General features: G+C 47.4%; 1 protein-coding gene and 1 long non-coding RNA gene across 5 annotated transcripts; both read right to left on the bottom strand.

Annotated features, from left to right (window-relative positions):
• Positions 1-55,094: 55,094 nt before the first annotated feature.
• TIMM9 (translocase of inner mitochondrial membrane 9) lies at positions 55,095-281,362 on the bottom strand. 4 transcript variants are annotated; one of them, XM_069637421.1, is made up of 5 exons: positions 281,241-281,356; positions 204,060-204,141; positions 203,897-203,958; positions 87,249-87,344; positions 55,095-55,588 (listed from the first exon to the last, which is right to left on the bottom strand). In XM_069637421.1, the coding sequence occupies exons 3-5, from the start codon at positions 203,933-203,935 to the stop codon at positions 55,454-55,456; spliced, it is 270 nt and encodes an 89-aa protein (XP_069493522.1). In that variant the 5' UTR covers positions 203,936-203,958; positions 204,060-204,141; positions 281,241-281,356; the 3' UTR covers positions 55,095-55,453. The 4 variants fall into 4 exon arrangements, with proteins under 4 accessions (XP_069493522.1, XP_069493521.1, XP_069493520.1 ...); XM_069637420.1 differs by lacking the exon at positions 281,241-281,356 and adding an exon at positions 280,802-281,238; XM_069637419.1 differs by lacking the exon at positions 204,060-204,141 and having other exon boundaries at positions 281,241-281,362.
• Positions 60,602-61,834, bottom strand: LOC138526755 (uncharacterized). Its single transcript, XR_011283728.1, has 3 exons — positions 61,443-61,834; positions 61,120-61,238; positions 60,602-60,954 (listed from the first exon to the last, which is right to left on the bottom strand). It is a non-coding gene; the product is annotated as an uncharacterized lncRNA (long non-coding RNA).
• Positions 281,363-288,358: the final 6,996 nt, after the last annotated feature.

Here is a 288,358-nt window from a genome sequence, read left to right as displayed (position 1 = left end):
TATTATAAAACGTTGGTTTAACGCAGGAGCCTTGTGGGACTCCACAGTGTATAGGGCTCGGGTCTGCTGAGGCTGAGGGTGAAAAAACTCTGGTGGATCGGTTAGTGAGAAAGGAGTTGACCCAATTAGACGCTTGGTGGAGAAGGCTGCTGCTGTGGTGGTAAGGTGTCCATTTAGGATTTGGTGGTCGACTAGGTCGAATGCTGCAGACAAGTCAAGGAGCAGGAGGATAGCCAGGGTGCCTTTGTCCTTTGCCTTGTACATCTGGATTTTTAGGTCCAAGAGGGCTGTCTCCATTCCGTGACTTGGCCTGAAGCCAGATTGTCTAAGGCCTAATAACTTGTTTTCCTCTAGATGCTTCTGGATCTGCAGATAAGCAACTCTATCCAGTATTTTTAAGCGGAAGGGGATGGTAGTGACAGGCCTGAAATTGATTGAAATGTTCGGATCTAAATTTGCTTTTTTTTTTTAGAGCGGCATGACCCAGGCCTCCTTTAGATTGTTGGGAACTTGACTAGTCTCGAATGAAGAGTTTATCAAGGTGGCGATGAACGGGGCCAGATCTTTAGCTCCATCCTTAATGATGGAAGCTGGGCAGATGTCTCCTTGACAATGTGACGGTTTCAGACTTTTCATGATGTCTTCAACTTCTTTAGGTGACACTTGAGAGAATGTGAAAAGTGGCCATTGGGGGAGTTTTTTCTCTGCAACATGTTTAGGCTGGAGACAGCTTGATAGGCTACTCTTTTTAGATTCAATCTTGTTTTGTAAGAGTGATTTTGTCTGCTAAAGCTTTTTGGATTTTAGCGCACCAGGCTGCATCCTTAATACAGTCATTAGTGGGCGGTGGTGGCGACGCTAATACCTAAAGAGCTCCTTCATGCCTGATTTGGCGTTGTGGATTCTAGTGTTTTAGGCTTCTTCTTTGGTGGATAGGATGGCAGATTTATAGGATGCAGCTGCTATGGCGAAAATAGTTTTATTGTGACTGGTGGGTGATTTTCGCCAGGTGTTTTCTGCAGATCTTTTGGCGTTTCTTAGGATTTTTAGCTCAGGCGTAAACCATTTATTGAGGTGGCCGAGTGGTTTGGCTTTTTTTGTTTTAAGCGGTGCAGCAATGTTTAGGGCTGATTCAAGTGTAACATTATAAAGGTCGACTAACTTTTTGAGTCTAGGTTCTTGTACTTGGCAGGATCCAGGATGTTGTTAATGAGCGGCCGTAGGCTGGAAATTGAGCTATCTCTACAATTTCTGGATAGGGTGGGGGAGCAATAGTGGTGGTAGGGGGGGGTATGTGCTTTGTATAGTGAATTAAATGAGATGGTGGTCCGACCAGGCGACTGGTACGTTCTGGAGTATAGTTACTGTGCAATTAAGGTCGGACACCCAGTCCAGTATTTAGCCTTTGGTTTGTCTAGGTTCTGTGATTCTGTGTTTGAAGCCAAGTTGGGTGATGGAGTTTTCCAAGGCTAAGGCATGTACATCATTGGGGTCTTGCAATCCTAGGTTGAGGTCGCCCAGGAGGATGGTTTGGGAACTAAGTTTGGTATTGGTGGATAAGAGGTTGGTGATGTCTTCATCAAAAGATGCGATCTGGCCTGGAGGACGGTAGATGAGATGCATCAGGATAGATTGAGTGGGTGAAAGTGCAAGTTTAACGGATAAAAGTTCTGCAGAAGGAAGTCTGGTGAGGGACGCAGCTCTGAGGCCCAGGTGGGTTTTTGTGATGAACGCCACTCCCCATCCTTTACCTGAGTTTCTGTCAGCCCTGATAATTGTATATCCCTCCGGCAGGGCTAAGGCGATTGCTGGGCCTGCTGCCTGATGGAGCCAGGTTTCAGTGACGCTGTCACAAGTATACGATCTTCTTTAAAGAATTGGGTACTCACAATTGCTGTCTTTGATACTTGCAGGGGCTGGGCAGTAGCTGCCGTGTAGTAATGGGTGTAGAATGAAAATACTTCCCCCAATGTGTCCAGAGGCCAGAAAAATGGGCTTTGTGCACCTCGGGGCAGCACCCTCAGGAAACCCTGATGAATTGGATTCCAAGAAGGCTTGAAGTTTCAGGTGGATAGATGCAGTGGTGACGTTGCTTGGACATCGAAGAGTTGAACTTCATTACAGTACCAGGCAACAGTGGCAAGATGTCAGATTACTCCAAAGGAATAGTTCCAGGCAATCCAAAGGCTGAATTCACGAAGATGGAAACCTGCCAAGGGACAGTGCAAGGCGGTAGCCGCAGGAATCCGGACAGCGGCACACTGAAAGGGAGCAGCAGAGCACATAGGCAAGGGGCTGCAGAATACAGAACAGAGAAAAGAAAAGTGGTCACACAGATGCAGCTAGAATACGGAGGAGAGATAGTCAGAAAAGGAACCGCAGATAAGATCTGCAACACAGTGAAGTAAAGAGGAGGAGCCGAAACAGCAACAGCGGAGAGCTGAAAAGGGAAGCGAAAGTGTAAGGTACCACGGGGTAGATCTTGCACAGAGAATAGGTAAGGCAAAAGAAAGACGAGAAAGGCAGATGAAACTAAAGGCGAAAGAGAATGTAACAAGGCAAGCAGGAACGAACAGGGGCAGAGAGAAGAACAAGTTACTTCTTACCTGGTAACGTTCTTTTGACAGGATGTTCCTCCGACATATTCCTTATCTTTGATAATACGTTTCCAGCTTGCTGGCCTCGGAAATTTTTTCTGTAGAGGGTGCTGTGCGTCGACGTCCGCCGAGTCGATGTCCCTCGACGGCCACCGTATCGGCGCCGACGTCACCATGCCCATAAATAAGCACGCGCTGCGTCCGTTGCTCAGTTCCATTTTGTAGCATAAGAAAAGTCATGCCTGAATTGGTTAGTGACCTTGAAGGAGCGTAAGCTGCAACCACAAGGGAAGTTATCACTGCGGGGATGGTTGGGAGGGGCGATAAGGAATACGTCGGAGGAACATCCCGTCGAAAGAACGTTACCAGGTAAGAAGTAACTTGTTCTTCGAAGGGATTGTGTCCTTCGACGTATTCCTTATCTTTGATAGACTCCCATAGCAGTGGCATGTAATTGGAGGTGGGAGTGATAGTGTTATGTATCCCTTTAGGGATGGACCGAATGTAATACGGCCTTGCCAAATCTGGTCTCTTGAGCAGTGGAGGAATCCAGATTGTAAAATTTTGTGAATGTATGTGCAGACGACCATGTAGCAGCCGCACATATGTCCCGGACCGGTACCCCTCTTTGGAGAGCCGAAGAGGCTGCGATAACCCTGGTTGAATGAGCCCTGAGATTTTGGGGTGGCTCTATCCCTCCTAGTCTATAACATTCCAGGATGGCCAAAATAATCCACCTGGAGATGGTTTGTTTTGTTATGGGTAGTCCCAACTTGTGACCTGAGTATCCTACAAACAGTTGGTCTTCTTGCCTGATCCTAGCCATTCTGCTGATGTAAAAGCTGAGAGCTCGCCTAGGGTCCAGCCTATGTAGTCTTTCCTCCTCTTTCCCCGGATGGGGAGGAGGGTAGAATGAAGGCAAGGTAATTTTCTGAGTAATATGAAATTCAGAAACCACCTTTGGGAGGAAATTAGGCTTCACCTGTAGGACAACTTTGTCCTTGTGGAATATTGTATGTGGGGGGTTTACAGGAGAGAGAGCTTGTAGCTCACTCACCCTCCTAGCAGATGTTAGTGCTACCAATAGGACAGTTTTAAGCGTGAGAAATCTCAACGCGCAAGAGTGAAGTGGTTCGAATGGAGTGCCCATTAAGAAGTTTAAGACTAAATTTAAGTCCCATAAGGGAACCTGGAATGGTTTTGGAGGGTAAACATTAGTTAGTCCCTTGAGAAATTGTACCACTAGAGGAATTTTGAAATACAATTGTTCCTCCGCAGTGCACTTGAAAATAGAGAGCGCTGCCAGATAGCCTTTTACAGTGCCCACTTGAAGGCCTGAGTTTGCCAAGTAGAGTAGAAATGATAACACCGTTGGTGTACCACATGAAAAAGGGTCGATATTCTGTTCCCTATACCAGCTGCAAAATGTGTTCCAACGGCAGCGGTATAAAGACTTAGTTGCTGGTCTTCTGGCCGAAAGCAACACCTCCATGACGTCATCAGGGACATCCTGAAACGCTCACCTGATTCCCGCAGAGGCGCCGGTCTTGACTGGGTGAATGCCGTATCTTCAAAGGTGATGTGTAACACACGGTTGGCTCTTTGGGCTGGACCTCTGTGCACTGTATGTCTGACTCGAAGAGTAAGATATCTGCAGATAGAAAATATGGGATTAATGAACTGGGGTTATTGGGTGCCTCTCTCCTCTTCCCTTTCTCTTCTCCTGTAGGACCCCAAAGGTTAACGCCCTCACCTTAGGTAAGTGAACGCCGAGCTCTCCATCTGCCTCGGGGCAGGGTGCCGTAACCAGTTTCTTCACTGGATAAGGGTGCAGGCCTCTTGACCTCAGAGGACTGCTGTCCGTCGTTAACTGCACGAACGGTAAGTTCTGGGCACTTCAAATGTCTTAAAAGTCTTTTGTAATGATATCTCTTGTTTTGCAGGGTTCCGGCGGATGGCGGGCTGATGAGAGTTGAGGATCGAACCCGCGTGAGGAATAGAAGCGCCTGGAAGCACGTAAGTAAGCGCTTGTAGCCTGCTTCACGATGCGCACTAACTGTCCCTTTTATCTTGCAGGTACAAGTTCGGAGCTTTAGAGAAGCTGAAGGGTGCTGGAATACCCACTGGATTCGGCGTGGGAAGGAGTAATGGCACGTGAGTAATAAAGTTGCCCAATGTCTTTAAACGCACCTTCTTTTGTCTTTCAGATGCGGGATGCAGCGCCGAAGGCCTCCGGAGCGTGCGAAGAGCTGGTAAGCTTTTGTCTTTCAGATGCCGGAATGCAGTGCGAAGACCTCCGGAGCATGCGAAGAGTAGGTAAGCCTTTGTCTTTCAGATGCCGGAATGCAGCGCGAGGCGTTGGTGACAGCCGATGGACCAGGTAAGAGATGCGCTGCCACTGAAGACCGTAGTGCTAACCTGTTCTTTCTTTGTCTTTACAGGTGCTGCTGAAGACTGGATTCCAGGATGGTAAGCCTTTGTTCCCTTAGGCCCAGGATCAGAAGCAGAAGACACGATGAGCGTTCTGCTGCAGAGAATGCAGAATAACGCAAAGCAAGATTCATCCATCGGGTGTGGTTTAAATAGCCTCCTATAGTGCTTAGGTACCTCCTTCCACAGCCACGCCTAGGTAAGAAAAGAGTTCCTGCTTTCCGGGAGAGTTCCAGTGTTCTGAACCTAGAGAGTGGCCCCTGCCCCACCCAACAGGAAAAGTAGTCCCAAACAGAAGAGGATCAGGGGTTCAACTGGCAGGTAAGTAAGCAGCATGGCCTGCTGCAGGTTAGTCCACCCAAGCATTATGAGCCCGGCGCTTCCAGCGCTGGGACTGGGCATCTTTATGAGCCTGGTGCCACTGGCGCCAGGACAGGGTCCAAAAGGTCCCAATTGGGACTGGCTGGCACTCGGAACCGGGGTTATGGGTCTGCTTCCAAGGGAGTCGGGCAAGTCCTGATCTTTTGGAAGCAGAGATCATGACACATCCCAATCCTTGTACGTCAACCTTTCAGAAGCCAAGCGTGAAGGTTGAGGGTTCTGGTGTCTGGATGGAGAAGCTGACCTCCCTTCTGCCAGAGAAGATTCTCTTTGAGTGGAAGACGGATTGGAGGACAGTTGGACATATCTAGAAGGTCCGGGTACCACGTTCTCCTGGCCCAATCCGGGGCAATTAGGATCATGGTTTTCCGGAATCTTCTCAACCTCCTGATCATTTGAGGAATAACAGGGACTGGTGGGAACGCGTAAAGGAGTGGAAACTCCCAGTCCACTACGAACGCATCTCCTAGAGCTCCTCTCGGGGGAAATTCCCTTGAACAGAACAGATCGCACTTCCTGTTGGTGCTTGTGGCGAACAGATCCACCTGAGGGGTTCACCAAAGGGCGAAGATCTCTTGGACTTCCTGAGCTAGCTCCCACTCGTGGGAGACTGTGCTGTGCCTGCTCAGAGCGTCCGCTGTTAAGTTCTTCTCTCCAGTTAGGTGGACTGCCGATAGAGATTCCTTCCCGAATTGCCCAAAACCAGAGCTGCATTGCCTCTCTGCACAGTGGCAGTGATCCTATTACGCCTCTTTTGTTGAGGTAGTGCATGGCCATCGTGTTGTCCGTCATTATCAGGACATTTCTCCCCTGTACTGATGGCAGGAAAGCTTTCAGCGCTAGTCTGATCGCTCTCAGCTCTAATAGGTTGATGTGTAGTCTGGACTCCGATGGAGACCAACGACCGCTGATGGTCAAGTCGTTGGTATGGGCTCCCCACCCCCTGAGTGAGGCATCTGTGACTACTGTTATCTCCAGCCATGGTTGCCAAAACAGTTCTCCTTTCAAGATGTTCTCTGGATAGGCCCACCATTGAAGGTCGCGGACTACCTTGTCTGGAATCTGGAGGAGATCTGTCATTCTCCCTGAGAATTGTGACCACTGACTTCTCAGTGCCCACTGAAGAGATCTCATTCTCAGGCGAGCCTCTGGCACAAGGAAGATGCAGGATGCCATGAGGCCTAGCAACCTCAAAAAGTCGAAGGCTGGGAGACGTTGGGCATTTTGAAACTTGGTGACCATCTGTAGAATATCTTGAGCCCTCACCTCTGGTGGCGAGGCTTTTCCCAGGGAAGTGTCCAGGACCGCTCCAATGAATTGGGGTCTCTGTGATGGTATCATCTGTGACTTCTTTAAATTGAGGGAGGAGCCCAGTCTGTGAAGGAAGAGGAAGACATAATCTAGCTGGGCCTGGGCCTGTTCCGAAGATACAGCCCTGATCAGCCAATCGTCCAGATAGGGGTAGACGTGGACCCCTTCCCTCCTTAGACTCGCCGCCACTACCGATATCAGCTTGGTGAAGACCCTCGGGGCGGAGGTCAGCCCAAATGGCAGAACTCGAAATTGATAACGAGAGTCGCCAATTGCGAACCTCAGGTATTTCCTGTGTTTGAGATGGATTGGCACATGGAAATAAGCAGAAACGAAAGAGGACCCAAAAGTTGGACCCTCCCGTCCCCTGCACACTAATTTCTGATGCCACAAAGGGCATTCAAACATATAAACATAACAGTAGTTTGTCAATTGAAAGCATAACAGTTTATTTGGCAAAAGAACAACATTTGCCTAGAGGCACATTCAGTTGCAAGAAATAATTGGTAACATTTAGCATATTAAAAACTGCGAAGAAGCAATAGATGATGCAGAAGGAATGCTGTCCAATTATAGGGTGGCCGATGCGTTTCGAGGAGTCCCTCTTCTTCAAAAGGGCCCAATTGGACTATTTTCAACAATTCAAGGAGACAGAAGAAAAAATTCATTTCAATGTCAGTGGAATACTAACACGCAATACATATCGCAAGATTCTGGGGCGATGGTGAAGAGCAGAAAAATAGAAAAATAAAGCCCCGGTGTAGTAAAAAGAGTGAAATAATATATCCAAGGTATCCACCTTGTGCTTATAAACGAACCCATTACAAAAGAGGTGAGTTGAGTAAGGTCCACCTGTGGGGAGGGGTATATAATACGGCGTAAACAAATGTTGGACACGGAAGAATTGTGCATAGGGAGCGAATTTAAGAATGGCAAAAAGCAGCCTTTGTGTGGATGTAGCAAATCAAATGAATTATATGTGCTCAATAAGATTAAAAATTCTAAATTCAAGCTGGGCACGGATAAATATATACACTCACTCAGGTTGCATGGCGAATATCCTAGGCAACTGAGGCATCCGCGTGGACAACGAATGTCGGGAGGTAGCAAAGATCAGATGCAGGGCGTCTGTTGGAAACTACGTACTGCTAGCACCTAAATAAAGACACATATGTCTAATATTATAGTCAGCAATGTGCCATGGGCCTACCGCTCGGGCAGAGAGTAACGGATTACGGTCGCTTACCTGTTCAGCTCAAGGAACAAGGTGTATGCAAACTGGATCCGGCAGACAGTGACTCAGCGCGGTCATTACCTTGGAAATGTGCTGCGCTAGAGTCAAGCCGCCAAGAAGGAAAACGAATCGGGGTATCGACATAGAAAAGGGCACAGATGCCGATCAGTAAGGAAATGGCCAGCCATCTTGAAAAGGTGAAGAATATAGACACGCTTATAAGTACTAGACAGATATAGGAAAATATAAAGAAATAAAGAGTGAATAGTATCCATAGTAAACCATAGAAATTCTGATGTTCACCACCGCATCGCATCATGTTGCTTTAGTCCTAATGAAACAAATTTGTAAAGACAACAACTTTCATTGTAATCATGATAGAAAGTGCAAATAGCACATGTGGTTACTCTTAGTGATACAGAGCAAATCATACGGGGCCCAGAGGCTTCTCATTATATAGTCAATCAGGTTTGGTCAGTAACAAGGAGATTGAAAACAGAAATAAACAGATTGCAGTGTACCATGTGACTAATACAAGGTACGAGCCGATAGATGGTTGCCTCAATTGATCATTCATGAGCAGATACAAACAGTTAAGAGGATATACAGGTCATATATACAAATGATAGAGGAAATCACACCTGCCATGAATGCTTAGCAGAGTCACCATGGTTAGAGGAAGAAACACAGTGAAAGACAGTTGAAAACAAGGGATGGGTTACAATCACTTACAAACAGTGGTTGACGTTGTGACCTGTGATTATGGTTTAGCAGTTATCTATAAAAAGCAGCTCAGAGAGAATTCCTCATTCAAACCCTTAGGTTGAAGAGTATCCAGTGTGTGAATCCAGTATTTCTCTCGCTGTGACAGTAGGGATTGATAATTACCATCCCTGTGTGGTCATTTGCCAATTTCTACAACTTGAAATTTCATTTGTGCAATCGTATGCTGGTGTTCGATAAAATGCCTCGCCACTGGGGATCTGAGGTTCTTACACCTGATGGTAGATTTGTGTTCAGACCATCTTTCTTTAACGGGTCTTGTTGTTTGACCTATGTATAATTTCCCACAGGGACATTTTAATGCGTAAATGACTCCTGCGGAAAGGCAGGTAGCAAAGTCTCTGATTTTCAGTTTCTTCCCAGTTTGTGTGTGAGATATCGTTTCCCCTTTCATGACATTGTTGCAGTTCGTACAGTTCAGGCAGGGAAAGGTGCCCTTCTTTCTAGTGCTCAATACAAGTTGTTTGTCGTTAGGAGGTCTTTCCACTCTCACTAATTTGTCTTTGAGATTGTGCCCACGTTTAAAGTCCATCATCGGTGCTTTGGCAAATAATTTAAAAAGAGCAGGGTCGTTGTGAAGAATAGTCCAGTTTTTACGCACATTTTTACTGATTTGGAAACTCTGATGTGAGTACTTAGAGATATAAAGTAGTGGTGTGGACTTATCCTTGACTTTCGGAATGCGGAGTTGTTCCTTCGTGAAGGTAGCTGATCTATTATGGGCTTCTCCTGTGACTGTATCTGGATAACCCCTGGATTCAAATCGTTCAACCAAGAGTGAACATTCTGAGTCAAGGCCTGCTGGGTCTGAGATGATCCTCTTCAATCTTAACATTTGACTAAATGGGAGGCTTTCTAGCATAGGTTTCGGATGGAAACTGCTAAAATGTAGAATGTTGTTCACGTCTGTTGGTTTATGATACATCGTGGTTTCAATGTGGCCCTCCTTAATCTGCAAACTCACATCTAAAAAATGTAATGAAGGTTCTCCTACTTCCATTGTGAATTTGATTGTATTATTCACTGAATTCAGATGTTCCAAAAAGAGATCCAATTCATCTCGTGTTCCGCACCAGATACCAAAGATAATCATCTATGTATCGTTTCCAGATCAAGATCTTAAATGACCATAGTGGATGATCCAATACATTTTCTTTTTCAAATTTATACATGTATGTGTTTGCATACACCGGAGCCATGGCCGACCCCATTGAGGTTCCTGAAGATTGTACATAGTATTGGTCCTGGAAACGAAAGTAACTGTTGTAGAGTATTATTTCTAATAGTCCCACAACAAACTCATTGTTCCCTCTTATACGTGTATGATTCAACAAGAGCCAAAGTACAGCATTTATCCCATCGATGTGGGGAATAGAGGTATAGAGGCTACATACATCCATGCTGAAAAGTATGCAGCTGGTGTCTAGGGCTATAATTTCCTGTAAGCAGTTGGAAATAAGCATCCTGAAGGTCCAGAGATAACAGCCAATCCTGGAGCTGGAGGGCCTGAAGGATCTGAGAGAGAGTTACCATCTTGAACTTGTCCTTCCTGAGAAACTTTTTCAATTCTCGTAAGTCCAAGATGGGTCTGAGTCCTCCGTCCTTCTTCGGTATGAAAAAGTAGGGGGGAGTACCAGCCCTTGTTCCTCTCCGCTACAGGTACCGGTTCTATGGCACCTTTCTCTAGCAGGTCCATAATTTCCTGCAAGAGGAGCGGATCTGGAACTTTTAGAGAGCTGTTCCCCGGTGGATGACTCTGAGGGATGTGTAGAAAGGGTAGGCAGTAACCTTGGGCAACTGTCTCCAATGCCCAAGCATCTGACGTTATAGCCTGCCATTTCGTCAGATGGTGAGTTAACCTGCCCCCTACAGGTGTATTGTGTGGGAAGGCCTCAGAGTGGTTTGGGGGCGGCTGATGCAGATGCCGAGGGTAAAGAGGCACCTGCTGCGGTCTTAGTACTTGACCCGTCCACCTCGGGTGGATCTCCTTTGGCCTCTTTGAGCCGGCTGCCCTCTGCCTTTCCTCAATGCGGAATAGTGAAAGGATTTTCCTCTCCCAGAGGTTCCTGAGGGGCGAAAAGGAGTTTGGCGGATAGCAGCTCCTAAGGATTTTGCTGCTGCTTTAGAAGTCTGCAACTTTTCCAGCTTGTCGTCAGGCTTTTTCCTGAATAATGAAGATCCGTCAAAGGGCATATTCAAAAGTCTGGCCTGTACATCAGGGGCAAAGCCCGACTTTCGCAACCACGCATGCCTGCGGATTGTTGTACTTGCCGCCATGGCCCTGCTGATACTGTCAGCGGAATTGATGCCAGTTTGAAGTGATTCGCACATGGCATCTTTGCCATCTTTAATAATGTTAAGGAAGGCTTCCTTTTCCTCTCCTTCGGGTATGCAGTCAGTCGCTGATGAAGCACACTCCCATAGTGTGTGACTGAACCTAGCGAGCGTACAGCTGGCGTTGTTGGACTTCAACGCCATGCTACAGGCAGAGAAGACTTTTTGTCATAGAGTCGTACCTCTCGTCATCTCTATCCTGTGGGACAGTAGGGTAAGCGGTCCTACTGCTAGATGAAGTTGCCGCTTGAATCACCAGGCTCTCTGGGGTCGGGTGTTTTGACAGGTATTCCGGGTCAGCAGCCGCTACCCTATACTTGGTTGACAATCTTTTATTGACTGCAGGGATAACTTCGGGAGTTTCCCAATTAGATGCAATTTTTCTTTGTAAGGCTGCATGGAAGGGGACCACTGGGTCCTCCTGTGGGCCTTTGTCCAATATATCTGTTAGGTCATCCTGTTGGAAAACAGGTGAAGGCGCAGACCACCCATAAACTCAATTATTCTTGCCATCAGGGTTCTATATGGTGTTTCGGCATGTTCCCCTGGGTCTGGCTTAACAAATTCCACTTCTGGGGAAGTGTCCAGCCCACTTGCCTCATGTAGTGAGTCCTGTAGTTCCTTCAGCCTTATTTCCTCAGAGGTGAAATCCTCTGCAGTAGGCAGTGTGGTCCTCTGTAATCCGAATGTTTCCTGGTCAGAATGTTCCCCTTCTTCATAAATTGAAGAAAGTCCAGGGTATTCTGACCTCTGAAATGGAGTAAAACCCATTTCTAGGGCAGAAGGAGCCAAACTCGTTATTGGACGAGAAAACGTCAATGTCGTTGACGCCGATGTAACAGGCTTCGAAGGCGCCGAAAACGGCATCGAAAAAACTTGAAGGGGGTCTCTAAAAACTCAAGAGGATCAGGATCCTACTCGAGGGCATCGACGACGGTCTCGGCGTCGTGCTGGAGGCCCTTGAAATCACCGTTGGCTGTGGGGTGACCTTGGTCCTCTCTTTCATCGGCGTCGACGATGGCATCGAGTCGATCGACCGATGCGTCAAGGAACCCTTCGACAACGGCGTCGATCCGTACGTCGAAGGAATCTTCGACGCCGGAGAAGGAATCCTCGATGACAGCGAAGACGGTGCCTTCTTACCCGATGGCTCATGGCGCTCTCGGGTGGAATGTTTTGCCTGGCGACTCGTGGCGTTTTGATTTTTTGGGATTTTCACCCGGGGTATCACCCTCAGCTGTCTTCGAGGGGGGGGGGTCGAGGCCGCATTCTCGAAGACGCTTAACATTTTCTTTCTGAATTCTTCCCACTCAGCTTGAGAACTGTGTTTGGTGGGACAGGAGACTCTTTCTGGGGACACAGAAGACGACGAGGAATGGGACCTTCGACGTCTCTTTGTTGAGTGTCTTGATCTCGATGAATGGTGCGAGCTGCTTTGAGATCTAGAATGGGAATGTTTTCGACGGCGATGAGACGAATGCCTCGACTCAGCCGACGAAACTTTTGAGGTGGTTTTGGCTGATTTACCTCTCTCGAGCTTCCCCTTGCGCTCCTTCAAGGCTTTCGCCGTCATGGACATGCAGTCCTCACAATCCGAACAATGGTGCTCGGATCCCAAGCACCATAAGCAGACCCTGTGTGGATCAGTTATTGAAATTTTTTTACCGCAGTCTCGACATTTCTTGAAGCCGGATCGCCGCGTCGTCGGTTCTGATGAAGAAGCCATCGAGAACGATAAGGTATATTCGAGTAGAAATAGTTAACCTGACTGAACTGAACAACGACGTTCCGAGGCCCCACGAAGCGCAGAAAAATGGAACTGAGCAACAGACGCAGCGCGTGGCTATTTATGGGCATGGTGACGTTGGCGCTGATATGGTGGCCGTCGAGGGACATCGACTCGGCGGACGTCGACGCACAGCGCCCTCTACAGAAAAAATTTCTGAGGCCAGCAAGCTGGAAACGTATTATCAAAGATAAGGAATACGTCGTAGGACACAATCCCTTCGAAAGAGAATCGCTAAGGAAGTAGCGATCAAAAGTAGCGGTGCAGAGGCAAAAAGCTTAAGCACAACATAGCGGAACAGAAGCGATGCACCTACCCGTTCGATTTGATGAAAGATATAGAACGGGGAAAGTGTGCGTCGCCATTTTGAAAAAGACGAGACCTGTTCATGGGCTGCACTGAGATGGAGTCGATGAGGCGCCATCTTATATTCGCGCAAGCCATCTTGCATTCCTGTTACACTCACCTGGTATCCACGGGGACGCCACTCAGCCCTGGTCCCCTTCCCGATCCCGGGTGGTGCCTTCGATGAAAGTCTGGCCTTGTTGTGATGTCTGGCGTGCTCTCCGTCCTGCCTTCTTTGCAGGGGTGCATAATGTTCTGCGGGCTTGAGCGACCAAGTTACTTCAAGTGTCTTTAAAGGTAGGTTTTATTGTAGCAGTGTTTATATGTCCTTGCCTTCCTTTCTTGTGGTTAATGTCTTTTCTTTACCTCCTTAGGTGAGCGGAGATTCGGCGTGTGCGCAGCTTGGATTGAGCTCCTGCCAGAATGGAGGACGCAAGAGCATACTACGATTTGGTAGGTAACGCGCTAAGTGCGGCACTGTTGTGTCTTTTACTTGCTAACCTGTACTCTTTCTTCCTTTGCAGGTCGCGATGGTCTTCTGTGGTGTGCCAGGTGTTCCGGAACGATGCCGGCCTAGAGATGCCCAACCAGGTGAAGTTCTCGTGATGACTGAAGCTTGTGCCGTAAGTAACTTGTTTTAACATTGTCTGTCTCTCTCTCCCTCCAGGTTGCTTCGTTCTGGTGAGTTTTCGGTGTCCCGAAGATGCTGACGGCTGGATGGATGACCACAAGCAGCAGAAGCATGGATGAACGTCGGGCAGAGGCAGGATGGAATTTGCAGGTAAGTAGAGTCTAATAATTATGTTCTTTGTCTCCTCTTCAGGTCCGTTGTTTCAAGGATCGCCGGTATCAGGACACTGGGCACAGTGAGCGTCACGCTGCTGGCTGCAGAATAACACGAAGCGTGTTCTGTAACTTGGGTGTGGATTAAATAGCCCTCTAGAAAAGTAGTCCAGGTAAAGTAGTCCCCGGCTAACACAACCCAAAACACTGTACCGCACAGTCTGGTTCTAGGAACTAGACTGTGTGGGTGCCTCCATGTTGGCTGCAGCCCCCAAAGAAAAGTAGTCCCTTCAAGGATGTTTCCCATTCTGAACATGAGCCTGGCGCCAAAGGCGCCAGGACTGACTCCAAGAGAGTCCTGGAAGGTGGTGCAAGGCTCCTGAGGCCTCAATGGAACCCCAAGTCCTGACCCTACCTGGCATGTGGGCATGCCAGTGGGGTTTCGGGTCAAGGGTCGTGACAATTCCATTGCAAGTAACGTGGATGTTTCCTGTACCGCATCCATAACGTTCTTGAGGGAATCCTAACAGTCGGCCAAAAAGTCCAGGCGGTTGGCTGTAATAAGATCAGCAATATTTAGTGCATGGGCCACTAGAGCACGTGCATTGATGAGGGCTCCTTTGATGGTGGGTGGTCCTGCTGAGCTTGGATTTGTTGAAGAGGAGGAGGAGGATGATGATGGGGTAATAATTAGCAAAGGAGGTGTCAAGGAGGTAGTGGGGGCCATCGAATTAGGAGGCTCCGGCACAGTTGCTACACAGGTAGTTGGGAGGCGCTTCATGGGGGTGTGCAAGGAGTGTTGCGTGGATATCCTTAGAGTGATCTTGTGGTTAAGGAAACGAGAGCCTAATCTATTGTTTCTAGCGTCGACTGGACATGGGATAAGTGGGGAGGGAGGAGTTGCAAATCTCTGTAACCATTCAATGGGGCTGAGAGAGGGACTGGCTGTAGTCCTAGTGATGGTATCATCTGAAGAGATGTGGTTATTGTTGGGTAGGAGAGGTGGAAGGAAGTTGGTAGGGGTTATGGTGTGGAATAGTAGGAGGAAGGATGCCATAGCAAGGGTGATTCTATGGAAGGTGGCCATAGTGAAGGCCACAGTGAGGAGTTTGCACAAGTCTGCTGTGTTCTGAAGGAGTTGTAATGTTGCAGCTGGGTTACAATGGAACGTGGGAGCAGACTATTCAAATAATGGTGAGCTAGCGTGAATAGCGGATATATATCGGCGCAGTCCAGCAGCTGAGTGTAAGGTTTTAAGTGACCAAAATTATATGATCTTAAGTCTAGGAGGCTGATGCGTTGAATCTGAACTGGATCCACAGGGAGCCAAGAAAAGGCTAGATCACTTGGGTACAGAGGTCTATGCTAGTGGGCTAAAAAGCAGACACCGTGGTTGCATATGCATAGAAAGGTTAGTGTAGTCCTCAACAGTTAGCATGAAATCTAGGTAGGCTAATAGGGTGGTTTAGCAGAGCGGGCAGATACTGCATACAATACTCAACAATTAATGCAAAGGATCATCTACATAGAATAGTTGGTGCAATACACAAGTACAACAAGTAATACCTCAACAATGCAAAGGATCATATACATAGAGTAGTTAGTGCAATACACGAGAATTAGCATGAAAAATAGTTAGGCTAATATCGGCCTCCGGGACCCTATGCCACACACCTTAATCCTTTTCTAGACCTGGTGTCTGCTCTTCAAGTCAAATACTCTAACTTAGTGATTTTGGGGGACTTCAATGTGAGACTTGATCTCCATTGCACTCCAGCTTTTGCCCAGTTCTCCGAAGCTCTACTGGACTTGGGGCTCTTTCAACATGTCATAGAGCCCACCAATGATAAAAGGTGGGATACTGGATTTGCTTTTTGCCACGGCAGTGTGTCACCTGCCCTGTGGTCCAAAAAATAATCTGTTCAGACCATAGTCTTGTTTCCTTCAAGTAAGGTGCCTAGCAGTATCTACTAAGGCGCCCCGGGTGCCCTCCAAAAGACGGGACTGGCGCCCTGTAGATTTGCCCACCCCGGCACCCTTGTTATTAGAGAGGTGCAGGCTTTTGGATAAGCCTGATCTGGCATCCCCTCTTCCATTTTTACAGAGGTAGCTGACTGTGAAACTGGTCCATGCACAGAGAGTTCCTTTTCCGAACCATGGTTCACTGACCAGCTGAAAGCTGTCCGTCTGCTGGTCAGGCAAGTGGATCGTAAATGGCGACTTGCCTATGGCTCAGCCGAGAAGGTGCTACTGAAATCCGCTATCAGAAACTATCACTGTAATATTCTAATAGCAAAGGAGGCCGTGGTAAACCAATCAAGCGACATTTTTTCAGTGGTGAAATCCTTTTCCTCTCCTTCCCACCTCTCTTCTGGGATCCAGCTGTCACAGGTCCTATGTGCTACAACGAAATCCTACTGTGTGGATCATTCTACTGACCCGCTGACACAAAACCCTCTAAAAATATGGGCAGAGTTTCCTATTTTCTCGCAAGAGGAGATTTCTCCGGCTGCTGGTCGGCTTAAATCAGCTGCTCCATCGAATTCCATTCTCTGGTGACAATCGAAGCAATTCTGCTAGATCTGTTGCCGTTAATGACGGATACTGTGAATCAGGCCTTTATGTCAGGTTAGATTCCTACGGAACTAAAGCAAGCAACAGTAATTCCACTTTTTATTTTTAAATATTTTCTTTTTATTGATTTAAATCAGCAAAGGACGGGCATACCCATCGCTCCAAACACACAAGCAGCAAAATGTTGTTCAGTAGATCAGAGCCAAAACAAGTAAATTAAGTACAAACGAAAAAACAAGCAGGGCCATGTGAAAGTACATTACAGATCTTGTGGGCGTTGTCAGTCCATGATAGGAAGAAGCAGGGAGCCCCAATAAGGGTTAGGGTCCAGGGCGGCAGCAGCTGAGCCAGTCTGCTACCCGTGGTTGCTTCGACTATGCCGAACCTGTCCATTTACCCTGTACCTTGAAAATGTTTTGGGGGCAGCCCCTGGCAGTGTATATCTGTTTTTCCAGTGACGCACATCTGTCCATCTCATTGGTCCATCTACTCAAGGCTGGACCTTCAGGCACCCCCCACATGGGGTCCACAAGTCTTTTGGTTAGGCCCATTGCAACAGCCAGAAATGTTTTTTCGGCTTGTGTATGGTCACCCTCCGCCCCAGATCCCCAATAGAGCGGCCTTTGGTTCCAACTGAACCGTAGTGTCCAGGACCACGTCGATTTTGTGAATACACTTAGGCCAGCATTCCTGTATGACCTTGCACTCCCACAGCATATGGTAAAAGGTGCCTGCAGCCCTTCTGCAATTTAAACAGTCAGCGTCTTCCGCCAGCCCCCATTTAGCCATCGCACCACGGGAATGATAGGCTTGGTGAAGTTTTTTATATTGAATAAGCCTACGTTTGGCATCTATGCCTATTTCGTGTGGGAACATTATTGCCTCCACCCACTCCAAGGGGCCCACCAACCTCTCCCAGATGGGCTAAGCCTGGGGCCCCGAATGCAGTGCTCAGTTGGTACAGTGTTGATGTGGGTTTTACCAGAATCCTCGCGTAAAGGACATTCACCTCAAGGGGGGAGTTTTTTGGGATGTTTGAGAGCACAGGCAATTGGGCACGTAGGGCATGTGTCAATTGTATGCATCTGTATGTCACCAGGGGGAGACCAAACTCCTCTCGTATTGTCTCGAACGTCTTCAGGTGTCCATCCTGTAGGACCTCCATTAAGGTCTGTATCCCCCCCGCTCCTCCCAGCTAGGAAAGCGGCCCATTGTCAGGACCTGCGGTATATACCCATTATCCCATATAGGTTGACCCAATATCGGCTTCCTCCCCCACCAGATGTGTTGGAGCGCATCCTCCCACACCATGCATATCTGCTGTATCATCCCTGGGAGGTCAGCAACTGCAGTGTCCGGTCCGTACAATACCCAGAGGGGTGTTCTCTCGCCCATGCATCTGGTCTCGTTCCCAATATGTGGGAGTGCCGGGTCTGCGTGGAGCCAGTCATTCAGGACCTCCAGCCGTGCTGCCCAATAACATGTTCCGAGACAAGGTATACCCAGACTGACCGATGTAGCATGGTCAGGGCGATACAGGGTTGCTTCCCACCCCATAGGAGTTTCCGGAGGGTAGAGTCCATGGTCAAAAAGGTTGTGTGGGGCACATGGATGGGGGCGTTCTGGAGGACCTAAAGGAACCTCGGGAGGGAGAGCATTTTGAAGAGGGTGGCCCTCACCAGCAAGCTAGCGCGAGGTATTTCCAGTGGGTAACATCTGCTTCAAATCTGCTCACCACAGGGTGGAGGTTAAGCCAGAGGAAATCGTCAGAATTGGGGGCAACTCGAATGCCAAGGTAGAAAAAACTCTGGATGGAGACTGGGTAGGGACAGTGCTGTGGGATCGTGTCGTCTCCACCTTGGAGTGGGAATAAAATGGTTGTGTGCTTATTGACTTTAAGCTCACAGAACGCTTGGTATTCAGTAAGGATTGCAGTGATGCTAGGGCATGGGATTCTAGGGTTGCTCATCCGCGTATAGTGAGACCCGGTCCCCCACCCCTCTCCAGGCCACACAAACCCAGAACACCCGCGAGGACGTCCTGAGCCGGATTGCGGGGGGTTCTATGGCAAATATGAATAGGACAGGGGAGAAGGGGCATCCATGCTGCCTGGTTCCCCAGCCCAGTGGGAAGGGTCTAGAGGAGAACCCATTCAACCGCACTACCGCTTCGGGGGCGGTGTATAGTATCTTAACCCACGACAAAGTTGGGCCCGAACCCCATGATATCCCATAGCGCAGTCCACCTGACTGAGTCGAAAGCTTTTTTGAAGTCCACTGCGAGTAGGGCAAGGGGCTCCGTAATTCCACTATTAAAGAAGCTGTCACTAGACCCCACAGTGTTGGCTGACTTTCGGCCTCTCTCTCTCTCCTTCCTTTTTTTATGAAGCCGCTTGAGCCACTTGTCTCACCTCTTTCTTCCTTTCTAAAATCAGCCTCTTTGACTCCTTTGTCAGATTTCCGTCCGGGGCGGGGTACGGAGAATGTCGTCTCTGGTGGATGATTTGACCATGCTGGTGGACCAGGGTCGTGTGGGGGGGGCCCGATTTTGTTAGATCTGTCAGAGGCCTTTGAGACCGTCGACCACTCGATCCTGGTCTCACAGATAGCCACGTCAGGCGTTACTGGGGCAGTACTGGCATGGTTTACTTCCTTCCTTTCTGAGAGGAGTCAGTCACTTCTGCTCTCACCTTTTCTGTCTTTGGCACGTGGTCTCACTTGCGACCCCCAGGGCTCCGCTTGTCGCCCATGCTTTTCAATATTGTTCAAGCACTGGTCTGTCTCATCCGCTCCTATGGGTTTTACTACTACTTGTACGCCGACAACACCCAGATCCTTGTCCGGTTGGACCAGGCGTGCAGTCGTCTGGCCTTTGGGAGAGTCTTTTTGCAGTAGGAGTGCGAAGTGGTTGAAACTTAATGGGGATAAGATGGAGGTTCTGGTGGTCTGTTCTCCCTCTGAATCTGTGCGGTGGTCTTCTTTACTCTGGTCTTCCACGTAGGGTGATCTCCCAACTCCAGTGTCAACTGTCAGAAATCTTGGGGTGCTTCTTTCTTCTTCCCTGTCTATGTCCCCCACAAACAAGTGCAGTTTGTAAGGTGGGTCACATTATGCTTAGCAGTCTGCACAGGGTACTTCCATTCCACCTCTGGTGGTAGCGTCATTGATCACAAGTCAGATAGACTACTGCAATGCGCTCTATCTGGCCCAACCTTTGGGGTCAATACACTGACTTCAACTGCTGCAAAATCTCGCTGCATGTGTGGCAACCAACTCCCTGTATGGAGCTCACATTAGGCCAGTGCTGCGTGATCTCCACTGGCTTCCGGTTGCCCAGAGAATCAAGTTTTAATATCTTTACCTGGTTCACCAGGCAGTGTCAGGACATGGGGCTGAATATCTGAGGGAAAGATTCTGCTGCTATGTTCTGGCTCGTCTACTCCGCTCGAGTGTGGCCAATTTGTTGGTCATCCCTAGAGTTCGTCTTTCCAAAGTGGAGGGCAGGGGGTTTGGGGGGTCAAGCCTTTTAATTCGCAGCTGCCAAACTATTGAATGGCCTCCCCCCGTGTCTGAGGGGGATGGAGAACCATCTCTTGTTTAGGCATGCTCTGAAAGCCCTTCTTTTTTAGCTGATACTCTGTGCTGTGACCTGGACAATCCTTGCGCCAAGATGCCGTAGGATGAATGTGCACGCTATAAATGTTTCTACCATATCATCAGTGTGAATGCTGGTGGTGTTGGAGCCTGTGTCGGTGTGAACTGGCTCTTCCGCCACAGGAGGCAGGGCCCTCATCACTGGCCGAGGGGTAACAGGTCACTTATGAGGCAGTGTCGGCTGATGCCGAGGAGGTCTTGAAAACCTCTTGGCTGGATCAGGGGCAGCTGCTGCTGTATCTCTGCCACCAACTTTTGCAGGGTGATTAGGATATCCAACGACATGTCCCTTGGTGCAGGACCCAGTATAAACTGTGTAGGTAATAATGATGTGTTATTTATATAGTGCCTTAATCCAAAGTGCTTTACAGAGCACATTTACATACAATATCACCCAACCGAAATTGGTACTCATTTATCGACCTCGGAAGGATGAAAGGCTGAGTTGCCCTTGCCAGGATTCGAACCTGCAACCTGCAGATCATGCTCGGATCGCAGCAGCGAGAGCTCAACCCACTGAGCTATCTACCGGTGGAGTAGGAACCAGGCTCAAGCCCCTCGGATGGCTAAACAGCCAGAAAAGCCTATGGGACAGTGACCTCCCCAGTGAGGCATAGGCAGAATGGGGTGAAGTTCTTTCTGGTCCTCTTCATCCGAATATTTATCTTCTGGCTGGTACTCATCAGAACTGGTGTAGATGCTTTGGGGCCTTCTGGGCCTTGGCAGAAAATCCAGAGCCGTAGGCATGACTCTTACCAGGTCAGATCCCTTCAGAAAAGAGGCTACAACAGGAGCCTGCAGATCCAGAATAGAAGCAGTCATCGATAGGATCGTCATCTGGACCGTTGACAGGGTTCTGGGAGGCAGAGAGACCCTGGGCTTGGTGATCATTGACAAGGTAAACACATTCGTTGAAGAAGGAACAAGTTACTTACCTGTAACTACTGTTCTCCTGCATGGGTCTGGCATGGATTCACATGCTCATGAATATTCCCCGTCGTCAGGCCGGGAATCCTCGGTATAGAAAAAAATCAGTATCAGTTTAGTTTCTGATCTGTCTTTCTTAGTAGTAACCAATCACTGGTCTCTGGGTCATACTGCCCCCAGCCAATGACTGCCCTCTCCCTAAGCCCCGCCTCTGGCAGTCATCCTCAGATTTGGTAGCACGTAAAGTGGCAGCATGACCAAGTGAAGAGGGGTAGGCGGGAGGGTTCGCGTGTGAATCCATGTCAGACCCATGCTGGAGAACAGTTACAGGTAAGTAACTTGTTCCTTCTCCAGCATGGGGTCTGGCATGGAATCACATGCTCATGAATATAAGAATACATAGCAGTATACACATGCACAACCACGGGAGGTGGCAACAGGCTCAACATTAAGCAATACCAAAACACTCAACATTAAGCATCTCTTTCCTCCTCACCAGGCTCACCTTAAGCGAACAGGTTGCGCAGCACTGCTTGGCCGACCCTGGACTCCTCCCTGGAGTCCTGATCGACGCAGTAGAATCTCGTGAAGGTGTGTGTCGACCTCCACGTCGCAGCCCTGCAGATGTCGAGCAGGGGCACACCAGAAAGGAACGCCGTGGTAGCAGCGATCGCTCCGGTCGACTGGGCTCTCGGACGGCCCGGGCAGCGGTCGGTTTGCCAACCGGTGACAGTGCACGATGCAGCCGGAGAGCCATCTGGAAATGGAAGCCTTCGAGAGAGCCTTCCCTTGATTCACAGGTCCAAAGTTTACAAACAGCTGCGATGTCTTCCGAAAACTCTTCGTGCGAACCACGTAGAACTTCAGCGCTCTAGCTACGTCCAGCGAGTGTAGAGTCCTCTCAGCCGGCGACGAAGGTGACGGGAAGAAAACTGGCAACACCAAGGGTTTGTTGAGGTGGAAGCCCGACGGCACCTTGGGCATGAAGGCAGGGTGCGTCCTCAGCACCACCCTCGTGTCGTGAAAAGTCAAGTATGGTGGCTTGCAAGATAGGGCCTGGATCTCTCCCACTCGTCGTGCGGAGGTGATGGCCACGAGAAAAGCTGTCTTCCACGACAGAAACTTCAACGATGCCGAATGCATTGGCTCAAATGGGGCCCCCCCCATGAGCCTGGTCAGCACCACGTTGAGCTCCCATAGCCGAGGCAGGGGCCTTCACCGGTGGGAATGATCGGAACAATCCTTTCAAAAATTCCTTCACCAAGCGATGAGACCACAAGGACGCACGTCCCGTAGTCCTGGTGTATTGTGAGATGGCGGCCAGTTGTATCTTGATGGAAGCGTGAGCTAGTCCAGCCTTGGCCAATGACAGTAGGTACGGCAGTACTTGAGGGGCCGTTATACGCACAGGGTTAATCTTCTGTGCATGGTACCAGACAGAACCTCTTCCATTTATGTCCGTAGCACTTGAGAGTTGAGGACACCCTGGCCTTTGCAAGAACCTCTCTGCAGTCAGCTGGGATGTCGTACCCTCCAAACTCTAGTGCTGCAGGTGCCAGGCCTGCAAGTTCAGCGACTCTGGGTTGTGATCAAGAATGGCGCCTCCTTCTCTGGAGAGAAGATCCGCGTCCGTCGGCAGCTTGACTGGTGTGGACGCTGACAAGTCCAGAAGGTCCGGGAACCAGATCCGTCTCGGCCACGCCGGTGCGACGAGGATCATCCTGCACCGGGACCTCTTGAGCTGGTTGATGAGCTGGAGCAGCAACGGCTGAGTCGGCGATGGTGTTTTTTATTCCTGCCAGATGAAAAGGCACCAGAAACATCCCTTGGGCGACGGCCCAATGCCACAGATCCTGGGCTTCCTTGGAGAGGGCCGGGGATCTGGTTCCGCCCTGCTTCCGGATGTAGGACATTGTGGTGGTGTTGTCGGTGAAGATCCTCACCACCTTACCCTTGAGGGACGGAAGAAAAGACCTGAGGGCCCAGAACACTGTGCAGAGTTGCAAGATGTTGATGTGGAGTGACTTCTCCTCCGGGAGCCAAAGGCCTCTCGCGTGAAGATCTCCAGAGTGCGCTCCCCAACCTTCCAGGGAGGCATCCGTCATCACCGTCACCTGGTGAGCTGGGGTCTGAAAGTCCGTGCCCGCCAACAGATGAGCGGGTACCCCACCACCAGATCGCCTGACGGAACGTCTTGTTGAGTGGGATCCTGTCCTCGAAGCTGCCCGTCGACTGGACCCAGCGGGCGTCGAGGAACTCTTGTAAGGGGCGCATCCGAAGCCTGCAAAGGCGCACCAGATACATGCAGGAGGACATCATCCCAAGGAGGGACTTGATAGATCTTACCCTGGCCATGTCGGTGGCCAGCAGACGCTGCACCTTGCCCAGGATGGTCCTGGTCCTTTCCTCCGACGGCGAGGCCAGCCGTGCCACTGTGTCGAGCTTGGCTCCCAGAAACAGGGCGACTTGCGACAGGACCAGGTGGGATTTTGGAAAGTTGATGGAGAAACCCAGGTCCATGAGCAGCTGGACGGTCTTCGCCGTGTGCTCCACGGCGAGCACCCTTGTCCTTGCCCCGATGAGCCAGTCGTCCAGGTAGGGGTAGACGTGGATCCCCTGCAGGCGCAGCCACTGGTGCGAGGTACTTGGTGAACACCCTAGGTGCCCACTTTAATCCGAACGGGAGGGCCTTGAACTGGTAGTGCCGCCCTTGGACCACGAACCTGAGGAACTTTCGGTGTCTTTTTAGAATGGGGATGTGGAAGTACGCATCCTCCAAGTCCAACGACTACAGGAAATCGCCCTCCTCCAGCTGTCCCAGCACGTGCTGGAGGGTGACCATCCGGAACTTCGGTGCCTTGATGTACTTGTTCAGTCGCAGATCCAGGATGGGACGCCATCCTCCTGTCTTCTTCTTTACGAGGAAGTACCTTGAGTAAACTCCGGAGCCCCAAAGCCTCTTTGGGACGAGCTCGATGGCACCTTTGAGCATCGCCCTTACTTCCAAGAGTAGTTGTGGGACGTGATTTTCTTTCCTGGCCACGGGTGGAACGTGAGGGCACTTCTTCTAGAACTCGAGAGCGTGCCCTTGGGCCAGGGCGTCCAGCACCCAACGGTCGGTGGAGATGGACTCCCACACGCTGACGAACCTCGTCAGCCGGCCTCCCACTGGGGTGCTTCGGCGGGGGCCCGACCCCACGGTCGGTTCAATCTTGTTTGGAGGCCGTCTTGCCTCCTTTACCTCCCCGTCGATGACGGGCACCACCTGACTTGCCGCGTCCCCTGTAGGCCTCCTGAGACGAAGATCTTGCCGCTTGGCGGTACGTCGAGGAGCCACTGCCGGATCCCTTGGAGGCACCTTGTCTGCCTCCGGAGCTCCGAAAGGACGGCCGTCATTGTTGGAGCACTCCCAGTGCCCAGGCAGTCTACGTGTTGATAGCCTGAAGGGACTCATCAACTGCCTTCCCCAAACAGGTTGTTCCCGTCGAAGGGTATGTCCAAAACTTTGGTTTGTACGTCCTGGTGGAAATCCGTCGCCTTGAGCCATCCTCGTCTCAGGCAAACGCTGTTGCCCAACTGACGGAAACCGGTGTCGGCGATGTCCGTTGCCACCGTGATGGCGTGGTCCGAAGCAATCTCACCTTCCTTTAAGATTTCAAGGGCCTCAGTCCTTTTGGCGTCCGGAATGAAGTCCAATAGAGGGGCAATTTTGAACCACAACTCCCTGTCGTAATGGGCTACGATAGCCAGGGCGTTGGCCGCCTTGATAGTCGTCGCTGCGGATGAGATGACCCGTCGTCCCATCGTGTCCAGCTTCCTGCCCTCGCCGTCCGGCAGGGAAGTTGATGTTGAGGCCGATGCCCCCCCAGCTTTCTTCTTTGCCTCCGCCGAGATGACCGAATCCGGGGTAGGTTGCGCCTGAAGGCACAAGGGGGCAGCGGCGGGGACCCGGTACTTCTCCTCGTACCGGTCCCTCTTTGCAGGCGCCGTGGCAGGGTTCTTGAGGAGGGCGAGCCCCTCATCCCAGATGTCATCAAGAAGTGGTACGGCGAGGACCATCTTCCTTTTAGCCTTGCGCCATTGGTAAAGGAACTCTTCCTTCTTCTCTTCGGGGCAGTGCTGGAAGAGCTTGGATGCCCTGGAAATCATGGCATGGAAGGATCCAATCTCGTCAGGCGGGGACGCCCGAGCAGGGGGCGACGGGGGACACGTCCCGTCGTTGCCTCCGTCGTCATCTGTACCGGTCGTAGCCGTGTCCGTGCCTGTATCGTGTCCGTGCCTGTATCATCCCCATGCGTAGTAGACCGGGGGGGGGGAGGCAGAGCAGGCCGCAGAGGTGGGAGAGGTGGCGGAGGATGCATCCTCCTCTTCTTATGCGTTGGACTTTCCGAAGGTCCCGGCTCCGGTTCCCCTGTTGGGTCTGGCTCAGGTACCACTGTCGGGGGGGGGGGAGGGAGCAATGTTGTCCTTATCTCCGAGCATAAGGACTGAATCGCTGACAAAATGGCCGCCAAAGTGTCCTGCGCTACCGGAAACGACGGGAGCGAGGGCTCTTGAGGAACCTCGTCGGCGGCACCGTCGCCCTCGTCGGGATCCCTCCCGATGGGCTGGGCCTCCTCCACGACTTCGATGAGCTCTTCTTCAGAGGTCGTGTCTGTATCCACGATGGCCACCTGCCCCTCCCCCTCCTTTTCCAACGGGGACTTCGTGGGGGTCCTCGACGGGCCTGAAAGACTTCCCCCTCTGCGGTAGCAGGGAGACTCTGGATCCTGAGGTCGCCCTCCACTGGCGTAACCTCCACAGGCTGAGCCAGGGCCGCTGCGACATCCTCGATCGAGGTCTTAGCAGGGTGAATTAAGGCCTTTTTCACCTTCTGTACGCCTGGGGCCTTCACCTTGGGGGGAGGGTCTGAGCCTCGCTCCCCCTCTGCCGGAATCTTCCAGATTGACCGGGGCCTCTCCAGAAGCTTCGCCGGGTTCTCGGACTTCCTCTTACCCAAGCCAGAGCGTTGGCTCGTGGTCGATGGCGCCGGGGAGGATGCGCCCTGCCTGGCAGCCAAGGAGCCCGACCGTTCGGCGCTCCCAGTGCCCGCAGACTCGCAGTGCTTGGCCTTTTGTTGGGCCCCCGTCGCCGGGGCGCCCTCACAGGACTTAGAAGACTGCTCAGACTTCTTTTTCTTCTTCTCGCCTGACGGGCTCTTCCCTTCCAGCCAGTTGGCGAGACGGAGGTGGCGATCCTTCAAGGTCCGCTCCGACATGTTCCCACAAAACGCACAGTCCTTCTCCACGTGCGTCTTGTCCTCATGGAGACAGGCATAACGAATTCTTGTCCTCCTTGAACACATTCTGAAGCTGGCATCCAGGGCAGGTCCTGAACAGCTTCCCGGGCGTCAAGCTTCCTTTCTCCTGGGCCATGTCCGGGGTAGGCCTCAGAACTTCTGGAATCCTCCAAAAGCGAAACTCGACGAAATCTTCACCCTTGAGGGGCGTAGAAAACTCCGAAACGGGTCCCCATTGAACGGATGTAGAAACGGTGGAGCTCGAGGCTCAATTTTAACTGAAAAATCTCCTGAAAAAGCGCGAAAATGCAGCGAAAGCTCAAGCGCTACAGCACAAGGACTCCCAACACTTGAACGTGTGGTAAAAATCTGAGGATGGCTGCCAGAGGCGGGGCTTAGGGAGAGGGCAGTTATTGGCTGGGGGGGGGGCAGACCCAGAGACCAGTGATTGGTTACTACTAAGAAAGACAGATCAGAAACAAAACTGATACTGATTTTTTCTATACCGAGGATTCCCGGCCTGACGACGGGGAATATTCATGAGCATGTGAATCCATGCCAGACCCCATGCTGGAGAACTTGTTGCCGCTGAAGAAAGACTCGGTTTTGACTTAGTCGACAGGGTGAGGTTGTCAACGGGGTCTCTGTCATCAACAGCCACTGAATACGGAGTCAGTGACGGGTCCTTAAGTGATGTGGTCTTCGACGATCTGTGCTTGGATGGCATCAGTGATTTCCTCAAGGACGGGGGTAACCCACTAGGCGGTAGGCTAACCGTCTACTAAGCCAGTGACGGTGACCAACCCTTTCTAGAACCTGGTCCTGCCGAAGGATAGACCATTGACGAGGATGCCAATGGGGCACAGGATTTCACCTTCTTTTGGATCTTTGCAGAGGAAGCATCCTCAAAGGAACCTCAACCTCTTCTTACTACAGGGAGTACGCTCATGGGACTGGCAGTCCTAGAAGAGGCATGACTGAACCTGGAGGCTGCGTCAGAGGCCTACCTTCCTCGATCCAAGCCACTAATTTCTGGTGGCGATCCTTCTGGGTCTTCAAAGAAAAGGATAGGCAGATGAGGCATCCGTTTGCGTCGTGGTCGGGGTGAAGACAAAGGCACTTGAGGTGCCAGTCCTTGACAAAGATGTTCTTCAGGCCGCAGCTTTCACAGGCCTGGAAGAGGCCTTCCTATGCGGCATCAGTCATTGTCGAGGTGTAAGCCCAAGCCTGGACTTGTTAGCGCCATGGGTTGAAGATCTGGCGGTGGATTGAATATCTTTGTCGACAACACGTCTCCGCTGTCGGTCCTCGCCACATGATGGTTAACGAAGAAGAGATGGAAGATTTATTCAAGAAACAGCAAAATAAAAATTGAAAAACAAAAACCTACAAATTGCGAGGAACGAAGCACAAGGACTCGGCGAGGGTCAGTAATGCATGGCGGACAGCTGCTTGTAGTTCTCAGCATTTGACATTTTATTTTACACAAAAAAATGCAAAGAAAACCCAACTAGGCCTACTCTACCAGGGAGTTCCTTACCTAGTCTAGGATCCAAGGGAAAAATCTCCTAGCACACAAAAAACTGGACCTCAGACTAAACGAAACAATTAAAAAAAAGCATTACCAACTTAAATGAATTACCAAATAACCAGTGTCTTGGATGACTTCTGCTTGTCCTGGGTCGATCTTGTTCCCCAGGAATGTACAATTCCATTTCTCACAAAGAAAAGTGAAGTCTTAAATCAGTTCTTGAAAAGTTGCAAAGAAACAAAAGTTCACTCAAACAAAAAGTGGCAACAGTTCCTTCTTCCATCGTTGCAAAGTTCCCTTTCTAAAATCCACAAAGAAAACAGCACCAAAGTTAATCCCAGATAACCTCCTACTAGGACAAAGATGATACAGCTCAAAACAAACGTACCACTTCTGCTTCAACCATAACTCTTCTTTTGTAACCTCTGCAGCATCTTTAATTTAACTTGTCAGGATGCTTCCAACAGGGTTGCTTTCTCATTGGCAACTCCCTTCTACAAATGATACTGTGAAAGCAGGCCGCTTTACTTCACAGTCTACTACTGCTTCAACTACATTCCATATGAACTGTTCTGACAAAATTATAGACAACCAAAGTTCTACTGCAACTTGATACTTTGAAAACGTATTAGGCAACTTAGACCAGCCTCTTTGACCTCCACAGGTAGGCAAGGCACTCTTCTGTCTTATAAGAAAGGGCAGCCTATTCTGTTTTACAGCTACCACAAAAAGCTGTCTTGGCTTCTAGACTGCTTCTCTCGTTCAGCGTCAACAGTCTCAGCTTCATATATTGTTGATTAGTTATTTTAACCAGGACCCACCTCCCTTCACCAGCTTTATGCATACCTGTTCTCCATTAGTTAAAGCTGTATTGCCACTCTTCCAGCCTTGGATAAACCTGGTCGCCCTTGTATCAGAGGACTCTGGGTTTATAACAGCTTCAACAACTTTAAAACATCTGTGTTTAGATATTAATTGAGCTGGTTTCACCTTAGAAAGGATCTGTCAAAGGGCTTGGGTAATGCATGTTTTTCTTTTAAAGTCAGAAATGTTTACAACTACTAAAAAGATTGTGCTGAATGTTACAAGAGTCAGGTTTCACTTTAGAAACAAATTTAGGTACACACGATCGCTCTTTGATAATGAACTTCCACTTGGTGTTCCCTTTTATCTGTGCAGCGTTCTGCTTTATCGTGGTGTGGCAAACAGTTTCTTACGCGCGACCTCACTTTGATGTTAAAGAGTCTTGTAACACTTCTGGAAAGTCAGCTCCTACTTCTTGAATGATTACCAGCAACGTTCTCCCTCTTAATAGAGGGCATGCAACCACTCAGTAATTCTTTAAATGCAACAATGGGAATATAAAGGGTTTCTTCCTACGTGGGCACTTTAATTTGTGCTGAGTGTGATACAATTCCCTTTGTTATGAACGTGAGTGATAGTTTAGCTGGTTACAGTTACCGGCAAGGAGTTTCTTGCGATTTGGAGTTCGGAGCTTCCTTCACCGGCTCCAAAGTCACAGCAGTTGCAGGCAGTATCCACTTCCCGACTTCCTTTCTTCTGCTACAACTGATACAGGCACTGGTGGGACCCACACCCCTCTGCAGTACGGGTATTTCAGATCCAGCCTCGACAGAGTCTTCTTTTCTCCAGCTTCCCTCAGCTTGCTTCTGCACATGGCACTCTAGTGGATGCACGACTTCAGCTCTTCATTCACAGCAATTGGGCACACTTGGGAAGACCATTAGCTTCTCCCATTCTCTTCCAAAGCAGCCACAGCCAAACACGGTTTGTGAGCACAGGACCAACTTAGAACCTGCAGGTGAAATCTGCTCTTCTCTTGTCCCGGCGTCCCTTCTGTGGTCACATTTCCTAGTGGGCCATCAGCCTTGTGCTCTGCTTCTTCTGCTACTGCTGCAGCTTCTGCTCCAGCTTCCTTCTACTGCTCCTTCTTACTGCAGCCTTTTATGCCTCCCAGGTGGGGCAATAAGCTTTAGGCGCAGGCCCTTTGTGTGAATTGCCTGACCCTGCCAAAGGCTGTTAGGCATGCTTGCCTGTCCTTTATCTCTGCATGCCTCTTCAGCCCTCCTGTTTGTCACAGTCCCAGAGGGATTCTGGGACATGTAGTCTGTTTTAAGAAAATTAGGCTTACCTACTTCAGAGGGATTGTAGGGTTTTACCTTTTTAGAGACCGAGCATAGAAAAGGATGCATTTCCGTCATTCGGTTTGGTATACTTTTGACGTTGGGGAGGATATTTGATTTTAGGGGTACAAAAAACCTGTTCTTTGGATATAACACTTTGTTGGATTATACCTTGGAGTTTATCCTTCCACCCTTAATAGGAGGTTGTGCTATATAAGAAAAACTGACAAGTCAATTCCTCCTTTAACCCAGTGGTAAGAATATCCCTCTTTAAGTAGAAATACAGTGTCTCACCCTGCAAAGTCTCCCCACTACCCTGGGCCTTGTCTCTACCCAGGTGATCCTCCTGAAGTATACCGCCCCCAGGATTGGGATCAGGAACAGTCTGCCTTCTCCAGGCCACCTGGGAGGAGACTTTAGGCAGGGTTGTAGTGGGGAATCTGCAGGATTCTCCACAACAACGACCACTAGAAACGTGAAGTAAAATCTGAAGATGGCCACCAGGGGTGGAGCTCAGGAGCAAGAGTGTCATTGGCTGGGGCAGGATGACCCAAAGGACACTGATAGGCTACAGAGACAAGCAGTTGAATGTTTAAAGCTAAACGGCTTTCTTTTAACCAAGGAATCCCTGCACGACGACAGGGAATATTCATGAGCGTGTGATTCCATGCAAGACCCCATGCTGGAGAAGCAGGCGCACAGTTCCCTACCCCGCACTGGGGAGAGAATCAGAAACATGTTATCTCACCTACCTGAGAGCTAGATGAGCAGCATATTGGGTCCAAAATTGAACGTGAAGCCGAGACAGATGGGCAGCGTCACACCTGGATGAGCGCCAAAGAAACAGAGGGACACAGAGCATCCAAGAGACACACCAAAGGTGGTGGCATGACCATGAAAGACTTGTGGTGGACCAGGAGTCCCCCAACTAAAGCCAAAATCATCCGAGACAAAACTATGAAACAGAATGGTACGGGAAGGATCCTATGACCATCCTGGACAATGGCATGAGAAAGGCTTTAAAAGAGTAAAATAGAGAAACTTGACAACACAGAATCAACCCCGAGCCACAAGAAGCCCCAGTGACATGGTCCCTGGAAGTCCCCAGGAAACAAGGAGAACGGGGGAAGGGAAGTAAGAATCGTTATGGAAGAGTCAATGATAATTGTTATGGGAATGATCATACTCGACTCAGTCAAGATGAAGTAATCCAAATAGTTTAACCTCAAGAAGTGAATAGTCACAAATATTTGAATATCTAGTCTTACATGAGTAAATCACAAGAAAAGAAAATAGGAGAAACCTGTACATGGTGGAACAGTTTGCACCAGGAAGAGCAAAAAACAAATCTCAGAATAATGCACGAAGAGGCGAGAGTAATAATCACCACAAGGATAAACATCTAAAAAAGGCAGACACAAGCCAATTCGTATATGAACTGTATGACCGAGTAACAGTGACCAGAGACTACCTGAAGATTAAATATTTAGTTTGCGATGAGCAACAGGAGAAAGCAGTCATTCTCCAGTCTTTAGTTATGATAGTGGTAGGGTCACAGTTAGGTTAGTGGTGGACCGTTCCTTTACTGACGACTGGCGAGCACCTTAGCCAGTTGCGTTATATAGGGAAAGCTAGGGCCTTTTCCTTTTCGTCAATAAAATCACAAAGTGAAATCGTTTTTCACAGTCTGCATCCTCCTTCCGACCCACGACAATATACATCTCAAAAGGTGCCTGCAAACTAAAACGATTACAATAAGCAAATGCACGCTTCCAAAAAGTGCAAAACAGAGACTCAAACTAACGCTTCAAAATAATGTTGTGTTTTGTTCTCAAAGGTTACAAAAGAGATTCAGAGGGATGATTAGTGATTGTAAATGAACAACCCTTTACATTTGCATTTTTCTAGTCACCAAACTCAGTCTGGAATTGTTATGACATTTTATTGATAGCCTTATTAATTTGCAAAAAGACAATGGTTCACTGCAGGGAAAACAGAGTTGGTGATACTTGGAGGGGTGCGTTCCCACAGTTCACAACATCGGTATCCAGGAAAGCATAAAGATTGGAAAACAAGTTAATGGAAGTGAACGTGCCTGATGTGTGGAGATTTGCACCCTTGCATGTTAGGGACCATATGAACTTCTCCCATCTACATAGATTGCCCTCCCAAACAGAGTAGCTCTTACTGTCAACTGGAATATTGCGTGCAGCAGAGACTCTCAACAACCAGCTTCCATCACAGCATAGTGGAACTCATTTAATTTCAAGTGGATGAGAGATAATGGGGGAGGCTGACGCATGGACCAAATAATACTTAAAGATTTAGCATGCAAGGGGAAAATCAAGTAGCTAACAGAGTATCAAGAGCTTAATTTCAGATGTGAAACATCCTTTAAAATGCACTTGGATGCTCTAAAAGACACTAAGAGGTAAGCTTATCCCACATCATTATTGAAGGTCAGAAACCAACAGAGGTGTCCCTATTGATAGAGCTCCAAGCCACAGTCAATTTACACAAAGACACCATCCAAGCAAGCACTCAAACACTTTAAGAGGCCAAATTAACATGTTATGGGATAACATGGTCTAAAGAATGCTGCTCCAAACAAAGCAGGCAATTTTCAACAGTGGGACAAAGCAGGGAAACTCTTGTTCGAGATGTTGGGCAAAAAGTTAAGTATTTATAAAAATATTTGATGAACGGGGAGTGGCACATGGCAGTGAAGCCTATAAACTCAGAGCCTCTTGAGACTTCTTTCTAAATGTTTATAAAGTGGTGGGCACTGACACACAAGAGCAGTACAAATATTTTAAGGACTCTCCTCACTAACTCCCGTCAGTAGAGAAGGTGGATTTAGTGGAGGCACGAATAGAAAGGCAGTGCTGGCCGGGATTAAAAGATTAATAATGAAATAAAGCCCTGATCTGGATGGACGAACAGCCAGCTTTTACAAGGAAATGGCCTAGGACCTAGGGAAGGCTAGTGTTACCATTATCCCCAAGCAGGGGAAAGATTAAAAACTGTGGATCCATTATCTACTGACTGCATAGTTTAGACTAGATTTGAAGATTCTCACACATGGACTCAAAGACAGGAATCAACCAAGACACATCTTATTGATCTATATCACTTTGGATTCATAGTACACCAAAACAGAAATTTGATAAAATGTGCAGAGTTTTGCATCAGGCTTAAAAGGAACACAGGTCCCCAGATCCATTCTTCCTGTTGGCACTAGATGCTAAAGAAAAAAGCATTTGGAAGTGTGGACTGTGGATTCTTAAAAGGCATTTAATTTTGTTCCAAGAATTGCACAGATGAAAATGGACAATTATACAAATCTGTTTGGCCACACTAATACATTGAAGTTACAGATGAATTTGATTTGCTAGAGCAGGCCCCCCCCTCACCCTTTTTATTTACTCTGCATGGAGATGCTAGCTGAGAACATTTGGATAAACTCTTATACTGTGGGCATTACTGACGGTAAAACTAAAAGTATCTGCAGATGACCGATTACAACCATTTCCAAACCTAAAATATCACCGATGGAGGGAACTGGGTGTATTCAGCAGGTTTCCAGGTTTAAAGTTACCACAAGAACTTCTGACATACTGAATTTATCCATCACAGAGAAAGATCTAGATTAGCTGAAAACCTTAGTCACTCCTTCCAATGGGCGAAAAAACATATCAGATATCTAGGAACAATCATCATCATTTGAAAATATATGGAGGCCGCTATTCTTCCCTAACAGATCAAATAAAGAAAGACCTTAAGTGGAAAGGATCGTAATTTATCGAAGCTGGAAAGGGTCTGCATACTAAAAGTAAATCATTTTACCCAGGTAGTTTTAAATCGCCTTCAGGCAGTACGGATACCCCAACTCTAGCAATACATGTATGAAATAGCAAGCCCTCTGATGGACTGTACATGGCCAGAGAAAAGACCTCAAATGAAACTGGTGTTTTATGTGGACAAGAGGAACACGGTTTAGGGGTGCCCAGTAATATTCAACTACTATATTGCATCTCAGATTAGAGTGTGGGGAGAATGGATGCAAAAATGGTCTGAAAAATAATGGTGTTTCATCAAATGCACCATAGTTGTCCAGCACATCCGTATGCAATCATGACTCCCGAGACATAAATGGCTGGCTAGCGTATATGCGACTAATTACAAAATCAACATTTGAAGCATGGGAGATCTTTCTGAAAATACACAGGACTCTCATTCACATCTCCCATTACCCACAGTTTGTGGCATGAACGATTTCACACTGGGCTTAAAGGACAGAGGTTTTTAGGAAGTAAGCCATAACGCCTGCATGAAGCCAGATGACTGCTTGCAGGGACAGGGGAGAATATCCAACCTCACTTACAGATAAAGCCTGGAAAGAAGAGATGGGTAGAGAAATTGAGAAAGTATCTGGGGTCTAAAACATTTTTGTGCACTACCTATACCTAAACACAATTGAAAACTATATATGGGATACATTACTCACCGTAATCGTATTTCTGATGCTTGTATCTGCTTAGATTTACATGCTGTGCATAGGCCGACATCTAGTGGAAGCTGCGGAGTATTACAGTTTGTTTTTCGAAACTCGAAAATGGGCGTCGACACAGGCGTGCCAGTAATACTATCCCTAGTGTGACGTCCACTGTACCCAAGATCCCTCACGCGTCTAGGATCCTCAGATTGTATTTTTTCTGACATGAGGAAGCATGAGGAGTAGCGTGAGTACAGATAATCCAAGCAGATAGACAGAAAGGTAAGACTACAAGCAATCATGCGCCTTCTCTCGGAGGGGAGGAAGGGTGGGTCGCATGTGAATCTAAGCAGATACAAGCATCAGAAATACGATTACGGTGAGTAATGTATCCCTTCTGAGGCTTGTGGAATCTGCTTAGATCACATGCTGTGCATAGATTAGCGAGCAGTACCAGAAGAAGGAGGTGGGATGTGAGAAGGGTCATGAGCAAACAGGTGTCTTAGAACCGCTTGTCCCACTTGTGTATCTGTCTTGGAATGAGTGTCAATGCAGTAATGCTGAGTAAAAGTGTGAATAGAGCTCCAAGTAGCTGCTTTGCAAATGGTGTCGAGGGGAACATTTGCAATGAAAGCCAGAGTGGCCCCAATGCCTCTAGTAGAGTGGGCCCTTGGCGTAAAAGGCAGAGTTTTTTCAGAAAGAGAGTAACGCAGCTGTATACAGTTGATAATCCACTTCGAGATAGCGCCTTTAGAGACGCGATCTCCCTCTCTGCCTGTAGCTACGGAGACAAACAGTTGATCTGTTTTCCTTAGCGGTCTGGTTTTATTTACATAGTAGAGGACCGCCCTACGCACATCTAGGGTGTGTAGTTTCACCTCACCCGAGCTTTGCGGGTTCTGGAAGAAAGCCGGAAGCTCGATGGACTGGTTTACATGGAACTTTGATATAAATTTAGGTGAGAACCTAGGGTGTGTGCGTAAAACCAGTTTGTCTTTGTGGATAGTAAAGAAAGGATCCTGCACTGACAGAGCCTGAATTTCACTGACCCTTCTTATAGAGGTAATGGCTACTAAGAAGGCCGTTTTATAAGTCAGGTGTTTGAGACTACTTTTATGCATGGGTTCGAAAGGGGGGCCCATGAGCTTAGCTAGCACCACATTAAGGTCCCATCCTGGGTGGGTTCGAAATAGGAGGGTGAAGTCTCTTTACTCCTTCCATGAAGGCTTTAACTACTGGTACTTTCCACCACGACACCCTGTTATGGGATGTGGTGTAAGCCGAGAGGGCTGCCAGGTGTACTTTCAGTGAGTTAAAAACCAATCCTGCGTCCAGCAGGTGGAGCATGTATGTCACAACGTTGGAAGGAGTGCAATCAACAGGGTTGATTTGTTTATTCTGGCACCAAATAACGAATCTCTTCCACTTGTCAAAGTAACAGTGCCTTGTGTTTGGTTTCCTGGATTCTCTTAGGATGTTCATACACCTCTGTGGTAAATTGAGATGTCCAAACTCTATGACCTCAGGAGCCATGCTGCCAGGTTCATTGAGTTGGGTTGGTGGTGCACTGTTTGACCTTGTTGCTGGGACAGTAGGTTGTACCAGGCTGGAAGTTTGATGGGCTCGCACACCGCCATCCTGCGTAGGTGTGGAAACCATGGTTGTCTCGCCCACATGGGAGCAACTAGGATGAGCGTCATCGATTCCTTGTTCATCTTGTACACCACCTTCCTGATGAGGAGTTGGTGGAAAAGCGTACGCAAACATCCCTGACCAGTTCATCCACAGGGCGTTCCCTTGGGAGTCTGGCTGGGGGAACCTGGATGCAAATCCTGGGCATTGTTTGTTTTCGCTTGTGGCGAATAGGTCTATAGTGGGGAAACCCCACTGAGAGAAGAGATCTTCTACGATCTCTCTGTGAAGGACCCATTCGTGTTCTTCTGGGAGGGAGTCTCTGCTTAGAGCATCCGCTAGGGAATTGAGCTCCCCTGGAACATGTTGCGATGACAGGAAGATGTTCCGTCTGAGTGCCCATATCCAGATTTTCTGGGCAAGCTTGGACAGATTTGGCGAACGAGTCCCTCCTTGCTTGTTCAGATAGAACATGGCTGTCGTGCTGTCCGTCCTGATCTGCACCGACAAGTTTAGTAGATGGGGCTCGAACGCCCGAAGCGCTCGGAATACTGCCAGAAGCTCTAGGAGGTTGATGTGGTTCTTGGCTACTGAGTGAGACCAGAGACCCTGAGCTATGTGGTGGAGATGGTGAGCTCCCCACCCAGTCAGGCATGCGTCTGTAGTCACCACTGCCTGTACTTCGGGATCGTAAAAGGGTTTTCCCCTTGCGAGATTCTCTCTTGTCCACCAGTGAAGGCTTTGTACCAGTGTTGGCGAAACGACCACTAGATCGTCCCACTGACCGCTTGCCTGAGACCACTGTTTCGCCAACCATTCCTGCATGGGACGCATGCGCAGTCGCGCGTGGGGGACCAGGTAAATGCATGACGCCATCATGCCCAGTAACCGCATTGCTTTGCGTACCGTTATTTGTTGACCGGACTGTTAATGTGGAATTTGCAGTAGTATATTCCGAATTCTCTCTTTCGAAGGGAAGGTCAACCCTTTCTGAGTATCTAGAATTGCTCCTAGGAACTGTTTTGAGGTGCTTGGCACCAGGCTTGACTTCTTCTCGTTGATTGAGAAGCCTAATTCGTGGAGGAGGTCGATAGTCCTTTGAATGTTTGTCCTGCAAATTCCTGGGGTTTCCCCCGTTATGAGCCAGTCGTCCAGATAAGGGTACACTGGGATTGCCTCCCTGCGTAGGTGTGCCGCTGCCATCGCCAGTACCTTGGTGAATACCCTTGGTGCTGAAGCTATCCCGAAGGGCAGTACCTTGAATTGGTAGTGGGGACTGTCCACCTTGAAGCGCAAGTACTTTCTGTGCGCCGGGAGCATGGAAATATGAAAATAAGCAGCTTTCATATCCAAGGTTGCCATGTAATCCCCCTTTTTTAGGAGGGGGATTACCTCTTGTAGCGTGGTCATACGGAATTTTTGGGGCTTGACATACCTGTTGGCAGGCCGTAGGTCCAATACTGGGCGCATTGTCAAATCTTTCTTTGGCACAAGGAAGTAAGTTGAATAGATACCCTTGTTTACCTGGTGTCCTGGGACGAGTTCTATCGCGTCCTTTTCTAGCAGAATGGCGATCTCCTCGAGAAGGATCTTCTGATGTTCTAAGGAGTGTATTCTTTGTCGTGGAGGATGGTTCCGGGGACGCTGCAGTAATTCTATACAATATCCTGTGGACACTGTTGACAGCACCCATCTGTCTGAGGTGATCCCTTCCCAAGCCTGGGTGAAGTTGGAAATGCGTCCCCCTACTGGGGTTGCGTGAGAAGGGACCCTGAACTGAGCGTCACTGCTTTGGTGGAGGCGTGCCACCTCCCTTGTTGGGGCTGCCTCTGCCTCTCCCACGACCTCTTTTGTTACCCCTGCCGTAACTTTGGGTAGACTGCTGGCTGTTGTTCCACTGTGTACCCTGTCCCTGGGCATAGTTGCCTCTTTGTGAATTTTGGCCGCGTTGGCGACGAAAATTACTGTTCCCCCTCTGGTTAGGGGGTTTGTTGGTTAGTTGGCCAAGGGATTTCAGTGTTTCGTATTCGTCCTTGGCGTTTTTCAGTGCGTCTTCGACCGCTTTCCCAAACAATAGATCGGGTTCCACCGGCTTGTCTATTAATGAAGCCTGAGTTTCTGTTTTGAACCCCGACTGCCGTAACCACGCATGTCTTTTGATAACAGTACCTTCTGCTATCAATCTCCCTGCGTTGTCCGCGGCGTCGAAAGTTGCTTTCAATATGCAACCAGACACGGCTCTCCCTTCTGCCGAGATCCGAGCCAATTGGGCCTTTAACGGTTCAGGAGCAGAGGCTATGAGTGCCGCGACCTCTTCCCATTGATGGCAGTTGTAGCTGGCCAACAGGGTGGTGGAGTTAGCAATCCTTGCTTGGTAGGCGGACGTTGAGGCTACCTTCCTGCCAAACCCGTAAAGTTTCTTGCTCTCCTTGTCGGGAGGAGCTTCTGACTAAGATAAGGGTGTTCCAGCCCTCTTCCGAGTGTTGGTAACAACTAGGGAGTCTGGTTTAAGATGTCCTCTTATATAGAGAGGGTCAGACTGGGCTGCCCGGAAAAGTTTTTCGACCCTGGGGTTGACTGCTCTGGTGAGGTTAGGGTTCACCAGGGACAGATCTATTCTTCGTTGGATAGATTTAAGGATAGGGATGGTCTGAGCGACCGGCCTCCTCTCTCCCACCAACTCTTCTGCAAAGTCCTTTTCCTCCTGTACACCGTGGGTGTCGATGTGAAAATGTTCTGCCGCGCGAGCGAGAACCTCATTAAGGAGGAGTTGGTTATCGACTGGCGAGTCGGTAAGTGGGGCTTCGTTCTCTACCAGGGAATCTACTCTGTAAATTTCCTGCTCATCTTCTCCCTCCTCCTGGTCCTCATCATCCGCATAGTATTCCGTCCCGGTTTGTTCCTCCATAATTTCAAACTCCTGGCCCCCCTCAGGGAAAGGCTCTCCTTGGTACCTGGGGTGTGGAGTAGAGTATGGAGTAGAGTAAGGCTGTACCTCGAAGGATTCAGGTCTTTCGAACCGGGCCCTTTTACTTAGGGGGATAGGATCAGTGGAACCTGAGGGTGTGGCCCCCTGAGGGTCATACGAGAGGAAATGCTCTGGATTCTTGTCGTAAAAATCAGCCAAGGAAGACATCCTTGACATGACCCTGTCTATGTCTTCGCTGGACCATTCTTTGGAACAGGGGATGACTTTAGTAGGCAATTTAGAGGACTTATCAAGGGTACCCTTGCTGGATGTTGATCTCTCAGTAGACTTGTATTTGTCTGTCTGCTTAGGGGGGGAAGGATGGTCTTACAGGAGTGGAAGAATGTGCTTTCCGCTGTTTCCCCCCCTCCCCGTGCGTGGAAAAATGTTTTCCCTGTCCCTTGGAGGCCCCGGAGACTTTCGACGCCTGGCGTCGAGGATCGGGAGAGGTATCTGTGTCTTTCGAGCGTGGGGCCTCGCTGGTGTTAACTGCGGGCTCCGTCTCTTGGAGCGCGGCCTGGGGGTGGAAGTCGTCTTCGTCCTCCGACGATCGAACTTCCATTAGTCTAGGGAGCGAGGCACTCTTGGCAAGAGTGGATGATTGCCTTGCGTCATGAGGCGATCTCGATCGAGAGCGCCCAGAGGACACCGAGTCGGACCGTTCTATCTGTGCCTCTTTCCGAGAAGTCGACGTCGTCGAGGTTCGGTTGGACTTAGTGTGCTTAGTGTGTGTGTAGGGTGTGTAGCGCTTGCGTCGCCGGGGGTCTTCCCCATAGCCGCCCTGCCGGACGACCTTCCGAGGTCGGGGACCTGCGCTCGGCTGTCTTTCGATGCCGTAATGCCCTCGCCGTCCGAAAGTACGGCGTCGCTGCCATCGCTGAAGGCGCCCTCCGCTGCCATGGCCGCCTGCCTGGCGTGGTGGGCCCAACGCTTTGTCGAACGGTCCTTAAGTGTCTTAGGTTTAAACCTACTACACCCTCTGCAGTTCGCTTCGGGGTGGTCCCTCGGCAAGCAGAGGTTGCACGTGGCGTGCCTGTCGACCCAAGGGTATTTGCGGTTGCACTTGGGGCAGAATTGGAAAGGGGTACCCTCCATACGCACCTTGAGGCAGCGGGCTAAGTGTAGGAAATATATAAGTGTATCTATATACCAAGAGTGAAGAGTATGTACCACCCCCCACTCTCCCTACTTGCAGGGCCGAGGCCAGCGGCCTACTAGGCTCGGGCCGAGGCCAGCGGCCTTCCGAGGCCCAGATCCGTCGTGCAGCAGCCGACGGTCGATGTCTTCTCCAGCCGTCGTCGGGTGTCGAGGGTCGACGTTGGGGTGGGGAAGGATGTCAATAAAGAATAATAAATTTCAATTATTAGCAAAAGTATGGCTAAGGCCAGGGGACTCCGCAAGATGCTTCCGACCAGTATGGCGGAAAAAAACAATCTGAGGATCCTAGACGCGTGAGGGATCTTGGGTACAGTGGACGTCACACTAGGGATAGTATTACTGGCACGCCTGTGTCGACGCCCATTTTCGAGTTTCGAAAAACAAACTAATACTCCGCAGCTTCCACTAGATGTCGGCCTATGCACAGCATGTGATCTAAGCAGATTCCACAAGCCTCAGAAATACAGTTACTATCTCATCCCGCAGAGGCTTCACGACATACATGTCAACAGTGATTGATACTGGAGAAGGTGTAGCAATATCTTTTATCACATATTTCATGGGACTGCCCCGAAGTAAGAATAAAGGTTATTGTTATTATGGTCCCCGATTACCTTGATTTTGGGTGCAACAATGACAAATAAGATCCCAGAGAAAAGAAAGGGACTTTTTAATATTATCATGATCAACTAAACTAATAATATTCACATTGTGTACATCTACCATACCGACACAAACATTATGGCTGGCTAAAGAGTGGAAGACAATGATGGTGTCAGGAGTCTGAAACTACACCTTAGGAGAGACAATGGCCAGGCCCACAGTCACAGGAATGGAGGTTCTGCAGGAACTGGACAGTGCACAGATGTCCCAAAAACTACACCTGCTCGCAGTCCAGGCAACATCTATGTCATGCCACCTGGCACAGGAGCACCCAATCATACAGCCGGACAGATCAAGTTGCAAAAAGAAAGATGGCTGTCAGTCCCAAGTTGCTGATTCTACTTGTGAGGCTGCACTCATCGATTTTCGTCTGCTCCGTCTCCCCAGTCCCTCAGTCAGTAGTTGTACTTCCTGTCCTGAACACTCGCCAATCAACACCTGCCAATGGCGTCTGCAGTGTGGATTTCTGTTTCGACCCCAAACAGCTACTTTGGCCTCTCTTGCGGAATTTGTTTGGAACTGGAGACTCTGTATACATGTGTCCATGGACGGATTATTGCATTAGTTTGGACTGGTGTTTGATGAACTGCGTTTAAGTTGATTTGGACCTTTGAATTTGTGGATTGCCTTGGTAACGTCCTGGAACTGTGATCTTCGTGTATCCCAAATATTCAAGGTTGACCTTGCAGAAAACCTAGGAGAATGGCATCTGCTATCATCATCAATTAGTGATTCAGGAAAGCGACTGAGGGGAAGGGAGGTGTTGTGCTGCACTGGTTGTTGCATCTTATTGAAACTTTTTTCAGCCGAGCAGAAGCCTGGTAGTGGACCTCCAGCATTTTCACCCAACCCCACTCATGTAATGTTTCTATAATTCTACACAAAGCGATTGGAGGGGAAAGCCTAGAAATCCTCCAGAGGTGTCTGTGGGTGGAGATGCAGGCAGATGGAGACTAACAGCTCATGGTACAAAAAGAATTTCAGAGGTTGTGGGCACCCCATTATAAAATGTTAAGCCAAATGATTTAGGGAGCTGTCCACCTCAAAGAGACTGCATACTGTGACAAGTCATCCATTCTACCCAAGGGGAGACTTGTGTACAGGTGTGTTATAAATGATCTATCATTAGGCCAGGGAGGTGAGGGCGCTACCTGATAGTCCCTGTGGGGGTGGTACTCAGCAGGTGGATCTCATGGGGAGGGAATCCCCCTCTGGGATACAGGGAGGATATCAGGGGATAATGCAGTACAATACACACTCTGCCACCTTTTTCCCCCCTCACCTTCATTATGGTCCCCATACCATATAAATTGCCCTATTTATGTTAAAACAGTGGTATCACTACAACTGGGACGAGGAAGCTAAGGGCTGACTCCACTGAGCAGTCCCTTTAAAGTACTGTGACAAAGAATGTACACAGAGCCCTAAACAGCCTCTCAGAAAACCTGACTGAACATTCTAGTTGTCAAATCTCAAGAAGCTTAACAATAGACGAGGAACGAACATTGATGTCAATCCCTCCTCTAAGGCACCATGAACGTAGATCCTTTCCCCCCACCAGGATGAGCTGAGCCTGAAGCTGACCGGGACATAATGAGGAGAGTTCCTGAGCACCCTACCTGCTTCACCAAACACTGAAGTGCTGTAAACAGGCAAGGCAGAAGGCCCGGGTGCAGGTGTACACAGAGCAACTTCACAGAAGTGTGACGGAGCCACATAAACCAGCACGAAAACATGATGCGCGATGGAGAGCTGTCAGAAGATGCACAGAGACCAGATAAGAGGGCTGCTTGGGACCTATGGGACTCAAAAGAAGGCATTGTGAAGAGATTTGGGACCCGCATTTAAGAAACCAATACAAAAGGGCTCTGGGACCAGACTAGGAAAAGCCTAAAAAGGGGTCTGGGACCCACATTTGAGAAAGCCAGTCCCTGGCAATAGTGTACACCAGGGCTGTCTATTGAACCACATTGACTTGCCAAGAGAAGCCCGAGAAAGTCCTGGAGAAGGGAGACATTCCCCCCCCACCCCCCCAACCACAGCCAACTATCAAGGGAAGCCTGAGAAAGGCATGGGGAAGGGAGACATTCCCCCCCCCTCCCCCAACTTCACAAACCATACCGTCCAGAAGAGGGGAGTCATTCTGGACCTTGAAGAGACGAATCCAGTTTAGTTTTGTTATAAGTGTGAGGGTTAGAGGTAGGATTTTGACACAGGAAGGTGGGCTCCTTAGTTACGAACACTCTGACATTTCCTTAGTTTTAGTTGAGGCAGGGAACCCCCTCAGAGTTAGGCATAGTTAAGTTTTTTTTTCCTTTTGGTATAAAAAGTCTTTGCCCAAAAGCATGCCACCTCAGTCTCCTCCTTCCACACCCTTGCATATGGTGTCATTAGTGGGCTCTGACTCAATTGACACAAATTGGGGGACCCTGAAATTGACAAAACTCACAGAGAGCCTTCAGCTCCTCTGTTGCCACTCTATTGGCTTCAATCTCTCGAGTAGCAGAGACCTAACTATTGAAGCCCGCGAAAGACAACTAGTCCCCACTGATCTAGTCCTGGTTCTCCCTCCCGCCCCCCAAAGGGACATACATTAAGCATGTATCGAAGTCAGGGCGGGCATGGAAAAATGGCCTAGATGTGACGGCTGGACTAATAGACTGACTACCAAGCGGATATCAAGGCTTAGAGGCTTACCAACTAATGACTGGGGAGAGAATTGCTCAAGGGGTCTTAGTAAAAGCTGTATTCCCCCAAGTTCCTAGAACTCCCCGACACACACTGTCAAGGGGACCAAAAGATTTGGTGTAGCCGATATACACCCTGAATCCGACATGAATATTTAAAAAAAAAAAACATTGGGAGGAAGAAGAGTCAGAAATCATCCTGGACCTAGCATTTGCCCAACGTAATGACCCAGTGTTAGTAGTAGCCTTCCTTAAAGTCATTCCTGAGGAAGAAGGGCCCTTTTTAAAACACAGGTTGTTACATAGGTGGGGCATTAGTAGCGAGGGAAACCAGCACACTCAAATAGTAGTTCCCCGTAGTCACTGAAGGGTAATTTTGGAGATTGCGCATGCCCACCTTAGTGATGGTCACTTAGGGACCATGAAAACCCAAGGGCAGGTGGTAAACAGGTTTTATTGGCCCAGAGTGTATGCCAAAAATGTTGTAAGCTAATTGCTGTGTGTGCCAGAAGACTACTTTACATTATCCTTCACCTGCATCTCTACATCGAATATAGAAGTCCCCCTTTTCCCAAATAGGAATGGAAATCGTGGAGCCATTGGAACCCGCATGGCTTAGGAATAGGTATATGTTGGTGATCTTGGATTACGCTACCCATTATCCTGAAGCCTTCCCTTTGCGAACAAACACTTTGCAACAGATTTTAAAACACTATCCCCTTTCTGTCCACAGTGGTTTTCCTTAAGAAATCCGACAGAAGAGGGAACAACTTTCATGAGTAAAATAATGGCAGATGTAAAGGATATTCTACAGATAAAGGCCTTGCGAGCCTCTATCACCCTCAGATGGATGGTCTTGTCGAGCATTTCAATAATACCTTGGTAGATATACTTTTAAAAAGTTAGTGGAAGCTGACGGAAAGAACTGGGATACAATGATTCCTTGGGCCCTGTTTGCCATCCAGAAAGCATCCCAGGCTTAATTAGGGTTTTCACCATTTGAATGATTGTATGGACGAGACCCCATAGATGTGTTAAACACGTTAAAGGAGACCTGGGAGGAAAGGGAATACGTTATCCTGCCCTTGTCCCACACAGCACATCGAATTAAGGAACACATGCATGCAGTAACGGAAATAGTCCACTCCCATCTAACCAAAACTCGATAACATCAGAGGACACAATATAATCGCAAAGCCGTGACCAGATCCTTTTCATTTGGGAAAAAGGTTCTGGTATTACCAACTTCTGAGCATAAGATGCTATTGAGTTGGCAGAGACCATATGAGGTTATAGAGCAAACTAGCCCATATAATTACTGAGTTGCCCAACCTGATAAGTGAACCAATAAAACAGATCTACCATATTAATGTTTTGAAAGAGTGGAAGGAGGACCCAGTTGAATGGTCCTCAGTAGTAATGGCGAGTCTCCTGGCAGAGGAGATGGATGAATTCAAACTATTTCCACCTGACCTTCCACAGAATCAAAACAAAAGACATTCAGCACCTTTTCGAAGAATTCCCTGATGTCTTTAGTTGCAAACCTGGTAGAGTGGAGATGTATCCTTCCATACGTACTTCCCCCAGGGACTACCGTTAACCTCAAAACCTTATCGAATACCAGAGGCCAAAAAAGAAATAATCCAAGAAATATATATTTTCTTTTAAAGGTGGATATTAACAAGCCCTCCCAGAGTTCTTGGTCCTCGCCAAGAGTCCTAGTAACAAAACCTGATCAATCACAGAGGTTTTGTATATATTTCAGTAAATTGAAAGCAATTTCCCAATTCAACTACTACATAGTGCCAAGGTTTGATGATCTCACTGACCGACTGGCACCGCTGTATACATCTCCACGATTCATTTCACAAAGGGCTATTGGCAGGTCCCCTTAAATCCAAAGGACAAGGAGAAAACCGCCTTCTCTACCCCCAGAGGACTACTTCAATTTAAAGTTCTGCCATTTGGCTTACATGATGCCCAACAACTTTTCAACGTTTGATGGATCAGATTCTACGCACATATTCTAGTTTCAGTGGAGCATATCTAAATGACATTGTCATACGTAGTAAGACCTGAAAAGATCATATGTTTCATTTATACCAAATTAACAAAGCTCTGAGACAAGCCAGTCTGACTGCCAACCCCAAGAAGTGCTGTCTCTCTCAGTCAGAAGTAAAATACTTGGGCTTCTTTGTGGGTAATGGATTGGTCCAACCACATACAGAGAAAGTCGGGGCACTTCAAGAAACCCCAGTACCCAGAACAAAACGTCATGCAAGGGCTTTTCTTGGACTTGTTTATTACAGAAGGTTCATTCCTAATTGTTGGTTAGACCAGAGGTGATGGAAGAACAAAGTGAAAAATACCAAACCTCAAAAATTACAGTGGATGAAAGAAGACCAAGCCTGTTGCGATAGCCTAAAAACAATCCTATGTAGTGATCTCATACTTAAACTACCCAACATTAATAGAGACTTCACACTCCAAACTGAGGCTTTTAAAAGGTTCCATACAATCCCAGATCCATGACGGAATAGAAGAACAAGCTACTCTTACCTGGTAATGTTCTTTCGATGGGATGGTCCGACAACGTATTCCATATCTATGACAGTAATCACCACAGCTGTGCTGCTTTGGAAAATCTTTCGGGATCTGCGTTCTGCGTCGATGACGTCGATACACCGCCCTCAAGGGCCTCCTCCGACGGCCGACGTCACTTGATGTTATAAGTAGGACGCACGACGCCCGTAGCCTCAGTTGTAGTTTTTTCCCAGAACGTGGGGTACCATCTTCTGCCAGTCTGACCAAACAAAGCCTTACGGAAACGTAAGCTGCAATCGCATAAGAAATTCTGTAGTGGGGAAGGCAGGGAGGGAGCGCTATGGAATAAGTCGTCGGACCATCCCATCGAAAGAACGTTACCAGGTAAGAGAGCAACTTGTTCTTCGAGGGGATTGGGTCCTCCGACGTATTCCATATCTATGACAGACTTCCAAAGCAGTACCTATGCAAGGAGGAGGGAAAAGAATTTAGAAAACAGAAATCTAGCATGCCCAATCAAATTGCAGAGTAAAGGACCGCCTTGCCAAAGGCCAGATCCTGACCCCGGATGGAATCGAGGGAATAGTGACATACAAAAGTATGTACCGAAGCCCAGGTGGCTGCATCACAGATGTTGCGAATAGGAACACCCTTCTGCAGGGCTGTAGAGGCAGCCATACCCTGGTAGAATGGGCCCGTAGGCCGACCGGTGGGTCCTTACCCGCCTAGTGGTAACACTCAGATAGTCAAAATAATCTAGCGAGACAAAGTCTTTCTCGTCACAGCCTGTCCCAAACGCTTTCCAGCGTAACCAATAAAGAGCTGATCATCCACTCTGACCCGGGACATGCGATATATAAAACCTTAACGCTCTCCTAGGATCAAGCCTATGGAGCCTCTCCTCTTCCTTACCAGGATGTGGAGGAGGATAAAATGTCGGAAGAACAACGTTCTGGCTTGAATGAAATTCCGACACCACCTTCGGAATAAAAGAAGGACGAACTCTAAGGACAACCCTGTCCTTATGAAACACGGTGAAGGGTGGCTTAACTGAAAGTGCCTGTAACTCACTCACTCTGCAAGCGGAAGTGACCGCAACTAAAAATACAGTTTTCAGAGTTAACAGTCTCAAAGGGCATGAATGCAAGGGCTCAAACGGAGCACCCATCAGAAACTTGAGAACAAGGTTCAAATCCCAACCGGGCACCTGGAAAGGTGACGGAGGGAACACATTAGAGAGCCCTTTCAGAAACTGAGAAATTAAAGGAATTTTAAAATAGGAACACACTTCAGAAGAGTGCTTAAATATGGACAGCGCCGCCAGGTAACCTTTAAATGGTACCCACTTGAAGGCCCCTGTGGGCCAAAGAAAGCAAAAAAGACAGAACCATGGGAATTTCACATGCAATCACATGGATCCACCTTCTTAACCCTGCACCAGTCGCAGAACTTTCTCCAATGGCAACGGTACAGGGACTTTGTTGCGGGCCTTCTGGCCGAAAGCAACACCTCCATCACGTCTTCAGGGAGGTCCCAATCCTTATACCTCAACCTTTCAGAAACCAAGCATGAAGGTTGAGGGACTTGACCTCGGGATGGAGAACCTGACCCCCCCCTCCCGTGAGAGCAGATCGTCTCGGCAGGGAAGACGATGTGGAGGACAGATCCGGGTACCACGTCCTCCGGGCCCACACCGGAGCAATGAGGATCATCAGGGAACCGAACCTCCGCAGTACTTGCGGGATGACGGGGACTGGAGGAAACACGTACAGCAGTGGGAATGACCACTCCACCACAAACGCGTCTCCTAAGGCTCCATTTGGAGGAAATTCCCACAAGCAGAACCTCTCGCACTTCTGGTTGACACTGGAGGCGAAGAGATCCACTTGAGGGGTCCCCCAAAGGGCGAAGATCTCCAGGAGAATCTCTTGAGCCAACTCCCACTCGTGAGATCGCGTTCTGCCTGCTCAGAGCATCCGCCGTCTCATTTTCGTCTCCTGCCAGATGAACTGCCGAGATCGAAACTTCATGCTGGATTGCCCAGAACCAGAGCCTCATCGCCTCCCTGCACAGAGGAGGTGACCCTGCCCCACCCTTTTTGTTGAGGTAGTGCATGGCTACCGTGTTGTCCGTCAGGATCAGGACATTCTTTCCTCGCACAGTCAGCAGAAAAGCCTTCAGGGCTAGCCTGAAAGCCCTCAGCTCCAACAGATTGATATGGAGTCTGGACTACGACGGAGACCAACGACGGCTGACTGTCAACTTGTTGGCAAGAGCTCCCCATCCCATGAGAGATGCGTCCGTCATGATCGTCACCTCTGGCCAGGGCAGCCAAAATGGAGCCCCACCTCAGATTGCCTGCATCGGCCCACCACAGAAGGTCCTGGGCGACCGAAGACGGCACCTGAACAGGGTCCGACATCCTGCCGGAGGACTGAGACGACTAGAGCTTGAGTGCCCATTGCAAAGATCTCATCCGCAACCTGGCCTCTGGCACCAGAAGAATGCAGGATGCCATGAGGCCGAGCAGTCTCAAGAACTCGAACGCTGGGAGAGTCTGGGCAAGTTGAAACTTGTGCACCATCTGCTGAATGTGATGAGCCCTCACCTGGGGAGGAAAACACTGCCCCAGGGACTTGTCGATCACTGCTCCGATGTACTTGAGCCTCTGAGTTGTTGTCAAATGGGACTTCAAGTTGAGGGAGAAGCCCAGCTTGTGGAGGGAGTGGCAGGTGACTGACAGATGATCCAGGATTTGCTCGGGAGAGCGTGCCCTGATCAACCAATCGTCCAGGTAGGGGTAGACGTGAATCCCCCCCCCTTTCCTGAGGTGCGCTGCCACCACTACCATGAGCTTGGTGAAGACCCTCGGGACGGAGGTCAATCCGAACGGCAGGACCCGAAACTGAAAGTGCGAGTCGCCAACCGCAAACCTTAGCTACTTCTTGTGCTTGGGATGGATCGGCACATGAAAATAAGCGTCCTTGAGGTCGAGAGACACCAACCAGTCCTGAAGTTGAAGGGCCTGGAGGACTTGAGAAAGAGTAACCATCTTGAACTTGTCCTTCCTGAGGAGTTTGTTCAAACCGCGCAAGTCCATGATGGGTCTCAATCCCCTGTCTTTCTTGGAAATCAAAAAATAAGGGGAATACCATCCCTTGTTCCTCTCCGCTACAGGCACCAGTTTTATGGTGCCTTTCTCCAGCAGGGATTGAATTTCCTGCTCAAGGAGCGGATCCGGACTCTTCGAAGATTCCCCGTTGGATTGTCTTGAGGCCTCTGCCGGAAAAGAAGACCGTAGCCGTGGGTTATGATCTCCAGAACCCACACATCTGAAGTAATGGCGTGCCACTCTGCAAGATGCTGCGCCAGCCTTCCCCCAAACAGCGAACCATGGGACATGGCCTCATGACTGAGCTGAAGCGGCTGTGGCGTTGCCTGAGGGCAACGAGGCAACAGCCCGAGTGGCCTTGGCACCTCAAGTACCTTGTTTACCACCTCTGGCACTCCAACGGTGGCCCCTTTGAATGCTAGCTCCTCTCGCTTTACCAAAGGATGAGTAATAACGAAAGGATACTCCCCTCCATTGCTGTCCCCTAGGAGGAAAGGGCGGAGGTTGTCGAACTGCAGCGCCAACGACTTCGCTGCAGCTTTTGAGGTCTGCAACCTCTGAAGGCTCTCGTCAGCCTTGCTGCCAAAAAGATGTTCCCCGTCAAAGGGCATGTTGAGGAGCCGGGCCTGCACATCAGGAGCAAACCCCGACTTCCGCAACCACGCAAACCTGCGTATCACGGTGCTTGCCGCCATGGACCGGCTGACGCAATCTGCCATGTCCAAACCCGACTGAACAGCCTCACACATGGCATCCTTGCCATCCTGAACCATGGCCAGGAAACCATCCCGTTCATCCCCTTTGGGAATATGTTCAGCCGCCAAGGAAACAGTTCCACAGAGTGTGCGTGAAACGAGACAAGGCACAAATGGAGTTGGCCGCCTGAAGCGCCATACCCCCTGCAGAAAACACTCTTCGCCCAGCCGTCAAAACGCTTGTCGTCCCTATCAGGAGGGATGGTAGGGTACGACACCTGCTTTGCCGGGGCCGTAGCGCCTGCACCACCAAACTCTCCGAAGTAGGGTGCTTGGACAAGTAAGCAGGAGTCACTACTGGCTGGGCGGTATTTTCACGGAAAAGACTTGCTCAGTGCCGGGAGACTCTGCGGAGCAGTCCAAGCCACCGCCACGCTCCTCTGTAGAGCCATATGAAACGGCAGTACCGGGTCAGTTGGTGGACCAATGTCGAGGATATCCGTAAGGTCCTCCTGAACAAACTCCCCTGGGGGAGCAGACCATCCTAAGTACTCAGTGACCCGTGACATAAGGCGCCGGTACGAAGAATCGGCATGAGGGCCAGGCTCAGGCCTACAAAACTCCACCTCCGGAGGTGTCCAGCCCACTAGCATCATGCAGGGACTGCCTCAGGTCCTCAAACTGGCTATGGCCCGAGAGAATCTCGTCAGGCACCGTGTCGGGCACCATGCCATCATCAGAGCCCTCATCCACCTCTGAAATTAACTCCAGATGGCGGTAAGAAGGCACAGAACTGGAACCAAAGCCATGCTTGACCTTGGTGGTTCCCCCGAGCCACCGGGTAACCCCGTCGACAGCCCCGAAAGGCGTCAAGTGAATCGGCGCCGAGAGAATCAGCGTTGACGACAGACGCGGCACTGACAGCATTGACACAGGCCTCGAAGGCGGAGCCCCGAGCATGTCCCTTGACATCCTGGGCACCGAAGGCGTCTCCGACTTCCTCGGAGGCGGAGCCTCGAGAGAGTCCGTCGACAACCTCGGCGCCACAGGCGTCGAGGTCTTCCTCGAAGACTTCACAGGTTCACGCGGTCTCGAGCACGTCGAGGACCGGGACCTGGATCGGGCATGCCGAGAACGATTCCCCTTGTCCGAGCGGGACCTTTCCCACGAATCGTGACGACCACCCGAGCCCAAAGGCGTGCGAGTGGCGTCTCTCGGCTGATCACGGCCGACCCCACTGGGAGGCGCAGACGGACCAGTGCCCTGCGATTCGAGAATCGCCAACATTTTCTTCCCGAAGGAAGCCCATTCCTCCGGTATCGCATGCTTGGTGGGGTAAGCGACCCGCCGACGGGCAGAGTCCTCGGATGAGGACGGGGAAGGCGACCGATGATGGCACTTCCGGGAGTGCCTCGAAGAGGCAGAGGAGTGGCGAGACCGACTCCAGGACATAGACCCACTGGACTTCCGACGACGACGCGGAGTCTCGCCCCTCGAGTCGTACGTTGAAAGCCCCACAGACCTCGACTTCCGGGGCTTGTACACCTTACCTACCGATAACAACTTGCGCTCCAGCAAGGCTTTCGATGTGAGCGACTGGCAGTCGACAGTCATCCGTGTCATGGGCCTCGAGGCACCAGAGGCAGGTGTCGTGAGAGTCTGTGACTGACATCTTGGACCCACAGTCCATGCACTTCTTAAAGCCCGGACGCGGTGTGGAAGACGAGGTAGACATCTTCATGAAGAAATATTTCACAAACAGGTTCGAAGAACCGACAAAGCAACAGAAAGACCAAAGAGTCGAGCCGCGCCGAGATTCCCGAAGCGAACACGATCGTGGAAAAAACCGAACTGAGGCTACGGGCGTCCTACTAATAACATCCAGTGACGTCCGTCGTTGCAGGAGGTCCTCGAGGGCGGCGTATCGACGTAGGACGCAGAAAGATTTTCCGAAGCAGCACAGCTGTGGCGATTACTGTCATAGATATGGACTACGTCAGAGGACCCAATCCCCTCGAAAAATATTTACTTTTACCAACTAGCTTGGGGGTATTTTGAGACGGGTGTGATATGAGTGGTATATCATACAGAATATTGAACTTATGGACATAATTAAGTATTTCATTGCGCACTACATGCTAGGCGAGACCCGGGTGTGTGCCCGATTGAAATCCTTCACAACCTTCTTTACCATCACCGGATCATATAAGTTCCCCTATGTATTTATGTTATAGCAGTGGTGCCACCATTACTGGAACAAGGAAGAATAGGGCTGACTCCACTGAGCTGTCCCCTTGAGGTACAGGAAGAGGAAGATACACTGAGCCCTAATTAGCCTCTCAGAGAACCTGATTGAACATTCAAACGGTCAAGGCCGAAGCCGGCCCAGGAGAGTGCTGCGCGACGCAGGTGAGAAGGTACGAGCTGCTCCACGGCAGTGTGGCAGAGCCGTGTAACCCAGCACGAAAACAGGAAGGAGCGAAGATGCACAGGGTCCCGAGAAGGAGACGAACGACCGGGAGCTCTGAAAGAAGGTATGGGGGCTGCCCGGGAACCTCTGGGACTCCAAAGAATGCATTGTGAAGGTGTCTGGGACCTGCATTTAAGAAACCAATACAAAGGGGTCTATACCTGAATATGAAAAGCACATTGACTTTCCAAGAGAAGCCTGAGAAAGGAAGACCCTCTCCCTACTTTGCAAACCATACCATCCCATCCAGAAGAGGGGAGTCATTCTTCTGGACCTTGAAGAGTCAAATCCAGTTTAGTTTTGTTATAAGTGCGAGATTTAGAAGTATGATTTTGACACAGGACAGTAGACTCTTTAGTTAGGGACAATCTGACATTTCCTTCGTTTTAATTGAGGTAGGGACACCTCTCAGAGTTAGGGATAGCTAGGCTTCTTTCTTTTGGTATAATAAAAGTCTTCGGAAAAGGCAAGTTGGACGTCTCTGATCTCAGGTGGTACTGAGTTCCAATGTTTAGCTGCAACTGACAGGAAGCTGGAGCCTGCTCCTCTGGACCTTATGGTCTTAGGCATTTTTAGTCGGTTAGCATGAACTGTCCTTACTGGTCTGGTGGAAGTGGATCTTTCTATCTTCTGGAGCCGTGCCGGAGAGGCATTTGTGCATGATAGAAAGTTTTGAAAACAATTCTTTCCCGAACAGGTAGCCAGTGGACTTTTTTCCTGGTGTCCGAGATATGGTCTCTTTTGGATATGTTCAGGGCTGCTCGGAAGGCATTATTTTGGATGACCTGGCGTTTATTCAAGTTGTGTTGTGAAGTTCCGGCAAGAAGGATATTACAATAGTCAAGTCTTGCTCCGATGATTGCTCTTGCAATGGTTAGGCAGCTTGCTCGGTAGAGGAAATGTCTGGCTGCATTAATAGTATGCGGCTGAGGTGGTGATTGCGCTCACTTGCCTAGTGAAGGACAGGGTAGCGTTGAGGTGAACGCCTAGTGTTTTCACCGACGTGGATATTGGTATCCGTAGACCCATCAGTAAGTTTTTCGAGCAGGGAGGGTGAACCTACCAGCAGAATTCTCCGTCTTCTTGTCATTCAGGCATAAGTGGTTGGTTGCCATCCAGGTTTGAATCGTTGAGTACATTTTGTTGATGATCTGGGAGTAGATTGTGTTGAACCCAGATAGGGGAGGAGGATTTGGGTGACGTCTGCATAGTTAGTGTACAATACACCCTCAGAGTCTAGCAGGTCGAATATGGGCTTAGTGAAGATGTTGTATAAAGGGGGGGGGGGGCACATGATTCTTGGGGGACCCCACAGCATGCCACCTGTGTGTCAGTCATCTCCTTCCACAACCGTACAATACTCTAAACTTGTTTGATACCAAGTGTTGCAACCAAAGTATTGCGACTCAGTCTGCTTCAAACTTACCTGGCATGTCTTGAAGTTCATGGAATGTGTTCCTTTTTACCTTTATGATGGGAGAAGGGAATGTGGGTGCTAAATATGGTGGATAATGTTCTAACGCTGTATTGTGGTGCACTTTTCTTTTGCAGCTGATATGTCAGAAAGAATACAAAAATTGTGTTCATGAAAGCTTAGCGAACTTCATAGGATATAAGTCATTTATAACGCACATGTACACAGGTGTTTCTAGGCGCGACAGAACAAGGAAGGGAAGACAGAGGGAGGGCAAGACAAACAATCTTACTAGACCTTATGTCATTCAGCTATTGCAAGTGCGAGAAATGGAAGGAGAAAAGTTTAGTGCAAGGGAGAGGGCAGAGGAAAACAGGGCAGCAATGCTCTGGGTAAGTGCAGCCACAGCATCACGGCTTTGGGTAGTGCAAGGAGAACAAGAGACTGTACGGTTAGAGTTACAGCCCTTAAGTGTGTGGTATGACCAGAAGGCAGTGCAAGGATGACTGATCAAAAAAGAGCCCGGTACCTCGTGAGACTCTAAAAGGTAGCTAAGCAACCAGTCACTACAGCAGATAGGTAGGTCAGCAGGGGAGGGAGAGAGAGAGAAAAGGAAGAGAAAAGTTTAGAGCTGCTTCCGGAACTTCTGGTGGCCTGGCTCAAGTTTGAGAGGGCCAGGCAAGGCTATTCCAGAGGGGGGCACCTGCAGAGAAGAGAGATCTACCTGCCACTCTCTACCTGGGGAAGCAGCTAACCCCAAGAGTTGGAGGTAGCTGAGGAAGGTATTTTGGAAGAGCACTGGATGTAGTGCATGCCCCAGCCCCAGAAAGCCTTGTGGACATGCAATATGCAGGGCAGATTACACATTCAAAACCAGTTTTTAACAATTCTATTTCATTACACACCTATGTTGTAATTTACCCATTTGAATGATCAGTAACCTCCTAATAGTAAATAGAACAGTAGCCTAAAATGGCTCTGTATGCAGCATTTGATCCCATCTGCTCCAAGTGCTTCTTCTGGATGATCACTTTTGCCAGTTTCTTCCCATCATTTGATGTTTTTTGCAAACAAGTCATGGAATAGAGGTTACTGAAGGTTAGTGCACGTTTTCAGAGTAGGGCCAAACACCCATTACACAAATAAAGTGTACAATTGCCTAGTGTTTTACTTTTCACATACTTTTTAATAGGAGATCTGAACAGAACATATGAACAAATCCATTTTCAACTATGTGTTTTAGACACAGCTTGAGTAAACTTAAGACAGCCATAAAACATCATAGTACAGTAAAAAAAGAGAAAAGTAAAAAGGGTTTAAAAAAGGGCCTAAAATAAAGATCTGCAATCGTCAATTTTTTGCTAGAACAAGTGACAGACTGCTCAGCAACGAGTTCTGCTTGTCAAGCCGTCCTTCTCCTTGGTTTGTTCTAGGCCATCGACACAGTCACCAACTTTTTACTTAATAGAATGAGGTATACTGTAACAAATACTGGTCGTGCATCAAAACAAGCCAATAGAATTACTATCGCGGCTGTGAAAGGAGTCCAGCTTTTGCCGCCAAAGCTTCATTTTGCTGAATGTGGTACTCTTGAAATCGCATTGAAATCCGCTGTGTCATTTTCAAATACTTCTGGAGACAGTGTTCTGAACACGTGATCTAGAGAGAGAAAAAAAAGTAACCCAACAACACGTTATTCATAAAGCATGGATATCCACTCTCCCACACATCTAATAAGATTAACCTTTCACCTTCATTAAGGACACCGACTAATTAAGCAACGTTTCATTGATCAAGCTCCCATGTGCTGGCCTCTGAACGTGTAATTCACTGTAATAGACATACTTAACCTTCTTATTTACTGCTTCCAATTCTAAGGTTCTAGTAACCTTTATGAAAAGCCTTTCTTTTAATGGCTTACCAAACTCTTTAAATGCTTCCAAAACTATATCTGCAGGTTCTTTGCGTGTTCCTGGGCTGATTTTTGGGAGAAAGGTATTTTTCAATTTCACTCTGCAGCATTTTGCATGCACTGCCCAGTCCTTAAGGTTATCAATGCAAGGGGACCCAGTCCCTCAATATGGTTTATGGTAGGGCACTACAATATCCCACTAAGATTGTGTGGGGGAAACATTTTCTATCCATTCTTTTTACAGATTGGACAACATACTTACCACAATGTTTGCTGCTAGCGATTCCTTTATTTTTACCTTTTTTTGGGGAGCACTCCTGCACACTTTAGTTTTTTTTGTTTTTGTTGTAAAAAATAAATAAAAATTAAATAAATAAAAATCTCATGGTAGCACAATGGGCATTTCAGTGCTCAAAATGGCTAGGCATACTGTTTGGAGACCTATTTTATTTTTATACTGCATTGCCCTTTTGGCAGTCTCCCTGGGGAGGGATAGGATGTAGCCACATGTGTACATCCTCTTTGCAGGATCTGGCCAGAGCCGGGAAGTAGCTCATTGGACAGCTGTCCAGAATTTAAATAATGCAGGACCATCGTAGGTAAATTGGTGTTGTGCCAAGCCAGGATTACATATATGGGATACATTTCTCACCGTAATCTTATTTCTGATGCTTGCATCTGCTTAGATTCATTGTTAAGCATAGGCCGACATCTAAGAGGATTAAATGTTTTGTTTTCGAAACCCGAAAAGGGATGTCAACAAGGCATGCCAGTAATGTCATCCCTAGTGCGACGTCCACTGTACCCACGGCCCTTCACGCGTCGAGGTTCCTCAGATGGGTTTTTTCCACCATCATAGTCTGACGCAAATCGCTGCGTTTCTGCTTCTGGCTGTCGCCATTACTTATATAAAGTTTAAAGTTAAACTTTTTGGCATTTCGACGACCATACACTGCAAGATCTCTGGCGATGGGCAAGACCATTTGTCAGCAACTATTCCTGTCTCGACAAACTATCTACAGCCTACCTAGGCCACAACGGGCATCAGCCCTGTACAGTAGGGAGAAGGGGGTGGGGGTGAGCGGAGGTCATAGTCCATCTCACTTAGTGAATTCATATTCACCTGTACTCAGTTGTAATCTGCCAGGCTGCCATCTTTCCATACTATGGAAAATACATTTACAGTTTGTCCTTCCTGTAACAGGAAGTCTACCTGGAAGGATTCACACAGTGTGTAAGCTTTGTCTCCCTAGGGATCACTCCGAAAAACAGTGCAAGTCCTGCAGACTGTTTCAGCCAAAAACTTTGAGACCAGAAAACTAAAACGCTGGGCCCACCACGCCATGCAGGCCAAGGCCGCTATGAATGTTGAGGGAGCCTCAAACGATGGCAGCATCAGCGTCCTAAGTGACGCTGAGGGCGATCAGGACCCGATGGATTCCTGCGTGCGAGCCCCAGACTCTACAGGCAAATTGGCAGTTCTACTACAGAGACTACACCCGGCGGCTCAGGCACTCACTTCCACTGCATGCCACACTAAACACCCCCCCACCCCCCCCCCCCCGCCACCCATGGCAGACAATCGACCACGTCGTCGACAGATGAGACAATCGGTGTAGAAGGGAAGGTCCGAAAAAAATCCCTGCGCTCTGGGCCATTGAGTTCTCCACATGACATGCCCCCGAAAGGTCTGTTTCCGACAACGCAAGCAAATCTGGAAAGTCCTCGGGTTCCGTTGAATATGCGTCGAAAGACGAGTCGACGGCTCCAGCTAAAAATTAAAAAATGAGTGAACTCATTAAACACATCTCCGCCAACCTCTTTAAAGCAAAGACGTGAAAAAAAAGAAAACAAAAAAAAAAAAAACCCAAAAACACAAAGGGCCTCCTTACGAGTCCCGTGCCAGAGTTTCCAGCAGGTTACCGCCGGACTCTAATTACCATTCCTCCTCCGTGATTCCCAGAATTACTGGGGCATTACGACCCTGGTGACCTGGGAATTCCGGAGGCGGAATTTCGTAAATCCCCATTCCCATTGAGTCCCATAGGACTCAATGGGAATGGGGAAGTGGAAACACGGACACCATCTCGTGATGGTGCCGGTGTTTCCACGTCCGCCTGCAGGTGGGTGGTGTTAAACCTGCCAGGTCAGACCTGGAGGGAATGACACCTCCGCCTGCAGGACTCGAGATCACCCGGTATGGAAACAATGGTGGCGGCAGATTTACCGTCGCCGTTATTTCCGTACCGGGTGACTCATAATGAGGCCCATACACTCCAAATCCTCGACGCCCGTACCCTCAAAATCACAAGGTTCAAAGGATAGGGATTACTCTGCCCCTAGGGCCACCCTTTTTAATGAGTTCACTCACTTTTGAATTTTTAGCAGGAGCCGTCAACTCTTATTTCAACTGAACCAGAGGACTTTGCAGATTTTCTCGCGTTGTCGGAAACGTACCTTGGGGAGCCTTTGGGAGTGCCATCCCCTCGGGAAGAACTTGATACTTTTTTCCTTTTTTTTACACCGTAATCGTATTTCTTATGGTTGTATCTCCTTAGATTCACATGCTATGCACAGGCCAACATCTAGTGGAAGGTGCAGAGTATTACAGTTGTTTTCGAAACTCAAAAGGGACGTCGACAGGGCGTGCCAGTAATAATCTCTAGTGTGACGTCCACTGTACCCATGGTCCTTCACGCGTCAAGGTCCCTCTGATTGTTTTGTTCTAACATGAGGTTGCATGAAGTGTAGCGCGAGTACACGTGTATCCAAGCAGATAGATAACAGAAAGCTCATAACATCTATGCACCTTCTCTCAGAAAAGGAAGGGTGGGCGCATGTGAATCTGAGCAGATACAAGCATCAGAAATATGATTACGGTGAGTAATGTATCCCTTCTGAGGCTTGTGGAATCTGCTTAGATCACATGCTATGCATAGATTAGTGAGTAGTGTAAGGAAAAGGTGGTGGGTCGTGAGAAGGAGCAGCGGCAAATAGATGTTTTAGAACCGCTTGTCCCACCTGTGTATCTGCTTTGGAATGGATGTCAATGCAGTAGTGCTGAGTGGAAGTGTGTACTGAGCTCCAAGTAGCTGCTTTGCAAATGCTGTCTAAGGGGACATTTGCAATAAAGGACAGGGTAGCAGCTCCTGTGCTCCATGTGGAGTGAGTTCTTGGTGTAAAAGGCAGTTGTTTGATAATGAATAGCATAATTGTATAAATCTGACTTTCCATCTGGAGAAGGCATTTTTGGAAATGTGGTCTCCTTCTCTGCCTGGTGCTACGGAGGCAAACAGTCGATTTGTTTTCCTAAGCAGCCTGGTCTTATTTACATAGTAAAGGACCGCCCTCCTCACATCTAGTGTGTGGAGTTTTACCTCAGCTGAGTTTGTTGGATTCTGAAAGAAAGCCGGAAGCTCAATAGATTGGTTCATGTGGAATTTGGAGATAAATTTAGAGGAGAACCTGGGATGAGTACGTAAAACCAATGTAACTTTATGGATAATAAAGAAAGGGTCCTGCACTGACAATGCTTGCAATTCACTAACTCTTCCTATGGAAGTAATAGCCACTAAGAAGGCAGTCTTGTATGTCAGTTGTTTAAGGCTTGACTTAAACATCGACTCGAATGCCCCCCAGCCCCACAAGCTTTGCTAGTACTACATTGAGATCCCATCCTGGTGGTGGGTTTGAAATCGGAGGGTGGAGTCTCTTTACTCCCTCCATGAATGCCCAATGACTGGAATTTTCCACAATAAAGCTGATAAAGCCGCCACGTGGACCTTTATAGAGTTGAATACTAACCCTGAATCTAACAACTGGAGCATATAATTTAGAATGTGTGAAGGAGTACATTCTATGGGGCTTATTTGTTTTGACTGGCACCACACTACAATCCTCCACTAGTCGAAATAACAGTGTATAGTGTTTGGTTTTCGTGCCTCCTTGAGGATATCTATACACCGTTGTGGTAGATTAAGGTGTCCGAACTCTGACTTCAGGAGCCATGCTGCCTAGTTGATTGAGTGTGGTTGTGGGTGCACCGTTGTTCCCCCGTGTTGGGTTAACAGGTTGGTTTGGCACAGGTGTTTGATGGGATCGTACATCGCCAGTTTTGCGTAGATGCGGATACCACGGTTGTCTCGCCCACATGGTAGCTACTAGGATAAGCTCCATCTGTTCTCTGTGCATCTTGTTCACTAACCTGCGCATTAATGGAGTCAAGGGGAAAAGCGTAAGCAAATTTCCCTGACCAGTTCATCTATAGGGCGTTCCCCTTGGAGTCTGGCTGGGGGAACCTGGATGCAAAGTCTGGGCTTTGCTTGTTTTCTCCTGTAGCGAACAAGTCTAGTGTGGGATAACCCCACTGAGAGAAGATGTGGTCTATGACGTTTGAGTCTAGTTGCCACTCGTGTTCCTCTGGTAGGGGAATCTCTGCTCAGAGAGTCTGCTAGCGTGTCGAGTACCCCTGGAACGTGTTGGGAGGATAGGTATATCCCCCGTCTGAGTGCCCATTTCAATAAGAGCATTGCAGTTGTGCGGTCTGTTAGAATTTGAACCGCCTGGTTCATCAGTTGCGCTTTGGATGCTTCAAGCACTTTGAATACAGCTAGTAGTTCCAGCAGGTTGATCTGGTTCTGTTTTTTGATATATCAAGGAGATCGTTACACCATTTTTTCTGATCTTATGCAAATGTATTGATGCACACCCCACATTCCTGGTACCTTCAGTCCTGAAAAAATAGACCCAGTACATGTTGCTTCCGTTATAAAAAAGTTTTTTAGTTTTAATCACATATTCACAATGATAAAAACACTCATAAAAGTGTTTGGTATGAGTATGACCCAACCTCACACAGCATGGTATAAAAAACAATACAAATCACACATTTGACAAACATAACCACAATGTTAAAAAACAGTACAAAAACACACAATGAATGGATTTAACAATTTTCCAAACACACAGAGTACACTGACTCAGGTACACAAAAATCCTGACATGTTTCAGTTCTTATTTGCACAAATGCATGAACTTTCTTCAGGGGAATAGTTCCATTTCATAGTTTCCACCATGCAATCCAGAGTCACACCTGGGGGTTCCCAAATGGTTCCTAAACCAGGAAACAAACAAAAGGGGCAGTCACCAGACATATGCACCGGTCAGAAAGACTAAGAATCAAATTCCATACCCCAGTGCAAATTGCTTCCAAATCACAATGCACTGGGTAGGAAGGACATGATTGCTGTCAACCTGTCCCTATTGTCGAACTACATACCTCTTAAATTGGTATCAGTAGCGCTGGTGTTTACAAATCACCACAGGTTAGCCGTAGACTCCACAATTCGAGTCTCTATTACTCGATAGCTTCCAAGTAGCTGTCGGTCCACTTCAGTGCTGCAAGCCAACCAAGACATACAATTCATCAACATGTAGCCATAAAGGGTATACCCCATCACCAACATGCACCACCGTGCCACCAACAATTCTCAAGTGAATAACCGAGTGTGACACCACAATTCCATGTCTACTTAGAGAAGCCATATTGTCTAGCTTCTACCACAACACACCACCTAATAGTGAGAACACAAATCGTAATACCTCCTTATTCAATGTATGCCTCCGGAAATTCCATCAAGTTCTTCTTTTAATGGACCGAAAACACTATATTCAATGATTCCCAGGGTCAATGCCTAAAACAAAACATGTATAAACATGCATAAATATGTATAAATATGTAAATGCGAGACCATGCCGCTGCGGTCACTTTCTTGCGTCAATGGCACCCGGTACAAACTGCTAATAAAGTCAACCCAATAAAACTGGATACGACGACACATACCTGTATCCCGCAAAGTGAAGAGTTCCTAGTGCGACCAACTCCTTGAAATTACCGCATGAATGCGTACCGCGCTAAACTTTACAAAAAAATGCTTGCGTATAAACACTAGAGTGTGTCGAGCACCATAGACAGAGGACTACGGGGGCTGCAACAATGGATACAGAAAAAGGACTGCCGTGCCAGAGGACTGCTAGTACTACCATGGATACGGAAACAAGACTTCAATCACAGTGATCGCATCCCAAACAACGGGCCATCAGACAGGCAACGTTACCAGATCCAAAATAAGGGACCTGCACCGACTATAAGATGCCCTTTTTCACCAAAGGAAAAAATCATTAAAAAATATATAAACTAAATATGCATGAAAAACGGCTGTATTATAGCCAATCATGGGCATGAAAAACAGCCCCAAGCTGCCACCCACACCACGTGGATCCAGTCACAAGGGTGGGAATCCAAGATGGCGGCGCTGGATTGCATATTGGAAGGCAAAAGTCAAGAAATATTTCAAAACAAAAAGCATTTCAAAAACATAGAACACCACGTTTAAATCAATAACGATTTTCTGGTTAAAGGTTCTAATCATGTGTATGCTGCCACTCAATTTCTTCATTTAAGCCCACAACATGACTGACATTTGAAAATAATTTTCTGTTCAAACAATAACAATTTCCCATCTGTTTCCAACTTGTTTTTGCCAACCACCTTTTTCAAAATCACCCATCTCAAATCCTCATGTGAATGTTTCATTTGTGTTAAATGTCTGACCATAAGTGCCGTAAGAATCTGGTTTTTTATACAGCTACGTTGTTCCACCATACGTGTACGACACTTCCTATTCGTTTTACCAATATATTGCAGTCCGCATGGACAAGTAATTAAATAAATCATGTTTTCAGTATTGCAGTTTGTCATATCATCAAGAGACCACATCGTGGTAGGATTCAGTAAGACCTGTTTTGTTTCTTTAGTGTAGGCACACATAATACATTGTCCACAAGGAAAATGTCCCTTGACAGGGGGGAGACCCCACAGCGTTGTTTGTCTGGGTACTGTCATCTGTTTGACCGATATATCGTTTCTAATCAACATGCCTCTGATGATCTGACTTTTTTTAAACGCCACTAACGGCGGTAGCACCGATTGATCATTATAAACCTTTTTCCAGGTTTTATTGATGATACCTTTAATTTTGTAAGATAGATTCGAAAAGGTGTTCAGAAACACAATGCGGTTCGCTTCATCGTCCCTCTCCCTCTTTTTTTCTTTTTTTCTAAAAGAGCTTCACGATTATTGTTAAATGCTCTTTTAGGGGATGTTTTCACCAATTTTGCCGGATAACCTTTGCTACGTAGATTGTTAGATAGTGCGGCCTTGCTACTACAATAGTCATGCTGTAAACTGCTATTCCTTTTAAGTCTTAAAAATTGCCCAAAAGGCAAATTTGATTTAATGTGGTTAGCATGATGACTAGAAAAAGTAACAAAGCATTCTTATCAGTCTTTTTTTGTAAGGTTTCACTTTTAGATTCCCTTCATGATGGAAGATAGTAATGTCCAAAAAATTAATCTCTTGTGCATTTATTTCCTTGGTGAATTTTAGAAAAGGATTTTGCGTGTTTAGCCATTCCACAAACAGGTCAGCCTCCACTTTAGAACCTTCCCATACTATGAAAATGTCATCTATATATCGCAGCCACTTTACCAGATGTTTTTTGAAAGGATTAGTGTCGGGGTAGATGACCAGTTTTTCAAAATATTCTACATAGAGATTGGCCAGGTTTGGAGCCATGGCTGCGCCCATTGCCGTACCCTCTATTTCTTCATAGAAACTTCCTTGAAATTGAAAGAAGTTTCTAGTCAAAGCAAATTCAGCACACCACATTATGAAAGCATTGCTAACTGGATGCCCATCTTCTCCGTCTCTCAGAATTTCTTCGACTACTTCTAGTGTAGCTCTTTGTGGAATTACCGTGTACAGTGATTGTATATCGAGGCTGATCAATAAAAAGTTGTTAGAATTATAAGGCAGATTCTCAATTTTATTGATGGCATCCGAGGTGTCCCTCAAATAACTACTCATTTTCAATACAAAAGGCCTCAAATAAAAAATCCACAAATTTGGACAGGGGTTCTAGTATGGAATTGACCCCAAATACAATCGGTCTGCCTGGTGTGTTAATCAGACTCTTGTGCACTTTGGGAAGGATGTAAAACACGGGTACCCGTCCTTGCTTTCTGGTGAGATAATCCCATTCCTGCTTGCTAATCATTTTAGCCTCATAAGCACTACATACCTTAATTTCTATAATAGCCATCAGTGTGTTGGAAGGATCATTAGGGATGGGGCGATAGCTTCTAACATCATTTAGTAACTGTAAGCATTCCCCAACATAATCTGTACGGTTAAGGAGGACAATGGCCCCACCTTTGTCAGCTTGTCTCACGATGACGTCATTTGTCCCAGCTAGCTTGGAAATTAGTGCCCGTTGGATATTACCAAAGTTTGAATGATTGGGTATGCCTCGTTGTTCCAATTTATGAACTTCTTTGAGTACCTGTTTTTCGAACACCTGGGACTCCGAGGTGTAACTATGAGAAGGAGCGTTAAATGTAGATTTATTTCTTAAGCCCGTACGGTTAAGATTTTCATAGGTATTGTCATTCTGGAAATATTCATTTAAATGAACTTTACGCATGAAGCTGTGCAATTCAGATCTGAACTCGAAAGGATCATGGAACTTGGTGGTGACGAAGTTGAGACCTTTGTTTAATACTTGTTCTTCGTTACTACTTAAGGTGTAATTGGATAAATTAACCACCACGGATTCCTCGCCCTGCTGCGAGTTTGTATCCGATTCCCCCAATCCCCTCGGTTGGGTCCCTGTCCTAAAAAAGGACGTCCTTGTCTTTGTTTATTTTGGTACCGTTGTCCTCGACCTCTACCAGTACCCTGTTGGTTACTTGGGTCCGTAGAGCCTGTGCTTCCATCATCACTCGAACTGTACGAGGTATTGCGAAAGTGGACTCTCTTTTTAAAGGAGGACTGACTATTTGTGCCATGATAGGTGTTACCAAATTTATAGCCCTCAACAATGTAGGGAAAAATCTTCTCATGTGAAAAATTAGAGAGATCTTTTCTCATTCTCTTGACCCGCTCAGAATTCGTGTCATTCTTGAATTCTAATAATTGTTTGAGATGTTGATCTAATTTACTCTTGAAAGCCTCGAGGTCCAAGTCTTTCTTCAATTCATCTTGTAATTTCGAAATATCTATATCTATAATGAGCACTAGCCAGTTTATGAGTGTTTTTATCATTGTGAATATTTGATTAAAACTAAAAAACTTTTTTATAACGGAAGCAACACGTACTGGGTCTATTTTTTCAGGACTGAAGGTACCAGGAATGTGGGGTGTGCATCAATACATTTGCATAAGATCAGAAAAAATGTTATAAATGGTGTAACAATCTCCTTGATATATCAAAATTTTGGGCATCCCCTGACCGTGAGAGCGTTTGAAATGGGGTTTCTTCTGCCTTATATAAAGTGGTGATCTGGTTCTGTGTCATGATGTGAGTCCACAGACCATGTGCTGTGTGGTAAATTTAACCATTTAAGTTCACATCAGTCTGCCCTTCTTCAGGCGGGTATATTGTAATCATGTTATCCGTATCCTCATCGTTGCGATCGGGCTGGGGGGCCCCACCATGGCAGCCACCAACTGCCTGCATTCGATTAGGGGTCCCACCTCCTCCTCCCCTCCCCTGCAGACCGCTGTTTCTGCCTCAGCCCATTTCATGATGTCAGTCCACCACAACTCCATCCTCGGCCTATGGGCCGACTTCCAGCACATTGCGATCCTTTGTTTAGCCAGGATGTATGCCAAGTCTTTCATTTTGATAGTGTGCCTCAGGTTACCTGGCCTATGGAACCCCCCCCCCCCCAGCATGCAAGCCCAGGCCGACTCCACCGCCAACGTGATGCCATTTCCTGCTAAGCGAGTCTTCAGTTCTGCCCAGAATCTTCCCACCGCCGGACAGGCCCAAAACATATGCAACATCCCAGCATCCTCCTCCCCACACCTGGGGCACCTCTGAGTCGTCTGGCCACCGAAACTGGCGATCTTACTAGGGGCCAGATAAGCTATGTGTGACATATAATTGAATCTGCTGGAGTCTTGCGTTCCGGGACACTTTATGATATCTTTGGGCTCTATCCCATAGCCCATCAGACATGGGCTCTCCCACCTCATCTTCCCAGAGTTGTCTCAATTGGAGCAATTCCTTCCCCACCTTAGAGCCCAGTAGCACATATATGCGGGATGTCTCATGCCCGCCGCCCTCTGAGATGTCATATCATCTCCATGGTGGCATCCGGTTGTTCAGTAAGCACCTCCGCCGGCCACTTTTCTCACACACGTTTAGCTATTCTGGAGTAGGTTATATACTGCCCCTTATGCACCCCGGTATCCTCCATTAATTTCTGAAATTCCAGTGCCTCCCCTTCCTGCCTTATGTCTCCTAGGGTGGCCAGGCCCATCGGCTCCCAACATCTACGGATCCCTTGTATCAACTGGGGGTCCTCTCTGCATAGTGCCGCCAACGGTACCTGCATCGAAAACGCTGCCAGGTATCCCACCATCCGCCATGCCCTGTGCCGCAACTCCCATCCCAGCACCAACAACCACGCCATCTCCAGTACCTTTGGCCTGGACAACCACACCACTTCTCTAAGTAGGGAGCTGGTTGCATGCACAGCAGCCTGGTTTCAGCCGTTTCCTCTTCAGACAGCCATCTCGCCACGTATTGCAACTGTCCCGCCAAATAATATACCTCAAAATTCGGCAGGTTTATTCCCCCCCCCTTTCATACGAGTTCTGAAGTGTATCAGTTTATCAATAACTCGCTTAAGCCTATTTGCCAGCACAGCCTTTAGAATTTTGCTATCCTGGTTAAGCATCGACAGGGGTCTGTATGACCCGCTGTCCGTGTTAGGCTTACCCGGCTTCAAAAGCGGAATTATCACCGCCTCTCGTAGGGACTCTGGCAACCTGCCCTGCTCATACGCCTCATTAAGCATAGCCAACAACAGGGGAAGCAGCTCTTGTTTGTAGGTTTTCTAAAATTCACTCGGGAGCCCATCTGACCCCGGAGCCTTACAAGTGGGCAGGTGTTGAATCACTAGCTCAAGTTCATCTAATGTAATTGGGGCATCGAGGTCTGCCCATTCTAAATCGTCTAGGGTGGGCAGGCCTACATCCTCAAGTGTTTCCTGGATTTCTTGGTCCCTCGTCCACCTGGGTCTTCATAGAGACATTTATAGTATCCTTCGTTTACTTCCTCCTGGGTGTTTAGGATCTGACCTCCCTGCCCTATGATTTCCCTGATCACTGGCCTTGGTGCCTCGTTCTTATATAGCCAGGCCAGCAGCCTGCCCGGCTTGTCTCCTCCTGCATGCTGCCTTTCAACATATTTCTTATAGCTTATTTTGCATAACCTGTCCCAGTGTTCACTAACTAGCCCGTTTTAGACGTCTTATCCTGACCCAGTCTTCACTCGAGGTGCCTCCCCTATGCATAATGTCCTCCAACGCTTCCTCCGTTCCCAGCAGCTCCCGCTCTATACCCCCCTGGAGCCCTCTAGATTTCGATATAGCCACCCCCCGCAGTACCACTTTAAATGCTTCCCACACCGTTTCCATTGATCGAACACTGCCAGTATTGATCACGTCGGAATCTGCGCTTTAGGGGGTTGGTGTCGCCACTCCAAGACCAGGGGGGAATGGTCTGAGAGCACCCTGGCCTTATATTCCGCGCTCATCTCATCCACCAGCTCTGCAGCAGCGAACACGTAGTCCAGCCTCGTGTGCAGATCATGTGAACCACATAGTGCGAATATTGCCTATCTGCTGGGTGGAACTGCCTCCGGACATCAATTAGGTTGAAATCTCTCAGAAGGGCCAGTAACAGCTTCGTGGGTTTATCAAACTTGCAATCTGATCTGTCTACCTTAGGATTCAATACACAATTAAAGTCTCCGCCCCACAGGATCCCGCCACCTAATAGGGGGATAATTTTCCCATACAGAGTCCGAAAGTAGACCGCTGTATCTTGGTTGGGGGTGTATAAGTTAACGACACTCAACTCCCAGTTTTCCAGCATCCCCCTCATAACTATCAGTCTGCCTTCTGGGTCTCCCGTAGCCTGAAGCAATTGAAATGGCACGCGCGGTGCTATCCAAGTGATGACACCTCTTGCATAGGCCGAATATGTGGCTCCCTCCATGCACCCCCTCCACCTCCTCTTGACCACCTCTAACTTCTCCCTGGTGAGGTGGGTCTCCTGCAATAGTGCTATGTCAATCCTCATTCTTTTCAGGTACATCATCACCTTGTTACGCTTCAAGTAACAGTTGAGGCCCCTTACGTTCCAGGTAACCACTCTAAGGCATCCTGACACCATAGCCTGCCCTCCCTCTCCGCCCCCCAACCCGCCTGATAAGATTCGCATTTTGGTTCGAAACCCCCTCACACCTAAGAAACTCCCCCTTCCTCCCTTATCCCAACAACATTCGAGCCATCCCATAGCTTCTTCCGGGGATTCGAAAAACAAGGTTCTATTTTTGTGGAACACCTTTAGCTTCGCCGGGTAGAGCAACATGTCCTTGTGGCCTGCTTCACGCAATCGCCTCTTCACCGTCCCAAAGTTCATGCGGCTTTGTTGTACCAACAGGGTATAATCTGGGTATTCAGTTATATTTGCTGTTCCCCTTTGTATTGTTCCGCCCTTACGGAAGTGTTCAAGGATTCTTTCCCGATCGATAGTTTAGGATCGTGGCAATCACCGGCCTAAGGGGGGTTCCTGGGGCGGCTTCCGCATCAGTGCCCTGTGCGTTCTTTCCACCGCGAACCCCTGGGACAACACTCCTCCAGTTATCTCCTGCAGTAGCATAGATTCGATGAATTCTGTAGAGTTAGATCCCTCGGCCCCCTCCGGCAGACCAACAATGCGGATATTGTTCCTTCGGGCGCGTCCCTCTGCCCCCTCCGCTCTGCATTCAAGGTTGCCCCACGTTGCACTAGGGCGTGAAGGTCTGCTTTATGTGATGCGCATTCCGCTGTGTTCGGGCCACCTCTTTTTCCAAATTCTCTGTGCGTTCAGCCAGCAACCTAACATCTTGCCGGAGGAGGTTCACTTCCTCTTGCACTGCACCAACTTTAAGCTCCAATGCGGCTTTCAATTCAGTCATAGCCAGTCCCAGTTTGGTCTCCCAGGCCATTTTCAGGTCCGCAATCACTTCAAGGATCTCCTAGTTAGTACCCATGGTGACTGCACTTCCAGCGGGGGTTTTGTCAGTACTTTTGGCTCCCCATGGGCACGGCAGTGTTATGGCGTACTCTAACGTGGGTTGCTTGCTTTTCGTTCTCAAAGGTTTGCTATACATGGCGCCGTGCCACAGGCTTGTAGGCGAGCCTTGCCCCCGGCCAGCGCTAGCGGAACTAGATTGCTGTTAGCGTCTGGGCCCAGATCGACCACACCTGGGGTGTCATGGAGCAACTCATAAGCCACAGGAGTGGGTTGCGTCTTCCCACGTAGAGCTGTAGGTCTGCACTTCGAGCAAGCACCCGCACTTACTGTGGGCCACCTGAACCAGGCCTTGTGCGCTCGGGCAGGCTGTGGGCCCAATTAGGTCCTCCAACTTCCTTTATGTGACCCACATGTGTCCCACTAATTATATTCGCACTCCCCGCTTCGTGAACGCAGGGCGGCAGCGGCCATTTGAGGTACTTATCTCAGAGTATCAGGCTGTGTATATACACCCCACAGCACACCTCATCGTTCAGAACCTGCCACCATTTTGTGCCCATCCGCTGGCCATGTTACGCACACCTCCTTCATGGGGTGGGAGTGTAGTCAGGGGCACTTTAATAAAGGTCCAAACTATTTCAGGAGAGGGGAGCACCAGCAGGTTGCGATTTTATGAGCTCTCCTCCCCGATCTTCTGGAATCCTGCTGCTGTAGTTCGCATGGCCACCCGCACTACTCGTGCGCCAGGTTCGCTGTGCTTCAATCTGGCGCCCCTCAGCGGGCTACTGTCTACGCAGCCCCAGGCGCACAACTGACACTCCGGACGATCTGGCCGCCTAATCCTACTCTGGGATGCCAAGGCCGCTCCCGTGCGGGCCGAGGGGTCCCGCCGTCTGTTCTTCATTCCTTGTGCGGGCTTATCACCAGTGTGCTCCGGTGCGCAGCACACCTGAGCGCTGTGTGGCCACCGGGCTCTTCGCTGCTTGAGCTCGTTCCCCGAGCAGTAATGCTCGGGGGCAGGCACCCAGCGGCCCAGAGCCACAGTCTCCGGTTCCTGGACATCAGCTGTTGGGCCAGGGTCTCATGTCTTGTGTTGGCCCCCCTCGGCCCCAGTATATTCGGAGCGCTGATCCAAACGAGCCTCGAGGTCCAGCCGATGCGGTCCTAGCGCCAGCCGCCCCGCCTCCTCATGCGGTCTCCCGCTTCATATATAGTCACAAGTGAGGCCATCCAGAGCACAGTATGCTCGTCCTCGTCGTGCCGAGGGTGGATCTTCTCTTAACGCAGCTTGCGCTATAACCGTGCACCCAACGCGCACCCCATCTGCACTACAAGCTATCCCTTTGTGCTGGAGCGTCCGCCATTTTCTTTTTCTTTTCGGTCTCTGTCTCAGGGACTTCGCTCACTCCGTACAGTTGTTTCATTAGTTGTACGGGCTCCAGACTTTCCCCGTCTGTGCCCAGAGTATTCACAGGCTGATGCCTATATTTCCTTCAGCCAAGGGCAAGTGCATCTGTACATTTGTCCGGATTAATTCAGGATCAATGGAAGCTCCTCCAAGAGCACGTCTGCTCACATGGCTCTCGTAGCCACGCCCCTGGGTTTTCCCCTTTAACCAATTTTCTCTTGACCACCAGCGTAGGTTTTGAACTAGTGTTGGTGAAACAACCAGTAGATTGTCCCACTGACCACTTGCCTGAGACCACTGTTTCGCCAACCACTCCTGCATTGGTCTCATGCTCAGACGTGCATGTGGGACTAGATATAAGCACAATGCCATCATGCCTAGCAAACGCATTGCTTTGCATACGCTTATCTGGAGTACGGCTTGATACTGGTGTATTTGCCCAAGCATGTTCTGCACCCTTTCCATGGACAGAAAGGCTAAGTCTGTTCTTGTATCTAATACAGCTCCTAGGAACTGTTTTGTTGTGTTTGGTACAAGACTTGATTTTGACATTTATCAAGAAGCCCAATTGAAAGAGAAGATTTATGGTTCTTTGCGTGTTTAGTTTGCAAAGATGGGGTGTTTCTCCTGTGATCAGCCAGTCGTCCAGGTAGGGGTACACTGGGATTGCCTCCCTGCACAGGTGCGCCAGTACCTTGGTGAATACCCTTAGAGCTGAAGCTATTCCGAACTGTAGCACCTATAATTCGTAGTGCTCGTTTGCTACTTTGAACCGCAAGAGTTTTCTGTGCGCTGGGAGCATTGAAATATGAAAATAGGCATCTTTCATACCCAATGTTGCCATGTAATCCCGTTTTAGCAGTGGAATTACCTCTAAGCGTTGTCATGCAGAACTTTCGTGACTTTACATAAGTGTTTGCAGGGCGTAAGTCTAATGCTGGGCACATGGTTGGCTCTTTTTTTGGCACAAGGAAGTATGTTTACTAAATAACCTTGTTTACCTCGTTGGACGGCACCATCTCGATGGCGTCCTTGAGGAGCAGCGCATCGACGACTTCTACCAGGAGGAGTTCTTCCTTTGAGGTCTTCCTCTGGCGCAGGGGTGGTTCTATGGTTTTTCTAGGAGCTCCACACAATAACCTCCCGCTACTGTAGATAATACCTACTTGTCCGTGGTTATTCCCTCCCATGCGTGGGTGAAGTTTGAAATCCGTCCCCATACTGGGGAGGCATGGGAGGAGGCCTCTACCGGGCAGTCCTTGTTTGGAAGGTGTTCCTCCACCTCGTGAAGTGGGGCATCCCCCAGCCGTGTGATCTGCGCTGGCCCCTTGGATAACCCTGGGACGCTTGAATTGGGTTTCATAATGAATTTTGACCGTATCCGGACCCTCTTTGGGAACTTTGGCCTCAAAAACAGCACAAATTGTTCCCGCCAGGTTGTTAGTCAGTTGCCTAAGCTTTTTGAGGGGATCATATTCCTCTTTGGCTGATTTCAGAACGTCCTCTATCGCTTTGTCAAATAGTACGGTTGGTTCCACTGGCATGTTGAGTAACGTGGCCTGGGTCTCAAGCGTGAAGACAGGCGTGGCGCTAAACAATGGTTCCTTCCGCAATAATATAAGCCCACGTTAACTGCAGCATCAAGGTTGTTCTTTAGCAAGCTGCTGGCAGTGGCTTTGCCTTCTGCTGCTACTAGAGTAAGTTTAGATTTTAATGGCTCTGGAACAGAGCCAATGAGGGCTGTAATCTCATCCCATTTATGGCAGTCCAAGCTCACTGTAACGCTCACCTGATTCCCGCAGAGGCGCCGGTCTTGACTGGGTGAATGCCGTATCTTCAAAGGTGATGTGTAACACACGGTTGGCTCTTTGGGCTGGACCTCTGTGCACTGTATGTCTGACTCGAAGAGTAAGATGTCTGCAGATAGAAAATATGGGATTAATGAACTGGGGTTATTGGGTGCCTCTCTCCTCTTCCCTTTCTCTTCTCCTGTAGGACCCCAAAGGTTAACGCCCTCACCTTAGGTAAGTGAACGCCAAGCTCTCCATCTGCCTCGGGGCAGGGTGCCGTAACCAGTTTCTTCACTGGATAAGGGTGCAGGCCTCTTGACCTCAGAGGACTGCTGTCCGTCGTTAACTGCACGAACGGTAAGTTCTGGGCACTTCAAATGTCAAAAGTCTTTTGTAATGATATCTCTTGTTTTGCAGGGTTCCGGCGATGGCGGATAGCGGGCTGATGAGAGTTTAGGATCGAACCCGCGTGAGGAATAGAAGCGCCTGGAAGCACGTAAGTAAGCGCTTGTAGCCTGCTTCACGATGCGCACTAACTGTCCCTTTTATCTTGCAGATACAAGTTCGGAGCTTTAGAGAAGCTGAAGGGTGCTGGAATACCCACTGGATTCGGCGTGGGAAGGAGTAATGGCACGCGAGTAATAAAGTTGCCCAATGTCTTTAAACGCACCTTCTTTTGTCTTTCAGATGCGGGATGCAGCGCCGAAGGCCTCCGGAGCGTGCGAAGAGCTGGTAAGCTTTTGTCTTTCAGATGCCGGAATGCAGCGCGAGGCGTTGGTGACAGCCGATGGACCAGGTAAGAGATGCGCTGCCACTGAAGACCGTAGTGCTAACCTGTTCTTTCTTTGTCTTTACAGGTGCTGCTGAAGACTGGATTCCAGGATGGTAAGCCTTTGTTCCCTTAGGCCCAGGATCAGAAGCAGAAGACACGATGAGCGTTCTGCTGCAGAGAATGCAGAATAACGCAAAGCAAGATTCATCCATCGGGTGTGGTTTAAATAGCCTCCTGTAGTGCTTAGGTGTCTCCTTCCACAGCCACGCCTAGGTAAGAAAAGAGTTCCTGCTTTCCAGAAGAGTTCCAGTGTTCTGAACCTAGGGAGTGGCTCCTGCCCCACCCAACAGGAAAAGTAGTCCCAAACAGAAGAGGATCAGGGGTTCAACTGGCAGGTAAGTAAGCAGCATGGTCTGCTGCAGGTAAGTCCACCCAAGCATTATGAGCCCGGCGCTTCCAGCGCTGGGACTGGGCATCTTTATGAGCCTGGTGCCACTGGCGCCAGAACAGGGTCCAAAAGGTCCCAATTGGGACTGGCTGGCACTCGGAACCGGGCTTATGGGTCTGCTTCCACGGGAGTCGGGCAAGTCCTGATCTTTTGGAAGCAGAGATCATGACACTCACCAACAGTGTGGAATTGTTGGCGATACTAGTTTGAAATGCTGCCGAAGTTGCATCTTTCCTCCCCATGGTATAGAGCTTCTTGCTCTCCTTGTCTGGGGGAGCTTCTGAAGAGGCTAGTGGTGTACCTTGCCCTCTTCCGAGTAGTTGTAACAACTAGCGAATCTGGCTTAAACTGTCCTCTAATATATTAAGGATCAGATGGCGCCGGGCGGAATAGTGTTTCTATCCTCGGGTTTACTGCTCTGGTTTGATTTGGCGTTTCCAGTGAAGCTTGGATTCTTCTCTGTACCAACTTTTTTGTCTCAGAGGAGATCTTTGACAAAATCTTTGTCTTACTGAGTCTCCTGTGTTTGAATACCGAAGTGCTCAGCTGCTTTGATTAATAAGTCATTGAATAAGGGCTGATTATCTACTGGAGAATCAGGGACCAGGGAATCTTGTTGAATTGGAGAAGACATAGTATACACTTCTGCATCATCATCATCGTATTGATATTCCTGCTGATCCCCTTCAGTGTCTGTATGGATGTCATAAAGGTCAGCAGAGATGCGAGACCTTTTAGCTGGTGGTTGTGATGAACAGTGGCTGGGATGAAGACAGTGGCTGAGAAGTGGAACACAGGGGCTGAGAGCTTGAAGACTGAGCAGTAGGAGGTGTGTTCTGAAAGGTTTCTATTACATGAGTTTTTTTTAAGACATTTGCAAAAAGTCCTTCTAGACATCCCCTATGTCCTCTGCTGCCCATAGGGCTGAGCTGGGGATGGCCCCAGGGTGGGGTATGTCGGGGACTTTTGGTGTAGGTTGACCCTTATTATGTAAGGCCACACTTAAGGGACCCTCATCCTCTTCTTGTGAGACAAAGTTTCCTTAGAAGGGGTAGATTTATCCCTATGAGACTTGTCCTTGTCTTTATGAGACTTGTCTCTATGATCAGAACTCTTGAAGGAAAACTTCTTGGAATGAGAAGCCTTTAATAGGCTTTCTGGGACATGTTTTGTAATCAGGTGTGATAACCCTGTATTTTTGGACTTCCATCCGGTTTCGACGAAATGCGTCGAGTTTCAACATTGGGAAAGACCTCTGCTGCGTCTGTCGACGTTCGGTCGAAGGAGTTTTATGGGCGGCATCCTTTGTCTTACGGGGCCCGATATGGGGTGACTGGGATTTCCAGTGCCCAGAGGACAGGGAATCTACTGATCTCCCCCTACATGCCAAATCTGGGTATTTGGTCGGCTGTGACGACACATCGCCGCAGCGTTTGTGCTTACTGTGGATAGAGGAAGTGCTCTTGCCGCCGGGTGTCATCCCCATAAAAGGGCCGCCGGCCGGCTACTAGGGTCAGGGGCTTGCACTTGGGAACTTGGAATGTTCCCAGTCGCCCTCGCCGTCCGAAAAAACAGCAACGCTGCTGTTACTGGAGGCTCCCTCCATGGCAGCCTCAACCTGCATGGCGTGATGGGCCCAGCGTTTAGTTCTGCGATCTTTAAGGATCTTAGGTTTAAAGAGATTGTAAGCTCGACAGTGCCCTTTGTCGTGGTCGCGATTCAGACAGTTTGCACACTCTGTGTTTGTCGATCCACAGAAATTTTCCATTACATGTGGGGCAGAATTTATAGGGCGTCTTATCCATGTCTGGGAAGGGCAGCCAGGTGATAAAGGGAAAAGGTGGGAAAATGCATGGTCATTGACCACCCCCACTCTCCCTACTGTAAGGGCCTATTCCCAGTGGGCCTTCCAAGGCCGAAAGGGTCAGTTGCAACTTGACTCCGTCCGACGGCGTTGTCTTGTCCTTTCCACCGCGTCGAGGAACGATGTCAGAAGGAAAAGGACAGAAAGAGTAACTATAATTAAACTTTTCATAAGTAAATATCGTCAGCCCAAATAGAACTCTGCCAGAAGCGACCGCTCACGATGGCGGAAAAAAACAATCTGAGGGACCTCGACGCTTGAAGGACCATGGGTACAGTGGACACCACACTAGGGATATTACTGGCACGCCCGGTTGATGTCCCTTTGAGTTTTGAAAACAACTGTAATACTCTGCAGCTTTCACTAGATGTCGGCCTATGCATAGCATGCAATCTAAGCATATTCCACAAGAGGGAGAGAGAGAGCGCTAGCGAGCTGGAGCACTGTATACAGAGTAATGACTTCTCCCGTTTTGGGATTTTCTGCAGCCTGGTGCTGTGAATTGCGACGTGCATCCCTGTTTTGGGCGAGTGACATAGCTGCTAGTGCCCTCTGACAAGAAGGGGGTACTGGCGGTGGACCTCTGGGGACATGGGCCCAGCTACCACTGTACTCTTGTTAGAACCGGATAGAGACCTATCAGATTGCACGAGTTACCGCCCTATCTCATTAAAAATGGGGAAGCAAAGATCTACTCCATGATCTTGGCACGTAGGTTAGCTAACATCCTCCTGAAAATAATTCACCCGGACCACGCAGGTTTCGTGAAAGGGCACCATACATACAATATCCGCAGAGCCATAGACACCATCAAATGGGGACGGAGGACAGCAAAGCGTTTTTCAGTGTTAGCATTAGACGCTTCTAGAGCCTTCGACAGCCTAGACTGGGACTTTTTACAACTGACCGTCGAAAAATGTGGATGCGGGCCGATCTTCACCCGTATGATATTAGCTAACTACGGGAACCCAACCACAAGAATAATGATTAATGGACAGCTCTCAGAGAGTATCCCGATCCGTAAAGGAACAAGGCAGGGGGGCCCGCTGTCACCACTGATCTTTGCCATGGCGATGGAGCCCCTGGCCCAGATGTATCGCGATGAACAGGGAATTCACGCGGTGGCGGCAGAAGCCAGTGGTACTCAGAAAATAGCCCTCTATGCAGATCATGTTCTACTCTTCTTGAAAGAAAGAACACACTTGCTCCCCATGGCTATAAAGCTGCTAGATAATTCGCAAAAGGTCTCCGGGTTCCATATTAACTATCCCAAATCCAAGACGGTTAACATTACCGAAGACCCAGAGCAAGTGTTAGAATGGGGGGGACGCTATCCACTAAAATGGGAACATAAGTCCATTAAACACCTAGGAATACACCTAGCATCTACGTATGGGAGGCTTTATGGGGCAAATATTCCAGAACTGCTGAAAACTCTGACAGAGGATCTCAAAAGATGGGACATGCAGGAGTTGTCCTGATTCGCGCGCAGCAATCAAGATGTCGCTCCTCCCCAGGTTCTTATACGTGGTGGGAGCGCTCCCAATACGAATCCCAGGTCCAGCTATTAAAAATCTACAAAAGGGAAGTTATGACCTTTACCTGGAAATGGAAAAAGCCCAGAGTTCATAGAAAGGTCCTGTTCCGGCCACAAGCACTCAAGGGGCTGGGGGTACCAGAATTCTGCAGATATCTATGGGCAGCACAAGTAGCGCCGATGCTGCAATGGGTTACCCGGGACAACCAGAACCGATGGGCAACCATGAAAAAGGAAACAACCATAGCCCCTCCTAGAAAGTCTAGGATTCCTAACCGCAAGACACAAGGGTAAGGGGGGGTGCATTACTGGAAACTACAAAGGCCACCATATGGTACTGGGACAAAGCGTTATGGGGAAAAGGGATAAAACTAGGTGGAGGCCCACTCACACCAATGGGCCATAACCCAGACTTCACACCGGGCGTGCAGCCCAATTTCTGGACACTCTGGGGAGGAGGGCAAGCCCTGACACTTGGGGATTTTTACACATAGGGGATACCCTTAACATTCGAAGAGTGCAAAGATAGGTTCCAGACACCCGAAAGTAAACGCTTCCGCTACACCCAAATTAGACATTGGATTACGAACAGTACGGGAGGGGGCATCCTGGGACCCAATAGAACTGATACTACTGTAAAAGAAGGGGCACCAGTGAAAGGGACGTAGATGTAGGGAAAACAATACCGGGGAGGCATGGAGCCAAATATGGCGCCGGGGCATGAAAAGCTCCAAGTGCGGCATATAAAATATGCCCGAGGTGGTATATGACGCCACAACGAAAGCACTACATCAATCCAAGCTACCCCTCAACATGCTGGTGGTGCTGAGGGCAACCCAGGGACCGGATCCATATGTGGTGGGCCTGCCCAGTGGCAGAGACGTATGGGAAGGAAATCGTTGGTCACATTAAAGTCGTCATGGGGGTGCAACTGCTTTTGACCCAGCAGTGGTTTTGCTGGGGGAAGCAGTGGCAGGAAGTTACGCTAACACAGGGAACATAGCTACCCTCATCACCCATATGTTGAGTGCAGGCAGAATCAATCTAGAGCACACATGGAAAAATAAACAGGGGCCGGTGGTGGTTATGTGGCGTGTGAGACTATGGGAAGTGATGGCAATGGAAAAGGTGACAGCATTGGCATATGGCTCATACCCAAAATACCTGAATATGTGGATGCCCCTCCGTGAGTTTATGGAGGATAAGAAACAAATGTAGCAAGATCCCAGAACACAAACATGGGCACTGACCTTCCCGAGCCGCCATCTCTGGTACGCGGTTAGCCAATGCAGAAAAAGTGGGCAGGGCTTAACCCACTACTTATGTTTTCTGCTTCACACACATGGCCCGGATGGGGAGGCTAGGGTTATGGCTTGGAAAAGGTGCCCAAACCCAGCCACGAAAGGGGTATAAAAGCAAGATACAAGCAGCAGGAAATGTGGGTTTTTCCAGGTGAAGGCAGAGTTGGAGGACCAAGAGAACGAGAAGGAGGGAGGATTGATTAGCGGATTGTGGAGGTAAATTGTGGAGCATGTGAAATATTGACGAGGGAGTGAAAGTGGTACTGCAGCATGCGTGTTTGTGTGCTATATGTTTAGACAATGTAGTGTAAGGAGTGAATGACTACTCAGTAAAAGGAGGGTGACTGTGTAGAGTAGTGTGAAGGAGGGAAAAGTATTGTGAAGGAAGGAGAGGTAACAAAGGGTGGAGGTGAGACCACGGAAGGAACGGACGAGTGGTGAGAGGAGTGAAATTGAGGAATAATAAGAGTAGAAAAGGGACAGCAAAGGGTGAGCGTGGTAGAACTGGCCTGAATAAACATGTGCATTTGCAAGGCACTATCCCAACCCTCCCCACCCCCCTCATTACAAAACAGACCATTTGATAGCCTAGGGAGAGTTAGTAACTCCAGTAGAGAGTCTAGAGAGATGACATTCAGCCTTTAGGTTATCATTTCCAGCTGAAGACAGAGCTAGACAGTAGGCAATAATCTGGGAGGGAGAAGGACAGCCATAAGCCACTTAAAAGCTTCAATAAAAACCATTGAACCACTTCTGAGACTGTACCAAAAAGGTCAAAGTTGGTGAACAGAACCACTAAAAGGCCAGACAAAACTGATAAAGTTTTCCACTGAAGAACCCTCAGCACCCGCAACACCTGGACCGCCAATTCTGGAACCGATGGTGAGAGCACTTATCCCCAATGACCTAAATTAACTGGGGCCACTGTGGTCTTGATCAGGGTTTGAGGGTCTGGGTTACATACCTCATGTTTATTCTATTGGATGTAAAGTCCTAGCCTGAAGTTTCATGGGCCTGGCATTTGGTGGTGGAACCAGAGCCTGGGCTGTGGTCCTGACTGCGACAAACAAGAAAACTTTAGATAGGTAGCTGCCCCTTCCCCACAAGGGGAAAATGTCTCATCTTAAGAAAATACTATACTGTGTGAGGCAGGCAAGGTTCAAGAGAGAGACAAACTCAAATGTCAGTTTCAAAACCTTTATTTACTATAATGCTGGGGTTGGTGTAACACCTAACTGGCCCCAACTCTAATGGGATTGTTCCCTCAACTGATGTTTCGAAGGGCGGCCAATGTCAAAGTCCAAAACCCGTGTGCGTCTACATATGCTTGCCCTCACTCTGCCAAAATGTGGTAGGAATTGGGATTGATGGTTAATTCTATTTACTAGCATCCTATTAGGAGATCAACAGCAGAGATAGGAACATCCTCTAGCCTTGTTCCTATTATACAAACATGGGTCTTTATGGTATTACCTGTGGTCTATATCGGTAGCAGATGAATTGATATTAATCTTGGTACAGTCTATGTTGTGCTTGATCTTTCCTCTCACCCAATCTCATGTACTTAACTCTTTCCGTCTCTAACTTGGGCATTGTATAATGGGTTTTGAATTTGGAACAATGAGACATGGATCAGTGATAAGAGTCAGCATACCAGATAAAGGCTTTCGGGACTTCTTCCACCTCTTATTGTCCCATGGGTATACTGCATCTCACCTGGGGTACCCCCCATGGATACAACCCCAGACTCCGCTACCCAGGTGATCCTCCCTCGCTGGTCCGCCCCTAGGATTGGGATCCAAGAGCGATGACCCTTCCCTGGCCACCTCAGCAAATGATTCCTGGGCACTACCTGTGAGAATGCCCTCAGGCTTCTCACAACTGTAACAAAGGCCATCTACCACACCAAGCCTCAGTGCTTCCTATAGGAGAACTGGGAATACCGCTGTAAATTATCCTAATTCTACAGAACCTGGTTACTTACCATAAACATTGGTGGACTTCGTTCACAAGATAGGGCTTAGACTTTGTTGAGATGGATTTCTAGAATCTGGCTTGGTGGACAGATTTTAAGCCACACCAGATATGGTTAACGGGCAACTGAGAGTTTAGCCAAAATCTAATCAAGGTAGCAATGGAGAGCTGTCAAGGCTCAGTCTCAGAAGACTGAAAGTGGGGGTCAGGAAACCTCAATGAGTCCACACAGTATGGCACGCAATTAAATTTAGACATCAATTTTTAATATGAAATGATAAAGAACATTAACCTAAGGGTTTCCCTACCTAACTAAACTAGTGTGCTTATCACTAGTGAAGGCTGTAATTAAAAGTCTGTCCTCTGTCCCAAAACTAACCTAGCCTGACCCTATCACTTATAATAAATAACAGAAAGGACCAGGAGAATGGCCCCAAAGCTCACAGTTCTCCTTAATAGGAAAGCTTCAGAAAGTACCTTGCCATTTCTTGTAGAAAGTTTTCTAGTTCTTGAAAACGGCTCCCCCAGGACCTCATTTTTGGGTTCCTTTTCTTCCTCTTATTTTTCTCTTAATAATTCTCATTCTATTCTATATTCTTTTCACTAAACCATAAAGGTGGAGTACTCGTTAAACTTTCACTCCTCTCATCGCTCTTTGTAGGATTCTCACCCTTCTTAGACAATTACTCACCATTCACTGAGACAGTTATTAGTCCTGCTCTGTTTACAGGTTTGCCACTCTCTGGAACAAGTACGATTACGCCATTCTATGTTCGGTTTCATAACATTCTTAGATATCACTCACGCCTGTTATCCCGGGACTTCCCTTTACCTGAAATGCAATGGGGCCACATCACTGGTTCAACGTTCTTCCTTGCTTCGGTTTCACTGTTCTTCAGGATGGCTTTTTGCTTCTCTGGAGACACGCTGAGGTCTCTGAACATGGTATCGGCTCAGTTAGGGTTCTTCTTTCTCTCTCCCTGTTGACCACCACCTCTCGTACTTGTTTCCCTCCTAGGATAAGCCTCATTCTAGTAGACCTGTTAAGCAAGATTGTGTGCAGTACCCTTTGGGATACTACAGCAAACTTGAACTTCTGGCAATAGGTAACGAAATCTTTGATATAAGTCTGTACTACACATGTTGGTAGCGTGGCTGGGCAGCCATGCTTCTCTCAAGAAGGGTCAATGTGAGCAGTAGGGTTTTTACACAGATTCACAATGACAAATCCAAACAAACACTTACATTCAAAGTTTCTTGATTAAACCATTTTTAATTTCTTTGTCAGTTTGATAAGCCTTCTTCAGAAGGGGCAATATAACAATAACACACAAATACACTCCAAAATACACACTTAGTTTCTCTAAATCAGCAAGTACCCATTTGTGATGGCACTCAGACACTTCCTACACCCTCAGGTGACTTAAATAACTAGGACCTTAGACATTAATATATCACTGGTACATTTAGAGCAATATTGAGATTGGTGTAACAGAAAATGGTTATTAGAATAAAACAAAGGTCACATACATTTTCTGAAGCAGATAAGTACCTTTGAACCCCCCCCAATGCAAAGTAAATTAACCCTTTCATGGAGGTAAGGTAAAACACAAAGTCAGATGTAAGAAGAGTCTTTCAGCGAGCCAGCTAGAAGTTAGAAAAAGTCTAGGTGAGCTGAAGCACTCCTTGCAAGTAAGTGAAAGTCTTGCACAATGTTTTAGAAGTCTTTGTAGAAAAAAGTAGAATCAATGTAGGGCCACAAGCTGTGAGGCTTGTGAGGGGTAAAGCTGCAAGCAACTCTACAAAAGCAGCCACGGCCAATTGCATCATCCTAGCCAAAACCCTTATGTTCAAAATAGACTACTGCAACGCGCTCTACCTGGGTACTAGCCAAAGGAACCTAAACAAGCTGCAGGTCACTCCGAACAACGCCATCAGAGCAGCCCTCAACATCCCTAGAAACAACCACATCTCAGCCACCAGACGCAACATGGGCTGGCTCTCAGTAACCCAAAGAATCTCCCTCAAAACCTCAACACTTACCCACAAGTGTCTCGTCAACCAGGCCCCAATATATCTCTCCAATCGATTTGCACCTCGCACCTCCACTCGACCGCAGAGATCTGCACAAGCCAAATGTTTGACCCTCCGTAAATTTAAGTGACAGAAAGCGGGCGGCTGTAGCTTCCCTGTTCTAGCAACCAAACTTTGGAACACTGTCTCCAACACTCAGGTCCGAACCCTCCCCTTATGCCTTCAAACGCAATACTAAACTGTGGCTCCAGAACAGTCACAACTAGCAGCGCTTCCTGTCTCATGCCTGCACTGCTAACTTAACCACCCTGCATATGCCGTGTCTGTAAATATTGTGTATTATTGTAAATAGAGACTATATGTTCCTTATATGATGTACAATGCCGCCATTTATAGGTTTGCTGCAACCACAAAATATGCACCCAGATGCCTGAGGGCAAGGCGCGCTTTACAAATAAAGAAATTGAAACCAAGACAAGTCTCAACTGAAAACAAGTAAGGCTACACAACATGAGGCAAGTCCCCTTAGTTTTACAGTACCTTAGGCTTGAAGAAATTGGTTCCAACTGGCGTCTGTTCCTGTGTAGGTCTGCCGATCCGGTTCGTGGGCCTCAGTCGTGGGGTCAAGAGGGAGGACGTATGGGGACTCCTGCACTACAACTTGAAGGACAGCTGCAGCAATGGGCAAACTTCAAATCAGTGGCACTTCACGGTTTCAGCTCCTCGTGGCTCAAGCAAATAGCACCACCGCGGTTCTTGGCTACCACTTCAGACTTTCCTCGCATCAGGGGTTCAGCACTCTGTTGAGGTGGCTCAGGCCTGGTCAGTCCTGCTTCCTGGGAGTCCAGAGTATCTTCCTGGAGCTCGGGTCCGACTTAAAAGCGTTTAACTCAGTCTGGTTTTCCTCTCCCTGGCAGCAGCAGAAGTACAACCAGCACAGAGAGGATGTCCAGACAAGCTCACTTTGGGGTGGATTGGTCCCACCAACCCAAGGGGAGAAGTTGTCCTTGCAGGGCTTCTCTAGTCGAGACAAATTCGGAACTTCAGCACAGCAGCAGGGCTTCACCGGACAAACCAACCGGCCAGGAGTTGAAGCAGGCGCCTCTTGCAAATTCTTCTTCGGATTCCTTCGTTTAGTGGTTGACGCTGCCTTCCAAGCCAAAAAGCCTTGCCTTTTATGCAGGTTTCTCCCAATCATTCCAGCCTAGCTGTTAATCGCACAGCAGGCAAATCACCTTTGGGTGCATTCCCGTAACCAAGGGGATTAAGCACAGAGTTTCGGGCACCTCCATCACTTCCTGCCCCTGCCAGACATACTGAAGCCAGAGGCGGGCTTCACTTGTGAATTCCGCCAAAGACAAAACAAACAAATGGACCAAACCTGGCCTGGCGCACAGAGTAAATCTCAAGGACCTTTCCAGCAAGAAATGCAAAAAAACAAAAAAAAAAAAAGACGACCAGGGCCATTTTGACAAAGTGGGCACCCATAGGTGCCTTACTGCAGCTGCGAACACAGCCTGTGGTAAAAACACACAATAGTAGTAAAAGGTAAACCACTGCCCCCAGACATTAATTGTAGAAAGGGTAACATAAAATTGTTACACGACAAACTAGACAAAGGGGATACTAAGTAACCCCTCAGCACCCTATTGTAAGATAGTGTGTGCTGGGTCTAGAAAGTTACAAATGCAAGTAAAGTCAATTTCACTTTACTGCTCTGGGAAACAGTAGTTTATCCAAGAGAAGGCATTTAAACCTTTGGGAAATCTGAAAGACTTCCCCGTGCCACTGCACAGAATGTGCAGTGTGACGTAGTGTAAAAATGATGCCTATGGAGTATGTCAGACTCCAAAGTCCAAGAAACAGTTCAAATTAAACAAAAATGCACAGGAAAGTGGGAAAAAGGTCTCACACTCTCCAGGTTAGAAATGAAAAAGTCCTAAAGTCTAGCAAAAGTGCTCAGGGTCTCCAAGGTAGCAGGGAATTAGCACATTTCTGAGAATTCTCCCCAACACCTGTCATGGTATGCAGGCGGTGTACTTTACTTTATCCACGACACGTCGAAGTTGGGGTTCTCCGTCAGCCCTGGTCAAAAATCCCTCCTGGTACTACCAACTTCTGGACACTCCTGTCGGTTGCTCGCTCTGTAGTGCCATCGGGCACTGCTGGTCTCTTTTGGTTTGCCGCCATGCAAACTAGCTTTCTCCCCAAGTCGCTGGCTTCCTTCAACCAGCCAGTTTGAATCTCCAGGGTTTCTTTTCCTGGTTCTCTGGATCCTCCCACTTTCATGACGCAACACTGGGAGTATTGAGAGAAATACGAAGACTATAATTAACGACTGGGGAAACTATAAAGTTACATGAGCATAAGCAACCCAAGTGTGCAAACTCCCTATGAAATACTCTACAAAAAGGGAAGAAAAGGAATATAAATACTTTTGAAGAATGGCGACGAAAGCCAGACAGAAACGTTTGACTGAACACCACGGGGTGGACCACCAACCTCTACACGTATATATAAATTTTGTGTCAAAGGAAGCAAACTGAGGATGGTGTGATTTGGTGGACAGTGCTTTGAAGGAAGAAAATACAGAAAGGTTTTATTTTCTCAGAAAACCTTGAGGAATGGGATTGTTTGATTCAAGAAACAGTTTTCGTTAATAACAAGGAGAGACTGAAATCCTTAACCTAGTAGCAAAGCTGGGAAGAATATACTGCTGTGAAAAGGGACATTTGAATACTGGGAACAGGTCAAGCCTAATGTGGGCATAAAGCAGTCTTGCTGAGGCTAGTGTACAAAGCCTTCCCCTTTTTCCTTTTAGTTGGGTGTTTTCCAACGAGGTAGGGCCAGTAAGTTGGGTATGATTTGTACTAAAGGACTTTATTTTGGACTGTAACCTGCATCCTTCCTTTTTGTTTGGCTAGGTAGGGAAGTTTCCTCACAGAAATAGGGCAATTTAGGCGTTTTGATATTTTTATTTGAATAAAATCCATGACTCACAATTGTCATGTCCTTCTGGTTTCGCCACGAAACGCATACATAAAAAAATGAAGAAATAACTTGGTGATCCTGTTGGACCAGATTATTCTTATCTGGCGGCAAGTGGATACTGCGCTGAAAAGATAGGTGCTGCTCGACCACATCGCCAAATCTTCAACTCAGAGTGAAGCAAATGAGCTGATGGTTGGAATGTTTAGAAAACATTTTTACCTCTGGCGTAGCTCTCTGGGCAACCCTCCAGATCAACGGCATGGTAGGTTGAAGAACATTATAGAAAAAGGAAAGTCCATATGCAAATCATGCTTGGTCCCACACCAAAACAGGCAGTCTAGCCAGAAATGCTAGGTCACATCCCTTCTGCACGAGACCAAAAGCATCCCCAGATGCTTCGGCCTCATTGGGCATCAGTGAGGTGTAGCTTTGGCCTATAGGCCCAGCAGGCTAGGGATTCACGTCTGGGCATACCATTTTAAACTGGTTGACTAATGTATACGTTTATTTTACAAGGTTTTACTTACCTCCAACTGTAGCGATTCTTCTCTTTTGCCTTCTGTCTATAAAGATTATATAGGTCTTAGAACATAGTGTTGACAATCTTTTATTTGGTGTTTATCCAAGGGTGTTTGCTGTACCTTCCGACTACCCTGCTCACCTCCTCAGAGTTACTGCTAACCTCCTCAGTTAGGGCTAGGAGGTTCTGCCACCCTAACTTTTGAAGGGCCTGGTATACTTAAGGAAAACATTGTAAACAAAGTAGGGTGGATGTACCTTAGGGGTGGAAAAAAGCGCTGAAGAAAAATGCTCCTAACATTTGGTCTCGCCATTATACAGATTTGGCATAGTTTCCAGTACTGTTCAATAGATAATGGGGTCTACAAGGTACAGTAATGAAAACATATTGCAAAACTGTTAAGGTGCGATGGTGATTACCATTCCACAGAGGGACAGCGCAGTTTCCTTGGTGCCTTCGATGGCGCCGCGAGTGAAGACTGCACTGGTCCCACTACATTACCCAGAATACCCGAATGCAACGCAGCCGCAGATCTCATGGTCAACGTGACCCCACGTGATGTTGCGTCACACATTAAAGCTTATACTCCACAACATGGAAACGGTGGCGTTCCTGCCTGCGAGTCTCGCTCTCCGTATGCCAGATTTGGGACTTCTGGTTACTGATTCTTCTGCTTCGAGTCTTGCTTCCCCCCCTCCCCCTTTTGGATCCCGCTTGTTTGAATTTGGCATTATGGACAGCTTCTTCTTGGATCTTCTGGTTGTTCTGACCTTTGGCTTCATCTTGTAGAACTACCTCTGGATTACCCTTTAGATGTGTGGAACCTGGTGCCCCTTCAAGTCCAGCAAAGGTACCTCCTGGATTTCCCCAGGCTTCGATTCCTCCTGGGATCTGTATGTCCGCTGTCTCCACAGTTTGGACCCTTGTGGTGCCTGGGAATGGCCCATCCAAAATTTGTATATATTTTAATTGTCCCCCCCTCCCTCTTTTACCTTAGTGTTGGGAACAGGTATCTATGGGCTACACTAGGCACAACATCCATTGAACACTGTAGGTTTCCCACTGCTTTCACTCACAAGGTAGTTTCCTGAAAGGATAGGGAGGTTGAAGGGGATATAGTGAGTTTTGATCAAGTAACCAAACGCATTCTGTTTTTTCCCCCTTGAAGCTTAGGGCCGGCATCCAATTCATGGTCCCCCTCCCTTGTGTTAGACTACCCTAAACCCATGTGTTTTTTCCAGTGGCGCTGGAGTCGTCAGAAATAAGTCGGTTAGCCTCCTGGGCACCTCAAACTACCCAGAATACCAATCTGGTCCTTTTACACATATTTAATTTAAAAAAACATTGAAATGACCATTTTCTGGTAATTATGAAGGCCATCTGTGACACAAAGCAATGCCATTTTATTTATTCTAAACAAAATTAACAAGGATATGGATGTATTTTGCATCATTCAGAAGTATAGCATCTACAAGTATAAATGCAACACGTGTATCCACACTTTTCACGTTCATCCTACCTCTGTAGATTTATCACACGCAGTTCATCTCCTAAAATTCCAGAAACAATTGATACTGTCTGAATAAAAGCCCAAAATTGAGAAATAGGTGCGTACCTCCTCTTGCTTAACATCTCTTGTTGTAAAATCTTTAACACAATCCAGGAAGCAGGTTTCTGTGAGCTTGTTGTACGTTCCAAGAAATTCCTTGAACTGGAAACAGATGGATTAAAATATAGCTGTATACTTGTAACAAAAAATACAAGAATAACATTCAGTGGGATGAAAATAAAAAATGGCTCTGAAATGAAATCGGCATTTACTCTAAGTTAAAGCATTTCTACTGGAGAGTTCCTGCATCAGAAGGCAAAGGCGGCAACAGAAGAACAAGTTACTCTCTTACCTGGTAACGTTCTTTCGATGGGATGGTCTGACAACCTATTCCATATCTATGACAGTAATCACCACAGCTGTGCTGGTTCGGAAAATCTTCGGCGCCTGCGTCCTGCTTCGATGACGTTGATACGCCGCCCTCGAGGACCTCCTCCGACAGCCGACATCACTGGATGTTATAAGTAAGACGCACGACGCCCGTAGCCTCAGTTTTAGTTTTTTCCGAGAACGTGTGGCACCAGTCTTCTGCCAGTCTGACACACAAAGCCTTGCGAAAACGTAAGCTGCAATCACATAAGATTCTGTGGCGGGGAAGGCAGGGAGGGAGCGATATGGAATACGTCGTCGGACCATCCCATCGAAATAACCTTACCAGGTAAGAGAGTAACTTGTTCTTCGAGGGGATTGGGTCCTCCGACGTATTCCATACTATGACAGACTCCCAAGCAGTACCAATGCAAGGAGGTGGGAAAAGAATTTAGAAAACAGAAATTTAGAATGCCCAATCAAATTGCGGAGTAAAGGACTGCCTTGCCAAAGGCCAGATCCTGCCCACGGATGGAATCGAGGGAGTAGTAACGTACAAAAGTATGGACCGAAGCCCAGGTGGCTGCATCACAGATGTTACGAATAGGAACACCCCTTTGTAGGGCATTAGAGGCAGCCATACCCCTGGTAGAATGGGCCCGCAAGCCGACCGGTGGGTCCTTACCCGCCAAGCGGTAACACTCAGAAATAGCCAGAATAATACAGCGAGACAAAGTCTTAGTCACAGCTTGTCCCAAACGCTTTCCAGCGTAACCAACGAAGAGTTGATCGTCCACTCTGACCCGGGACATGCGTGAAATATAAAAGCTTAACGCTCTCCTAGGATTAAGCCTATGGAGCCTCTCCTATTCCTTACTAGGATGTGGAGGAGGATAAAATGCCGGAAGAACAACTTTCTGGCCTAAATGAAATTCTGACACCTTCAGAAGAAAGTAAGGACAAACTCTAAGGACAACCCTGTCCTTATGAAACACAGTGAAAGGTGGCTTAACTGAAAGTGCCTGTAACTCACTCACTCTCCGGGCGAAAGTGACCGCAACCAAAAATACAGTTTTAAGAGTTAACAGTCTCAAAGGGCATGAATGCAAATGCTCAAACGGAGCACCCATCAGAAACTTGAGAACAAGGTTCAAATCCCAACGGGGCACTGGAAAGGTGACGGAGGGAACACATTAGTGAGCCCTTTCAGAAACTGAGAAATTAAAAGGAATTTTAAAATAAGAACACTCCTCAGACGAGCGCTTAAATATGGAAAGCGCTGCCAGGTAACTTTAACGGTATCCACTTGCAAGCCCATGTGGGCCAAAGAAAGCAAAATAGACAGAACCATGGGAATGTCGCATGCAAAAGGATCCACATTCTTAACCCTGCACCAGTCGCAGAACTTACGCTAACAGCAACGGTACAGGGACTTTGTTGCTGGCCGTCTGGCCGAGAGCAACACCTCCATCACGTCTTCAGGGAGGTCCCAATCCTTATACCTCAACCTTTCAGAAACCAAGCGTGAAGGTTGAGGGATCGGACCTCTGGATGGAGAACCTGACCCCCCCCCCTCCCGTGAGAGCAGATCGTCTCAGTAGGTAAGACGACGTGGAGGGCAGATGGACAAGTCGAGAAGGTCGGGTACCACGTCCTCCGGGCCCACGCCAGAGCAATGAGGATCATCCAGGAACCGAACCTCCGCAGTAATAGCAGGATGACGGGGACTGGAGGAAACGCGTACAGCAGTGGGAATGACCACTCCACCACGTTCGTGTCTCCTAAGGCTCCTTTTGGAGGAAATTCCCGCAAGCAGAACATCTCGCACTTCCGGTTGACGCTGGAGGCGAAGAGATCCACTTGAGGGGTCCCCCAAAGGGCGAAGATCTCCAGGAGAATCTCCTGAGCCAACTCCCTCTCGTGAGAGATTGTGCTCTGCCTGCTCAGAGCGTCTTCTGTCTCGTTTTCGTCTCCGGCCAGATGAACTGCTGAGATCGAAACTTCCTGCTGGATTGCCCAGAACCAGAGCTGCATCGCCTCCCTGCACAGAGGAAGTGACCCTGCCCCCCCCCTTTTTGTTGAGGTAGTGCATGGCCACCGAGTGGTCCGTCAGGATCAGGACATTCTTCCCTCGCACAGTCGGCAGAAAAGCCTTCAGGGCTAGCCTGACGGCCCTCAGCTCCAACAGATTGATATGGAGTCTGGACTCCACGGAGACCAACGACCGCTGACTGTCAACTCGTTGGCTTGAGCTCCCCATCCTGTGAGGGATGCGCCCGTCACGATCTTCACCTCCGGCCAGGGTAGCAAAAATGGAGCCGCCTTCATCAGATTGTCTTTGACGGCCCATCACAGAAGGTCCTGGGCGACTGAGGACAGCAGCTGAACAGGGTCCGACAACCTGCCGGAGGACTGAGACCACTGGAGCTTGAGTGCCCATTGCAAAGATCTCATCCGCAACCTGGCCACTGGCACCAGAAGAATGCAGGATGCCATGAGGCCGAGCAATCTCAAGAACTCGAACCCCGGGAGACTTTGGACAAGCTGAAACTTGCGCACCATCTGCTGAATGGGATGAGCCCTCACCTGGGGAGGAAAACACTGCCCCAGAGACGTGTCTAGCACTGCTCCGATGTACTGGAACCTCTGAGTTGGTGTCAAATGGGACTTCTTTAAGTTGAGGGAGAAGCCCAGCTTGTGGAGGGAGTGGCAGGTGACTGACAGATGCTCCAGGACTTGCTCGCAAGAGCAAGCCCTGATCAACAAATCATACAGGTAGGGGTAGACGTGAATCCCCCCCTTTCCTGAGGTGCGCTGCCACCACTATCATGAGCTTGGTGAAGACCCTCGGGGCGAAGGTCAATCCGAACGGCAGGACCCGAAACTGAAAGTGCAAATCGCCAACCGCAAACCTCAGGTACTTCTTGTGCTTCGGATGGATCGGCACATGAAAATAAGCGTCCTTGAGGTCGAGAGACACCAGCCAGTCCTGAAGTTGAAGGCCTGGAGGACTTGAGAAAGAGTAACCATCTTGAACTTGTGCTTCCTGAGGAGTTTGTTCAAACCACGCAAGTCCATGATGGGTCTCAATCCTTGGGTCTTTCTTGGAAATCAAAAAATAAGGGGAATACCATCCCTTGTTCCTCTCCGCTACAGACACCAGTTCTATGGCGCCTTTCTCCAGCAGGGATTGAATTTCCTGCACAAGGAGCGGATCCGGACTCTTCAAAGAGATTCCCCGGTGGATTGTCTTGAGGTTTCTGCCGGAAAGGATGACAGTAGCCGTGGGTTATGATCTCCAGAACCTACACATCTGAAGTAATGGCGCGCCACTCTGCAAGATGCTGCGCCAGCCTTCCCCCAACCGGCGAACCATGGGACATGGCCTCATGACTGAGCTGAAGCGGCTGCAGCGTTGCCGGAGGGCAAAAAGGCAATAGCCCGAGCGGCCTTGGCACCTTGAGTACCTTGTTTTCCATCTCTGGCACTCCTACGGTGGCCCCTTTGTCTGGCAGCTCCTCTCGCTTTTCCAAAGGATGCGTAATAACGAAAGGAACCCTCCCCCCCATTGCTGTCCCCTAGGACGAAAAGGCGGAGGTTGGCGAACAGCAGCGCCCAACAACTTCGCTGCGGCTTTTGAAGTCTGCAACCTCTCAAGGCTCTCGTCAGCCTTGCTGCCAAAAAGATGTTCCCCATCAAAGGGCATGTTGAGGAGCCGGGCCTGCACATCAGGAGCAAACCCCGACTTCCGCAACCACGCAAATCTGCGTATCACGGTGCTCGCTGCCATGGACCGGCTGACGCAATCTGCCTTGTCCAACCCCGACTGAACGGCCTCACACATGGCATCCTTGCCATCCTGAACCATGGCAAGGAAACCATCCCGTCCGTCCCCTTCAGGAATATGTATGGCCTGTAGCGCCATACCCCCTGAAGAAAATACTTTCTTCGCCCAGCCGTCAAAACGCTTGTCGTCCCCATCAGGAGGGATGGTAGGATACGACGCCTGTTTTGCCGGGGCCATAGCCGTCTGCACCACCAAACTCTCCGGAGTGGGGTGCTTGGTCAAGTAGCAGGGGTCACTCCTGGCTGGGCGGTATTTTCGTAGCAAAGACTTGCCCACTGCCGGGAGACTCTCCGGAGAAGTCCAAGCCGCCACCCTCCTCTGTAGAGCCATATGGAATGGCAGTACCTGGTCAGTTGGTGGACCTTGGTCGAGGATATCCGTAAGGTCATCCTGAAGAAAATCCCCTGGGGGAGCAGACCACCCCAAGTACTCGGTGACCCTGGACATAAGGCGCCGGTACGAGGAGTAGGCATGAGTGCCAGGCTCAGGCCTACAAAACTCCAACTCCGGAGAGGTGTCCAGCCCACTGGCATCGTGCAGGGACTGCCGCAGGTCCTCAATTTGGTTATGGCCCGAGAGAATCTCGTCTGGCACCGTATCAGGAACCATGACATCATCAGAGCCCTCATCCACCTCTGAAATAAACTCGACCTTGGTCAGAGCCTTTCTAGGGGTTCCACCGAGCCCTGGGGTACCCCCGCGAAACAGCCTCAAAAGGCTGTAAGGGAATCTGCGTCAACGCCAAACGCGGCGCCGACAGCATCAATGGCTTCGACACAGGCGTCGAGGCCGGAGCCCCGAGCGTGTCCCTCGACAGCCTGGGCGCCGACGACTTCTTCGGAGGCAGGGCCTCGAAAGAGTCCGTCGACGACCTGGGCGCCACCGTCGTCGACATCTTCCTTGAAGACACCACAGGTGCACACGGTCTCGAGCGCATCGATGACTGGGACCTGGACCGGGCATGAAGAGAACGATTCCCCTTGTCCGAGCAGGACCTCTCCCGCGAATCGTGCCCACCACCGGAGCCCGAAGGCGTGCGAGCGGTTTCTCTCGACTGATCACGACCGACCCCACTCGGAGGCACGGACGGACCAGTGCCCAGCGATTCGAGAATCGCTAACATTCCTCCGGCGTCGCATGCTTGGTGGGATAAGCGACCCGCCGACGGGCAGAGACCTCGGATGAGGAAGGCGACCGATGACGGCGCTTCCGGGAGTGCCTCGAAAAGGCAGAGGAGTGGCGAGACCGACTCCAGGACCGAGACCCACTGGACTTCCGACGATGCGGAGAGTCGCCCCTAGAAAGCCCCGCAGACCTCGACTTCCGTGGCTTGGACACCTTACCTACCGACAACAACTCCTTGCGCTCCCCCAAGGCTTTGGACGTGAGCGACTGGCAGTCGACACAGTCATCCGTGTCATGGGCCTGCCCGAGGCACCAGAGGCAGGCGTCGTGCGAGTCCGTCACCTACATCTTGGACCCACAGTCACCGCACTTCTTAAAGGCCGAACGCGTGGTGGAAGACGAAATAGACATCTGGACGAAGAATATACTTCGTAATACGAACAGGTTCGAAGAACCAAGAAAGAACAGAAACTCCAAAGAGTCGAGGCGCGCCAAGATCTCAGGAGGGAACATGTTCGCGGAAAAAACAGAACCGAGGCTACGGGCATCGTGCGTCCTACTTATAACATCCAGTGACGTCGGCCGTCGGAGGAGGTCCTCAAGGGCGGTGTATCGACGTCATCGATGCAGGACGCAGACGATTTTCCAAAGCAGCACAGCTGTGGTAATTACGGTCATAGATATGGAATACGTCAGAGGACCCAATCCCCTCGAAATGTTAATTCTCCAAATGTCTAACACAATAATGAGGTTGGTCTATTATTAGTTAGGCACACATTAATTAGCCTTTCTTTCTAAAGGAAAATACTGGAAGCCATGTAACCTTCAATTAATAGAATTGAAGGTTAAAAGGGGCATTCTGTAAAACAAACAAAAAAAAAATGCAATAACGTGTAGTCTCTGCTAGCACTGGCTTAATTGCATGTGCTTGTTTGAAAATAGCCCATTGGTACTGTTATTTAAGAACCTGGTGCAAGGATATCGAATTATATATAGAACAGATTGCTACGCTTGGAAAAATTACCTATAGATTGCTGTTTCAAATGGTCCCTTTTTTATTCCGTTTAATGGGTCCTTCATCCTTTCTATTTGCCTTATATTTTTTTCTGATCAAAAAGCCAAGTCCCGTATGCCCGTAAAAGGTTAAGCAGGTTCTAATTAAGTAGCCTTTTTTTCATCTCTGTTGCCTATGTATGCCGATTACTGGATAGGACAGGCACATGCTCGGTGCTCTATAGCCACTTATGGCTAGACCCAGGAACATCCAACTAGACATTTGAATATACATGTTCGGTATATAACTCCTCTGCGACCCTGGGCAATGTCTTTGCCATATGTGCTCTGCGTCATCTTGTGTGGGGCAGAAGTTAGCCAAAGAGACATTGCCAGTTTATGCATTTAGAAGATTGCTACACCCAGCTTTAAACAAACTGGGCTTTCAATGTAAAATAGAAGAAATGGATAGAAAATATGTAATGTACACATCTATTCCATGGGACAATGATCTTTCACAGCATCACAATCCCCTTATAAGATACATTTTAATTTGTTTTCCTCCTTGGACAAATACAAGTCAAAGTTTTACTTTGCCCCTTCACACTATTGCCACTACAACAGTGTAGAACATAGAGGGCAACCAGTGGGAAGAACAGATTTTGGTGTGGGGTACAAAATAGAGCAGAGTCTTAATCTATAGATTAATCCCATAAGAGTACCAAACCAAGATATACTAAATGAAATGTAAAAAATACCAACACAAAAGTAAAAGAGGCCAAAAAAAATCGCAAAGACCCAATTAAGTTCAGAAATGTAATTAGGATTTGTCCTGTGCACTGGCCTCAAGGAGCAATGCCGATCTGGAAGAGAGTGGGTGGGTTGAGCTGAGCAGTACATACTTCTAAGCTTTCTAGGTGCAAAGTGTAGGAGGCATTGAAAGGTGTGTGTCCAGAGGGGCAGCCTCGTGCCTATGGGTGTGTGTTAGCCAGGAACTGAGTATGTCAGTGTCGTTATAGGTCCAAGTTTGTGATGTTCCAAGTCTTGGGAGAGGGTCTTTTTTAAAAGCCTTGTGCGGTGACTGGTTTGAATTTGCATGTGGCAAGAAAGATTAAGGTAACTGAAGGTTAGTCAAAAAGGTGGGCATGCTCTTGTGGGTTTCCGTAGTGCTTTCAAATGATTGGTCTTGCTGTCAGTTGCATTACTGTGAAAGGTATTTGGCTTTAGTGGTTGAAGCATGAAGATTTCCTGTGATAAGGTTTAGATGTTCCGGGAGACCGGAAAGGCATTCTCTTCTAGATTTTGTCATGCCTTATGTGAGGTCTTCCAGGAGCGATTATAGCATTGTTTTCGATTGTCAAAAATTTGAAGTATTGGCAAGTGTGTTGCCGCCGCTTGATGGGTGTATGTTAAACTTTCAGTCCATCAATCATTGAAGAGCAGGGTTTAGACTTTTCCCGAATTGCAGGTAGTCCTTCAGGATGCAGATTTCCCTCGATAGTGTGTCTCAGTGTTTGGTTACCATTGTGGGAAAGGCAGACCCTGTGTCAGTCACTGCAAAATCTTCATGGTTCTTAAAGAGGGCTTCTCCTGGGATGCTGGGAATACAAGTGTTAGGGTCCCCGACACGTCTCTCCCCCACTCCTGTGTCCCTTTGAGGTCTCTCGCACCTTCCATTACATTCAGAGGGATTTCGGTACGCCACTGGAACTTCCTGGTACTGGGCTACTCTCTCTGCTTTCCACTGCACTGTCGCGACTCCATGCTCCTGTATGCTGCTTGGCTCTTCTATCTTGCTTCACGTTTGGGTCTGCGTCAGTTGGACCCACAGAATTCTCTGTGCATAGCCGGGTCCTCCACTCTTATTGTTTGAAACTCCTGCTGGTTTCCGCACCGCTTGCCTCTCCCAGCTGGGCTTGCCTTGTTTGTTAGTCCATCGCCTCTACTTATACAATGTTGCCAGTCCCGCCCTAGCGGATTGTAAAAGTCCTTTGTTTCTGTTGACAACTTAATCCTCATGCCTCTTCAGGGCCACCTTGTATCAGTACCAGCACCTTCCTGTCTCCTGTGCTCATCTTTGTCCTAGTACTTTTGACTTTAAATGTATCCCCTTATTACGACAATACATAGGTTTACTTTCAATAAAATGGTTCTGAACAGTGGGGAGTGCTAGGAAATGTTGGGGAGTGACAATACTCAATGGGCTATACCCCAGGCGATCGTCGTCGTCTCCAGAGGGGGAGACCCTTCCCATGAGGTCCTCCCACATTAAACCACCCTTAGGGGGACTATTGGGTAGTGGCCGCACCTCCCTAACCTGATGGGAAAGTGCTCCCACATGGGGAGAAGGGACGACACCTTGTGAATCGTCACAATACTTACAATAAATAGTAATTACATTATATTATGTGCAACAGGTTATTAGTGAAGTCTTGTATAAAAATGGGCACAAACAGTGTAAGAGGATTCAATTCAACACTACAGCTAAGTCAACGCCTAGTCTATAATACTGAATGAAAACCCTTATTGATATATCTTTAGGTCCAGTTCATGCGTTCTGGATGACTACCCCTATATAACACCCCTCTCTTGGAATCCCCCTGACCCCACTGAGCCAAGAAGTAGTTCTGTTTTGCAAGTTTAAAAGGTTTGATAATTTACAATATATATTATATCACGCTTTATAATAAATTAATAATTGAATAGCACACTTAATCTGATATGATAAAGATTGACAACAGAGAATCTGGCACTAGCACACTTCTTTATAATTACTAAGGAGTTGAGATGAAATGGATAAGGTAGCACACTGGTAAATAGGTACAGAAGTATAATGTGGTAGAAAATGCTTTGTACGGTTCAAGGAAATGCAAGGTTGAATGAATGAAATGCAGTATAGAAAATACTCAATATGATTTCAACAAAACAATGTAATCACTTTTCTCTGGCAATCCACTCCCCCCCTCTTTATGCAATGCAAGGGAATGGGAGGAAAGCACGCAGTTCTCAAAAATGCAATCAATGTAATCAGTTCACCCCAGCAAGCTTACACCACAGAAAACAGATAGGAGTTTTGAAAACACAGGCCCAAATGCTTTGATATGTGCTAGCAATGGATGAGAAATATGCTGGAAATGATTTTTAATTCCCTTTCAGAGGTTCAGGGTGAGTGGTATCTAGTTAATATTAGTCCAGACTCACACTAGCAATGGTGCAGGGATAGTTAGCAGGTTAAAACGAATTTCTGGCAAATGGAAAGCAAGCAGCAGCAGTTTTTACATGTGAAGAAATTTGCAAATCGCGGTAAAATTCGTGGATGCGTGTTCCGCGATTGCGGTAAAACTATAAGGGGTAGGAATGCGGTTCTTGGTGCGATTCAAAGCTACGATTCTAAGCTATCAGAGGAAAGTTACTGCAAGTCTCTAGCCCAAACGGTCGCGGAGATATGAGCGATTTAATAAAGGTCGTTTTTGGGTTTGCAAATTTCAAAAGCTCAAAATGACAAGTGCAGCTTGCAACTAGCAAATCACAGGTGACAGCTTTACAAGTGACAGGTGACAGTTAGGAGGCAGTTCTACTTAGATTAAATAGATTGAATTATATTATTTTAACTAAGAGATTGGTTCTGCACAGTTTTCTAGGTACTCACACTATATTCTTGAGTGAAATGGGCCTCGTCACAGATCTGGTCAGGGTTTTAAACTGGACTCTGGTCTGGTCTGGTCTGGCCTCTGCACTTCACAGTGATCTGGGTCAGCTCTCTCTGCTGGTCTGGGTCTCTCTGGGTACGGCACTGCTTTCTCTCTGGTCTGGTCTCTTAGTTCTGGATAGATTGAAGTCTCTAGTTTGGCTTTCTGGAGGTTGATGGAGGTAAGTATGGATTTTTCCGGCAGAGCGTCCCGCTGCAGATGGATTTGGAAAGTTCCCTATCTGTCCTGTCTGTCTGCTTTTATGTGTTTAGAATGTGGGTGTGTTCTAGCATCACTGACCCTACCTCTCTCTCAGCTTCTAATTGGTCAAACTTCCATTTATCATTTGATTGGGGAATGAACTGTGAGTCAGAGTGATGTCATTTTACAGCCTGCAGAAAGTCCACTCCTCCTGTCAATTTACACACAAATCTAGATTTGAAACAAATACATATTTGCAGAGGTACATATTGTTTTAAAATCATATGCACCCATCATGCATTACAGGAGGTATCCCCTGTTCAAACTCTGCTCTTCCTGGGAGCTTGCATTCAGAAATGGCACATATTTCACTTTTTAACTGATTTTGCAATTTCTGACATTGACCCAACTTTACATACATGTGTGCAGGGAGTAGGGACATTATTTGATGAAGTTTCAGATTTTTAACATGCATACATTTAGAGTAATATCCACTTTTCCGCTAAAACCCCCCTGAACATGCCACCGGGTCGAAAAACCTCTTAAAATGTGGGCAGAAAAATCACAAGAATTATGGTATCATTTATAAATTTTTCACATGTCCGCTCTATGAGTTATTCATCTTTTTAAAGTTATGTTCTGGCTCCAAAGGGGTGTGGTTTCCCAGGTCACATGGTATAGAAACCAGTCTTTCCAGTTTCTGCCAAGCCAGCTTGCTCTCACAGGCAGTGCTCCTCCCAGCTCCTGCCAAGAGGAAGCTACAATTTACGACTGCGGTAATAAAAACCTTTGCCTGAGTGAAGAGGGCTTTGTTCACTCTCTTGCAGAGCACAGATAATTCAATTATCAGATAGATGGCATATCCTTAGTGTGGGCAGCAAAAGGAAGGTTGGCCTGGGAACACAGCTGTGACTCAAGTTTCCTCCTGATGGGGGTAGTTGCCAGGCAGAATTCAAGTTCCTTAAGCCAGGTTTCAGATAAAATGTCACTTTTTGTTCCCCAGTTCCTGCATTCAAATAAAACTAAACATTTTCACATATGCAGCTAGAAGGCTGATTCTAAGTTTAAAACTATGACATTTAAACAATTGCAACCTATGTGATACTCAAAAGTAGGTCACTCAGTCAATTTAAACATTTTCGATTTTAGTGTCTTTAAATCCAGTGCAACTTAAACTGCTGACTCCATAGCAGTTTTGTTATAAGCATTGTTTTGGGCTCTTCATTTCCCAGATTTTGTAGGCACACAACACTCCATTCTGCCAAATGTCTGCTGGTGTTCAGTAAATATTTTGCACATATTGCAATGTTTGAAATAGGCACTTTGGCTTGCCTTCAGAGAAACACAGGGTGGTTTTAAACTGCCGGCTTTTGGATAGTGGTGAGCACTGGTACTGCACCCATTTTTGGGATTTAAGAAAATGAATTCCCCACAATTCTAGGTTGCATTTGGCAATCAGCATTGCCATTCCCAATGGTTTCAGACTACTGTGTGGGTAGTCCAATGGTGGTTTTAGGCAGTTTCCTTCTGTGCCCATAACATCGGCAAAAATGGGTGGCAGCCTATTCTTCCTGCATTTCCCTGTGCATTTTCTGGGAAGCTCTGGCCATCATGATGTTTTCCATGTCAGTACTGCACAGTTTTGAGGTAGGGCTAGGATGCATGGGTAAATACATCCCACAACAGGTAGCATGCCAAAAGAAACGCTGCTGTAGCAGAGGCAACATTTCAAATAGCTACAGCACAAGAAGCACTGCCCTGGATACTGAAGGCTCTGCCGTTCTGCCCGTAGCTGAGGGGTGGGTCCACTCCCCTGGCACAGCAGTGCCATCATGGAATCGTCCACATCCCGCCATGTCCTGTCCGGTCTCCCCAGATGTTCAGCCCTGGGAAGGGCCGCCAGTACAGGTGCCAAGGCCCACCAGGCAATGCCACGCGCCTAACACCTCTGGTCTTTTCCCCACATTTTCCCAGCACTCTCTTCTCCTTCTCTCATCTTCTTTTGATTCTGTCCCTCCGAGCTTTCTCACTTTCACCTTCTACTCCGTCCTATTCTCCAGCCTTCCCCTCTACATCTATCCGCTCTTGCACCATCACTTCTGCTCTCGTTAGGTCCCTCACACACTCTGAACCAATCTCCCACACCATCTCGCTCTTCTATCACTCATTTCAAAACTCACTCTTACAGCAATCCGATCACTCTCACACACTTGGTACCACAAACATTTGACACTGACACACACAATCACCTGCAGTCTTCTCCACAATTACCAACAAGTCTTCAGCACTCTGCTCCAACTTCGGTTCTCCACCTGTATCTCAGTCAGCAAACTCTCCTCCTGACCACCCCCGAAAAGCCTTGACTCATGTTTGTGCGTGTGGATCATTAATACCGTGGCCTTCATTCTGGACCACTTCCTCCCCCTTTCCATTGGTCCCTGCTACCAGTTGACCTCTTACGCCATTCTCTTTCCTTCCTTTTGTGAGGGGTCAGTAATGATAGGCAGACAACTGCTTGTAGTTCAGTATTTGACATTGTATTAATGATTGGAAATGCAAAAAAAAAAAAAAATCTACTCTACCAGGGAGTTCCCTACCTAGTCTAGGTTCAAAGGGAAATTCTCCTAGCATGTACAAAACTGGTCCTCACATTAAACAAAACATTCAAAATAAATCAAACATAAATAAATGATTACCAAATAACCAGTGACATGGATAACTTTCACTTGCCCTGGGTAGATCCCTTTCCCAGGAATGTCCAACGTCAATCTTTCCAAGTGTTCATAAAGTAAAGTCTTGAACCAGTTCTTGAAAGTTCCAAAAAAAAACAAAAGTTCACCTAAACAAAAATTCACTGGTAACAGTTCTTTATCTGCATGTTGAAAAGTTGCCTTTCCAATTTCAGCAACGAAAACAGCACCAATGGTAATCCTGGATAAACTCCTTGCAGGATGGATTGGAAACAGTTCAAAGATAAAAGTACCACTACTGCTTCCACAACTGTCCATATTTTTGTACCTTCAAAAGCACCTTTGATATAACTGGTCAGGACGCTTCTACTTAGAGTGTTACTTTTCTCTTTGACAACTCCTTTCTGCTACCGTCTCTGTGAAAGCAGTCTCCTATGCTTCACTGTGTTCTACTGCTTCAACAACCTCCAATGTTCTCTGCCAATATTATAAACTACAGTTCTTCAACTTAATAATTAATGGAAGACGAGACTCTTTGCCCTCCACAGGTAGGCAAGGCGCTCTTCCTTCATATTTTGTAAGAAAAAGGCAACCTCTGCCTTATCGGTCTGTTTTCCTGCTACCAATATAATCTGTCTTGGCTTCCCGACTGTTTCTCGCTCAGCTTCAACAGTCTTGGCTTTTACAGATTGATAATTAAATCTGTTAACACGCACCCAGTTCCCTTCTCCAGCTTTATGCACACATTCTTGGTTCCAGTAGCAGCCCGAAATCTGTGTTGCCACTCTTTCAGCCTTTGATAACTTCACCCTTGTATCAGAGGACACTGGAAATTCAACAACTTCAAAATATAGGTGGTTAGGTTTTAATAGATCTGGTTTCACTGTAGAAAAGATTAGATTACTGGCTTGGACAATGCTTGTTCTCCTTACATCAGCAACTTCTACAATTATAAAATGTGTGTTCTGGATGTAACAAGACTCCGATTTCACAATAGAAATGTCTTCTTTGATGGAAATTAAGTGTAAGGACTTGCGTTCCCGTTCATTCACAGAGAGTGATACTTTTGCTTTGTTCGGGAATTAAAATTACCCATACACAACCTCTCCGATGTAATCACTCTTGTAGCAATTTGTGAAAGTCTGCTTCAACCTTTCAGAGTGAATAAAGACAGCATTCTCCCTCTTAATTGGAGACACGTGACCACTCCGGTAAAGTTATTAAGTTTAACAAAAGGAAAATGAAAAGCTTCTCGTTTATGCGGGCATATTGGCATGTATTAAATGTGCACGTGATATATGTTCTTTGTTAAGACTTCCCACAGCAACAAACAACTTCTACATGCTTCCCCTTCTACGCGAGTTATACTTGAGCTGGTGACAGTTACCGGCAAGGGGTTTTCAGTGAAATGGGGTACAGAGCTTCACTCACCAGCTCCAAAAACACTGCGGTTGCATCCAGCTTCCACTTCCCGACTTTCCTTCCTGGTACTACTACTACTACTACTTTGGGCGCTCTTGGGACCCATACCCATCTGCAGCACAGGTGTGTCTGGTCCGGTCTCGACCACAGGGAGGCTTCTTCAATCCTCTTTCCGTCGGCTTGCTTCTGCACACAGGCCTTGGGTTGCAGCATAACCTCAGCTCTGCATTCACAGCTATTGGGCGTACCTGGGAAAACATTTAACTTCGCCAAGTCTCTCTCAGTGAAGCCACAGCCAGACAGGGTTTGTGAACACAGGACCAACTCAGAACCTGCAGGTCAAATCTGCTCTTCTCTCGTCCTGGCATCCCTTAAGTGATCACACTTCCTCATGAACTGACACCCTTGTGCTATTCTACTTCTACCAGTCTTCCAGCCCCTGCTCCAGCTCCTTCCTCCTACTCCTTCCTGCTGCAGCCTTTTAGGTCTCTCGGGTGGGGCAATTAAGTTGAGGTGCAGGCCATTTGCGTAAATGACCTGACCTTGGCAAAGGCTATTAGGCCTACTTGCCTGTCTCACACCTCCACATGCCTCCCCAGCCCTCTTCATTGGCTCAGTTCCTGTGGTATTGTGGAACAGGTAGTCAATTTAAAGAAAATTAGGCTTTTCCATGTCTTTTGGTTGGCAAAAGGCCATCAGAAGGGAGGGGCTACAGGGAAAATTAAAAAGGGGTTTGTCCCAGTCTTCCTGGTCTGATCCCACCCCCTCCCACCACCATTTGATCCTCCCGCAGTACACCACCCCCAGGGTCAGGTTCAGAGCGTGCCTGCCTTTCCCTGGTCACATGAGGAGGGTTCCAGACCAGGTTTAGAGGGGGGGGGGGGAAGCCCATCAGATTCTCCACAATTTCCTCCAAGGGCCTGGTAACTGTTAAGAAAGATTTCCACTTCTGTATAATATTACCTCCGGTAGTCAACCTCCCCCCCACCCCCCAACTTTTTGCTGTTGTCTGACAATCCTAGCCTGACTTTTGCCAGTGGAGCCCAGCCTTCTGCTGTACTCCGCTGGGCTTTTGCTAACTTTGTTATGGGGAAACTGACATGCCCTTAAAAGACATTGAGTACTGGGAGACTGTTTCCCTTAGTGTTTCACTTTGTTGCTAGTTCTTAGCAACATTTCATCAGTGCACAAAGTACGTTACAGTACAGTTGCTAGGGAGAATTCTCAAAAATGTGCTACTTTCCTCTACCTTAGAGACCCCCAGCAACTTTGCTGGATTTTGAGGACTTGATTTTTTTTAACCTGGAGAGAGTGAGACCCTTTCTCCCACCATCATGTATTTTAATGTCAAGTTATACACTGTTTTTGGTTGTGGAGTCTAACCAACTCCATAGGCATCATCTTTTACAATTGTGTCACAAAGCACCTTCAGTGCAGAGCCACAGAGAAGTCTTCCAGATTTCACAAGGTTTAAACACCTTCTCTGGGATCAACTACGGTTTCCCAGAGCAGTGGAGTGAAATTGACTTCACTTAGTCCTGTAAAATTCTAGACCCAGCACACCCCATCTATCTTACAATAGCGTGCTGGAGGGGTTACTTGGTATCCCCTGTGTCATGTAGCATTCATATGTTATCCTTTCCTCTCAGAATGGTTGGTGGCAGTGGTTTTTGTATGAACTACCATGATTTAAACCGACCGCAAACTGTTCACAGCTCCGGTAACGTTAAATCGTGGGAGCCATGTTTTTCAAAATGGCGCCGAGCCATCGTTGTTAAAATGGTGCCCGGCCTTTTTTCACCATGTCTTTGTGGAAAGGTCCTTCAAGCCAAACCATGTTTGGTCTCATTGTTCATTCGCCTTTGGCGGGCTTTAGTAGTAAAACCCGCCTCTGGATCCAGAGTGTCTGGGGTAGGCAGGAAGTGAGGGAGGTGCCTGAAACTCCCTGTGCTTAGTCTCCTAGGAGACCCAAATGCACTCTGTGGCGATTGGCTGACTGGCTGACTGTCCGGCAAGGACAGCCACCCTGCTGGGTGGGTGACAGCTAGGCTGGAATGAATGGGAGAGAACTGCATAAAAGGCGAGTCTCTTGGCTTGGAAGGCAGAGTCAACCACTGGACAATGGAACCAAATAAGAGCTTGAAGAGGACGGCTGCTGCAACTCCTGGACCGTTGGTTTGCCTGATAAAGCCCTGCTGCATATCCGAATCGCCAAGTTCTCATCGACAGAGAAGCCCTGCAAAGACGACTTCTCCCTTTGAGTTGGTGCGACCAATCAACTCCCAAGTAAGCCAGCTAGACACCCATCTCGGAGCTGGTTGAATTTCCTCAGAGTTGCTGCAGGAAACCTTAGAGCCAGGGAGAGCAACACCAGATTGTGTGTGTTGCTTGTAAGCTGGCCTAAAGCTTTTGGAAGATCCTCCGGACTCCCACGAAGCAGGACTGACCAAGCCTGACCTCCCCCCTGACGCCCCCCCCCCTGTTGAGTGCTGGACCTCCGATGTGAGGAAAGTCCACCTTGACAGCCAGGTACCGCGCTTATTGCCATTTGCTGTACCACAAGGAGCTGAAACACGAAACGGCCACTGAAAGTATTTGCCGGTTGCCAGCTTTGACTGTGCCAATACAGTGCAGGCGTACCCCCCTCCAACCCCCCCGACATCCTCCCTCTTGTCCGCACGACTGAGGAACAGTGAGATCTGCAGAGTAGTAACAGAAGTCTTCAGTTGCTTCCTGTTCTTTACTAAAGGTACTGTAAAACTAGCATAAGAGAACTTACCTCTTACTGTGGAAGTGCTTGCAACTTCTGAAACTCACAAGCCTAATCAGCTTGTGACCCTACAATTGATTCTTCGTTTCTTCAAAGACTCCTAAGAACTTGTGCAAAGACTTTTCCATTACTTACCAGAAGTGCTTTATCCTATTCAAGACTTTTGCCCGTTGACTTTGGCTTATTGAATAAAACTCTAAAAGTATTTGCCCTGCTTACAAATATTTGTAATTTCTTGTGTTCTAATAACCTTTGCTTTTTAACAACTTTAAGCGTATTCTAAATGCCAACAGTAAGATATTAATGTCCCCAGCACCCTAGTTACTGAAGTCACCTGTGGGTGTAGGTTGTGCCTGTGGGCCATCCAAAAGGGTCTTGTCCGATTCAGAAACTCAAAGTGCACAGTATTGAAGTATATTTGTGAGTTACTATTCTATTGCTCCCTTCTGAAGAAGGCTAATTGTTTATGCAAGAAACCTTGAGTGTAAGTTTATTTGAATAACTAACTGAATCTTTTTGTAACTCCACTACAGCTCACATTTCCCCTCTTGAGATCAGCCTGGCTCCTCAACACGCAACCGAAACTGTGTAGTACAAGCTTATACAAAAGGTTGGGTTGCCTATATCTGTAGTCATAGTTGTTGTTAGTGTTCCCAGAGGGTACTGCATACAAACTTTTGCCGACAGTGCGCTGGGGTCTTCCTTTCATTTTTACGGCCCTAAACACCCTCAAAGGATTTTTCGGTAGATGTACAAATGTGCCTTGGACAGAGCTGGTGCCAGCGGTTACTTGTCATATATTTTTAACACTTTCCTATGGTCCATACAGCGTTTACTGCATTTGGCCCAGGACAGTGGCCTCTGCCTAAAATGGCCATGCCACAAGGTCCTTTGGCCATCTTGTCCCTTTGCCTTCCCCAGGTTGAGCAGTCCCGGAAAATTCCTTATGCAGACTACTGCTCAAACCAAGGCTTTCGCTGACTTCTGCGTGCCTTGTGTGGGTCCCCATTATATGGGCTGGACTGTTTAGTTCAATACACATCCTGGGTGCCAGGATGTCTGGTGTGCTGGGAATGAATGTGGTCCGTGATTGGTCCACGTCTGGGATGGCTATATATATGAGCAGATCTCTCATTGGGTCCTCTTAGTTTTGGCGTGAAGGAGATTCTGGATAAGAGAATGCATCTTACACCCATTCTAGGTCAATCTCTTGAGTTCACACCAAACTTAGGATAGGAGCCAAGTATCCTGAAACCAAGAAGCAGAGCAGAGGAACCGCTGGTGACCCGCTGGAAGGTTCGGCACCCTGAGCCCGCTGTTGTCCCATTGGACCCCGTGTTTGACTGAACTAAGGTCTGCAAAGGCACTTTGACCAATTGGAATAGCGGGACTAACTATTCTTGGCACCTCCAACTTAACCTGTATGCAAGCCTGCTCTCTGAGGTGTTCCTGGACCGCCCAGTGAACTGACCAGCTTGCACGGGACCTTTGCCCTGGAACCGCTGCCTTCTTGAGTGGACACTTGAGCCTTTGGAGATTAAACTCTGGGTATAGGGCACGCTCCCGCACAGTTTTGTATGCCTAGCATTCCTGGGTCTGGGAATAGGAGAGTATGCCAGAACCCAAGCATATGCAGTCACTGTGTCACCCTGCCGTCTTGACGAACTTCGTGGGTGCCTTGCTGCTGCGCCCCTCTGTGCCCCAAGACTCGCTGCAGCTGAAATGGCCTGATCCCTTCCTCAGGAGCGGAGAAATCGCCACTGTCCCACCACAGAATCATCCCTGGAACGCAGCCCCTGAAAGCCGCAGATCCGCACAACTGCAGGATTTTAACCTGCGACCGAAGTGGACTTGACTGGCAAAGTTTGCTCCGGAGTGTGCAGAGGGTCAACAAGTACTTGCAACCCTTACCAGTGGCCCCTGGCACAGTCCATCAATTTCTATGCACAAGTGTCCCCTGAAGGCCACTCTTCTTTATCGAGGTAGCCTGTTCTACTGAGCTACCACCAACTCTTGGATCCTGTTCTGCCCTCTTGGGTAGACTCTCCTCAAACAGTCTTCACTACCTCACCCACCTTCCTGAGTCGCTAAAGTACCTGTAAGAGACCTCGTTTTGGCCCAACCGCATGCACCAGCACCGAAAGTACTTTTGAGCACTATTCCTTTAGGCCTATGATAACTATATATATTTTCTAGTAGTGTTGTGTTGGTTTAGTTATTACTGCTGATATTTGCTTTGTGTTTGATTTAAAAAGACCTTTAATAATTATTTTTGATATATACACCTGACAGAGTAATTTGTAGTGTAATTTACTGTGTGTGCTCATTGTGGGCTTTTGAATACCCTCACTACCCCTGAGACCTAGTCTTGACTGCCACCAATGCTAAACTTGATTGGTCTGGCTTGCCCAGAAGGTTACCCTGTTCCAAGAAACTAGGGTGGCCTTCTGAACCTCTGCCTACCAGGTCAGAGTTCAGAAATCCATCTCAATAGTTACACTTGCCTGTGCTTAGAAAAAACCCCGCTTGGCCCATCCCTTTTCTGCCCTTTGGCATTCATGGGGCTTCCGCAGCCCGGCCCCATTGGGGTTGCCTGCTTTCGCCACCCTCCTGCAGCCACAAGGTTGGTGTCCTTGCTGGTAGTCTTGATGGGTTGCAAGGTGTGGACCTTGTGTTCAGGAACTATGCATTCAGCTCGTGGTGTTCTTAGCTGTTACACTGCATTCTGGAGCTGGCAGTACTGCCTGAAAGAAGAACATCTGTGGCCAGATATGAGGATGGAAAGCATGGTGTGACAGACAGTGGTACCAAGATTACAGGTATGGCAAGCACGTTCAAGGTCTTCAGAGCCTCTCCAATCCTTCTCAGCCCCGGAGGTGGGATCAGCTCTGGCATACGGTTGTGTAGGCCCCCATCCCAGATTGGGAGGGGTCCTGGTTACCCCCTGATCGTGACAGCCCTCTACAGACATATCCCTTGGTTTCAGGGCCCCAACTTCTAATATAGGCCTGTACTACCTAAGGTTGGAAGAATGGCAGAGCATCCAGGCTCATCTTAGGGAGGGGGGAGGGGAAGGAGGTTGTGAGCTGTAAATCAGTACAGAGAAATAAAACACAGATCCAAAGGAACGCTTAAAGTTATGTCACAACTATATATATACACAAGGAAGTAATAACCAAAGAAATACTGTATCATCTAATTACATCAAACACACATTAGGATAATAAGCACTGGAAAAGGTTCATTGTTTCAAATATCTTAAGTGTGATGCTTGACTGTACAAAAAACAACGAAGCAGCACAGGAAGCTCTGCTGAACAAGGTTCAGAACTTATCTGCACAAGCACGAGCGGTAGACAAAAAATATGGCCGATTCTCACTGGCCCCAATGCTAAGATTCTATCGAGCAAAGGTGGTGCCCTCACTGTCATATGCGGCGGAGGCCATGCCACAAATCCCAGAGAAACTTTGGATTCGGTTGGAGGGGCTCTTTTGGCGCGCCGTGTTAGGCCTTCCGAAAGGGTACATCTATGCTGCTGATTCGAAGAGAACTACGCCTCCTCTCGCTGGCAGCGACCATCGAAATACACAGCATGATGCTTTATAGGAAAACCCGACTCCCAAACCGACCTATCATTCTGGACATAGTTAGGGAGGAAATCGAAGGTGTGAAATGTCCAGCACTGAAAACCTGGGAAACATCGTGTAAAAACAAGCTGAACGAAATCTCGCAATCAGAAGAGGAGCTTATACAGAACCCAACAAAAATAAAAAGGAAACTGGACGAGTTAGACTGGATACAAACTCTTGATGGAGCGGCTCAGTTTAAGTTCACCAACCATCTTCCATCTCAACAGACTAAATTGAACACAATTCCGAACTACCTAGCAAAATTCCCTAACAAGTCAGCAAGAAACATCTTTCTGAGGGCTCGTCTCAACCTTTTGGAGACAAACGAAATCAGGGCAATCAGAGGCCAATCCAGCTCAAATAGATGTCGTTTTTGTAAAAATGAAGAAGAGCCCGAAACCCTTCGGCATCTTTTACTGAACTGCCCGGGAACCCAGTTAATTAGCAAAAAATATGTCCGCCCCCACCTGACTGCATCCTACACTCAGGAGGAAGCAATTTGGTGGGAGAGCTTAATCAGCGGTGAAAAGACGGCCTGGACAATTGCTACAGCCCAAACCCTGAAACAGATTCTTAACGTCAGTCCTGAACTTGATAAGCAATGATTTGGACTTCGGACATATTTTCTTCTCTTTTTTCTCTCTTTGTTTTCTCCCGATTTCTTTTGATGTCGCTGTTTGACTAATGTTCTTTACGACTACTTTTTTTTCTTTCTTGTAAAAATCATTTATTTGATTAAACCAAGTAAATAAAAAAATAAAAAATAAAAAATAAAGCAGGCGAGTAAATTGTCATGTCCTTTTCTATCCACACATGGAGTGACTTCGCTTGGGCAAGTAAAATCACTTATTTAAGTTAACTCTGCATTATTATTATTTTAGAAGTAAGAATGTAAAGAAGCAACACTGTAGCAATTCTTTGTATGATTGAGGCAGTATTTTTCCTAACTAGAAAGGATTTCTTCAGTTCAGATTTTGGTGGGAAACAAGTCTTGCCGAAGCAGTAGGAAGGAAAGATTTACTGTGGCTAAACTAGCATTGCCCAAGTCATTAGAAAGGTGATCATTCTGATGCAAATCTTCTTAGCACAAGTAGGTAACAAGTTTGTTTTTCTTTCAAAAGTTACAGGAGCTTTGGGGAAGCCGTCCTGTAGGTGCACAAGCTGTTATGGCTGGGCGACTGGATTTGGGTGAACACCCAAACAGCAAAAACAGTACTCCAAAAGCAAAGGAGTGACACAAATGGTCAAGGTAAGTTTACCCCCAAGCTCCACTGTACCTGGAGAGTTAAGATGAGGATTATGATGATGCTGCTGCAGCTGGACGCCTTCAGGAGGCATGGCTGCAAACCTGGTCTCCCTAGTCCTTGGTCGTGGTGACCGAAGGGTTGGGGGGTGGGGCACAAGGGGCCTGGATGGGCTCCTGCAGCAGTAGTCGAGAGAGGGACTCGCCTGCAAGGAATTCTCCTTACTCCTGCGTTGGTTTGTGGTTTTGGCACCTTTTTCCAGAACCAGGTGCCAACGATCACCGCCAGTTGGAATCATCTTTTCTCTGTCCTGAACTCTGGTGAGGGGAGTATAGGGAGAGGATGTGTGCTTCTGGAAGTCCACACGGATACCACCGAAGTTCCAGGGAGATTCGTCAACAGCAAGACAATGCACTTTAAGGTGGTCGAGGTACCCTGGGTATTGGGATTCTGCAGCCCTACAAGGTTGCAGGACGTCGGGGGATGGCTCAAATTGAACAGAGTTTTGAGGCTGGTTAGGCCCACCAGCCCAAAGGAGGAAGTCGTCCTTGGTGGAGCTTTCCTGTCGATTCAAAAACGGGGCCAGGACAGCAGCATTACTTCAGCTGTGCTTCTGCAATTACTGGAGGTGCTGCAGGCATTTCTGGTCGTGGTCTTCTTCAGATCTTCAATTCCAGTGGTCGATTTAGCCTTCTGTTCCAAAAGCCTCACCTTTTATGCAGGAACCCATTCATTCAGTCCTATAGACCTGTCAATCACCTGGGGGTAGGTCAGCCAGCCTCCCAGTTTAAACTGGTTTCTAGCCAGGCATACTCTCAAAAGGCATGTACAGTTTGTCTCCTCGCTCACTTCCTGTCGGTTCCATGTCTTAAAATCGTGGCAAAAATGGCAGTGAATACAAAATATTGCAGCAAAAATGCTGTGGTTTTGCCGCCACAATCATGTATAGGATGCGGGGGACACCCCCACAACCCCTGGAGCCATTATACCATTTAAGAGGAGCGGGGGGACACCTGTGCTCCCCTTAAATGTTATAATGGGGTACACCTTTACCGGGTCAAACCACAGCATTTTTGCCGGGATTCTTTTTTTTTACCAGCGACATTTTTGCCACGATTTTATTACTCGATACCTTCCTGTCTCAGCAGACTCACTGGAGCCTTGGAAGGATTCACAAAGGAATCTCCTGCCAAAGACAAAACTCAGAGGACTCACCCTCATCATACACAAATGGTTGAAAAATGTATCCACGGCCACCAGCCATTTAAGTTGGTCTGTTACTGTAACTATAAAAGTTACAGGTGCAGTGTGAAAGGAGTTACTGTGTAACCCCTTAGCACCCCACATAAGGTGGAGGGTGCTGTCCCACAAAATAAAAAGGTAACCAAGATGAAACGTATCCTACAAACCTTGAGAACAGTAGTTCTCATGGGAAAATAGAAATAAAAAGGGAAGCCCAAGGGACTCCCCGAAAACACTGCAAAGAGGGTGCTGTGTGCTGCAATAATCAATTACAGATGCCTGTAATGAAATACATGGACGAAAGCATGACCATTAAAGTAAAAGGAAATACAGTAACAGTAACAATCAAACAAGGTTGCCAAGTCAGAGCAAAAAGAATGAGTGAGTGGTAAAAAGTCCCACTCACTCAGGAGAATAAAATCAGCAGAAGTGCTGGGGGTCTCACAGGTTGAGGTGAATTGGCACAAGAACTGAAAATTCTCTCCAACAACCGGCCACAACAGATACAATTTTCTGGACATTTATTTTGGCTAGAAACTGCAACCCAATAATAATCACTGCAAAAGGAAATCCTAAATATCCAGTGAACAAGCACTATTTAGTGAGGTGGGCGGGGGCTGGGTGGGGCTTAACTGAGAGAGTCTTTACAAGAGTAAAGAGGCCAAGATGAACTTTGCTCAGAAGATTTCCCCAGAAGGCATACAGCTTCCGAAGGCATGTCAAGCCACTTTAATGTTAGCCAAAACGTCTCTCTAGCTTTTGCAATTTCTCCAGGTTATGCCACCTGAAAGTGCAGGGCTGAATGAGAGCATCAGTTGGTGAGGAATTCAGATGGTTACATACACCCCTATACATGGCTGGGATTGATAATCTGTGCAAGAGGGGATTAGCCTTCATCGCCTGTTTAGGTTACGATTGTGGAGCTCTTAAAGCCCTCCATTTGAAATAAGCAGTTTAACTGCAACTTTACTACCAATAGTTGTATGCAATTATTTCAAATACCATAGGCTAGAAGTTTCAGGAAAAGGCAATCTTACAAATTATTCAGGCTATTCCCAGACATTTGTGATAGTTTGCTGTTCCGTTTGTTGTTTCTAACCAGGAATAATATGAGCTGGAAGTTAAGTGGCAAATCTTAGAAACATATTGCATTCCTTTAATTAGCACCCTGCCAAAATGATTTTATTAAAAACAAAGAAATTACTGAAGGAAAATGGATTCTTGCTCAATAAAACATTTTCCCCTAACAAATAAGCTGAGGAAAAAATTATACACCTTGTTAGGCAGAATTGCATGCAGTGCCCTCGGGGGCCGCCACACACAATTAGGACTACAGGTGTAAGCAAGACCAACCTTTGGTAGAAGTCTGTACCACACAGTTTGTTGGTAGCGAGCTGAGCAGCCAGGCTCATCTCAAGAGGGAATGTGAGCAGTACCAGTAGTTACACAGCTGACTTTAAATCACAGTGGTTCAAGTAGACACTTATACTCAAGGTTTCTTGTTAAAACGCAATTTATTAAACAATCATTTAGAAAACATTTCACTAGAAGGAGGTAACCTATTATATACAAATCCTCTACAATACAAAACTCTTAAGCTTTTGAGACAGTTTGAGCTATCCTGAAATAGGAGGCAAATGTCAGTTCAGTTACTTAGCAGTGAGCAAAAAGGACAAAAGCAAGTAGAATACATTACATATACTTTCTAGGCAGTGCAAATAGTTTCAGTTCACCAAAAGAGTTCAATTCAATTCAACAGGCCAGGCCAAAGTCAATGGGCTAGTGTTCTGGATAGGAAGGAACAGTCATGGTATCAAACGGTAAAGTCTTTGCAAAAGTTCTCAGACGTAGTTTAGGCGAAAAAGAATCATTTGTGGGGTCACAAGCTGATTAGGCCTGCGAGTTGGGAAAGTTTCATAAATTTTCACCGCAAGAGTGGCATTCTCTCAATCGGGTTGGCACAGTACCTTTGTATGAAGAAACAAATTTTGCTGAAGTCGTGGTTCCTGGCAGTTCCTGCAGATCTCGCTGTTCCTAAACCTCAGTCATGGGGACAAGAGGGAGGACATCGGGGGACTCCTGCACTGCACAGGATTGTTGAAGAAAGCAAACAAAATGGAGTCACTTCAGTTCCAGTAGCTGTAGATTCAAGAACACAAAATGGTGTCCCCTCCCTGGTTAATCCTAACAAGCCTTGAGAATGGTATCCAGATTTGACCTACCAACTCAAAGGAAGAAGCAGTCCTTGAAGGAGCTTCTCGGTCGAATGGAGCTTGGCAATTCGGACCTGCAGCAGGGCTTCCCCGGAGCAAACCAACAGTCCAGGAGTTGCAGGAGCCGTCCTCTTCCAGCTCGTCCTCGGTTCTTTCGTTTCAGTGGTCGACTCTGCTTTCCAGTCCAAGAGACTCACCTTTTAAACAGTTCTCTCCCTTTCATTCCAGCCTAGCTGTCACTCACCCAGCAGGGTGGCTGTCTTTGCCTGAGAGTCAGCCAGCCAATCACGCCAGAGTGCATTTGGGACTAAGCACAGGGAGTTTCGGGCACCTCCCTCACTTCCTGCCCACCCCAGACACTCAAACGTCAAGGGCAGACTTCAGTCCTGAAGCCTGCCAAAGGTACACGAACAAAGGAACCAAACCTGGTTTGGCGCGCGGAGACAAACACTAGAAGGACCTTTCTAAAGAGAAAAGGCGAAAAAAGACCGGGATCCGTTTAAACAAAGGGGCTTAAGGCGCTATCTTGAAAAACATGGCTCCCGTGATTTTTAGCTACCGGTGTTCGCGGTCAAGCAAAAATCATGGTAGTTTGTTGTAAAACCACTGCCACCAGCCTTTTCAATAGGAAAGGGTCGCATTTGACTGCTACGTGAGTTTAGACACAGGGGATACTATGTAATCCCTCCAGCACTCCATTGTAAGATGGTGTGTGCTGGGTCTAGGAATTTGGAAAGACTAGTAAAGTCAATTTCACTTTACATTCTCTGGGAAACAGTTGATCCCAGAGAAGGTATTTAAACCTTTGGGAAGTCTAAAATACATCCCTGTGACACATGAAAAGATGCCTATGGAGTGGTCTAAAACTCCATAATCAAAGAACACAAGTGTAAAACACACATCAAAACAAAAGGCTCACACTCTTTCCAGGTAAAAAAAAAAAAATCAAGTCCTCAAAATCCAGCAAAGTTACTGGGGGTCTCCAAGGTGAAGGGAATTAGCACATTCATGAGAATTCACCCTAACACACCTCAATTGCCTGAAGAATTGAGCAGCAGTATTAGCCAATTAGAACTTACTGTAGCAGGTTAGAAGGAGGAGTCACACTTGAGGGACAGGTTTAGTGAGGTTTATTAAAATAATATGTAGCAGGCCCATCTTTCCCTTTTGATAGAGGAGTAGATCTATTGATCACTAAACCGCACGTAATTCCGCCGATGAAAGTTGACTCCATTACGGCACGGAGCAGTGATCAGATCAATAACCTTTGCCCGCATGCCCCGGCCCGCATTGCACTACCAGCTCCCACCCTCACTTACCTTCACAGCAGCACTATCCCTACAGTGCCCTGACACTACAGGGTCGATCTTTTTTTGCTTTCTTGTCCCCCGCTTACCACAGTGGTATGCAGGGCGGGGGTGGGGGCATCCCCACAACCCCTGACTCCCATTACAGCGACCAAGGAGAGCGGGAGACACCCCTGCTCCGCTTGGTCGCAGTAATGGGAGTTGGAATTGTTTATAATGCAGACTGTGCAGTAAATGTGCAGTCAGCATTATAAAGGCCCAATATTAGTATGTTTCCGAGGGCTATCCCTGCCCATCTGAATAAACTAAAATGGTGCACGTCAAATGAATATGTCCACGTTCCAAACTAGTTCTAATTGACCCTACTCAGGAGAACGTCTCCCTTCTCCTGGCCGTCTTATTGAAATGTCTCTTCTTTATTCAAAGGTACGATTTAGGATATCTTTTGATAGTCTCTTGCCATCCTCTGGATAGGTTCTTGCAACTCTTTCACAATACACTTAAGTTTCTCTCCGGTTTCCTCTACTCTTTACTTCTCAAAACATCGGGTACTTAACCCTCCGCCCAGGGCATTGGTGCCCAGTTCTTAATGACCCCTCTTTCGGGCTTATTCGTTATCCTCTTTATTGTTCTCTAACAGTTCCACTTAAATAGTTTTATATTTAATATCTCGTCAATTTCACTGGGACTAGATTTTCCCGCTTTATCATGATGCCCCGGCAGTCTACCGGTTCTCCCATTCTGCCCGTTACCTGCATACCTGCAGGGGAACACTGTCTGGTTCAGCGTTTGCTCGGGTTCTCTTCCACCAATATGATACATGAATCTCAAGCTCCTGGATGGTGTCGACCTTGTTCGACGGGCAGACATCCCATCACAAAGTCGTCATGGTGGTCACGCCACCACCGTGGCTACGATTCCCTTCTCTGCTGTTTCTCTGTCCTCGTAAACGCCGGGTCTCCAGCAGGACGTCTATGAAAGTCATGGGTTCTCCTTTCGCTCAGCCTCTCCAAGGTGAGATATCATGGGGTTCCCCTGCTTAAGATCTTCTTTCTCTGCCTCTCCACAGCATGCTCTCCCCCCTTCAGTCTACGCGGCTCCTTAAAGAGACATTCATTTCCTGATGCATCTTAGTTTTGTTTTCTGACAAACATCTGGATCTTACAAACACCCAATGGTCTCATCTATGCTGCTATGGTGGATCATCTAGGGAGTTCCTCACAGGAACCCAAGTATCTCCCTCCGAGATCCCACTTGCGCAGAACCTTAGGGAGAGTCTTGCGGGTGGGCTCACCTCCCTAGCCTCAAAGGGGAAGCTTCCCCCTAGTGGAGAAGCGACAAATACCCTTGATTTGTCACATTACCCACAGCACAAACAGAACTTTTGTTTATTGTTTTTATGGAAGGTCATTCCGTGGATTCAGATTTGGTCAAGGCCTCTTAAGCCCTTAAGTGCTAAGGGTGTCTATGTTCATCATGAATTCCAATAAGAAATCATTGTAGGATCTGCCCACTCTAGCACTTTAAGGATGGACAAAGCCGGCGCAAGCATTTATGCCTAGCAAAGTTGTATTTTGCTGCCTCCACTCTTTTACCATAAGCCTCGATTTTCTGTTTTAAAGCCAAAAGGCAGTCCTACTGTGATCCTCTGCTGGTGGAGCCATGTGCAACTGCACGTAATTGCCTTCTTGTAACAAGAACACTGCCACTAGCTTGACTAGTGCAGGAAAGAGAGAAAGGGCAAAGGCTTTACCTGCAGACGAGCTACAACTTTCAGGACTGAAGTCTGCAGGGTTGTGTTTAAGAACTAAGTTGTAATTGAAAGTCTGGTAATTTAGTGCCTCTTGCCTTGCTCCATTAGGTAAATCCTTCCCATGCCTTCCTGGTCAGGAAACTGGTATGAGTTTCCCCACACTCAGTAACTCCATTAGGACCCCAAGGGCTATTCCAGATGATTACTCTGTTTTTGCAATTTTTTTGCACAGCCTTCTGATGAGGGAAGCAAATGCATTTGACTAAAAGGGATAACCGTGTGTTCAGCCAAAAGGAAAGACCCAACGCTCTAATGGGGGAAAGGGATAGCTATGGCAGAGCAGTGCAACTTAATTCAAAAGAGTAAAGTAGGCTGGTAGTGATGTACATTTATTTCCATTAGTTACCCACAACGAATGCACCAAATGATATTCTAAGCTTGATTGTATTACATTTTTCAGAACAAATATGTCAAAAGTACTTACACTTACAAAAATGGTAAAAAACTGAATGGATATATACAGTAATTGTCAGTGAAGACCCAACACACTACTAATAGGTGGCAGGTACAATACATTGTGGCATGTCAGAAGAAGGACACAGACTGAGGTCATTTAGACAGTTTTTCTAAAGTCCACCCATAGGGACTTTAGAAACTATGCCTTGGGCATTACAGATACTCCAAATCTTAGTATAAGGCTGTACCACCTGATATTATGGCAGCAATGACAGAGCAGCCAGGCTCTTCTTAGGAGGAAGACAGGGCTGTAGAGAGGTACAAAGACCTTGTAGCTGTCATGATCTCTGTTTCCAAAAGGTCAGGGTTTTCCCAACTCCCTTGGAAGCAGATCCATAACCCAGGTTCCGAGTGCCAACCAGTCCCAATTGGGACCTTTTGGACCCAGTCCTGGCGCCAGTGGCACCAGGCTCATAAATATGCCCAGTCCCAGCGCTGGAAGCGCCGGGCTCATAATGCTTGGGTGGACTTACCTGCAGCACACCATGCTGCTTACTTGCCTGCCAGTTGAGCCTCTGATCCTCTTCTGTTTGGAACTACTTTTCCTGTTGGGTGGGGCTGGAGCCACTCCCTAGATTTAGAACACTGGAACTCTTCTGGAAGGCAGGAACTCTTTTCTTACCAGGAACTCTTTTCTTACTTAGGCGTGGCTGTGGAAGGAGACACCTAAGCACTATAGGAGGCTATTTAAACCACACCCGGTGGATGAATCTTGCTTTGCGTTATTCTGCACCCTCTGCAGCAGGACGCTCATCGTGTCTTCTGCATCCAGTCCTGGGCCTAAGGAAAAAGGCTTACCATCCTGAATCCAGTCTTCAGCAATACCTAATAAAGACAAGAAAGAACAGGTTAGCATTCCGGCATCTGAAAGGCAAAGGCTTACCTACTCTTCGTGTGCTCCGGAGGTCTTCACACTGCATTCCGGCATCTGAAAGGCAAAGGCTTACCTACTCTTCGTGCGCTCCGGAGGTCTTCATACTGCATTCCGGCATCTGAAAGACAAAAGCTTACCAACTCTTCGCACGCTCCGGAGGCCTTCGGCGCTGCATCCGCATCTGAAAGACAAAACAAGGTGCGTTTAAAGACATTGGGGAACTTTAATACTCACGTGCCATTACTCCTTTCCGCATCTAATCCAGTGGGTATTCCGGCACCCTGCAGCCGCTCCGAACTCGTACCTGCAAAATAAAAAGACAGTTAGAGCGCATCGTGAAGCAGGCAACAAGCGCTTACTTACGTGCTTCCAGGCGCTTCTATTCATCACACGGGCTCCATCTTCAACTCACTTCAGCCCGTCATCCGCCATCGCCGGAACCCTGTATAACAAGAGACATCATTACTAAAGACTTTAAAAAGACATTTGAATGACTCGAAACTTACCGTTCGTGCAGTAAACGACGGACAGCAGTCCTCTGAAGTCAAGAGGCCTGCGCTACCTATCCAGTGAAGCAACTGGCTACAGCACCCTGCCCCGAGGCAGATGGAGAGCTCGGCATTCACTTACCTAAGGTGAGAGCGTTAACCTTTGGGGGTCTACAGGAGAGGAGAAGAGGAAAGAGATAGGGACACCCCAATAACCCCAGTTCATTAACCCCATATTTTCTATCTGCAGACATCTTACTCTACACGTCAGGCATACAGTGCACAGAGGTCCAGCCCAAAGAGCCAACCGGGTGCTACACATCACCTTTGAAGATACGTAGTCGCCCAGTCAAGACCGGCGCCTCTGCGAGAATCAGGTGAGCGTTACAGTAGCATACATATGGTCCAAAGAAATGCTTATACAGTGAAATGTAAAAATAAAAGGTTTATTTATATATATACACACACACACACACACACACACACAGGCAAAGATAAAGAATAATAGTTATACCAAAAATGTTACAAGTATGTACAAGACCACTTATGTAAGTTATTCGGTTTCAGGAATACAATTATACTACCAACCTTACAGGTAAGCACACATACTTAACGTATTCTTTCAGGAATGATACAGTTACGCCCATATTACTTTTTAGACTAGTGGAACAAAATTCAGATTTAAGCAATAACTTCTGAATTACTTTTCAGAATGGCAGCATGCCCTTCAAAATAGTAAGAAAACAGCATTACACATTTAGAATGGCAGTATGCTATTCAAGCAGTAAACCCCTATTGGTTGTACACTGTTCCACTTATTCAGTTTCAGGAATATAGTGTTACCAACTATGTTACTATCTAGAATAGTGGAACACAATTAAAAGGTAATCAGATAATGTTGCATACTTGTCAGAATGACAGTAAGCAATTCACAGGTAAGTAAGAACTTAGTAACAACTTTATTTCAGAGATAATCAGTTACAGCACTAAGAATAGCAAGGAAGTACTTTGCAATACTAGTTCTATTTTCTAGATAGAGGTCTTATACTTTAGAAGTCCTTCTCTATTCTAGGGCATGAGTATACTAAGACACAGGAGGACATTGGTGGTCCAGTGGCCAACAGCAGGTAGGTCAGGATAAGGCACATATGCAGGAAAGTCAGAGTTCCAGAGGATGTATCATCCAAAAAATAAGTACAGACTTCAGAGTTAGTAGAAAGTGTTCAGGGACCTCGTAGAGGGCTCCCTAGATGTGTTCCAGCATTGGGCCTTGGGCGAACGGTATGGGCGCCCTCCCAACTACACAAATCGCCACCCTAGCCACAAAGGAGCGACAATACTTTAAGTATTACCCTCAGCCACACACTATCGCAGCAGTGAAGCACTTGCAGACTTATGCCTTCACGATGCAGCAGCACAGGACCCGGTCTCTGGATTCTTTGTTGTGGTGACGAAGGGAAACTGGATGGGAACTGGGAAACTGGATGGGAACTTCCAGTAGCAGTCGACAGAAAAGGCTCCCAACAAAGGATTCTTCAGTGCTTCTCGTGGCTTTGGCTTCCTTTTCAAGGTACCAGTTGAGGAGCAGCAGTCTGATCGATTCGCCTCACGATCCCACACTCTGGTGAGGGGTCTTCAAGGAGTGGAATCTTGCTTCTGGAGGTCCAACTGGAGTCCACTAAAGTTTCAGCAAGAATCGCTCACAGGAAGACGTTGCACAGCACTCAGCCTCGAGGTCCCATTGTAACTGACTGTTTGCGGCCCAGGAAGGTCACAGCTTGTCATGAGATGGCTCGAATTGCAGGTCGTCTTAAGACTGATTGGTCCCACCAGCCTAAGTGTCTGAGTAGTCATCTTCGGGACTCCTCTGTCACATGGAAGGGGTCAGCACAGGCACCAACTACACAGCAGGCATCTCCAGTTGATGGAATCAGCTACAGCAGTCTTCTCTTCTTCCTCATCGAATTCAGCTCCAGTGGTCGAATTCCTCTTCAGCTTCCAGATCCAGGCCATTTAACGAGGAGCACAGCCAATACGCATACATGCTATTTTCAAACTTCGGGATGGTGGGGGGTAGCTGTCCTTTCAGGGCAGCCATCCTCCCAGTCAGGACTGGTTACAGGCAGGCATGCAAAGTCAGGAGGACACATCCACTGCCACCAGCCATTCAGGTATGCTCGTCACTGTAACAAATGTTACAGGAGCAGTGAAAAAAGAGACTAAAGTGTAACCCCCCTCAGCACTCCACATAAGTGCAGCATAGGGAACCAAGCTGCACCTCACTGTGGAGGCTCAACAAAGCCGAAACATATCTGGAGTTGTTTCTGGGCAGAGGGGACCTGGCCTAGCTGTTTGGGCTGGGCTGCTCCCATTGGTGGCAGCACCTGACTTTTGCATATGGCTGGACTCCTTCTGCAATGGCGCAGACATGCTAAAAACCAGTGGTGTGGAAGGTCGCCCAGAGCAGTGCCAGTGGTTCCGATTTTTTTGGTTAAGGAGTGTGCTGTTTTCACAATGTGAAATATAGACGGGATATAAAGTATCCCTATACACTTGGGAACATTATTTCTCACAAGGAAAATGCAAAGGGAAGCCCAAAGGGCTTCCAGCAACACTGCACAAAAGATGCTGTGTGCTGCAAAAGTGAAATGGAGATGTCTAAAAAGTTGGAGAAAAGCATGACTTCAAAAATAAAGTACATAGAGGCACAAGAATGACTCCCATACTTAAAGTAAAAGAGAGGGACAGTGGGGGAAAAAGGTTCCCACTCACTCAGGAACTTTTGAAAACAATGGGGCGCTGTTGAGCAGCCGACGAAGGTGGCTGCCTAGCTTTTTAGCTCAGCGCATCAGTGCACATATCCTTGAGTTGTGGCGGTTAGAGCCTTCGTTTTTCTCCGAAAATTACCTGCGGGGCTCAGCAAGACTGCGGCACCGTTCAAACGCACCCAGTGGCCGTTGCTCGATGTGATCCATTCTGCACGCGCCGTGGCCTGCGTGGCGCCCACGGGGGAAAGACCAGGGCCTGGACACTGCAAGCAGGACACCCGATACACTGAGATGGCGGCCCGCTAAAAACCTGGCAATCGTCCCGGGCCGCTTCTCGCTCACTGCCCAGTCTGATGGTCTGCGACTGGTACCTGGTCCCGGAGTCCTTATCAAGTCCAACAGCCCCGGCCATGGTCCCGTGATTTGGTGGGCCAGATTGGGGTCAGCCCGCTGGGCGGCAGGGTGCGCGGAGAACAAGGGGAACTCAATATAGCTGTGGGTTGTGGTTGCCCGAGGCACAGACCGCTGTAGTGTGAGCTTCAGCATGGGACCTGCTTGGGTGAAGTTACTGGATTGCAAAGGTATGGAATACCCAGCTTGCCGTTGTTAGGCAAGATTTGGTGCAGTATCCTTTGGGTGCACTAGCAATAGGAACCCAACCTTTGGTATAAGTCTGTACAACACAGGTTGGTGGTGTGGCTGAGCAGCCAGGCTTATCTCAAGAGGGGTCAATGTGAGCAGTAGGGTGGTTACAGAGATTCACAATGACAAGTATCCAAATAAACACTTGCACTCAAGGTTTTATTAAAACAATTATTAATTTAACAGTCAGTTTGAATAAGCCTTCTTCAGAAGGGGCAATATATAAGTAACACACAAATACACTCTTTTCTCTAAAACAGCAAGTACCCATTTGGGATGGCACACAGACACTTCCCACACCCTCAGGTGACTTAAATGGCTAGAACACTGTGGACATTGATTTATCACTGGTACATTTAGAGCAATACTGAGATTGGTGTCAAAGAAAAGGGTTATTAGAATAAGACAAGAGATCACACAAATATTCTTAAGCAGGTAAGTACTTTTGAACCTCCAATGCAAAGTAAGTTAATTCTTTCCTGGAAGGATGGTAAAACACAGAGGGAAGAAGAGTCATTTAGGGAGCCAGGCCAGGCAAAGTCAATTGAGCAAAAGTCTATGTGAGTTGAAGCACTTCTTGCAGGTAAGTAAAAGTCTTGCACAATGTCTTAGAAGTCTTGGTAGAAAAAGTAGAATCAATGTAAGGCCACAAGCTGTGAGGCTTGTGAGGGGTAAAGCTGTGCGCAACTTTACAGAAGCAACCAAGACAAGTCTCAACTGAGAAAAAGTATGGCTAAACAACAAGAGGTAAGTCACCTTAGTTTCACAGTACCTTTGGTTAGAAGAAATGGTTCCAGCTGGCTTCTGTTCCTGTGCAGATCTGGTTGTTCTTGGACCTCAGTCGTGGGGACAAGAGGGAGGACGTCTGGGGACTCCTGCACTGAAACGGGACGGTAAGCTGCTGGAAAGGGCAAACTTCAATTCAGCGGCACTTTGTGGTTTCAGCTCCTCGCGTCTCAGCAAATGGCACCACCACGGTTTTCGGCTACCACTTTGGACTTCCCTCGCATCTGGGGTCCAGCACACTTAAATGGCACATGCTTGGTCAGTCCTGCTTCCTGGAGCTCTGGTCTGACTTAAAAGTGACGCACTCAATCTGGCGTATCTCTCCCGGCACTTCGGTTCCAGCAGCAGAAGTACAGCCAGCTTCAAGAGGATGTCCAGACAAGTTCACTTTGGAGTTGATTGGTCCCACCAACTAGTCCTTGCAGGGCTTCTCTAGTCGAGGCAAATTCAGAGCTTCAGCACAGCAGCAGGGCTTCACCAGGCAAACCAACAGTCCAGGAGTTGCAGCAGGCGTCTCTTCCAAGTTCTTCTTTGGATTCCTTCGTCCAGTGGTCGACTCTGCCTTTCAAGCCAAAAAGCCTTGCCTTTTATGCAGGTTGCTGCCATTCACTCCAGCTTAGCTGTCAATCGCACAGCAGGGTGGCTGTCCTTGCCGGACAGCCAGCAGGCCAATCAACTTTGGGTGCATTCCTGTAACCAAGGGGATTAAGCACAGGGAGTTTTGGGCACCTCCCTCACATCCTGCCCCTGCCAGACATCCTGGAGCCAGAGGTGGGCTTCACTTATGAATCCCGCCAAAGACAAAAAACAAAAAGGGACCAAACCTGGTTTGGCACGCAGAGTAAATCTCAAGAAGTACCTTTCCACAAAGAAATTACGAAAAAAGGAGACCGGGGCCTTTCTGACAAAATGGGCACCCATGGGTGCTGTACTGGAGCTGCAAATGCAGCCAGCAGTAAAAACACACAACGAGGGTAAAGTAAACCACTGCCACCAGCCATTCATTGTAGAAAGGGTAACATAAAAATGTTACATGAGAAAATAGACAAAGGGGATACTAAGTAACCTCTCCAGCACCCTATGGTATGATAGTGTGTGCTGGGTCTAGAAAGTTACAAATCTGAGTAAAATCAATTTCACTTTATTGCTCTTGGAAACAGTTTATCCAAGAGAAGAGATTTTTAAACCTTGGGAAATCTGAAAGACTTCCCTGTGCCACTTCACTGAGGGTGCCTGGGCCACAATGTAAAAAGAGGATGCCTATGGAGTTTCTCAGAATCCAAAACCAAAAGAAACAGGGTTCAAATCACAGAAAGATACATGAGAGAGTGGGGAAAAAGGTCTCGCTCTATCCAGGTAAAAAAATGTAAAAGTCCTAGAGTCCAGCAAAAGAGCTGGGGTTATCTATGGTGGAGGGAATTAGCACATTTCTGAGAATACTCGCCCCCCCTCCCCAGACTAAGGGACAGGAGGATTTAATCCACCCCTTTATGAATCTCCTTACTCCAGTCGGTCATACTTTCTGGAGAGACCATCAGCATTTTGATAGCACCCTGACCTGTGTTCTATGGTAAAAATTGAACCCCTGAAGGCAGATAGACCATCTTAACAATTTAGGATGTTCCCCCCGCCCCTTTATCTGCATTAGCCACCTTGTTTCAGGGTCCTTCAGTTTCCTACTGATGAAGCAGATCGGGTGTTCCCTGCCATCTCATTCAGCTGACTCAGAACTGCACCTATTCCTGTATTTGAAGCATCAGTTAGTACGATAAAGGATTGGTTGTAGTCAGGACCTCTTAAGAAAGCCCTTTGTCAAGCTCCAGTCTTAAGGCACTCATGCCTTAGTGCACTCCTCATTCCACAAGACCTTCTTGGGGAATTTGGGAGAGGGGATCACATTCAAGGGATAAGCTATGGTCCCGATAGTTCTCAATTAAGTTCCTATTGTAACCTGTGAGACCTAGAAAAGCTCTCACTTGGGTTTGAGTAGTAGGGGTGGCCCAGTCTTGTACAGCTTGTACTTTGCTAGGCAATGGCCTCATTTCACCCCCTCCTACCTCATGTCCATGGTAGACCACTTTACTCTGATCAATTTGACATTTGATTGCCTTTATGGTCAGATGGGCCTGCTAAAGAGCCTGCAAAACATATCCTAGGTGGTCAAGATTTTCTTTCCAGATAGGGCTGAACACTGCAATGTCATCCAAGTATGCCATGCAGAAGTCTTCCATCCCATTCGGAACATGATTCACCATCCCTTGGAATGTAGCGGGTGCATTCCTTAGTCCAAAAGGCATAACCTTAAACTGGTAGAGGCCTCTCGGGGTTAGAAATGAAGTTTTCTCCTTGGCATGGTCCGACAGAGCTATATGCCAATAGCCTGATGTTGGGTCAAATGTACGAAGGAACTTAGCTGAACCAAGTCTGTCCACTAGCTCATCTGTCCTAGGTAAAGGATGGGCATCAGTCGTGGTGACTGCGTTAAGAGCTCTATAGTCCACACAGAATCTCAAATCCTTGGTTCCTGCCTTTGGTACTAGTACAACTGGACTAGCCCATGGACTTGTCGATGGCTCTATTACCCCAAGATCAAGCATCTTCTTGACCTCTTCCTTTATGTGGGTTCTTACATGGTCTGACATTCTGTAACCCCTGCTTTTGACAGGGAAACAGTCACCAGTGAGTATATCATGCTGGCCCCAACGGATCAAGCCTGGTGTTCATGAAAACAGGGAGGCAAACCGATTTAACAGAACTTCGCACTCCTCCTGTTGTTGCAGAGTCAGATCAGAAGAGAGATTATATCTTTCCATCTAAAGGTTGTCCCCCGAGTCGGTGAGGTAGAGGCCCACTCTCCTCCTTCCCGATTAGAGGCTAGAAGCAAACCTCCTAGTTCTGGTCTAGAGACCTATGCCTTTAGGCGCTTAGTGTGAAAGACCCTAGGGGCTTCCTTGGGATTGCCCAGTCCACCTAATAACTGACCTCTCCAAGTTTGCCCACAACCTTGAAGGGTCCAATCAATTTGTCCTGTAAGGCCCTCTGCCTTGTAGATACTAGAACTAGCTGGTCTTGAGCTGGCCTTCTGGTCATGCCAATGTTTAACCAGAGCCCGACCTGCTTTCAGGTTATCTGCAGCTTCTGTCATCATTTGTGTCATTCTCCTTCAGAGACTCAACACATAGTCAGTGACTCTCACTGGCTTGAGGGAAGACGCACTCTCCAAACCTTCCTTGATTAGGGCAAATTGACCTCTAACTGGATGACCATAAAGGAGCTCAAAGGGGCTGAAGCAACCCCTTCCTGAGGGACTTCTCTATAAGCAAAGAGAAGGCATGACAGTAGAAGGTCCCACTTTCTTCTAAGGGGTTCTTCTAAAGCACCTGTCATGCTCTTCATAATTATATTAAACCTCTCCACCAACCTATTGGTTTGGATATGGTAGGCTGTTGTGAACTTGTAGGTCACTCCACAGTATTTCCACATGGCTTGGATGTAGTGGGACATAAAATTAGATCCCCTGTCAGAGATAACCTCCTTAGGAAAACCCACCCTGGTAAAAAAAATACCAAGGCGTGCCTTAGCCACTGCATGAGCATTAACAGTCCTCATAGGTAAGGCTTCAGGGTACCTGGTAGCATGGTCTACCACAACCAATATAAAAGGGTTGCCTGAAGATGTGGGAAGGTCTAAGGGACCAACTACATCAACCCCCAGCCTCTCAAAAGGACCTCCCACCACTGGGAGAGGCACCAAGGGTGCCAAATTCCTGGTTCCACTCTTGCCAGATGTCTGACAAGTGTGACAGCTTCTACAGAACGTATCTACAGCAGACCCCATCTTGGGCCAGCAGAAATACAGAGAAGTACTTTCCTTGGTCTTCTTAAATCTTAAGTGACCAGCAAAAGAAATCTCATGGGCTAACTGTAGAAACTGTGGTCTCACCTCCTGAGGCATTACAAGTCTTCTGTAGTCCTCTGGGGTAGACTCAATAGGCTCACTGTAAAGGAGGCCATCTTCCCAGTACAACCTGTGCTTCCCTGGCTTTTGCCCTACCAGCTGGGAAGCTGCGTGTTGGCGAAGTCCTTCAAGAGAAGAACACTCTTGACCTCTGCTGAAGTCTGCTCTGCAGGGGCCACCTTCTGCAAGCAGAGTCTGCAGCTCAGGATGTGCTTTAGGATCCAGATCTCCAACACGGGAGGGGGATGGGGGGTGGGAGGGGGAGTAGGAGGGCTTCTTCCAGCTCCGTTTCACCAGTAGCTGTTTCACCATTCTCTGGTTGGTCCTCCCATTATGCCTCAGCTGGTGGAAGGGTCACAGTTGTGACCTTGGACTGTCCTCTCGGGGATGTCCTTGTCCTATGTGTGATACCTTTCTTCTGTCCCGAGACCTTGGGTTTCCCCTTTGTCTCTTTCTTTATCCTGGAATCAGAAGGGTGTTCTTACTGTGGACTGGGAGTTATAGGTATTTCTGTAACTACCCATTGAGAGTCATCCAAAGTTGCCAGTCTAGTCAGCTCCTGCTTCCTTTTACTGGGAGGCCTGGGGCTGCTTGCTACAACTAGAAGAGTTTTTAAGTCATTTCCGAAAAAGGACTCACCCAGGCACCTCATTTTGTACACTGACAGGTAGTCTTACAGTCATAATGTTGCACTGGATTAGAGCCGGTAGTGTTGGAACCATCTGTACAGGGCCTCCAGTAAGCTTAGTGGGACCTTTGGGTGCCCTAGCAACATCCTCAGGTTTGAAAAAGGTTAAATCCACCAGTGTAATGCTGGCTCCAGTGTCTCTAATGGCAAGGGTTTCCTGACCATTCACAAGTACACTGTCCTTGTAATATTCTTTTGTGTTATCTGGTATAGAGTACACATCTACATTCTGCTGTTCCCACAGACCCAGGGACACTAAAAAAAAACACTGGCTGAGACTCCAATGGGGTCTTCAGCCAATAGATGAAATGTTCCACTTGCCGTATGAACTTCTTCCTCAGGGATGAAAGCTAAGGAAGCAGTGTGTACCCTTGAAGGTTTACCCTTACATCTCGGATGCCCTTTCACATGGTCAGTTGACCCACAAGCACAACATTTACCAAATGTTTTGACAAATGGGGGCTTCTACTGACCTCCCTCTGGTATAGCACCAGAGGTTGCACTAGACTGACCTGGTTCCCCATATGGTTTACCCTTCTTATGTTTGCGGCCCTCTTTTGGGTGGGAGGATTTAGATTTCTCTGTCATATTTCTTGTGCTGCCTCCCCTCATCCTTTTTGTGAGTGGCCCCAGGATCATTGCGAGTGGCCCTGTTGGCAACCCACAAGTCAGCAGCCATTGCTAACTTCTTGGGATCAATCTCTTGAGTCAGCCAAGTGCTGTCTCAGATCAGGAGGGCAGGCATCAAAAATAGATGCCAACAAAAACAGATGTCATTCCTTCAAAGGAGTTCACGCTGTAACCCTTAACCCAACCATCAAAGTTTTTCAAACATCCACACTCCCAGGTAGCCCAAGGGGTATCATCAGTCTTTTTGAGGATCCTAAACCTCTTAAGGTACTGGGAAGGAGTTTTACCAATTCTGGCTATTAAAGCCAGCTTCACATTCTCATACTCCAATATTTTAAGTTCGCCCACATCCATTACAGCATCAGTTGCAACCTGGGGGAGCCTAGACAAAAGCCAAGGAATCAATGGATTCCCTGTGAGACCCTGAATCCCAGGATTGTATTCAAAAGCATCCAACCAATCCAAAATATAAAGTTTCACATCATACATACTCCCTGCTTCTTTGGGCAGGCGAGGCCTCTTATTTTATTTTTAACTTATTTTTACTTGCAGATATTACACATCACGTATAGTTGCATTACTCAATGATACAGTTTATTTTATTTATTACATTTGTTATACGCCTAGACCCGGAGGTATCACGGCATAGTTACAGACAATGGATAATGCAATCTTAACATTAACAAACAATAGAAACAGACAATTCTAAGGACATACATATATGTACAAATTATGCAGTAGTGGTGGGTGGGATCTTAGTACGCATTAGAATTGGTTGAATAGCCAGGTTTTCAGTGATTTTTTTAATTGTGGGTAGGACGTTTCGTTTTTGAAGTTAGTGGGTAGGGCATTCCAATGCCTGGGCGCGAGTACTTTAAAACTGCCCCCCCCCCCCGCTTTTTCTCTTTTGTATCGTGGGATTTCGAGGTTATTGTTGGATCGGAGGAGTCTAGTGTGTGTTTTTTTACCAACAGTATTGAGGAGGTATTTAGGAGCTTTGTTGGTGATGCATTTATGAGTGATACTTAGGGTTTTGAATATTATCCTGGCTTTGATGGGGAGCCAGTGGTTGTCTCTCCTGATGTTGGTAATGTGTTAAGATCTGTTTATGCCTAGTGCAGCACAGAGGGCTTTATTCTGCATAAGTTGGAGTTTGGCTATGTTAGTATTAGAAGTACCAAGGAAGAGGATATTGCAGTAATCGAGCTTGGAAAGTATAAGCGCTCTTGCTAGTATAATGCAGTTTTCAGCTGTGAGGAATTTGCGACTAAGGGAGAGGAGTTTGGATGTGTAGGAGGTTGATGAGGCTAAAGTGTTGACTTGTTTAGACATAGTTAGTGTAGCATCTAGATAGACTCCAAGCGTCTTGACCTGTTTGAGCACTGGGGTTGTGGAGCCATCAATGCTGTAGGATGTGTAGGCAGGGAGTAGAGTCTCAATTTTGGAGGAAGATCCTAGTAAGAGTAGCTCCGTTTTGTCGTCGTTGAGACATACGCTGTTAGCCATCCAGTTTTGGATTAGCGAGTAGATTTTGTTGATGAGCAGCGAGTCTTGCTCATGATTGCCTGTTAGTGGGATAAGGATCTGGGTGTCATCTGCAAAGTTGGTGTAGATGACACCCATAGCATCCAGAGCTGCAAAGAGTAACTTGGTGGAGGCATTGTAGAGGGTGGGGGATAGGCATGATCCTTGTGGGACACCTATTGGAACTGGTATGGGATCTGCAGATGCTTTGCCAATGGACACTCTTGAGGTCCTATGTGCAAGGAAAGATTTGATCCAATCAGTGGCATTATTGGACAGGTTGAAATTATTGGCTAATGTGGCACAAAGTTTGTCGTGGTCAACCAAGTCAAAGGTCGCCGAGGGATCTAGTAGCATTAGTAGGCAGAGTTTGCCTGCTTCTCTAGTGGCATCTATTTGGATCTTCAGGTCGAGTAGGGCTGTTTCCATACTGTGGTTAGGGTGGAATCCTGACTGTCGGTCCCCCAGTAATTGGTGGTGTTCTAGGTGGTTTTGAATTTGGGAGTATGCTATTTTGTCAATTATTTTCAGGAGAAATGGGATGGTGGTTATTGGTCGGTAATTTGTGGGGGTTGAGGGATCCAGGGTCGTTTATTTAGGAGGGGTGTTACCAGGGCTTTTTTGATGCTAGTAGATACCGTTTTTGAGTTGAAGGAGGCATTGACAAATTCGGTAATGATGGGTGATAGAGTGGGAGCGCAAAGTGTGACTAGGTGAGATGGGAATTGTTCTTCGCAGTTGGAGGCTTTGAGCTTAGCTATTGTGTATAACACGACTTCGTTAGAGACTGGGGTGAATTGGAAAGGGGTGCATGGGGGAAGTATTAGGAGGGTACGTAGTTATGTTAGAAAGTGTTTTTTCTGCAAGGAGTGATTTTTTACTGTCAATTTTCTTTTGCAGCAGCAGAATTTAAGAGCTTAGAGCATCTTGTATTGTGGTGCACCAGGCTTTGCTGGCGTTGTTGGGTGCTATGACTTGACAGGGGTTCTCTAGCTCTCTCAGGATGGAGAACAGCACTTTTTTTTAATTGAAAAACTACAGTTTGAATTTACAAACTTCTGTTTCACATCAGCCGAATCAACTTTCAGGCCAGAACCAACAGATCAAATCAGAATCAAAAGTTTGACATCAAATATCTGTTTCCAAAATCATATCAAAATAGTTCACAGTTGCACAAACAAGTTGTGTACTGTGACCAGAGATGATCCTGGCCCACCACGTCTCCATGTCATCATCCAGAGGTGCAAATTGACCAAGATGCAATGATCGTTGGGTAGTTGTTCGCTGACATTCAACTAATAGATGTTTGGTGGTTTCGATCGAAGATTCACAAAAACGACACAGATTATCTTTTGAGGATGGATCCCTTCTTTGCCATAGAACTTCCTTGGTTTTTAAGATGTTAGCTCGCAACCGTAAGAATTTGGCTCTATGGTAACGGGATGGGCAATGCAAAAGGTAGTCAGCTGGTTCGTTAAGTTTCCGACAGTCATGATCCATCACTTTTGTTGACTTCAGCTTTTTTCTTTCACCATTATTGATACTCCACGCCCAATGATCAAATTTCTTTTTTGCGTGTTGTGGACGAAGTAGGAGTTCTTCATTGCTGATATTTGCTGCAGATAGATATGCCACTAGTTTGCAAAACCAAATATTAAGATGATCAAACTTTTTTGGCATCTGGTTGAAGGCAAACAACTTGAATGCGTGTGCCGGCGTCTCCAAGCACATTTTACACAGCGTTGCTATTGAGTTCCATACCATTTTCATGTGTAGAGAGTTGGTGGCTAGTTCATATCTCACAATCGCAATAGGAGTGGACTGTGGGAGCTTCAAAACCTTCCGCCAAAAGTGACCTTCTAAAACATGCCAGGTTTGCTCACTTATGTTCCAACCTGCAATAGCCCCGAAGATCATTACTGGCACTACTTTTTGCTGGTTGAATTTGATAACAGGTTCCAGAGAAAAATTGCCGTAGTTCCTGTTGATTTTTACAGCTTGTAGTGTTAGTTTCTTCATTTTAGAAGTTAGTTCTGTCACCCATTGCTGTTCTCTGATGGAGTTGTTAAATTGTATACCCAAGTATCTTATTGAGTCAACAGATGAAATAATTGCTTCTGTAATTTTCCACCTAAAGGATTTATCCTTTTTTCCTTTGACATTTCCAATTGAAATAATCTTTGTTTTTGTGGTGTTTATGGTTAGTTCATTTAGATCCATATATTTTTGCAAACCTGTTAGTAGCCTCTGCAGCCCAATTTGCGTTCGGTCCATCAGTACCAAATCGTCCGCATATACAATACATTTGATTGCGGTTTGATTTATTTTGGGCGAGAAGCATGGAATTTGCATGAGAAAGGTTGGTAGGTCTGCCAGGAACAACTTAAATAGCTCTGTGGCTCAACTTAAATAGCTCTGTGGCTAAGGGGCATCCTTGCTTGACACCTTTTTGGGTCATGATGGAATTGGTGAGCAGCCCGTTGTTATTCAGCCTCACTTTGATTGAGGTATGGGCATGTAACGCCATTATTGGTTCCAAGATAGATGCAGGACAGCACCATTTCTGTAGGTTTGCCCACAACAGGTTGCGATTTACACCATCGAAAGCTTGTTTCAAGTTGATGAAGGCAAGATGTAATTTGCCATTTGATTTCATGGTTTCCAATTTTAAGATTGTTAGGATGAGTAAATTAACATCAACCCCAACACCTTTTGTGAACCCAGTTTGCCATATATCATTTATTTGCAAGGTTTCCGCCCATTTGGCAAGTTTGATGCGCAGATTTGAGCCAAATATTTTGCCGATCGTATCTAGCAGGGCAATTGGGCGATAGTTGTTTGGGTCGTCCCAACTGTCCCGCTTATGAATTGGAACGATAAATCGCAGTCTTCCAGGAATCAGGCAATTTTTTCGCCAAGCTGATTTTAGTGAAAAGATTTCCAATGAAAGCTGCCCACTCATTTGGATATCGTTTTAAGTCGATATTTGAAATCAAATCTGGCCCAGCAGCGCGTGAGTTCTTTAGCGCCTTGATAGCGATAAGGTCGTCGTATTCCATTAGCACGTCTCTGAGTGTTCACAGAGCTAGGTGTTATCGCATCGTTACCATTTGAGTTTTGGAATACCAAAGAAAAATGCGATTCCCATATGTCGCCTGAGATGGTGTTTATTACATATGGGATACTTTTGGAGAAGTCCATATTCAATATCTTCCAGATATCACGGGTGTTCTTTGTCATAATTAGAGGTAACATGTGTTCTGCACGATCTTGCTCTATTTGTGCCTGCGACCTTGCCCAATTTCTATAGTGTGCGTCTAAGCTTTTGTTGCTGGTTGAGCCTCGGATTTTGGTAAGCTTTTCTTTAGTTGCCTTAAATCTTTCCGCATTGCCTTTTTCTCATCGTGCAGCACCTTACAATAAATATGTTGGTCAGACCGACCTTGATTTTGAGACCCTACTCCAGGCATTTTAAAGGCAATCAGCAAGGCAGTATAATCCGCCCCACGATTAGCTGGAATGTTCTTAAGTTTCGTGCTGAGCCCTTGGATTTGTTTGCCACTTAATCGTAGACGATTTCCACCTGAATTTACTTCTAAAATGATGTTACTTGAGCAATCTGGCAATGGCGTTTCCATCACCATGCAGAGTTTTAACAGGCAGTGGTCACTGTATTTCATTTGTTTTATTTCTAAGTCAACAATTATGGTTGCAAGGTTACTTGATATCCATATGTAATCAAGAATGCTGTTAATGGATTCACGATGCCACGTTGGCTTAGCAGGGATGTCTCCTTTGGTTGTTCCATTTAGCATATGTATATCACGAATCGACATAGCAGTCTGCCAACAGCTCTCTCTTTCGTCAATCAAGGCAGGAGGGACCAACTGAAATTTCCCCGACGAATGTTCAAACCTGAACCAATTGCAATTCAGGTCCCCGCAGCAAATAACTGATATGTTGGTATAGGTCAACATTGCGACGTCGATTAATTCAGCAATTGCGGATATAAAGATGTCTGACCTGATCTTTGTCGGGTTCCAGTAAACATTTATAATCAGAAGGTATTTTCTCGCGTTAGCTTTTTTGCCAGTTGTGTGTATGATTGTACCTTGTACATATGGATTGGGATTTTTAGACTCCAGCACAGCCCATGATCTTGATATCCTCACCATGGTTATAAGGCCAGAGCTTGGACGGCCTTTCACATTTTTTACTGCTGGATTTAAGATTACAGTAAATCCATCACAGATGGGAGGTGAGCAGAGCCAAGTTTCTTGCAGACATATAATGAAGACATTTGCTAGCGGTGCTCTCAGGATGGAGAACAACACTTTGCTATCAGTGTTGACATTGGTGATGCGAAGGTTGAAGGCGTTAGCTTTATGGGAGATTATGGCTGTTTTGTATTTTTTATTGGCAAGTTCGAAGGCTTTTGATGATTCCAGGGTGTTAGTTTTCCGGTGGAGGTGCTCAAGCGACCGTTTCGTGCGTCTAAGGAAGACTTGTTCTTCATTGTCCCAGAAGCAAGAGCGTTTGTCTGGTTTCCGCGATTTGGTAGTGACCGGGGCGAGCGAGTCTATAGCATGGGTGAGACTTTGTTGGTAATACTGTGCTAGGTAGGCAGGATTGTTTGGGTTTGGAGTTACATTAGCTAAGATTGCACTCAGGATGGGGGAAGAGGTTATCTACTGAGAGTTTGATATTTCTAGTTTCAAAAGGAGTCTGGTAATTTGGGGATGGTGTGGTCAGTGTTACTATATTTCAATGTAAAACTGATGACGAAATGGTCTGACCAGTCTACGGGGAGGATAGAGTCAAGGGTAATTTGAGAATGAGGATCCAGTCCATAGTTCTACCTTTGGAGTGGGTGGGTTCATTGATCAACTGTACAAAATTCATATCTGACATGGCTGTGTGGAAGGCGGTTGCTTCTGTGTCTAGGGGATCACTATAGCCTAAATTGATGTCTCCTAGAATGATGCATTTAGTTTTGGGCTTAATGATGGGTGTTAACAGAAGGGGGATATCCAAATTGGGTGCAGAGGTTTTGTTTGGGGACCTGTATATTATCAGGAGGTTAGTGGTGGTTTTGGGGTTGGCGGTGAATTTAACTAGTAAGAGTTCGTAGCCCTGCATTTGTTCCAATGGGCAAGCTCTGAGTTGCAATGTAGTTCTGGCTATTAGGACGACTCCGCCTCCTTGAGTGTTGTCCCTGTCTGTTCCAAGGATGCTATATCCTGGGGGGATAGCAATGGCTAGCAGTGGGCCTGCAGCAGGGTGTAACTAGTATGGCAAGTTGTTGATCCACAATGAGGTCGTGAATTTCTATGGCGTGAGCTCCGAGGGAGTTAATGAGTGCGCCTTTAACCGTGAGGGTAGGGTCTTGAGGTGGAGTGTTCCCTGGGTTGGGCAAATGAGTAGTGGCTTTGGACTTTGTTGAAGGTTTGATGGTTTTTTTGGTAAGGGTATCTGAGGATGTGGTGGGCTTATTTGCTTGGTGAATGGATCTGGTTCTAGATCTAAGTCTGTTGAGTCTGGTGAGGCCCAAGCTAGGTGTCGTCATATTTTTATTCTTAGTAGATGGAGGGTGTTCCGCTAGGTTATGGCTCACACTTGAGTTATTGCTACTGGATGTGTGACGATGGTCCTTGTGGCATTGTTATGTGCAGTTGCTGAGGGGAAAAGGGGGCGGGAGGGAAGGAACAGGGGACTGGGTGGTGTCACTGGCATCCCAATCTAGCTAGGCCTTAGTCGACCTGTAGTATCCTCCTGTGCAAGGTATGAAGGGGGGCATTATACAGAAGGGAAACATAGTGGTTGACAATTGGGCTAGATCAGCTAATGGGTGGCAACATAAGAATCAACTTTTCACAGTTGCCAAAGGGGTGTGAATTTACAGATATCATGCATACTTTATGACATTTCTTCTTGCTCATTCTCATTTTTACTCTTATCGAAAAAGTATTGCCTGAAGCCACCCCAGATGTCTTTCAGTCTACTTGCCAGCGGTAATAGGCTGGAATACAGTTCTTCATCATCATTAGCCCACATCATTGCTCTCATCCATTCATCTTTCACTGGAGGGTCTTTACCCTTCCAATGCAGCAGTATCGCCCGCTTAGCTAGGAGTAGGCCAATATTTAACAGCTTATACTTAACTGGGTTAATTTGGTCTATAAAACCTAACACACATTTCCCCGGGCTCCAGTCTATTCTATCATTTTTTCCAGAGCTGAGCACATGTCCGCCCAATATTCACCCAGCTTTCGGCACAACCATAGCATATGTAATATACCTGCCTCTTCGCGGTCACGTCTAGGGCACTCTCCAGTTACGGTAGTATACATGTGTGAGACGGGCTGGGGTGAGGTGTATTCTGTTTACTATTTTGTAGTGATGAGGCGATATCTCGAGTTACAGGGCATCTGTTTCGACAGCCTGCATATTTGTGCCCAATCCTGATCGGTGAGGGGCTCTCCAAAGTCCTCTTCCAACTCCTTTTTTACGTCGGGTGATTTGCCTCCCCTGGTGGATAATGTGAGGTATTGTAGCTTCTGTAATGGAGTATCACCCACAGTTGCTCCGATATCTTCCCAACTCACAAAGTTACGTTTGTGAAATAAATCTCTGAATTGGTGTATGCCCTTGTCCCGCCAGTGCGCCGCCAGGTCTGCATCTTGCGTCGGGGGCAGGTAAGCTGCGTCCCATATGGGCATATTCGGATTATACATCACAGTGTTGCTGGGTTGGCCCACTAACCTTGTCCACGCTCTGCATGTGACCAGGCGAGGGTCCATTTAATTATCGCTTCTGATTTTCCCTTTTGCTAGTTTAAGAGGTTTGCCAGATTCTCTCCTTGTGTCTCTTGTGTCACATGTGCTGTTACGGGGGCAGCATTCGCCCAGTACGTAGCATAGTAGGCCTGTGCTGCAAAGAAGTACAATTCAAAATCAGGAGCCAACAGTCCCCCTTTTTCATATGGCATGGACAGACGTTCCCAGCTTGCCCCTTCCATATGCACGTTGAGCACGCCTCTTGTATCTTTGTGAGATTGCTTCTTCCTAGCCACACCGGCACTGTGGGGAACAGGTAGAACAGCATAGGCAGTATTATCATTTTGATCAGTGCCAGTCGGCCCATTAGTGAGATCAGGAGTTTGCTCCAGCAATTTAATTTAGCGCAAAGTGCTTCTATTAATACCCCGCAGTTGAGTGCACGTGCCTGTTGTGCTGTGTGTGCCATTACCACCCCTAGGTATTTTATCTTACTGGGTGCCCACTGAAGTCCATGTAGTTCTTCGGGTTTTTGGGTTGCCGCAGTCAGTGGAAATGTCTGATTTGGCTGTGTTAAGCCGGAGACCAGAGTATTCAACAAATGTATGTACAGCGGTTATTACCTTGCGTAAGCACCTCTCTGGGTCCCTTATGTTTAACATAATATTGTCTACATAGCTGGTTATGAACGCTGTTCTGCCCGCTATAGTTATCCCAGCCAGACTGTACCTTGCTCTCAGTAAGTCTGCCAACAGTTCTATCACTAGAGCAAATAGTAATGGGGACAGTGGCAGCCTGTTCTCGTACCTCCCGCCAGTTCCAGGACCTGTGACGACACTCCATTAATGCATAGCCTTGCATATGGTTGAGTGTAAAGTATGCAAACCCATTTGATGAAGTTTGGACCAAACCTGCAATTGTGCAGTACTTTGAAGAGAAAGGGCCAGTATATTGTGGCGAACGCCTTTTGCATATCGAGAGCAACTGCTGCCCCTTTGGTTTCACCCGAGTTTTTCGCTATTATGTTATAACACCACCTAATGTTAGATGCCGTGGATCTGCCTAGCACAAATCCAGCCTGATCATGTACCATGTGGGGCATTAAGGGGTTCAGTCAGGTATCCAGTATTTTCACATCAGTGTTTATAAGTGACAGAGGGCGGCATGAGCCACAATCCTCAGGGGGCTTCCCTGGTTTGAGGAGTAGTGTTATGACCGCTTTGTGAGCAGTGTTTGGCAGCATACCGGTCTCTAATGCCTCGGTCCAAATTTAGTGGAGACGCGGGGCGAGTACCTCTATGAACTCTTTATACAATTCTGCGCCTAGCCCATCTGAGCCTGGAGCTTTCCCTCGGGGAAGATCTTTTATGGCTACTTTTATCTCATCTATTGTCAGTGGGGTATCCAAGGCATCGTGAGCTTTCCCCAGACAGAAGAGTGATGGATATCTTTTTTTAGGTAATCAATCTCCTCGTTTGTGGCGGGGGGGGGGTGTCGGAAAAGAGTATAATTTTGCATAAAAGTTGTAAAATTCATGCAAATCTCATCCTGCTCATTAACCACTCTGTCCAGTCTGCCCTGGTTATGCATGCAATCTCAATCTCCCCCTCCCGCTCCCCCTCTCATGTGCCAAGAGTTTTAGACCTTTTTTGTTCCCCATATGAACTTGCAGCAGATGGCCTGTCAAAGTATCGCAGCTCCCTGTCCGCCGCTTCCCGGAATTAGTCTAAATGCGTTTTAATATCTGCCGCCGTTTGTGCTGTGGGATTGGTCATGTATTGCGTCTCAAGGCTGGCTACTGTGGCCTCCTTCCTTTTCAGCTTGTTCCTAATGTCCCGGAGTACCCCCAGTTCTGTGGCCATTGCTATACCCCCAATATATACCTTGAATGCCTGCCATAACGTTGCTTGTTCGGACATTGACCCATCATTATTTTCAAAGAATTCATTACGTGTTTAGCCATGCTGGTTTTAAATAACAGGTCTTCCAAGGCGGACGCTTTGAATCTCCGTGGGTTGCTCTCTGGGACTTCCAAGTTCAATGTTATTGGTGAATGATCTGATAGGGTCCTGGAGAGAATTTACATCCAACATAGTATTAAAGTCCCCTCCACATATGACATGGCCCGTCTGGTATTTTGCGCATTTCTGAAAGACGACCTGATAATATTCTGGGTCGTCCATGTTGGGGCCATATACATTGAGCAGTAGTGCTTCTGTGTTACCTAGCTTGCCGTTTACAACCACATATATGCCAGCTGGGTCACTTTCCGTACTGTAGTGGGTGAATGGTAGTGATCTATGTATTAATGTCATGACTCCACGAGCTCTGGTGGAGTATGATGTGTAATAGCAGTGTTCCCCACCCCCCCCCCCACCCAGGAGCAAACCTGCAGGCTTGCTGTTCCAATAAATGCGTTTCTTGTAGGTGTAGGATCTGCGCCCCCCCCCCCCCCGTCTATTCATGTATGCCATTGCCTTCAGTGGTGAACTGGGAATTGGGCAACAAGTCAAAAACGTATCTACCCCAGCTTCCTACCACACGTTACGGTACCAGTTTTCATAATGAATTCCGCCGGTGTACTTGCTCTAGTGGTCCTTTATGAATTATCCATTTGTAGGCGGCATTGTACAGTGTTAGTCTTTCCCTCGTCCAATGGGGGGAAGGGAGGCGTAGTCCCTGTGAGCTTCTTTACAGCCTTATCGGTGATCGAATATGTGGGGAATCACTTCTCTTTGTCACATCCTGCTAGTTTGTGTGGTAGCGGAATGTTTGTTTAGACAAAAGCAGTTGCCTCCTCCAGAAAGGTAAATAAGTATGTTTTATTGTTCTATCGCATCCGCAACCTGGCCAGGTAGAGCATGGCGTAGGGAACCTTCCGTTCTCTCAACAGCTTTTTAAATCCCACAAATGTTCTTTGTTCCTGCTGTACAGCCATGGTGTAGTCGGGGAATATGCGCATCACGCTGGACCCCTTCGACTCTCGTTTGTCTCTTGCAACTCTTAATACCAGGTCTCTGTCCCTGTAGTTCATAAGCCTTGCAATAATTGATCTAGAGTAGGCACCTGGTTTGGGGCATGAAGCCAATGTTCTGTGCGCACACTCGACCAAACACATTGCCGACCAGCCTGGATCTCCTAGCAGTTCCCTCGGTAGCTCATCCACTGCCAGTTCCATTGGTCCTTTCAGCGAGTCTTCGGGCACGCCCACGATTCGTATGTTATTGCGGCACAATCTTGCTTCCAAGTCCTAACATTTTATTTGACCGTGCCCAGATCCTTGGCCATGTTGGTAACAGTGGTCTGCAATGCTTCAAGGTTGTCTTCGGTTGTACAGATTCTGGTCTCTGCTTCTGCTGTACGCTTTGTGGCTTTCTCAAGTTGGTTGCAAATTGTTGCAACGTTGGTGGTGATGCCATCGAGTTGGTCGTTCATGGCCGCAAAGCCTTGTTGCATATAGAGTTGCATACCCCTTGTAGATCCATGACCATTGATGTCGGTGTGAGAGGTTCCTCTGTGTTCGTGGCACCTTTTCTTTCCCTCCGATTGCAGTCCCCTTGAGGTCGATTTTGTGAATTTGTCCATGGCCCACTCTTTTTGGAGTGGACCCCTCGAGGCATTCTATCGTATGCTGTCTTATTCCGTGAGCAGCAGCCGATCTTTAAGACCGCAGCATCCTCTATATTGGGTTTTCAGTATTTCAGCTGTGCGGTTCGTGCCTAGTTCATTTGTATTCAGTCTTGGTTCTGTACCCAGCAGGTACCCTTGTGCTTTGGGTGCCTGTTCTTGGGTGCGGGGGGTAACCTATCAACGTTTCCCGTTGTCTTCCAGCTATTCCGCTAGCTATGATGTGCGATTGGCGTGGCAGAAGTCTGGTTTAGCACTTTTCTAGCCAAAGCGACCCACCTCGTCTGTGTGGCTAGGATGTTGCATCCTGGAGCCACCTGCAGTCTTTGTATGGTTTTGCAGCCACCGGGCACCTGCTATGCCCTCGAAGGTATCTGTGTTGTCAGCCGAGAGTATGGATATTCCTGGAGCAGCGAGACGGCTGGTGGGAAATCTATTATTTAAGTGGTTGCGTTTCGCGTTTCACTCAGAGGACTGCTTGCGCTCCTAAATTATGTCGGCTTGCTCCCAGACACCTCATGTAACAGTTGGCGCCAGTCTGTGTCAAGTAAAGCGTGGCGAGTTGCACAAATGGCGTCTGGCCCAAAAGTATCCTTGTTCGATTCCGTTTGCCACGTGGCTGCGTCTGCCGGCAGACCCTACGACCTCTAACTGATTTGCGGTCCAAACTGCTTAGTTTGTGCTCGAGTTACTCTGTTACCTGCGCAGTTAGCTTGGAGTGGCCTTTGTTTGTGGTTACATTTTGGCTTGTGATCCCCTCTCAGAATGTAACTAATGTACCACCACTTATAGCGTGAACGCAATAAGGGGCACTGTCCCATGTGTAGGCTCTGTCTGCGCCCTTTTTGCCACAGAACTTTGTCACTTGTTGCTGGCGGGTCCTGTCAATCTCAATGGAGGTCTATGCTGTGTCTTGAGGAGGGCATCAGTACTACAGATGGCGGTGGTGCCACAGCGGGAGTGGGCCAATAGTGTGGCCAGAGCGCGTGTGGATTAATGCGGTTGTCCATAAAGCTCGTCCTGCGCCGTGTGCGCTCTACCCACCCCAGTGCACTCCGTAATCAATGAACCTCGACGGGTTGCCATATGTCCACGTCTTTCGCCGCCGTCAGCGGCTCAGCTGCGTTATCAATGCATCTTGGAGCCGGAGGACGTTACAGTTCACCTCCTAAAGGGGTGGTGATGTTGCCTCTATGCTTCAGTGGCCGCTGTATGGGCTAATCTCCCCACCACTCCCGCTTACCGCCTCTCTATGAAGATCAGGAGGCATCCACCTTCATTCTGTCCTGTGGGGTCGAGTATCTGCCACGTCCTGACGGAAGGTTCCATTGCAGAAATTGGGCGGAGTGCTTCAGAGAGGATTGTGTGCCCCGTGGGTGGATGAAACACAGCCTCTGTGTAGGAGGAGCCAGTGCGGGTTCAGCGTGTTTCTCACTGCAGGCCTTCTCACGTTGCATAGAAACTGGCACCGAACTCAGGTTTCCTCGGGCCAATCTTTACAATTTGTTCATCACTGGTCCTTCCTACGCCTGCATGTTCTTTGTGGTCAAGAACCAGGCATTATTTTGCATGTTTTATGCCCACCTCCCTGGATCTCCACCGGAACTCACGCACGCAGGTGCATTCACCAACATGCACAACAGCGCTCCCCCCAGGCGAGGCCTCTTTGGACTGGAAGACCTAGAGGACTCTGGGACATAAACAGTTTCAAGAGACAATTTCTTTATTTCAAGAGCATGTTGCATTTCCAAATTCCCAGAATTTGATGTCCTAATGTTTGGCTTCAGCTTGGGCTTGTATCATTTTAAAATTCCAATTCAAGTCTCATTGTTTCAAGAGACACATATGCTGAACTCAGTTCTGGACCTTGTGGGGGTTCCAGTGAATAAAGGTTGAGGCAAAAGGGCAGGTGAGGCAAAGAGGGGCTCCCTTGCTGGGACTCCTCTACCTCCACTGACTCTAAGAAATTAGACTTAGACTCTGGATTATCATCCTCATTATCAATTTCCACACTGGGTTAGTAGGGGTGACGGGCCTACTACCCAGACTTTGATGATTCAACAATCTTGCACTCAATTTTCTTTCTTTTAACAGGGAGAGTCCTGATTTTACACATTTCTTTCAACCGATCTACTATTAAAATGATCAGGGGTTCCTGACTGAAGTTATCCATATTTGGCATGTAACAATTGCTGTTGTAGTGGAGCTTAGTCTTGTGAAGGTTTTTAGTTGAACAAAAGCAAAGCAAATACTTAGTGTAACAACTCCACAATACATCCTCACCGCCTGCCACCAAGGTTAGGCAAGATTTGGTGCCATACCCTTTGGGTGCACTACAACAACCTTGACCTCCTGGCAATAGGAACCCAACCTTTGGCATAGGTCTGTACTAGACAAGTTGGTAGTGTGGCTGAGCAGCCAGGCCTATCTCAAGATGGGTCCATGTGAGCAGTAGGGTGGATACACAGAGATTCACAATGACAAGTATCCAAATAAAGACTTACACTCAAGGTTTTTTTATTAAAACAATTATTAATTTAACAGTCAGTTTGAATAAGCCTTCTTCAGAAGGGACAATATATGAGTAACACAAACACACTCCAAAATACACTCTAAATCAGCAAGTACCCATTTGGGATTGCACACAGACACTTCCCTACACCCTCAAGTGACTAAAATAGCTAGGACACTGGCCATTAATACATCACTGGTACATTTAGAGCAATACTGAGATTGGTGTCAAAGAAAAGGGTTATTAGAAGAAGACAAGCGATCACACAAATATTCCGAAGCAGGTAAGTACTTTTGAACCCCCAATGCAAAGTAAGTTAACCCTTTCCTGAAGGAAGGTGAAACACAGTCAGAGGGAAGAAGAAGAGTCATCAGGGAGCCAGTGTCATGATGCCTACTCCCGGAGCATCAGGCCAGGCCCAGCACCCCCGGAAGCAGGCATCATGCCCTCGGGTAAAAGCCCAGCGGCCCCTTATAGGGACTCTTTGGACTCAGTCCTGGCGCCTTTGGCGCCGGGCTCATGTTGGACATCAGTCCTGGCGCCATAGGCGCCAGGCTCATAAATGGAAGGTGTTTTGTGCACTTACCTGATGCAGACCATGCTGCACGCTTCAGGCCTCCCTGAGACCTGAAAGGGACTATTTTTTCATAGGGACTATTTTTTCACTCGGGCGTGGCCAGGGAAGGATACATACCTAGTTGGGGAAGGATACATACCTGGGACTTCTTTGGAGGCTATTTAAGCCACGCCCAGACAGCAGCTCATGCTTCGCGTTGTTCTGCTTCCTGCAGCTTAACTCCCACCATGTCTGCTCCTGCTCCTGGACTACAGCCACGCCCGTCTTGAACCTGGAAGACCTGCAAGGAAGGAAGAGAAGAGAAAGGTGAAAACCAAGGATTATTTCAAGCTTCTTACCTGCATCCGGAATCTTCTCGCCAGCATCCCTGAAGGAAGACTTCAATTCAAAAGCATTGCGTTGCTCGCTGCAGCGCCACGCTTCACTCACCTGTCCTGTCCTCGAGACATCTCCCGGCTCCATCGTGGCTGTCAGCATCGGACGCCACATCTCTGCACCTAGTGAGAGAGAGGAAGAAACAAAAGGTGAGCAGAAGGACACAGAAGGAAAGCCTGATTAACAGCCATAATACTTACCAGCTTTCCACATTTCGGGTCGGCGCCGCCCCGTTGGCAGGTACCGTATCCCGGCCCCTATGGGGAAAGGACTAGAGACATTTCAGAGGAATGATAAGGACATCTAGAGGGATCGCCCTCATTACTACTCACCTCGGCAGTTTAACCCCTCGACGCATCGCCTTCATTCTGCACCTGAAATGAAAGACAGCATAAAGGGGGCCTCACTTGAACTTTGAACTTTCATACTTACGGCGCATCGCTCAGGAAAGTCAAGTGGATTTTGCCAGCGCCATTCTGAAAACCAGTGAAGTAACTGGACGAACGCGCGCCCCTGCACCAGAAGCAGGATGGAGAGTTCAACCTTCCAAACCATAAGGTGAGCTTAAACTGGGTTTGGAGGAATAGAGAGGAACGGAGGGGGAAAAGGGGGAGCTAGCACACCATTCTGCAGACTGTTAATCCCCTTTCTCATCTGCAGAAGGATATTCCTACGGGCCAAGGAAGCACGATTTGGAGGTCCTGACCAATCGGTGTTCCGGGCCCTGCGCATCACGCTAGAAGAGGCCGCAGTAATCCAGACTAGATCAGCACCCCCGTGGGAACCAGGTGGGCGTTACAGCCAGGCCAGCCAAAATCAATTGAGCAAAAGTCTAGATAAGCTGAAGCACTTCTTGCAGGTAAGTAAAAGTCTTGCACAATCTTTTAGATGCCTTTGTAGAAAAAGTTGAATCAATGTAGGGTCACAAGCTGGGAGGCTTCTGAGGGGTAAAGATGTAAGCAACTCTACAGAAGCAACCCAGACAAGTCTCAACTGAGAACAAGCAAGGCTACACAACAAGAGGTAAGTCCACTTAGTTTCACAGTACCTTTGGTTATAAGAAATGGTTCCAGCTGGCTTCTGTTCCTGAGCAACTCTGCAGATACTTTTGTTCCTGGGACGCTGTCATAGGGACAAGAGGGAAGACGTCTTGGGGCTCCTGCACAGCAATAGGACGGTCAGCACCAGCAAAGGGCAAACTTCAATTCAGCGGCACTTCGTGTTTTCAGCTCCTCGCGTCTCAGCAAATAGCACCACTGCGGTTCTCGGCTACCACTTTGGACTTTCCTCGCATTTGGGGTCCAGCACTCTGTTGAGGTGGTTCAGACTTGGTCAGTCCTGCTTCCTGGGAGTCCGGAGGATCTTCCCAGAGCTCGAGTCTGACTAAAAGTGATGCACTCAATCTGGTGTTCCTCTCCCTGTAAGTAAAGTCAATTTCACTCCACTGCTCTTGGAAACAGTAGTTTATCCGAGAGAAGGTATTTAAACCTTGGGAAATCTGAAAGGCTTCCCTGTGCCACTGTACTGAAGGTGCTGTGTGCCACAATGTAAAAAAGATGATGCCTATGGAGTTTGTCAGACTCCAAAATCAAAAGAAACAGGGTTCAAATCACAGAAAAATACTTGAGGGAGTGGGAAAAAGGTCTCACTCTCTCCAGGTAAAAAATTAAAAGTCCTAGAGTCCTCAAAAGAGCTTGGGGTCTCTATGGTAGAGATGAATTAGCACATTTCGGAGAATTCTCTCTGAACAGCCGTCCTTCACATCACTTTGCAACATAGATATGAAGCCCTGTTGGTCAAGGCGGCAACTAACCTTAGCCACAGTGTATACATCCCCTACCTCCCCTGAACTGCTTTAACCTGGTCTGCGACAATGACAACCACTGGCTGCCATACTCCAGTGCTATACTGATATCCGACACTGAACGCAGGTCCCTGAGGGAGGGACCCCACCTAATCCTCCCTGGTGGGACAGCCAGCTCAGGGGCGCGCCACATATCACACCAGCAACATACCTAGTTTACTCCTAGTCATACCTCCGACCCATTGATGACGAGACCTGCTGAACCATAGGTGTATTGATCCACCCTGCTAGTGCCAATCGAGTGACGCAGTGGAACAACTCTTCATCCGGCCTGCTGATAATACTGCCGTTCTGCTCATTATCGAGGCTCCATCAGACCGGTAGCCCCTTGTGCCCTGCACCCACTTAAACATTCTCTCCAGCGGGACCCCTGGATCTCCGTAGCAAACTGGTGCGATGGACAAATTTGCTAAAGCAGCGCCTCGCGGGGAGGTGAAGGCACTGCCCCATTCCCAACCCACGCAGGACAAAACCATTGATACACCACCCACTGATCTCAAACAAATGATGGAGGCCATGGCTAAGGGATTTGCAGCAGTGCAGCAGAGAAGGTTACCTCCATACGGACACAGAAAGAGGTTGTGCGGATCAACAAAGCTGAAGAATCAGGGTGATGTAACAAAGTATATGAACCTGGTGAGCACCCTAACTAAGGACATGAAGCTAATTAAGAGTAAGGAACAAGTTACTTACCTGTAACTGTTGTTCTACAGCATGGGTCTGGCATGGATTCACATGCTCATGAATATTCCCCGTCGTCAGGCTGGGAATCCTCGGTAAAGAAAAAATCAGTATCCGTTTTGTTTCTGATCTGTCTTTCGTAGTAGTAACCAATCACTGATCTCTGCGTCATACTGACCACAGCCAATGACTGCCCTCTACCTAAGCCCCGCCTCTGGCAGCCATCTTCAGATTTGGAAGCACGTGAAGTGGCAGTATGACCAAGTGAAGAGCCGCAGAGGGGTAGGCGGGAGGGTTCGCATGTGAATCCATGCCAGACCCATGCTGGAGAACAACAGTTACAGGTAAGTAACTTGTTCCTTCTCCAGCATGGGGTCTGGCATGGATTGAATGCTCATGAATATAAGAATACATAGCAGTACACACATGCACAACCACGGGAGGTGGCAAAGGCTCAGCATTAAGCATTACATCAAACTCAACATTGAGCAATTCTTACCTCCTCACCAGGCTCACCTTAGGCGAACAGATTGCGCAGCACTGCTTGGCCGACCCTGGACTCCTCCCTGGAATCCCGATCGACGCAGTAGAATTTCATGAAGGTGTGCGTCGACCTCCACGTAGCAGCCCTGCAGATGTCCAGCAAGGGCACACCAGATAGGACGCCGTGGTAGCTGCGATCGCTCTGGTGGAATGGGCTGTCGGACGGCCAGGCAGCGGTCGGTTTGCCAACCGATGACAGTACATGATACAGCCGGAGAGCCATCTGGAAATGGAGGCCTTTGAGAGAGCCTTCCCCCGATTGACAGGTCCAAAGTTCACAAAAAGTTGTGACATCTTCCGAAAACACTTAGTGCGGTCCACGTAAAACTTCAGCGCTCTAGCCACATCCAGCGAGTGCAAAGTCCTTTCGGCCGGCGACGAAAAGAAAACGGGCAACACCAAGGGTTCGTTGAGGTGGAATTCCGACGGCACATTGGGCATGAAGGAGGGGTGCGTCCTGAGCACTACCCTCGTGTAGTGAAAAGTCAAGTACGGGGGCTTGCAGGAAAGGGCCTGGATCTCTCCCACTCTTTGTGCGGAGGTGATGGCCACAAGAAACGCTGTTTTCCACAACAAGAACTTCAACGGAGCCGAGTGCAGAGGCTCGAACGGAGGTCCCATGAGCTTGGTCAGCACCACGTTGAGCTCCCACGCCGGGGCCGGAGCCTTCACCGGCGGGAACAATCTGAACAGTCCCTTCATGAATTCTTTCACCAGACGATGAGACCACAAAGACGACCGCCCCGTGGTTCTGGTGTATCGGGAGATTGCAGCAAGATGAATCTTGATGGACGCCTGCGCCAGTCCAGCCTTGGCCAGCGTCAGAAGGTACGGCAGTACCTGGGGAGCCGTAATCCATAGAGGGTTAATCTTCTGTGCGTGGCACCAGACAGAGAACCTCTTCCATTTGTGTCCATAGCATTTAAGAGATGAGGACGCCCTGGCCTTTGCAAGAACCTCTCTGCAGTCGGCCGGTATGTCGTAGCCTCCAAACTCTAAAGCTGCAGGAGCCAGGCCTGCAAGTTCAGCGACTTCGGGTCGTGATGGAGGATGGCGCCTCCTTCCCTGGAGAGAAGATCCGCGTCCACTGGCAGCTTGATTGATGGGGACGCTGACAAGTCCAGAAGGTCCGGGAACCATATCTGCCTCGGCCACGAAGGTGCGACGAGGATCATCCTGCACCGTGACCTCTTGAGCTGGTTGATGAGCCGGATCAGCAATGGCAATGGAGGGAACGCGTATAGAAACAGGCCCTCCCAGGGGAACGAGAAAGCCTCACCCATGCTCCTCGGCTGGGGAAGCCTGCTGGCGAACCTCCCGCACTTTGAGTTCGTCGCCGTCGCAAACAGATCGATCTGGGGTGTGCCCCACCGTCGGAAGAGGCGGTCCACTAGATCCTGTCGTAGTTCCCACTCGTGGCACGAGCGCAGCTCTCTGCTGAGCGAGTCGGCAATGGTGTTTTTTATCCCTGCCAGATGAAACGGCACCAGAAACATCCCTTGGGCGACGGCCCAATGCCACAGATCCTGTGCCTCCTTGAACAGGGCTGGGGACCTGGTTCCGCCCTGCTTCCTGATGTAGAACATGATGGTGGTGTTGTCGGTGAAGATCCTCACCACCTTGCCCTTGAGGGACGGTAGAAAGGACCTGAGGGCCCAAAACACTGCACGGAGCTCCAGGACGTTGATATGGAGTGACTTCTCCGTCGGAAGCCAAAGGCCTCTCGCGTGCAGATTTTCGGTGCGCGCTCCCCACCCTTCCAGGGAGGCATCCGTGGTCACTGTCTCCTGGTGGCCGGGGGTGGTGCCCCACCACCGGATCACTCGTCGGAAACTCTCGTTGAGTGTGATCCTCTCCTCGAAGCTGCCCGTCGTCTGGATCCAGTGCGCGTCCAGGAACTCCTGCAATGGGCGCACCTGGAGCCTGCACAGGCGGATGAGGTAAATGCAAGAAGACATCATTCCGAGGAGGGACTTGATGGACCTCACCCTGGCCGCGTCCGCAACCAGCATCCGCTGCACCTTGCCCAAGATGGCCCTCGTCCTTTCCTCCGATGGAGAGGCCAGAAGCGACACTGTCGAGCTTCGCTCCCAGAAACAGTGCGTCTTGCGCGGGCACCAGCTGGGACTTGGCGTAGTTTATGGAGAATCCCAGGTCCGTGAGTAGTTGGACGGACCTTGCCGTGTGCTCCACGGCGAGCTCCTTCGTCTTTGCTCGGATGAGCCAGTCGTCCAGGTAGGGGTAGACGTGGATCCCCTCTCGGCACAGCTGCGCCGCCACCGGTGCGAGGCACTTGAACACCCTGGGTGCCGACCTCAATCCGAAGGGAAGGGCTCTGAACTGGTAGCGACGCCCTTGGACCACGAACCTGAGAAACTTTCAGTGTCCCTTTAGGATGGGAATATGGAAGTAGGCATCCTCCAAATCCAACGACGACAGGAAATCGCCCTCCTCCAGTTGACCCAGGACGTGTTGGGGGGTGACCATCCGGAACTTCTGTGCCTTGATGAATTTGTTCATTCGTCGCAGGTCCAGGATGGGACGCCATCCTCCCGTCTTCTTCACGAGCAAGTATCTTGAGTAAACTCCGGAGCCCCGAAGCCTCTTTGGGACGAGCTCGATGGCGCCCTTCTTGAGCATCGCCTTTACCTCCAAGAGAAGTTGAGGGACGTGATGTTCTTTCCTGGCTACAGGGGGGACGCGCGGGCACCTCCTTAGAAACTCGAGCGCGTGACCCTGAGCCAGGGCGTCCAGCACCCAACGGTCGGTGGAGATTGACTCCCACACGCTGACGAAGCTCGCCAGCCGGCCTCCCACCGGGGTGCTTCGGTGGGGGCCCGACCCCACGGCCGGTTCAGTCCTGCTTCGACGAGGCCTTGCCGCCTTGTCCTCCTTGGCGACGACGGCGGGGTCCGCCTGACTTGCCTCGTCCCCTGTAAGCTTCCTGTGACGACGAACGGGCCGCTTGACGGTAGGTGGAAAATCCGCCGCTGGAACCTTTGGAGGCACCCTGTTTGCCTCTGCCGCTCCGAAAGGGCGGCCGCCGTTGCTAGAGAACCCCAAGAGCCGGGGCCGTGTCCGCCTTGATGGCTTAAAGGGAATCGTCCACTGTTTTCCCAAACAGGTTGTTTCCATCGAACAGCATGTCCAAGACTCTGGTTTGCACGTCCTGACGGAAGTCAGTAGCCTTCAGCCATCCATGCCGCCTAAGGCACACGCCGTTGCCCAACTGGCGAAATCCAGTGTCAGCGATGTCCGTCGCAACCGTGATGGCGTGGTCCGAAGCCACCTCTCCTTCCTGCAAGATCTCTAGGGCTTCCGCCCTCTTGTCGTCTGGTAGGAAGTCCAGCAGGGGGACCGGTTTGTACCACAACTCCCTGTCGTAGCGGGCTACGATAGCCAAGGCGTTGGCCGCCCTAATCGTCGTCGCTGCCGACGAGATGACTCTGCGTCCCATCGTGTCTAATTTCTTTCCCTCGCCGTCCGGCGGGGAGGTTGATGTAGAGGCCGTCCCCCCCCCCCGCTTTCTTCCTGGCCGCCGCGGAGACGACCGAGTCCGGGACCCGGTACTTCTTCTCGTACCGATCCATTCTAGCCGGCGTCGTGGATGGGTTCTTGAGGAGGGCGAGGCCCTCATCCCAAATATCGTCTAGTAGAGGTACAGCGAAGACAGTCTTCCTCTTGGTCTCGCGCCGTTGATAAAGGAAAACTTCCTTCTTCTCTTCCGGGCAGAGCTGGAAAAGCTCGGATGCCCTGGAGATCATGGAGTGAAACGATCCAATCTCGTCGGGCGGGGAAGCCCGGGTGGGAGGTGACGACGGGAGATTCTCGTCGTAAACCTCGTCGTCTGTACCCGTCGCGGCCGTGTCAGTCCCCGTATCATCCCCACGTGTCGTGGACGGGGAGGAGGGCTGAACAGGGCGCGATGGCTGAAAAGGAGGTGGAGGGTGAATCCTTCTTCTCTTAGGGGGAGGGCTCCCAGAAGGGCCTGGCTCCGGGTCCCCCGTCGGGAGCGGTTCCTCCGTTGGTGGTAACGGCAGTCTCGTCCTCATCTCGAGCATAAGGACTGTATAGCCAACAAAATGGAAGCCGAGTTGTCGCCCCCGACAGGATGGCCTTCTTCCACGCCAGAGCCGTCGCCCAAGACTTCGATCAGCTCCTCCTCAGAGGCTGAGGCTGAGCCCACGACGACCTCCTGCCCCCCCTTTTTCTTCTCAGTCGGAGGTTTCACGGGGGTCCTGTCGATGGGCACGAAAGAGGACTCCCTCCGCGGTGGCAGGGAGATTCTGGGCCCCGGGGTCGCCACCACTGGTGTAGCCTCCATAGGCTGAGCCAGGGCCGCCGCGACTGTCTCGATAGAGGCCTTGGCCGGATGGATCAAGGCTTTCACCACCTTCGGTGCGCTCACCGCCTTGGGAGGGGGGGGGGGGAGGAAGGTCACCACCTCGCTCCCCCTCCGATGGGGCCTTAGGGCACGACCGGGGTCTCTCCAGGAGTTTCGCCGGGTGCTCGGCCTTCCTCTTACCCGAGCCAGAGCGTTGGCTCGTGGTTGATGGCGCCGGGGAGGATGCGCGCTGCCCGGCGCCCGTAGAGCCCGACCGTTCAGCGCTCCCGGTGCCAGCGGACTCGCGGTGCTTGGCCTTCTGTTGGACCCCCGTCGCCTGGGCGCCCTCAAAGGTCTTAGAAGACCGCTCGGACTTCTTCTTCTCGCCCGACGGGCTCTTTCCTTCCAGCCAGTTGGCGAGACGTTGATGCCGGTCCTTCATGGTCCGCTCTGACATATTGCCGCAAACGCACAGTCCTTCTCCATGTGCGTCTTGTCCTCATGTAGGCAGTAAAGGCAAAGGGAGTGTTCGTCCTCCTTGAAGACATTCTGAAGCTGGCATCCATGACAGACCCTGAACAGCTTTCCGGGCGTCGAGCTTCCCTTCTCCTGGGCCATGTTAGAGATGGGCCTGAGAAACTTCTGGAGTCCTCCAAAAGCGTGGCTCGACGAAAACTTTACCCTTGAGGGGCGTAGACGAATCCGACACGGGTCCCCGTTGATCGGATGAAGAAACGGTGGAGCTTGAGGCTCTTTTGACCGAGAAAAAGAGAAATTTTTTGAGAAAAAACATGAATAATAGCACTAACGCTCGAGAGCAATAGCACGAGGATCCCAACACTTGAACGTGCGGTAAAAATCTGAAGATGGCTGCCAGAGGCGGGGCTTAGGTAGAGGGCAGTCATTGGCTGTGGTCAGTATGACGCAGAGATCAGTGATTGGTTACTACTACGAAAGACAGATCAGAAATGAAACTGATACTGATTTTTTCTTTACTGAGGATTCCCAGCCTGACGACGGGGAATATTCATGAGCATGTGAATCCATGCCAGACCCCATGCTGGAGAAATGCGATGATCTGGAATCTCGGGCAAGAAGGAACAATATCTGCATAGTTGGTGTTCCCAAGGATGCACTGTTGCGGGGGGCTTTGGGTGGAGCAGGGGGGTGGGGGGGAACAAGGCAGCTGAGCGCTGAGTTACGGTGCTCCTAGAGGATCCTCAGTTATCGCCATTCTTTACTGTGCAGAGAGCCCACTGAGCCCTAATCCCAAGACCAAAACCAAGCGATTTCCCCAACCAATCATTCCAAAGATCTTGAGCTACCGTGATAGAGACCACTAAATCAGGCTGGCCAGAGACCAGAAAAAACTCCATCTAGGCTCCCAAATTCTCAGGATTCTCCCTGATTTTTTGGTGGCAGTCCAGCAAGAACACTGTCAATTTACCAAGGTCAAGAAGATGTTTTGAGAACGCAATATCCAAAATGCAATGCTATTCCCGGTACGCCTCAGATTTCAATTTCGGAGGAAGCTATATTTCTTCGCGGTACCAGATGAGGCAGTGAAATTCATCGAAGCCAAGATTCCAATTGGCGGCCCCAGGGAGTAATCCTCAAAAGTCATCTCTCTACATAATTATTTTCAACTCTGCAAGCCACAGGAGTACAAAGTACCTGCTCGAATGTTGACTGTCACTTATGTACACTTCAGTTGTAACCTGGAATATGTGCCGAGTGCGGCAATAGTTAGCCCCATTACAATTCCTTGGTTTCTGTTGGTGTTTAGGGGCTCTTTTTTTACTAGTTGGAGGGGTCTGCACCAAGGTGTGGGGAGGGGGCGGTTGAATAACACTGCATGTTAGGGGGCAACGGTGAGGGTGCGACTGAAGTTTACAAAGGATGACCGAGGTTTAGGGTTGGAAACTGTGCAGGCAGTCTGTAGGGACTGGGTTGAAAAGTATAAAAATGTCTCGGCATATGGGCACACAAATATAGACAGCTTGGATTGCAGAGCAACAGTGGGTTGTAGTGGAGGTAAAACGATGCAAGAGTATATTTGTTTAACAGGGAAATGCAGGTCAAGGTTATGAGCTGGAACATTGGAGGGTTGGGGAATTTCACTAAATCAAGGAAAATTACGGCATATGTGAACCGACAGAAAGCGAATGTCCTTCTCCAGGAGACGCACACTACAACTTGTGCCATGGTAGAGCGTCCTCTTGGGGTGGGAATAGGTACTTTACCTCTTACTCGATCCAATCACGGCAGAAAGCGGTCATGACCCTTGGAACATAAATCATTAAAATGTATTGAGAAAAAAGGTACACGTAGACCCAGGTGGGCGATATGCGATTGCAATCCGTATCATTGAAGGGGTTGAACTCTTACTTGTGAACACACATGGTCAGAATGTGGACTCTCCAGGGTACTTTGATGCAGTAGCTGGGATTATGTCTGTCTATATTGGGGTCCCCATCATTTGGGGGGGGCCCCCGACATGAATCCGATTCTAGACCAGAGCATGTGTGAAACTGTAATGCAATCGCACAACCTGAATGGTGTTTTGTATGTTGGCCATAAGCAAATCGCATCATGTGACAACAAACATTGCAAACCATGATAACCTGAACGTGACCATTGGTAGTGAATTTTGTAATTGCCCGCCATTTTCTTTCTTGAACGCCTTTTGCAAATATATTCTGTGCTTCAGGTCTACACACGGTGCAAGGCCACAGCTTGAACTCTAAATGCTAGTGTAGGCAGGAATGGGAAACCCTGCAGAAATACATTGTTTTCTTAGTCTGCGAAAGCCTTGACGTTGTATACGAGCAGCAATCAGCAAGCTAGGTGCCAGCCGGTCTTGCAAACGCTATTGTAGAGAGCAGTTAAATAAGAATTATATGCGACTAACAGTGCTCCTCCATGATAGATGGTAGTTTCTCTGCTTCAGAACTGTCTGACCCTTAAGCCATGAGTGCAGCAAATAGATAACATTATTGGAATGTCTCTGTGCTAGAACATTATATATTTCCCCGTGCCAGTGCCCAGTATTCCCCAAAATAGTAAGCGGTCTCTGCAGCCTTGGCTAGAAATATTGAATGTTTAGACTGAATGAAGATAGGTGCATAACTGCCAATTACTGAACCCTAACTTGTATGTCATGTATATGGGCAGACCAAATAATGCTGTACAATGATGATGTGTTATGTATATATATTACTGCTTTACCGAAGGCTGGGGCTCTCTCTTATCACTGTGTTTGTGAGCACACGTCGTGAGGTGTTGAGACCCGGTTGGATGACTGAAAATACTGAAAATAAACCAGACTTGTTTGGTAAACGAACCTCACGACTAGCGTGTCATTAGTATATGGTTATTGTGCCTTTATTCCATATATGGTCTTACACATGGACAGAACATGCACCACCCCCGACCACAGTCTAGAGCAGCCCGTTGTTTATCCCACCACATGGAATTACTGTCTGAACGATACATGGCGCCTCGTTCATCCGCATTCTCAGGAATATACCTTTTATTCTTCATTGCACAATGTGGCCTAGTGCATCAACCTCTTAAATATCGAGACTCCTTGCGGGCAGGGTTCAGTGCGTCAATATCCTTCCGTGCACTCGGTCTGATCATTCCCCCATAGCGATGTGCTTGGCTGCCCGGCTATGGATAGGCCCCTCGACCTGGGTAAGGCGTAGAGGTTTAAATCTGAAGGGTTGAAGGTTATTTTTTTAAAGCAGACATTAGGTTGGTTATCGAGTCCTCCTTTTCATATCAATACTGCTCTGGCTACATCACTAGGCACGAGATGGCAAGCATTTAAAGTCTACATTGGGGGAATGGCGATTTCCAGAGAGGATGAAGTTCTCAAGATGATCAGGAGGGACCTCTAGCTGTGTGAAACTGGGCTGAAGGCCTTGGAGACAATATGCTTGCTTACCAGACCCCAGAATACAAGCACAAACACGCGCGGAACTGAAGCAGCTCAGGCCCCATGACCATACTGAGGTCCGATACTTTGCGCAACCGATGGCAACCAGGAAATACAGAGAGGGAGAAGGACCGGGGAAGATGCTGGCCAGAGTGGCGAAGACAGAGTGCAGGCAGACCCAGATCAATTGCATTCTTGACACTCAAGGGTCACCCAAATGGGTTGACCAGGATATACTTGATGTTTTCCATGACTTCTAGGGCTCTCTCTATGCGGCAGTTCAGCAGCACAGCGAGCAAGCCACACTCCCTACTTGAGGGCATGCCATTGTCACAGATGAGTGCACAAGCTAGAGAGTCTAAATGTGCCTCTCGGAGCTGAGGAGTTACTAGCAGTAATTGGGGATCTCCCCAGAGGTAAGGCTGCTGGTCCCGCTGGAATTTTTATAGGGAATACAGAGCTCTCCTGGTCCCTCACCTTATCAGGGTTTGGGAGGAATCATTAAATGATTATTTTCTGCCCAAGTCCCTGCGGGAAGCCACTATACCTATACTACTCAAGCCCAATAAACCCAGTAATGAACGTGATTCTTATTGCGCTCTTTCACTCGTGAGTGTAGATACCAAAGTGTATGCATAAGCAATAGTGAACCGCTTACTCCCATTGATGCCCATATGGTCCACAGTGATCAGGCTGGTTTCATCCCCGTCAGGTCCACATCACTAAATATCCAATGGCTGTTCAATGTAATGGCTAGGCCTGGAGTTTAAGGCGGTGGAGGTAACCATCGACGCTCAAAGCGTTCAACATGGTCTCATGGGAATATCTATTTGTGGTATTGGCCAAAATGGGTCTGGGCTCAGAAATGCTCTGCTACATCAGGCTATTATGCACTTGCCCGCTGGACAGGGTACTCGTCAACTCTTGCGTCTCAGACCAATTTATTTTGGGTACAGACACCAGTTAGGGTTGTCCCTCCAACGCGCCCCCCCCCCCCCCCCACCCACCCCATTTTATTCGCTTTGGCTACTGAACCAATGGCGGCCTTGATACGAGACCGCCAATGGGCAGCGCAGTAATTATCTTAATGGACCCCTGGAAATCATTTCATTATATGCGGACGATGTCCTACTTTGTAGTAGAGACTCACAGGCGAACCTTGACCCAATTATTCGGGACATCACGTGAATGGGAGAATTCTCTGCATTTGCGATAAATTACACTAAGTCAGCTATGTTTCCCTTCAAGGAGTGTCCGAGGGAACCGTAAGGCGCTTACCCTCTACGTTGGATTAGTGTACAATATTTGGGGGTGATGGTTTCTAGAGAAAAGGCGACTCTTCTGCAAGAAAATTATACTGTGCAGGAACACTATGTGGTGGGTAGACGGACTAGATGGAAGTCACTTCCTATCACGCTGGCGGGTAGAATGGCCTTAATAAAGATGATTCTATTACCCAAACTCTTACATACATTTGTCAACGTCCTACATTTGCCCGGCAAACCCTTCTTCACCAAGATGCATAGTTTATTTGCACAATCCTTATGGCATGCGGGCACAGTCCGTAAAAAGTGGTCCTACATGACACTAGCATAGTACGACAAGGGTGGGTTCACAGCTCCAAACCTCGAAGTATAGTGGTTGGTGGCCCAAGCCCAATTTGCTACATACTGGTATGATGATGGCCCACATCCTCCACGTGCTAAGGTGGAGGTGTTGGCGGTGGGGAAATCTGATCCTAGGACGCCGCTTTTAGATTGGAAATATAAAGAGGACGTTTGACCCGGTGATGATCACAGTGGAGAGCCTGGCATATGATGCAATATTATTAAACAAATAGTACACACCTGAGACAATTGGTAAAATGTACTGCAACAGGGATCATTTATGTCAGATGGCGTTCGCAAGATGAGGACCATATGAACAGGTTTTGGAGTTGTACCAGACTGTTGGAATTCTGGGATTCGGTGCTGAAAATACTGTCTGCGATAGTGGGATTCCCAATAGCGCATTCTCCTCTTGGGGTACTGTTTGGAATATGGTCTGTATTCCCGATTAAACGCCTCAAAGTATTTGTGAATATGGTGTGTACGATTGCCAAAAGATGCATATTGCAAAAATGGAAGGGCAAAAATTCACTGGCAAATAAGATGTGGCTTGTTGAACTTATATGGGCTCAGTACTGTGAGGATGCCTAAATTGAGACATTACCTTATACATCCAGACCTAAAGATGTATGGGCTGAGTTCCACTCTTACCCAAGCCTGTGACTAAAACATTTAGACCCTGCCCCTCATGATCTTATAAGATTAGAATGAGTTTATCTAAATGTGTTACTCTGAAACAATGTCGGAATTGTATGCACTAAACTCCTTTTTGCTTTGATAACCCTTTTTGTTCCTTCCTGTTTGCTTTCTGCTGCGATCCAGTATACCCTGTCCCTATATGCATTGCTTTGTGCCCGTCTATGCCAAGTTTAAATGAAATACATATTTTTTTTTTTTAAAGGAAAAGAATGTCTCCCTTCTCCTTGCAGGTATTCTTAATACCAGTCTATACACTGGTTTACTGATAGATTCTCAGATAGTCTCTTGTGACGACTTCTATTAGTCTTTGTAATTCTTCTGTTACGGTCTGCATCTTTCCTTTCTCCTTGGTATTCCTCTTTGGGCTTCTTTTCCAAGATCAAGAATCTTTGTTACTACTTCTGGCATATACTAGCAGGATACTATTATTCAAGTGGCCTTTCTGTCTGCTTGCTTTATTGGACTCTCTGGTATATTTTCTGATTCACAAGGTCTATTCCATCCTACATCCTTGTGTTCGTATATGAAATTGCTTGTGGACTTCCCCAGTCTCCCAGGGTATTCTTACTCCTTGTTTTAACACATTTACATTCTCAGTGTCTCTATTTCTGTCTTAGAGATAATTAAAGTTCAGGGACTTGATTTTGCCGCTCTTTGAACCAAGAAGGTACAAGTGGCGCAAGGATAAGACTTTCTCATAGCTTTTACTGGGACAATTGATCTGTACAATATAATGTTCTATGCCTGTACTCCCAGTTACCTTCTGTTACTCGGGGGGTGGGAGGTGGGACATCTCCCGGAGCCTTGTTCCTGGTCGATCTCTTCTGAAGTCGTGGAACGTCTCTGCTTCAGTGTTACTAGGGTTTCGGGTCTGTTCTTGTGTCCCAGCTTCTCGTCTCGGGCTTCTGCCATACAGCGTGCTAGTGTATGGACTGCAGCAGTGCTTTGGTGTCTCAGCCTCTCATACCGGGCTCCTGCCCTGGTGCTGGTGTTGTGATGTGCCTTTGGCGTTCCAGCTTCTCGCCTCGAGCGAGTTCCAAACTTGTGGTTCTAGTCTCTGGTACATACTCTGCCTCTTCCCAGTCTTATGCAGCATGGGGCCCTCCGTAGGTTGCGTATCTCTTACCCTCTCCCGTCTCTCTCCAGGGTATGCTATTTTACATAAAGCTTTCAGTAGTTACACTTTTAGATTTAAAAAGCGGCATGCTTATTTCCAATATGATGACAATATCTCTGTGGCGTTTCTTCATCCCAGTCTTCCTATACAAAAGGCATGTAGACAATAGTATGGGCCACTGTAGGGAGTTTCATTCAGGAACAGGAGTCATTGTCCCCTAAGAGTGTGGTGGAGGGGGGGTTTGGGCTGTGGTGAGTTGCCACTAGCTTAGCTCCCTAGGTAAGGTGTTGCAGACTCACCTCCCTAGCCTCACAGGAAGGGGCTCCGCCTTGGGGAGAAGAGAAATTCCCTCGATTCAACACAACATAAAAGGCTAAGGGGTGGGCAAAAACAGTGATTAATAGTGTCCTGATCAAGATCCAAAATGCCACACAGAATACAGTTGCAATAATTTCCTACAACTCTAGGAAGTCTGCGCGGAGTCGGTGCAGAGTCACTGGAGTGAGTGGAAGCGTGGACCTTTGCTGCTCTGAATTTGTGTTTTTCTACTGTGCCCACCTGGAGTCCATCTTCTCTTTCTACTGCAAGAGGGAGGTTCCAGGACTCTTAAGCCACCTAGACCCGCGGAGCGGAGTCGGTGCAGAGTCACTGGAGTCCCTGGAAGTCCACGGAAGTTCGCGGTGCGCTTCTAATATCTGCAGCACCAGCATTATAATACAACGATTCAAATTGTCTTGCAGGTAAAGCTGTGCTACTTGGCACTTTACTAGAACTTATTATATTTGGAAGCTACGCCACGTGGGGACTGCGGGGAAACCTTTGACCCACGTGACCGCTCACCAGACAGCCCCCAGTAAAATGCGAGGAAACACTTAACGGATAACACTTTAAACGTGCGAAACTACCGGACATACAGTCCTTGCTCTCTTGCAGTGTTTAAGGAGCTTTTTTTTTTTTTTTTTTTTCTGCCTCTCTTCCCAGACCTACGTCCAACAGCTACATAAATTTCAGACACCGCGAAGGGACTGCGGGGAAACCTTCCTTTGACCCTCGCGACCCAGTTTATTGGTATCTCTCCCCCTCGAAACCTTGCCCTCGTCTTGACACTAGATTGCTTTTCCCTAACCCAAATTAGCTTCATTCAAGCTAAATCCTGCAACTGTAACCTTACCGCTCCAGATTCATCTTTTCCCAGCGTTTTCCATTGGCGGACGGACTCTCTTCCCGCCCTCGCTGCTCCCGGACCGCTGTGGCTGCAAGCACGGCGGGTGCCTCCCGGTGCCGCGCATCTCCCTTAGGCCGTTTGGCGCCCCGCTGCGTGTGTGAAGGGTCAGATTGACGGATCCGTCAGCGGTTGTCCCCGCGTTCAGTGCGGAGTGCGTGCAGGGCCCCGTGGCACCCATTGTTTTTGCGGCCTCTCTTCCCTGTGCGGGAAATCAACCGATTTCGGCGGCTCCCTGGCATTGAGGAGGCCCCGCCCATGAATAAACGCCCAGATTCTGCTATGTTAGCGAACCAGGGAGCCTCAACAAACCAGCCCCCTAGTGGTCAAGCAGGTACACTGCGGATGCAAACAAGACAGCAATCCGGCAAATTACACTCAATGCAATGTTCAAATAAAACTAATCAAAACATCAACCAAAACATTTCACTTACGTCTAATGAAAATATCTGCCTCATATCCAAAACAATTCTTAGAGAAACCACCACGTATATGAAGACGTCAGAAGCCCTTCAACAAACCTCTACTTCAGATACCATATCTGACCCAGCAATTACTGACGATATCTCCTCTGTGGTATCTACCACATTACAGACAACTGTGCCACAGTTACCTAAATTAATATCACCAATAGATCTTGAATCTCAACACACAGAAGTCATGCCTCGGACAATCCAATCGGAGAAGAATGACGTTCTGTGTCCTGACCCAACTAGCACTCACCAACAACAGAATTCTGATAACTCTATTCTTTCCAACCTACAACACTCCACTATTCTTCAACCAAAAGCAACTCTACTACCTAGTCACCAAGCTGACCCTCAACTTAGTGCAACTCCCTCACGAACTCGGGAAGACCAAAAAGATAGAGCAAAACTGGCCAAAGCAAAATGGAAATCCCTGCATGAACGCAGAACAAAATCAGAACGGCACGATTTGCTCCCGCAAGCAGTCTCGAAGCAACAACTACAGCGTTTGTCGCTAGACTTAACGGAGATTGAAGCCCTAATGGAGCTTCAAGAAAACAAAAGGAAGACCTCTAAAAACACTTGGGACCGACTGCAAACCTCAAATAGTGATAGCTGCGGACCATTTACAAGTGCCAAAACACATCAAACAACAAGCACACCATTGCCGGCCATGAATGCAAGCATGCAACCACTACGGCAGTCTAAATGCGAGAATATATTCTCCACATCTGATCCCTACCAACCTCTCCCCGTGCCCAACCCACCCCAACATCAAGAGTCGATCCCTACGACGATGGTGGATCTTCAAAATATGTTGGTAACAGTTTGCACTCAAGCTCTAATTCCGTACATGAAACTACAAGAAGCACAGGCAGATACAGCACGGGATCACGCCTCAATTCTAGCCTCAATCTACTCGAAACAAAAAATCCAAGAGGTACTGATGATTAAAATAGAAGGCCGGATTCAAGCGGAGGCTGAAACCATTGCCTCCTGGCAACAAAGGCTAGCTGATATAGCACAAAAGGAAAGAACCGAAAAAGCACATATCACTGATGCACTGATACAACTGATGCATACTAACATAGCTAATTCTGCATCAAATACAGCCCCCCAGCGAGATACGAAATATAGTTAAAAAATATGGCAACACAAACGGACCACCACAATCATCACCATCATGAGACAGCTACGCGCTTTTCCTCGGAATTAAATAGAGGAAGCACCGTTGATTGCTTAATTGACTTAACCATCGATCCAAAAGATTCAACAAGAGAGCCAGCTAATTGTTCAGAAGTACTTGCTGACTGTCCCGTAAAAACGAAGCCCTCTTACAGTATCTTTGATCCAACGCGGCCACACATCAGCGCCAATTCCAGTCATCCGAAATCAAAGAAACAATATAAACAGCATCAAAAAGGCTCACGAGCTTTCTTACGCAATCTCAATTTCCCAGCAAATCATACTACTAAACTATCAAGACCCACACCGCAACAGACTCTGACCCGATCTATCATCGAACCGGATCCAACAATCAGGAATCTGCAGCAACAGCAAATGCTGACAATTCCACCAAGTATTTCTAGTGAAGCTGACATACCTAAAATAGACCAAGCTGAAACAGAACTTTTACTAAATTTATCTACATACTCAAGCAATCATAATGAAGATAGCACTCAAGAAGAGCTCCAATCCGATGTATCTGCCCAACTCACCATCGATCACTACGAACGGACACAGACCTCCAATCCATGACAAACCCTGCTGATGAGACCTTCGGAGATTCTGTCTTTCAAGTCCCTACCATTGATTTGGATGGTTCTGCTATCTCGCAAACTTCATTAGATTTTTCAATTCTTAACCAACCGATGCCCGTCATCTTGAAACTTCCTTCTTTCATCAATCCACGAGAGAAATCTTCAAAAAACAGACTCCAACTCGCAAGAATTGATACTCAATATGACAATTTAATCCTTAATAGGACGAATACCTTGCGTCTCTTTCACGCCATTCCAGCACTGACTAAAGTTACTACGAAAGACATACACCTAATCGAATTTATAGATCACAAAAAACTTGATAAAATTGCGATTGAATGTGCTACACTGAAGATTCTGCGCTTGATTGAAGCCCATACTGAAGATCTCCGCACGTTGGGTTTTCATCTCAGCATCACAGATATGACAAACGTCTCTAACCTTGAACAAGAGATTGATGAAATGAGCAATACAACAATATATTCTTCATTTAGCTCCAGTGACAGCCATTACTTAGCAAACCGATCAATAAACCATGTGATGAAGTCTACCCTTTATCATAGACATCAGTCGACAAAGGACCGACAGCCAATATGGAGAGACATGAGCTACATATCCACATCTATAAACATGAGCGTCCAAGAATCTACTTAGCAACGACCGGATCAACACTCAAGCTCTTTGACAATTTGCTCATGGAACACCCGCGGTCACCTTCATCTGTACCAATTTGTGAGTCCCGAACTAACAAACTCTGATATAATTTGTCTCCAGGAAACATGGCTACATCAAAAACCAGTAAGTGATGGATACACTGCCTACATGAATCCAGCGATTTGCCGGCAAAAAGGACGCCCTTCCGCTGGTCTTTTAACTTTCATCAAAATGGGCTCTCATCTTAATGTAGTAGAAGCGCAAGACATCTCTCCGTGGATCCAGAGACTCATTATACAACAAGAGAGGACTCCGGAGAAGAACCCTACACAAGACCTTTCAATACCTAGCCACAAGCAATATATGGGCATCTTCAATCTATATTGGAATCCCAATAAAATATGTGACGACCTCTTTTTAGATTCTTTCTTGACAACAATGGACGAAGACTCATTGAAATATCCTGGAACTATATTTATCATATGCGGCGACTTGAATATCCACCTTTTTTCATCCAACGGCGAAGAGCTCCCCGACCACTTGCTAGAACCTCGTGCTCGGCGATGGTCTAAAGAAATGATAGATCGAAATATGATGCGGCTTGATGCCTTTAATGCAGCTTCTAACTCATTTTCCCCAACGTGGTCACGCGGTGCTAGCTCTGGGATTATTAAATCTATCGTTCACGGAGCATCAAAGAGCCCATACGCCGGATGGAAAATATTGCCACAAAGGATAGCGACCACTACATTTTGATTAGATCATGGTCCAACAGCAAAGAACCTCCACTGCGACTTCAATTGCCTGAATTGGAAGTTAATTTTAGGGCAACAAGACTGAAATTATCACAACCTGAAATAAAATCCCTCCCAGACAAATTCACCAGCACAACGATGATAGATGAATCCAAACTAAATTATGAATGGATACTACAAAATTTCCACCACTCTCCAACAGCTGGACTCCAACCGAGAAAACAACATCATCATCATGCATACAGCCGCATGATAGCTCTAAGGAAAAAAGCCCTAAGAACTCAGATCAGGCTACTGAAGAAACTACCAAACCCAACCAAAGACATTCAGATCAAACACCTAAAACAAAGTCATAAGAATTGGTTGAAAAACACTAAGATGACACTGGAACAAAATGACGCAGAGTCCATGTTAAGAGCGATGGGGACGCGAAACACACGAGATCTTTGGAAACTGTTGAATGAAACAACCACTACAGCTGACCACATGATCTCCGAGGTCCCTGAAACAAGCTGGATTATCCATTACAACCAGCTATATCAAAAGCGCCCCGTGAACAACTGCGACGAATCAGCACCCCGACAACCAGACTGGACGTTCGAGTGGAATCTTCCGGATATAAACGATGCAATACGCCATCTAAATGTATCTCGGGCCCCCGGCCCGGATGGCTTATCTAATGCCATTATTAAAAAGAAACCTGACACATGGGCAGCCTTCTGCAGCCATCTATTTGTACTGATAAATCGCACCAAAAAAATCCCTGCTTCATGGCAAAGAGCGACAATAATCCCCATCTACAAGCAAGGACCAACTGAGAACCCTTCAAACTATAGGCCCATTGCGCTTTTGGACCCATTAGGCAAAGTTTTTGCAAACATCCTTCTCTTGAAACTGAACCAATGGGCCACCACAGCAAATAGACACGCCATTCGTCAAACTGGTTTCGTAAAAAATGTCGGGACCAATATCAATTTACTCATCTTAAACCTACTTAAACACGAAACCATCAGATCCAACACCCCGACCTACGCGGCCTTCATCAACCTCCATCTCGCCTTTGATAAAATCAATAGAAACATCTTATGGGAAAAACTGTCAAAATGGGGTTGCCCAGACAACATACTGGAACCAATAAAACTGCTATACTCATCTACACAAGTGCAGATCCGTTTGAGCAAGAGTGGTCTTATCACACAACCGATCAAAACCTGGCATGGTCTCAAACAAGGCTGCCCATTGGCTGCAGCCTTGTACAATCTGTATACATCAGATTTTGAAGAGACTATAGCTACTCCACAAATGAATCCGCCAAAACTAAACTCCACATCAATTCCAATGATTCTTTATGCCGATGATATTGAAATCTTTGCCAAAACACCGAGAGGTCTGCAGACTGCCCTGAATAACCTCCAAAAATACATGGACACAAATCAATTGGAAATAAACACCAGGAAAACTAAGATCATGTCGTTAACCACACAAAAGGGCCCCTTTCAGAAAACACCATCATTTTTTCTACAGAAGGAAAAAATTGAGCAAGTGCAAACAATTAAATATCTAGGGGTCTGGCTCAATAAATCCTCAGTTGAACAACCATGGATTGACCATCCGAACAGCAAAGCCCATTCTCTAGCGGTCAGGGCTTAATACTACATAAAAAATTTGGGAAATATTCAATGAATCCAGTCATAATCTTTTACAAACAAAAAGTTGTTCCCATTTTAACATACGGCGGAGAGTCATTGATAAACCTATCAATAACCGTATGGGACCAACTGGAGTGAATCTTTTGGACAAAGGTCTTAGCCATCCCAAAATGTATTCCAACATCTAGAATCCGTTTTGAACTTGGCCTCCAATCCCTACACTCAATCATACGGTGGAAACAACTAGATCTTCTCAGGAAAATAAACAACAATGAGAAGATTCCCGCCTTGAATATTCTCCGTCCAATCGCTGGAAACATCAATGCAATGGCTCTGAACAAATGGAAGGTATTCCTTAACCAAGAAAGGATAAGATATGATATATCACTTGAAACCCTACTCTGTAGACCCCAAAGAGCCAAAATTCAAATTGAAAGATTCGATTGGATATCAACAATAAATGAAAAAAATGGATATAAACTAACGTTAAATTGTACCACCGAAGTTAGAGCCCTAAATGTGATCCCTCGCTATCTGAAGCTATTTCCCGACCGTCTTATTAGAGACACCTTCATGAGGCTGCGTCTCAATATACTTCCAACACAACAAATCCTTGCGATACGAACGCAGAAAACTCTCCGACATCAAATATGCAGGTATTGCAAGGAAGATGACATTATCGAAACTTTGCATCATTTACTAATGCAATGCCCAGCCTTAGCAGACAAGCGCCTTGCAGTTGCTATACTCTATATGCAATCCAACAAACCTATGGACCCTAAAGAACGATGGGCACACATTTTATCTGGCAATAATATTTCTATGACAACTGCGGTTATCCGCTTCTGGCAAACAATCCAGACACAACTAATACCTGATCATGGACAATCGCTTTATCTTGGATAAATGCAAACTATCTTGTTAAACTTTTGTGTGCCCTAATGTAATGAGATTTTCTTGGATAAATGTAAGGTTTAAAGTGATAAACCATATGCATTTTAATAAAAAAAAAAAAAAAACAACTCTAGTACACAGTCATATAAACGATACAAATGCACACCACACATTAAATACAGTACGTAGAGAGTGAAAAAGTGATTAATACTTTAGCAAAGTTATGATTGGGTCAGACTTCTAGTACCAGACCCCCAGGTCTCTTTAATATCACAAATGGCCTCAAGAACACACAAACTCTCGATCTTGAAGACAATTCCAGGGTTTTTTATTGAAATGATTGCAAAGGGACTCCACTTGAGTAGTCCCTCTCACTCGCTGTCCATCTCCACAGGGCTGATCCCTCCCTAGCCCAGGCATCCTCATAACCAAATATGGTTACTAGAGTTTGGTAAACCGTAGTAGATCTTAATAAACCAGTGCTCGTCATGGCCTTTCTCACACTTCCTCTGTGAGCAATTTAGGAGAGTCCCCAATAAGACTATTACCAAACAGAGATGTCTTCCAATTACCCAGGTCCTTCCCTTGCACGCCATTGTACTACCCACCCTGGTGTTCTATCCTACCTCTCCCAGTCTCATCTCTCTACCCTCTCTTCCTCCTACTCCCCTCCTCTCCTCCACATTTCCTATGGCTGTCCTTCCGATGATAGATATAGATAGATGGGATACATTACCCACCGTAATCATATTTCTGATGCTAGTATCTGCTTAGATTCACATGCTGTGCATAGGCCGACATCTAGTGAAGCTGCAGAGTATTACAGTTGTGGGTTTCGAATGCCGAAAAGGGACGTCGAAAGGGCGTGCCACTAATACTATTTCAAGTGTGACGTCCACTGTACCCATGATCCCTCACGCGTCGAGGGCCCTCAGATTGTTATTTTTCTGACATGCTGTAGCGGGAGTACTGTTGTATCCAAGCAGATCCGTATCAGACAAACTCATGAGCATCCATGCGCCTTCTCTCCGAGGGGAGGAAGGGTGGGTTGCATATGGTCCGACATCCAGTGGTAACCGCAGAGTATTGCATCTGGTCTTTCGGGGACCGAAAGGGGAAGTCGGCATAGGCGCGTCTAACACTATGCCCATCATGACGTGTAGTGTACCCAAAATCCCTCAAGCGCCAAGGTCTCTCCGATTGTATTTTTTCTGCCATGAGGGAGGCCAGGGCTATTGTGAGTGAGTACACGAATAAGAGAGAAGTAGTAAGACTTCTATGTTCCTTCCACCCCGAGCAGGGTGGTAGGGAGGGCGCATGTGAATCTAAGCAGATACAATCATCAGAAATGCTATTACGGTAAGTAATGCATGTCTTCTGATGCGTGGTAATCTGCTTAGAATCACATGCTGTGCATAGACTAGCGAGCAGTACCCGGAGTTGGGTTGTGAGAAGGAACAGTAGAGAAAAGAGGTCTCAATACTGCCTGTCCCCCACTTGAGAATCAGACCTAGAATGAGTGTCTAGGCCAGGCTTGTCCAATCTTTTTGAATGTGGGGCCAAAGCATTCACTTTTTGTCACCCGGTGGGCCGGCGAGCCAAAAGTGAACACCCTGACCCAAAGCAGTATATTCAAAAGCGATGGTGTGTGACCTTTGACGCAATAGCATCACAGGCATAGCCATGCAGTCCCAAAGATAGCTTTTGGCAGTGATCAAAGGTTAGTTTCTTGTGATTTCTTCCAGTGTGTATGTGTTGACATTACTCGGAAATAGTGGGGGCGACCGAGCGTAGCGAGGGAGCTATAACAATCTAGGGAGGGTTTGGGGGGCCTCCCCCCCCCCCCCCCACGGCCAAGATTTTTCTTCCAAATATGGGGCTGAAAGTGTGCATTTTACAGCAGGAAAAGCGACCAAAAGCCATAAGTTTACAATCAGTTCTAAAGGGGAACATGTACATTCCATGTCACTAAAAGGAGACAAGAACATTGTAGAACACAACACATTTTAATAATCAATGTGTCCACAGTGTAAGACAGCACGGTCACTGATGTAACACATCGACATGCTGGTTGTGCACAAAATATGCCTCTGTAGCAACATGTCTATGCTGGCTGTTCCCAATTTAGGCCAGCATTATCCTCTACAAAGTATGATTGATTCTGCCTGAGCATGTGCAGTGTGCCCAATACATATGCCAGTTTATCTCTGTAATACACATTCATTACTTCTGTGGTAATGAAAGAAGCATAATCCAATTCCAGGGGGCACCTGAGGCAGTAAAAGTCCTCCGACACGGCCTGGTTTATTGGTCGGACCCAACATTGCAGAAATAAATTACTTAATCGTGTCCACGGACCCGACAAACATTGAACAAATAAATAAATCGGGCAAGGGAGCTGACTTATGAATTTCCCGGGGAGGGGGGTGCCCAAATATAGGAAGTGACATAACCAGCTCTTATATGACCGCATTTGCACGTAGTCGCCAACTTGGTGCGAGGGGGACGGGGGGGGTGCAGAACACTGGAAACATTGGCTAGCATGTATTGCATATACTAAAGGCAAGTAAGAAGGAGGTTTAAGCCTTCCAGTTGCATTCCAGTAAGCCAATAGTGCCCCTACTCCACCCCTCTATAATCATCCAGGTTGTAGTAGCCCTCAAAAGGCAGAGCAACACAACTAGGATTGGAGAACGAAATGCCATCCCATCCTGTGAGTGTGTCAAACCTCAGAGCAAAGACTGTGCGTGTGCCTTGGAGCACAATCCTACTAATTTTTTGCAAATCTCGCAAGTAGGTGCATGGGAATCCCATACGTGTGTGGGCTGCAGACCCGGTATCACTTGCTCACTTCTTCAGTGTGAAACACTGTCCAAGACAGTACTGTCCCAATGGTGAGAAGTGTCATATTTTCACATTAACTATGCTTAAGCACTTTGGGTTATTGAATAGTGCTGCTACATTTGGAGTAATTCCATCCCTTTAAAATATATTAGCTCTTGTATAACCACAACAGTGTTGATTTATTCTGATGATGAAGATGAGGTTAGACTTGCTCAATAGTTCTGGTTCTGTATCATTAAATGTACTTCAGATCTTCAGAGTCTCGGGAGGATAGCTCAGGCGTAACGTGCTCGCCTTGGAAGCAAGACAAGGAGCAACACAGGTTCGATCCCTCTGGGTATATTATACCTCTACATCTGTGCACCCCTCTTGCCAAGAGGGGTGCACAGATGTACAAATGCACTCAAACCAAAACGATTTTTAGAAATTGAGGGACATACTTGCTTTGCATCTGTGCCTCAATTTCTAAAAATCGTTTTGGGTTGGGTGTACTTCTACATCCGTGCACACAGATGTAGAAGTATACCCAACCCAAAACGATTTTTAGAAATTGAGGGACAGATGCAATGCAAGAGCCTCTTTCTTTGCACCTGCCCCTCAATTTTTAAACATTTTTTTCCCGGCTTTCACCCGGGCCGCCAGAGAGAGACAGTATGGATGGAACAAAGGGCCATCCATACTGCGTCTCTTCTCTCCGGCCTGGGGGGCTTGAGGAGGGCGGGGGGGAAGAGCACCCGCATACTCTGCGCCCCTGAACCCGGGCCGTGGCCTGTAACTGCCTCTGGTGCTGGGGGCACCAGAGGCATTTACAGACCACGGCCCGGTTTATTTATTCATTTGTTCAATGTTGGTTGGGTCTGTGGCCCCGATTAATTAATTCATTTCTGCATTGCAGAAATAAATAAATTAATCAGGTCCACGGACCCGACAAACATTGAACAAATAAATAAACGGGGCCGTGGCAAAGGCAGTAACAGTCCTCTGCCACGGCCTGGTTTATTTGTTCAATGTTTGCCGTGTCTGTGGACCCGATTAATTTATTTCTGCAATGTTGGGTCCGCCCAACATTGCATAAATAAATCGGGTCCGTGGACCCGACAAACATTGAACAAATAAATAAACTGGGCCGTGGCCCGTTACTGCCTCTGGGCCCCCCCACCACCCCCTTTTAGGGTGCACCAGAGGCAGTAACAGTCCTCCACCACGGCCCGGTTTATTTCTTTATTTATTCAATGTGTGTACAGCCTCGCGGGCCACATCAAATGGCTTGGAGGGCCGCATTGTGGCCCGCATGTTGGACAACCTTGGTCTAGGCAATAGTGTTTTGAAACGGTGTGTACAGAACTCCAGGTTGCCGCTTTGCAAATGGACTCTAGGGGAACATATGCAATGGAAGCACCAGTGCCCCGAGTAGCGTGTGCTCTAGGCTTGAAGGGCAGTTCGCTCTTAGCAAGACAATCCACCTTGAGATAGCTGATTCAGAGACGTGATTCCCTTCTCTACCAGCTGCCAGTGAAACGAAAAATTGGTTTGTGTTCCTCAGTGATTTCGTTCTTTCCAGGTAGAACATGACTGCCCTGCACACATCTAGTGTGTGTAGGCTTTTTTCGGCCATGCTAGTGGGATTCTGGAAAACGGTAGGAAGTTCAATCGATTGGTTCACATGGAACTTCAAGATGAATTTAGGCGCCAATCTGGGATGCGTGCGCAGAACTACCTCATCTTTGTGGACTGTAACAAAGGGGTCTAGAACAGAAAGGGCCTGTAGTTCACTAACCCTTCTGATAGAAGTGATAGCCACTAGGAAGGCCGTCTTATAAGTAAGGTCTTTTAGACTTGTTTTATGCATAGGCTCAAAGGGCCCCCCCCCCCCCAACCCCCAATGAGCCTGGTTAAAACCACATTTACATCCCATCCAGGAGCTGGGTGAGAAATTGGAGGATACATTCTTTTAACCCCTTCCATGTAGGCCTTAATCACCGGTATCTTCCACCACGACACCTCTTGTTGTGATGTGGTATAGGCTGAAAGAGCAGCCAGATGAATCTTCAGGGAATTGAAGACCAACCCTGTGTCTAACAAATGGGTTAGGTAAAGTAAAATGTGTGTGGGTGAGCAATCGATGGGATTGACACCCTTGGTATTACACCAGATAACAAAATGTTTCCATTTGCTGACATAGCAATAACGGGTGTTAGGTTTCCTAGCTTCCCCGAGTATGTCCATGCACATCTCAGGGAGCTGTAGGTGTCCAAACTATGACCTTAGGAGCCAGAATGCTAAATTCAGAGTTTGTGAGCATGGGTGTAGGGTCTCCCCCCGTGTCCTGAGACAACATGTTGTACGGGCAGGGCAGTTTCACTCTCGGGGAGAGGGACATTTCCATCAAATGAGCGAACCAGGGTTGCCGGGCCCACATGGGGGCCACCAATATCATGGTAACTGGTTCCTGGTGCATCTTGTGCACCATCTTGTTGAGAAGGGGAGTCGGGGGGGGGGGGGGGGGGGAAGCGTAGACAAATTTCCCTGACAATGTTATCCAGAGACCGTTCCCCTTGGAGCGGTTCTGGGGCAACCTGGAGGCCAAGTCTTGGCATTGGGTGTTCTTCTGAGTCGCGAACAGGTCGATCTCTGGGAAGCCCCATTCTGCGAAGACGTTGGACACGATGTCTTCGTGCAGACGCCATTCGTATTCTTCGGGCAGAAGAAAATCTCTGCTGAGCACGTCTGCCAGAAGATTTGAGTTCCCCTGGAACATGTTGGGACAACAGAAACAGCTTGTGTTTGAGAGCCCATATCCAAATGTTTTGGGACAGCTTGGATAGCCCTGGAGTGCAAGTGCCCCCTGTTTGTTCAGGTAATACATGGCTGTAGTGCTGTTCCGTTAGAATCAGCACTGTCTTCCCTTGTAGTTGCATCTGAAAAGCCTTTAGTGCCTTGAACACCGCCAATAGCTCCAGTAAATCTATATGGTTGGACGCTATCTGAGGGGACCACACTCCATGTGCTGTCTGCTGAAGCGGGTGAGGGCCCCCCCCCCCCACCCCGTGAGAGAGGAGTCTGTCATGAGAGTGGTTTCCACTGAAGGGGAAGACCCTCATCACCCCCGCAAGAGGTTTTCTCTTCACCACCACTGCAGAGAGAGAACGAGGGCTGGCAAGACAACAACCAGATCTTCCCATTGCCCGCTGGCCTGACACCACTGGCTGTTGAGCCACTCTTGCATGGGATGCATGCACAGCCGCGCATGGGGAACTAAGTATATGCATGACGCCATCATTCCGGGAAGCGCATGGCTTTGCGCACCGTCACCTCTCGAATGGATACATATTGAGGGATCTGAAAATGCATGTTCTGAACCCTCTCGTTGGAGGGGAAGACGAGGCCGTCTTTTGTCCTGATCAGAGCTCCCAGAAATTGTTTTATTTGACTGGGGACTAGACAGGATTTCTTCTCGTTGAATGAGAATCCCAGACTGAAGAGAAGGTCCACAGTCTTTTGGGTATTCAAAAACATGTGTCGTGCGAATCCCCTGTTATGAGCCAGTTGTCGAGGTATGGGTAAACCAGGATGGATAACCTGTGCAGGAGTGCTGCAGCTACTGCCAGGACCTTCGTAAACACCCTTGGCGCTGAGGCGATGCTGAAGGGGAGTACCTTGAATTGGTAATACCTGTCCTCTATCATGAACCTTAGATATTTTCTGTGCGCTGGCAACATTGAAATATGGAAGTATGCATCTTTCATGTCCAATGTTGCCATGTAGTCCCCACTGTTTCAACAGTGGGATCACTTCCTGTATCGTTACCATGCAAAACTTGAGGTTTTATGAACTTGTTCGCTGGGCGCAGGTCTAGAACAGGGCGCATGGTTAGGTCCTTTTTGGGTACAAGGAAGTACACTGAATAAATACCCTTGTTTACCTGAAGAATAGGGACGGCTTATATTGCGTCCTTTCCCAGCAGCACTTCCACCTCTTGATTCAGGATCTCCAGATGGTCCGGTGAAAGGCGCGGTGGTCTGAATTGTGGAGGACGGCGAATTCCACGCAGTACCCGTGGATGACCGTCTTTATGACCCACTGGTCTGAAGTTATCCCCTCCCATGCCGTGAGGAAAGATGTTAATTGCCCCCCAACCGGGGTGACATGGGAGGGGACCTGGATCTGATCGTCATTTCTGAACGGAGGCTGTGGCTCCTCTAAGATTGAGGCCTCTACCCCTGGCTTTGCCGCGTTGCTGACCCCTTGGAGGGTAGTAAGCGGGGCTTCCCGATGCTTGTCCGGTATTGAAATTTCCTGTGCCTTAGTTCTGGCTTGCACGGGATTGCCCTTGAAAGGACCGCCGGGAGTTACTTCCTCTCTGGGGGGGCGGTCTGAGTGATTTGTTGCAGGCATTTAAGAGTCTCATGCCCTTTTTTGGCTGTTTCTAGGGCCTCATCGACCGCCTTTCCGAAGAGGTTAGCTTCTTCAATCGGTTTATTGATGAGCGAAGCCTGTGTTTCGGGCTTAAACCCTGAGGTACACAGCCAAGCGTGTCTTTTGATTAAGGTTCCTTGGGCCAGGGACCTGCCTGCTATTTCGGCCGTGTCCAGAGTGTTTTTAATCACATTCTGGTTCACCTGCTTTCCTTCAGCCACTATAGAGAGAAGCTTGGACTTGAAGGGTACTGGGACCTACTGGAGGCCTTCTTGAAGTAAGTTCCACTGAGCGTCAGCATAACTCGCCAACAGCATAGTATTTGCTATACGCGTGGTATATGTGGCAGCCGAGGTGACTTGCTTGCCCAAAGCATATAGCCTCTTGGATTCCCTATCCGGAGGTGCCTCCCCCGTGGAGAGGGTTACTCCTGCCTGTTTCCGGGTGGTAGTCACTACCAGAGAATCGGGGGTAGCATGCCCTTTAATGTATAGTGGGTCCGAAGGAGCTGGTCGAAATAACTTTTCAACTCTTGGGGTCACTGCCCGAGTTTGTGCTGGTGACACAAGAGAGGGAGCCAACCTTCTCTTAATAGAATTAACAAGGGGAATAGCCTGGCTAGAGGGAAGTTTCTCCTTAAGAAAATCCTCTACAAAGTCCTGTTCAGGCACAGTCTCTTGAGTAGAGATCTGAAAATGCTTAGCTGCCTCCTTTAACATGGTATTGAAGGCCATCTGGTCGTCTAAAGGCGAAGCCTGACGAGCCGGGGTGGACGGATGGGAATCCAGGCACAATACATTAGTGTCCTGATCTTGATGGGGGAGCATCCATGGGTCCGTCTCCACATGCTGGGTTTCCTCCCAATTGCCTGTGGCATCCGCATGGTCCGCCTCATAATTCTGTAGGAAGGAAGTTTCTTCCTCTTCATTATAAATGTCTCTATAAAAGTGTCCATCTGGATAATGTCTTCATGTTGGACGGGGACAGAAGGCTGATCTTCTTGCAAATGTGTTGATTGAAGATTAGGCTCTCCACGAGATCTTTTCGGGGAAGGATGCTCGGAAAAACTCAATTCTTTTCAGGCGGTCCATACACACTTCAAATTTCTCCCTTGTGCATTTAGAGGATCCAGAAGGGCCTACGGCTGGAAAAATGTCATCTTCTGCCCTATGGCGTCGGAAATGGTCACTTAGGGTGTCAGAAAGAGGCTCTTGACTGTTCACAGTTATCGTGAGAATCAGGATGCCAGGGCGTATTCAAAGATCTGTCTGCGGCCTGTCCCATGCTTTTTGGCAGAACGGGAGTAAGCCCAACCGCCGAAGTAATTCACTCGATGCTTTCTTAGATAATCACAGAATCAGCGTGAGACAAAGGTTCTGAAGGTCTATCGGTAGATTTATTGCCTTCTGTGGCGTTAGAGGGCCTAGCGGTCAGTTTTTCGACTTGAGGCCTAACCGTGATTTTTGGGCCTACCGCAGCCTTCGGGATCGTCGTAGCGTCGGATTTCCGCGCTTAGACGTGTGCACCTGATTTAGGGGTAGCGCCCTCGTTTAATTTCAAAAGCCCAGTTGCAAGACGCTACTGCGGATGCAGGGAAGGCTTTGGATCTGTACGATCTGAGGAATCCGCCGAAATTTTCAACGGTCCCGTTGGCGCGGTCACCTTTTTCGAGGTACCCGTCTAAATAGATGTAGGGGTTGTGTGCTCAGTGAAATGCGATTGTACGCCCCTGTCGCCGGGTTTTGTCCATGAAGCGAGACCAGAGTCAGGCCTTGAAGGGTCAGCAACGGGCGTGGCGGACCTAGAAGTGTCTGCCTCAAGGTCTATCAGATCCGCAATGGATGCTTGGTCAACGGATGCTTGGTTATCAGAAGTACCCCTGTCAATTTCGGCAGGTGTGGCGGTGGGGAAAGGGGGTTCCACATACGACATACTGTGCGCGGGCCACCGTTTTACACAGCGCTCCTTAAGGGTCTTAGGCCGAAGGAGAATACACGCCGCACACCGCTTCTCGTCGGGATCTAAGGTGAGACAGGCATTGCATGTACTGTGCTCGTCCTTCCAAGGATATCTGACCCTACACTTAGGGCAGAACCTAAAAAGGAGTCATTTCCATAGCAAAAGGGCAAGATGACCAGACCTAAAGGGTAAAGAGGGGGAAAGAGGAAAGACATAGCGAAAATATTGTCACCCCGACCTCACTCTCCCTACTGTAAAGGTCAGCCAGAGGGCCAGACCACGTGGAAGCTACGGGCCCCGGATCTTAGGCGCCAAAATCTACCACTTTAGACAATTCCCCTGCCGTCTTCGTCAAAGTTGTTCTTGGCGTTGAAGTGACTTAACAGTAATCTTCTTAGATTCCATGCTGTGCATAGATTAGCGAGCAGTGGAAGATGGTGGTGTGATGTGAGAAGGTTCATGAGCGAATAAATGTCTTAGAACCGCTTGTCCCACTTGTGCATCTGTCTTGGAATAAGTGTCAATGCAGCAGTGCTGAGAGAAAGTATGTATTGAGCTTCATGTAGCTGCTTTGCAAATACTGTCTAAGGGGACATTTACAATGAAAGCCAGAGTGGCTCCAGTAACTCTTGTGGAGTGGGCCCTTAGCGTAAAAGGCAGAGTTTTGGGGGCGTGGCTAGGAGCCAGCGCGGACGGCATGGCTTTCTGAGAGCTCTGGCTGGCCCAATGCTCGTAACTAATTTGCACCGGTCAGAGACCCCGATAAATGCTCAAACTGGCACATGATGTGTCAGAGGTTTCCCTGCGGCTGTCTCGCTGGTGGCTTCCAGATCCGAAGCCACATGAAGAGGTTCTCAGCCGTTTTGTTCGCGAGGTTCCCGCCGGCACCCAAGATGGCCGCCGCAACTCGCCCCCGCGCAGAGGCACTGACAGCATGAATTGGGGTCGAGGGCCGCGTTTGAACTGAAGCCGCCGATTGCCACTTCCAACTTTCCCAGAAGCGCTTCGATCTGCAGCAGGATTTCAACTCACCAGAGCCGCGTTTCTCCACTGAGCAGGGGATTGGAGCCGCATACTGAATGGACGTGCATGGCTGCCTGGCGCCCGAAGCTCGCTCGGCGCCCAACGGGGGGAAGGTCTGCGACACAGCCTGAGGAGGTGCGAGCAGGAGCAACAGGGTGAGACTACGGCCCACACCGCAAGAAACAGGCATCAGGACCAGATTCCGGCTGGCGTCCTGCGCTGCGCCGGTCCGACTCCTAGGGAGTATTTCATCAGAGCGGTGCGGGGCTCTGTTCCGGACCCCTGTGGCCTCAGAGTACCCGTGGATCCCTTCCATCCAGGCAGCAAGAGCCAGGTGGACATAGCAGGGAGCCCCAGATACCCGCGGCTCTGCCTTCCCAAGACTTGTTTACACTGCCTCAATCCTGCCACCTCCGGCTGAGCAGCTCACCTACTCTACACATCATAAGCGCCCGCGCGCGGCAGCAGTCGGAGGCCCAGGGGATCGAGGGTCGCTGCCAGAAAGGTGAATCCCTCCGAGTGCAAAGACCCCGGCCGGGACCCGCCACTTGATGCAACTGCATGCCACATCGGCCCGAGGCTTGGAGGTGAGGAGTTGGGATGGGAAGGGATCCTGTTAAGCATTATAATGTCCGTCGGGACCAGGGCCCACTTGCAACAATCTTGTTCAATAATCCCAACTGGACCGAAATCAGCTCCAGGACTAGCCATTGGGGGTGCATGCACCGCCCCATAGACCAAGGGGTCCCCGGTCTCTGAAACGGGTGCAACCCGACTGGCGCCAATCACCCAGAGGGCGAGTAGAGCAGACCCAGAGATAGAGCACTTTTGCACATGGAAAAGAAGGAGAGACACCCAAGCTGGAGCCAAGTTTTACAGCCTCACAGATACCGACAACATGTCTAAAAGTGGGAAATCTTTCAAGCAGGCAGATATTGCCGCCCTCATGGTCAATGCATCTGTGGACAGGGCCAAAAGGGCCGACCCCCCGGCAGACCCAATCGGGATCAGCGTCTCCGCCTTGGAGGGATCAGACCCCAACGCAGCTCAGGCAGCCACCAAGTCCGACCTTCAGGACCTATTGACAGCATTGACTGGGGAGATTCAAAAGGGGACGGAAGAAGTTACGAAGAAAATCAACGCCTTAGATAAAAGGATCGTGGAAGTGGAGCAACGAACCACCGGTTTGGAATCTGAGGTCTGCGAGCAAAAATTTGACAGCGAACAGAACAGGGACAGAATTTCCGCCCTCGAAACCAGATGCAACGCCCTTGAAGCAAAACAGGAGGACTTTGAAAATCGTTCACGAAGGAACAACATCCGTATTAGAGGGATCCCCTCTTTGATCGCAGATGCAGAACTGAAATCCTATGTGACGGAGTTAATCCGATTTATCATCACCCTACCGGATAACTCGCCCCTGGAGCTAGACCGGGTTCACAGAACGACCCTCAGGAATACATCTAAACTTCCCCCTGATGTTCTTGCCGGAATACATTTCTTTCAAATAAAAGAAGACATAATGCGGGAAGCTAGGCAGCTACAGCAAATCACCTTCCGGGGCTCAACATTATATTTACACAATGAAAGAAGCAGAGAAACTCATGAGCCGGAAGAGTGCAGGGGAGGAATCCGAACCCGAAGAAGCAACCAACACTCAACCGGAGGTCAACAGATGAGGGGAATGGACAAGATCTAACAAGAGGCGCAGACCTCGGGGCCCACTGAGGAAAGACAGCGAAATGGGCTGAGGGTCTCCCGCGGAAGGCTCCGATGGGCCCCAACACCAGTTACCAGAACCTCTCCGCTTGGAGAGGTAAGCGGACATACAGCAAAGAGTGGAAAGTTATAGCTATCCAAGTGACCGATGAATGATCATTTGCAGCGCTTCAGCAAACCAGATTTCGGCGGCCCAGTTGGCCAGCAATTGGAGCATTGGTGCCACCAGTTCCCCGGTGGTGGTAGGGTGCCGGTTCTCCTACCAGTTCATTGTTGGGCGGGGAATGGGGTTGCTAGGGGTCTTAGAGGGACAAATTAAAATCTTTTGACAGCATTCACAGTGAGCGACATTACTTAGAGCAACACCACAGTACGCAACGAGTATACGAGTACATGGACCGTTTTAATTCGATCACAGATTCCACGTATCATCCACACAGTCCCGGAGGTGGAGCGGGTCAGATTTCATAAGCAACATGGGCGCCTAAGGCTGATCGGAGCGAGTTACGAATCCTATCTTGGAATGTGCAAGGCATGAATTCTCCATGGAAGCGCCGCTCAGTAGAACATCGGCTCGAGCAACTGGCTGGAGATATTGTGCTACTCCAAGAAACCCACCTATTGCAGGAAAACTAAAGCCGCATAAGATTTAAACGATATAGGACGGCCTACTTCGCTACTGCGGGTCGAAAAAAAGAGGGGTTGCAATATAGTTAAGTGATAAAGTTCCACTCTCAAACATTACAATACGAAGAGACTCGGAGGGCCGCTTCCTCCTGCTCAAGGGCCTGTCCGAAGAACTACCCATCACGATTGTTACAATTTATTGCCCCAACACAGCCCAAAACAAGTTCATCAAAGACCTGATCCCAACTATTTTAGCATTCCGTGAAGGACATTTGTTCATCGGGAGGGGGCTTCAACGCCACGCAAAACCCGGAATTTGACAAAACCCTTCACTCTACAGCGGCAGACATCACACATGCTCTTTCTCTAGCCGAACTGTTCAGAGAGACTGTGGATGTGTGGAGACTATTCAACAGCAACTCAAGAGATTACACGCACTTCTCCAACATGCACCAAGGCTTCTCGAAGATAAACCTCATCTTGTTGCACGGAACATTATTCCCATGTTTAAACAACGTAGAAATACACACATGCATGATTTCGGATCACGCGCCAGTCTCCGCGAATCTAGCTATATCAGGCCAAAGGAGCCGCGCTCGGTGGTATTGGAAATTAAATGACTCCTTGCTGCTAGATGAAGCCATCAGGTTGGAAATTGAGAGCATATTAACCAACTACTTCGCAGAAAACACCACTGAATCATCCCCTATCAATATAATCTGGGACGCAATGAAAGCGGTGGTCAGAGGTGCTCTGATAGGGGCAGGAGCGGAGCAGAGACGAACATCGACTATAGCTATGACCAAGCTCGAAAAAGAAATGTCCCAACGAGAAGCGGAACTGAAAGCACGTTACACCAGGAAGGCCGAAAGATCTCTGAGAAAGGCTAAATTAGCGTTAGAAAAGCATTGCGCTGATCGCACCGCCAAATCCCTAGCATACAATTCCATTATAGCAAAGGGAACAAAGCGAACAAAGTCCTAGTGCAGAAACTGAAGAAGACGCATAGCCGCAACAACATCGCAAAGATACGTGGACAGGATGGGAAGCTGTACTACACCGACACAGGGAAAATCAACGAACTAGTGAAGCACCATAAATCCATTATGACTGGCGATCCCGCGGTCCTGGATGGGCTGCCGGAATGCCTAAGTGCCATTCCCCCCTCGGAGCTTGCCCCAGATGGAGGGCCTGGATGAACCTATTAATGTTGAAGAAATCATCGAAGCTATCAAATCCCTTAAATCCACAGCACCGGGTCCAGATGGCCTTTACGCAAATTTTTACAAAAAATATACCAGAATACTAGCCCCACAGCTAGCTAATCTATTTAACTCCTTTTTATCCACAGGCTCCGTGACTGACTCAATGGCCAAGTCGATCACGATCTTATTACACAAGCCCGGGAGGAATGCCGAATCCCCGGACTCCTATCGACCAATATCTCTCTTGAACAATAGCAAAATATTCACGAAAGTATTAGCGAAAAGACAAGGCGCGTTCCTCCCGGCTCTGATTAATCGAGACCAAACAGGGTTTATCCCAGGCAGAAGCACCCATGACAATATCAGAATAACAATAAATGTGATCGAAAGTGCCCGCAAACCAAAGGTCGGCATGGCCGTGATTTCACTAGATGCACACAAGGCCTTCGACCGAGTAGATAGGGGTTATATCCGTGCAGTTCCTGAGCATTTTGGTTTTGGACCCAAATTTGTCACTTGGGTTATGGCCAACTATCAACGGCCCACAACACAGCTACGGGTCAATGGCATAAGGTCAGAGCCCATACAGATATCCAGGGGTACTAGGCAGGGTTGCCCGCTTTCCCCCCCTTGTATTCGCCCTTTCGATGGAGCCATTTACGGCCAGAATCAGACAAAATGGGGATATAGAGGGGATATGAGTAGGAGACCACGAATACAAAATTGCATTATATGCAGATGATGTGTTAATTACGGCATCATCACTAGAGAAATCCCTGCCTGCGATGTGGGAAGAGGTCAGGGAATTCGGTACCCTGTCGGGATTTCAGGTGAAGCGGTCAAAATCCGCAGCTCTGGATATCAATTTCACTGCACAAGAGAAAGAAATCGCTAGCTCCACTATTATCAATCCCATGGGCTAAGGGGACTATTGAATATCTTGGGGATCAGATAACCAGAGACCCTTTGCGACTTTACTCTACCAACTTCCCACACCTCATACGCAGCCTGCAGGATGACCTTAAAAAGGTGGACACAGCAGGAGATCTCTTGGTTTGGGCGTATTACAGCGTTCAAAATGACCCTAATTCCCAGATGGCTCTACCACTGCACAGCTTTGCCCATACATATCCCAGGCCCGGCTCTAACCACTCTGCAAAAGAAGATCCTAGACTTCGTCTGGGGTGGGAAAAAGCCTAGAATTAACAAATGAATCATGCTAAAAGGGAGGGTGCAGGGAGGACTGGGAGTCCCAGACCTAGCTAGATTCACGCTAGCCGCCCAATTATCGCACGCATTTGTATGGGTGCAGGAATCAGACCCCCCGAAATGGAGGCAAATCGAAGAATACTGGTGCCCAGTCCCATTATCAGACCTCCCACACCTACCAAACATAAAACTGCAGATAAACAGCGGCCCCCTGGCGGCCACGGTTGTTACGAGCCAATGTTGGAAAGCGGCTTCCCAGAGATGGGGCATCTGTGGGTCCGTTGACCCCGATATGGAATAACCCCAACTTCTCACCAGGCTGGCACCCACGAGAGTTCCAGTCCCGGATAGATGGTGGGTTGGTTAAAACTAGCGATTTCCTAGAAGAGGGGACCTCCCCCTCCTCTCCCATCACATTTGAGAGATGTCTATGCCCAGATCAGGCACTGGATGTCTGGTAGACTAATCCGTGAAAAATGCGCTAGAGACCTGTCGGCTCTCAAGCTCTCTTTAAACACACCTACTATCAGGGGTAGGATCTCCACTATCTACCGCCTCCTAGACAGGACAGACCTGGGGAAGAAAGAAAGATTTATGTTGGAGTGGGAAAAAGATCTAGGCCGAGAAATAGAGGTTGAAGAGTGGGGGAAAATATTGACGAGATTGCACAAAAGCTCTCTATGCGTCACGAATAGGGAAGGGGGCTAAAAGTTATGCTACAGATACTATGTAACCCCAGTCAAATTCAGAAGGCCAATCCGACCGCTCCTGGTAGCTGCTGGCGCAGTTGCCCAGCCCCCGGATCATTGTTCCACATGGTTTGGGACTGCCCGAAGGCAGAGAAATACTAAAGCACATTAAAGATATCACGGGGCTCTCCTTTAACCTGGGACCCGGGGATTGTTCTATTGGGGGAACTGGTAACGGCGCATACCCACTGTCAGGGAAGAGAGCCAGCCTATGCACCCACCTGCTCCTAGCGGCGAAGATCGCAATGGCCAAACTATGGAAAGATGAAGGGGGCCCATCGAAAGCACTGTGGTGGTTCAAATGCTGGGACATAGCAGTGGCTGAGAAAATTGCAGCTATCCAAGTAGGCGCCCGCCCCGAACAAAACTGACCACCTGGGACCAGTTTTTTGACTTTGCGGCTAAATTCCCAGCCCTCACGAGGAGGCCCCCCTCTCACCAGATGGCTGCAACACAGCCCACTTCTCTGAACAATAGGCGCGACTGGGAAAAACTATTAGCAGGGTAACTAGCGCCAGATGGGGCCTGAACTGTTCCAAAGTTGTTAACCACAGAAACATGGAGTCATTGGCAATTCCTGTAATTGATAACCACATTGGGAAACAGGTCTATATGTAATTTCTCGCTCCTGTTGCAGTACTGTGATTTCTGTAGTGAATTGTAAAATTTAATGAAATGTTTAAAAAAAGAGGCATTGTTTTATCTGAAAGGAAATAGCAAAGTTGGATACATCTGACTATCCACCTAGAGATGGCATTCTTAGAGATGCGGTCACCTCATCTGCCTGGCGCTATGGAGACAAACAATTGATCCGTTTTTCTTAGCGGTCTGGTCTTGTCGACATAGTAGAGGACCGCCCTCGTCACATCTAGTGTGGTATTTCACCTCAGCAGAGCTTTTGGGCTCCTGGAAGAAAACCGGTAGCTCAATAGACCGGTTTACATGAAATTTGGAGATGAATTTAGGCGAGAACCTAGGGAGAGTACGTAAAAAACAGCTTGTCCTTATGTATAGTAAAGAAAGGATCCTGCACTGACAATGCTTGGATTTCACCAACCCTTCTAATGGAAGTGATAACTACTAAGAAGGCAGTTTTATAAGTCAGGTATTTGAGACTAGACTTGTGCATAGGCTCAACTGGGGATCCCATGAGCTTAGCGAGTACCACATTGGAGGTCCCAACCTGGCGGTGGGTTAGAAATTGGAGGGTGAAGTCTCTTTACCCCTTCCATAAATGCCTCGATGACTGGTACCTTCCACCATGAGACATTATTATGGGAAGTGGTGTAGGCTGAGAAGGCCGCCAGGTGGACTTTTAGGGAGTTCAACACTAACCCTGCATCTAGTAAGTGGAGCATATAAGTTAGAATGTTGGATGTAGTACATTTTATGGGGTTGATCTGCTTAGTTTGGCACCAAATTACGAACTCAATTTGTCAAAACAGTGCCTAGTGTTTAGTTTTCTTGATTCTTTCAAGATGTCCATGCATCTTTGCGGTATATTGAGATGCCCAAACTCTGACTTCAGGAGCCATGCTGCTAAGTTCATTGAGTGTTGTTGTGGGTGCACTGTTAGTCCCTCGTGCTGGGTGAGTAGGTTGTACTGGCACGGGAGCTTGATGGGACTGCACATCGCCAGTTTGCGCAGATGTAGATACCACGGTTCTCTTGCCCACATAGGAGCAACTTGGATAAATGTCATTGTGTTCCTTGTTCACCACCTTCCTCATGAGAGGAGTTGGGGGGTGATGGGGGGGGGCTAAGCAAATTTCCCTGACCAGCTCATCCATAGGGCATTCTCCTTGGAGCCTGGCTGGGGGAACATGCACCCGAAGTCTGGGCATTGACGATTTTCACTTGTGGCGAATAAGTCTTTAGTTGGGAAACCCCATTGAGAGAAGAGGTGTTCTACGACTTCTTCGTGTAGGCGCCACTCGTGTTCCTCTAGTAGGGGATCTCTGCTCAATGAGTCTAATGGAGCGTTGAGTTCCCCTGGAACATGGTGTGATGACAGGAACATCTTCCGTTTGAGTGCCCATTTCCAGATTATTTGTGCAAGTCTGGATGGATTTGGAGAACATGTACCCACCCTATTTGTTGATATAAAACATTGCTGTAGTGCTGTCTGTTAGGATCTGCACCGACAGGTTTGTTAAATGGGGTCCGAATGCCTGAAGGGCTTTGAACACTGCCAGACGCTCCAGCACATTGATGTGGTTCTGAGCTGCAGTGTGAGACCACAGACCCTGAGCTGTGTGGTGAAGGTAGTGAGCCCCCCACCCTGCCAGCGAGTCGTCCGTTGTGACCACTGCCTGTAACTCTGGGTCATAGAAAGGTTTCCCTTTTGTTAGGTTTTCTCTCGTCCACCAGCGAAGATTTTGTATAAGTGTTGGCGAAATGACCACTAGATCGTCCCACTGACCGCTTGCCTGAGAACATTGTTTCGCCAACCACTCCTGTATGGGACGCATGCGCAGGAGTGCGTGAGGAACCAGGTAAATGCAAGATGCCATCATGCCTATTAAAAGCATTGCTTTTTGCACCCTTATCTGGCGGCCGGCCTGATAATGTGGTATTTGCAGTAGCACATTTTTTTACTCTTTCCTCTGAAGGAAAGACCAATCCTTCCTCTGTGTTTAAAACAGCTCCTATGAACTGTTTAGAAGTGCTTGGCACTAGGCTTGATTTTTTTATCGTTGATGGAGAAGCCCAAATGAAAGAGGAGGTTGTCTGGATGTTTTGTCTCCAAATCAGAGGTGATTCCCCTGTTATGAGCCAGTTGTCCAGGTAAGGGTACACTGGGATTGCTACTCTGCGCAGGTGCGCTGCCACTACCGCCAGTACCTTTGTGAATACCCTTGGAGCCGAGGCTATTCCAAAGGGCAGCAGTTTGAATTGGTAGTGCTTTTTCGCCATCTTGAAACGCAAGAATCTTCTGTGCGCTGGAACATTGAAATATGAAAATAGGCATCTTTCATGTCCAGTGTTGCCATGTAATCCCCTTTTTTAGTAGCAGGATTACCTCTTGCAGCGTAGTCATGCAGAACTTTTGTGGCTTGACATTTGTTTGCAGCGCGTAAATCTAATACAGGGCGCATTGTTAGATCCTTCTTTGGCACAAGGAAGTAAATTGAATAAATACCCGTGTACCTGGTTGGATGGGACCACTTCTATGGCGTCCTTTAATAGAAGTGTAGTTATTTCTTCTAGAAGGATCAGCTGATGTTCTTCTGAGTGCCTTTTCTGTTGTGGGGGGTGGTTGTGAGGACGAAGTAGTTCTCAACAGTAGCCCCCTGCTACCCTGGACAGCACCCATCTGTCCGAGTGGATACCCTCCCATGAGTGGGTGAAGTTGGAAATGTGTCGTACTGGAGATGCATGGAGGGTACCTGAAGCAGAATGTCACTTTCTCTGAGGTGGGGTGCCACCTCGAACATTGCCTCTGCCCCGAACAAGACCTTTGCGTTGTCCTCTGGGATAGCCTTGGAAGGCTTGTCCTTGATTATTCCCCCAGGAGGAGCCTTCGCCTTGATTGTAGCCGGATCCTCTGTGAATTTTGGCCCCGAAAACACCGAACATTACTGTTACCTCTCTGACCAGTAGGTTTGTTTGTGAGCTGACAAAGATTTTAGAGAGTGACATACTCGTCCTTTGCTGTTTTAAGTGCGTCTTCCACTGCCTTACCGAAGAGCACGTTAGGTTCCGCTGGCATGTTTATTATTGTGTTTCCGGCCTAAAGCCCGACTGGCGCAGCCATGCATGCCTTTTTATAACAGTCCCCTCTGCAATGACTCTTGGGAGACATGTAGATACGGCCCTTCCATCTGCTGCCACCTGAGCTAGTAGTGATTTGAGTGGCTCTGGGGCGGATGAAAGAACGCAGACATTTCTTCCCACTTATGGCAATTATAACTAGCCAAAAGGGTTGCGTTGTTGGCTATCCTGGTTTGATAGGCCGCAGAGGAGGCGACCTTTCTGCCCATGGCATAGTTCTTTTTGCTTTCCTCATCCGGCGGAGCCTCGGAGGAAGCAAAGGGTGTGCCTGCTCTTTTTCTAGTTGTGATAACAACGAATCTGGTCTTAATTGGCCTCTAATATATAAAGGGTCTGATGGTGCTGGCCTGAATTATTTTCCACACACGGGTCTGTGAGAGACTGGGCGGTTCTAAGGATGGCTGTATCCTGCGTTGCACTGATTTTAGTAGCGGGATAAACTGGCCTACTGTCTTTTGTCCCCCAGAATTTGTTCTGCAAAGTCTCTATCCTCCTGTACCTCCTGTGTATCAATTTGCAAGTGTTCCGCCGTTTTGGCTTATACTTCGTTGGAGGGGTTGATTATAGACAGGGGAATCGACAACTGGAGTGTCTTGATTAAGAGGGGAATCTTATGGAGTGCATGTTAGCCTCCTGGCCGGTCTCTGGGTCCTCGTCATCCTCATAATAAGGTTCATCTGTATTCTCTTCATTAAGTTGAGGGTCAGATGCCTCCACAAAGGAGAGATCTTCTTGGTCTTGTTCTACTTCAGGGTCATATAAATCTATAACCATACCTTGTAATGGGACATTAGAGCGAGACCTCTTAGAAGGGGGTTGAGTGGGTAAGGCAGAGGCTTGAGAGCCGGAAGGGGCTGAGGTGGGAGGATTGGAGTGGAAACTGAAAGTAATCTGGGTTTTTCTCGTACAAATTGGCAATGAAGGTCATTCTTCGCATTACCCTATCAATATTTTGGGAAGACCATTCTTTTGAACTTGGGATCACAATGGATTGTGGGGAAAGACCCAAGTCCTCATTAGTGGGAGGTATCATTTTAGGTCTAGAGTCCTAGAGAGGTTTTTCTATGGCCTTGGGTAATATAGAGTTTCCCTTCTGTGGTGTCTTCTCCCTAGAAGGGCTCTTGTCCCTATGAGGGGTTTTAGAGGACTTCTTGTGATGTCTTAACGACTTCTTGGAGTCTGCCGATTTATCAGACGTCGAGCATAGAAATTTTGGTGTGGGAGCCGATGCTTCGTCCGCGGATGATCGACCTTCGGAAGGAGTTTTTCGATATTTCAGGATTAATTTGCAAAAAAAGGATGACTTGGGGCCGGAGCTCCGAGGTAAAGTGGCAATCTTTCTGGCTGCTCAACAGCGCCCCCAAAATATAGCAGCCAGTAAGAATGCCACTTTACCTCGGAGCTCCGGCCCCAAGTCATCCATTTTTTTAGCAAATTAATCCTGAAATATCCAATGTTAGGAAATTCTAAAAATCCCTGGTCCTGGCTGAGGAGACGTGGCACCTGTGGACCGAGTGTGACGTTGATCCGCTGTCTGAGTGGAGTGACGGATGAAAACGGACTGCGCCGGTTGCGTGTGCTACACGGCCCGAACAAAGTGATCCCTGGATTCCCCCCCCCCCCCCCCCCCCGACGCCATCGGCCATTATCCTGCTCATTACAAAGAGAGCGGACGGAGCTGGGGCAGTGACTGGTAACCCTCTGCTAGACACTATGGTCGCACGGCCTCCAGTGCTACTGGGCTGCCGATTTGATACCTCTGTGATGCGACCCAGCTTGCCAAACTCTTGCCTGGCTGAGGGACGACCAACTGGCCACGGAGGGCTGCTGTGGAACCTACTGTATGGTGCCTTAACATTGCTCCGAGACTTCCCGCTGTGTGGACGCCCCTAGCCCTCGCCCGTTTGATGGCCCGTCAGGTGGGATAGTGCCTGCTGCAGGAGGGGGGTCACTGTCTCGGAGTTATTATTGTGATGGTTGTGCGGCTTGCGGTCCTTCACCGCTGACCGGCTCGCACCGAGTGGAGGAGCACAGCTTAACTGCACATAAAGGATCCTCGCAGGGAGCCAGGGCACTGGCAGGGTGACGGCACATTGCTGGCGCTTACCTACTTCTGCTCCTTACACTATGCCCAGGGTGCGTCCTGCTTCTGTGTGGCTGGACTTCCCTGCGCTTGGCCTGGTGTTGGGGTGCGCACCAAAATGCCATCCTGTGCTTCCTCACGCTCCCTGAGCCGAGAGGAGGCAGCTGCTCCGACGGGGGACTGGAGCATGGCGTTCTCTCCAGCTATCCCACTTCACCATGTAATGTTGGCAGTGTGCGACCGGCCATCCGCAGTGGTGCGATTGAGGCGAGTGCGGGCGGCCCATTCCCCTCCAAGTTATAGTAAGCACATCTCCGAAGGCACAAAAAACCAAATTTCTTGTGTGGTGCACTCCCGGGAGTCATTTCCCATTCTTGCATAGGCCTAGGGCGAAGTAGGCTGGGCTATCTCTAGAGGCGTGTGAACCACACGACCTCCAACTGTCTTGGGTCTGAAGTGGTGGTGGTCATATCGGAGGGGCCCCGGACTGACAAAAAGCCCCCACCTGATGGTGGGACTGGACCGGCACCTGCGTCCCTTGCCCAGTGTAACCCTGAAAAGTGGACATTGCCATAGAGACACATTGGCAGCGCTGGAGCAGATGCTGCAACGCTCCGAGTTCTTTTCTGAGCTATGCTGAACGCGGCACCAGAGTGCCCTGCAGATTGTGCGCGTTGGGCTCACACACATGAACTTCTGGAGAACATACTGGGCCACAGGGGTGTATTGGAAAGCTGGGCCCTCAGCATGGGGGTGGGGGAAAACACCCTAAGGATCCAGTTTCTATTGGTTGATCTTCTGTGTGGTGCCTAGATCTGGGTGACACAAATCTTGGCCTGTAAAGCACTACACAAGGGCGAAAAAAGACTTCACTGAACATCTTTGTGCAGGTGTCATCTTCGCTGCATGAGATCTGCTAATAGGGCACATTGGACTGTTGGTGCAACAACCAGAGCACTGATAGACTGACCTTGTACTGGAGACGACTGACGACACGCTCCTGGCTTCGGGACCTTCACCAAGTTAACCTAGGCATTGTTGGCACCACATCGCTGGTATCATATCCTGCTCTGCCCACGTGGTGAGGCAACATGACAAAGGGCACCGGTGGAAAGAATAAGGGCCCAATGGACTCATAATAACACCCCAGCCAGGACCTCAGGAGTTGCGGAGCAGGTACGTGGCGAGGAACAGCCCTCTGCTTCCAGCGCTGCAAGGGACAACCACCTTTTGACAGCCATGCAAAATGGATTTATGGCTGTAAATATTAAACTTTTTGATGGCATCATATCCACCATAGGGTCCCTGAAGTCCAAGCTCGAGATATGCTTGTATAACGGAGGCGGAGACTAGGATTTGTGAAACGGAGGACAAAGTCGGCAAGCACGATCGCGATATAGCACAGCTGCAACAAGGGGTTAAGAAGATTTGCAACAAATGCGAAGACTTCAGTCGTGCTCGCGGCGCAGTAACATCCGCATCATAAGGATCCCGGAGGCAGCCTGCAAATGTTCGACCCATTGCAATTCTCACAGCATTTCCTTGTGAAGAGTGCATTGTGTGCTGGCCTCCGTCCCCAAACCGGGCCCCCCCCCCCACAACCACTCTGGCTAATCTTCTCAATTACAGAGACGACAGATCTCATTCTGCGTCTGGCCAGAGGGAGAGAGAGGAAAAAACAAAAAAAAAAACAAAAAAACAAAAAAACAAAAAAACAAAAAAACAAAAAAACAAAAGGAGTGCTACGGTATGAATCTTCGTATATATACATACCCCGACTTCTCACCCACGGTTCAAGCTAAGCTTAAATCATAGGATGCGGTTAAAAACCTCCTTTGCATGAGGCAAGTCCCACATGCACTATTGTACCCGGCAAAACTGCATATCCAACATGGCGGGCGAGCCTGTTTCTTCAAGAACCCAGGGGAGGCAACAGCCTACATTGAGGCTTCCATTTCCATACCACTCCGGCGACAGGACCGTGAGGGCAGTCACAGCCCCCACCCGCGCAACAATGATCCCGATATTATGGACAATGACTTATCGATTTACAAGGAACAGTGCTCTTCCCCTTTTTCTGAAATGTGGATATACAAATTTAGTGAACTGGGGTTGGTTGCAGATGAGCAGCCATCTGGAAAGTATCGACTTCTGCTCACAGGGCTCCCCAGGGGATGTCCAATTGTGTTCTTGTGTTGTAGGGGGTTCCATCGTCAAGTTGGGGTTGATGATGTGGATGGTGGGATGGAAGGGTGTCAAGTTGGAAGTGAATGACATGTAAAATGTTGTTTTGGAGGTTACACAAGTTGTGTTCTAAGGATATTATTAACTTACTGAAAACTAGTGCAGGCTGCTCCTCGATTGTACAATACAGTTTCACCCTAAGTTCACCCCATAGGACTGTGCGCCCTCATTCAATACGACTGTGGCGCTATGGAAAATAAGATCTCTGTAATGTAATTGAATATCCATGTTCTCAATCGCCCCATTGAATCCCTTAAGGTGGTGGCATATATTAATCGTCAAGCCCCTAAGTGGTGATGCTCCAGGAGACAAGCTCAGGGGAAAAATTAATGAAGGGTTTGCTGCCAATTGGGGCTCTAAACGTTGTTACACGGACTACTCTTCACAATCTAGAGGTGTGATGACACGGATACATCGCTCAATTCCTTTTCAGTAATCCAAATGCTGCATAAACCCACTAGGGAGATAAATGATTCTGTGGGAGGACTTGGCTGGCATTGAAACACATTGGTAAATACATATGGCCCTAGTTTAGATGACCCTGAATTCTATGGTCAAGTGATGGGCATCATATCGGGGGGACCAGTGCACGTATCATTTTGGGGGGGAGGAGACTTCATTTCAATCCTGGGCTGTGTGCTTGATCGCTCTAGAGCAACTCAACGTGAATTAACAAATGTGGGCTGCACAATTTAACATAACATGCAACACTTTGAATTAGAGGATGCATGGAGAAGTCGCAACCCTGATACGCCGAGTATACATGCTACTCATCAGTACATGATGCTCACTCCAGAATTGACTACTGGTTGGTCTCGACTGCGTTAACGGCTGGAATTCAGGACTGTAGGATCCTCCCCCAAACCATTTTGGATAACTCCCCCCATCACATTGAGTGTGCTGTGGGAAGGGCCACCCCCCCCGTCCCATGTGGCGCATGCCTATTAGACCAGGTCTTCCTTGTGACGCTCTGGACTGGAGCGGTAGATTTTTTCCATAAAAATGAAGGGACGGTGCAACACCATCACACAGTTTGGGAGGCTTTCAAGGTGTGGGTTAGATGGGAGGTGATCTCTATAAACCTTGTGTACACTCCAAGAGACTCAACGAGAGCTCGGCGAGGCAGACCTCAGGAGGCTGGAGAATGAATATGGTAACATGCAGTACCAAGCATTAGTGAGTCTCAAATGGCAACCCAACGCGATTTAGGGAATTGCTGGACAAGGAAGTTCGACTGATGCATTTAGCCATTCAGGCGCGACGGTACAGGGAGGCAAATAGACCAGGCATGCTCCTTGCAAATGCGGTTATATCAGAGAGGGGGATGCAACCCAACACAGGGATTAGGGAACTTCTGGTAACCTCCTTTCTGCCCCGTAGGCAATCAATGGCGAATTCCATCAGTACTACAAATCTTTATATTCCAATTCAGACCAATGTACCAATGCAAAGGTAGTGGCCTATTTGGCCGAAATACCACTTCTGATGGTGCCAAATGAGGCGCAACTGGCACTGAGCCAACCATTTACTCTTGAAGAAATTGCTGATGCTATTACATCACTCCCTTCCGGTAACGCCCCTGTCCGACAGCTTAGTCCGGTTCCGCAATATCCTGCCCCCCAAATTATTGCAATTATGCGAGTCGCCGCTCCTCTTGGGTCGACTACCCCCACACCCCCTCTCTCTGTCTGAGGCGGTGATCACGGTCTTATTGAAAACCAATAGACCAGCCACAGAGATGGCATCCTATAAGCCACTCTCCCTAATCAATTTGGATTGTAAAAGATTTTAGCAAAATGATTGTCCACCCATCTCCTCCCCTGCATGTCACACCTGGTGCATCCGGACCAATCTGGGTTTATCCCCGGAAGCTCAATCTGCTTAGATTATTTGGTATTATTTCCAAGATAAATCCGCAGGTACAGGCAGTCGCTGCCTCGCTTGATGCTGAAAAGGCTTTTGATTCGGTCTCCTGGCAGTTCCTATTCGCGGTCTTGCGGCGGATGGGCCTGGGGATTGTTTTCTTCAATTTGTCAGTTTGCTAAATGCTTTCCCAGCTCCGTACCAGTGGCACGTTCTCACCCCTGTTCTTGCTGGGGCAGGGCACAAGACAGGGCTGCCCACTGTCCCCTTTGCTCTTCGTGCTAACAATTGAGCCTCATGCTTGCATAATGCGACTCAAACATATTCACTGTGGTCTTCATATAAATGGTCCACCACAATTAATTTCACTTTATGCTGATGATACATTGTTGTATATACACTGTCAATCTGGAAAAATGAATACCCTTCATTTGAATGACAGACGTAACTTGATGGCCCTAGGCCAACCGTCTTATGCACCGAATTATAGAAACATAGACTGCTATGCTTGACCAACAAGCTGCCATTTTAAACGTAGCAAGAATCGCTATTTTGCTTGTTAACCATTGCTCATTGCTTTCTGTCTAAACTGCTTTGCAGCTTGCAATTCTTGCAAATTCTGCTTACTCTGCTCAACTAACATTTTGTCTGAATATGAAAGGACAAGGTCGCGGGACTGAGGAGTTCGTTGAAACTCCTCATGAGTAGCCCAGAAAGGAATGCCCGTGCTCCCCCTCTGTAGCCTTGAGAGAGCGCTGCAGGGCATTTAATCATTTCACAGCTGCCAGCCAGTCTTGTACTATGGTAGAATATGTTAGAATAAAACAGCAAAAGACTTGAATTATGCTCTCCTTACGGCCCCCCTTCGCAAAACCCTGTAGAGCGTGTCAGCTCCCAGGACACGAATAGCACCTCATAGATAGCAAAGCATGGAATGTGGCTCTTCCCCCGTGTGCAGCTTGCTTCCAACAACAGAACCACCATGTTCTGTTCAACTAAAAGATGCCTCCGCACTTTCTAAATTGCACATTGTTACTAGAATAGACATTGAAAGTGTCATAATTGTCATACCATCGGAAATGTCCATCGTCATTCCGAGTTCAAAGAAACTTAATAAAGGAGGGTGTTAAACATGACATTGCTGATTGTATGATATGCATTTTGTATATATGTAACTGATGTACGTAATTCGCTCTCTTGCGTCCCTCGAGGTCTAGGAAACTCACGTCACGGGGCGCGAGACCAGAATTGGCCAATTGGGACTATTTTTGCTTGCAATAAACCCTAGCATTGGGAATTTGAACCTCGTGTCTGGCGCATCTTTTCGTGTATGGTTGTTGCCTCGTTTCCATATTGCGAGGGACCCCTAGGGGCCCCTTTCAATATGTACCCAGCCCTAAATTTGGCTCCACTACTTAAGGAGATAGCCAAGTTCTCCGTCCATTCAGGGTATCGTATTAATGAATCTAAATCGGAACTGTTCCCGTTGACCGAAATCACTCGTGCCCTGGCAGACCTCGCTTGGGTTCAGATGGGTCCCCCTGATAGGTTCAAATATTTGGGCATCAGGGTATCTCGCACGCATCGTTCCCGGTTAGCCAAAAATCATGAGGTATACTTACCAACACCGGCAGACAAGCGGGGTCTATGGGCTAGACTCCCAGTCTCCTTGTATGGCAAGCTCTCTTTACTGAAGATGATTGTGGTTCCTAAACTATTACATTACTTTTCCAACATCCCTGTCTGGCCGGTTCGCGCCTTCTTGGTCGGTTGCATTCCTTGGTAATTTGCTTTGTGCTGGGCTAAGGTGCCCGTGGATGAAGCGGGAGGGTTGACTAGACCGTATGAACAGGGGGGCCTGCAAGCCCCCGAATTTGAACTATACTAGGAGGTGGCACAGGCACAATTCGCCTATTTCTGGTACACCCCTCAGGTGCGCCTGATACATACGGCCCTTGAGGGGTAGAGCGCCTCCCCATCGAGCCTGAGAACCGTCATTCTTGACAACCAACATGCGGATAGATGCACATTCGACCCAGTCCGTACAACAGTGAATGCATGGGCTAGATTATTTAGGAGACTCAAAGTCTCCACTCTATTGTGGTGCGATCCCATTATGGTACTGCCAGACATAGGACAAGGATATTCAGAATGCCTGGGATCCCGACGGAACATTGACGCTGCATAATCTGTTCCCAAATGGTTCTTTTATCACTCGTACAGACACTTTCTGAAAAGCTGGGCAACAATCCAACCAAAACACTCCAATACTATCGGATGAGAGCGACAGCTGGAAATCAATGGCCCTCTTTTCCCGTCAAGCCCACAGAGTGCGAGTTCTTGGAGACTGTGGTTTCTGGAAGTGACTCAAGAGGTCTGGTGTCCAGGTTGTACACGAAATGCCAAGGATCCCAGGCCTTTATACAGGGAGCTAGGGAAAAGTGGGAACTAGACTTAAACAACCAGACTGATGACAAAAGGTGGCTTCGCTGGTGCCGACTCAGTAAGGAGGCATCTTTGAATGCCAGGTACCGATTGATAATTTTCAAAATACTAAAATTGGCTACACTTCACCCCCACGAGAGTTGCCCGGTTCTCACTCAAGGTGATGGGAAAATGTGGCACTGATATATTGGTTTCCATACACATGTACTGGAGTTGCCCACGGGTAGCCCAGTTCTGGCAACTAGTAGCTAAGGGTTTACACGAGATTACCAACATAAACTCCCGTCCCCCCGCCCACGCCTTCACCCCTGAAATACCTGTTCAGCGACATCGGTAAGGTGCCAGTTAAGATACGTCACCTGTTTAACTTGGGATGTCCGATTGCTAAGAAATGTATATTGCATTGTTGGAAATCAAGTACACCCTGACTTTGAAGTATGGCTTAAAGAACTGTCCTATAAGAATGGGGAGAGAAGTCTTCCCCAGCTGCAGACCCAAGAACATATGGGGGCCATTCTGGGAATATTTACGACAAAAAGTCTACCCCAGTAGTTGGGCTGGTTGCTGGCGCCCATAGTTTCTCATACTTGTTTTACAATGCCTCCAATTTGTTTGTTATTATGCTTTGTTTCAATGTGAACAATGTTGTATACATACATGTTTCAGAGGATGTAGGTCTGTTACTGCACAAAAGTAAAAAATAAAGTAAAAAAAATGAATTTAAAAAAAGGATTTGCTTCCTACAAAACTATACTAAGGTGCTCATCAATAGTCAAAATAATAAAGTCCTCTGTCCAAACTCATGCTCTATCTCACCCTAGCACTGAAGAAACCTTAACAAACCAAGCAGAAGATCAAGCATTCAGAGTTATGTAATTTGATCTCTCCTGGGTAGCTCTTAGGTACTCCTTTTCTATTTCCTGAAAATATTGTAGATTTGAATTGCTGTAGATGGAGGGATATCTCCCTCAACCTTTGCACCACTTGGCTAGGCCTCTCTTCCCTGTATTCATACGTTGACTGTTGCTGGGTCTTTAATTCGTTCTAGATGTATCTCTTTGTGCTCTTCTGCACTGGTGGCTCCCTCAGTTTCACGTATTCCCCAAGGGTGCCGGTAACCCCTCATCAGATCCTCTTCCCTTGGTTCTGCATAATGTCTGTACGCCACTTGGCTCGCTCTTACACTTGGGTCTCCTGGCTTCTCACAGTCCTTATTGCTTAAGGCACTCTTCATCTTACTTTGGGCCCTTGCCTTGATCTGGGATGAGGGCAGGTTTTCCCCATTTCTCTCCCTGGTTTCTCTGTCCCCATCCACTTGCAGAAACCTGTGTACCTTTTCGGACGTAGGGCTTGCTCCGGTTAGGTGGCTTGGACTCGTTCATGGAGTCGCTCTTCAGAGTTACAATGAGCACTGTAAACCATTCGTCTTGACTTCTCCATGATCATCGATTACAGTGCAGCGAGTGAAGGATTCCTCCCTTGTCATCTGGATTTGGCGTGGTTTCTTTGACTCCAGACCCACCATGTCCTTCATGTGGTCACACCTCCAGCTGGGACTGGGTTTGCTTGGTCCTAGTCTCGCCATGGTTGCGCAACTCGTTGCTTGCTCTCTGGCATCTCTCCCCCACTTTTGCCTTGCACCACAGCCGGCTCTGCTGTCGCAGTTCCGCCTCCAATTGAGGCTCGCCTCCTCGAATCCCTTCTCCTCCATTAAAGGCAGATTACGCACTTATTCTTGTCCCATGCCCGAGACCAAGAAGAGGCATGTTGGACATGACCAGCTGTCAAGTACTAACAGTACCCAACATTGCCTTGAGACAAAGTTAAATTAACCATTTTCTTTCAAAATTCCCATGTATGTAGATATTTTTTTCTTTACAGGCAGTTCGCATGGTAACAGAAGTCCTTGTCCCCTGGGGGAAGTCACTCCCAGTGAGGTCCTGCTGTGCCAAACCCCTAGGGAGGCTTTTGCTTAGCAGGCTCACCTGCCTAACCTCAAAGGGGATGGCTTCCACCTAGGAAGTACAGATGAATTCTCCCGATTCGTCAGAAAATACAATTATACAAAACTAGCCAGTAGCGAAACATAGTAGCAAAACCTTTCCATAGACAGGAATGTGATGTAGGACTTATATTACCACCTGTGAGTCCGGAGTCCGGTGCAGAGTCCAGTCTGCCTCCAGTCTCTGCTGTTGCTTGTGGTGTGAGGAGCTGCACTACGTGGTCAGTCCCCTTTCTGCTGCCATTCATTTTTTCTTCAAAGACCTGCCCAGCGCGCGGTGCAGAGTCCAGTCTGCCTCCAGTCCCCCTCCGCTGCTGAAGCGCAAAGAACGTACCTGGTTTCTGGTATTCGGTAAGAAATAACTATGGTAATTGACACTAAACCACAAACTCGTCTAAAAACATTGAACGCTCGCAGCCGCGGCGCTAATAACGACTGCTTCAATTGACCCCACTTCCTTTCCTCCTCCCTTCTTCCTCCTCCCTCTGCCCTTCCCCCTTCCCGTTCCCCTCCCCTCGATCCTACTGCCGACAGCAGTCAATCCGCCTGCCTGTCAGTATCATCGATGGCCGGAGATGACAGCGAGGCAAGAACGGTAATAAATGTCACAGCTTTAACAGCTGCAGTGTTGCTGGCTGGCCAGCGTATGCCAGATATAGTAAACCCAGTATTGGCAATTAAAGTGTGTGAAAGGCCCGAGCCTGCGGCTTCGAACTCAAATCCAGGTATGGAAACAAATGTTACAGCTTTAACAGCTGCAGCGTCTCTAGTCGACGAGCATATGCCAGACATAGAAAACCTAGCATTGGTAAATGAAGCGCGTGAAAAGTCTGAATGCGCTGCTTTGAATGGGAAAGCAAATGCGTTCTCAAAAGCTGCGAATGACATTACGATTGAGGCTGAACCCAAATTAGCGCTGCTGTCAATCGATGTGCATATAGTTGACATTGGAAGCAAAATAGTTCAGCCATTTGATCTAAGTGAAATGGTGGAAATTGACACCGCCTCCTTTCAATCACCTTTTGATGTCACAGACACCGAACCTTTGGCACTAAAACTACACAATGGAATAGGAGATAATACGAACTTCACATTTGACCCTCCAATTACTACTGGTAGAAAAAATTCCATTCTGACCGTTGATTGTAACAATTTGCATCCACCCATTGGTATGAACATTCCAACAGCAAGATTGGGCGGATGCATATCTGGAACACCGGGCATGTTACAAGATGAACTTTCCAAAAACCCCAATTGTAATAACAACGTACCACTTGCAAATGATGAAGTTATCATATGTGACCAAGCAGCGAGAAGTGTCGCTGTTGAAATCATGGCCATTAGTGCAAAGTCGGATTTTTCCAATGCTGTCGCAGCTCGTCCTTCAGCTAATTCTGTATCTCAATCCTTTCAGCCGACTCACGCCCTTAAAAAAAAAAGCCTTATAGTAGAACTGGCAGGGCGAGAAGCGCGGCTGACCGAGCGTCTCACAGCCGATTACCAGATTGTAAAAGACAAACTGATCAACAGCTTCTCCAATGCCTCATTAAGCATGACCACTGTAAAAGAAAAACTACCCACTAACTTTGAGAAAGGAGAGAAGTTTCTTCAGCAATTAAGGGGAGATACCTTTAAAGCTCGAACCAGCACACCTCATAAAAAAAAAGCTCATTGTCAGATGAACATGGTCAATGCCTCGACGATAAACCTTAACTCCAAATCTACTAAGGAGCAAATTGGTAACTCTCGTGACCACCGAAATACAAAAGCAGCTCAACTACCTTCTACAAACGAAAGTCGACTAAGTCAACGGGAAGAACCTTCTATCCAGGAATTTGAGTCAGAAACAATCAAAGAGAACTTATCAGTGGCAGCCGGGATACGGATTCACAACAATGTGTTAGCTGCTACATCGCTAGCTCTGATACCGTTCATCAAGTTATATGAAACTTTAAGTGAAACATCAAAGGATCAAAATGCCCTGCTGCATAATCTGGTAACTAAAATATTGTCACTCAAAGAAACCAATGCACAACTAATGGCTAGAGTTGAACGAGAAGCAGAGATTTCATTTCAATGGCAAAATCAGCTAGGCAACCTTGCAATGAGAGACCACACTGACAAAACAGACCTAATGGAAGCCATTCTTGAAACACTAAAGTGGTTTCGGCATTCCAAACCAGCGAGATCAGCGGCCGCTGACTGAGCAAGTAGAAAGACATCTGCAGCACTCAGTTAGCAGAAGTGCAAATACAACAGAAAACAATCTGATACCTCGTGGAAAAAACAAAACCAAGAGTAATACTGCTTATGACAAGAATGACAGCGCTTGCCAAATCATTGAGACAGGTCAGGTGCCCACTGTTACACCTGACCCAGAGGCCGCAGCGATCTCAAAAGTTTCTTATGAAGGTACTCATCCGTCCGGAAATCAACCTCCGATCTGCAGCCCAGCAACAAACAACTTACCCATTGCAGCTCCCCTGAAAGAATAGCTAAACTCTGCTGTTGCACCTCCCTTGATAGGGAATTTAAACACTTTTGGTATCTTCATGGGGTCGGCAAAAACGCTGAATCCCACACAACAGACAAAACCATGTGAAAAGGTGGCAAAAGCATTAACTTAGTAAACAAAATCTGAGTAAGAGGAAACCAAATGTGAGAAAAAGCCGACTGAAAACAAAACAGTTTGTTAGAAATCTCTCTACTACGCAAAAGCTTGGTCTCTTTGCTCGTTGTCCACAAAATGTTCAGCTGGGCGGCACCGGGACAGTGACATCAGCTGAATCAATGTCCAATGCTACTGTGAACTCAACTGTGGCGGAAAAAAGTAATCCAAACAAAAGACGAAGACTTGAGTCCGACTCGGGTTCAGACAGAAACGACTTAAGTGTCACCGATTTATGTGACCTATCTACATACTCAGTTGAATCGGATGAACTGACGTCGCCTGCCCAAGATTCCGAAATCTCACGTCATGCGGTGAAGAACATTCAAACACCCGTTTAAAAAATCCAGCAAGCCACGAAAGCAAAAGACAGACTCCCAAATGATGCAGCAAAGCGTCCGATTTCAAGCCTCGCCTGTGGTAAAGTAGTAAGTCATAAACAGAAAATGGATGGAGCTATTTATCAAGAAAAAAGAAAGACCTCAACAAAGTTAAATCCTAAAATGACGGCGGCACAATGGCGTAAACAAAATTTAACCAAATCATAAGTACCACCAACTCCGCTGTCGACAAAAAACCACAAGCACTGGAAGATCAGGCTCGAGAACCTTTTTTTCTGACAAGAATGAGGTAAATTTAAATCGCAGAAATGTGATGCATCTTCTGCATAATTTTCCCTCATTAAGTACGATAACCTCTAATGATATAGCAATCGTCGAATACATCACTGAAGACTCACTCAATAAGGTCTACTTGCACATCAATTCCCAAGCGGTTGAAAATACACTAATTACAGCAAAAGATGAATTGCGGTCGTATGGCTTCGATCTGACACGATAAGCCGAACCAACTAAAGAATCATTTGAGAAAGGAATGTCTGAAGACGGTGAGCCTACACATGACCAAAGACGAGAAGCTCTCAGGAAACAATTTAATATAAATAAGGGAACAGACAGTGAAAGGAATACACAACTTTCTGTCCAAAATGTCCCCTCAAACTCTGCCTTACAAAACAAATCACACAGAGCTTGACTATTGCAAATTAGTAGAGATGATGTAAATGTGCTTATATCATGGAACACCAGAGGCTTTCGACATTTGTTTCAGAACTTTGAAGTATCTTTGAGAAATAACTTTGCTGCATGTCTCCAGGAGACGTGGTTCCGGGAGGTGCCATCGAAAGATGGATACTCCAGGATTCTGAATCCAGCCGGGAAAAATCAGTTTGGTCGTCCTTATTCTGGGCTGTTGACCATGATAAACAACGCAAACCGCCTGGGAGATCTTGCAGTCCTTTTCCCCAAACCTTTTTGTTCAGGGAACAGTTCTGCAGAACAAAAATGGTTCTGGTGCAAAACCCAAACATCTGCTTTTATTTAACACATATTGGAATACAGCTATGATCTCTTCTTGTCGTTTCATGCAGTCGATAACAAAATTGATCGATGATAGTATGGAAATCTACATAGATCTAAATGCGATTCTGTGCGGCGATTTAAATTTCTCTAGGTTTGACGATCGTAAGATTGTCACAAAGCCCAAGCATCAAACAAATGTCACATGTAGAGGCTATCAATTCCAATCAGCAATGACTGCCAGAAATTGTCAGATGCTGAACGGTCAAATAAAAGCAGACATCCCTCCCAATTATACGTGGCACCGGGATGGTTGCAAAAAAATAATTGATTACATCTGGGCCTCCAACACGATGTGTAATGAGATTGAATATCTGAAGATCTTGGATTCCCCCAGCCTTTGGAAATAAATCAAAGAGGTAACAGACTCAAAATAGTCGACAAATTATGATCTTAACTGAAAATATGTCTTCAGAAGCAGTATCCGTAAAAGATAAAACTAAATTATACTTCACTGCTGTCACAATTTCAAATCAAGTTCAAGCATTTGAACAGCCGCACCTACACAAAGAAATATGAATTTAGTGCATTGGTATAACAAAAAAAAAAAACAATTACAACTAGATCTTCGAAAATTGAAGAAAGGATCTGATCCTAACAAGCCTGTGCTAATAAAACATTGCAAGATGAAATACCGTAATAGGCTGAAATGCTTTGCAACCATGAGAGACCAAGAGCGTGGTGAGCGAATTCTAAAGTTGATCATTTGTCATCAGACAAAAGAATTATGGAACATCATAAACAACAAGGCTGTATTCCAGAACGCAAAGATTCATCACGGTATATCGAAAGCAAGCTGGCAACATCACTTTGCAAAGGTCTTCGGATCCAATGAAAACAGAAAGATCGATGAAACCCCCCCCCCCCCCCCCATCTACTCACCCTTGGGACATAATAACAGCAATTAAACATCTAAAAAAACTCTCAAGCTGCTGGTCCTGATGGCCTCACAAATGTGATGCTAAAAGAAAATAATGAGCATTGGGCAGCATTCATTGAACATTTGTTTCGAGTGATAGCTACCGCTAAATTGCCCCCACAATCTTGGAACTCTGCCATTATAGTTCCCATATTCAAGAAGGTCAGTCGAGACGATCCGGCGAACTATCGTCCCATTGCCCTTCTGGATATCGTGGGTAAGATATTTGCAACTTTTCTACAGCAGAACCTCTCAAAGTGGGCATCAGTCTCGGGTCACTTCGATATACGCCAGACCGGATTCACCAAGGGTGTTGGCACAGAATTGAATCTGACAATACTCAACGTGCTGAAATTGGAAACCCTTAAACAAGGTAAAAACCTGTTTATCGCATTCATAGACATGAAACAAGCGTTCGATTCACTCAATCGACACAAATTGTGGGCAAAATTGAAGAAATGGTCTTGTCCGTCAGGACTACTGCAGCCAATAATGGCTTTACATAAAGAAACTTCCTTCAGAGTGCGAATAAATGAAGCTGGCGATCTTACAGAGGAGATAATGACTAATAAAGGAGTCAAACAGGGGTGCCCTCTGGCTGCCCATCTCTTCAAACTCTTCATATCAGATGTCTCTGAAGCGTTTCCACATGTGCGCGGTTTTCCACCTAAATTAAACGGCGTGATCATCAGTTGGACCATCTATGCCGATATCGTTCTAATAGATTCAACACCAATTGGTCTTCAAAGACTTATTGGCTCTAGAAAGATATCTAAATGATAACGCCCTAGAAATTAATGCAGAAAAGACTAAGATTATTCTTTTTGATGAATTCCCAATTGCCATAATCAAAAATTTCAGATGGAAACTTGCCGATGTGCAAATAAAGCATGTTCCAGTGGTTCGATATCTAGGCATCCAATTCAATACCTCAATTAGAGAACACGAATGGATGACAGACCTAAAACAACGCATGGTGATATTCTCGCTTCAAGGGGCAAAGCTACACGCCGAATACAGGAAATTCACACTGAAACCTGTGATAACTTTCTATACTCAAAAAGTGATTCCATCAGTCACATTTGGTGCCGAGGCTGGCTGGAATTGAAGTCACAAATTGTGGTCGTCTCTTGAAGGAATATTTTGGAGACGCATTCCCAAACTACCCATGGGTGTTTCAATGGTCTCCATAAGACACGAGTTGGGAATTGAATCCATGTACAATATAGTTGTTTGGAAATCTTTGTGCTACGGAAGATGTCGCTAGAAGATCAGGCTCTCGCATATAAAATCCTATCATCAGTCCTATCAAACCAATATCATGGTATCCTGCTCCAACGGATAACCAGATTAAAACTGATACTTGATTATGCAGACATTAAATGGGAAACTTTTAGCAACGCCACAAATTGCCCAAACCAAAAAAACAGAATGGAATTGGATCCAAAATGTGGAACAAAGAAATCTCCTGAAATCTTCAATTGATCTGGGACTGGCAGCAAATAGCTTGGACCGACTACCTAAATATCTGCAAAAATGTCCATCAAGAAAATATCGAAATCAATTTCTAAGATTTCGGTTAAATGCATACAGAACAAAGGAGATCCTATGGTGTAGACGTGATACAAATGTTACCAATAATCTATGCAGGTTCTGTGAACAGTCAATAGAATCATTGAAACATCTGATTAAGGAATGTCAACATCTAACGCAGTCAAGATCTCGTTATCTTGGACATTCTGCTCCTGCAGACGGTGATACTGTTAAATGGTGGTACTGGGTACTATCTAGTAACAATGTACTACTTACATGTGCAGTGTGTGATTTTCTAGAGCACAACTCGAAGGATGAAATCCTCACTCCACCAAATGTCAATGATGTATGAAAATCAACACTTGATACCAAACATATTGGCTTGTTGGGAGTAGCTGTATAGATTGATAAATGAGAATCTTTGATTGTAATTGAAGTTTGAACACAAACTAATTGTTACAAATAAAATAAAAAAATAAATAAAAATTACCACCAGGGATACGTTCTAAAATCCTAGTTCTTTGACCTAAAACTACAAGGACACAAGGGGAAACGAGTCAGGGTGTCCAAATAAAGATATGGCCCCCTGTCGTTTCAAAAACCTAACTCTAGCCCTCACACTAACCACTCCACCTAAAGTGCAAAGGGGTTGTCTTCTAAGCAGATCCTTCATCATTCTTTTCAAAGTTCCATAGGGGTAAAGAGAATGTCTCCCTTCTCTTGACCCCTCAGTGTTTACAAGTCCCAGGGGGAATTACTTCTTTGCCTTGGTACCTTTTCCACTTCCTTGAAGAGCTAAGATAATGTCTTCCCTCCTCTTAGCTTTGCCACAATGTTCACAAATCCCAGGTGCTGTCGCACTTCCCCAGGTTGCTTTTCCTTTACACAGCCAACCCGGGTTCACTCTTCTCCCCGATACTGTGACTAAGAGGAGTAACAACTGTCCTTATGTGGGTGCGAGTCCCAAACTCACTTGGTTTCAACAATTCTCCCATGTAGACTTTGTGTATTCTCCTGCCAAGTATTACCTATTGCAATGACTGTCCTTATGTGGGTGCGAGTCGCAGACCTGCCTGGTTTCAATATTTCTCCTTCTAGGTAGATTTGGTTTACTCTCCTGCCAATTACTATCTATGATACAGCACACCTGGTTCACCTTCCTCCCAGTTACTATGACTATGAATATGAGCAACTGATCTATTTCTCTCATGGGTGCGGGTACCAGACTCACCTACCTTCGGCACCTCTTTCTTGGTAGGCTTCGTTTACTCTCCTGCCAAACGGTACCATATATGATCACAGATGCAAAAGTTCCTTCAATGTTACCCTTAGGGTCCCACACCCTAGGCTCAGGGAATTTCTCCCCTTTACTACTTTCCGCGACTTTCTCTGTTCGTCAGGGTCCCAGACCCTAGTTTCGGAATATTTCTTCCCCTTTTCCGTTTGCCACAACTTGCTCTGCTTTTCAGGTTCCCAGACCCTAGGTTTGGTGCATCTCTCCCCCTTCTCTGCTTGCCACCACTTTCTCTGGTTCCTAGAGTCTCCCAGCCCCTTTGTGTACTTGTTTTCTTGGTTCGTGAGGTTGTCCGCCAGCTTCCCCAGTCAGCCGCCAAACTCGTGGTGCTTGGGAAGGCTTGGTTTGGTCTGCAGCGGCTCTGCAGCATCAACCGTCCATCAGGAAACTGTTGCACTGCCAAAGCCTCAGGAGCGCCTGTCGCCTGCATCCACCAACCTGCCGTCCCTTCCTGCAGCTCGGGTCCGGATCCAGAGCTCTCAACTTCTTCTTGGGCGTCCTGGATTTCTCCCAGTGTACAACAGCATACACTGTGCCTTTCCTCGCAGCTCCTCCAGGGAGGACTGCTCCTTGTCGGAAGTTCGGCTTTCATTTTTGTTCTACAGTCAGGTTTGGGCTCGATTGAAGAGGCCGGTCTGCTCGCTCGGGAGGTGGAGGGAGTGGAGTGCTCTTCTGCACTCTGTGTGTATCTTCTTCGTCTCAGTACATTTCTCTAAAATGTCATGACTGTTCTTTTTCGTCTCAGTATTATTTAGGGGAGGACAAACTTCTAATTTGCTCGCATAGATAGAAGCCTGAGGGATTTCAGGATTCTGCAGAGGGTAAGAGTGCAGGAGCAGGGACAGTTGTAGAAATATACTGCACCTCTCCTAGGGTGTCATCCCTCATCCCATAAGGATTTTCCCTGCCACTTTGATCCTCCCACAGTTCACCACCCCCAGGAAGATTGACGGTGGACGCACTGCCCTGGCCACAGGAGAAGGGTTCTCCCCAATGGGAGAAGGGATGCCATCCAAGGATTCGTCAGACTGCAAACTACCACTGATAAAAAAAATTATAAATATTTGGAGCTCTAACTAAACTGATTCATCCATGAAATCTAAAGCACCAACAATATAAAATCAAAAGGCTTACAAATGGTCTAGTGTTCTCTTAAACAGACCCACCGCAATCCGTATCCCTTTTCCCACAAGTTGTCCAAGCAAGGTTTACAAAATATTGCAGATTGTATAGACAGTTTCCAATATCTTGAGTCTGGCGTCATAACAGCACTAGAAGCCTAGCATAAAACACCTTTCAAAAGGTTAAATTACCTGTTTAATCTGCTCGGTTTCTTGACCTTGTCCAGCCATAATTTACAGGTTTTTTCTGTTACCTGTTTAAAAAATAAACACATTAAGATACCCTGCCATTTATGAAATACTGACCATTTAGTAATCATTCAATAGTATACCAACAGCTGATAGAAATGGTTACCTTCACTGGTGAACATTCCACTGTAAATATAGGAGCCCGTCTAACTGCTGTATAGAATACTGAAAACCTGATAATGCAGCAGCTGAGGGAAAAACAGATGAGGAGGATCACTAGTGCAGAATTAAAAGATAAAACAAGTAGTGACTAGTCTCCTTCATACCGTTTTCTGAAATCAAAGTCTCAAATCCTATAGCACTGCTAAAAGTGATTATTGCCAACATTACTGCCATTTGTCATCAAGAGGTACTAAATTATTAGTTTCCAATTATCAAAATACTGAGAAACGCAAACAATGAAACAGCACTCTGTGGTGGCAAATGCAACATTCAACTCTACCTCATCTAGTGTCTGGTGTTTGAATTGCTGGGAGACGTTTAGCTCCTGCTTCTAGCCCATGAGAGGCTGGTTAGCTTTGCAGGAGCTACATACCTATGTGACATTACCTTTGTTTGGGAACGTGCATAGAGAAACATTGGAAAACACGAAGGAACCTGAGGGCGTCCTCACTTCTTTTCCCCTGGCATCCTCTGCTCAGGTGGCCAGGGAAAGGCCATCGCTTTTGGATTCCGACCCGGGGGGTGGATATGCAAGGGAGGATCACCTGGGTGGAGGTAACGTGGGGGGTAGGACATCCTTGGCAATTAACGGTATTCACCATTCCCTTTGCACAATGAACCTTACATCCCAAAAGCCTTTGTAGGTTACTGTCAACCTTTCCCCTTGTCTTCCTCTCAGTGGTCTTCAGAAATGCCATTTTTATACTGGACGAGGAAGAGCAACCAGGAGGACACATCCTCATTTAGGCGGGATAAACACAAATCAGTCCACGCTTGTTAATACAGATAAATATCAGCTCAGTACCAAAACAAGAAGGAAGTCATTGGGGTTTATGTACACTTCCGGTACTGAGACGAGGAACAGGGCTTTGGGGGGGGTTCAATGTTAATAGCCAGGTATGTCCCGATAATAGGTTTCACCATGGTCAGGCAATTGGAGTGAAGGACTAGCACCTGCAACCATTTGAAAGGTCCCAAGTGTATAAGAATAGTGACCGCCCAACAGTGATAGAGAGAGAGATGGCCTGGAGAGGATGACGCAGCTTGTAGAAGCGAAGCGGGTTGTAGAGGAACCGACTGGAGGGAAGCTGTGCTCAGCATGAGTGCTAACAAGACGCCAGGGCCAAGGCTGGCCGTGAGAGGGTCGAGAAGCCTGCTGTCCTCCCTGCCCAGTGTCCACAGTAGGAGCTGTGGGACACCGAAACCTCCCAATCTCTGCAGGTCTCAGAGAGCAAGAAGTGCTCTCATCAGCTCTCACCGGGGAGGAGCATAGCTCCAACAAGCCTGAATGCCCTCGTAATTCCTTGTCTACCACTTGCTAGTAGTTACATCTCCCCTCTACGATCACTATCCCCGGCATAGCTGAATGTATTTTGCTAACTGTGCCTTAACTGCACTTGGCCAACTGTGCCGTAATTGCATTGCACCCATCTGATTGCCAGCCCCTGTGCAGCTGCATGCATTCTATCCAACTGTGCCAACCTCTCTCCGAACTGAGTATGGTCACCACTATGCACCGCCTTAAAATTATCCTGACCCTCGCACCTATACACCCTAGGCGTTCCGCCTGACCGTCAACCTTCTAACAAAATGCACCCATCTTATGCGTTTAAACCCACGCCTTTCCTCCCACCCCTACAGGAAACTTACCTCATGTCCACGACATTCCTGCCCAACCTGACATACAACATCAAAAAGACTCAGACCAACCAAACCAACCTAATCGACATGTCCACTCTTACTCCACAGCAATGGATTGAGCGTTTCACCACCAAACCTACCCCTAACCAACCTTGCTGTGGTGTCCATAGAAATAATAGACTCTGCTCCAGGCTCATCTTCAATACAGACCCAGCCAACATCGACCTCGAGATAACCATACAGCCCAACCCCCTCAACTTCTTATCTCGAACCCACTGCACACCACTAACACTAATGCTCCACCGAAAAAACTCAGGCCCATGAAAGTCAGAAGCCCTTTTCCACACCATCAAACAATGCCCTCACAGTCCAGGTCCCCTCTCAATAAAGAGGTTCTAATAAATGCAAGATATGTTGTTGCTCATGCAACTGACATAGCAGATCTTATCACAGATAATGAACTCTACTTCCTAGCAATTTCTGAAACCTGGCTCCACACAGCTGCTGGCCCTTCCTTAATGCTAGCCATACCGGGCACATAATATCATCCGAGCAGATAGGGAAACCTCTAAAGGTGGAGGGGTTGCCTTCATAGCTCGGACAAAATTGGCTCTCAGACTCTCACCCTCCCACACACTTAAGTCCTGCAAACTCCTTACCGTCAAACTCACAACCTCCCATACTAGCACCATTACTCTCCACTAATTTACAGGCCCCCTGGACCTACCGGAGATTTCAAGCAGGATATCATCTTGTTGCTATCAAATAAAACTAAACCTTCAACCCAAATCTTGGGTGGTGGTGGGTCTATTGGTCTGATGTATCGAGAATTTACCTGTCAAATAGGAGGGTGCCGTGTTTGCTAGGAACTTAAGGGTAATGACAAGCGCCCTGAGTGTACTTCTGTCACAAATGGGTAACCAATGAGCTACTCTTCTGAAGGAAGAGATGTGACTGGAGCGCAGGATATTTAGGGCCGATCGTAAAGCATTGTTTTGCAGAACTTGGAGTTTAAGTTCCGCACGGAAGCCCAGAGGAGAAGTGTGTTACAATAGTCAAGCTTAGAGAGTATTCGTGCCCTCGCTAATGTAATACAGCTGGTGGAAGATAAGAAGGGCTTACACCCATTGATAAGCTTATTAGTATAGGCTCTGGAAGAGGCTAAGGAGTTAACTTGTTTATTTAGTGTCAATGTAGAGTCGAGGTAGATACCCAGGGGTTTGACCTTCCTTGAGACTGAGGTATCATAGCATTTGTCCAATTTGTTTAAACGAGGTTGGGAACCAATGATCAGTTTTTCCATCTTTTCATTGTTTAAACAAAGACTACGATAGCCATCCAGGCTTGGATCGCTAGATAGAGGTCTTTGATCAATTTAGTGTCCTTAGTGTAGCATCCATTGAGTGTGACAAGAATATGGGTGTCATCCGCGTGGTTGGTATACGTGACACCCAGATTGTCGAAGCGGTCGAATAAGAGTTTCGTGAAAATATTGTATAGCATGGGCGATACACACGATCCTTGTGAGACTCCACAGTTGATGGAACTGTATATTTATGACAAGGCAGACAAAACCTAAGGGAGTAATTGAATTACAAGAAGCTTGAATCCAAAGCCTGAGCTGTTTTGTACGAGTAAGCCAAAGTGTGCAAGACTGAAAGAACTGTGCCATCCACCTAAACTTTTTAGGAAACTCTCTAGGCCCGTGCTGCTGAACTTGGGGGAAGGGAGTCGTTATTTAGAGCCATTCTGACATTTATTTTGAGACACCATTTTCCTTTTGAATTCCCTTAACACATTTGTCATTTTGAGAAGGAGAGCAAGGTTAGGTTTTCCTAGTATAGGCCTTTTTATGTTGACTAAACTGACTGGGATTCCTAACAACCAAACTAAATGACCAAATAAAGGTTTTTGAAACTTGTATCCATAGTGTTTGTCTACTATGGATATCATGCCTTCCTTACAGAACCCAAAGACCTCAAACAAAGAGAAGCATGGATGGCCAAGAAGGTTTGGAATTGGTATCGTTTTGAAAGCTTTAAGATTGGAACTGGTTTTGGAAGCTGGAGGAGCTGGTTTCTTGGGGATGGGAACCCCAAGGCCTTTTGGAACTGTTCTGAACTTGGGGAAGAGGAAGCCAAGGAGAAGGCAAGAGCTGGAAGAAGCTCAGAACTTTCTTTTTTAACACCATTTCTTTTTGCTGCCGACCTCCCTGCATATTGTAGAGAGTTAGTTCTGAGGGCAAGTATACGTTTTGGACACAGACTTGATTTTAATCTACTCATAGACTATCCTTAGGTTTCTTCAGGTAGGGAAATCCCACCTTAGCATAGGGCAAGTTGGGCCTAACTTCATCCTGACATTGAAGTAAAATAAAGCTTTTACTTAGAAAATTGAATAGGTTGTCTGCGTCTTACTTCATGATGCCTTCAGAACACCTAGAAAAAGTGTAAAGCATAATGGATTATGCTATGTACTCACTTCTGGTTCCCGAGAGGTAGCTCCTGCTACTGGGTGATGTCCAAAACCCAGGATATGGTTTCAGCTCCCGATGATCAAATCTTAAAATCGAACCCTGAGCAGGCAAGAACTTGACTGAATACAAACGCAGGTATTGGTGACCGAACCAAAGTTAAACTCTTTTTTTTTTTGTTGTGAGCAAACTTACTTATGGTAAAGTTACACTCTACCAAAATTCTTGGCAACACCTCAGAGTACCAGATTCAAAGTGAGGATCTACTATGCCCTTTCATGTTGTTGTGTCATCCCTAAATCCTTGCATTAAATCTCAGGGTTTCCTAATCAATTCTCAGCTCACATTTAAACACTCCTCAAGCAATAAGCCTGTTAACTATTATGTCTCTTCTGGAATATCAAGCCTTTCTTCCCAGAACCAAACTGCAGAGCTACTGTACAGTAATTTTGAACTTCATACAGAGAAAAGCACTTGCCAATGGAAAATATCAGTAAGATCAACAGAGGACATAACAATCCAGCTGCCAGTCTTACAACAAGTCAATTGATTTAATTCCCTCTGAGCAGAAATACCTACCCTGGCTTCTGGGGGTAAGTTAAACAGGAGATGGACATGAAGACATCATTCCACAAGTTTTATTAAAGAATAGAAAACTTCAACTAACCCTATAACTATTGTGATGATTTCGCCAACCACAAAGCAAATAAAATGGCACTTGTCAGGGTGTCTGACAAAAATTCCATCCTCTATCCAAACCTATTCTAACCTATGTTCTATCCAGACCATTAATTGCAAACCCTGCCCAAGTAAGTTGGCTCCTGCCACACTTGGTTTCTTAACCCACGAATCAAACAAAGAAAACAGGTCTAGAGGACCATCCTGCAGATTTATGAGCAGTGGAACCACATGATTTCCTGTGAGGAATGATACTGAAATGGAGCGACATTTAGTTCAAAGTTTACAAGGTATCTGTAAATGTGTGTGTAATGCTGCTGTTTTAGGTCAGATAATAAATTGTGTTTTATAACAGATTGTCGCTTCCCAGCTGGAAGAAAGTAACCCGAAAAAAAGAATTTTGAGGCAAAAAAAGAAAAGGGCATAGATAAGCATGGGGCACATTTGAGAGAGCAACTCGCCCATGCAGTGGTGCAATGCTGAAAACAGGCGCACATGTTGCTTAGCCTATTTACCGGTAATCCTCGTTACTCCTAATCCCAACTCTTCCTCGTGTGATGAGTCAGGAATGAAACCCGGAAGTTAGAGATGGTTTTAGCTAAAGACTTTTATTGATAAATAAAAGGGGTTGGGAAAATGCCTCACTGTCCCTGCGCTTGCGGCTTTTCCCTGCCTAAACTCAAAACTAAGCATCTGTCAGTGTCGGAATGTGCAAAACACCGTCCTGTGCCCAAAGTACTATTCAGACCCTCACAATCTAAGGAAGAAATCTTAAGGTGAAAAGGATGTCTTTGGCCTTCAGTGTTTCAAAAATGTACAAATGGGAAAAGGAATAAATCTCTCTAACAAAGTCTCAAGGATATTGCTCCTTAACCCAGAGGATGTCTCCCTTGCCCAGGATGATTATTCTTCATGGTTTCTTGAAATTATAGTTCTTGTCTTTCCTCTTGATCAATAGCAAAATCATGTATAATTATCATCATTGGCCTTTGGGTTGTCAGGATACTTGGTATACTCTCCTGCCAGGACACTCGACAACTCCACTTTTGATAATTCACAACATTAGCCCTTTTAGCCAATTCCTTTTGTTCATAGTATTTTGCTTTGTTTGTGTTTTGCTCACACTTCCAATCTTTGTAATTCACCACCTTAGCACTCTTCTCTTTACATAGGGGCACACTTCAAAAGATCCTCTTCTGTGGTAATGTACTTTTACTTTCGGTGTTCAAAGAGCTTACTTTCTTTATCGGTTTTGGGTTGTTCAACTTTTAACATGCAGCGTGCTTGCCAATACATCCCAGCGTAGACTCACTGGCTCGTCATGGCATTTCCAGATTTGCTCTTAGCCCACCAAGATGTTCTCTTCCTCGCACTGTTCGGCTTTCGGCTTCCCCGCTTCCTGTTCTAGTCTCTTCTCCACATGGTTCTACAGCAAGTGTCTTGCTGCTTCTTTCCACCAGCAAAAACCCAGGAGCCCTGCACTTGCTTCTGGCATTCCCATATGGAATCTTCTTTGTGCAGCCTCTCTCTGATCAATACCTGAACCGGTTGGCTCCAATGTCCTTCTCTCAGCTACCCAGTAGCACTAAGAGCAGCAGTCCACTCCCACCAGCAGTTTGACATTTCTTCTAGCAATCATGTTTTAGACATCCCGGGCACAGGTGCAGGCTCCGAACATCTACAGCCTTTTGGGAGGGGTCATAAACGTGAGGTGGACAACTTTAAGGTTTTTAAAAAGATTCCATTTCATTAACCTAAATGGGTTTGATAAACGCCTCACTATTCCAACCTAAGCAAGCATTTTCCTTCCTAGAAAAGTAACTAAAAGGAAACACAAATTAAATAATTCTGACCCTCCATACAATAACTCAATAAGGTAATACATGGCAATTCAAATAACACAAAATTAACAGTTGGGTAACCATTTCTCCTTGTAACCTGGGTCAATTACCCTTCCCTGGATTCGACAGAATGTTTACTCCGCAGTTAAAAATTGGTCTTTTCCCATCTTGTAACAAAGTTCAAATTACAAAGTTCCTCTTGTTCCAAGAAAGTCTCTTACTCAGACTTGCATCAACAGGTCCAAATATTCAAACATGTTTTTATCTCCCCACTGGTGATCGAGAGTTCAACACAACGTCTTTCAAATAATAAGGATGTTTCCACAGTTCATCTGTATCAACAAAAGATTTTATATGAGGACGACGCCACAAAAATTCACAACATTTTTTAGTGGTTCCGCCACTACTACTACTTCATAGAATTAGAATTAAACCACAGTATAGTAATTTAATGATTTCCACCTGGTCCACTCACCTGCCAGGTCTACAACTACAAAAGGTCCCTGCCCTGGTATACTCGCCTGCCAGGATTAATTAAAATGTATACTAGTACTATATGTACTTCTGTGATGCGATTGACTTTAACCAAAGTCTTAACTTTCCACATCTGCATCTTTGACTTGTTCTCCAGGGAAGAAATGAAACACATTGGTGCTGTTTATCCCACACTTGTGATTGCCACCTGCAATGTAGGTTATGCTCATCTCTTCCTGAATACTTCCTATCTGTAAGGCAGCTCTCCTGCCACTTCTGTTTTCCCATTTCCGATTCAACCAACAACTGATAATGGCTTTTATTCCAACTCTTTCTTCTTTGGCTTGGGCAACACTTGTTTAGGCCATTTGCAACAATTTGTTTCTCCCTCACATTGGCAATATGGCTCACAAACAGCTTGGTTCTTAGTTAACCTCGTTTGGCTTTGGCAATGTTGGTTCTTATACCCATGACTCAATATCGCCCTTCTTTGATTCTGACAAAGTCTATGACCTTTACCCGTATAATGATACCCTTCTTGCCCAAAGTTCTTATTCTGCCACTTTAGCTTCTTGGTATCAGTTCAGTATTCAAAATCATTGTTGCACTGCCACTTTAATATCAGTTTGGTATTTAAAAGTATTGGATGGGACCAGCGTGCAATCAGAGCATTCGGCGGTCACACAATTTTAGTGAACCCACTGGGTATGGCACACGCATCCGCTCGCTCCGCTGCCTCTGGATCCTCTGCCTTCTCTGCTGTATGCCGCCTGGCAAACAGCTTCCCGCGGCCCACGCTAGTTGGGAATGGAGTGCTCCTCAATCCAGGGACACACAGTTGCCAGTCACCATGGTCCACTTTACACTGTAGAAAGCTTTTATATTTTATGCATCCCGTTGTTCAACCACTGCATAGACTCTTAGAATCGGCCTTCAATCTGCTAATTACGGCAGGTCTGGCATCTCGGACAACTTCCTTCAGCTTCAACGTGAAGACATTCACTCCAGCTCCTACTACTGCTATGACCTTCACCTGAGGGGGGTCTTTTAAACCTCCCAGTCTTCCGCAAGTGTGGGTCACTAGGGGAATTAGACTGCCACTTGCAATCTTCAGCCTCTGCATCTCTCCTCTTCGTTCTACTACTGGGCATTGAGAGACTAAGGGCCTCATTACACGGATGGCGGAGAACCATGGCGCTATTAGCGCCATGGTTCATGCCGGTAAAATACCGGCACTGCCTTGGCGGAAAGGGGAATTACCGCCCCATTCCAAGGTTAATTCCCCCTTCCACCCTTGCCCTTCCCCATTCCCATTTTTGCCCCATAAGGCAGAATGGGGAAGGTGCCAATTACGGTACCGCAATCGGTAATGGCTGCCATCCTCTGGCCACATGGGGAGGGAGTGAGGGGGGGGGGGAGGTCACCGCCGGAAAGGGAGAAAGGATATCATTGGATACATTACATATCCTTCCCCTAATGCTTCTGGTTCTCTCAGCACCTATTGAGAAACGGGAAAGGACGTTTACATGATCCTGTTCTCTTCCTTTTCAGTGTTCCACCATGAAGCAATAGGGCTGTAGATCAAAGAACCAGTGCATGACTCGTGCATTGGTTTCTGTGCGGAGGGTCGTCCATGTTGGAGAGTGATCTGTGATCAATCTGAATTTACTAGCCAGTGAGACAATGCCCATTTTATTGCCAATGCCTTCAATTCAATAGTGACAGTTCTTTTCCTGGGGGAATAGTTTTCTACTAATGTAAAAGTAAAAATAAAAACAGGGTGTTCTACGCCCATCATGATCTCATGAGAGAACTTCCCCTAACCCAACATGTGAAGCGTCCATTTGAAGAACGAACTCCCGGTTGAAATCTGTCACCTTCAACACAGGTTCACTACACAGAATGGTTTTAAGTTTGTCAAAACACAGTTGAGTCTTCCTCCCTCCACCTCATCTTTTGGGGTTCTGCATTCTTAAGCTTGTATGTGAGGCAATATGTGATAATTGGGAATACATAGTCTAGAATTCCCTCACTAAACCCATAAAGGCCCTTAGATCTTTCTTTGTCTTGGGAACTGGCAGTTTCTTTGACAGATTTCCCCTTTTCATCTTGGGGTTGTACTAGCCCATTGCCAACACGAAATCCAAGCTACTTGACTGCTGGCTGTGCCAAGTGACATTTCTTTGGATTTGCTCTGAGCCCAGCTTGTCTCAAGGCCCTGGTGACTAATCTAAATGGTATAAGTGTACTTTCCATGTTTTATTGTGGACTATGAGGCCATCATTAATATAAGCCCCAAAGAAGGAAGAGTGAGGTAAGAGGACTTGGTCCACCAACCTCTTAATGCTAGCTGGGGCCCTGTGCAGTCCAAAAGTTAACATCTTGAACTGAAATAGTCCAATGGGGGTGAAAAAGCAGTTTTCACCTTGTCCTCTGGGTGAACAGGGACTTGCCAGTATTGCTTGGTCAGATCAATTGTCAGAGGTAAACTTTGTCTCCCAACCAACCAATTAAGTCGTCTATCCTTGGCATGGGATAGCTATCAAATTGGGAGACCGCATTTACCTTTCTGAAATCAATGCAGAACCACCACGATTGCTCTGGCTTGGCAACAAGTACGATTGGAGGGTATCAGATAATATTATCCCCACCAAAAATATCGCCGTATATATGGTCGCCAGGAACAGCCATAGGCGATATTTTTAGTGGGGATAATATCAGGGTATTTTGGGAGCAGGGGTGCTCCCCGCTCCTTTTAAAATACAGGGGTTGCAGAGGTTTCCCCCTCAAGTTCCATGCCTTAATATTGCGGCAAAAATATGGCGATATTTTTGCGGGGATATTAACACACATGGAACAGATTGGAGAGGATCCAGGAAGTGCACGTTGACTGTTGGACTGACTGCCTCGCCACGCTGCCCGGATTTGCTTCCGATTGTGACTGTTTTTCATCCGAGGACTAGTCGGCAAGGGGAAGTTTGCTGCTTTGTTGGCAGCGCAACACGGACAAGTTACTGACTATGTGCCTCATTGGTTGGTTTCTCCCTCCTCCTGAGTCCCGCCTCCCCGATCGCCCTCCATCAAGCTATATATTCCTGGTGCACGCGCATCCAGGAAATGCACCGAAGTGCACGTTGACTGTTGGACAGTTCGACGGGACATGAGGCGGGAGGCCTTTACATCCAAACCATTGAATAAAGGATCTTTTGGTACAGCGCAGTAAGCAGCCTTAAAGGGATTTCATAATCCAAATATAGTTCCTTTAATTGTTTTAGTTTGCCCCATTAAGAACTCTTTATACAGGCTCTCCAACAGAAATTACGAATGTTCGCTCACTAACATCCATAATGGAGATGAATATATCCACAGTGGATAGCAAATACGCTTAAGGAACTATTGTTGTAATTTTGTTTGCGCACTTAATTGTTGTTGCAATATAAATCGATTACATTGTAACTGTTGTTACTAAAGGGGATTTGGGGATTATTACAGTTAGTTCCATTGGGTAAGATACCACTGTTATTTTTCATTGTGAAGGTGAGCAACACTAGCATTTATACTGTTCTGGGAATACGAACCCATTGCTACTATTGATAGCAAACTGTCTGGTGAATCTCTTTTTTATTCGGAAGTTAATTGATCGGCAATACATTGTTATCAGCTTTAGAAAATTACTAACAATGGTGAATGGGCTTCGCAGTGGTCGGAAGATCCATGATGCCACTGTTGATAAAAGTAATGAAGCCATATAAACTGACAGTGAGGTAGATGGCTTAAAGTGTTGGGTCTCGATGGATTGATTTTTTCCAAAGAAGCTGGCACATCAATCTGTCAAGAAAATTAGGCGATATTATCCCACAAAAGCTGTTTTATAATGCAGCCGATGAAAGCCATCACCCACTTCCCTTTGATACAATAGTTAAGATCAAAACTGATCTCTTCATTAACGCTACCCACTTATAAAATGAAGGAAATGAACCAAGACAAACTCAATGGAGTATTCATTGATGGTTCAGAGGCCCCTGGACAGGGTGACCTACTATGGAAAATGGGCATAACCTCAACTCAACCAAGATTCACTGATGTTTCCATCATTGCTCCGGCGATTGAGGCGCTCCTGGAAAAGCGGATGCGCTTCTCTAGGGGACCCTCAACTCCAATCAAACAGAGTAGATATTGTATGGCGGACATTCATGTATTTAGTAAATCTACAGACTTGATGGAAATACGAAAACGGGAAAATGAATATCTGAGGATGATTCAGCCAAGGTTAATGTTCCTATCGAAGATTTTCATAATTTTGAATCTAGTTCGCCCTCCAAAATCAGGGGAAGTAATAACTCTAGAGAGACTTGTACACCTTCCGTACCAGAACTCGTTCTCTCTCCCCCACAATTCTTAAAATCAAGAGAAGTAGATTTTGAAATAGAGGCCAAACGCAACTTGTTAGAAAATTCAAACTTAGGAGTAGACTTTCCTGTTTTGACAAGGATACTTAATCTCCTTGACAAGGGGCATGAACAGACATGCTCAAATCTTTACCATCAAAGGGTTGTTAATAGAGGTATTAATTAAAGTAAATAGAATGGAAGGGCTATTTACTTGTGATGCAGTGGCCGCATTATCAGCAGAAAAACGAAATTCTAGCTCTGCAATGATAGACAGGGATACTCAAACTCCGGCAGATTTCAGAATGGCTGGCACGATGCCCAAGTAATTTGCAGCCATTACTGCAGCAGAAGAATTAAAACGCGATAAGGATGTTGATTTCCAAAAGGAATTACTTAAGTTGGTCTCAGCTAATGCGGTGGCAATTCAACAGATTTTACAGGGTAAATCATCTACTCCTCAGTATGTTGAAGCTAAGAAAGAAGATCTAGGACAGGAGATATGTTCTAGTTCAGAGATCCATCCCAACAGTCCATCGGCTCTGACTAATCTAAATCGACCTTGATGATGATATAAAGAAAACACAAACTTTGCAGGAATCAAACAAACCAGTGCTGACTAGGAAGCAAAAACAATTGATCATCAAGGCTGAAAAACGTAAGGCCAACCAGGAAAAGAAGAAAGAAAATAAATTAAAAACAAAAAAAGAAATTTTTGGAATCTGAAAAAATAGAGACGAACATTTCAATTGGTGAAGATGAGAATTTTGATTTTCAACAACTTAAAGAATCCAGAGTACTATTGAATGTTGATAGTGACAAATGAGATCGGTCTATAGAAGGATCCCCTCAGAAACAAATACAAAATAGGGGGGACAGGGAAATCATAATCCAAACAATTGCATTACTCACCTAAACAAAAACAATCTGATCTACTAAACTTCTTTCCGGATATATATATATATATATATATATATATATATATATATATATATATATATATATATATATATATATATATATATATAAATAAAGAAAGCCACCAATAAAATCAAACAGGCTAGTACAAACAAGAAAGTTTGTAACAAAAGCATTGATCTACCGAAGCCTCAAAGGTCTCAGTTAAAGAACCTGGACTCTCAATTATTCAAAAATGAGAAATCCAGGAAATCATCTAACAATAAAATTGTGACAGAGCCAATTGTGATCGACAATAAGTCACAACAAGCATACACAGGTGGCTCTAATGACCCTACATTAGCTGATAACCGTCCACAAGGTCTGGTAATTCATGCTGATGACGTCCCAAAAGCACAGGGCGGTTGTATTCAGTAGGCCAGACTCCAAAATGATGAAGGAATCCTCGCCCCGGAAACACTGTCCATAATGGGACGGGAAACCAATTTAACAACATCTACGCAAATGAGCCTAAATCGGTCAGCAATGCTTAAAGCTTTCCAGGCAATTCCAGCACTGAGAACAATTAGAAGATACGACATTGACTGGGTATGCTTAGCAAGTGCAAACCCTACCAGGATGATTTGTGGTTACCATTCCCATATCATAATTAAAATATTATATGGGAACAGAAAGAAGACTTGGAATTATTGGGGCTATTTCTATGTATATTTAGCTCTGATAAACAGGCCAAAGTTTTTATTACAACACCTTTAGAAAACTAAGTATTGCCTGTGAACGTAACAGCTGGGGGTGGTTTGCCTCACTTGACTAAGGATTTGTTCAAACAATTTATGAACTTTACAGCGATATTTTCTGGAATGTCAGGTTCCGGTACAAGCGAACAAGGAAAAACAGTAGGATAATGTAGATGGACTCATTCCTTTCATGGAATTCATGCGGTCTGGGTAATTTGCGAGCCAAGACAGCCAAATTTGATATAGCAACTCGCCCAAATATTTGCCTGATTCAGGAAACAATGGCACAGGGAGATTTCCACTTAGGTTATTATACGTACTACCATCCAGCGGCAAGAGGGGTCCTCAGTCGCCCGTCAGTGGGACTTGCTATCCTGATTGACAAATATCTCAGAATGACATCGACACTGGTGGGGGCAGAGGACTCCTTTGTTGCTGTGGAAATTATTCCATTAGGATGTAATTTCTTGAGATTTTTATTTAAATTTATATTGAATCCTACGAAGATCTCTTGAAAACCTTACTAACCAATTTAGTACAATAATTGAAAATGTATTGTCAACAGATCCTAGAACTTGTATTCTGATCGGGAGAGATTTTAATGCGACCTGCCTGGTCAGTAAGAACAAACCCAACATGGGTAATCAGAGAGTGGGTTCTAGATCCTTGATAAATAAAGCAGATGGGTTGATTTTTTTTTTTAGCATGGGACATCCAATTGGCCCCCTTTGAAAGAGACTCATACCAGTACACCTGGTCTAGAGGGCCTTGTATGTCAATGATTCATTACATCTTCATATCGTCTAAGATGCTAACTATGATCGATCCAACACAAATTTGTGATCTACAGTATGGTGATCATTTCGGCTTGAAATCACTACTCCAACTAAATTTGGGTACGTTTAATCGAAATCCTACCGTAACAGCGATAGAATTTGATTGGCCACGTTTATCATTTAAATGGAATTCATAACTGTCATAAATTTATACAAAAAATAGAAAACGACCCTTCATTTATTTTGAGAGTGACTCAAGGTGGATTTCAATCAGTTATGGCTGAAATACAAAATGCATGGAGAATCCATATGACACAGATTACGAAAGAGAATGTGGTGACAACCTTTAATACTCATCTCCATCAATTTAATGTTAAGGTCTTGAATCTAAAAAAAGAAAAACGGAAACAATTACGTGATCTTGGATCATTTAGTTATGACCCTAACACACATCTTAGACAGTAACAGTTTATTTTACAAACATATCGAGGAAAACTAAAATCCCTCAAATATGACATTTATGTGACAGATAACCAAAAATTATTACTTCTCTTACAGAACAACTCTAGGCATGTGTGGGGCACACTTAGAACTTTAATTGGACCCACAGATTCAATTGAAGAACCTGCGATTTCTGCAAATAGTTGGGTAGAATTTATAAAAACTAAATTTGCTATGCCTCTACAATTTGTTAAACTATCAAGAGATCCATTTAAACACCGAGAAACAACTGCTCATGGTCTACTGATGAAATTTGAGTGGCTATTAATAAAGCTAACGGCTAGCGAGCACCCGAGCCTGATGGTATCCCCCCTTGTCAGATGAAAGCAAATCCGGAATGATGGGCCGACATACTGAAAATAAAGTTTAATGCGATCCAACTGAAAGGAACTATCCCAAGTTCTTGGTGTTCGGCCATCATAATTCCGATATATAAAAAGTGAGCGATTAATGACCCAGCAAACTTTAGGCCGACAGCACTTACGGATGCCTCTGCAAAGATCTATTCCAGTCTTTTGCTAAATTCTATTCAGTTACATATTTCAGCATTTTCCCTATTCCCAAAATTTCAGGTGGGCTTTTGTAAATTCATGGGCTGTCCACTAAATGCCACTATAATTACCCACCTATATCAGCATACGAAACATTCAAATACCGGACCGATATAGATGGCATCCCTTGATCCAACAGCTGCCTTTGACTCAGTTATAAGATATTTACTCTGGGCCAAAATACTGAAGTATGGTTTTTCCATGAATTTGGTTGTTAACATCGCACAACTTCACCAGCTGACAATTTATAGTGTACGAATGACTAGAGCAGGGGCAATGACCGATCCTATACCCACTGAGATCTGACTTAAGCAGGGCTGCAATATGGCCGCAGTACTGTTTAATCTTTATCTCCTTGATCTCGATGAAGGATGGGATAATGCAATCATTTTCCCGGCCAGGTTAGGTGGTCTAACACAGAATTGGCTCAGCTTTGCGGATGATTTATTACTTTTTGATCGGACGCCGTTCGGTTTACAGACCAAGTTGAATCTATGCTACAAAAAACAATCTGCTGGTAAATCCTACAAAATCTTATGTTATTCCCTTTGCAGATGGTAGGAAAAAAAAAACAGTAAAATTCGACTGGTGTCTAAATGGTATGTTGATCCCCAAAGTCCACTTCCATGCGCTATCTTGGATACAATCTGGCAACGACATTCACGTGAGACCTGGAAAAATATTTTGAATGAAAAACGTACACCTCTCATCTCGCAGATGTGGATCATTTTTCAGATACTTGGGAGATTCTCCCATCTACCAAACCTTAAATTTTATCTTCAAAAAATGGAACCTATTCTATTATATTCCATAGACATTTGTTTATGGGATATTGAAGACATTTTGGATGTCTTACAGGGAAAGTTGTGGAAACGGGTATTGGGATTGGCCTCATCAACCCCTAATGCGATCATTTGTCACAAGCTCGGATTATTACCGTTATCAGTAAAATGGCACTGGCGTCTCTTGTCTAACTATGCCAAAATGCTATTGCCATCATCGGCGTCTTTATATGAAGATCTGGCTATTATGATCTCTAAAAACTTTCCACCTTCAATCGCAAAATTTAGAGCTAAAATGGATGCTATACTGGATGAAACAATGATAGCAAAGGAGGATCCATTATTAGGTCTTCCTTTGTGCAAATTGAAATACCAAAGATTTTATTGGTGTATTCAGGTTGATAAAATTAAAGGTAAGGCATTCTATGAATATGCAAAGTTTACACGTTAATGGGGACAACATGTGAATTATGTGACGATCTTTCCTTGTCACAAAGCTAGACTATTCTTATTGTTTTACCATATACAATTATAAATAAAAAATATATATAAAGGGGATCAAGGGCTTGGAGATGGCTCACAAATATTAGCTCTCAACATATTTTCTACCTCCTCCATGATCACCTCCAGTGCTCCAGATAAGATTTTGAGGTGGGAGTATTTTACTCCCCATTTTTAAATTTTGAGCGTAAATGGGATTTCAAGAGAGTAAAAATGACTTTTCTCCTTATCAAGAGAGTAAAATGTATGACATCCAGCCGACGTTTGCAAACAATGTATGGAAATCACTACTATGCTGCAAGCTTTTTTGCATTGTGACAGAATACACCTTTCATTATTTCTCTAAGGTCTGGCCATTTGAACTCTCCTGTATATATTTAAAGGTTGAAAACACAAAAACCTAGCCAATTACATAGTAAAGCAAACATGAAATTGTATTGTGTGTTTTGAGGATCGATAGCAGAATTGTCTTTTGATGTTTAATGAAAGTCCTCATTTTTGGAGCCATTACCACCTAATGGCATGCCAATGTTATGATAAAAACAGTGCAGAGAGGCAAGGATTCCATGCTAAAATCATATCTAATCTAATCGTCAAATGGTTATGTATATAGTGCTTTTGGCAGAGCGCTGTACATAAAACATATTTATCACAATTATCACCAAACCAAAGTTGGTACTCCTTTATCGACCTTAAAGGATGAAAGGCTGAGTTGGCGTTGCCGGGATTCAAACCTGCAACCTACAGATCACACACAGATCGCAGCAACGAGCGCTCAACCGGCTGAGCCATCTTATTGGCTAAAATCCTTCAGAGTTCAGCAAACTTGAGTATCGACTGAGGTATCATAATCACAGTGCCTAGATGTTGGATGAACCATGTTGCCTCTTTCCCGCTGTTCTGCACCAATATTGTTATGTCCCCCTGCCACTTGTAATCAGGATCTTTGACACTTGCCAAGACGTCTAGACCATGGCCCCAGGCAAGACCGGATTTAAAGGAGAGTCTGACATAGGTTCCTGGTGGGGGCATTCGGAACAAGTAAGTTGGTATTAATACTCTGTCTCCGGTTTGTATTAATTTCCCCCTGCTACTGCATAGCTCAAAGCCAATGGAGTGTTCTGCAGCAATTCATGATGCACAGGGTCTGTTGCTAAGTTTTTCAAACTTGAGGGTTCCGCAGTGTGCGTCAACTGTGCCCTATCCCACAGTTGACACCATATGTGAGGAGCCAGGAATGAGACCCGGACATATGATAGACATGGTTTTGGCTAAAGACTTATTGATCAATACAAGGGGTTGGACAAATGCCTCCTGTACCTACACGAGGTGTTTCCCTACCTAAACTCAAAACTAAGGATCTGTCAGAATGTCCAAAACAAAACCGTCCTGTGTGCAAAGTAACATTCTGACCCTCATATTCTAAGGAAATCAATCTTAAGATGAAAAGGATAATGTCTTTGGCCTTCAGTGTTTCAAAAATGTTCAAATGGGAAGAAAAAAAAAAATAACTCCCACAAAATGTATCTCAAAGATGTTGCGCCTTAATCCAGAGGGTGTCTACCTTTCCCTGGATTCTTCTTCACGCTTTCTTGAAAGTAACAGTGGTCTTTCCTCTTCGTCAAACCAAAGTCATCTATAATTATTTTTGGCCTTTGGGTTGTCACGATACCTAGTATACTCTTGGTTAGGGAGAATTCTCATGTGCCAATTCCCTCTACCTTAGAGACCCCCAGCAACTTTGCTGGATTTTGAGGACTTGATTTTCTTAACCTGGAGAGAGCGAGACCCTTTTTCCCACTCCCTCATGTATTTTAATGTGATTTTGTACATGTGTTCCTTTTTGGTTGTGGAGTCTGTCAAACTCCATAGGCATCATCTTTGAAATTGTGTCACACAGCACCTTCAGTGCAGAGACACAGGGAAGTCTTTCTGATTTCCGAAAGGTTTACATATCTTCTCTGGGATAAACTACTGTTTCCCAGAGCAGGAAAGTGAAATTGACTTTACTTACATGTGTAACTTTCTAGACCCAGCACACACTATCTTACAATAGGGTGCTGCAGGGGTTACTTCGTAACCCCTTTTTCTAGCTTCTCATGTAACATTGTTACGTTTCTCTTTCCTCACTGAATGGCTGGTGGCAGTGGTTTACTTTTTACTATGATTATGAGATTTTACCGCAAGCTACGTTCGCAGCCACGGTAAAGCACCCATGGGTGCCATTTTTTGTCAAAATGGCCTGGTCTTTTTTCGCCATTTCTTTTCGGAAAGGTCCTTGAGATTTTCTCTGCATGCCAAACCAGGTCTGGCCTCTTTGTTCCTTTTGTCTTTGGCGGGATTCACGAGTGAAACCCGCCTCTGTCTCCAGGGTGTCTGGCAGGGGCAGGAAGTGAGGGAGGTGCCCGAAACTCCCTGTGCTTAGTTCCTAGGAGAAAGGAATGCACTCTTAGGTTATTGGGCGGTTGACTGTCTGGCAAGGACATCCACCCTGCTGGGTGACAGACAGCTAGGCTGGAATTAATGGGAGCAAGCTGCATAAAAGGCGAGGCTTTTTGGCTTGGAAGGCAGAGTCGACCACTAGACGAAGGAATCAGAAGAAGAACTTGAAGACGCATGCTGCAACTCCTGGACCGTTGGTTTGCCCGGTGAAGCCCTGCTGCTGTGCTGAAACTCCAAATTCGTATAGACAGAAGTTCCCGCAAGGACGGCTTCTCCCTTTGAATTGGTGGGACCAATCAACTCCAAAGTAAGCCACCTGTACATCCTCTCAAAGCTGGTCGAGTATCCACTGCAATCGCTGCGGGAACCAGATAGCCAGGGAGAGGAACACTAGTTTGTGTGCGTTGCTTTTAAGCTGGCCAAGAGCTCTAGGAAGATCCTCCGGACTCCCAGGAAGCAGGACAGACCAAGCCTGAGCCTCCTCAACAGAGTGCAGGCCCCAGACGCAAGGAAGGTCCATCTCGACAGCCAGGGACTGCAGTGTTGCTATTTGCGGTAGACGTGACGAGCTGAAACACTGAACAGCCACTTGTTTGAAGTTTGCTGGTTGCGAGCGGTGACGTCCCATTGCAGTGCAGGAGCCTCCAGAAGTCCTCCCTCTTGTCCCCACGACTGAGGCCCAGGAACAGCGAGATCTGCAGAGCTGCACAGGAACAGAAGTCATCTGCTCAATTTTTCTTCAACCTAAAGGTACTGTACAGTCTAAGAGAACTTACCTCTTGTTGTGTAGCCACTTGTCCTCATTGGAGACTTGCTTGGTTGCATGCGTGGAGTTGTTGTCAGCTTCTTTACTTCACAAGCCTGATCAGCATGTGGCCCTACTTTTGTTTTCTTCTAGTCTACCAAGACTTTTTGAACATTGGAAAAGACTTTGTACTTACCTTCGAGAAGTGCTTCAGCTCACCTTGACTTTTGCTAACCCAACATTGGCTGGCCTAGTCTCCCTGATTTGACTGTTCTCTCTTCTGCTTATGGTTTTTGCCTTCCTTCCATGACTTTGCATTGGGGGGGGGTGTGGAAAGTACTTACCTACTTAAAAATAACTGTATGAATACTTGTTTTATTCTGAACTTTCGTCTCTTTAACACTACTCCTAAGAATATTCTAAATGCAAGTGATATATTAATGTCAACATCACCCTAGCTATTGAAGTCACCCGAGGGTGTAGGTAGTGCCCGTGTGTCATCCCAAATGGGTATTTGCTGATTTAGATAACTAAGAGTGTGTATTTTTTTTAAGTATATTTGTGTGGTGTTTTATATTACTCCCTTCTGAAGGCGGCTTATTCTAACTGATAAATAAATTAATAATGGTTTAATCAAGAAACCTTGTGTGAATACTTGTCACTGATTATCTGTGTAACTCCCCTACAGCTCACATTGACCCTTTTTGAGATAAGCCTGGGTGCACCACACGCTAACAACCTGTGTAGTGCAGACTTACACCAAAGGTTGGGGTTCTATTGCCAGGAGGTCAGGGTTGTTGTAGTGCACCCAAAGGGTACTGCATAACTGCATACAATCTTGCCTAACACTCTCCTGCCAGGGCTTCTTGTATTAACACTCTTGTAGTTGACCGTCTGTGCAACTCCACTTTTGATAATTCACCACATTAGCCCTTTTAGTGAATTCCTTTTGCGCATAGCATATTGCCTTGTTAGTACTTTGCTCACACTTCCAATCTTGGTAATTCACCACCTTAGCACTATTGGCTCATTCACATTTTCCAGTAAATACCAACTTATTAGTGTTTCTTATTCTCTTTACATAGGGGCAAACATTCCCTTCGGTGGTAAATGTACTTTTACTTTCAGTGTTAACAAACTGCTTCCTTTCTTTACCCGTTCTGGGTTGTTCAACTTTTACATGCCACATGCTCGTCAATACGCCCCAGTGTTCCCTTTATCCAAGCATGGACTCACTGGCTCTTCCTGGACCTCCCCAGTCTGCTCCTAACCGGCCAATGACAGCTGCCGGATGCTCTCGTCCTCAAACTGCTCGGCTTTCGGCTTCCCTGCATGTGAGGGGTCAGAAATAAAAGCCAGACACAAAGTTGTCATGTTTTTGGTTAAAGACATTTATTAACAAACGGGCGGGGAAATGCCTGTGACCCTGCTCAAGAGGAACTTCCCTACCTATAAACCAGAAACTAAGGAACTGTCTAAGAACGGGCTAGGTCAGGATGTCAAATCAAAAAACGCCCTTGTGTCCAACCGTTCCATCCTGACCCTTCCACTACAAACTAAATAATAAGGTGAGATGGGAAAGGTATTTAACCTGGTATTTGCCAAGTGTTCATAAATGAAAATATAACAGATCCAACATAAAAGTTCTCCAAGGAAAAAGTCTTGGTTCTAGAGGGTGGTTCCGTCTCCTGGATTCTTCAATGGAATGATAATACCTCTGGTTCCAACAGTTCTTTGTGTCTCTCCAATCAAACACTTTCTTGGAACTTATATGTAGGTTTGCAATTAGCCTGGTTTACTCGCCTGTCAGGACTTCTTTTCATGTGTCACAGTACTGTATCTCTTTCTTGATTAGTTATTTCCAGTGCTTTCAATATTCCCTTTTAGTTTTCTCCAGATCACATCTCATGCACTAATTTTGTTAGGGGTTGCATATGTATTCTGCCTTTTTGACTTTTTGACTTACTATCAGTCCGCGGGCCTGTCATCGCTGGGGGTACTTTGCGATTGGGTTCCCTTCAACAGTTGCCAGTCAGTCAACATACTTTTATTCAGCATAAAAAAAGAAAATCTTCAAGTCAATACATAAAAGTCATTATTCCATAACAGTTGTGCTTACAGCACGTTCCTCATTGCCATATGGATGACGCCCACTGCGATGAACTAACGCGGGTGCAGCAGGCTATTTAAAGCGTGCTTAAAACACCACACAGACGCTTCTTGATACGCTCCGTGTGGTTGTGTTTTCACATAGTCCTGCACTCTTCTTTGGAGTTACATTGCTTCTTGTTACTGACCTTGTTCTGCCCTGCCTTTTCTTACTGGATTCCTTACCAGTCTTCCTTCCACAGTCATTTCCTTCTTGCTGGTAGTTCTGCCTCTGTTTGCCTTGCCCTCTCCTGGTGCACTTCGCCTGCCTCCTCCCGGTCTAGCCAGAGGAAGCACAGGTATCTTGAAGAACTGGTGCGACTTGGCTCAACTGTATATTGCATCACTCACCTTTCCCGGCCAGCGCTTGAGCTGTCTCCACTTCACGTTAATACAGTAAAGCTGTAACATGGCGTGGGGAGCTGAATTGCGTGTCATCTGCCAGTCAGTCTCCATAGGGGGAACGGTGGGGGGGGGGCATGGGTGTTACTCCCTGTGCCATACCAGAAGCCTAATGGAAAGCAAAGCAGCAACACCATGAAGTCAGCAGCGATGGGACCAGGTACTCGACACTTATAATCTTATCGTTTCTCTTTCCGTGGCATTACAAAGATCAAGGGGGCGTGGGGGAACAGATGCATGGAAATAGGCCATTAGGGTATTCGGTATAAGGGTGTGTTTCTCATGGGACAATGGGGGGATACTGCCTCTCATCCAATAACACCATGATCTCCCCAGCAGTTGTCTCCACCCATGTTATCCTCCCTCAAAGTTGCCACAGGGGTCAGGTAGTGGCTGCCGTCCCCTGGCCATATGGGAGGTGCTCATCGCCAAGGAATCTGTGACGACTCCATTGGATTCATCATCCCCTGCACTTGCTTCTGGCGATCCCGCATGAAATCTTCACGCATTTCTATCTGGTCAATATCTGAGCCAACAACTAGAGCATTTCTTGTGCTCGGGGCATCTCCTGCTCTGTATACCTCCATTCTGTATTCCTCCACTCCTCTTCCTTGTTGCAGCGTTAAGGTGCTTCTGGAAACAGTAGTTCCTTTTAACTAACTTGCACGAAAAAAATTGGAGGAATGGTTTTAACATGGTCTGAAAGCAAGTCAGTATTTGAAGGTTGATCTGCAGATTTGATTGAAATTCAGCACTCAATAGGCCATTAGAGTGTTTTGTATGGGAGATTCATCCTGTAAGGGACAAGGGGAGACCATGTCTCATCCGACGATACCAAAAAGGGTATATATAGTCCACGCTGTAAATAGAAAAATCATTCAAGAAGTAATTATTTTGATAAAATGCGTGCAATCGTGATATCACGTTTTGTATCCTAAAACACAGTGAACACAGTCAAGTGAAATTTCAAACTGGGGTAGTAGTTTTGAAATGGTCTTTTATTCATGCAGCTTCAAAAACTACGAAAATATATACCTGAAATACTACATCAAAGCATTCTGAAGAATGAGACAATCGGTGCAGTACATAAAGAATAGAAAATCTGCAGTTTCAGTAGGCAAAGTACAAAAATATAACTGCATTCTTCATTTATAGGGCAAAAACAATCAGAAAATGCAAACAGAAAGAAAAAGAAAACAAATCTTCATTTCAATCATCCTCCGATACCACCACTCCACCACCGGGAGGTGGTCTCCCCCATATAGCCACCCATAGGGTCAGGATCGGGTAGCAGCTGCCGGGCCACTAATTGCATGCCGATGGCAGTGATAAGGAAAGAGTTTGGACTTACTTCTCTCATCACCTATGTTAGTTGGAAAACTATCCTTCTACCGCAAATGTCTGTTGCCTCCACCGGACAGCGGCTTTGGGTTGTTGGGACAGGTGATTAAAACAGGTAAAGAACAATTACTCGTCGAATGGAGTATTAAATGCTTGGTCGTCGAATGGCGTATTAAATGCTTGGGACCGTTGGACATAGACACTACAGAAATACTACTCATTGAAAATCCAGACCTTGTGAAAAAACGTCTGTACGAGTATGACTGGATTGAGTCGAAGTCAGTACAGTCGTCCAAACTTTATGGGAAATACCGTGTAGCCCTGAATAAGCGTGGCTCAACTCTTTTGTACTCGAGTAGGTATCCTTCGGCTGTGCTGCGACAACGACTGCGCCTCAACCTCTTCCCGACAAAAGAGATTCTTGAAGCCAGGAAACCGAAGAGTATTAGGAACTACAAATGCAGGCTCTGTGGTTATAAAAATGGAAACGCTGCGCCATCTTATTATGAGCGGTCAGGGGGTCATGGGTATCCGACGCAATCTATTAGGCAGATTTTTCGTGAACAATCAAACCCTAACGAAGAAAGACATTTGGTTACAACTGCTACAGGGTTCAAGGTTATCTGTAACCTTTGCCTTGCTAGAGATGGTATCAATCATTTTCAAAAAGCTTGAAGGAAACATGTGAATTTAGATTGATAAGAGCTTATTTTGCATATTGTGACAGTAAGAGCTGCTGACTATCTTTGGTTTTCAGTCTTTATTTTTTTTGATTCCTTTTCTTTTTTGTACGTGCTAGATCAAATGGTTGTATTACGTGTTTTTACTGTCATGGAATTTTTCTTTTAAATTCAAACTGTAAATGGTAAAAAGCTTCTTTTGAAGCTAAATGCTAATAAAGAAATAATATCATTGGATTCATAGCACTCCTCACAATACTTACTTCAGAGACTCCAACCTCCATGACATGATGGATCAGAAGGGCGATCCTGCATTTAAGAAGTCCTATGCAGGGGCGCTTTTGGCTCAGAAGACGTACAACAATGTAATCATATTTCTGGTGCTTGTATCTGCTTAAGATTCACATGCTCTGCATATGCAGCTTTTTTTTGATCGATTGAAAAAGAGATGTCGACCTGTGCATGCCTGTAACACTATACCTATCGTGACGTGTAGTGTACCCATAATCCCTCACGTGTCGAGGTCCCCCACAGTGGTTTTTGTTCTGCCATGAGGGAGCCTGAAGAGAATGAGTGAGTACAGAAGAAAATAAGGTGTAATAAGTCTACGTTCCTTCAACTCCAAGAGGGGAGGATGGGTAGGCGCATGTGAATCTACATTACAGTGAATAATGTAGGTCTTCTGATGCTTGTGAATCTGCTTAGAATTACATGCTGTCCATAGACTAGCGAGCAGTATCAGGAGATAGTGGGATGTGGGAGTAACAGCAGCAAAGAGATGTCTTAACACGACCTGAGAATCGATCTCAGAATGTGTATCTAAGCAGTAATGTTCAATGAAGGTGGGAACGGAACTCCAGATAGCCGCTTTGCAACTAGAATCAAGAGGAACATTTGCAATGAAAGCCATAGTAGCTCCTGTGCCTAGAGTAGAATGTGCACTAAGCTTAAAGGGTAAATCTCTCTTAGCAAGAGAGTAACGCATTTGAATTTGTTGAACAATCCATCTTGAGAATGTCGACTTAGAGACAGGGCCCCCTTCTCTACCAGTAGCAACAGAGAAATAATTAATCTGTCTTTCTGAGTCGTTTTATCTTATCAAGGGAATACACCACTACCCTCCTAACATCCAGTGTATGCGGCTTCTCTCAGGAGAGTTAGTGGGATGCTGAAAGAAAGTTGGAAGTTCAATGGACTGGTTTACATGGAATGTGGAAATGAATTTAAGTGCAAAGCGTGGGTGTGTGTGCAACACCACTTTGTCCTTATGAACAGTAACAAATGGGTCTTGAACGGAGAGAGCCTGCAGTTCACCAACTATCCTAATAGAAGTAATAGCCAACGGAAAGGCAGGTGAGAGACTTTAAGACTAGCTTTGTGCATTGGCTCAAAAGGAAGGCCCATACGTTTTGTAAGGACAACATTCAAGTCCCATCCGGGAGTTCGATTAAAAATAGGAGGGTGAAGTCTAGTTACCCATTACATGAAGCCTTGATTACAGGGACTTTCCACCAGGAAACCTTGCTTTGAGAGGTGATGTAGGCAGAAAGGGAAGCAAGGTGAACCTTCAGCGAGTTAAAAACTAGTCCCGACTCTAAGAGGGGAGTTAAAGGACCAGGTGTGTGGGCGAACAGTCAATTGGGTTGATGTTACGAGTACTGCACCAAATGACCAAGCACTTTCACTTGGTGGAATACCAGTGCCTGGTGTTAGGTTTCTGTGCCTCCATAAGAAGGTCGATATACCTTTGAGGAAGCTGGAGATACCCGAACTCTAGGACCTTGGTAGCCATAATGCTAAATTGTGAGTTTGAGGGCATGGGTGCAGGGTTGTTCCCTGATCTTGGGACAGCATGTTTTAGGGGCAAGGCAGCTTCACTGGAGGGTAAAGGGACATTCTCATAAGATGTGATAACCACGGCTGACAAGCCCACATTGGTGCCAACAGGATTAGTATAACTTGTTCTTGGTGCATCTTGTGAATATTATCCTGTTGAGAGGAACTGGGGGGAAAAGCATAGGCAAATTTCCAGCACCATGTGATCCAGAGACCATTCCCCTGGGACATCTTTTGGGGATACCTGAAGGCGTAGTGTGGGCATTGTGCGTTCTCCATTGTTGCAAAGAAATCGAGTCTGGATGTCCACATTCTGCAAAAACGTTGTGCAAAATCTATTAGTGCAAGCGCCCCTCACGTTCTACGGTACCTGCACGTCTCTGCTGAGCACGTCTGCCAGAAGATTGTGTTCCCCTGGAACATGTTGCGACAGGAGGAACATGTTGTGCTAGAGTGCCCATTTCCAAATGCTCTGACAGTTTGAACAGCCCTGCAGAGGGAGTGTTGCCCTGTTTGTTCATGTAATACATGGCTGTGGTGCTGTCTGTAAGGACTAACAGTCTTCCCTTTCAGTTGTGTCTGAAAAGCTTTCAGGACTTTGAATATAGCAAGTATCTCTAACAGGTTCATATGTTTGTTCGCTACGGATTGTGACAACGTGCTGTGCAGTGTCTGGTGTAGAAGGTGAGCTCCTCACCCTGACGGGGATGTGTCCATGGTGAGAGTGGCTTCCAATGCAGGGTGGTGAAAGATTTGCCCTTCAGAAGGTTGTCGTTCAGCCACCACTGCAGAGACAGAACAGGGCTTTCAAGACAACCACTAGTTCGCCCTACTGACTGCTTGCTCGACACCATTGACAAAGCCAATGCTGCATAGGACATATGCGCAAACGGGCGTGTAGAACCAGAAAAATTCAGGATGCCATAATTCCCAATAGCCACATGGCTTTCCGTATGGTTATCCGATGACCGGCTAAATACGGAGGGATCTGGAAAAACATGCGTTAGGGAGATTTATCATTTTTATGCGTCATCCCCTCGCCTAGCGAGGCCCCCAGCACTTTTTGTTGGACTCTGGACCTTTTTCCTTCAATCCTCAATCAGTGGAGCCCCTTTTCCACTCATTCACTCCTATGGGCTCGGTCTTTTGGAACTCTGTTCTGTGTTTTAACTGCCCTATGGAGTCTACTTTCCTCCATGTCTCTTAGGGCATCTGTATTTTACTTTTGCAGCAAACAGCTCCTTGTGGGCAGTGTTGCTGGGCTTTCCCTTTGGGTTCTCCTTTGAGATGCTTCCTTTATTCTTACTTTCTACTGTTCTTAAGGATAGAAAGATACTTTGTTTCTCTCCTAAAACATTATATTTCGAGAGATTGGCACACTTAAGTGGGGTGCCAAAGGGATACTTGGTATCCCTCTTCGCTCTGCTCCTGTGACTTTTTAATCACAGACAGCCCTCTAGTTACGACTGGTGGCAGTGGATGTGGTCTACCGACTATTGCGCTATTTTTTACAGCAGACTGTATCCACAATCCCAGATGTGCACAATAGTGTCACTCAAGTACTAACTTGGTGGCTTCTTTCTTTTTTCACCATTTCTTACATGGTTGTTCTTTGTTAGCCCTTCTACCATGCTGGGAGGGAGTGTCTGGGCAGGCAGGCAGGAAGGGAGGGAGGGAGGGAGGGAGGGAGGGAGGGAGGGAGGGAGGGAGGGAGGGAGGGTCGGTCGGAGTTGTTCACTCCCCTACCCTTTGTCTGCTGAACGGAACCAGCTCCCACTGGAAGTCTGGCTGTCCCAATTGGGAAGCTGCCCGCCCCTTTCTGTAAACTGCTGAGAGAGATTGCAGAGAAGTGTGCTGAAACTGAATAAAAGGTGAGGGTTCCTGGAGGTCACAGGCAAGTCGACCACTGGAAACTGAAGTAACCGCAGAAGACGACCAGAGACGCCTGCAGACCTATGCAAAACCGTGAAGCAACCACTGCTGTCCTGGACCCGTCATCTATACGACAGAGGAGCTCCGAAGAGGACTCCTTCCCTTTGGCTAGTGGGACCAACCAGCCCTGAGATGAACTACAATCAGAGCCATTTACTGGGGTCCTGTGACTTTCCAGAGCTGCACACCGCGAATACCAAGAGACCTCCGACCCAGCTGAAGTGCATCGTTTTAGAAAGGCAGAATCCATCCAAGCCTTTGCTGAGCTCTAGGTGAACCTCCAGAGACACAAACCTACTCGTCCAAGTCCCCTCATCAGAGTGCAGGACTACGGGAATCAAAGATGGACCGGGCGAATCGCATCCTTTGTTGGTGCTGCAGAAAAGGTGCCAGAACCACAGACTGACCGGAAGAGCTGATGAAATTCGTCCCAGAGGTCTTCCCTCGAGACTGCTGCTGAGACATCTAGTCCATTGTCCTGCCTTTCATCACCAGACCAAGGAATCTGGAGGTTCCAGCACTATCACATCGAGTAGAATCCAGCCATGAACAGGTCTTCAAACCTATGCTACTGTGGGGGAAAAAGGTATTGCTTACCTTAATCCAAAAAGTCACTCCAGAGCGTTGGGAGGCCACGTAGAGTTGCCCAGGATGCCCCCCTCTTACCTCCGGCCCCAGCTGCTGCTTGTGTCCCTTTAGCAAATCCAACATTGTTTTGTTTGTTTATTTTATTTATGTAGCGCGCCTGACCCAGGGGTATCTGGGCGCTTTTCATACATGGTAACATATACATGGCATACAGAGTGCAGAATTTATGGTACATGCATCGTAAAAATGGGAGCAAGGAACAAAACAGATAGGTAGCATTTGAAGTGTACACATGAGGAAGGTTTACTATAGAGGTAGATGGTTGATACTATGAGCAGAGTAAGGGTGAGGTAGGGAGCGATAGGAGGGTGTGATCCAGAAGGTGGGTGCGGAAGGAGGCCAAGTAGGTCTAAGTTACTGTAAGTTAGTTTCTACTGAGTATCCAGGAGATGACGCTTCTCCTGAAGTTATCAAATACTTCTATAGCTCTGATGTCGGCAGGGAGAAAGTTCCAGAGTTGCGAAGCTAGAACCGAGAAACTTAAGCCACTGGATCTGTTTAGGTTGTATCTCGGGACCGTCAAACAGAAGATGTCCGAAAATCTGGTAATTCTTGTGGAGGATCTCCTGGTAAATTTTTCAGAGAGATGGGGGTAGAGAGGCTGTGTGGTTCAGCGCTTTGAAGGTGAGACATAGTCGCTCGAGATCAATCTTTTCGTTTATAGAGACACATTTGTGTTGTACCCTTGTGGCTGAGATGTGTACGTTTCTGGGTATGTTTGATGCAGCTCCGAGGGCATTCTTCTGCAGAGTCTGGAGTTTATTACTGTTTTGTTGGCACCCAGGAAAAGGTCATTGCAATAAAGTTTAGAGCATAGAAGAGCTCTGGCGAATGTGAGACAATTATCTGTGGAAAGCAAGGGTCTGCAGGCTCTAATTAGTTTGCCTGTGTAGGCAGTTGCTGAGGCAGTTGAGTTTACTTGTTAACTGAAGTTGGAAGTCGCGTCAAAGTAAAAACCAAGTGTTTCTACTGCTTTGGCAATGGTAATGTTCTTGTCATCTATGTTAAATGTATTGTAGTTGGGGCTTAATTTGTTTAGATTGGCTGTGGAGCCTACTAGTAGTAGTTCCGGCTTATCATTCAGGCATAGGCCATGAGTGGCCATCCATGCCTGAATGATGGAGTAAATTGCTTTTACGCGACATACATCTGTGTCATAGATGCCTGAGAGGGGTAGGAGTATCTGGGTGTCTGCATAATTATTGAAGGTGACACCCAGATGATCCAGTACATCAGATAAAGGCTTTGTAAAGATATTATACAAAGTGAGAGGGACGCAAGAGCCTTGGGCACACCACAGTTGATGGGTATGGGGTCAGCTGCTGCGGTGGTCGAGAAGACCCACATGGTCCTATTGTTGAGGAACGCTTCAATCCAGGTGATGGCCGACTTGGAGAAGTAGGTAGCTGTTGCCAGATGGTCACATAGGACCTTGTGATCCACCAGGTCAAATGCTGCTGAAAGGTCCAATGGGAGCAGGACAGCGAGTTTACCCTTGTCCTTAAGGTCGCCAATCTGACTTTTTAAGTCAACAAAGGCGCTTTCAGTCCCATGTTGTGATCTAAAGCCAGATTGCCGGGTTCCGAAGAGTTTGTGGACCTCAATGACAGTCCTGAATTTGCAAGTATGCAATCCTGTCCAAGATCTTTAACAGAAACGGGACCGTGGTAATCGATCTGTAGTTTGTGGGGATGGAGGTGTATAGTGTTTGTTTTTTGAGCAGCAGGAGTACCCAGGATTCCTTCAGATTGCTGGGTTCTAGGTCACTGGAAAATGAGGAATTGATATGTTTGGTGATGAATGGTGCTAGGTCTCTGGCCGCGTCCTTGATCTGAACTGGGCAGCTGTCGCCCTGACAGTTCGATGGTTTCAAGGAAGTTCTAATGTTCTGTACTTCCGGTATTGAGACCTTAGAGAATTTAAAGCCAAGATGCTGAAGTGTCGATGGTAAGTGCTTTTGTGCTTCAGTGGAGGGTACAATGGAGGCGTGGTTAGTGAGTAGTCTACGTTTGTCTGCTATTTTGGTCTGTAGATTAAAACATTTATTTGTGAGGGCCGATTGGATGTCAGTGCATCAGAGTTTGTTGTTTTGGCATGTGTCTGGTGGTGGATTATGTGATTCCATCTCTCGCAGTATAGTGAAGAGTTCTTTCGTACTGGAGCCTGCTTGGTTTATTCTGCTATTGTAAGTGTCTCGGTTGGTGCGGATAATTTCTTTTTTGTATTTGGCACAGATGGATACTAGGTTAGTTTTGTTCTCTGGTGAAGGTGTGTGTTTCCAAAGGGTTTCGAGTTTTCTTTTTTCTGAGCAGAGTGCTTTCAACTCAGGGCTGAACCAGGAGTTGATGTGGGCTCTTGGTTTGCCTTTGCTCATTTTGAGAGGTGCTACTAGATCAATAGCTTTGCACATGAAGAAATTGTACGTATCTTCAAGGATGTTTGGGTAGTTCGTGTTTGAGAGTTCATTTAGTGTTGGGATGAGAAGGGACATAATTGCTTCGGCCATTTTATTGCGTTCGTTTCTGGTGGGACATGATGGTGCTGCAGGGCAGGTTTTGTTGTGTGCAAAGTCCAAATTAAGTTAAAATGTGATGAGGTGGTGGTCAGTCCAGGTTTGAGGTATGTCGTCATTTACTGAGACATTGCAGTTTAAGTCTATTACGCAGTCGATGGTCCTACCTCTAGTGAGTAGATTGGGTAGCTTTTTGGGTAAAGCCATGCTCGGTCAGTGTAGTGGCTAGTGAGGCTGCCGGTAGATCATTAGGATCTTTGTAGCCTAGATTGAAATCTCCTAGGATGACTGTGAGGTGATTTTAGTGTTGTCAGAGAGTAAGGTCGTAATGTCTTCTTCAAGGGTGCTTGTGGGTCCAGGGGTCTGTACATTAAGTGGATGAGGTAGTACTTTTGTGAGAGGTTTGAAGTTTGACTGAGAGGATTTCACACGAGGCTAGTGGTGGCGAGGGAACTAGTCTCATGTCAAGTGAGTATCCGAAAATGAAGGCGATGCCTCCTCCTCTGGTTGTAGGTCTGTCCACTCTAATGATGGCGTAGTTGTCTGGGATGGCTAGTAGTAAAGAGGGGCCTGCTGCGTCAGCCAGGATTCTGTTACTGCCAAGAGGTCCAAGTTGTTAGATAGTATGTCGTCTGCAATGTCAGTAGCGTGGGCAACTAGGGACCATGCATTGATTAGGGCTCCTTTAAGGAGGTTGTAAATTGTTTAATTCTATTGCATCTTTAAGATACAAGAGGAGTTCCTTTAGAAAGTTTCCACAGTTTTCGTTCTGCTGCTTTACAAGATTTTCAGCGTCTCCAAACTTCCTTCTAGCTAGGGTTGCGTTTTGGAATTGAAAAGCCTTCCTGTGCGAATAACCTGCCTCTTGAGCCTTAAGCTCTGCTAGTATTTAACTAACCAACTGTTTTCCTTCCAAAAAGGATTATACCTTATGTGGTTTTGCAAACTAAACGCAAATTACTGTATCTCTTCTGTCTTACGCGAGTGCACGTTAGTACAGATACTATGGTAGGACTGTCATTAGTGTCAAACGGTGTAACAATTGTAACAGCAAGCAACTACAAACTAAGCAGTAGCCTTTGTAAAAGTGTCAAAGTATCTGTGCGTTTTGGTTAAATGTACCAAGTATTTAAAAGCATAGCTAGTGTAAATATAATAAACATAAATGTATATTAAGATATAGATTTAAGTGTTTCTTTGAATTGCATTACTAACTAGGCTCAGTGCACTTACCTACAGTTCACATCTTCCTCTTACAAGAGGCCTGACTGCTCTGCCACTACGAGGTTCTACGAGTAGTACAGACTGATAGTTGGGGATCTAAGAACCATAGGGGTAGTTTTACATATGCTTACCTCACAGTGGAACATGTTTTAGACCCTCTTGTTGGAGGGGAAGCCAAGCCCGTCTTCCGTCCGATTTAGGAACCACGGAAATTGACTTGGCTGGGGACAAGACATGACTTTCTCTTTGATGAGAACCCCAGTTGGAAAATTAGGTCTTTGGTCTTTTGGGTGTTATCCAGACACGCTTGATGTGGGTCTTCGTCGTCTAGATAAGGGTACACCGGAATGGACTGTATGCGCAGGTGAGCCGATGCCCCTGCCAGTACTTTGGTAAAAAACCCTTGGGGCTGAGGCGATGCCGAAGGGGAGAACTTTGACTTGATAGTGAGTGGTCTCCATCTTGAACCTTAGGTACTTCCTGTCTGTTGGAAACATTGAAATATGAAAGTATGCATATTTCATATCCATGGTGGCCATGTAATCACCATGGTTCAGCAACGGAATTAATTCCTGAAGAATTATGAAAACCCAATAAATTCAGATATCTTGTCCATGTACGGTTCAATCCTTTCCCTAGTCCAGGAAGTAGGATCTGGAAGTGGAAAAGTCAACTCTTTTTGAACAGGGCCCTTGTAAGGACTGGGACAAAGGAGAGGAGGCCAGTGCATGAACTGGAGCGCAGAGAAGAGGGTTTCTGAGGACCCGAACCATGTGAAAGGCCTTTAGAATGCTTTGCTCTCAATTTTGGGTGAGTTTTGCCTAAAGCGCGCTCCAACTTTTTTTTAGACGTGTCGGAAACAGGCATCGAAACTTCAGGGAAGGTACCCATGGTAGCAGAAGACTTGGTACCATTCGCCAACCACAACAGCGGAGGCGCAGCAGGCCCTGAATCCTCAGGTTCACAGGCCCCAATGAAAATGTTCACAGGCCTGCAGGTGCCAGATGCTTTTTCGACAATATTGTCAAAGAAGGCTGAGGGGGTTGTGCGTTTAACCTTGATGTGAGAAAGTGTGCTCCGGTGGTTTCCCCATAACACTGCGTTTGGCATGCCTAGTGACACTGGGGACAGGCAAGAGGGAGTCCGCCGACTGCAAAGCGATGTCTTAGGCCTCCAAACATGAGCCGTGGATGCTAGAGAAATTCTCATCTGAGGAGACAGCACCAGCAGGAGAATGGTACTCTGCCTGCATGGCATAAATAAGACGCCTACCGCTTTGTGCACCTTTCTTTAAGCGTCTTGGTCCCAAAGAGTTGACAGGCTGTGTAAAGCAGCTCGTCGTGGTCACGAGGTCTGCAGTTATTACACTCCCTGTGGTTGTCCTTCCACAGGAGACCTCCTGTTACAGAAAGGGAACAATTTAAATGGTGTTCTCTTCATCATATCGTGGAAAGAGCAGCCAGACAAGTGAAAGAATAGGAGGGAAATGAAGAAAAGGCATGCTCTAAAGAGAAATGTCAAGAATAAGAGTGCCCACTCTCCATACTGTGAAGGCCGAAGCCTTAAGGCAAAAGCCGGCGGTAGCCACGAAAAGTCAATCGAAGATTCACAGGACAGCAAACTGGAACAGTCCAAGGATGAGTCGAAGAGGTGTGGAAACAGCAATAATCTCGTTAACACTAGCTCTGCATAAAAGCGGCCGACCAGAATGCCAGAAAAACATAATCTGTGTGGACCTTGATGAGTGAGGGATCATGGGTACACTACACGTCACAATAGGATTACAGGGACGCCAATGTCAAAGTCCCAGATCTTTGAAAAAAGATGAAATAACCTGCAATTACCACTAGATGTCAGACTATATGCACAGCATGAGAGTCTAAGCAGTCTCACAAGCATCTGTCATGACCTCCTGGTCCTTATCGCGCCGGGGCTTGTATTCCTTGTTACTCCCAACATGGCCGCAACAAGCGACTTGCCTCACACCAGCTTTCACGTCGCACACAGCACGTCCTATAAATTGGCCACGCCCCCACGGCCCCGTGCGTCTCAACGCTATCATTAGTTAGTGACTTAACGTGTGTGTGTGTGTCTGCTGTTCGACGAATCTTCTATCCAAGATCCTGGTTTCCTTCCTTCTCCCTTTCCCTCTTTTCGACTCCTGGAATCCCCATTCTTAGCGACCGCTAACTACTTTCCTGGACATCCTGGAACTCTGAACGCGCTCTGCAGCCGGACGAGACTGTAGCGAGTCTATACAAGACCTGATCCGTCCACAAGAGGAATCCTCCCGCGGAACAAAGCAAAAAGCGATCCCAGGTGAGACGGGAGGAGATTTATGACAGTTTGAGACGCCAAACGACCAACACAGATACAGCTATGGAGAAAGCAGTCCAGGACCTTATGCGTGGCATCCAAGAGCTCACAACTGAAGTACAGAACTTAAAGGCAGAGAATGCTGAGCTAAAGCAGCTAGTTTTGTCTCGCGACCACGCTAACAAGGACAGTGTGTTACTAGGTGGAGTGGTGGACAAATGATGGATCGGCAAAATCCTTACATGGATTCCTGGATTCCTGCTTGGTGCATTTTACCTTTAAGCCCTATTATTTTTCTACTTCTAGGGCAAAGGTGGGCTTCATTATCTTGCACATCACAGGGAACGCGTTAACCTGGGCTAAGCCCTTAGTCAACTCAGGGGATGCCCTCCTGGATGATTATGAAGGATTCATTCAGGCACTCAAGACTATGTTCGACCGCCCAGAACAGGTTTTTAGTGCTCAAGAACGCTTACTTGATTTCCGACAGGGTACCCAGGATATGCTAACATACATTACTAGATTCAAACAACTGGTCAAGGAAGCGAATTGGTCCTCTGAAGCAAGTTTCACTCTATTTCGCAGGGGTCTAAACGAGGACATTAAGAATGAATTAGCCCGGGTGGCTCGTCCTAGTTCTTTCCAGGCTCTTATGGATTTAGCCCTGCAGACAGACTTTCGAATCCAGGAAAGAAAGGCTGAAAGGAGGAAGACCAAGACACCTTTTCAAAAGAACTCCCTCGAGACCTCTGTTAAAACCGACTCAGACCCAACCCCTGACACAGATCCGGAACCCATGCAAATCGGAGCCTTCCGTGGGCCTATTTCCCCTCAAGAAAGGATGAGAAGGATCCACACAGGCCTGTGCATGTATTGTGCCTCGGATAAACATCTTGTTAGAGAATGCCCTCTAGCCCCTCCACAGCATTCGGGAAACGCCAGCTCCCGATCCTAGATGGAGCGAGGTGTCGGGAGAGAGATGTTTGCTCCACATCAATTCCATCCTTGAACTCTCCTGGACAAAATAGTTTGGTGATACTACAGGCCTTCCTCTCGCCCTCCAAAGACAAGACCTATCCCATTCTGGCCCTGGTGGACTGCGGAGCTATGGGAATTTTCATTGATCAAGACTGGGTTGTTAGTCATCATATTCCGTATGAGACACGAAACACCATGCAGGTGGTGGAAGCAATTGACGGAAGACCCCTCTCTTCAGGACCCACAAGCCTGCAGACTAAAGAGATCCAACTCCATAAATCATCAAGAGCGGATTACATTTGACATCATTAAGTCAGCCTATTACCCCATGGTTTTGGGTATGCCCTGGTTACAAAAGCACAATCCGTAAATCAATTCGACAGCAGGATCATTATTCCTGGGCTCAGAGTTCTGTATGTCCCACTGTCTATCCCTGGCCCCCTCCTCGATAACTCCTAAAGAACCTCCAAGAGACCAAGAAACACTGCTCATGGTTTCCAATATCATACAAGTTCCAGAGTCCTATCAGGAGTTTACTGATGTATTTTCTACTGCCATAGTTCAAGCATTACCCCCTCACAGGCCTGAAGACTGCGCCATAGATAAGGATCCCTCAGCTGTAATTCCCTTCGGCCGAATGTTCATCCTTTCCGAACCTGAGAAAAAGGCCCTTCGGGAATACCTCGACACCAATCTTGAAAACGGCACCATAAGACCCTCGAAATCTCCAGCGGGTGCTTTGTTGTTCTTCGTTCCCAAGAAAGACACAAAGGAACTCAGACCTTGTCTCGACTATCGAGGCTTAAACCAATGCACCCTCAAAGATAGATACCCACTGCCCCCGATTTCAGATATCCTGGAAGCTGTGAGAGGAGCCGTAATTTTCACGAAGCTGATCTCCGAGGTGCCTACCATTTAATTCGAATCCGGGAAGGGGACGAATGGAAGATATCCTTTAGAACACCCTTTGGTCACTTTGAATACCTAGTCATGCCTTTTGGACTAGCCAATGCTCCCACAGTCTTTCAGCGTTTTAGGGATAGGGTGTTCTCTGATATGTTGTTCCTCTTCGTCATTGTCTATCTGGCTGACATATTGATTTTTTCCAAAGATCCTCTAAAACATGAAGAACACGTTAAGGCAGTACTACAACGACTTTGTGAAAACAAACTTAGCCGAACCCGAAAAATGCTTGTTCCACGTTAATTCTGTTTACTACCTAGGATTCAGCCTTAGCCCAGAAGGAATTGGCATGGACCCTTCAAAGGAAAAGGCCATACTGGCTTGGCCCGCTCCCACTTCTGTGAAACAGGTGCAATCCTTCCTGGGGCTCGCCAACTTCTATCGGAAGTTTATTTCTACCTTTTCCGAGATCGTTCAGCCGATCGTAGCTCTATTGAAGGACCCCCCTTTATCTGGTCTACATCGCAAGATAAAGCATTACAACGATTGAAGACAGTTCACAAAAGCCCCCATCCTGACCCAGCCCAACACAAATCGCTCATTTCTAGTGGAAACGGATGCCTCTAACTACGCCATAAGGGCGGTCTTGAAACAGGAACTTGAGGATGGATTGGAACACCCCATTGCTTACCTTTCACGAACCCTGACCCCCAGTGAGAATCACTATTCCGTCCTGGAAAAGTGACTCTTGGCCATCCGCCAAGCCTTCACTGAATGGCGACACCTACTTCTGGGTGATAAAATAACCAGTCCAGGTCCGCACAGATCATGGGAATCTGCAAATCCTACAGTCTTTGGAGTGCAGGAACAGTCGTCAGGCCCGTTGGGCCTACTTCTTTGCCCAATACCAGTTCCAAATCACTCACGTTCCCGGATCACAAAACATGATTGCTGACGCCTTATCTCGACGTTCAGACTACGCAGCCACTGAGGACAGGGCCTATCCTAAGATGTTTCCCCAAACTATTTTTGTAGCTCAAGCAATCAACCTCCTGGAAGAAAACCGAGAGCAAACCCAGTCCTCTGGAAGGAAATTTCAAGGAAGAATCCATGGAATCAAAGAGTCAAGGAAGAATATCTATTCAAGGACAATGCACTGGTCATTCCTACGCAGAAATTACAACACAAGGTAATAAACCTTTGCCATGATACCCCTCACTCGGTCATCGTGGTATAACTAACACCCTCCGTCTTATACAAAGACAGTTTTGGTGGCCTCAAATGAAGACCGACGTAGAACAGTACGTCAAGGCTTGTTCTGTCTGCAGTCAAAACAAACATGATAACAAGAGACAGGCGGGTCTTCTACTGCAACCATCGCTGCCAACAAGACCATGGGAGTTATTGCTACAGACTTCATTGTGGAGTTACCACCTTCCCGAGGGTACATGACCATCATGGTAACCATAGACTTGTTCACCCTTATGGCTCATTTCACACCCTTGTATAAACTACCATCCTCATCAGAACTTGCTGGAATCTTCCTAGAACATATTTTCCGTCTCCATGGACTTCCTTCCAAAATCATATCGCACCGAGGACCTCAATATGTCTCTCAATTCTGGAAACATCTCTGTCGTATTCTAGGGATCCAACATGCTCTCTCATCAGGTTATCACCCACAAACCAACGGAGCCACGGAAGGTGTAAATCAAACTCTGGAGCAATATGTTCGATGTTTTACCACCAAGGTTCAGGATGACTGGTCTCTCCTCATACCCCTGGCCGAGTTTGCCTACAACAATTCCGAACACTCAGCACTCAAGGTCAGACCCTTCTATTGCAGTCAAGGTTTTCACTCGTCCGTTTTACCTTCTGTTCTTCCACATCCCACTCCAGTACCTACTCTCGACTCTTGGATACAGACTCATCAACATACACAAGGAAGCCAAGGAACAATTGAAAGAGGCCCAAACACGCACTAAGCTCTATGGGATTCCAAGAGAAGACCAGCGCCCTCCTATTCTGTTGGTGATCAAGTCTGTTTGTCCTCAAAACTATTACCCCCGACATCTACAGCCAAACAAATTGGCTCCTCTGTACTATGGACCATTTTCCATAAAGGAAGTCGTCAATCCTGTCTCATTCCGACTCAGGCTACCCGATTCCTGGAAGAAAATACACCAAGTCTTTCACACCTCCCTATTGAAACCTTACTTGCAATCCTCCCAAAAATCCTGCAGACCCAGTCCTGTTGTTGTGAATGATCAGCTAGAATATGGTGTCCCGAATATGCGATTCCAGGTATAAACGGGGTCGACTTCAATAACTGGTTGAATGGAAAGGATACCCTCCTAGCGAGAGAACCTGGGAACCAGTTTCTAACTTAAATACCCCTCGACTGCTTAGAAGATTCCATCTCATACACCCGGGCAAACCTGGTGGAACAGGTCTTCGGAGGAGGCATGCTGTCATGACCCAGAGAACTTGTCCCTTCTGGACCTCCTGGTCGTTATCGCGCCAGGGCTTGTATTCCTGGTTATGCCCAACATGGCCGCAACAAGCGACTTGCCTCACACCAGCTTTCACGTCGTACACGGCACGTCCTATAAATTGGCCACGCCCCCGCACGTCTCAACGCTATCATTAGGTAGTGACTTGATGTGTGCGTGCGTGCGTGCGTGCGTTGTTCGGCGAATCTTCTATCCAAGATCCTGGTTCCCTTTCCCTCTTTTTGACTCCTGGAATCCCCATTCTTAGCGACCGCTACCTACTTTCCTGGACATCCTGGAACAGCGGCCTTCCCGGAACTCTGAACGCACTCTGCAGCCGGACGAGACTTGAGCGAGTCTATACAAGACCCGATCCGTCTACAAGAGGAATCCTCCCGCGGAACAGAGCAAGAAGCGATCCCAGGTGAGACGGGGGGAGATTTATGACAGCATCAGAAGAAGTACTTATTCTTGTCTGCTCAGACTGTCTTGGTGGGGCTTGCATATGCTGGTCAGGGCAATCGTAGATTGACTGCACTCCTATCTGGATAGGCATGCATCATTAGGTGATAATCCCGTTAGGCTTAGCATTGGGCTGGGGCTCGAGCTGATGCTCAAAGCTATATGAAGGTAGTGGTCTCTCTCAGGCAGGAGTCATCTGCATTTCTGGGACTGGCACTCTGAGGGCTCAGAGAGGTCGATAGTCAAAGCAGCCAGTTCAGGCTGCTGTGTTGTTGGGTACTTGTTGGGAGAACAAGGTATATAGGGTCTTTAAAGCACACAGGCGTGCAAAGATGCTCTGTCATTTGTCCAAGGCTTTTACGGATTTCAGTGCACTTCTTGGCAAATCTTAGAAAGCCTCGTCTTCCTTCCCAGGCAAGGAACCAACTAAATGGGAGGCTGAGGATTCATTGCAATTCTGTCTTCCACAAGAAGAGCAGAAGTCCTGCCATCAAGCGGCAAACTCATGTGCAGGGTTGCTGTACCATTTCTTCAGTGTTTGAAAACGCTGGTAATGCGCCCCCTGTGCAAATAAGAGTTGTGCGGCTGGGTTACTAGATGGAAAGCTATGCTTTCACGCACTCTGTCCAATCACCACCCCCATTGCTCAAAGGCATGCTGAATTAGCTGAGGGGGGGCACGGGTAGGGGGTGGCAGGATGTTACAGTTGTTTTACAAGAAAAACATCGGGCGAGACCGTCTAAGGACGATGTGGGCCAGGGGTTCCATTGAAATGTTTTTCCTTGCCCTCAAAGGCGTTGGATAAATCCCAGTTAGTGATGGTTTGGGGTAGCAGCAACCAGTGTGTGGCCAGATTTCCCTCCAAGATGGACAGTAAGGGGATTATTCCTCTTGTGAGAAAAGGGTGCTACAGGATGCACACTTCCGTTTTCTGATCAGGCTGTAACATCAGTAGTTCTTGAAGTGGGGAATGACCAATTCTAATTCAGGTAGTTCTTGCAGTGGGGAATGACCAATTCTAATTCAGAGCTATCCCATTTGGATTGTGAATGTCCCTGAAGCTTTGACCCTGTTGTGGCTGCTCTTCACCTGGAGAGGTTCAGGCCTTTCCTTACATGCAAAATTGGCAGTTGAATGTGTTCTTGAAGTCAAGGCTAGAGAAGTATCTTCACTCAAGTGCCATCGACTAGCACTCCCAGGGTTTCTGTCAAAAGGGGGCTGGGTGGGTCAGAGGGTTGGGGGTAGGGAGTTGCATCAATTGCCATCTCAAAAAGTGATGTTCATTGTGGGCCAATTTCAGATGCACCTGGGGAGGGTCCTTCTCCAGATTGAGTGGGCGTTCCATCCTCAGGACTTGATGCAGAGGTTGGTCATAGTGGCGGCGATGTCAGCAAGGAGGCTTCGTCAGGCGTATGGGCCTATGAGGTCTTTCGTGTTTGTGGTACTATGGAGGAGGTTACGCCTCTGGCCTCTTGTGTCTCACCTACTTCCATTCTTCATGGTGTTCAAGGTTCGGGTGCAAGTGATCCAAGAACTGAGAGACAACTCTTAATGTGGCTAGATTTCAGCACTCTGAGGAAAAGGTTCTCTCTCATGTCAATCATGCTTACAACCGATACCAGCTACACAGAAGGTTAATACATCAAGAGTAGCCGACGAGAACACATTCCTCCAATTGGAAGACGTTAACAGTGATCGTTACCTTTTCTGACTAGGTGCAGGAGCACTCTGTTCGCCTGGACGTACAATAGGTGGAGTTATACCTGGAGTGCCTGGGAACAGTGCGCTTAGGGGAGTGGATAACGGATTGACTAACGTTTTCCTCCCAAGAGATGTTGCAGCTGGATCTCATTGCCATTCCGGGACACACACCCAGTTTTCTTTGCTTTGTTCCAAGTTCCAGAGCAGGAGGGCTTGGGTGGTGGATGTGAAGTCCTTGTGAAGAATGGGTGGTCTAACTAAGCCTTCCATCCGATTACATTAAACCCCTTTAATCATTTTCCTACATACCCGACACTTCTAAAGGCTTGTTGTAAAGTTCACAATGGAGACTCAAGTCCCACAATGCCCAAAGTATTGGGACGAACAAGAGGGAAGCAGAGGCACTGATCTGCAAGTCGCAGGTTAATGACTCACACCCGAGGGAAGCTGGGAGGTATAAAAAGAACTTCACAGGTGCAGGCCATGGAGAGTAGCGGAGAGCCATAGCGGGAAGGGGAGTGTTTGTTGTAACTCCATATTGTAGTTGAAACTGAAGGAGAAAGGAGATGGCGGGGGTCGCTGTAGTTTGTAGTGCGGGTGCCGGCTCTCAAAGGGTGGTCTCTTCCTTCAGAGACATTGGTTGCAGAGATCATGCAGGGGGAAGTGTTATATGTGAGAGCCTTCCCCCTGAAGATCGGTGTTGCACAGGTAGCGCAGCGGGAAGCACAAGAGTGAAAAGCTTTCCCACATTAAGGCAGGCTCTGGTGGCAGGCGGTCACCAGAAAGCCTTTGGAACAAGGAAAGTTGCTTTCCTCACCAGCACAGGCTGGTGAAGACGGAGCAGGGCAGTGTTCCGTGCGGCCTGGAGCAGAAGCAGACAGCCCAAAGGCAGTGGAGCAAGTGGACGCACACACCAAACCCAGTGAGTGCACAAGCCTACTGTGACCCTCGGGAATTTTGAATATCAAACGAATGCGAGGAGAGCAAAGTGGCAGACTTACAAGTGTTATGCATGTTGAACTGAAGTGAAGCAGAAGGATAATTATTCAAATGCCAAGCTGATACGAAGTGGAAAAAGTGGCAATCTAAGAAAGTGGTGAACAAACCAACCAAGTGTCACTATAATTATGAAGGTCAGAATAATTACCAACAAAACCTGAAGGCAATATTGTTAGAAGCCAATATAAACAACGGTTTCCCAAGCCAAAAGTGTGCAGTAACTCCAGTTAAAGATATCCAGCTTTGCCAATGCCAAGAGGGTGCAGTTAAAAAGCCAGTTGTTTATAGACCATATTGCCATAGGGAGAAAGAAGCAATATGGGAAACTAACCAAAATAAGCATTGCCTAAACCAAAGAAGATCAAAAGTGGGAAGGGAAGGTTATCAGCATTTGGTTAATGCGAGAGTGGGGAAACGAGAGTGGCAGGGAATCTGCCCTTCTGATAGAAGGTATTCAGAAGGCGAGGAGTATACCCTGCACTATGTGGCTACAAAAAGCATGGAACTAACAACAACAATGTGTCCCATTTGTTCCCCAAAGAAGTAGTCAAACTTGCCGTTGATTAAAACAAAGCCTCCGAGTTGTGTGAAGAGAAACATTAAATCACAGAAGTACTAGTAGTTTCACTAATTCTGGTAGGAGAGTCCACCAGGATAAGGTGAGTGGACCAGGCAGAATTACTGTAGTGTGGTTAAGAGTGTTTAAGAAGTGGTAAGACCACCAAAGTGCATTGTGAATAGAGGTGGAATCATCCGGACAAATATTGGTGATGCAAGGGGGCGAGGCCAACTGGAGAGCAATGTGGACGCGAGTCCCGACGAGCTCCCGTGAACACCGACAAAATCCTGTCAATATATCCTGCATTCATGGCGGTTGATGTGCAGTAACCGAACTGATGGAAGCGGAGGTGGTGCGGAGTCGATGGACGAGAGGTGAAAGGGGGAATCTTACGTGCAACAGAAAACCGGAGCTGAACCAGTGCCACGCGGCTGGTCAAAGACCACGCTCTAAAATGGCCACGGAGGAGAATGCAGCCTGAGCTACGAGTGTGCTGGCGACGGGTGAACGCCCTCCACTTCAGCTGACCACCTCCGGACCAGTGGTTACCCTACGAGCAGGATGTACGAGGGTCACTGGGCGCACCAGTGCGGTGGCTGATAAGACCTAGCTCGCCTGGAGCCCTGGGTGCGAGCGGGATACCCTGCGGCGCCACAGTGGATTGGGCAAGTGTGCTGCCGGTTGGAACCATTGAACCTGTGCAGCATCAGGTCGGAACAGACTCCAGAGACAGCAGTGAAACCCCCTCCCCCCCCAGCAACACAGGTAGGAGAGTGGGACCCCACCGTAGCCCCAGCCCTACTGTGCCAATGGGGGGGGGGGGGGGGAGAAATTGCAGGGAGCGTCCCTATCCCCAAGGAGACAAACAGAGCTGAGCCTCCAGGGAACACTGCCAAGGCCCCCCGGGCTTCGTGTGACGTCCCGGACCAGTTAAGGGTCGTGGGCGCATGGGGCCAGCCTGAATGTTAACATTGCCCAGGCTTGTGCGCAGAGGGGCCATCAGATCCAACAACATATGGGAGGCGCGAACTGAGAGACTTGCAATCTATTCCCCACTCACCGGAAAAGTGCCGGACTGGCCGCCATATGATAGGGCCACATGCTTCAACATAAGGCATAGCAGACATACTCAACTGAGACTCTCCTCCACGGTGATCACGACTGCTCTCTCCTCCGTCAACCACAACACTTACCAATGCATGCTGGGTCCAGATAGAAGGACCGGGTCTTAAGGGAGCCACTACCCAGTCCAGCTGACCGCTTCTGCATGGCACAACGCTCTCATGCTGGAACAAAGGGAGGTGGAAGAGAGTGCTTCCCTCCCCTACTGGGCAGACACTAGGGCACTGGAAAACAGAAGGACAAGCATGGAACCTTCCCTGGAGCAATGGCGGACTGATATCTTCACCCCGAAAACATTCTCAAAAGTTTCACTGCTGACGGGGAGACCTACCCCGGGCGCTGCACCCAGAACAGTAATAGCCAGGCTTCTAAATTATAGGGATAGGGACGCAGTGCTACAGATGGCTCGTACATAAGGGAGAAATCGCATATAATGGATCCCGGATCTCCCTCCCCTCCCCCGACTACACCTGCGAGGTACAAAGCGCCAGGCAGTTATTTGTTAAAAAAAAAAAAAAACGACTGCACGCCATGAGCGTGAAGTATGGGCTACTGTTTCCGGCTCAATTGAAAATCTATCACAACAGCACAACAGTGCACTTCACTGACCCATGTGAGGCCTGGAATTGGGCTGGGAGAGACTTGGAGGGCGACTGGAAGCAGATGAGCGGGAGACCCTGCCACAGACCTGATATTGCCCCTCCAGAGAGACGTCCACCAGCACCGGAAATGATCCTGACCAAGCGGAGGGCACCTAATAAAGCCCAAGCTGTAGAGAATATTAACGGACTGAGAAGTACTGTGACAACATATGGCCGTTGGATAGAAGGCGACTGCTCTCTAGCTTACCACCGAAGCGCCACAAAACTATCATGGCGTCAGCTCGCAGGTTGACACCCACCAAGCCCCTTGATCCCCCTTTCTTTTCTTCCCTCTCCCCGGATGCCTCCTTTCCTCCTCTGCGATTGTCTTGGGCTGACTCTTACATCAGCCCCAACGGATGTTCTCTACCCCCGATCTCCAGGTGGGGTTCTCTTTGGGGTAACCAATGTTCTTGATTTGTGCTGACGGAATAGCTTTGTAGCTGACAGCAAAGTTTGGGTGACAGATGCTTCGGGAAGTGGCGGAGGGCAGGGGAACAGTTATGCTTTGTTCAATGTTTGAGTTAGTTGTTGGTTTGTTGGGGACACCCAAGATATTCACTCACCCTATTCATGTCACACAGGTCCATAATACTGTACACACAATCCTGAGAACCCAGCAGCACTCATGAAATCTATCCAACCCCCCCCCCCCGCTATGGGCCAACACTGCCTGTAAATCTCTAACTCCTCACTTGGAACATCAACGGCATGGGATCCGGAATTAAACGGCGTCTCATTACCCAATTTCTCAATAGACACTCCCCTGATATTGCCCTCCTTATGGAAAGCATCTAGCTGGTACGAACTGCACCCTTTTCCGCAGGACGAACTACCGGAAGGGCTGTACACGCAGGCTACACAATGGGTCCCGTGGGGTCCTGATCCTACTGCTTAAACGTCTCCCATTTACGCTAGCCTTAGTGGAGCAGGACCCTAGAGGCAGCTTTGTGGTGGTACGGGCCACACTGTGGGGGGAAAACATAACCATCCTAGCCATATATGCCCCACCGGCACTCGAAGAGGAGCTAATGGAAGAAATAGTAGCCGTAGTTGCTAGGCACCAATCGGATATGTGGATTCTAGGGGCGATTTCAATGATGTGATGAACAACACACTAGATTGCAAACACATCCATGGTCGGAATCCCGACACACCCACCAGATTAGCGACATTCGTATCAGCCCTTGTCTTTCGTGATGTGTGGAGAGACCTTCACCCCCTGGACCGTGGTTTTTCATTCCACTCAGAGGCCCATGCCTCCCTATCCAGGCTGGACTAATGTTTCCTCCCTAGTCCGGAGGCACACAGGGTGACCACTCGGCCTTGGTGATAGAGGTACGCATTGAAAGGGCCGCCCCTCCCACAACATGGAGGCTAAACGGCTACTACTTGTGGTTCTCCGAATTGATTTTGTTGACCACATCGCTGAGAAAACAGAATACTTTGAGATAAACACCATAGACCTGTAATACTATGGGAAGCCTATAAGGCGGTGCTTAAAAAGAGAAATGATCTCCTGGACATCCAACAAGAAGAAAGCACACTTACAGAAAGTGGCGGACGCGAAGAAGGCGGCTGAGGAATGGGAGGCCAAATACATATTACATACCAGAAACACACTGCTCCTTCCTCAAAGCTAGAGAAACCCCCAGAACATAACGCTAGATACCCGAGACAGGCCCATTGGGAGGCATGGAATCGCATTTACGAACAGGGTGACAAGGCAAGCAAGATGCTGGCCTGGTTGGAGAAAAGGGACGAGTAGCACTGACATATTTGAGAAATTATTAACGCACAGAATGAGCGGGTCCAGGAGGACCCCGACATAGCAGAGGCGTTTGAAAACGTATGCCACGCTTTACAAGAACCATCTTTTAGGGAGAATTCTCCCTAAAGGCTAATTTCCCAAACCTAGCGAGTCCCCCAGCAGCTTTGCTGATTTTTGGGGTTTTGAGAATGTCCTTTGACTTTGTAATGTGTTTTATGGGCTATGGGGTCTTTTACTCCATAAGGCTTCATGTGTTTTTGGTATGTGTGTTACACAGCGCCCTCAGTGCAGTAACACAGGGGTGTCATAGTGACCCCCAACATAGACTCCATACCCTGGGACTGACTGTCTCCCAGGGCATGTAAAGTCACCATTGACTTTACTAGTCTTAAATTGTGAACAGAACCAGTACAAACCATCATATTGTGGAAGTACTGGTAGGGGTAATTCGATTGCCTCTGGGTCTGTTTTTCAAGGGGGCACTGTCCAGTCCCCCCTTGTCGAGTTTCTGGCTGGTGGCAGTGGTTACCACGCAAAATATTCCACTGGAATATTTCCTATGGGATTTTCCCATTCATTTTAAACGCACCACTTTTTTGGTGCAATGTTAAAGATACCGCCGAGTTATTTATTTTATATTTATTCCCCGGTTGGGTCTTTTTGCCAGGACTCGGTTTTAAAATGGCGTTTGTGTTCACCTCTGTAACTCCAACCCAAGTCGAGCCCTTTGTTCCACTTTTTAGCGGGCTTCTGCACAGAAGCCTCCAAAAGTGGTGCCACTCTGTCTGGGTCTACAGGATGTGTGGGAGGGGGGGGGAAGGGAGAATAGGCACCCTGGACTGACTCAAGTCGCACTCTTGTGTGATTGGCCCAGTGGTGAGCGCATGTTTGAGTGAAAGCTAGGACTGATGAATGAGGGTTTTCTGCATAAAAACAGGGCTTTGGGGACTGGAACTTCAGAAGTCGCAACAGGACCTAAAGAATCCGAAGAGGGAGAAGCTGAGCCGACCTGCAACGACGACACCACCGGTGGAGCCCTACTGAACTGACTCACCACTTTCTAACGACAGAGAAGATCTTCCTCTAGGAGAGTCTTCTGCCTTTGAGCTGGTGGGGTCAACCAATTTGCCCCTTTTTCGCCTTCCTGGATCATCTCGTGGTCGAATCGCCCGTGCCAAGCACCCCGGCGGCCGGATAGCCACGCTTGACCACTACTGTGAATAAAAGGGTAGTACCTTTTAACCGGGAAACTCCGCGGCTGGTTTCTACCCTGGCAGTGCAACGACTCCAGCTTTCTTCCACGTCGAGATCTTCACTTCCCCTGGACGAAGCACCGACTTGCACCCCCTGCCAGGAACAACTGCCCCCGCCGGAGCTTTCTCACCATTTCAGGTACTGTGTCCCGCCTGGTCTCCCTTGCAACAGACTGTCCAAGGTGTCCCGTAAATCCTTGACTCTCTATCCTGGGGTGACCTCGGACCCGTTAACTAACTTTTCTGAACTGATCTAACTCCTTTTTGAACTATCTGCAAAGACTTTTAAAGTGTACTTCAAATGTGTGATCTTGGGCACATTCCGCCTTGCTCTCTTCCAAGAGTGGGCCTGGCCTATGAACTTTTTGCTCTACAGTAGACCCTGCCTTTCTGGACTTGCTGTGGCTCTTTAAAAGTGTTGGTATTGTGCGTTTTCCTATTTCTGCCTTTTCTCTCCCTTTTAAAATAATTATTGGAGTGCCATCTTGGTTAAGCGCTCACCTCTGTGTTGATAAGTGGTCTTTTCCTAAGCCTTGTCGAATAATTAATCAGGGAGGTGTATATATTTCTAGTGACCGTTTGAACTTGCTTGACATATTAGTGCCAGTGTATTTTTACAAGTGTGTTTTTAAATAAATAATTATATACTTTTATTCCAAAGCTCTGGTCAGTGTTTGCTTGTGCTACTGTATTTTTGTACCTAATGTGTATACTCTATATACTGCCCAACTCTTCTTGAGAGAAGTCTGACTGCTCAGCCACAGCTACCAGGTAAATCTGGGTGGTACAGACTGCTACCAATTGGGTTTATTGCTAACACCTTTAGTCTTAAACTGTTTGCAGTGGTCCCCAAGGGAACTGCACAGGTTTCTGCCTAACACCATCTACCCCGGTGGACCTTTCCATATTGGACGAAATTGTCCTCCACCAGTTGTCCAAACTGCAACGTACGCAACTGGCCAAAGATCTCACCGAAACGGAGATAGCTGATGCCATTGCCCAGCTGCACTCTGGGAAAATGCCAGTTCTAACGGCCTGCCGGTGGAGACCTGGAAGAGGTTGGGAGGGACCAAGATGGCCACCCCCCCTTCACAAGATGTTCCTGCACTCCAGAGAACTGGGTGTCCCCCCCACCCCCTCCGACTTGTGCAAAAAGCCAGCATAGTCGGAATTCCTAAGCTGGAGAAACCCAAACCCACGGAACTATGCAGTTCATCTAGTTGATCAACAGGGAGGCCAAGATTGTCGCTAAGCTTTGGGCCACCAGGCTGCAGCCAGTCATTGCTTCTTTAATCCACGCCAACCAATGTGGCTTTATGCCACAGAAAGCGACGCGCATGAACTTACGTCATCTCCACCTGCTCATGGAGCGTGCTCCTATCCTCATTGCCGCCCTTGCCTTGCTGGCAATCGATTTTGAAAAAGGCGTTCGATTTGGTGGTATGGGAGAGCCCATGGGAAACAATGCATCTAATGGGGTTCGGCAAGACCATTTTTAGGATGGGTCAGATTGCTCTATGAAGCCCCACACACAGAGGTCGGTCATCAGATGGCCCTCCAGATCCTTTCCATTGGGAACAACGGGGATGCCCCCTGTCTCCACTACTTTTTGCATTAGCCATCGAACCGTTGGCCCAGTGGCTTCGTCACGTTAATACGTGGATAGTTTTCCGCTGGCCGGAAGCGGGGTTGGGGGGGGGGGGGGGGAAATGACCGGCTTTCCCTCTACGCTGACTATCTTCGGATATACCCGAGTGATCCAACCTGATCCTGTCCAGTGGTCACACAGATGCTGGCACACTTTAGCGAATTCAGCGGGTTACAAGTCAACTGGGGGAAAATCGGTTTTCTTTCCAGTGCAGGGCAGAGAGGGTGGGGGTGGGGGGGGGGGGGGAGAAAATCAAGCGATCCTGCCAAACAGACTTTTCGCTATCTGGGGATTCAGGTTCCTAGGGCCCTCTCGGACTACACACCTGAAATCTACCCCCGATTACTGATCGCTTCAACGATGTTTGACACTAGATGCTTCTACGACACTGTTGGGCAGAGCCGCACTCTTCAAGATGTTGGCACTGCCATGTTTCTTGTATGTTCTACAGAACGCTCCACTCTGGATTCCTGACTCAGAGTTTCACCAGATACATGCCCTCCTTAGGAAACTTATAAGGGGCAGCGGACAACCCTTGGTTGCTCTTGCCACACTACAAAGATCTGTCTGGTAAGGGGACACCTCCAAACTTATTACTGGGTGAGCCACATGGCCGTAGTCAACGATTGATTTCATGGTAGCCGAGAACGACCACATAAGGGCTGAGATGATGGGTGGCCAAGGCATGTCGCCACTCGCAACACTTCACCAGACCCTCACCAAGCCCCCCCCGCCCCACAGACGATAGCAGTCACACTGCCATAATATGGGAAAAAGCACACAAACACATTGGGTGGGGGAATAGGGTGACTCAGATACAACCCCTCTGGAATAACAGCAATCTCACGGAAATGGGGAAACTCACAACATGGCCAAGGTGGGTGGAGGCATGAATTACAACAGTCGGAGATATCCTTGTTGAAGGCAGGATTACCCCATTTGAGGTGCTACAACAGAAATTTGGGCTTCCAGACACAGAGTACTATCATTACTTGCAATTCACCCATGCTTTACAAGGACACTTACCAGCACTCACAAACACGCCTGAATGCACCCCCCCCCCTAGAGCGTAACCTCTTAATTTTTTTATCATTATTATTTTTATTGGCTAAGATTAGCCTTTAAAAAGGGTAAACAAAATTGTCAGCATTTCATCAATTCCACTTTCCATTTGTACGCGCCAGATTTCACATGGCATGCATTGACCAATCCCTCATCCCGGCATTAACACTAAAACTTCATGCTCCATCTTAGTCCTTCGGCCTGAATTACCACACTTTGAGCTTTATCAAAAGCATGTTCCCCAGTTTCTTTGTTGTTACACCAGCATTTTTTCCAACAAATACAGAAATCGAATTAGCGCATAGTTTAGTTGCCTCTCTCTGCAATCAAACAGTGCTTGCCACCAATCCTCCACACTTGGGGTTTGATAATTTGTTAGCTGTGGCACCAGAGTCTGTGATCTTTGCAGGAGCAGACTCTTACAGGACAGTGTCAGGTGTTTTAAAGTTTCTTCCTCTTGTTTGCAGAATCTACACTCTGGAGTAGTGGCTTCTGATTTTCGTAGCTCTCTTAGCCACTCCTTGGTTTTAAGGGCATTTAAACGGAATTTTATGAACAAGACTCTACTGCTGTTGTCTGGATACAGTTCAATGTGATTCTGCAGAGTATTCAAGTGTCTGGTTTTGTTCGGGACATCCTTCATCAGAACGTTGGAATTTCTGTGCGTCCCGGTCAGGATCCAGTCTAATCTCCAGACTTTGGTTTGTGTAACCTCTTAATAGAACTCTTACCTAGCAGAGTCGCCTCCATCCTGTATAATGCCATAACAGCCTTTGCCACTCCAGAACTGGCCCATCTTAAACTGCGGTGGGAAACAGATGTGGGTGCTATTGGCCTGGAGGATTGAATAATTGCTTTAACATATCCACAAGAAATTGCAATTGCCTCCAGGCTCCGCTTGATATAATTAAAAATTCTCCACAGGGTGTACTACCCCAGGGTCGCACTGCACCGATGAAACCGGGCTTCTGACCCGAATTGCCTACGAAGCCAGGGGGCGGAGGGTGCTTTTATATACATACTGTGGGAATGTCCCCGGATCAGAAACTTCTGGAGTAAATGTTGTGATAAATTATCCGATACCCTGGGGAGAGCGGTACCAATGGACCCTAAACTACTCTTGCTGGGCATATCTGATGAAGCACTAACTACCAGTGGGAGAAACTGTTCCTATCCACGGCAGTCAGACTGATCAAACGAAATATAGCGCAACAATGGGGATCATCCAAATGTCCAGGGGTGGCTCAATGGGTCGCCGATTTAGATCTGTGCGGCAATGGAACACCGAATATATACTGCACAGGGCTGCCCAGCAAAAGCTGCGAAAATGTGGGACAAATGACAAGAGGGAGGAGGATAGGGGTGTGCTGGGATGTGGAGATGTAGATGGGTGTGATACGATGGGACTTAACCCAACTTGCTCACACCGATCTATGGTTAATGAATGTGAAGACATGTAATTGAAGGGAAGTGAAGTGAATGTTTGTATGGTTCTGTGTTTATAAAACAATCAAAAATATTTTTGAAAAATATTGATGATGCAAGTATTTTATGAACCGTTAAGAGAATTATCCTGGCCGAAGCCTTTCTGTTGCTCTCAATTGAACTGGGGAAGAAAACTTTTCTTTCTGAAGAAAGGGTGTGTAGAACTCACTGCTCCAAGTGGAGGGACTAAAGCAGTGATTTTTTAAGTGTTTGTTAAACCCAATTGACAGACTTCCAATTGAGAGACTTATTGGCACTATACTGGAAATGTGTTACAAGACAGGATTTCATTTTTCTTTTGAACGGTTGATTAAAATCCTGATTTAATCTGGGTAAGGGGGGCTCCATCAGGTTACAAGGAGAAACAGTTACCTGGTCTTGAATAGAACTGCTGATTTTGTTGCATCTGAATTGCCATTACCTTATTGAGTTTGTTGTGTGTACATGTGTAAGGGCAGAATCCTTTAGTTGGTGTTTCCGCCATTAGTTTACTTTAGGCAGGGAAATCCTCGTCAGGGTAGGGATAGTGAAGAGTTTATAATAAAATGACATCTTTTTAAAAACCTTCACAAAGTGGTCTGCCTCACATTTCTGATCCCTCAGAGTGTAGCAGCACTAATGTCTTCTGCCTCAAGTGGCATAATCCCTACAGCGGTGCAGAAGGCAGGTGGCACCGGAGTACTGTAATTGAGATTGGACGCATTTGGCATCCTAGTCGATGAGAAATTGTGTGCAGGCGCCGTCCTGTGGCTTTTCGGCAGTGCTACAATCTCTGTTGAGCAGATTCCAGAAAACTCTCGATGCTGGGACGGCACAATGGTCAGCTGTGAAGGTGTTCACGGAGCCCTGGGAGGCAGAACAGGCAGCTCTAAGGGAAGAGAATCAGGCTGAATGCTTGGTAGGGAACTATCTAAGCTGGAGGACTATTTGGGGGCTAAACTTTGGGACCGTCTTCTAGTGCTGCTGTTTCTTCATGAGCCAGTGCACTAAACTGCCATTAAATGTTTTTCTTTACCATCACTTCTGACCCCAGGTTGAGGGGAGAGGGAGGAGTAGGAGATTTGAGCTCTTGTTTTGGGACTCTTTCGTAGAGGTTCTGCAAGAAGCTTTGGTGCTTCACTATAATCCAGATTCCCGTCCTAAAGTGGCTTCCAAGTTTCACAAGTCACAGGATATTGTGCATCCAGCCCTTCTAGCCAGAGTCTTCTCCAGGGGAGGCACGCTGGCATAAGTTACAGTAATCCAATCCTGGGCACTGCTAAGAATGAGGGTTTTTGGAAAAGCAGACAACCTTATTTGGACCAGTTGGGTATCAGCGACATGGAAGACCTTTGTGGTCTCCATTATTCTGAGGATTCAGACATTTGATGGCAGGGCCTAAGGTAGTAGGTGGAAGTTGTTCAACTGCCAGAGATTCACGGAAGGGTGACCAGGCGCATAGTGATATTCTGGGTGAACTCACACAGTATCTATGAAGATATTTGCAGAAGGACAAAGTGGGCCACGCAGATCAAATTCATCAGACATCACTGGCTGATGGGGCCAGATTTGGGATCAGTGTCAATCGTTCTGGCACACACATAGAAGTAGCGTCTGCTGATAAAGATGGTGAAAGAATGTTGAAAGGCATCGATTGTGGGTTGTGTGGCATTTCATAGGCACTGTAACGTTTACCTGGACTCCTCAGGAGCATAATGCATACTCAACCTGTCGACCTGGTACTTGACACCTTTTAGATTCTCTCTCTGTTTAAACAACAATAGAACACTATAACATCTATTATCTAAAATACTACTTCATGACGTGTGCTCCTTAAATCCCTCCCTTCTCACCTGCCTTTTGTGGACCTCTCCATCCTGCTTTTCTACAGGGGCGTGTTAAGGTGAAGAAACAATGGTAACTTGGGTAGCCGAAGTACGCTTTAGCTTCTTGTCAAGAAATGGCTTTACTTTTAAGAATGATTCTTGGGGTAAGTAGCTGGTGAAAATACTGTAATCATTTAGGGCTTAAATTAGATTCCTACGTTGGAGAGATCTCTCCTTCCAATAAATAGCTCTTTTTCTCTTTCTTTTGCAGGTTCTTGGAATTTAGTAAAAGGGCTTATGGCTGAGAAGGGCTGCGGAGTTACCCAGAATTAGAAAACGTTTTTAAAACGCGAGTTCACCTAAACGGAGTAACTGCAGCCTTGAGGGATGAGCGCGGAAACAACTGAGGTGAAAACTTGAACCTTCAGGTACATAATGCTTATTAAACGTCTTCTTTTAACTATTAAGTTTGTTTATTGTTGATTTAATACCTCGTTTTGTCTGCAGGTTTTCGGAAAGCGGTGGAAAAATACCTTTGGAAGATGCTGCGACTACGAACGAAAACTGTTGACAGAAGATGCTGCGGCTGAAAGTTAAACTTGACGGAAGATAATCGCTTCGGAGAGAAGTCTTTTCTATTAACTTTTGAACTCTGTAAATTGGTGTAAAGCTAATGTCTCCATTATCTCCTTTTACAGGTTCAGTGAGAGAAACGCTGGTAGCATTACCCGCTGTCAGTCAGACGCGAAGCACTCGTTCCAGGGGAGGCGGGGCTTAAATAGCTCCCTCTGCAATATGAATAGAACGTGCTGCAACTTATGAGTGGATCTTGCGGCGGCCATGTTAAGTGATGGAATCTACCGTAAAACATCACAGAAGTGTATGCTGAGAATGATGTAAATGCCATGTGTGCCAGGCTAACACCCGCCTTTGACCTGCTGGTTTATGTAATGTTCCCTGCCTAGCCTGAAAGTCTGAATGAGGATCAGGTCCACCGATTGGGATCATGACAGGGACTATCATTTCTGTGTTATTCCTCCTAAGGAACTACTCAGACAAAAAGGAGGAGCGTGGCGGTGCGCGGAGATTACAAAGTCAGCCCTTTCCTTACTTTACACGCCTCAAAACATTCTCATCTCGTCTTTAACCTTCTCTCGACTTTTCTACTTTGGTCTTCCTCACTCGCGCCTTCTCGCTCTTAAATCTATCGTTCAGCCATTCGCTCACTTTGTTCTCTCTTATCGTGACTCGATCTCTTCTTCTCTTGCCTCACTTGGTTGGTGGTCTTTCCACTCTCAACTTAAATACAACTTTATTTGCCTAGTGTTCAAATCTCTATACGGACTGGCCCCTGACTATCTTGCATCGCTCTTATAATTCTACTCTCACTCTCGTTCTCTCTGCTCCTCGGATCTCTTAAGACCGACCATCCCCCGTCCGCCCTGCGCACAATCCCGCTTTCGCTCTTTTCAGCTCCTCACCCCGGTTCACTGGAGCTTGATCACTCTGTCCCTTCGCTCTATTGCTTCTTACTCTATTCTGTTCCTCCTTAAAAACTCACCTGCTTCAGTACCCAGATTGTTACCGCCTGTACCTGATCCATGTTGCTCCACTGTTCTTATGTACTGTTGATCTCTTATGCAAAGCGCTTTGGATAAAGGCGCTATGTAAAGAATTAAAAAAAAATACAATAATACAAATTACTTACGGTAGCCCTCTTTACTCACCACCCTACACCTCATCACAGGACTTATGACCCGCCAAACATTCTCAGTCGGGGATGGTAACCCCATGATCCTGTAAAGCTTTAACTGAGGACTGTGGGCGAGAACCTCCTCTGAGTAGAATGAGTGAAACATTTAATTGGATAAGAAGGGTTTCTGTCATTTAGGCTGGGGCTTCAAATGTGAGCACTGGGACGCAGAAGTAATACCCGATTTGATATATGCTGATAAAAAGAAAAAGAAGAAAAAAAAATATCAAAACGTCGTTCTTCCTTGTCACAGTATGTCCTTTAGAGGCCTAGCCTCCACCTACAGAACCCTTTCAGAAGTTCTTTTTTTCCTGTCCCCACAGGGAATTTTATCCTCGGTTGTCCTAGCAACACGGACGAGAGGAAGGGGGGCAGGGGTTTGAGGGGTGAGCAGCCTGCTTGACTCACAGGCCCCTTTCTAGATGAAGGGGCCTGGCTGAGAAGGATCCTGCCAGGTACAGAAAGTCATCCCACGCTCAGGCGGCCTTCGGGGTTCCACCCGGTATCAGTATGTGATCGTTACCAATTCTGCCAGACTGAGCAGCAAGGCCAGGCACCCACTTGGTCCACATAGTGCGTGCAGTGCCACAGTCTGGTTTGGAGGAGCTGCACGATGGGAAAAAAGTGGGTGGTGTTGGTTTATTGGTTTATGCCCGTCAAGCACACAACGGGTTCAGCATGGCAGGGCAGTATCCCACTCGGATCGTCTGTGTCTGGGGCCACGCAGCCAATTAGAGCACAGAGGCACGTAGAGCTTTACTTTGGTTGCCTGTGGAGGCGCCTATACGTCGCATCCTTGTAATCACTTTTAAGTGCACTTTGGGCTCTATGACAGGTTATCTGAAGAAACTCATTGCGGTTAAGGCCTCTAGTAGAGTTCTCAGATCTAACAATCAAAACGTACTAGTTATCCCCAGATGTAGAACAAGGAAGAACGAAAAAGGCGGCTCTCAATAGCCGCCCTGTCCGCTTGGAACGATCTACCTTCCGATTTGAAATTCGAGAGCAAGTAGAGCCATTCAAAAAAAGCTAAAAACTTGGTTGTTTGACTGAACCATCTCTCTGACCTCTCTATCCCAGTACTCCTCCCGAGTCTCCTCCATCAGCTTCTTGCTCCTCTGTCCATTGCTTCATTGTTTGTTTGCGCCCGCATGCCCATGGGTCCATTGCTGCGCTATACAAATTATGTAAAATAGGGCTGCGTCATAGAATCGAGGTAAGGTGCCCGGTGCTCAAGAGTGGACCGGCGAGCAGGATAGTCTTGCTCAGTTGCGCAATCTGATCAGAGCAACAGTACAGGGTGGGATGCAGAGATTTGTTTAGAAAATTTTAAATAAAAAAAAAATAAAAAACACATCTTGCATGGACAACCTTACAGGGATGCAGGGATCAGTGGGTATGGCTGCTGGTCCCCGCTCCAGCCTGAGCAAATTCAGAGTGTAGCACACCCGATTACTAGGTATGTGGGAGGCCAGGTGGCTTGCAAGCTGCCATTTGACCTAATTGCAATGCTGTTCTGGTGCAGAGATAGGGTATTGGCTTAAGGAGCTGCGGTAAACCTGGCAGTTTGTGGTTGGACGGACAGGTGTTGTGTGTCCTGCTGTGGCTGGTCAGTGTGTTGGATATTACTTTTGTCCTTGGAGTCATGCTCTGACTAGAAGAAAGTGTACTTGGAAACGCAAGCATTGGGGGGGGGGGGGGGATTCTGAGCAGGTAACGTTAGCTGCCCTGTTGATCGGCTCTTGTTCGAGGAGGAGGTAGGGTGGATCCGCCCATCCAGCCACAACTGACAAGAGTGTGAACCAATGTCAAGAGGAGGCCCCATGAAGTGTCCAAAACGCATCAGAAAACACCTCCCAAACAATGGAGGATTCTGGAGAAGTAGGAATTCGGAGGTGCAGAGGAGAATTCTGTCCCTTGGAGACAATCCGGAGAGCAAGCAGCCAGCAGGTAGAGCGGAGTGGGTATACAGCAGAGTTTAGGAGGAAGTAAGTAGGTAGCAAGGCTAGGTCAGAAGGACACAGTAACCAGGAAGGCAAGAAAAGCAGGAACACAGAGGTAACTGTGTACCCGGTTTGAGAAACCTGAGAGTATTGTAAGGAAGGCATGGTATCAAATAGTAAGACAGACACAAGTGATCACAGATCAAGGGCGTTTATTGAACTTCAATTGGGTTTGAAAACGCCCATCTAAACCTAAATCTAAAGATGGGAGCAAGCTACGACCATCAAATAATAACGCAGTCCTAAAAGGGCCTATTACTAAGAACCCTATTGCCAATCCTGATTTCTAAATGCAAATATTGTGGTAAACAATGTTATGCAAAAGCAGGAAAAAAATAAAAGTTTTCAAGAGATGATGTGTCAGGATATTGAAGCCGTTGGCTTCCCTTCCCCACGTTTTCAGCATGGGACAAGGCGGCACACTAACTTAGCAGAGTCTCTGGTTTCTTTAGCACAAGGGTGCAGTTCAAAACTTCAACATCACAGCCTTCTGTGCCAAAGTCGCTTTTTCAGAGGGCCTGGTGCAATATGACGATCAAGTTATTTTCTCAGGACTTTATAGGTACAAAATCTGGGGTGATTTTCTGTTCACCCTGGGCCCCCCTCCGCTGGGCTCAGACCCCCTAGCACAAAGCTTTCAATTGATCTCCCTCTGCCGGACTTGGACCATCTTTATCAACTTTGCCACCAACTTGCTGTATCAACATCGAAGACTTTGGTTGTGCGTGGTATTTGCATGACCAGTTCACAATTCCAGGACCAGCAGGAGACTCACTTTTCAGATGGATACCTTAGAGAGACCTTCGATCGAGTACAAACGCGGTGCCAGACCACCCTGTCAAAAGGAATCGTATCTTTGTTTCAAAGTTCAATCACTCATCAGCAGTTCAACTTTACTTGCGTCTTTTATCACACATATTTCAAACAAATGTTGCCACTTCCAACCTTGGCTTCAACACAGACCGGTCGTGTATCGGTCTCCCCAACTCACCGGCTGTCTTGGTTTCACTGATGCTGCTTTGTTCTTGGAGATCAGGACAGTACCACAGCAGCCGGTAGTTCTCTGCGCCTTGATTCTTGACGCTGGAGGGCACCGGGTATCTATGACACACAATGCAGGATTCTTCAGCCCGTTTTCCTGGTCTTACGCTTTCCAATTTCGAGGGCTCACTAAAGCAACTTGTCGAAAAAGATTAAGCGAACTTCCCTCCTTGCAAACCCCTTCTGTTTCACCATCTTTCTTCACCTTAGCATAGGGCAAGTTAGCCTTCTGCCATCCTGACATTTGAATTGATAAACTACTTTATTTAGAATCTTGAATATGTTGTCTGATGTACTTCATGATGCCTTCACAACAGGAAAGAAAAACATTAACGCAACAAGAAAGTTGTAACTCGAAGGCTTACTGGGACTCGGAGCCTTTTACGTTGACCCTGGCGTTCTCGCAGTATCTGCGGCCATCTTCTTCCATGTTACTGTTCCAAGATGCCGACCAACATCGAGAGAAGGAAGCAAATGCCAGTGCTGCCAGGGTGTTCTGTGCAGATAGCTTTAAGTGCTAACAGAGATGATGTCTGAGGTGAATGCAGAGTCCTTTCTGCGCCCGCTGGCCCAGGGGCATAAAAAGAAAAAGAAAAAGAAAAAAAAAAGAAAAGAAAAAAAAAAGCAGGGTCATACCACCGATCAGAAAAGGAGGAAGATGGTCCTCAAAACTAACTCCGGCCTGTTTTGGAAGTCCTGCGTCTCCAGGGGCATTTCTGGTCAGACCTCTCCTTTACTGCGTTGTGGGTGGCTGCTAGGACCATGGGTGCTGTGGCATTTGGCAGGAGACATTTAAGGGACTGTTCCTCCGAGGGTCCCCAGAAGGCGACAGCAGTAAGAGGGGGGGCAACAAGTTTTTGGGCAATGCAACTGGAGGAGTGTGCATTGTATTCTTAGGAGTCTCAAGTCCAAGCCTTTTTTTTAATTTATTTACATTTTAAGAAACACAACATTAAAACAATCCAAACACGTGAAATAAAACAATCCAAACACGTGAAATAAGTCAAATTTCGTAAGAAACTTGAAAGCAGAACAGCAACCCACCTTAACAAAATCCACCCAACCCCAACGTGAAAAAAAAAGGTTTCAATTAGTAAAAAAATCAGCGAATTTCCCCCAAATCTTATCGTAAGAGGTCAATTTGTTTTTCAATGTATAGATCATCCTTTCGACCTTTGACAGTTTTTGCATCTCATCAACCCATTCCTCCGGTGCAGGGGCAGCCTTAGATTTCCATCCCCGAAGAATCAGATGTTAAGCAACTATAGCACCTCTGAACAACCATTTCTTCTGTGCGGAACTTAGTTCACCTAACTCCGCGTCATTTCCTAGTATCATTGTTTTGAAGTCTAGATTGAGAATCTCATCCAATATTGTAACATATCTCACGCACCTCATCCCAAAAACCACTGACTCTTACACAGCACCACAACATATGTTCAAGTGAGCCTGCATGTTGTACACACCCCCAGCACTCATCTATATCTGAGAGACCTTGCTGTGTCAATCTTTCAGGACACCAATAAACCCAGTTCAGAATTATAATCTGTCGAGATCTCTCTCCAAGATTTAAAGAGCATCAAAATACATTCATGCACATATTGTGCCAATCCTCAGTGGATATATCAGAATCAATCCTCCTGCTCCAATCTTCCCGGAGTTTCTCATTTCTGTCATAGTTCGCAACAATCCGTTTATACAATTTGCTAGCCAATCCACCCTCTCCTACCTTATGTCCAAGTCGAGTTTTAGTCCAATCAACACAAACAACTGCTTTCTTCAAACGCCTGTAGGCAACCTCCTAAAAGCCCCCAATGTCCCACTTTTCTCTCACTTCATTCGCCAAAGCCATCTACCATCCCTCCCCCAGATCTCCAATGCATCTTATTCCGCTTAGGAACCATTCAGGCCAGGACAACTTTCTACCATTGGCTCTAATTTTTGCGTTTAGCCAAATTGACGCTCGCTGACATTTCAAAGCATCAGTCCAACATCTCCAACAAATCACACCATGAAGAACGCAAAGACTCAGTTACAATTGATTTACTGCTGCGTTCCTATGAATTGGTATACAGCAGTGCCTCCGGACCAACAGCCGAAAGCACTAGATTCTGCTATGGACCAGGGGTCCAACACAGCACTAATGGAATAAACGACTGGGCAGAAAATGCCAAGTGATATGCTCTAAAATTTGGTACCCCCAGCCCACCCTGATAAACAGGAAGCTGAAGCTTCCAAATTTTGAGTGAGGTTTCCTGTCCGAAATAAATTCCTGCATCATACGCTCTAGCTCCTTCCAGTAGCGAGTATGATCTTTAAGGGTAACATGCGAATAATATTAACCTTCAGAGCCAAATTCATTTTGAGGGCGTTGACCTTGCCCCAAAGTGACAAATTTAAGAGTGACCATCTGTCCAGATCCATTTTGAAGTCTTTACAAACTTCCCTCAGATTTTCCGCTACCATATCACAAACAGATGGAGTCAACCAGATGCCCAAGTAGCGCATCCTGACATCACACCACTTAAAACCCATGTCTGTAATCAACGGCCTCCAACTTTAGCCAATTAATCTTGTAGCCAGATGCTTCATGAAAAGGCAGTCAAGAGAAATGTCTAAATTCTGCAGGACAAGTAAAAGATCATAAGCATAGAACCATACTTTTTGCATAACACCCCAACAATGTACATCAAAAATCCTAGGATCACACCTGTGTGCAATAGCCAGCGGTAGATGCTGTCTATACCCTTTTTTAAAAAAAAAAGAAAACGAGTTCGAAGCATGACTAGTACTGACAGGTAGTACTCCTTCAGCTCTACTCGACAAAAACATTTTCAATAACTCAAGTGCTGAGTTAGGTAATATTCTATAAAATTCAACTGGGAGCCCATCCGGGCCCGGGGACCTACCCGTATTCAATTTAGAGATAGCAGTCTTCAGCTCACCAATTGACAGCACTACACCCAGTAGCAGCATCTCAAATCTTTGGCAATACAAGATCACAAAGAAAATCCCCTCCCATTACCAGAAATGCCCGGCTCATTTTGATATAGATCCATGTAGTACTGACGGAACACCATATTGATTCTTTTGGGGTCGAATGTGATCCTATGATCGGAATCTATGATGGAAGCGATTGCCGAATCAGAGTTTTTCTTTCTCAATGTAAATGCTAGCCGTCTGTCACATTTCTCAACCCTATCGAAGTAGGTGCATTGTGAATAGAATAGACTGCTCTGCTTTCAATGAGATGTCTTCCATCTCCCTCTTTAGCTTTTTCCAATTGCTTGATTTTTCCAGAATCAGTCGGGTCTTGCATTCAATCCTGAGATACTACCTGGATTCTCTGGTGTAGCTCCCTCTTCTCTTTTCCGCTTGCTACTTGACAAACCAAGCAAAAATCCCTCGTATAGAGCCTTTAAAGGCCTCCCAAACATTTTGTAAGTAACCTCACCTGTACGGTTCTCTTCAACAAAGTAATTTACTTCAGAAACAATTTTGTTCATAATTTCTTCATCCTGCAAAATAGTATTCAATTTCCATGAAAACGATTTACAAATCTCAAATTTGTATTTAAAATGCATTGTGATCGGAGCATGGTCGCTTAACAAGATATTCCCAATAGAACAGGAAAGAAAACTATGTCAATGCCCCACCAGTGAAAAGCATGTTCAGCCTAGAATACGATCCATGCGCCACAGAAAAAAATAAACTGTAGTCGCGCCTATCAGGGTTTTCAAAGCACCAGTTATCTTTTAAGTTCAGTTCATCCAAAAGGGCCTTGAGCGCTCGATGAGCATCCAACAAATCACTGCATTTAGACGTGCTTCTATCAGGGTCTTCTTTTCAGTCTCAGCAGTGGAAAAACAATGTGCAGCCTCTGTTCTCCAGGTTCTGTCTTCAGCATGACGAGCAGAGGTTCCGCCAGCAAGCAGTGGCATGTTGGGGTTGGCTGTGGCATTTCTGCAACGTGTGGAAGTGGTTGTTGTCTGATGTTTGGGCCCATCAGTTGGAGTACTTAATAGACGTTCTGGCACATCCACTGTAGTCTGGGGCTTTGGAGACTGCGGCCCGGCAAGCACCCAAGAGGCTGGCTTTGCAAGCGGGAGATCCAGAAGTTGTTGGGCAAAAAGGCCATAGGGGGTGCCGAAGTCTTGTAGGGGGCACGGTATCCATTTCCACATCTTTCTGGTTCCGAAGGATCCAGAGATGTTCCGCTTGGTTAAGGATTTGAAAAGGTTCAAACAGGTATGTGTCCAAGCTCCCATTCAACATGGAGACTCTGCAGAAGATCGCCCCCCCCATCCCCAGAGAAAGGTCATTGCACCCGCCTGTACTGCGGACCATTGAGGCACAATTTTTGTTTTCCAGCCTAGATCTCAGGAGAATGCACAGCTCCAGGTTTCCAAGCAAGGAGTCTGGGGAGCACATGTGAAGTCCGTGGAGCAGCCTCTCTATGCATTTCCTCGCATTCCTGTGATTCCGGGCATGGTAGACAGACTTTGATTGCAAGGCGACACTGATTCTGGTGGTGTCATATTGGCAGCGTTAATTTGGTTTTCCTCTGCTGCCGGCTCTGGTTTGGTTGCTGCAATGGTACCCCCATCCCTGTTGAAGTGACCGAGAGGAGAGCAGGTACCATCTCTGGCAAGATGGTCAGTATGGAGATTGGACGGAGGGGCTGCCAGGTGCTAGGTTTTACTCTGCCAGTGGCCCAATCTGCAGACCTATAGACGACCTGAAATGCTCAAGTGCTACAATGGGCATTTGAACTGTTTTGTCTCCTAGTGTGTGCGGAATGGGGTTCAGGCCATCTGTAGCATGGCAGATATACAACAAGTCGGGTGGATTTGAGAAGGGCCTTGCTGCATCTCATGAGGGCACAAAGAGCAGCAGTGAGGGCATTTTGTGTACTGGAGGGGGCAGTTCACAAGGTGCTGCCTGATTCGAGACTATTGACACTCAAGACCGTTTCTAGTGGCAAATACTCAAATACTTCTAACCACAGATTGGCCCTCTGCTCTGTACAGAGAGGTTTCTCAGAGTGCTTCAAGAGACACCAGTGCTACGCTGTGTTCCTGGGTTTCCACCAAAAGTGACATCAATGTTTCACAGGTCTCAGGGTACTGTGTCCAGTATTCCATTAGAATCAATCTTCACCGGAGAGATGACAGTGCTAGCATGTATTACCAAAGACTGCTGGTGTTCGGAAAGTGGACAACTTGGTTTGTTACTTACTGGACAGCAAGGAAAGCCTCAGTGGTTTCCATCAGTCAATGGACTCAAACACTCATTTGCATGGCATATGAGGCAGCAGGGGTACTGCAGCTTTTATGGATCATGAGGCAGTCCTCCAGTGACATTACAAGTCCTTGGCGGATGCACAAGGTGTCTGTCTCCCTTCAGGACTTTTGCAGCCATCAGAGAATGCTGCATATCCTTCACTGAAACTCTGCCCAATGTCTCCTCCCTGGTAGCCAGGGGAAGGCAGACGCTGCCTGGTCCCAACCCTGGGGGTGGTGTACTACAGGAGGATCACCTGGGTGGAGACGGGGCCCAGGTAGTGGGGAGATTTTGTGGGATGAGACAACATTTTTCCTCTGACAAAGGAATTCTTACCACTTTGCCAAAAGAGGTTATGGCTTAGTGTCATTTTAATATCTCTCAACCTTCTATCAAATCTAAGGTTGTGAACCCTAAGGTTGCAACATCAAAGCACACTATACCAAAAGAAAGACTTTTTGGTAGTTAAAACTAAAATGCCCTCAATTCCAAAGGTGTACTACAAAGGATTGTGGAAATGCCTTCTCAAAACCATCTTCTGAAGGGAAATTAAAATCTACCTTTGTTAGTATGTTCCATGTCTTTATGATAACACATTTTATGTAGAATGCATTTTCTTTTCCTTCTCATTTCTTTTTTTAGGACCCCCCAACCTGTTTCCCACCCCTAAAAACGTAGCCCAACTGTTTCCCCCACAAGATTGAACGCTTTACCCCACCCCACATACATTTTCGTTATTTGTTTTTCATAACATTTTCGTCCTATGTGTATTGTATATAAAATGTTCTTTATAACGACTGTATACCTATTAGTAATCAAAAAGCAGGAAAAACTAAACTACATGTCCCAGAATTCTAAAGGGACTGGGACACGGAAGAGGGCTGAAGAGGCATGTAGAAGTAGTAAAACAATTAAACCTAATTGTAGGCATCAGGCAATGGAGACTGATGGCTCACACCTGAAGTCAATTGTCAAACCTGTGGGGCATAAAAAGGCCACAGCAGGAAAGGAGAGAAGGAAGGAGCTGGAAGGCTAGCTATAGTAGAAGACCAGCACAAGGCTGGAAGGGATGCCGGGATGTGGAGAACGCAGATTTCATCTGCAAGTTCTGAGAGGGTCCTGTGTTCTCAAAGCCTGTATTGCAGTGGAAGACGTGCTGGAACTAAAGTTTTCCCCATGTGAGCCGAGTCGCCACGATTGCAGAGCTGCAAGCATGCAGCAACCTAAGGCCCGACGGAGAAGGCAAGCCGAGAGTGAAGGAGACTCCCAAATAAGGTGGCAGGGCTGAAGATAGCCGTGCTGGAGAAAGGTGTGGGTTACAAGTGAGGCCAAAGTAATAGAGGTCGAGGAAGCAGAGCAACCCGCAGTCGCAGGTTCCCTGAAGCCGGTGAGTGAAGCACAGCGTTCATATTCACTCAACAAGCCTTGCTGGTAACTGTAACCTGTAACGCTCATCTGACTCCCACGGAGGCGCTGGCCTGGTTTGGATTGCTGTGGCCTCTTCTAGGGTGATGCGCAGGACTCGGAAGATGGAATGGACCGGACCCCCAAATCTGGCTTGTCTGGCTCGTAGAAATATCCTTCTGTGTGTGAAAAGGGAGTATTAACAATCTGCGGGATAATGCGTAGGCCTCCCACTCCCCTTCTAACCCTCCACGAAACACTTATGCGATTCCCCGTGAAGTCTCACCTTAGGGTCTGAAAGGACGAGCTCTCCATCCTGCTTCTGATGCAGGGGCGCGTTGTTATCCAGTTACTTCACTGGATCTCGGATTGGTGAGAGTTCAAGTTCGCTTGACTTTTCCGGTAAGGTATCGTAAGAATTCTGTTGCAAGTTCAAGCTTTAAATAACCATTGTCTGTTTTCTCCATTTCAGGTGCTGAATGAAGATTCCCAGTTAGGGAATGGAACCGTCGAAGGAAAATTCTGGTGAGTTTTTGATGAGTGGTTCCTCTAGTGTTCTTGCATTAATGCTTGTGTCTTTTTCCCCTTAGGGGCCGGGGTTCGGAAATGCCGAAGAAACGGCGCCGACCCGAAGTGAAGAGGGATTGACCCAACAGGTAAGTCTTATGGTGGAAATTAAGCCTTTCTTATTCTCTTCCCTAGCTCACCTTTGTTCTTGTCTTTTTCTCCTTTAGGCGCTGAAATGCGGCGGAAGATCCAGATGGTCGCTGATGGGCAAGAAGGCGCCTAGTAAAGGTGAGTGGAATGCTGCACTGCAGCGAGCTATGCGATGTGCTTTTAAAAATGAATGTCTTCCCTTTAGGATTGTCGGCGAGATGACTCTGGAATGCGGATTAAGCAGGTAATGTCTCTTCGTTCTCCTCTTCTCCCTTTACAGATGTTCCAGAATGCTGTCAGGCGTGGCTGGAGTCCAGATGCAGGAGCAGACACGGTGAGCGTCCAGCTGCTAGGTGCAGAACAACGCGAAGCGTGTGTTGCTGCTTGGGCGTGGCTTAAATAGCCTTCAAAGTAGTTCCAGGTATGTATTCTTCCTCCGGCCACACCCGTGTGGTAAAGTAGTCTCATAGGTAAAATAGTCCCATTCAGGCCTCTAGGGGGCCTGGATGTTGCAGCACGGTCTGCATCAGGTAAGTTCACACCAAGCACTTCTTAACACAAAGTCATCCTTTATGAGCCTGGTGCCTAGGGCACCTGGACTGTTGTCCAACATGAGCCTGGCGCCAGGACTGGGTCCAAAGGGCCCCTACCTGGGGCCGCTGGGACTTCCCTCGGGAACATGATGTCTGCCTCTGGGGTTGCTGGACCCCGTCTGGCTCCTTGGGGGTAGGCATCATGACATAACCAGCTCCAAAGTGGCTTGCATAGAGCAGAAAGCGAGTAGAAGCTGTTCATTGATTCTAAGCCCACTATTAACAATGGAAATGTAACACATTCTTATTCTGAAGGCTGCAGTGTTCATGTGAAAGTAAAATCAGTTACATCCATTGTTGAACTCTTTCACATATCAGAGTGGCTTTGTGTCTTTAATTGTATAGGAGGAATGCTTACCGACTTCTGATGAAAATCTGACATTAACATTTTACAAGTGAAATCACATCAAAGAATGGTCGCGTATGACCAATTGCGTTTCCCGAAGAAAGTTAGAAGTTGCCTCCTTGATACTACACAGGAATACAATTTCAGTCAATACTTTAAAGATTGGTCATGTGTACCCAATTATGCTTTCCCTTTGAAGATTGAACCTTGAATAATATAGAATTGACATTCTTTTCACATAGTAATTGTACTGAAGAAAAAACAAGTGATACCCAAGCAAAGAGGTGATCCCTTTGCATAGTGAAACAAGACCCATTTAAACCCCTCCACCTAATCTGAAGTAGTCAACCATCCAGAAGCCTCAGATATAAGTGTGGCATTGTTACCTAAAGCTAGAAGAGTGGCACTACAGCTTCTGTGTAATTATTGGGGCAGGAGAGGTGTGAGGAAGCTGGGGAAGGGGAGCTGGGTGCTTGTAAATGACTCCCAGAAGACAACCTGTAATGCTGAAAGACTGCTGAAGTTGAAAGAAAGCGAGTCTTGTGGGCAGAGGCAGGTTATCCTTGCAGCAGTTGGACAGACAGACGAGGCAAAGAGGGTGCCCCCTTTTAGAAAGTCTTTAAAGGGAAGAGTGCCTTGCTTACCTGAAGAGGTTGAAGTACTATGCTGATAATTCTGAAGTATAAAGCAGTGACAGAAATACTTGAACTGTGTTGGTATACAAGTTGTCTGTGGATGTCACATTGGAATTTGAAGTAGTTGCACAGTGAAACAAAAGTAACTGTATTCTAGCAGCAGCGGAAGAGTGGTCGTTAAAAGGAAATCGCAACCCAAAGAAGCAGCATCCTGACGATATACCAAATATATTGCAGAAGTCCTAACCGATAGTAGAGTTGTAGTTGGAGAAGTCATATCCCTATTCTTTTTGAACTGTGGCAAATAACCTTGAAGAGAAGATAATAAAGATTGAGCTATTTTCTTTGATGGAGATTGGAAGGGGGATCTTTTAACCCAGTTTGATTAACTTTTGTTTTGACTTGGAACTGATAAGAACTGGTTCAAGACTCTTACTTTGAACATTTTCTGAAGCTGACTTTAAAACCCTGGGAAACAGATTTTACCGAGGACAGGTGAAGGTCATCCAAATATTGTTTAATTGTTTATCATCTTGTGCTGTTTTATCATTTACTTTGATGTTTGTTTAGAGCGAGGTCCAGTTTACCCATGCTAGAGATTGTTCCCTTAGCCTTCAGAATAGGTAGCAAATTCCTCAATAGAGTAGGGAAAGCAAGGCTCATTTTGCAAACTTTAGTAAAACTACAAGCAGTTGTTCGCCTTGCATTACTAACCCCTCACCGGTGTTAAAGCAAACGTGTGCTGTTCTGTAGACATCATCATCTTCAGCTTCGATATGGTCAGGCTCTCACCTGAAGAGTAGACAGGAGCCACTCAACACCAGTGGCAGTTGCTGCAGTGGCTAGAGGGACGACATTTCCTAGTGGGCCGCAGCACAGGTGCCACATCAACTGTGCCCGCAGCTTCACATAATTGGGAAGTTGGACACGCTTACATAACTTCTTTAAAAAATTACTATCAGCGCAGGACTGTGCTCCTCAACGCCGGCAAAGTCCCCACTTGTTTTGGTGCAGTTCCAGCTTAGGCACTAATCTCCTTAGATTCTGCCCTACTGTTGCCTGTTGAAACTTTGCGATCCTTTCCCTGACTGGCTTTTTGGTTCCTTCCTTACGTCCCATGCCCATCCTTTTTCCTCTCTCAATTTGATTTTCTTGGACGTTGTTGTTTGTGCCCCTTACTGTTACTCCCAACCCGGTACCCTGTGCATGTTCGGTTATCCTCCTCCTGGCGCTCCTGGTGGCACTTTTAGCAGGGCATCAGTCCACTCCTGTGGGGCATGCTCCTGGTTTGCCCCATCCCCTCCATGACAATCCACCCTCCCGCCCTCCCCCAGAGTGGCTCAGGAGCCCGTTTAGCGTAGAGGCTCTCTCCAGGCTCCTTGCGGGGCGTTGCAGCTTGCTGGTGGCAGCTCCGCACTGTGGCCTTTAACATCAGCCCTGGGTCGTCGGCCAGGGCGTCCAGGTGAATTTCCAGTGTTAGTGCGCTGCCGCGCTGTGCCATGGTACTGGGGGCGCAGCGTGGTGTGTCCTCCCCCTCCATGCGGCCTTCCTGCCGCCAGGAACACGGCTCTTGCGTGTGTGCCCGGTTCATGTTTTTTGGGGGCTTGGCAGCGCCGGTCGTGACCAGCACTTTCGGGTGTTTCCCCGACCCGCCTCGCGGGTGCACCAGGAGCTTGTTGTCGGTTCACATGGTGCTGGTGGGTGGAGTCAGGTGCTTGGTTCTGGATTTTGCACGCCTTACAATGGGCTGCTGGGGTTTTCCACTTTTTGTGCATCATCCCTACACTAGTTTGCTTGCCCTGGTGGTTCCTGCGCTTTAGCTAGTGTGGCTATGGGGGCGCATGCAGCGGAATCGCATGCACCTGCAGTCCCCAGCCTCTTCCTCTGGGTCCCTGAAGCAGCCTTTGGGGCGGAGTGCTGCTAAGGAGAGGAAAGCTCAGCGTTTCTCATATCCCAAGAAAGTCTGGGGTTCACAGTGGTTGGCAGCCCTTAACCTTTCCTTTGATGGAGCTAAACTTGTTGGCACCTTTTTCTGTGCAGTCAAGCATGCTACCATATTGCGGCAGGAGCCTTCCTCTTCAAACAAGTCTTCTTCCAGGTCTGGGCCTGCCTATTCAGGGTCTTGGACCTGCCCATTTCAGAAGCCTCTGGATTGGGGGGCAGAGGATGAGCTCCTCCTTGCACCTCTCAGCACTTGGCCCCAGTACAGAAGTCCTGCTGGTTCAGGCGGGTAGTCTTCTCTGGCGATTTCCTGTGTGGGCCGAGTCGTGCTCGTGGGCCAAGCCCTTCGACCAGTCCGGGATGTTTATCGGGTGATCTTCCCGTCTCCCCCGGTTCAGCACCTGTTGGTCAGGACTTCCCTTCCCCGTAATCGGCCCACAATGACGAGATCTCCTGCACAGTCAGTTTATTTTATTTTTTATAATTTTGTATTTTTAGATCATAACAACAACCAACCACCCAGAGCAACAGGCTCTAGTAAAATACACTTCTTCTTTGAATCATATATACCCATCAGTTTTATGTACTACTTCTACATAACACCCCATAGCCTACCTGCTAGCCAATCACAATACTTGCATCCACCTACCCCCCTGCTGCGTGTACACATTCTCCTGTACGTTGGCAAACAATGTCACAGTCAGCGCTATCCATCTTTGCATGTCTATTCCTGGTTCAGCACTTTGCGTTCTGAGTGCCTTATCCCACACACCTGTCCCCGCTGCACACCACTCCTCCAAGTCCTTCCACCATCTGATCACACTTGGTTCTCTCGTGTCCTTCAACCCCATGGTTATGCTGCACTTAGTCAATATGTATATTAAATCTGAGTTTGTTCAGTAGTTTATCCTTCACGTTCTTCTTATATCGGCCCAGATTGCATTCCTTAGGCGTCCTGATCTCTAAATCAACACCTCCTCTGGCTACTCGGTCTGCAACCTTCCCACAGAACCACTGTATCACCAGGAATCCCTTGAACATATGTGCGAGTCCAGCATCCACCCCTCTACATTTTGGACACTCTTGCCTCCACGCTCCTTTGAAGGTGGAGAGGACTGCCGGTGTAAGGTATGCCCTCTGCACTGTATACATTTGTATTTGCTGTAATCTGGTGTTCCTAGATACCTTCTTGAGATATCGTTTTATTTCTCTCCATTCATTCTCCTCAAATGTCTTCCCCCAACTCCCGCTCCCATTTCGCTTTGCATTTCAGTTCCATTCGCGCTGAAGAGCCTAGCAAGGTCTCAGATTCTTGAGATAGCGTGTCAGCCCTCCGCTGCTGTAAGCACGTCTCAAAATCCTCATTTTCTATATCCACTTCAGCTATAAGCGGCCATCTTTTACGTAACACTCCCATGACTGAGTTGTGCAATAGGTACTGACCCACGTCTTATCCATCGTCTGCACACAACTCCTCCAACGTTTTCCACCCTCCAGCGTTTCTCAGGCCCCCCACTGTAGCCACTCCACATGTCTCCCACCTAGACTATCACGGCCCTGTCTCCCTTCCTACCCTCTAGGATCGCCACAATTGGTGTCTGTGGGCTCACCATTCCTACCCCCCCCTAAATGCTCTGTGCCAGAATCTGCCACCAAGTTTCAATAGGTAGGGGCCACCCTGTTGCTCTTTAACAGAAATCCATAGCATGTCCTTCAGGTGCCTGCGCCGCAGTGCTGGCTGCAACAAAGCTGCCTCCATTGTAGGATCATCCACCATCCATTTCACTGCATGCTCCAGTTGGCAAGCCAGAAAATACATCTCAAAATTTCGGTCCCCGTAATTCACTTTGGTCGTAAGGCCTTTGTAGTGTGGACAGGGCTACCCTGTTCTGTCCGTCCCGCCACAGGAACACTCTGCACAACTTCTCCAGGTCCCGAAAGAATCGCTTTGGAATGTCCTATATGGACATTTATGAAGCAATGCATAAACTGCGGCAGTGCCACCATTTTTAGCAGTGCTGCCCTCCCCATCATAGACAGGGAGAGCTTACTCCAGAACCCAATAGATATGACCAGTCCAGCCTTGGCCTTTACTGTGTTTTCTTCGTGTTCCCGGACTGGGTCCCGGTGTATATTAATGCCCAGGTATCAAAAGGAGGTCCTGCTACAGGGCAAGTGCAGGCTTGGCAGGTCCGCTTCCGCCCTTTCTGCCATGGCCGCCAGCGGGAACAAGCATAACTTCTTGTTTACACTAATGCCCGTAAACTTACTAGCGTTATCTAGCACCTCTAGTATATATGGCAGGTTCACCGGGATCGCGCACATATAACAGCATGTCATCTGCAAACATAGATATCACATGTCTTACCCAGTATATTTCTATGCCTACATCCCCGTATTCCTGCCTCAGATACGCTGCCATGGGTTTTGCCACCAAAATGTACAGCATTGGGGATAACGGGCACCCTTGTCTAGTGCCTCTGTGTAGCCTCCATGCCTCAGAGTACATGCTTCCCGTCCGGCCCTGTCAGTGTTGTTGCTAAGGCAGCCATCATGCTGGTCCGTCAGGCCCTGCAATTTCAGGGGCTTTGCTGCAGGGTTTTTCTGGTTCTGCCACCCGACATCCTTGGTCTCCAGGACACTTATGTGGTACTGCTCACCTACCAGATCAATTACTGCCGGTTAGCTGTGTGTGGGGAGAGGGGTGGACAGCATTTTTCAATTCCGGGTCCTCCCGTTTGGGTTGCGTTCTGCTCCCAGGGTGCTCACCAAGTCGGTGGCCCATCTCTACTCCGGACGGGTGTTCAGCTCTTTCCCCTCTCTGGACCACTGTTATGCAAGATCGTATGCAGTAAACATGTGGGAGACTACACCAGTCTTGTCCTCTTGGTATTAGGTAACCCACCTATTGGTATAGGTCTTTACGCACGCATTCATGTTCCCTCCATTATTGGAGCCTTGCAGAGCTTCTGGTCGGGATCAGAGTCCACCGTGCCATTGGTGAAGGCACCATCCTGTGAACCACTACAGGGAGTAAATACAGCAGCCCGTGGGAAAGGCTGCACAGCCTAATTCCCAGCCACCCAGGCCTGCGGCGGTGATAAAAAATGTGTGAGAGCAGATTTGCTCAAGGGAGGGCACATCACGCTGTCAGAAGGCACTGGAGCCCGGCGGTGGTGAATGGGCTGGAGGCTATACCAGCACTCAGTAGAAGCGCATGCAGTTGCAGCCCCAGGAAGGGAGGGGGCATAATTTCATGACTGTGAGAGCCAGCAAAGCCTGCAGGGGAAGAGGTTCACTTTGCCCCAAGGACACATTCACAGGCCCCAGCACTACCTAGGCGCCAAGTCAGCACTGTTTCGCCTCACACCCTCAGAGATTCAGCAAGGGAAGGGACCCCATCACTAGAGGGAGACCCTGGCTTTCAGGACATGCAGAACTGCTACACACCACAAACTTATCGGAAGATGTTCCGGCAACAGTATCTGCGAGACCATCAGATGTTTTCCAATTAGCACAGGGAGAGGTCTCAGCATGGCAACTGCCAGTTCCATTTCACCTCACTGACACTGGCAATCTGGGCCCGCAGTGGATACACTGGGCCTTGGTGTCAGCGTTTCCAGTCACGTAATAGGAAGGTGGAAACGCTTCCCCCCCCTGCTGTCATACAGGCAACGATGGAAGAAAATGAAGCCCAAACCAAGATGGCTGCGTTACATCTCTGCTAATGACAGCACACCGTGACGTAGTCAGGAAGTACCTGCAACGACAAGTTACTTAACAGAGAAACAAGTCCAGTTCAGCACATCACAACATTGCTCTTCCTCATTGCAACAGCGCCCCGTTCCCCGTTTCCCCCCTATGGGTTCTGCCTCCTTGCAAGACCTTTTGTTTTTGTTGCCTTCCTGATTCCTTTCTTCCCTTCTTGCTTCGATCCATTCCCTGCAGCATCTTGTTTCCCCCATGCCTCCTCCTTCCCGTCTCTTCCTCAAGACTGCTCTGGATGCTTACATTGCTACTCTGTCAGTGGTTTCCACTAAACTGGACATTTGCTAGCAGCAGTGAATTTCCCTCCATTTCCATTCTGGGCATTGTTTCCAGTTTCTACCACTCCTTGGCAAATTGGACATCCGCCACTTCAAACGACCACATTCTGAGGATTTTTCAAACGTTTAGGGATTTTTCCTCCCATTTGGACCGATCTTTCCAGCAGCGCCTCTTACTTCTGTTTCTAATATCAGAAAGCAGAGTGGCTACTAGAGAAGGCAGGCCTTACCTCCACTCGACCTCTGCCAGAAAGTCTCCTCATGTAAGGCCTGTAGCTGGCACAAGGACTTAGTGTACATGGACACAACGGGCCTCATGGACGACAAGGGGACGAATATATTAATGCTAGCAGTAGGGGCATCTGTTCAAGACATCCTATATGAGCTGGTTGCTGAAGAGAAAGTCACATTTGGGGAAATCCAAGATGTTTTAGCCACATTATGAGAGGTGAAAGGTAAAACGCTAGACAACTTTGTCATGCGCCTCAGGATTTGCATCAAACATTATGCATTCCATTGCTATTCCAACGAACAGGTGTTCCGCTCTGAGGTAATTGTGAAATGTAAGTCTCCTGAATTTTGGAAGAAACTGCTGCAGAAGCAACAGTCCCTGGATGAGATTTTTGCCATGGCTCGGACAAACTGCCATCTCACTACAGGTTAACATGGGCAGAGTGAAAGTGTCTCCGGTGACCAGGACTCCCATCAAGAAATTGGTGGCACCACCCCATGATTTCAGTAAAACCTCGGGCAAAACTTGCTTCTGGTGTGGCTATGAATTTCCCCACAAAGGCACGTGCCAGGACAAAAACGCACGATAATTTCAGAGCAATGTACCTCAACACCCCCATTCCCTCACCACAAGGGGCGTCACCAAGAAGTGGGAGAAGACATCCCAAATATTGCACTGAGGAGCACAAATCCAGCCATGAGCACAGGAAATATCTGGCAGACGGAAAGGGTGCCAAGCATCAAACTAGGAGATTGCACGAGTCTCTAGACAGAATAGGATCTTATAGGACATGGGAAAATGTGAGGTATGTGGAAGTGCGATGCCAAACGGAGAGCAACTCCTTGTCTTCGCCAGACAACCAACGGAAAAGGGATACGTGTGGGCGTTGGGCAACAAGGTTGCAAAAGTGCACAGCTACCCTCATCCTGCAAGTAAACACGCCGACCGAGTTCCTGATCAACACTGGCGTGACAGTGAATGTGATGAGGACGCTTACAATTCACTGCCACACCCACCAAAGCTGCGCCCGTCCTCTGTAGACATTAACCCATATGGCTCCAACAAGCTATTACCCAGCAAAGGAATGTTTATGACGGTCTGGACCCACAAATCACTCACTGCTCGCATCCAGCTGCATGTTCTATCCACCAAAGCCAACAGTGGATGCATCTTAAGCTTCCGGATCAGCAGGGACATGGGCCTCATCCATATTCTTTATCACATGATGGCCCACAAGTATCTGGCCCGTGAAGGCGATTTTGCACAAATGTCCCACAACCTCTTCAAAGGCCTGGGCAAACTCTGCAACTGCAAGGTTCGGTTACACATTGACCCCACAATCAAGCCAGTCGTCCAACATTTTCGGTGCATTCCGATGAATATACAAAAGCAGGTGGAGGTGTAGATCAGAAGGATGCTGGATCTGAACATCATTGAGCTGGCGTTTGGCCACCCCACCACCTATTGTCGCACCAATTATGCAAGTTCCAAAGAAATCGGCAGAGGGGTCCATGCACCTCTGTGTAGACATGAGCAGGCAAACTAAGCCATCCAGCTAGGGCGCCTCCAGGGTCCTAGAATCACAGACAATTCATCTACTCAACGGGGCAACTGTGTTCTCCAAGTTAGACCTTAACAAGGGCTACCACCAACTAGAACTCACCCCAGAGTCACACTACATCACCAAGTTTGTGGCACGCATGGGACTTTATCACTATAAACGACCGAGCTTTTGGCCGCAGAGATATTCCAGTAGAAAATACACAAGGTCAAAACACATACCCAACTGTCTGAATTATAGCAATGACATTTTGCTTTTGAGCAAAACATTACAACACAACCGGGTCTTTTGGCTCTTGAGGCGACTAGGTTTACACTCAAAGAAAGATTCTTTGGCCACATATTTCGGAGCAGGGCATGCGCCCGGATCAAGTTGCTCCCCTGAACAGATCTCCATGGCCAACAAACATATCTGACCCGAGGTCTTTCCTAGACCCTGCCAGCTATTGTTTGCGATATCTAAAGGACTATGCAACAGTGAGCGCTCCACTGTGGGAGTTCACCAAGGATAAGCAGGAGTTTGTCTGGACTCTGGAACGTGAAGTAAGTTTCAAGGCAATCAGGGCAAACATCACATCTGCCACTGACATGGCTTATTTCAGCTTGTCCAAGAAGATCGAAGTGACAGTGGATGCCAGCCTGGTGGACCTGGCTGCTGTGTAAGCGCAATATGATACAAGGACACCCAGTTTCAAGAGAGTTGTATTCTATGTCAGCCGCAGTCTATCGCTCACAAAACTTAAGTATTCACAAGCAGGAAAGGAGAGTCTGGCTGTAGTCTGGGCCGATGAGTATTTTCATCTCTTTGTTTGGGAAAGCATTCACCATCGTCACTGACCACCATGCTCTCCTCACCATTTATGGCAACCCAAAAGCCAGAATGCCCACCCTTCCCGCATAGTGAGATGGTGCCTCTGCCTTCAGGATTACATAATGTACTATCTGCCACCGGCCAAGAAAAGATAAGAACCCTGCAGACTACTTGTCCGGCCACCCCACGGGGGTAGCCCTGCCAGACCATTCCATTACAGATGCACATTTACACTACGTCATCCACCAGATGAAACCGTTCCCAGTGGCCTGGTATGCTCTGTCATAAGAATCGACAGCCGACAAGGGACTTGTCTTGAGTAGAACAGTGCGGCAACGATGGCAAGATGAAACGGGCCTCAGACATGGCAAAACACCTTGACCTTGCAGGCGGATGTCAGGGCAGTGACCCTAATGCAGGAAGAACTCACAGTCACCAAAGACCAGGTTGTGATTAAAGACTGCAAGATTGGATTTCCAAAATCTCTTCACCAGCAGGTGGTGGATCAAGCTCATGAAGGCCACTGAGGGATGGTGGCTACAAAAAAACAGCTGACGTTGAGACACGAAGTCCCCAAAGAACAAAGTTAAAGGAGTTGAGACGAGACGTCTTTCTGTGTGGGCCTCCATGTATTGCATGTGCCCAGCACACGTTCGATGCGTTAGCGGAGCCCTGCAGAGCTTCTGGTCTCTTGACAAGAGCTACCATAGTTTCTCGATACAATTCGGTACGTAACTAAAACCGGGACTCCTGACTTCTTTAGAATAAAATGTACATAAATGCAGTGCTGTGAAGAAAAACGTTTATAAATATTGCACACAATTTTAAAAAAGCAAGATTTCCCCCCCCCCCCTTTTCTGTGGTATTGTTTTGTGTTTCAATGTAGAGTGAAGACTGAATAACTGTAAACAGATATTAATCCAAAATATTAGTACATTTATACCGGAGAAACATTTAAATGTTGATAGATAACAAAGAGATGTTGTTGACAGTACGTGACCTCGCAAGTTTACCTTGGTCGTGCATGAGAAGGCCAGCCAGTCCTGTCTTTTAGAGTATTGTAGAACCTGTCAAGAAAATCTACTAGTCCCAAAATGCAATGGGAATAAGACTATTTTAAAGCATTCTTAAAATGGCAAGAGGAGTGAAAGGTCCGGTGAACGCCATTTTTGGGCGGATTTGCTGTTAATCATGGAAATAAGGCTAGTAAGGAAAAACTGTGGTTCACTCCAAAATACTAGAAATCCGTAATCTAACAAATGGTAGGGTTTCCTGACCCAAGATGGTCGCCCCCAAGGGCAAGCAGCTTGCTCTCCACATGCTTTCCGGGGTGTCAGCGAGACCCGAGTCTTTGCGTGACACTTCCGCTCGCCGTTAACTTTAAACACAAACCTCCAGCCACCTTTACCCATCTAGTGAAAAGTTCTGTTAGACAAGCCACTACATGCTTACCGGCTCGCTTTCTCGTTTTCCTTCTTCCGCTCCCACGTGATCTCACCATGTACTCCGGCGCATGTGTAGTTTAGACCGATTTCGGGACGCAGCGTACTAGTTCATAACGAGGCTTGCAACACATACGCCGGAAGTTTATGTTTTCATCTATCATAGAAAAAGAAGGAATGTCACATGTCGTTTGTTTGCCCTCTTTGGACTGGCTGCTGTGCAGTAGAGAATAATCTTTTCACTTTACAATTCGTTTTCCACGACACACGAGAGAAGGCGGCGCACCATAACGAGTCCCCCATCCCCATCTTTGGTAATAGTGACAAGTGCTCAGTTTTCTACTAGTATTTGTATTTCATTTGTTTCTAGTTAATGATTTGGTACAATAAATGCAAAGATGGACAAATTATAAAAGGACACAAAAGAAAAAAAGAACTGAAGAAAACGAACAAGAAGACATGAAGTGATAGTTCCAAAAGCCATTCAAAATGAAAGTCGAGCAACATGATGGTTTGTCGAAGAGGCAAAACCCTACCACCACCCCTAAACAAAAATAAACATGGAAAGCGAAATAATAAAAAAAGTCCATTGTGGGAGACCACCTGTTGCCTAATGAAGGACGCACACAGAGGGATCAGAGGAATGTCTTTATTCCCTTTCCCACAACGTAGTAAGTCCCGCGCCCCGCGCGCATTCCCCAGAACTCCCTTCTCCCATTCCTCCCTCATCAGACTCCGCCTCCCCAACGGAGGGGGCTGAGAGTCTTAACCCCTTAACCACCGGGTAACACTACCCCCGAACAATATGTCCAAACATCAACTCAACACTCCCCAACAAGTCTCATCGGTTTCCTGATGATTCGTCGTGGCCTCTCACCTTGAGCAACGGGCTCTGGAACATCTTGAGTTTCCATTCTCTGACTCGTCCCTCCAGGATCTCCCTCCGGAGGGATCCACAGGTCGTCCCGCTGCATCCGTGGTTCTGGGGAAACGGACCTCCGTGGTATTTCTGTGCCTTCTCTCTTAACATAATGTCTGAATTGTTGACAGTTCCTGGTGACAGCTCTGTTCTGATCTTCAGCTGTCACCATCGTGCCTTTCACTGTGATTAACCTCATGGGACTTGGGGCAAACCGCGGATCTGTCATCCTGGTTATTGGCTGTTGGACTAGGACTTCATCTCCTATGTGGAATTCTTGTGTCACCGCTCCGCGCCGCGCATCAGTACTGCGCCTCGCGTTCTTTTTTGCCTCAGCATCCCTTTGGAGCAGGTCCCTGTCAACCGGCTCAGCACTTGACGGGTTTCGCGCAATGCGGGTCCGCACCTCGTAGCGGAACATGAGCTCGGCAGGTGTCTTGTTTGTAGCCTCATGGGGAGTGTTCCTGTAGTCTCTTAAGAGGCGACATAATGCCTGATGTGTGTTGACTGCTTCAAGCCGGGCTCTCTGTATTGTCTTCTTAATCGACGCCATGAAGCGCTCGGCCATTCCGTTCGCTTGTGGGTGGCGAGGAGTTATCTTCATGTGTCTGAAACCCAGGTGCTCCGCCAGTGTTCCAAACTCGTGCCCACAGAACGGTGGTCCATTATCAGACTTGACACATTTGGGGATCCCCCACTCGCTAAATACTTCCTCTATCGCCGCTGCTACCTGGGGAAACGCTGTGGTGGTAACTACTTTGACTATAGGAAATCTCGAATGTTCATCTATAAAGAGTAGGAGGTAACCACCTGCTTCTGTAGGCCCATAGAAATCCATGGCTATTCGTTCCCATGGGCGGTCAGGTATCTGAGTGTGTTGTAGTGGGGGCGGACGTTCGGCAGGGGCTGTACACTGACAGGCATGGCAGTTCCTTACCCACTCATCGACGGCGGCATCCAGGAAGGGGAACCACACATGGCACCTCGGCTGCTTCTTCGTATTTTCAGCCCCTCTGTGACCTTCATGGGCAGTGCTGACCACCTCGCTTCTAAGCGTGGCGGGAATGACAATCCTGCACCCCCTTAGTAGAATGTCGTTGTCTTTCACGGCAAGTTCATTCTGCACCCTAGCTAGCCGCTCGATCTCCTGTTTGTTCACTCCTGGATGGGGTAACATTGCTCTGTGATGATCCTTCCATTTGCTGGTCGTAGTTAGGCTGATAGCCAGGGCTGTCGTTGGGTCGGCGGCGGACGTGGCGGCGACCCTTTCAAGGGATAACACTGGTGGCAATGAGTGGGATGCCACATATTGTACATAGGCAACATCGCCCTTCCGGGCGAGCGGGGCTCCAACAGGGTGTCGTGACAAATAGTCCGCGGGATTGAGGTCACCTCCAGGGCGGTGTACAATGTCATAGTCGTATTCTTGGAGGCGGATGCCCCACCGTTCGATCCTCGGTGGCATCTTGGTATGCGGGTTGCCAAATAGGGATAGAAGTGCCTGGTGATCGGTGATCAGAGTGAACCTCTTCCCGATGATAAAGTTGTGAAAATGTTCACACGCCCAGACCGCCGCCAAGCTCTCCTTCTCGGCATGGGAATAGGCTAGCTCTGGCGTTGGCAGCGCCCTGCTTGCACAGGCGACCACATGCCTGGGGTTGATGTCCGCGCCACTGGTTTGTGCCAAGATGGCTCCGAGGCCGACCGGGCTGGCATCCACCACCACCTCAGTGTGCCATGATGGGTTGAAGTATGCGAGGCGGTGGGCTTCCGTGAGGGCCTGCTTGATGTTGGTGAAGGCTTGTTGACATGCCGGGGTCCATTCGAAGGATGACTCCTTCTGCAGCAACTTTCTCAAAGGGTCTGTAAGGGAGGCGTAGTGGGGTATGTACCTCACACAGTAACCCGCCATGCCGAGAAAAGAGCGGACGTCCGCGACCTGTAGGGGTTCGCTGAGGTTGGTAAACGTGTCGACCTTGTCAGGATCAGGCATCATGCCTTCCCTGGAGAAGATATGTCCGAAAAATTTGAGCTTCGTTTTACTGAAACGGCATTTGGTGATATTGAGTGTGAGACCTGCCTTTTGAAGGGCTTCACAGGTGTCGTGCAGTGCTGTGTCGTGGGCCTCCTTGGATGATCCAAAGACGAGTATATCGTCGCTATAATTCAGAGCTCCCTTTATAGGTCTGATTATTTGACGTATCGCTTCCTGGAATATCTTTGCGGTGGACGAAATTCCGAAGTTTAGTCTCCGGTATCTGAAGAGTCCTTCGTGCGTTGCAAACATCGTGATGGATCTGGAGTCGGGATGGAGCTCCAGCTGATGGTAGCCTTGGATCAGGTCTAGCTTGGAGAACATCTGGGCGCTGTTTAACTGCACAATCATGTCCTCAATGCATGGTCCCGGGTGTCTCTCCCGTTGTATCGCTGTGTTGGCCACCCTCATGTCCACACACAACCAAATCTTTCCCCCTTCTTTGGGTACCACCACGAGGGGGGAAACCCATGGAGTCGGCCCCGTCGCCGGTTCTATGATGCCATCGGAGAGCAGTTGTTGGAGCGCCTCTGATACTGCCTCCTGGAGGTGGAACCCGACTCTTCTGGGGTGTTGTGGCACTGGTCGCACCTGAGGCTCGATGTGCAGTTTGATGGAGGGGCCGTTGAGTTTCCCTAGTCCCGTGCACAGCTTGGGGAATCTTCTCGCGATGTCGTCCTGTGAGACGAGAGTCTGAGGCTGGTGGAATGCTATTGTCCCTGTGGTGTTCCTCGGGTCCAGGTTGTTCGAGGTTGCGGTGATCGTGTCACCAGCGTTCACGTGAATCTCAATCAATCCCAGGCACGATGCCGTGTGGTAGCTGAGCAGACATCTGCTCCTGGCGAGCGACCGGATGACGTGAATGGTTGTGTTCACTTGCCGCCCATTTAGGAGGAAGCATTGAGCAAACTGTCCCACTGTCTGTAACGGGGTGGCAGCCCCCCATTGAAAGATTCTCGAGCGGGATGGGTCAAGCGGCGGCGGGTGTGGTATCCTGTCATAATCCTGCTCACCCATAATGTTCACAGTAGCGCCTGAGTCGACCATGAACTGAAATTGGCAATTCCCCATTTTGATCGGGATTTTCGGGGCCTCCCTGGCTTCTTCGTTGTCAAGTATGAGGTTGACGAACTCGTCCTGGTCATATTGATCATACGGTGCATAGTAGGCCGTCGCCTGATCATCCTGGTAAAGTGTCTCAGGCCTGTAGTCCGTTGGAGGGTTATCATATTCATCGGTGAAATACCTGGTCTGTTCTGCCTGGTCGTACTGTGGTAGATATCCTGATGATTGGTATTCATCGATTGCCCTGACGTAGCGCCTCTGCCCCTGCCCTTGTTGGTAAGGTCTTGGTTGATTGTACTGCTGAGGCGGTGGCCGGAAAGGCATCCTGATGGCCGCTTGGGGTCGCATCGGGGGAAATGGTACGCCCTCTCTGCAAACGGAGTGAAAGTGTCCCTCTCTCCCACAATTTGTGCATCGTTGGGATAGGGCCGGGCATGACCCCCAGTGGGGGAACGACATGCCGCAGCGGTAGCACTGTCTTTGTTGGTGTGGGGCGGGAGTCGCTGGTGCTCTGTACGGCTGTGGTCCCCTGTCGCCTTGGCGAGACGGTTGTATGGCAGCTATGAGTTCACTTGTGTCTTGTTTAGGGTTGCCGGAGTGTCCCATGGATGAGGCTTGCGCATCCACCCTCTCATGAATACGAGCAAGTTCACTCACTTCGGGGATGGTGAGTGGCTTTTTTAATAGCTGCTTCTTGAGTGCGGGGGAGAGGCAACCCTCGATCACCCTCAGTCTTATGGCTTCCTCTAGCGAGAACGCGTCAAACTGGCAGTTTGCTCCCTTCACCCTTAGACGCGTTATGAACTCGTCAACAGTCTCCTGTGGCAATTGGGTGCATTGGTTGAATAAATATCTTTCGTAGTCACGATTGACCTCGATGATTAGCAGTTTGTCTAAGGCAGCAATCAGGTTGGGGAAGGTGTTTTGGTCAGCTGCCGGAATCGTTTTCACTACAGTCTTTATTTCCCCCCCTACGAGGTTAAGGAAGATGTCTCTTATGTTGGGGGAGTCACCGTCACCGGATCCCCTCACGAAGTGATGAAAGTCATCCATCCAGTCGGTCCACCTGGGGCCTTTGGTGGCTTGGGGCGTCATGGTAAATGGCGGGGGCAACCATAACTGTATTGACTTTGCCGCCCGCGGCGGTTGAGGAGATCCCGGGTTGGAACCAGGGTTGGAGCGCGGGTTGCTCATGGTGCCTGACGGGTGGGGGTCTGCGGGTGCGTAGCCAGCAAATGGGGCAAGGGCACTGGGCCTCAAGCGTGTCCTCGTGCACCCACACGCTCACCTGGGTGTCCGATAGCAGGGGTGAAACTGTAGGGCCTCTGCTCCAGTGAGGTGGCTTCCGTGGCGAAGGCCTGTGGTCCAGGAGGGAGGGCGTGGGCGGGGTCGCCGGCACGCGTGTCTTCACTGGAGCCCGGCAGCTTTATGGGGCCTGCTGCACACTCCCCGCTTTGTCGTCGCGGCAGATTAGCATCGGACGGGGCAGGAGCAGGCGTGCCTGTGCGAGGTGAGGAGGAGGAGGCTCAGCGAGTCATCGACCGCTTGAGCGAATCTGGCGGATTGCCGTGTTACGCACTGGAGGAGGAGGAGTAGGAGGAGGAGGCTCGCTGTCTCTCCCACAGCACCAGCATGGATGTGGTAGATTGCCACTGGAGGAGGACTCCGGTGTGCGGGAGAAATCCTCGTCGCCAAATGTTGCCTAATCAAGGACGCACACACGGAGGGATCAGAGGAACGTCTTTATTCCCTTTCCCACAACGTAGTAAGTCCTGCGCCCCGCGCGCATTCCCCAGAACTCCCTTCTCCCATTCCTCCCTCATCAGACTCCGCCTCCCCAACGGAGGGGGCTGAGAGTCTTAACCCCTTAACCACCGGGTAACACCACCAAGGGGTGCAGACCAAGATGGCTGTGGGAAGACGAGTGTAGTGAAGTAAGGATCCCGAGACTTCAGGTAAGTTTACTGCTGCTTTATTGTCCATGTCCTGCACCTCCACCAATACATTATTATCGTAGGGGACACAATGGACAAGAAAGGAAGGAGAAAACATTGGGCTTACCCCACTCACACTCTCTAACTGATAAGCCCAACAGTCACCCGTGGAACACAACAACTCTCACGTTCCGCAAGCATGATGACACCATCACATTCCACACTCCCAGCTTGCGCATAAGCTCATATTACAACACTTCCCCCTCCTTTGGGGAACAACACAACAAAGTGATAAAGGCAATGTGACCAGCACACAACCCAAATCATTTACAACACCAGCACTGAGTCTCAGAACACGGCGGCCGTCTATGTTCGCCACTCAAGCACCCAAACACAAGGGAAACCCTCACAGGCCAAACCGGACCACTCCAAATTGCCAGAAACACCATGCCCAATGCAACACCCGACTGAACACACAACTCCATGTTCAATACAATGGTAAACTGAATGCTCAACTCACTACCAATACACATGCCCCTCGATTGACACCTTAGAGAAACAAAAACAACAAAACTGCACCTCCACCGTCCCGAGCTGCCCCTCGGAACCTAGGACTGCCACTCCTAGATCAAACTATTGTTACGGGAACACTACTGCCTAACCAACCCGCTGCCATCAACGCACAAACATCCTCCCACTCTGGTCTGCCCCCCAGAGTCTCGGAAGTGCCCCCTGGAGCACAACAAATGCCATACACCATCGAGGGACCCACTCACAATAAACTAGGACAGAACCTATTAGGCCTTGCCCAACACCGGCAACCACCACAGAACAACAAAGCTGGACACTGTTCAGTATCTCACCCACTGCGTCTGAACTAGAAGTCTAGGCATCTTGACACACCTAACACACCCCGATAACAAAACAAGCATGTAAAATACTGGGGCACATGTCGAAAATGACAACCTAACAGGTAACTCCTGTCACAACTAGTCGGGAGTAACAATCCCCAGCGTTGACAACTCATGACATAAAAACCAATGACTCCCCAGCGTTGACAACTCATGACATAAAAACCAATGACTCACGTTGTCCGCCTCATACAAAAGGAACACAACGCTGTCCTCCACACATACAAACACACCACACACACAGAGCAACCACTAGCTCCCCAA

Source organism: Ambystoma mexicanum, chromosome 14 (genome assembly GCF_040938575.1).
Source record: "Ambystoma mexicanum isolate Mex_15411 chromosome 14, UKY_AmexF1_1, whole genome shotgun sequence".
Taxonomy (NCBI): domain Eukaryota; kingdom Metazoa; phylum Chordata; class Amphibia; order Caudata; family Ambystomatidae; genus Ambystoma; species Ambystoma mexicanum.
The sequence above is the reverse complement of the archived record's forward strand: the minus strand, read 5'-3'. Positions and strand labels throughout refer to the sequence as shown.

Coding starts and splice junctions, on each gene's coding strand:
- TIMM9 (XM_069637419.1), bottom strand. CDS start 203,935: ATGGCTGGACAAGGTCAAGAAACCGAGCAGATTAAACAG. Junction 87,345..203,896: donor AAACCGAGCAGATTAAACAG/GTAATTTAACCT, acceptor ATCTGTTTCCAG/TTCAAGGAATTTCTTGGAAC. Junction 55,589..87,248: donor GAGATGTTAAGCAAGAGGAG/GTACGCACCTAT, acceptor TTCTCTCTCTAG/ATCACGTGTTCAGAACACTG.